General features: G+C 46.9%; 7 protein-coding genes and 2 non-coding genes across 19 annotated transcripts in view; 5 read left to right on the forward strand and 4 right to left on the reverse strand.

The window, feature by feature from the left end:
• Positions 1-11,865: 11,865 nt before the first annotated feature.
• LOC119950559 (telomere repeats-binding bouquet formation protein 1-like) lies at positions 11,866-48,230 on the reverse strand. Of its 3 annotated transcripts, XM_038773076.1 has the most exons (15): positions 48,136-48,230; positions 44,977-45,010; positions 43,908-44,015; positions 40,648-40,776; positions 35,302-35,433; positions 32,172-32,232; positions 31,957-32,072; positions 31,677-31,799; positions 26,890-27,042; positions 23,161-23,292; positions 19,229-19,354; positions 17,282-17,421; positions 15,526-15,694; positions 13,434-13,475; positions 11,866-11,932 (listed from the first exon to the last, which is right to left on the reverse strand). In XM_038773076.1, exons 2-15 carry the CDS (start codon positions 44,981-44,983, stop codon positions 11,922-11,924), a joined length of 1,449 nt encoding a protein of 482 aa, XP_038629004.1. In that variant the 5' UTR covers positions 44,984-45,010; positions 48,136-48,230; the 3' UTR covers positions 11,866-11,921. The 3 variants fall into 3 exon arrangements, with proteins under 3 accessions (XP_038629004.1, XP_038629005.1, XP_038595737.1); XM_038773077.1 differs by lacking the exon at positions 23,161-23,292; XM_038739809.1 differs by lacking the exon at positions 15,526-15,694.
• On the forward strand, positions 39,769-39,906 carry LOC119919997. The gene has a single exon (XR_005447769.1). It is a non-coding gene; the product is annotated as a small nucleolar RNA SNORA7 (small nucleolar RNA).
• Positions 48,231-54,170: 5,940 nt separating the features above from the next.
• LOC119950558 (telomere repeats-binding bouquet formation protein 1-like) lies at positions 54,171-104,798 on the reverse strand. Of its 5 annotated transcripts, none has more exons than XM_038773071.1 (16): positions 104,654-104,798; positions 93,757-93,840; positions 90,783-90,890; positions 86,107-86,235; positions 85,079-85,210; positions 80,437-80,497; positions 80,222-80,337; positions 79,936-80,058; positions 76,903-77,055; positions 75,188-75,319; positions 69,605-69,730; positions 64,667-64,806; positions 62,831-62,919; positions 60,541-60,605; positions 56,756-56,849; positions 54,171-54,948 (listed from the first exon to the last, which is right to left on the reverse strand). In XM_038773071.1, the coding sequence occupies exons 2-16, from the start codon at positions 93,761-93,763 to the stop codon at positions 54,906-54,908; spliced, it is 1,518 nt and encodes a 505-aa protein (XP_038628999.1). In that variant the 5' UTR covers positions 93,764-93,840; positions 104,654-104,798; the 3' UTR covers positions 54,171-54,905. The 5 variants fall into 5 exon arrangements, with proteins under 5 accessions (XP_038628999.1, XP_038629000.1, XP_038629001.1 ...); XM_038773072.1 differs by lacking the exon at positions 104,654-104,798 and adding an exon at positions 103,113-103,443; XM_038773073.1 differs by lacking the exon at positions 76,903-77,055.
• LOC119949979 (transcription initiation factor TFIID subunit 4-like) lies at positions 104,237-105,106 on the forward strand. The gene has a single exon (XM_038771835.1). It carries the CDS (start codon positions 104,237-104,239, stop codon positions 105,104-105,106), a length of 870 nt encoding a protein of 289 aa, XP_038627763.1.
• Positions 105,107-126,408: 21,302 nt separating this feature from the next.
• Positions 126,409-173,896, forward strand: NAE1 (NEDD8 activating enzyme E1 subunit 1). Its single transcript, XM_038772754.1, has 20 exons — positions 126,409-126,644; positions 136,963-137,066; positions 137,153-137,213; positions 140,553-140,583; positions 141,988-142,059; positions 142,352-142,431; positions 144,017-144,126; positions 144,887-144,996; positions 146,244-146,306; positions 147,462-147,525; positions 147,876-147,967; positions 150,244-150,303; positions 150,429-150,562; positions 160,394-160,469; positions 160,896-160,935; positions 162,461-162,547; positions 164,707-164,799; positions 169,732-169,846; positions 169,943-169,992; positions 173,660-173,896. Exons 1-20 carry the CDS (start codon positions 126,508-126,510, stop codon positions 173,767-173,769), a joined length of 1,689 nt encoding a protein of 562 aa, XP_038628682.1. The 5' UTR covers positions 126,409-126,507; the 3' UTR covers positions 173,770-173,896.
• Positions 173,897-198,873: 24,977 nt separating this feature from the next.
• LOC119949980 (telomere repeats-binding bouquet formation protein 1-like) lies at positions 198,874-241,351 on the forward strand. The gene is made up of 13 exons (XM_038771836.1): positions 198,874-198,960; positions 208,833-208,916; positions 211,769-211,876; positions 215,970-216,098; positions 217,002-217,133; positions 224,083-224,143; positions 224,243-224,358; positions 224,522-224,644; positions 227,522-227,674; positions 230,387-230,518; positions 235,095-235,220; positions 241,053-241,192; positions 241,346-241,351. Exons 2-13 carry the CDS (start codon positions 208,910-208,912, stop codon positions 241,349-241,351), a joined length of 1,233 nt encoding a protein of 410 aa, XP_038627764.1. The 5' UTR covers positions 198,874-198,960; positions 208,833-208,909.
• A 15,825-nt stretch (positions 241,352-257,176) lies between these two features.
• On the reverse strand, positions 257,177-259,956 carry LOC119949981 (basic salivary proline-rich protein 3-like). The gene is made up of 2 exons (XM_038771837.1): positions 259,794-259,956; positions 257,177-257,724 (listed from the first exon to the last, which is right to left on the reverse strand). Exons 1-2 carry the CDS (start codon positions 259,954-259,956, stop codon positions 257,177-257,179), a joined length of 711 nt encoding a protein of 236 aa, XP_038627765.1.
• LOC119919570 (telomere repeats-binding bouquet formation protein 1-like) overlaps positions 257,449-288,358 on the forward strand; it is a 37,115-nt gene continuing 6,205 nt past the window's right edge. For 2 of the 5 annotated variants that reach the window (XM_038740095.1, XM_038740097.1), the window contains exons 1-11: positions 257,449-257,543; positions 260,673-260,733; positions 261,668-261,775; positions 264,908-265,036; positions 270,255-270,386; positions 273,436-273,496; positions 273,596-273,711; positions 273,869-273,991; positions 278,622-278,774; positions 286,401-286,526; positions 288,331-288,358. The exon at positions 288,331-288,358 is cut by the window's right edge and continues 112 nt beyond it. In XM_038740095.1, coding sequence (XP_038596023.1) covers positions 260,700-260,733; positions 261,668-261,775; positions 264,908-265,036; positions 270,255-270,386; positions 273,436-273,496; positions 273,596-273,711; positions 273,869-273,991; positions 278,622-278,774; positions 286,401-286,526; positions 288,331-288,358 — 1,010 coding nt within the window. In that variant the 5' untranslated portion in view covers positions 257,449-257,543; positions 260,673-260,699. Of the gene's footprint in view, positions 257,544-260,672; positions 260,734-261,667; positions 261,776-261,863; positions 261,932-264,907; positions 265,037-270,254; positions 270,387-273,435; positions 273,497-273,595; positions 273,712-273,868; positions 273,992-278,621; positions 278,775-286,400; positions 286,527-288,330 lie in introns of those variants that run through there. The other 3 variants (XM_038740096.1, XM_038740098.1, XM_038740099.1) reach the window with 3 other exon arrangements.
• LOC119919998 lies at positions 265,778-265,915 on the reverse strand. The gene has a single exon (XR_005447770.1). It is a non-coding gene; the product is annotated as a small nucleolar RNA SNORA7 (small nucleolar RNA).

Consider the following 288,358-nt stretch of genomic DNA (forward strand, 5'->3'; position numbering starts at 1 on the left):
ACTATTCACAGCTAGGCTTGTGGTTGGGTGAAAGCCTTTGTGGCCAGTGCTTACCTCAGAGGCACTTTTTTGACATCCCTATGCAACTAGGCGTTCGCTCTCCTGCAACCACTGACTCTCCTCGCCACATCTCCCCAGCTAACAGAGGAACAGATACCCCACTCCTTTGGAATAATAATGGTCTTTCTTAAGAATTTACTCTGTGCCCCACTACACTGTGAAAGTGCTGAGGTAGATACCAAACCGGACACGGTCCAGGGTCCTCAAGGGGCTCACAATCTACCTTCTGCCAAGTTTCGCAAGAAAAAAGCACTCTCCTTTCCACCTATTCAATTTTAAAAAACAAGTCATCTTTTTTTTGTAGAGGCAAGAAATGGTCAAGCTCCATGCTCTCTGAAATAAAGAATTATACATTTTTTTCATCATGTGATCTCAGTGTAAAAAGAGAAGCCCAAATCAAATTTCAGTGAATCATCTTACTGTTTTCTTCACAAATTGAAACAATTCGAGAACAAAACACTCCTCAAAGCATCAATGTTGTCTGAGTTTAGTTGACGCTTAATGTACTCCAGCAGTAAGTCTACATCACTTCTCGGCCTGTTCCAGAAAACAAACAAACAAACAAACAAAAACAAGGTTGAATGAAGATTATCACCTGCTTTCACCACTGAAAATGAAACTTCTGACATTGGAAGTTATTTTTCTTCATGCATAATATCTCTGAGAAGCAACATTCAAATAAGAGTTCTCCTTATGTGGGGGACCCTGCCTTTTACATAAATAACTGATAACCAGATGGCATATTTACCAGGTATTACCATAGTATTACCAGATGTAATATTATGAAGTTACAGGATACATTCATGTTGTCAAATTAGACTGTAAAGCACAGAAACTAGTACTTTTCTGCTGAGCTACTTCACTCAAGTGGTTTTACCTCCTCCCTTTTATTTATAGACGTAAGCACGGAGTGAGATTTTGAGTGAAACCAAGAGGTGAGGGGAATGGCTGTTTGTGTGTCTGTGGAGGGCAGAAGGAGGCCAAGGGGCCTTGGGGGCGGGGATGGCGGGTGGGGCGGGGGGGGGGGGCGGCAATGAGGGAATGGAACTGAGAGCAGGGGTGAGGGGAGAGGCGAAAATGGGCTGGGTGGTCTAAATAATACCACCTTCGTCACTAATCACTAGTCTCATTCTAGTAGGTAGACTGCAAGGGGTGAGAAGGTTGGAGGGAGGGGGACCTAATGGCACTAAACAAAAAAACTACATGACGAGGAAACAGGAAAAACTGGTTCAAGAAAACATAACCAAAAGGGATTTTACCATAAGTGAGTTCCCCTGTTCCTACTCCCCCATAGCTCCTTTTGTAATCTTCGCTCGATCTACAAGAAAAGTGCATTTTCAAAATATTTAAACACGGCTAATTTCATAACATTGCCAGTAACGGTAAAATAAATGAACAGTATAAGCACATTTCAGAGACAATACCCCTTTTCGGGCTATTTGATTTTTAGTCTCTTGTATGGGGCATATTTTCCAAAGCAACAAGGAGATCTAGCTTCCCTTTCACGGTTCCGCATCGCATTCGCTGGGCAACGTTTCGATCCCCGGTTAAACGGAAAAACTTCTTCGCGTCTGAATTTCTACCATCGAAAAACTCAAGTCGGGTAACATTCAGACTACCTAATGGGGCTGTCGTAAAGCTATGTTGGGATTAGAGTTGAAATCCCTTAACCCTGGGTCTACCGTAAATGTCTAAGACCAATCAGCCCACCCACCAGCACAATTTGGCCACCCGCTAGAAGTGGTTATTTTATTCATTCGATCGCATTAATTGAGCGCATACCGTGTGCAAAGCACGGTACTAAGCGCTCCATTTCCCTAAGTACCGGGGGTCCCGGGGCCTCCCGAGGAACCGCCCTCAGGATGCGGGTCCCCGCGCGGCCGCCCGCCCCCCTGGCTCTGGCGATGGCGGCCGAACCGTGACGAGAGGGCCCCCCGACCTCCCCTGTGGAGGAAGGACATCAACTAACTCTACCCCGAGCTCCCCCAAACCAGGTTGAGGTAAATTCGGCCCAAAGCCCACTACGATTCCTGTGGAAGAGGTAAATTCTGTCCAAATCTCCCCCCGCCCCCGCCACCTCGCCCAATTCCCATGGAGGAGATAGGCTCTGCCCAAACGCCCCTCGATCCCCGTGGCGGGGACAAACTCGACTGTGCGGGCTCCCGCCCAAGATGTCCGGCCCCTCGGCCCACCTGCCCTCGGCCTCACGTGCTAACTGTGGTGGCTCCCCGCCGGCGGCGGCTTCTCCCGGGCGTGGCGGCTCCCTCCTCAGGGCCCCCGGCTCCTCCTCGACGCCTCAGCCACACCCGGCTCTGCCGGCCCAACCGTCGCCTCTCTTTTCCCCGCGCAACGGCTCCTCCCCGGCCCCCGCGCGCCACACTTACCGCCCTCCTCGTGACACTGGGCGCCCCACCCTTTCCCCGCTCACGTGGGCCCTCCCCGTGACACTGGGCGCCCCACCCTTCCCCGCTCACGTGGGCCCTCCTGGTGACAAGGGGAGCCCCACCCTTCCCGCTCACGTGGGCCCCTCCTCGTGACACTGGGCGCCCCACCCTTCCCCGCTCACGTGGGCCCTCCCCGTGACACTGGGCGACCCCACCCTTCCCGCTCACGTGGGGCCCCCTCCTGGTGACTGACAAGGGGCGCCCCCACCCTTCCCGCTCACGTGGGCCCCTCCTCGTGACACTGGGCGCCCCCCCCTTCCCCGCTCACGTGGGCCCTCCCCGTGACACTGGGCGCCCCCCCCTTCCCGCTCACGTGGGCCCTCCCGGTGACCTGACAAGGGGCCCCCCCCCCTTCCCCGCTCACGTGGGCCCTCCCCCCCCCCCCCACACGGCCACCCCTCAACGGCCTCCGGCGGCCAGGGCCTCTCGCTGCCCTCCCCCCCTCCGGCCGCACGTGGCGCGCCGTCGTCGGAAGCCCCAGCCCCTCCTCCCAGCCACGGGCCGGGAGTCCGTGAGGTCGAGGGTTCTGATCCCCACTCGACCACTTGTCTGCTGGGCGACCTTGGGAAAGTCACTTCGCTTCTCCGGACCTCAGTTACCTCATCTGGAAAATGGGGATTGAGACCGTGAGCCCCGTGTGAGAGAGGGGACTGTGTCCCAACCTGATTGGCTTGTAACCCAACCCCACTGCTTGATACACTGCCCTAGCACATAGTAGGCACTTCGATACAACGATCATTTAATTATTATTGTTATTATTACCACCCCAGCACTCCACTCAGCCCAGCTCCACACACTATCCGATCAATGGTGGCATATTAAGCACACGCTGTCTGCAGAGCTCTGTAAGAATACTCGGCAGAATGCAATGGATGTTAGTTGACCCGATCCCTGCCCCAAGAACCTTACAGTCTGGGGGAGGGGGGGCGGGGGGAGGAGGCATAATATTGATTATGACATTAATAATGATAACGATAGGTTAAGGTATTCCGGGCTCGCTGTGGGCAGGGAATGTGGTTTGTCATATTGCTGCGCTGTACTCTCCCAAGCGCTCGGTACGAGGCCCTGAACACAATGAGCAACTCAGTAACTGCAGTCATCATCATCAATCGTATTTATTGAGCGCTTACTATGTGCAGAGCACTGCACTAAGCGCTTGGGGAGTACAAATTGGCAACGTATAGAGACAGTCCTAACCGACAGTGGGCTCCACAGTCTAAAAAGGGGGAAAGTCACTCATCATGTCCCGACTGGATGACTGCAGCAGCCTCCATTCTGATCTCCCAACCTCCTGTCTGTCTCTCCCCACTTCAGTCTATACTTCACTCTGCTGCCCGGATTACCTTTCTACAGAAACGCTCTAGGCATGTCCGGCCCCCTCCTCAAAATTATCTCCAGTGGGCCGCCTACTGTGGGGGAGATGCCCCCGAGGTCAGCTGGGGTCGCCGACCAGAGGGCGGCTCCAGGTTTCTTTAGATTGGGCGCACGATGAGCCAAAGACCGGACATCGAGCCAGAGTGATCAGTTCTGCCTCTTCATGGGGGGTGTACTCACTAGCATGTAAGAGCTCGGCAAAACAAGCAAGCGAAGGGAGGGGGTCGAGTCCTAACCGGCAGGGCAGGCGCTGCGGGGCTCGGTTCCAAATGCCTACAACTAAAAAGAGCAGCAGTGCCTCTTACATACGAAGCCCCCTCGTACCGGTTAGCCTTCCCCGTGTTCCCAGCTTGTCTATCTGATTAGGGACAGTTCCCGTTTCGCAACCTTGTAGTGTAGGCAGTTCCGTGTCCTTGCTCTGTGTGGGTCGTTCAGGCGGGAGGGAGGGGGTGAATTCACAGATAGGGGCACTCTTCCCACACCTATCAATCCTCCGTATGAAGACGAAACTCCTCGCCCTTGGCTTCGAAGCACTCCATCACGTTGCACCCTCTTGCCTCACCCTCCCTCCTCTCCTCCTACAGCCCGGTCCGTGCACTCCGCTCCTCTGCCGCTAACCATCCTCACTGTGCCTCTTTCTGGCCCCCGTCCGCTGTCGTCCCCCCGGCCCACCGTCCTAACCTCTGACCTGGGATGCCCTCCCTCCTCACATCTGCCAAACTGGCTCACTTCCCCCCTTCAAAGCCCTACTGAAAGCTCACCTCCTCCAGGAGGCCTTCCCAGGACTGAGCACCTTGTCCTCTCCTCCCCTCCCCATCGCCCCCACACTCCCTCCCTCTGCTTTGCCCCCTCCCCACAGCACTCGTGTATATGTACATATTTATTACTCTATTTTATTAATGGTGTATAGATTCTATGTATTGTAATATTGATTGCTTGTTTTGTGTGTCTGTCTCCCCCCCTTCTAGACTGTGGAGCCCGTTGTTGAGGTTGGGGATTGTCGATTTGTTGCAGAATTGTACTTTCCAAGCGCTTCGGACAGTGCTCTGCACACAGTAATCACTTAATAAATACAATTTATGAATAAACATGATTTGAGCACTGTGGTAGATATGAGATGATCGTAATGGTCATAGTCCAGTCCCACATGGGACACAGTCAGAGGGGAAGGGGAGAAGTGGGATTTAATCCACCAATTTAGAGGAGAAGAGGAAAACTGAGGATAAGAGACCTTAAGGAACTTGTCAGAGGGCCCCCCGAGCCGACAAGTGGCCAGGAGGCCAGGGATTAGAGCCCAGTGTCACAAGCCCCCGGTTCCTACCAAACCAGGACCCTGGGAGCCTCGGTGACACACAGTAGGGTTTCAAACCACACCTCTGATCACCAAGGTTAATGTGAAAAGATTTTTATTTAGTTTTACCAACATGCAAGGGGCGTGATACTTACATACACTCACTTCGCTCCACCAAGAGTCCAAATATCCCTCTGTGGTCAAAGAAGCCCGTTCTGCCAGTGCTTCTCTTTCTGCGTCCAGCATTGCTCTCACGTTGCTTGCTTCTCCTCTGCATCTCAGCGTGCCTCCGGGCTGTCTCCAGCTGGGCCCTCAGGTACCTCCTTGGCATGTCTCAAAGCAACCGCCTTTTATCTGGCTTAGTTGTGGCAGCTGTGGTTCCATGTGGCAGTCACTGATTGCTCCCAGACCCGTTAACGGTAGAACATCATCATCATCAATCGTATTTATTGAGCGCTTACTATGTGCAGAGCACTGTACTAAGCGCTTGGGAAGTGCATATTGGCAACATATAGAGACAGTCCCTACCCAACAGGGAGAGAAAGCCCCGCCTCCCTCCATGCTGCACCCCCCACCAGGCCAGCAATCACCTGGCTCAGGTAAAACCCATTAGTGGCTTTGCAAAGTCTCTCCTTTGTTGTCGTTCACAGGGATTCACAACCAGTCAATAATAAGACAGTTTATTGTTGGGCTCCACCACACCCATTTTTCCTGACTCCCAAACCCAGGCTCTTCCCACTGGGCCACACTGCAGTGCTTCTCCAGTATTCATTCATTCTTTCAATCGTATTTATTGAGCACTTACTGTGTGCAGAGCACTGTACTAAGCGCTTGGGAAGTACAAGTTGGTAACATATAGAGACGGTCCCTACCCAACAACGGGCTCGCAGTCCAGAAGAGGGAGGCAGACAACAAAAACAAAACAAGTAGACAGATGATTAGAGAAGCAGTGTGGCCTAGTGGATAGAGCCCGGGCCCGGCCATCAGAAGGACGTGGGTTCTAATCCCAGCTCCGCCGCTTGTCTGCTGTGTGATCCTGGCATGTCACAATTTCTCTGGGCCTCAGTTACCTCACCTTCTTGTAAGGGTAAGTTTGCTCCAACTGTTGAAGGACCCCGATAAATATACTTCTTTTCCTCCCTCCTGTGCAACGAAATACTGTTGGGCGTGCCTGCGTGGGAGTTTTTGTCACTCACCTCCAAATCGTGCTGCCAGGCGAGGAATTCTTCCTTCTCGGGAGCTTGATCTCCTCGGAGTGAAAGAGGTCGGTGTCCTCGGGGCTGTCCATCAGGATCTTAGGCCGGTCCCCATCCTTGGTGGTGATGGCGCCCCCCGAGATGTCCCCTCCAGGCCGTCTTGTGGCCTCCGTGCCGCTCCCTCCCGGCCTGCTCCCGCTCCGCTGCTGATGTTCCCCATGGCTGAAGGCTGAGTCCGGGGCCTGCGGCCACAACCTAAACCTGGCTCCGCCCGCTGCCCACCGCACGCCAACCTATTGGGTTGTTAAAAAACTCAGAGCAACAGCTGATAAAAACAGTAACTTTATATGTAATCTACATAATATATGTAATCTACCTGGGTACATGTACATTTGTATATATGTATATATACCCAGGTAGATTTTTAAGACCAATCACCTCAAGATCAAGTTAATCCAATTCTAAGATAAGCAAAACAAAAATGAAATATTTACCATCAGAACCTTGTGAGTTACAAAACGTTCTGCTTGTGTCTGCTTCTTTCCACCAGTAGCCTTGGGAAAACCAATGAAGATCTATAGGATAGATATCATCTGGGAGCTTGACTACTAGAATGGTCTCATTAGTTAAGTTTCCATTTCATTATCTGATGATCATCACTACATGAATATAATTCTTCAGCTGTAGTCCATCCTACACAGTTTACCAATTCCTGATGCTTTGGTCTCTTTTAGAAGTGATATCTTCAATCTTATTGTTTCTCCCAACTCCGAGTTTCAATCGTCTTTAATAAATGTCGTTTAGGTTGCCTTTCCCCTTGGAGCCGGGCAGGTTTTCTGGCCGGCGGCGGGGGTCGGCTCTCCCCCGCGGGGCTCCAATCCCGACAGCCACCCCGAGCTCGCCGCCCGTCTCCGAGCCGAGCGGCAGAGTAGGGATTAGAACCCAGGTCCTTCTTGTCATGAGCCCTCCCGGCTCATACCAACCAGGATCCTTCCTGAACCTGGGAAGCCATGGTGGCATGTAGTGGAGGGAGTAAGTGCTTAACAAATACCATTATTGTGAGAAGCAGCATGGCATAAGTGGATAGAGCACAGGCCTGAGAGTCAGAAGGTCATGGGTTCTAATCTCGGCTCTGCCACTTGTCTGCTGTGTGACCATGGGCAAGTCACTTCACTTCTCCTTTTAGACTGTGAGCCCACTGTTGGGTAGGGACTGTCTCTATATGTTGCCAACTTGTACTTCCCAAGCGCTTAGTACAGTGCTCTGCACACAGTAAGCGCTCAATAAATACGATTGGTTGATTGATTGATTAGCCGTGCCTCAGTTACTTCATCTGTAAAATGGGGATTCAGACTGTAAACTTACCTCATCTGTAAAATGGGGATTGAGACTGTGAGCCCCATATGGAACAGGGACTGTGTCCACCTCGATTCTAGACTGTGAGCCCCACTGTTGGGTAGGGACTGTCTCCTATATGTTGCCAACTTGTACTTCCCAAGCGCTTAGTACAGTGCTCTGCACAGAGTAAGCGCTCAATAAATACGATTGATTGATTTGCTTAGATCCACCCCAGAGCTTAGTAATAATACTACTAATATAATGACATTTGTTAAGCACTTACTTATGTGCAAAGCACTGTTCTCGTGTCTCTCCCCCACATAAGTCCATACTTCATGCTGCTGCCCCGGATTGTCTTTGTCCAGAAATGCTCTGGGCATGTTACTCCCCCTCCTCAAAAATCTCCGGTGGCTACCAATCAATCTGTGGCATCAGGCAGAAACTCCTCACCCTCGGCTTCAAGGCTGTCCATTACCTCGCCCCCCTCCTACCTCACCTCCCTTCTCTCCTTCTACAGCCCAGCCCGCACCCTCCGCTCCTCTGCCACTAATCTCCTCCCCGTGCCTCGTTCTCGCCTGTCTCCCGCCGTCGACCCCCCCGGCCCACGTCCCATCCCCCGGGCCTGGAATGCCCCCAATCCCTCGGCCCATCCCCCTAAGCTAGCTCTCTTCCTCCCTTCAAGGCCCTGCTGAGAGCTCACCTCCTCCATCAGGCCTTCACAGACTGAGCCCCTTCCTTCCTCTCCCCTCCATCCCCCCTCTCCATCCCCCCCATCTTACCTCCTTCCCTTCCCCACAGCACCTGTATATATGTATATATGCTTGTACATATTTATTACTCTATTTATTTACCTTACTTGTACATATCTATTCTATTTATTTTATTTTGTTAGTATGTTTGGTTTTGTTCTCTGTCTCCCCCTTCTAGACTGTGAGCCCGCTGTTGGGTAGGGACTGTCTCTATGTGTTGCCGACTTGTACTTCCCAAGCGCTTAGTACAGTGCTCTGCACACAGTAAGCACTCAATAAATACGATTGATTGATTGATTGATTGATTGATTGATTGTTCTAAGCGCTGGGGGGGGGATACCAGGTGATCAAGTTGTCCCACGTGGGGCTCACAGTCTTAATCCCCATTTTCCAGATGAGGTAACTGAGGCTCAGAAAGTGAAGTGACTTGCCCCAGGTCACACAGCAGACGTGGCGGAGCGGGATTCGAACTCATGACCTCTGACTCCAAAGCCCGGGATCTTTTCTAACTGCTTCCCTAATACAATGCCTGGCACAAAGTAAGCGCTTAACAGATATCATTATTAGTACAATCCAACTTACACATTTTGCTCTTCTAATAACCAACCTACTCAATGTGCCTCGATCTCATCCTTCACAATGCCTACCACTTGCTTACACCTTCCCTCTGGCCCCGAAACCCTCTCTTCACATGCAGCAGACCACCACTCTCCCCTTCTCCAATTCCCTCCTAAAATCCTATCACCTCCAAGAGGCCATTCCCTGACTAACCCCTCATTTCCCCACTCTATTTTCCACCTTTCTTTGTTACCTAGGCACTTGGGTCTGTAAGCCTTTAGCACTTTGACACTAGCCCCACCCCCAGTCTCAGAGCACTTCTGAATACATCCTAACATACTCCCATTTCCCCCACCTGTAACTTATTTTAATGTCTGCCTCCACAACCACACTGTAAGCCCTTCGAGGGCAGGGATCATTTCTCCCCAGTATTATACTGTTCTCTCCCAAGTGCTTTAGTATAGTGCTCTGCATACAGTAAGCGCTCAATATATACCACCGATTTAGTGGTTGATTGCTGCGACATCCACTCGGCACACAGACACCGACTTCAGCAAAAGAGATCTTCAAGTGAGGCTTTATAGAAAACTCAGAAAGTGGGAATCGAATGGTGCGCAACAGGAGAATGGAAGCTGGGGATGGCGTGAGAAATGGCAAGCAAGGAAAGAGACCCTGGGCTCCCCACACACGACGGCACCGACGACTAAATGGACTGCTCCACTCTCAACGTCCTTAGCTAGGGGAAAGAAGGCTCAGAGGCCTCACCCATCGTAAAGAGAACCCCCAGTCCTGGGCCAATGCGGCAGAGGCGCAGGTTTCACCTGCTGCCTTTCTCCGTCTCTGTGTGCCTCAGATACCGATGCGACGGCAATTAATGTGATGGGTGGCAAGAGCCCCCAGTGACCGTCCTTCTGTGGTGCCCTAAATTCAACGTGTAGATTAGTGAATACTTTTGGCCCTTAGTGCAGGATAGGTCCTAGCGTGTTCCAAGGGATAGAAAATGAAATTGGGGAATATTCAAATTACCTAGGAGCCTTTTACTAGAATTGTCTTCAGCTGTGTCTAAATGAGGCCAATGATCTAGAACTGTGTTGTCATCAAAAACGTCCTAAACGAACATTGCTTAAGAGAGCAGGAATGATAGCACAGCTATTGTCCGCACAAATGGACAACAAATGTGGGGACAGTGGTGAGTGCTGGCTCAAGTTAAAAGAAGAACTTGTCTCATGGCAAGATCTGCCTTATTCACGTCATAACCATTTTTCTAAGGAACCTCACCGTCAGATGCTTGATGATCACTGACTATGGAGTTCTCATGTCACTGTAATAGCTTCAGACTTCACAAATGGTCCATTAGAGGGAGTTGATGGCTGCCATTGTGCTCTTTTTAAACAGAAGCTCAGAATCTGGTCACATCTCATTTGTAACCTAAGGACAGAAGAGGTGTCCTCTTATGTTCCTCAGGAAAATGTGACACCCAGCAATACATGTGCCATTATTTGGAGAAATGGCTGGGTTTCCCACACCACCTTTCGAAAAGGGCCACGCTTGGGTGAATTGGGTATATTGAGTCCACGGCTTATTTGGATTAGGCGAAGCTTTCAATTGTAGCTTTAAGAGCCCTGAGCCTACGTGTATTCAAGGCTTTACTTGTCAAGTCAGGTCAAAGAAATAATGCCACGTGTAATAATGATGATAATAATAATGATGGCATTTGTTAAGTGCTTACTATGTGCCAAGCACTGTTCTAAGCGCTGGGGTAGATATAAGGTAATCAGGTTGCCCCCGCGTGGGGCTTACAGTCTTAATCCCCCATTTTACAGATGAGGTAATTGAGGCACAGAGAAGTTAAGTGATTTGCCCAAAGTCACCTAGCTGATAAGTGGCAGAGCCGGAATGAGAACCCACGACCTCCGACTCCCAAGCCCCTGCTCTTTCTACTAAGCCATACTGCTTCTCTAAATGTACGTATTTCAGTGATGAAGCCAGAACATCAGAAAGGATGGGAGGGAGTGGAATAAAAGGAATGAGAACATAAAAATTTAAGAGAACCAGTGGTGTATAATGTCGTGGGGCCAAGTCAATTGTGCACAGTTTCTGCAAGCCAAGGGAGAAAAAATACTCAACAAGACCATTCCAACAGATTTTCAGGAAAAAATCACCCTTTTTATTTATTAATGGCATCTCCTTTAACTTACCTAAGACATTTCACTTATTGATCAAGGGTGTCTTATATTCTCTTTTGTGTATGAGCCAGAGACGACACAACCGCGTGGGAACAATAGGCTATGTTCTTTCTTAGTACATAACTCACTCCACGGTAGTAAGTTAGGCTCTTATTGACTTAGGTAAAATAATATTTTTTAACATTCCACAAATTATTTCATTCACCAGGAACATTTTTTAACAATCAAATTCAATTAAAACATCATAAATCCTATTAAAACATTTAGTGACCCCTGCCACCCCTTAATCATTTGTCTTAGGTAAAACAAAAGACAAATTCTAAAACAAACGGCTAAAAACAGTCCAAGTTGCGTGTTTCTTTTTGCCTGCTTCTTTAACAAGCAAAAAAGTTATCCAGATCTCATGCAACCATAAACACGTTTAGAAAACCATATCACTGCCTCCCATTTGAATATCACACAGGGAAACCACTCGGATTTGGCAGGACACAACTCGCTTAAAACAAAGAACAGTTACTATTTTTTAAAAAAATCTCTACAAAAAAACCTTCTTTCAGGAATTATATATCATTTAATTTCTCCAACTTGTAGTATTTATAGGCAAGATGCACTGTAGTCTTCCTTCCTGGGTAAGGACCATGAACTTCAAATCCAATGGTTTTCCCGGTTTTCTTTACTGGAGTCAAAATGGAGGCTACTTTTTCTTCTGCACCTTCGTAGGGATTCTAGTGTTGTTCTGTAATCATTATGTAAACATGTCAGATTAAAGGTTTTATAGTCTGCACATTTGCATTACCTCCTGGGCCGTCTGTCTGTCTGTCCATCCACCTGCCCCCACCCCTCACTCGGACGGTCGTTAACAGCTGAGAGAATTGCCTCCACAGAGCAATTGCGAGGAAGAAAAATGCCCTTCCCCACAGAGCACAGTGTGGACAATGCTAGGGAACATCATCCGCCAAAGGGGATGATAAAATGGGGACCGCCAGCAATTCTGCAACTAGCATGGCTGCCCCTCTCCTTTCCCGTCAACATTTTAGTGAAACACGTGAGAGACCTGTGTAAGAGACAGTATCTAATTCCCACCTGCGTATTCTTCCAAGGACGTAGGTGCTCTGCACACAGTAAGGACTTAATAAATACCACCCTCCCCGCGACAAATTGTTGCACAGATCATCTTCCCAAAGCATCGTCGCCTGACCCACATCTGTCCTGTCCTTCAAGCTCTCCACGGGCTCCCTGTGTCTCTTCTCATTAAACAAAACCATCAATCGGCTTCCAGGCTCTCCACCATCTGGTCCCGCCCGAACTAACTGCTCTCTCTACCCGCTGTCCCCTAAATCGTGCTCTTCATTCCCCCACAAACAACCTTCTCACTGGACCTCACTCTCGAGTCTCCCGCCTTCAATCCCTCACTCACCCAGTTTCCCCGGCTTGGAACTCCCTCCTTCCCCTCCTCAGACAGACCACAGCCTCCCCACTTACAAATCCTTACTTCAATCCTTCCTCCTCCAACCAGTTTTCCCCAATTCCCAGCACCTCGAGTTATGCCATCCCTTTGGCCAACTCTAGCATTCAGGTACATGTCCCTAACTCATTTTCATGTCTCTGACTCTAGACTGTAAACACCTTGTGGGCAGTGAAGACGTCTACCAACTCCATTCTAGTTTACATTTCCAAGTGCTTAGTTTAGTGCTCTCTGCACATGGTAGTATTCAATAAATACCACCGACTGAATGATCGAGTAACCTTGAACGTAATGGCATTGGATTGGGAAAAAAAAATGATTTCCCCTTCAAAATTCATCAATGTTCCCATGAATAAAATTTTCTTGCCATTGCGGTGAGGCTTTTCATCCTGAAAAAAACGTTCCTAACTCTGAACTCGCAACTACCAATCCAGTCTTCCTGTTGCTGAAAGGCTATAAGATGAAGACGTTCTTTCTTAGTACATAACTCACTCCACGTGAGTTAGGCTCTTATTGACTTAGGTAAAATAATATTTTTTAACATTGCACAAATTATTTCATTCACTAGGAACATTTTTTAACAATCAAATTCAATCAAAACATCATAAATCCTATTAAAACAGAAGATGAAAGGTTCTGGGGGATGGAGCCAGCTGTAGTGGGAAGTAAGAGCTCAGACAGTCACTGGAGGTGGTGAAGGGTGGACTCTTTTTCTCCCCTCGAATTTCCAGCTAAACTTAACACAGAGGAGAGAAAACATTTGCTACTGTACCTTCCTTTGGTGGCTGCTGTGCTCTCCTTTCGTCTTCCGGAGCTGGATGTTCAAACACAGGTTCGTTAAAAGTAAAGGGACAGTAGGTTAAAAGGACACAATGGATGGTTCTAGTGAATATCTTGATTAATACTTAGGAGGAACGAATTGTGACTATGCTCATCAAATTTACAAAGCTGAGTAGGGTGGCTGACATTTTGGAAGGCCAAGTGACCCTGAACAAATGATCCCGTAAAAAGACAATGGAAGTCTGAAAGGACAATGTGTGACGGCGTACTTCAGGAGATAAAGGACAATCCAATGGGGGAAGCCTGTCCAGGCACAAAACATCTGAAAAAGACCTGGGGAGGAGTCATAACCAAACACAATCGACCAATCAATCAATGGCATTCACTGAACTAAGCACCGTCCTAAGCATCTGCCCTAAGCAACGTGCCTTAGTTGAAAGAGCACGGGCTTGGGAGTCAGAGGTCTTGTGTACCAATCCCAGCCCCGCCACTTGTCAGCCGTGTGACTTTGGGCAGGTCGTTTAACTTCTCTGCGCCTCAGCTACCTCACCTGTAAAATGGGAATTAAGACTGTGAGTCCCACGTGGGACAACCTGATAACCCTGTACCTACCTCAGCGCTTAGAATAGTGCTTGGCACATAGCAAGCGCTTAAGAAATACCATCATCATTCGGGAACATACAACTGAATCGAGATACACACTGCCTGCCAGGAGGCGTAGAGCCATGAAGCGGACGGTGAATTGTCATCCCACACGGAGGGGACGCCCGGGACTCCGTTCCCGAGAGGCCCGCCCGCCAACACACCCAGTGGCCCCCGCTGCTCCCGGAAGGCTCCTCTCCTCAGAGCGCCAGAGAGGCCCGCCATGGACGCCCGGGACTCCGTTCCCGAGAGGCCCTTCCGCCCGCCATCACACCGCGCGGCCTTGCTGCTCCCGGAAGGCTCCTCTCCTCAGAGCGTGCCGCCATAGACGCCCGGGACTCCGTTCCCGAGAGGCCCGCCTGCCCGCCCCGCCCGCCCGCCCTCCCGCCATCACACCGCGTGGCCCCCCGCTGCTCCCGGAAGGCTCCTCTCCTCCGAGCGCCGCCATCGACGCCCCCTGCTTCCACCCCCCCCGCCACTTAAAAGACCTTCCTTCTAGTGCCCCCCAACCCCGCTTCCCGGTCCGGTCCGCCATAGACGCCATAGACTCCCCCCCACCCCACCCCGGGAAAAAAGTCCCTTGTTAGCACCAAGTTACATTAACGACAACCTCATTCGCACCTACTCAGCCTTCCTGTCCCGCCATCGACCCCCGGCCCACGTCATCCCCCGGGCCTGGAATGCCCTCTCTCCCTCTGCCCATCGGCCAAGCTAGCTCTCTTCCTCCCTTCAAGGCCTTACTGAGAGCTCATCTCCTCCAGGAGGCCTTCCCGGACTGAGCCCCTTCCTTCCTCTCCCCCTCGTCCCCCTCTCCATCCCCCGCATCTTACCTCCTTCCCTTCCCCACAGCACCTGTATATATGTATATATGTTTTTATGTATTTATTACTCTATTTATTTATTTATATTACTTGTACCTATCTATTCTATTTATTTTATTTTGTTAGTATGTTTGGTTTTGTTCTCCTTCTCCCCCTTCTAGACTGTGAGCCCACTGTTGGGTAGGGACCGTCTCTATATGTTGCCAGCTTGTATTTCCCAAGCTTTTAGTACAGTGCTCTGCACGCAGTAAGCGTTCAATAAATACGATTGATTGTTTGATTGATTGAGGGACACGAGAAGCCAGTGCAGAATTTTGGAAAAGAGCAGGCCCAGGTGACCGCTCAAGTTTCCTTCTTCCATTTCTGGGATTCTGCATGGGCCAGACTCATCTCATGGGCTCAGTCATGTCAGAATTAAAGGGGTTTTGGAGGGCAGGAGGAAAGGGCCAGGTAGGTTCCCTATTCCCTCTATCACACGCGGCCTAAAACCCGTTGAGTTTTTTCACTTAATCGGGATTTCATATTCACATGATACAGCTAGTCTGAATTAAAACGAAACCACTGCGTTACCCTTGGTTATGGTTTACCTTCCAATTGGTTCACACTCCCTAGAAAAAGCACCTGTGACAACTCCTCCAGGACTCTCTAATTGACTCTCTAGCTCATCGTTTGCAGATGGGTGGTAAATCTGAGCACCTAACTCAGAACATTGCTTTGGAAGAGCCTTTTCTTGGTCACTGTCTTTCTGCAAGGAATCTCCAACCACACTTTCTGTTTTAGGGCCTTGTTCCTGCAATACAAGACACCGCAGAAAAAATTCCAAAGAGGCAGGTTTGCCTGTGTCTCCACGTAGCGTTGCTCTCAAACAATGTGGAAAAAGAGTGGTGTTAGCTAGAAGAAATAAACATTTTAAGGAAAGGGATCGACCTTCTAATTTGACGGTACTCTCCCAAGCACTTACAACAGTCGACGCTCAATAAATACGATTGACCGACCGGTAGGCTCACAATAAATACCATCGGAAAGATCATAATAGTAACAGGCCAAATCAGAAGCAGGGCCAGGACGTGCAAATGGCAGAGGTCCAAAGAAGTTCTTTCTTCAGATCAGCAGTGTGAGGAGCAGCGTGGCTCAGTGTAAAGAGCACGGGCTTTGGAGTCAGAGGTCATGGGTTCAAACCCCGGCTCCACCAATTGGCAGCTCTGTGACTTTGGGCAAGGCACTTAACTTCTCTGGGCCTCAGTTACCTCAACTGTGAAATGGAGATTAAGACTTTGAGCCCCCAGTGGAACAACCTGATCATCTTGTAACCTCCCCCGCGCTTAGAACAGTGTTTTGCACATAGTAAGCGTTTAAGAAATGTCATTATTATTATCATTTTTATCATTATTCAGATGCACAGACATCATTTGGGTGTCGGGAGATGCAATCCCTACCTACAAGGAGCTTACACTCTACACTTGTACACCCCTGCACAAAATCTCATCCTAGGCAGATTCATTTTCCAACAGTAAACACAGCTACATAGATGCCCTTCAACCTACTGTAAATCAATCAATTAATCAATCAAAGGTATTTGTTGAGGGCTTACTGTGTGTAAATTGATTCTTGAAGTTCTCTCAGCTACTGCTGACTCCAGGTTAAAGGGGCCCTAATTATCACCCCCCATCCTGGGCCCAAATCCTTCTCACTGGAGTATTTTTTCACTATACCTCAGCCTATGCTATTCTGGCAGAAGGTCTCGTAAAGAGATAGACATTAGCGGTGTCACTGCTCCATCCTGGGCCTCATTCCGCTCAGAGATACCCCAGGAGGTGCAGGGCACATGGCCTCCCGTGTATGCTGCTTCCCCTTTCACTTCCCCACCGCCCGCCTCTTCTGATGGGTCTCGGGCTCATCAATCAATCAATCAATCAATCAATCGTATTTATTGAGCGCTTACTGTGTGCAGAGCACTGTACTAAGCGCTTGGGAAGTACAAGTTGGCAACACATAGAGACAGTCCCTACCCAACAGTGGGCTCACAGTCTAAAATCACCCTAGGTGGTTTCTCCCTCGCTGGCCAGGGGACCCCAGAAAGCTACCACATGAGTGGCTTCGTCTGCCTCTCCCACACAACAACAGCTTCCCAGAACTCCAATTCCCCAGAAGGAAGGAGGGACATGGAGCAATTGCCCCAACTGGCCCTTCCCTATGAATGACCAGGATTCCCTTCCCCTCATATCTCTATGTGGACAATATGACAATGACCATTCTGAAGAACTGGCAGTTCAGTTTTCTGTCCCTGCCCAAATTATGATTCATGCACAGAGAATTATCAGACCTTCCTTAAAATCTTTGGAAGAGGAATTGTAATCTTTGAAAGAAATAGGCAAACCTCATCTTCTTCTCTTTTAAACTGTTCTTTAGTCAAGGTTTCTTTAGTTTTCTTCAAGTGGCCAAGAGCTCTTCCTTGATTTTCCATTTCAGAAACCTCATTTGAAACATACGCAAGAAGTTTATCAAGGAACTGCTCAGCTATGTAAAATTGGAAAGAAAAACGTTTCAATGCTAATGCTTTATGGTCATGAAAACTAGTTCACAAAAATTCACGCCCCACCACTTTAAATGTCACCAAACTTCAACTCACAAAACAGCACACAACACACTAAGCCCTATATCGTATTTCTTCTCATGGAACCCCAGTTTTCCTTCAGAAATAACTTTGGGAGTAAGACATAATCTCTTTAAAAGAAATAGGGAAGATAACAAGAGTAATCCTTATTCACTTCATCTTTTTAAGAAAAAGCGTCGGGATCCAAGTCGCTAGCCTGTCAGAAATTTAGTATCAAGTCATTTAGTTCTCATGTTATCTTCAACTGAAAATGCTAAGAGAACACAGATGAGAATATTTTTTCCCCATTTTTCTGATCTTTTAATTGGGAGTCCCAATTCTAGATGCCTAATGCCTGTTCCTTGAGATAAGCCAATGATTATGGCCATTAGCCTTTATTTTTCCAGAAGTGGATAAAAGACATGCCACGCTGCTAAATCTTACCATACTTCCTCCAAAACACTGCCTAAATGTGTCCTTTCCTCTTCAACCAGACTTGAACTATGCTTCAAGATCTGTTCATATCGTCTCTGCCCTGGACTCCATGCCTACAGCATCTTCCCCCGTTAGTCGATTCCAAACACTCCTTCCTTTATCATCTTCCTGAAACATGTCTCAGCAACACCTAGCTCCACTCCTTAAAACCCTCCAATGGCCACCCATCTCCCTCCCCATTAAGCAGAAGCTCCTTGCCATTGACAACTTTCTCCATCTTACAAATCAGTCCCCTCCATCCATCACAGCCCTGCTCACAAGTCAACCATCCCTCGCTCTCGACTCTCCCATGTCCAGCTCTTTGGCTCACACTCTTCCCCTGACCCCCAGTCCCCTCCCCAGCCAAATACACCAGACTTCAAAGCCCAATCTTCAAAGCCCACCTAAAATTCTGCTTTCTCCACCATGCCTTTGCCGATTCATTCCCTACACTTCATGTTAAGCGACTCGACACCTGCGCCTAAGCTGTTAGGTGTTTACACCCATCCTTCGCGTGTATATAGAGATGGGCAACTGATGGTCCATTCAATTGTTCATTCCACCTTTCACTCTCCTCTTCGATCCTCATCCTGCCAACTGTTCCCACTATTGGTACGGACTGTGTACGTCTGTCTCCCCCAAGAGAATTTCAGCTCCTCGAGGGTACAGAACATTTGGCTTGCTCTGCTGTAATCTCCCGAGCTAACTTTGGATGCACATGGGAGCAGGGAGATGGGGTGAGCAGTGGAGGGTGCAGTGGGACCCAAAGAAGGCTTTTCTCAGAATAGAGATGTGAGCTGGTTTGGGAGCCCCTGCGGGTACCAAGGACAACTAAGGGGAGGTGAGCTAAGGGGAGGTGAGAAGATGTGAAGGAGGAGGCAAGTCACGAGGTTATATCATTGGCCTGAGAGTGGAGATTCAGAGCTGGAGATCTGAGAAATGCTGCAGTGTCCAGTTGTCTGCTACTTAGGGAGAAAACTGCTTCTAACTACACCGACAAGTCCAGAAGGTACCTAGGGCTGGTTAAGAGAGGAATCAGCTGGCATTTCCTTTGTCCATCTTTGGAGAATATTTGCTTTCCCTCATGAACACATAGCATAAAAGCACAAGACACGAGTCAGCGCTTAGAACAGTGCTTGGCACATAGGAAGCGCTTAACAAATACTATTATTATTATTAATAATAATGTAAAAAGAATGACACCCTTTAGAGACTGAGATCGTGGGATCATTTTTCCAATAATAAAAATTAACTTACCCCAAATCGTACAGTTCTGCAGGACAACAGAAACAATGATGCCTACAATTTCATTATGAGATGCAGAAAAGGAGTCTATAATAAGTTTGAGGCCGTTGTTCTTGAGCAGGAGAATCAGATTTTGCTCTGCAGAATGTTATGAAGTTAGTTAGAGTCTTCTCTATTTCCATCAACGGCTAACACTTTTCTTGCAGGACATCTGCACCCATTATGATAATAATAATAGCAGTAATAATGATGATGACGATTATGATGATGATAATTATGATAATAATAGTATTTGTTAAGTGCTCACTATGTGCCAGGCACTGAACTAAGCACTGGGGTGGATACAAGCAAATCAGGTTGGACACGGTCCCTGTCCTACATAGGGCTCACAGTCTCAATCCCCACTGATGAAGTAACCGAGGCACCGAGAAGTGAAGTGACATTCTCAAGGACACCCAAACAAGCAAAAAAGTGGCAGAGGCAGGATTAGAACCCATGACCTTCTGACTCCCAGCCTTATGCCATGCTGGTTCTCATAACAATAATAATAATAATAACATGTCATTGTAATAATAATGGTATTTGTTAAGCACTTACTATGGACCAAGCGCTATGTGAAGTGATAGGAAATAATCAGGTCAGATGGAGTCCCTACCCTACACTGGATCACAGTCTAAGAGGGAGGGAGAACTGGAATGGAGTCCTCATTCTAGATGGGAAAAATGAGTCACAGCAAGGTGAAGTGACGGGCCCAAGATCACGCAGCAGGCAAGTGGCAGAGCCTTCATTGAAACCCACGTCTCTTGACTCCCAGTCCCATGCTTTTCCCACCAGGCTTTGTTGTATGTCTTTCAGAAGAATCCTCCCAAAATAATTCTACCGATCACTGATTCCATTCAGAAAAAGATGCTAGAGAAGATTTGAAGGGGCCGGGGGGCAGTGGAAAGGACACGGAAACAATTGGTTTAAATATATTTTCCATTCAGGAAGTACCCTTTCCTCCCAAGCCTTGAAGGCTTTTTAAATGGGTATCTGCAATTCCAGCTACTACCTATAAGAATAGTATTTTCCCTAATTTGAAAATGACTGTGTAGTGAATTCCTCTGGATTATTCTAGAGCTGATTTTCTTGTTTGTGGCTAATTTGGGGATTTTGCTTCTCTTCCTGTCTCTTGCTTTGCTGTGTATGCATTTTGCTTGTTGTCAGCATCTTCCATCGTCACCAACAGCAACATTTAATGGAAGCCTACCATGTGCAGAGCACTCTAGGAAGTGACCGGGAGAATACAATAGAGACACAATAGTAGACACAACTAGTGGGGAACACAAACAAGAGGAAGAAGGAAATTTGATATGCGAGTGAGCTAGTGCTTAAGTAAGATGGGATGTGCAAAAGTGCATCAGGTGGTTTGGGGTAGATAAATGCCTGGTTGCTGCAAAAGTGCTGAGGAGGTGGCTGGGCTCGAACTAAGGAGAAAGGAGAAATAAGTTAGGGAAAGCCTCCTGGAGATGCATTTTTAGTACTCCTCCAACTATAAAAACTGGAGGAATGTCTACTTTTGTGCTGAGGTACCGATCCTGCCCTGTTCATTCCTAGAGATGCATTATTTAGATAGAGGGGACGCTAAAATCAGCCAGTGTTTATTTATGCTGACTAGATGGTGGTGGTGGGATCGGTTTGTCCACAGCAGAGGCTCCTTGCCATCACCTTGAAGGCACTCAGTCAGCTCCCTAAGTCAGCCTACTTAACCACCTTCTTCTCCCACTCCACTCCAGCTCGCACACTTTGTTCCTTCCGAGCTAACCGAATCTCTGCGCCTCGTTCTTGCATCTCCTGCCGAAAGGCCATTAGCGCACACCCTCCCCGCTGCCAGGAACCCCTTCCCTCCTCACACCTCCTCTGCAACTCTCAGGAGTCTTCATCTTTTCCTTTAAACCCACTCCTCCCCTTCATTTTCCCTGCTCAGTCGACAACACCACCCTGCTCTCCGTCCCAGAAGCCTCACATTCAGGCTACTGACCAACGTTGCCGCTTTCCACTGCACGATTCCAGGATCTGCCCCTTCCTCTCCCCAACCCCTGCAGCGCTGACGTACATAACTTTACCATCTACTGTTCCCCACCCTGGAACTTATTTTAATGTCTTTCTGGATTACAAACTCCTTCTGCGATGGGATGATGGCTGCTGATTCTAAGATACTCTCCTACACGCCACGTCCAGCAATCTGTACACTCGGTTGGTGCTCAATCAAACCCTGGGGATGCACTGATTGAATAGAATTGGAATGCTATTGGGTCAATGCCAACTGTAGACGCTTAGAGAGGTGATAGCCATCAAATATCAATGCTCACTAGGGAGAAAGGGTGATTTTCATTTGGAAACCGAAAATGTACAAAAGTTCCTTCACTAACATCCATATCATATATACTTTATGCATCTAGGCAGGAGAACATACATGTGACAAGACAGAAAAAGGTTTCCATACGGCAGATTGAATTTGCTGACAAAAAGTGTTACTAGATTTAAAAAAATATTTCCAGCTGCTGTTGCAGACCCAGGGCCTAGGATCAGTGACTCTCAAAGTCCTGCCTTGGGCTCAACTAACTCAGTCAAAACCGACTTTCCTCCCTTCAGTTTCCATGAGTGCATAACGGGGGAAGGAGTAATGGCTCGGGTCATTTTAAAGGTGATATTTGATATGCATTAAAGGTATGAATCTAGAGAAGCCACGTGGCCTCCTTGAAAGGGCAAGGGCCTGAAATTCAGAGGACCTAGGTTCTAATCACGGCTCAGCTGCTTGCCTGCTGGGGGATCTGGGGCAGTCACTTCACTTCCATTCATTCAATCGTATTTACTGAGAGCTTACTATGTGCAGAGCACTGTACTTAGCACTTGGAAAGTACAATTCAGCAACAAATAGAGACAATCCGTACCCAACAATGGGCTCACAGTCTCACACTTCACTTCTCTGGGCCTCAGATCCCCCATCAGTAAAAGGGGGATACCTAATCTCCCTCCTACTTAGATTGTGAGCCCCAGGTCAGCCAGAGACTGTGACCCGATTCTCCTATATCTACCCCAGTGTGTTCTACAGTGCTTGGCACACAGTAAATGCTTCATAAACACCTGAATTTTTTTCTCATTATTATCATCACCTGGCAAGTGATGAAAAATTACTGCTGAACTGGTTTTATTACTAGAATCTTGCCTCTCTGATCTTTCCAAATTGTCAGAGCATTTGTCTACAAGTAAATGTTACTCTTTAAACGGTCTTCAGTGTGACTTCTGTGACAGCAAATCAAACACCACAGAATTATCAACCAATACACAATCGGTGACTCATACAACATCTAATCAAGACTTTAGGAAAATTCAATTGGCATTCCAGAAGTTTGCCAAAGGGCAACTTGATATTGTGACTGTTTCCTTTTCACCAAATCATTTGCACGCATAACTTCAAAAGGAACTCTCTCCCCTTCCTATGCATTATACCACTCCCTCCCCCTTCAAAGCCTTATCAAAATCACATCTCCTCCAAGAATTGACATTCTGCTGAAAATGATGAAATACATTTTCTGACCATTTAATTTAGAATTATGTTTATGGTCTTCATTTATCTAGAAAGTTCTAAATCTCAACACTGAGAAAAGATCACTGGCACTGATCCTAGGAAGTATCATCATTTCCTCCCTAAATAGGAACTGTGATATCTTTATCAGCAGCAACATTAGTGAAACAACATTTCCATCAACTGCACAGGTGAACTTCCTTGGCAAAGGTCTTTTTCAGGCAAGAAGGAGTTGTATAACACACTCTCTCTCTCTCTCTCTCTCTCTCTCTCTATATATATATATATATATACATATATATATATAACTGAAAAGTGGAAAATGTGTATTTGACTCGCTGTAGAGTCAAGCCCACTAAATGATACACATACTTACCACACGACTCTATGCAACGCCTAAGGGTAACCAGAACACTCGTTTTTTCGTCAGAATTCAGATTCGCCAGAAACAGGAAGTTCAAAAGTTTGGGCACAACTTGATGCTTCGCTAGAATTATACTACCAGGAGCTAGTAATAGAAAATATGTTTAAACATAAGTATAATTGATACAAACATTTTTAATGATCAGGGTGAAAAATGAAATCCAAATAGATATCTTTCAGGTCCTCTTCTGCCTCCCCATGAGCATTCGGACCAGTGTCCCCTGCATTAATACCCAAACCCTTCCAAAACCGGAACCATTTGATGACAGCACTTGTTGGCAAGAAATGGAGTCTGTAGGCACATGGGTGCTGCCGCACTACTGCTTGTCTCAGGGGCTATTCCGCCCGCCCAGGGCTCAGCTTTGCTGTGGCTATGACACACAGAATCCTACTGAGCTGTGGATAATGAGCAAACAACGATGCTATTACACAAGGCTCCTCCACCGACCTCTCCCGTCACACTCTATGACACCACTGGGCCCCCTTGTCCCTGAAGGCACGTGTTTTCAAGGCATGCCAGAAGCCTCCCTCTTACTCATCCACTCTTCTTTCACACTAGACCCCAGCTTGCACTCTTCCTTCCTTTCAAGTTGACTTTCTCACTGTGCCTCTTTTTCGGCTCTCCTGCTACAACCCATTGTTCATACCGTGGTCCCTGCTTGGAACTCCTTCCCCCTTCCAACCCATTACACTAGAGCTCTCCCCATCTTCAAATCCTTTCCTGAAATTTGCCCTCCTCCATGAGGACTTTCCCGATTAAGCAAACTTCCCAGGTTGTGTAAATCCAAAAGCTGCATTTAGCCTTTATGCTTATCTGACTCGGTACCAAGGCACATTCTCAACCTCGCAGAGAATCAGCGTGGCATAGTGGATACAGCACGGGGCTGGGAGTCAGGAGGACCTGGGTTCTAATCCTCACTCTGCCACTTTTCTGCTGTGTAACAATGGGAAAATCACTTCACTGCTCTGTGACTCAGTTCCCTCATCTGTGAAATGGGAATGAAGACCGTGAGCCCTATGTGGGACAGGGACTGTGCCCACCCCAATTACCTTGTATCTACTCCGGCACTTAGTACAAGTGCCTAGCACAGAGTAAGCATTTTAACAAATACCAAAATGATTAATTTGTACTAATTTGCTCTTATCTATCCATTCTTCAATAACCTTGCTACCTACAGCTGTAGCACTGTTTCTTTCTGCTCCACTATTTTGTGAACTCATTTTTCCCCCTTTTTTGTTGTGGCTAGTTGTCACGATGATTTCCCTTTACTTCCCTCAGTAGACTGACCACCCCCACTCAATAAATGCTACTGACTGACCAACAAGGAAGTTGTTAGGGTAAACCGGGAACACAGTGTGGTTGAGGCAGTAACTGGAGGAATGGAGAGGAAGGAGATGATCTGTGATACAACACTGACATAGAATCACTAGGTCACAATTTCAGTGTGGGCAAAGATCGAGAAAGTGGGAGCTAAAATCATCATCATCATCATCAATCGTATTTATTGAGCGCTTACTATGTGCAGAGCACTGTACTAAGCGCCTGGGAAGTACAAATTGGCAACATATAGAGACAGTCCCTACCCAACATTGGGCTCACAGTCTAAAAGGCGGAGACAGAGAACAAAACCAAACATACTAACAAAACAAAATAAATAGAATAGATATGTACAAATAAAATAAATAAATAAATAAATAGAGTAATAAATATGTACAACCATATATACATATATACAGGTGCTGTGGGGAAGGGAAGGAGGTAAGATGGGGGGATGGAGGGGGGACGAGGGGGAGAGGAAGGAAGGGGCTCAGTCTGGGAAGGCCTCCTGGAGGAGGTGAGCTCTCAGCAGGGCCTTGAAGGGAGGAAGAGAGCTAGCTTGGTGGAGGGGCAGAGGGATTGGGGGCATTCCAGGCCCGGGGGATGACGTGGGCCGGGGGTCGATGGCGGGACACGCGAGAGCGAGGTACGGTGAGGAGATCAGCGGTGGAGGAGCGGAGGGTGCGGGATGGGCTGTAGAAGGAGAGAAGGGAGGTGAGGTAGGAGGGGGCGAGGGGATGGAGAGCCTTGAAGCCCAGGGTGAGGAGTTTCTGCCTGATGCGCAGATTGATTGGTAGCCACTGGAGATTTTTGAGGAGGGGAGTGATATGCCCAGAGCGTTTCTGGACAAAGATAATCCAGGCAGCAGCATGAAGTATGGATTGAAGTGGAGAGAGACACGAGGATGGGAGATCAGAGAGAAGGCTGATGCAGTAGTCCAGACGGGATAGGATGAGAGCATGTATGAGCAGGGTAGCGGTTGGGATGGAGAGGAAAGGGCGGATCTTGGCAATGTTGTGGAGCTGAGACCGGCAGGTTTTGGTGACGGCTTGGATGTGAGGGGTGAATGAGAGAGCGGAGTCGAGGATGACACCAAGGTTGCGGGCTTGTGAGACGGGAAGGATGGTAGTGCCGTCAACAGAGATGGGAAAGTCAGGGAGAGGGCAAGGTTTGGGAGGGAAGACAAGGAGTTCAGTCTTCGACATGTTGAGCTTTAGGTGGCGGGCAGACATCCAGATGGAGATGTCCTGAAGGCAGGAGGAGATGCGAGCCTGGAGAGAGGGGGAGAGAGCAGGGGCAGAGATGTAGATCTGGGTGTCATCAGCGTAGAGGTGATAGTTGAAGCCGTGGGAGCGAATGTGGTCACCAGGGCAGTGAGTGTAGATCAAGAACAGAAGGGGACCAAGCACTGAACCTTGGGGAACCCCCACAGTAAGGGGATGGGAGGGGGAGGAGGAGCCTGCAAAAGAGACTGAGAAAGAACGACCGGAGAGGTAAGAGGAGAACCAGGAGAGGACGGAGTCTGTGAAGCCAAGGTCAGATAGCGTGTTGAGAAGAAGGGGGTGGTCCACAGTGTCAAAGGCAGCTGAGAGATCGAGGAGGATTAGGACAGAGTAGCAGCCGTTGGATTTGGCAAGCAGGAGGTCACTGGTGACCTTTGAGAGGGCAGTTTCTGTGGAATGTAGGGGACGGAAGCCAGACTGGAGGGGGTCGAGGAGAGAGCTGTTGTTGATTCCAGTGTTACAAGTGACGAGGTGGGGTGTGGACAGAAAGGACAGTTAGTGCTTTTAACAGGGATGGGAAAGCTGGGAAGAGTTAAATAGGATTAGCTCCGTGGAACAGGACAAAGCAGCATCAATCCAGGGCAGTTAAGAGGGCAACTGTCCCCGTGCCCCAGAGTTGGGATTGGATGGAAAATGTTTCCAAGGCTTCTGAGCAAATGGAGAGGGAAAGACGTGAAATGGAGCCACTGGATGGCACCTCCCCTAATAGGTAGCTGGCTTCCAGGGGCAGGCAGAATGTGTATTTGGGTGTGTGTTGGGGGAGGGGGTGCGGGGAAGGTCGTTGGTCAGTGACGCGATGGAGCAGGGGGCTTGACTCTTTCCCAATTGGCTCCTCGGTCTGCCAGAGGCATTTTGCACCCCCACTGGAACCTAAGATGGAAGTGGGGTGTGGCAACAGGATGTAGAGAGTATTGAGTTTGTAATATCAGAGGGACAGCAGCAGTGTGAATGATGAAACACCACAAAGCCATTCATAGCATCTGTGTGTAAATCAGGTCTCTATACAATCAAGCAATGAACTGAAGGTTGTACAAAATGAAGTCATTGGTAAACCATACATGCAAGTATTGGAATCACTCACGGTTCTGGGCAATGCAGAGACCCATGACACACGTCACCGATACTGCCATTTTAGCACTAGGCATATTCTGACGTGAATCTTCGGCCAGGTTGGTAAAAATGTCAGCCAAAACATCCAATCCACCCATAGATATGAAGAATTCCTTAACCGGTGCTTCAGGAATAAAGTTATAAAACAGTCAATGCTTTTTTATCAAGCAAAGGAATTATTGCATTTTGTAAAACAGACTAACTACATTGACATTTCTAGGATAGAATTCTTGTGTTAACGTGATACTTTCCCATGTGCATATAAGGAATCATTTCTCTTGTGTATTAGAGAAATGTATCCGTCCTGTTACTGCAAGTCAATGACATGATTCAGTTCAGGCTATTTAACAGAGAATCCCGCGGAATGGATTCACTGTTTTTGTAGTCAGCAGGCTGCCAATTTTCTCTTCCCACGTTCAAAGCCTTACTCAAATTACACCTCCTGCAAGAGGCCTTTCCCCACCAAGCATTCATTTCCCCTTCTCCCCCCTCCCTTCTGAATCCCTTACCCGTTAAGCATTTGTTATTCACCACGCTCTCAGTCCCACAGCATTTATGGACATGGCTGGAATTCATTTTTGTGTCTGTCTCTCCCTCTGGACTAGAAGCTCCCTGTGGGCAGGGAACAAGTCTACCAATTCTGTTGTACTGCACTCCCAAGCACATCGTACGGTGCTCGGAACATAGTAAGCACTCCCAAAACACCCTAATCTATCTTCTTAGGAACCACTTCACATATACCTTTCTCCCCTTACCATTTGCTGCCCGAGTAGCCTTGCGATGACTAACAAATGGATTGTGCTGTTAGGCAATGCTTCCCGGACAAAGACATCTGTTTTGTTTAACAGAACATGAAGATGGCTCCAAACCGGGGGTCCTCTGTCTCCTTGCCCTGGGACCTTCTCAGTGGCAAGCAGATATCCTGTCCCCAGAGATGGACACCTCTCCACCAGTTCACATCTTGGATGGGGCCTCAAAACTGTATTTCCCCCAATCTAACACTAGCTCCTTCAAGAAGTTTTCCAGACACCAGGAGACTGTAACTTCCTTGTGATCAGGGGTTGCGCCTGCCAACTCTGTTGTTCTGAACTTTCCTACGTGCTCAGTACAGTGCTCTGGGAATGGTCAGAGCTCAATAAATACCATTCGGTGTTTGATTGGGTTACTTTAGAAACCTCTTCTAATGCAAAATATTTCCAACGCTGAGTGGAAAAGCATGGAACTCTCTATTTAAACGCAAACGCTACCACATTAATACAATCGCTTATCCAAACCCACCTGGATTACTCCTTGCTAACCTCCCTGCCTCCTGTATCTCCCCAATCCAGTTCATACTTTACTCTGCTGCCTGGATCATTTTCCCACAAAACCGTTCACAACATCAATCAGTTAATCAATCGCATTTATTGAGCGCTTACTGTGTGCACAACACTGTACTAAGTGCTTGGGAAGTACAAGTTGGCAACATGCAGAGACAGTCCCTACCCAACAGTGGGCTCACAGTCTAGAAGGGGGAGACAGAGAACAAAACCAAACGTATTAAGAAAATAAAATAAATAGAATAGATATGTACAAGTAAAATAAATAAATAAATACATAGAGCAATAAATATGTACAAACATATATACAGGTGCTGTGGGGAAGGGAAGGAGGTAAGATGGGGGGATGGAGAGGGGGATGAGGGGGAGAGGAAGGAGGGGGCTCAGTCTGGGAAGGCCTCCTGGAGGAGGTCAGCTCTCAGTAGGGCCTTGAAGGGAGGAAGGGAGCTAGCTTGGTGGATGGGCAGAGGGAGGGCATTCCAGGCCAGGGGGATGTCATCTCCACTCCTCAAAAAACTTCCAGTGGTTGCCCATCCATGCCCGTATCAAAACTTCCTCACCACTGGCTTTAAAGCAGTCCATCACCTCACCCCCCGCCCCACCACCTCACTTCCCAGCTCTCCTTCTACAACCCAGCCCACACACTTCGTTCCTTTGGTGTTAACTTCTCCCTGTGCCTCGATCTCACCTGTCATGCCACTGACCCCTAGCCCACTTCCCGCCTCTGGCCTGGAATGCCCTCCCTCCTGTAATCCTAAAATTACTCTCCCCGCTTCAAAGCTTCTTGAAAGCACAGCTCCTCCAAGAGGCCTTCCCAGACTAAGCTCCATTTTTCCTCATCTCCCACCCTCTTCTGCAACACCCTGACTTGCTCCCTCGGCTTCTCCACCTTCCCAGACCCACAGCACTTATGTACATATCTTTAATTGTATTTATTTGTATTGATGTCTGTCTCCCCCCAGTCTAAACTGTAAGCTCATTCTGGGCAGGGAATGTCACTGCTTATTTCTGTATTGTACTTTCCTAAGCACCTAGTACAATGCTCTGTACACAAGAAGCTCTCCATAAATGTATTTGAATGAATGAAAACGGTGTATAATTCATTTATTTATATTCATGTCTATCTCCCCATCTAGACTTTAAGGTTGTTATGGGCAGGGAATATGTCTGCTAATTCTACTGTATTGTACTCTCCCAATCACTTGGTACAGTGCTCTGTACAATAAATACCATTTACCAATTGGGGCGCGGAGGGGGCAGGATCAGCAACAGGTGGAGCGATGGAGGCGGAGGGGGCCTGGGGAGGTGGGGGCAGCAGTTGGGGAGACTCGAGAGGAAAGAAGACCCGGGCAGGGTGCTTAATAAAATATAATAATAGTAATAATAATAATAATTAATATATAATAAAGGTCTGATATTCGACTTTTGTTTAATAAAAGTAATACATGTAGTAATAAAAGTAATAAAAAAGTAGACACCTGTCAACTTGTTTTGTTTTGCTGTCTGTCTCCCCCTTCTAGACTGTGAGCCCATTGTTGGGTAGGGACCATCTCTATATGTTGCCGATTTGTACTTCCCAAACACGTAGTCCAGTGCTCTGCACACAGTAAGCGCTCAATAAATACGACTGAATGAAATACCACTGATGGATTGATCAATCAATCGTATTTACTGAGCGCTTCCTGTGTGCCGAGCACTGTACTGAGCGCTTGGGAAGTACAAGTTGGCAACATATAGAGACAGTCCCTACCCAACAGTGGGCTCACAGTCTAAAAGGGGGAGACAGAGAACAAAACCAAACATACTAACAAAATAAAATAAATTGAATAGATATGTACAGGTTAAATAAATAAATAAATAAATAAATAAATAAATAAATAAATAAAAGTACAAACATATATACATATATACAGGTGCTGTGGGGAAGGGAAGGAGGTAAGATGGGGGGATGGAGAGGGGGGCGAGGGGGAGAGGAAGGAGGGGGCTCAGTCTGGGAAGGCCTCCTGGAGGAGGTGAGCTCTCAGTAGGGCCTTGAAGGGAGGAAGAGAGCTAGCTTGGTGGATGGGCAGAAGGAGGGCATTCCAGGCCAGGGGGATGACATGGGCCGGGGGTCGATGGCGGGACAGGTGAGAACGAGGTATGGTGAGGAGATTAGCAGCAGAGGAGCGGAGGGCGCAGAGTGGCCTGTCGAAGGAGAGAAGGGAGGTGAGGTAGGAGGGGGCGAGGTGATGGAGAGCCTTGAAGCCGAGGGTGAGGAGTTTCTGCCTGATGAGCAGATTGATTGGTAGCCATTGGAGATTCTTGAGGAGGGGAGTAACATGCCCAGAGTGTTTCTGGACAAAGACAATCCGGGCAGCAGCATGAAGTATGGATTGAAGTGGGGAGAGACACGAGGATGGAAACACTCAATAAATACCACTGACTGATATGTCTTACATCAAGGGGACCTAGAAAACGGCGTGTTTTATCACTTGATCCACCCTTCTAGGTGGACATGAATTTTCCCTGTCTTTTCCTTATAATTCTCTTCACTGCAATTTGGGAATCAGATTTTCCACTAGACTGAAAGCGCAGAGTGGGCAGAAAACATGTCTACCAACTAGGTTACATTGCACTCCCCCAAATGCTCAGTTGAGTGCTCTGCACACAGTGAGAGCTCAACAAATAACATTGATTGACTGACTGATTAAGCCTCTTCAGTAGGTTTGATACTCAATGCACTCTATTTTATGATTTATCCACACTTCAGTGAAATGCATCAAACTCATCAATCAATCAACTGTATTGACTGAGTGCTTACTGTGTGCAGGGCACTGTACTAAGTGCTTGGGAGAGTACACTCTCATACACCCCTGCCCTAAAAGACCTTACAGTCTAGAGGGGGAGACAAACATTAATATAAATTATGTATATGTACATAAATGAGTAAATTATGTATATGTACGTAAACGCTGTGCACCTGAGAAAGGAGTGAATAAAGGGAGTAAATCCAAGACCAAGGGCTATGCTGAAGGAAGGGAGTGGGAGAAGAAACTCATCAAATAGAAGAAATTCTATTTATTCTGATGGTTTTGACACCTGTCTACATGTTTTGTTGTCTGTCTCCCCCTTCTAGACTGTGAGCCCGTTGTTGGGTAGGGGCCGTCTCTCTATGCTGCCGACTTGTACTTCCCAAGCGCGTACTACAGTGCTCTGCACACGGTAAGTGTTCAATAAACACGTTTGAATGAATGAATCTTGTTGTCAGGTTTCCCAAGAAATACTGGCACAGTGATTTTATTTACATCGGATGTAAGCCGTCACTGCACCATACTCTGTAGAGCACTTGGGTTAGTTTATCCTACAGAAACTCAAGCATTGGAGGGGATCGATTATACTGGTTATTCCACTACAATGGTTCTCCTAAATGCATCTCAATTTTGAAATAGTTGATACTTACTGTTTCCTGCCACTGTGAGTCCAATCAATAGGCAAAGAGGATGAATTATCTCAGCCTGTATACGTGCTTCTAACAAAGTCTGTACATGCGGCAAGATGGAAGAGCAAATTGTCTGATTTTCCTCTGACAAGAAAAAACCCAAAACCAAATCAGGTGAAAGTTTGACTTTGCACAGACCCTCTACCGGAAAAACTCACTTGTCAACAATTCACTGAGTTTCTCATTTTTGTTATGTTCATTTCAATGACCACAAACGCTGTAGAAAATTTACAATACTTACTATTTTGAGGATTATTGACAGCTGCAGCCAGAGTATTGCACACAGCGTTCCACAGGAAATATTTCTCTTTCAAACTTGCATTGAAGAAATCAATTTCAGATTTTGTGAGAGTTTCTCTATTAGGAAACAAGCAGTTAGAGTGCTCAAAATGTTTTAAATTTGCAAACCTTTGTTTCTTATGATCTTGACCAAAGACTAGCTTCCTATTTGTTTACCTGAATAACTTTTGCAGAACAGGGATACAGCCTGTTTCTCTCAAAAGCATTTGTCCGGCACCTAAAAATAACCAAAAATTGGTTATATATCATACAATAATAATAATAGTGGTATTTTGTTAAGCACCTACTATGCGTCAAGCGCTGTATTAAGCGCTTGGTTAGATACAAGATAATCAGGTCCCATATAGGGCTTACAGTTTAAGTAGAAGGAGAAGAGGTATTTAACCCCCATTTTGTGGATGAAGTAACTGAAGCACAGAGATGTTAAATCACTTGTCCAAAGTGGCAAAACTGGTATCATTCATTCATTCACTGAATCATAGTTATTGAGCGCTTACTGCGTGCAGAGCTCTGTACTAAGAGCTTGGGAAAGTACAATACAACAATAAACAGTGACATTCCCTGCCCACGAGCTCACAGTCTAGAGTGGGGGAGACAGACATCAGTACAAATAAATAAAATTACATATATGTACATAAGTGCTTTGGGGCTGGGAGATGGGGAAGAGCAAAGAGATAAATAAAATTAGACATGCGAGGATTTGGGACTGCACAAGGAAAGAATCGCCAATCTCTCCCCACCCCCCAACAAATCCCTCCCCTCGGGACCCGGATGCCTCCCCCAAAAAGCAGGACAGCCAATCACCAAGGAGATAACATGTCAACTATCACCTATCGACAACTAACGACTTGATGGCACTTTCCCATTCACGCTGGACAGACGCTTTAATAACTCGCTAATCGCAACTCAGAATTTGTGGATTCCCCCAGGCTGGGACCAGATGAGCCCCACCTACTAGAAGGAACCCGAACTGGACATTGGGGCTACAGATTAGTTAATTATGGTATTTGTAAAGTACTTACTATGTGCCAGGCACTCAACTGCTGCAGCTCCGGACATTCTTTCCCTTATGCATTAACCCCCATCCCCACTCCATGCGCCATTAGTCCCTTTCCTCTGATCTCCCCCATCCTTGCTCCCTGAGTCTAGCACCCACCCCGCCATCGCTCTCCCCACACAGCAGCACACCTCAATTTACTCCCATCCAATCCCTCCCCAGCCCAATCCCTGCCCTTCTGTTTCAGCCTGGCATAGTGGATAGAGCACGGACTGGAAGTCAGGAGATCATGGGCTCTAATCCCGGCTCTGCCTCTGATCAGCTATGTAACTTTGGGCAAGTCACTTGACTTCTCTGTGTCTGTTACCTCATCTGTAAAATGGAGATTAAGAGCGTGAGCCCCATGTGGGACAACCCGATTACCTTGCAATAATAATAATAATAATAATAAAGATGACATTTATTTAGCTCTTACTAGGTGCAAAGCAGTGTTCTAAGCGCTGGGGAGGCTACAAGGTGATCAGGTTGTCCCACGGGGGGCTCACAGTCTTAATCCCCATTTTACAGATGAGGTAACTGAGACTCAGAGAAATTAAGTGACTTGCCCAAAGTCACACAGCTGACAATTGCCGGAGCCGGGATTTGAACCCATGACCTCTGACTCGAAAGCCCGTGCTTCTTCCACTGAGCCAAACTGCTTCTCTGCTGTTTAGAACACTGCTCGGCAGATAGTAAACGCTTAACAAACGCCATCATCATCATTATTATTATTATTATTATTATTATTATTATTATTATTATTATTATTAATCTCGGCTCCGCCACATGTCTGCTGGGTCACCTTGGGCAAGTCACTTCACTTCTCTAGGCCACAGTTCCCTCATCTGTAAAACGGGGAGTGAGACTGTGTCCAACCTGATTACCTTGTACGTACCCCAGCGTTTAGAACAGTGCTAGGCACATAGTAAACACTTAACGAATACCACAATTACTAACAAATACCATAATTATTCAGCACCCCCCTTCATCCCTCCACAGCACTGACCCTCGCCAGCTCACTCGCACTCAATCCCTTTCTAACCCACGCACCCATCACACAGCCTCCGCTCTTTATTGTACTTTCCCAAGCGCTAAGTACAATGTTCTGCCCATAGTAAGCACTCAAGACACTGACTGATTGATTGATTACTTAGAATTTCGAGTTACTATCAAATAGCATGAGTCAAATAAAATAACCTGGGCAATATGCCATCTGAATGTTGCACTTGAAAGTACATCTATCAATGGTATTTATTAATAATAATAATGATGATGATGTTTGTTAAGCACTTACTATGTGCCAAGCACTGTTCTAAGCACTGGGGTACACAAAAAGTGATCAGGTTGGACACACTGCCTGTCCCACACAGGGTTCAGTTTTCATCCCCATTTTACAGATGAGGTAACTGAGGCACAGAAAAGTGAAGTGCAATTCGGCCATGCTACTTCTTCTTCAGACCTTAGCCCCTTAAGCACTTCGGTACTTACCATTTTGGCAAGTTAAGTGACTTTCCCAAGGTCACCCAGTAGACAAGTGGCAGAGCCAGTATTAAAATCTAGGTCCTTCTGACTCTCAGGTCTGTACTCTATCTACTAAGCCACGGTGCTTCTGTAGCACTTACAATATGCAGGGCACCGTACTAAGCTCTTGAGAGAGTACAATCGAGTTGGCAGACATCACCCCTGCCATCGAGGAGTTTACAATCTACTGGGTGAGTCAGACATTAAAAAAATTACAGATAGGGGAGCAAAGCGTGCCGACTGGCTTCTAGTAGGTGGTCAGCGCGGTAGGAAGGTAACTGGGGGAAAGCAGACTGAGTGCATGAAAGCCCATGGTATGGAATTTCTGTGGGATGCAGAGAGGGAAGGGCAACCGCTGGACGTTTCCGAGGAGTGGGAGGCTTGGATGGAATGTTTTGTGGGGTTTTTTTACCTGATCGGGGCAACCGACTGAAGTAGAACCTGTAGTAGGAGGAGACTGGAGGCAGGGAGATCAGCAATTTAATGCATCTCAACTTGGACAGCTCTAAAATACTGAACAACCAAAAGCACCTGGATTTCATTTTTGATCCCACTAAATCCAGAAATTTGTATTAACTGGAGATGTACACGTACAGCCTTCTGTTGGCTGAAGTAGAAATTGGATCAAAACGGTCAAGAAGAGCTGCTCTAGTACAAGGACCATATAAAACAGAAAAAGAAATAGTCATGTTCCATGGAGATAATCCTCATTGGAAAATCCACACTTACTGTTCTTGGAAACCAGGTTCAATAGAACAGAGATAGATACTGTCTGCGAATTCACGCTGGTCTTCTCATCAACTATGAACGTCATCAGTTCATCAAACAATTCAGGAGTACAGAGACTTTGCTGACAGAGAACTGAAACGAGAAAAAAGGTCATAAGACTAGCTATTAAAAAGCACAGATACTTTTAGAAACGAATTTAACAAATTACAAACTTGCACCTCAGAAAATGTGCCAATTTTCTTTGGCTCCACTTCATTCATTCATTCATTCATTCATTAAATCGTATCTGAATGAATCAAACTGCACATTATAAAGCCAATGTGACCATAATCCAGAGCAAATGAGTCACATCTAATTCACTTCAACAGAACTGGGCATTTCCTTCCCTAACAGGTGCACATAATTCTCATTTCAAAATGAGGTCTTTCTGCCCTCAAAATGAAGTTACTTGGGGAAAATTGCCTCTTTAATACCAACTGCTTAATTCAGTGCTCTGCATATGGTAAGCGCTCCTGAAATATGATCGAATGAACCCTCAAAAATATCCTACGTAAGGGTAAGCACTGAAACAATTTTCTGTGTTTAAGCAAATGACATAAAAAAGAAAAGGGAAAAAAAAGCTTTCAGATCTTAGACTCCAAAAACTACTCTGGAAAACAATGGGGCATATGGCTTGCCTACTTCATCTAATAATAATAATGGCATTTATAAAGCGCTTTCTATGTCTACCTCCTTGCTGACCTCCCAGGAGTCTTTCCCACTCCAGTCCACGCATCAATCTGCTGCATGGATCCGTTTCCTTAAAAAAAGGTTCAATCCACGTCTCCCCACTCTTCAAGACAAGTCGTCTACATGCGCTGCCTCGAATTCCTCAACGCCAACTCTCTCCTCGACCCCCTCCAGTCTGGCTTCTGTCCCCTATATTCCACGGAAACTGCCCCCTCAGAGGTCACCAATGACCACCTGCTTGCCAAATCCAACGGCTCATACTCTATCCTAATCCTCCTCGACCTCTCAACTGCCTTTGACACTGTGGACCACCCCCTTCTCCTCAACACGCTAACCAACCTCGGCTTCACAGGCTCCGTCCTCTCCTGGTTTTCCTCTTATTTCTCCGGTTGTTCATTCTCAGTCTCTTTTGCAGGCTCCCCCTCCCCCTCCCATCCCATCCCCTTACTGTGGGGGTTCCTCTAGGTTCAGTTCTTGGTCCCCTTCTGTTCTCGATTTACACTCACTCCCTTGGTGACCTCATTCGCTCTCACGGCTTCAACTATCATCTCTACGCTGATGACACCCAAATCTCCATCTCTGCCCCTGCTCTCTCCCCCTCTCTCCAGGCTCGCATCTCCTCCTGCCTTCAGGATATCTCCATCTGGATGTCTGCCCGCCACCTAAAACTCAACCTGTCCAAGACTGAACTCCTTGTCTTCCCTCCCAAACCCTGCCCTCTCCCTGACTTTCCCATCTCTGTTGATGGCACTACCATCCTTCCCATCTCACAAGCCCGCAACCTTGGTGTCATCCTCGACCCCGCTCTCTCGTTCACCCCCCACATCCAAGCCGTGACCAAAACCTGCCGGTCTCAGCTCCGCAACATTGCCAAGATCCGCCCTTTCCTCTCCATCCAAACCGCTACCCCGCTCGTTCAAGCTCTCATCCTATCCCGTCTGGATTGCTGTATCAGCCTCCTCTTCGATCTCCCATCCTCCTGTCTCTCCCCACTTCAATCCATACTTCACGCCGCTGCCTGGATTGTCTTTGTCCAGAAACGCTCTGGGCATGTTACTCCCCTCCTCAAAAATCTCCAGGGGCTACCAATCAACCTATGCATCAGGCAGAAACTCCTCACCCTCGGCTTCAAGGCTCTCCATCAGCTCGCCCCCTCCTACCTCACCTCCCTTCTCTCCTTCTCCAGCCCAGCCCGCACCCTCCGCTCCTCCGCCGCTAACCTCCTCACCGTGCCTCGTTCTCGCCTGTCCCGCCGTCGACCCCCGGCCCACGGTCATGCCCCTGGCCTGGAATGTCCTCCCTCTCCACATCCGCCAAGGACGCTCTCTTCCTCCCTTCAAGGCCCTACTGAGAGCTGTCCTCCTCCAGGAGGCCTTCCCAGACTGAGCGCCATCTTCCCTCCCCCCACCTTACCTCCTTCCCTTCCCCACAGCACCTGTATATATGTATATATGTTTGTACGTATTTATTACTCTATTTCTTTATTTTACTTGTTCATATTTATTCTACTTATTTTATTTTGTAAATATGCTTTGTTTTGTTCTCTGTCTCCCCCTTCTAGACTGTGAGCCCACTGTTGGGTCGGGACCGTCTCTATACGCTGCCAACTTGTACTTCCCAAGCGCTTAGTACAGTGCTCTGCACACAGTAAGCGCTCAATAAATACGATTGAATGAATGAATGAATGAATGAAGACCTCCAGTGGTTGCCCATCTGCCTCCTCGTTAAAGAGAAACGCCTTACCATCGGCTTTCAAGCACTAATCAGCTCACCCCCTCCTACCTCACCTCACTGATCGCCTACAACTAACTGCACAGCCAATGCACTTCGCTCCTCTTGTGCCAGTTTAACTCACTGTGCCTGGATCTCGTCTATCCTGTCACCGACCCCTTTCCCACGTCTTCCCCCTTGCCTGGAACACCTACCTCCTCCAAATACGCCAGAACACCTCTCTCCCCAATTTTAAAGCCGTATATTGAAGGTCACATTTCTGCCAAGATTACTTCCCTGATTAAACTCTCTTTCCCCTAGCTCTCTCTCCCTTCTGCGTTGTCGGTGCACTTGCACCTCTGATCGTTGGGCATTTGGTATTCTCCTTGCCCCCGCCCCACAGCCCCACGAAACGTATGTGCATGTCTTTATATTACATATTATAAATTACTTATGTGAATGTCTGTCTCCCCCCTCTAGACTGTAAGCTCACGGTGGGCAGGGGACACGTCAGAACATGTATATCAACGTCATTGTGTTGTACTCTCCCAAGAGTTTACTACGGTGCTCTGCCCACAGGAAGCACTCAAGAAATCCCATTATTATTATTATTATGGTATTTGTTAAATGCTTACTATGTGCTAAAGACTGTTCTAAGCGCTGGGGTAGACACAAGGTAATCAGTTTGTACCACGTGGGGCTTCTTAATCCCCATTTTACAGAGAGGTCCTTGAGGCCCAGAGAAGTGAAGCAACATGCCCAAGGTCACACAGCAGAGATATTGACGATTATGACATTGAGACTGTTCTACATTCGTCCAGTAACTTTACACGTACAGGGGATAAGAGCAAGGGTTAGCAATGAATTCTAGTGATCACTATAATCATTAACAGTTTTAGAGTCAAAATCATTTGTAATCATCTGGATTTTAAACTGCACATAACTTGTAATCAGATGAATGACGATAATGAGTTTGAAGCTTAATGATCAGTTCGATTTGACCAACTGAAATTTCAATTTCAGTTCAAATAAATTAAATAGGAAGACGGCATTTTCAATGCTTATTCATGGACTGACAATACATCACAAAGAACTATGACAGGTTCCTTAGTTTAAATTATTATTATCATTATCAAATCTGATCCATGGTGATTTTATGGATATATCTGCTCCAAAACAAACTGCCTTCTGCCATAATCCATAACCTTGCTAACGGTTCTTCTGTTATCGTTGTTACGGTTTCCATCAACCGAGCTGCTGATCGGCCTCATCCATCTTTTCCTTGGACTTTTCCTAACATTAGTGCCTTCCCCAGAGAATTAGTCCTCCTGATGAGGTGTCCAAAAGACGCTAATCTAAGTAGTCATTTGGCCTTCCAAAGACCACCCTGGCTTAATTTGCTCCAAAACCCATTTGTCTGTTTTTCGGGAGAGTCCATGGTATTCGCAAAAGCCTTCTCCAACATCACATTTCAAGAAACTCAATGCTCTTTCTACCCTTGTTTTTTCACTGTCCGGCTTTCAGATCCTTACATTGTCACTGGAAATTCATTCATTCATTCAATCGTATTTATTCATTCATTCAATCGTATTTATTGAACGCTTACCGTGTGCGGAGCACTGTACTAGGCGCTTGGGAAGTACAAGTTGGCAACATATAGAGACGGTCCCTACCCAACAACGGGCTCACGGTCTAGAAGGGGGAGACAGGGTTGTGGGAGTATGTGGGAGCCCCAAGTTACAGCCTTGTGGAGGGACAGTTTGCTGGTTGGCCAGACCACAAACCCAGGGTCACACAGATCACCACCTGGAGTGTGAGGACCCTCACAAACCCAGGGGACCCAACCAGTATATACAGACTCACACCACGGACACACATTCACACTCCATGGAAATACCATAGAATTGACAATTTGTATTTTTGGAGCAATTGTTGCATCAGCACATTTCATGATGTTTCCAGGCTCTTCATAGCTAATCTTCCTAACATTAATCTTCCGTTTACTTTTTGACTACTAGTCCCTTTATTCCCCACTCAGGGGTGCACCTGGAGAGTTTCCAGTACTCTACCAGTCTCGACTAGGGGAGGGAGAGTCCAACAGAGGCATACCCATTCCATTCCTAGCTTGGGCAGTGGCTAGCCAGTGGAAGGCAATCTGCTACAAGTCAAAACTCACCTATGCTGGGCAGCAGAGGCATGGGAAAGAGTCGAGGGCGCAGACTCAAGTTTACCGCGTGGAAGGAGGCAATACTTCCATATTTTTACCAAGAAAGCTCTATAGACACACTACCAGAACGATTGCAGATGGAGGTGGGACGTTCTGGGAGCGATGTGTGCATGGTGTTGCTATGGGCAGGAGACGACTCGACAGCATAGGACAAGATGAGTTCCCTTATTATGGATTACCGAGTCCAGGAGACAAGATGAGTTCCCTTATTATGGATTACCGAGTCCAGGAGAGAAAAACTGTAACTATTTCAATCTTCCACCTGCTATAAATGTGTTAAAACTACTTTGGTTTATTTGTTTGGGGATCAGTACAGCACATAGCTAAAACCTGGATGCAAAAATGTCTAAAATAGAGAAGAGTAAAATGGTTCAACGGGTGAATTAATAGTAATGGTGGTATTTGTGAAATGCTTACTATGTGCAAAGCACTGTTCTAAGCGCTGGGGAGGTTACAAGGTGATCAGGGTGTCCCACGGGGGGCTCACAGTTTTAATCCCCATTTGACAGATGAGGTACCTGAGGCACAGAGAAGTTAAGTGACTTGCCCAAAGTCACACAGCTGAGAGTTGTAGGAGCCGGGATTTGAACCCATGACCTCTGACTCCAAAGCCCGTGCTCTTTCCACTGAGCCACGCTGCTTCTCTAGTATAAAGTACGTGATAAAATGATTTATCTTACCATTAGAATTGGCTAGAGCTCCTAATGCATGCAGGGCAAATTCTTTTAACATGTTGGGCGCATCTGACCTTGCAAGATTACGTACCAACTTCAAACCGCCAATATCTTGAAAATAAACACTCGCATTACCTACGGGATTTGCAAACAAAATGAAAGATCAAACAATGTTTCTGAATTATTCTGAAGAATCAGGCAATCAAACCCTTTCGGCAGTTTCGGGATCCTTCCATCACTCTCCTGAGAACGGGGGTAGGGTGGCCCAGCAGCACCGGGGTGGGGTGGGGGGGGGGGGGGGGGGAATACCTGGAAGCAAGGTTGGGGAGTTCAAACTCAACAGTGAAAGTGTCTGTCACTCCATCAGCAGCCCCCTACCGACCTCTGCCCCACTCTGAGCACAGCTTTCCCGGTATAGAAAACACCACATCTTCATTCTCCTTCCTTTATTTCTCACGAATTCTCCTATTTCCCCTACTCCTGCCAGCCCTAGCAGGGGAGCAGCAGGGTGCAGTGGAAAGACCAGTGGCCTGGAAGTCAGAGGAACTGGGTGCTGTTCCTGGCTCTGCACTTGCATGCTGTGAGACTTTGAGAAAGTCACTGAACTCTTCCACGCCTCAGGTTCTTCATCTGTGAAATGGGCACTCAGTACCCGTTTCTCCCTCCGATCTAGACCCTGGTCCCCATGTGCCCAACCTGCTTATCTTGTATACACACCAGAGTTTACTGCAATACTTGAGACATAGTAAACACGTAATGAATAATCACAATTATTCCCTCTATCTGTAATCCAGGCAAACAGAGAAGCTTGCATTGACACCAACGCTTACACGGTTTCTGGCACATAGTCAGTGCTTAACAAATACCATTTTTTAAAAAAGTTTAAGTTATTCCAGCTACCATATCCCTCACATTCTCTAGCTCTCTTTAGTCACTCAGTTACTTTCATTCATATTCTCTCATTCTCGATTTCTTCTTTGTTTTCTCCTTCACCTCCTCTGTAGAAACCAGGAATTCCGGCATCCCTCCCAGTGCGTGCCTCTCACTCTGGGTCCTGGTTCATCCCCCTACAGATGGCATCTAAGTCTTTGACCTTTATGACTACCACCCGGCTCCCCTCTACCACAGGGAAAGTACAGTTCCTCCTCGCCGGCAGCCCAGAGGAGCACCCAGGAGCAACCCGGCATCTGGCTGAGCAGAGAAGGGACAGTGGGAACCGCACACCGGGCCTGGAGAAGGAAGAGGGCTGGGAGCAGAGCAGTGCCATCCTGAGTCACCCACGTCTCCCTCCACCTTATACTTGGAGCCCCAGGTGGGACAGGAAATAGCTCTCATCTAATCATCTTGGACAATAATTCTGGTATTTGTAAAGTGCTTACTGTGTGCCAGGCACTCTACTAAGCGGTGGGGTGGATACGAGCAATTCGGATTGGACACCGTCCTTGTCATTCATTCATTCATTCATTCACTCGTATTTATTGAGCGCTTACTGAGTGCAGAGCACTGTACTAAGCGCTTGGGAAGTACAAATTCCCTCACCTTCTCTGATCTTGTCAGTACACTACCTAGAGGAGAAATGGAAGCTAGATCCTTATTTGGTCTTGGCGTGGAGAACGCTTTAAAAATGACACAACGCTATCTTACGTCCTGTAATTAGCATTCACTCAAGATCACTACCACGCTGCCAGGAAACTGCTCTACCGTAGATTTATGGACTGGCTATTAGGGCTCACATTCTTAACCCTCATTCCACAGATGAGGAAACTGAGGCACAGAGAAGTGTAGTGACTTGCCCAAGGTCTCGCAGCAGACAGGTGGCAGAGCCAGGACCAGAACCCACAAGTCTCTGACTCCCAGTTCCGGGCTCCATCCACTATGCCATGCTGCTTCCCATACAGTTTGTAAGAATCATAATGATTCTTGTACCTATTCCAGCTCTGAATCCAGTGTTAGGTACAGAGCAATCTGTTTTTTCACGATGACAGTACTGATAATTGTGGTACTGAACACTTACTACATAGCAAATACTGGACTAAGCACTAGAGTAGATACAAGACAATCACATAAAACACGGTCCTTGTCACACATGGGTTCCAAGTCTAAGGAGGAGGGGGAATGGGTACCGAATCACCATTTTATGCATGAGGAAACTGAGGCAGAAAGAAGAGAAGTGAATTGCCCAAGGTCACTCTGCCGCAGAATGAAAGCTCTTTACGGGCAGAGGACCTGTCTGTTAATTCTGTTATATCACACTCTCCCTAGCACTTAGTAAAAGAAGCAGCAGGGCACAGTGGATTGAGCACGCACCCGCGAGTCAGAAGGTCATGGGTCCTAATCCCAGAGATACCACTTGTCTGCTGTGTGACCTTGGGCAAATCACTTCACTTTTCTGTGCCTCAGTTACCTCATCTTCAAAATGGGGATAGAGATAGTGAGCCCATGTGGGACGCAGACTGTGTCCAACCAGATAGACTTGTATCTACCCCTACACTTAGTACAGTGCCAGGTACACGATAAGTGCTCAACCAATACCCCAATCATTATTATTATTATTCCGGTGCTCTGCACAAAGACTTTAATAAATACCGCCGACCGATTAATAGGTCCCAAAGTAGGCGAGTAGCGGAGCTGGGATTAGAATGGTAAACACTTAACAAATACCACTGTTACCCCTCCCTCCAGACGGTGAGCTCCCTCTGGAGTGTGAACTCGTTGTGGGCTGGGAATGTGTCTAGGAACTCTACTGTACTGTACTCTCTCTGCACACTATAAGTGCTCGATAAATATGATTGATTGATTATTATTATTATTACGACTAGGTCAGTAGGTTGGGTGAAAATGTTTGGGGGCCTGTTACCACTTCGAAGACACCTAGATGCTTGCCCGCCTGCAATTACTGCACTGCCCCTCTCCTGTACTGAGGCCCCTCCCCAACTAACAGAGGAACTCCATTCTTTCGGGATAATGCTAAGGGTCTTTATTAAGCTTTTACTCTGTGCCAAACCCCGGGTAAGTGCGGGGGGCAGACGCAAGGTAGTCAAATTGGACACAGTCCAGGTCCTTCGGTGGAGATCACAGTCAGTCGTATCCCACATTCCTCTCATTCCTACCTATTCAATATCAAAAACTCTTTTTTTTGCTGCGTCAAGAAAATATCACGATCTGCCAATGTCTTGGGAAACAAAGAATCATACATTGCTGCATCATGAGATCTCCAAATGTAAATCCGACAGCCTCCCAGATCAAATTTAAGTAAATCATCTTACTGTTTTCTTGACAAATCGAAACAATTGAGAGCAAAGCAATCTTTACAACAGGAACATTGTCTAGTTGCTTCTTAATGTACTCCAGGAGTATGTCCAAATAAGTCTCAGCTGTTTCAAAAAAAAAATACATAAATAAAAAACGACAGTTAAGGAAAATTGTTTCTGTTTTCCCCAGTGAAAATGAAACTTTGAACATTTGGACTTATTTTTCCTCTGGTACAGTATCTATGAGAGAAACAGAAAATCCTCAGGTAAGAGACCTCCTCCGGTGGGGGACTCCACCTTTTAGGTAAATAACTGTTACACAAATGGTATTATGAAACGATGTGATGCATTCTGTTCCCAAATCAAATCGAATAGCACATAAAGTAGTAATTTTCTGTTGAGCTACTTCGATCAAATGGCTTCATTCATATTCACTCAACCAATCATGTTTATTAAGCCCTTACTCTGCGCAGAGCAGTGTACCTGGCGCTCGGGGAAGTACAATACAACGATAAAGAGTGACAATCCCTGCCCACAACGAGGTCACAGTCTCTCTTTAACTGATCTCTTATATTTACGCTCATAAGCACAGAGGATTTCGATTGAGACTTTGAGTTGGGCCAACTGGTGAGGAGGATAGGTGTTTGTGTGTGTAGAGGGGAGAACGAGGTTGGGGGGCGGGGAGGAGGCTTTGAGAGAATGGAGTTAAGAATGGAGGTAAAGTGGAGGTGAGGATGAGCGGAGGGGGAACTGTGGATGGGAACCGTGGATAAGGAAGAGCAGGGAGGTGGCTCTAGAGGATAAGGTGCAAGGAACGCCTTCCTGATCCAAACACCAACACGGTATTCGGAAGCTACGTGAAGATCGGTTGAGTAGTCTAAAAGGTACCACATTATTATGAATTTTTATTCATATTCTAGTATATAGCAGGAAGTGGTGAGAGGTTGTTGTTGGTGGTGGTGGTGGTTGGGGAGACCTGCCTAAAGACATTACACAAAAAATACATTGAAAATAAACGGGAAAACCGATTCGAGGAACATAACCAAAGAAATTTTACCAGAAGTGAGTCCCTTGCTCTTATTACCTTCCATATTTCCTTTGGTAGTCTTATTCTTTATCTACAAAAAAAGCGTATTTTTCAAATGATTTATATCAGAATCGTTATTTCAGAACGTTGCCGGTACAGTAAAACAAGTGACGAGTTCAAGCACATTTCACAGACAATCCTCTCCTTCTCTGGCTCTTTGATTTTTCCGTCTCTTGCGTGGGATATATTGTCCCAGGGAACGGAAGACCCGGAAGACCTGGCTTCTCTTCACAGTTCTGCCATTCATTTCCCGGGCAAGTTTGAGATCCCCGGTTAATCGGAAATTTGAACAAAGTCATAACTGTGGTAGTCATTAAGTACTTACTATGCGTCGGGCACCGTACTAAGCGCTGGGATAGATACGAGATAATCAAGTTGGACCAGTCCCTGTCCCACTCCGATCTCGTCGTCTTAATCCCCACTTTACAGATGAGGTAATTGAGGCACGGAGCAGTTACGTGCAATTCGGCCCTCTACTTCTTCATGAGACCTCCGCCCCTCAGGCCCTTGGGCCCCCACGCCCCCCTCCCCCCAACACACACACACACACACACACACACACACACACACACACACACACACACACACACACGACAGACGGCAGGTCCGTCCAGATGGTGAGAGTTTGTTCTCCTTTGGTTGTCGGGGCGGACGAGTCGCCCCTCCCGGGCTCCTGGAATGGCAGGGGAGATGGTTCCGGCTGGAGCGTCCCCCTTCCTCTGCCGTGGAGGCCAACTCGGCCGATGGCGCCCCCTGCCCCTGGGGAGGACGGAAACGCCTCCGACAGCGCCCCCTCCCCACATCACTGGGGAAGGCAGGAACTCTGCCCAAAGCGCCCCTCAATTCCTGCGGAGGGGACAGATAAACTTCGCCCGAAGCGCCCCTCAATTCCTGTGGAGGAGACAGGTAAACTCTGCCCGAAGCGCCCCTCAGTTCCTGCGGAGGAGATGGACAAAATCTGCGCAAGGCTCCCCTCAATTCCTGTGGAGGAGAGAGATAAACTCTGCCCAAAGCGCCCCTCAACACCTGCGGAGGAGATAGATAAACTCTGCCCAAAGCGCCCCTCAACACCTGCGGAGGAGATAGACAAACTCTGCCCAAAGCGCCCCTCAACACCTGCGGAGGAGAGAGATAAACTCTGCCCAAAGCGCCCCCCAATTCCCGCGGAGGAGAGAGACAAACTCTGCCCAAAGCGCCCCTCAACACCTGCGGAGGAGAGAGATAAACTCTGCCCAAAGCGCGCCTCAATTCCCGCGGAGGAGAGAGATAAACTCTGCCCAAAGCGCCCCTCAACAACTGTGGGGGAGATAGATAAACTCTGGCCAAAGTGCCCCTCAACAACTGTGGGGGAGATAGATAAACTCTGCCGAAGTGCCCCTCAACACCTGAGGAGGAGAGAGATAAACTCTGCCCAAAGCGCCCCTCAACACCTGCGGAGGAGAGAGATAAACTCTGCCCAAAGCGCCCCTCAACACCTGCGGAGGAGAGAGACAAACTCTGCCCAAAGCGCCCCTCAACACCTGCGGAAGGGAGAGACAAACTCTGCCCAAAGCGCCCCTCAATTCCTGCGGACGAGATAGATAAACTCTGCCCAAAGCGCCCCTCAATTCCTGCGGAGGAGAGATATACTCTGCCCAAAGCGCCCCTCAATTCCTGTGGGGGAGATAGATAAACTCTGCCGAAGCGCCCCTCAACACCTGCGGAGGAGATAGATAAACTCTGCCGAAGTGCCCCTCAACACCTGCGGAGGAGAGAGATAAACTCTGCCCAAAGTGCCCCCCAATTCCTGCGGAGGAGAGAGACAAACTCTGCCCAAAGCGCCCCTCAACACCTGCGGAGGAGAGAGATAAACTCTGCCCAAAGCGCCCCTCAATTCCTGCGGAAGGGAGAGACAAACTCTGCCCAAATCGCCCCTCAATTCCTGCGGAGGAGAGAGATATACTCTGCCCAAAGCGCCCCTCAATTCCTGCGGAGGAGAGAGATATACTCTGCCCAAAGCGCCCCTCAATTCCTGCGGAAGGGAGAGACAAACTCTGCCCAAATCGCCCCTCAATTCCTGCGGAGGAGAGAGATATACTCTGCCCAAAGCGCCCCTCAATTCCTGCGGAGGAGAGAGATAAACTCTGCCCAAAGCGCCCCTCAATTCCTGCGGAGATAGATAAACTCTGCCGGAGCGCCCCTCAATTCCTGTGGAAGTGGTTAAACTCTGCCTGGATTATTTTTGTCCAGAAACGCTCTGGGCATGTTACTCCCCTCCTCAAAAAATCTCCAGTGGACACCAATCAATCTGCGCATCAGGCAGAAACTCCTCACCCTGGGCTTCAAGGCTGTCTATCCCCTCGCCCCCTCCTACCTCACCTCCCTTCTCTCCTTCTCCAGCCCAGCCCACACCCTCCACTCCTCCGCCGCTAATCTCCTCCCCATACCTCGTTCTCGCCTGTCCCGCCATCGACCCCCGGCCCACGTCATCCCCCGGGCCTGGAATGCCCCCAATCCCCCTGCCCATCTGCCAAGCTAGCTCTCTTCCTCCCTTCAAGGCCCTGCTGAGAGCTCACCTCCTCCAGGAGGCCTTCCCAGACTGAGCCCCTTCCTTCCTCTCCCCCATGTCCCCCTCTCCATCCCCCCCATCTTACCTCCTTCCCTTCCCCACAGCACCTGTATATATGTATATATGTTTGTACATATTTATCACTCTATTTATTTATTTATTTATTTTACTTGCACATATCTATTCTATTTATTTTGTTAGTATGTTTGGTTTTGTTCTCTGTCTCCCCCTTTTAGACTGTGAGCCCACTGTTGGGTAGGGACTGTCTCTATATGTTGCCAATTTGTACTTCCCAAGCGCTTAGTACAGTGTTCTGCACACAGTAAGCGCTCAATAAATACGATTGATGATGATGATGCCCAAAAGCGCCCCTCAATCCCTGTGGAGGCGATCACCTCTGCCCAAACGCCCCTCGATCCCCGTGGAGGGGACAAACTCGATTCTGAGGGCTCCCGCCCAAGATGGCCGGCCCCTCACCCCAACGGCCCCGTGGGAGGGACAAACTCGACCCTGAGGGCTCCCGCCCAAGATGGCCGGCCCCGTGGAGGGGACAAACTCGAGTGTGCGGGCTCCCGCCCAAGATGTCCGGCCCCTCACCCTCGGCCCACCTGGTCTCCGGCCCCTCGGCGCCCGCGGCCTCACGTGCTAACTGTGGTGGCTGCCCGCCGCCGGCTTCTCCCGGACGTGGCGGCTCCTCCTCAGGGCCCCGACTCCTCCCCGACGCCTCAGCCACACCCGACTCCGCCGCCCGACCGTCGCCTCGCTTTTCCCGCGCAACGGGCTCCTCCCCGGCCCGGCCCGGCCCGGCCCCGCCCCCCGGGCCCCGCGCGCCACTTCCGCCCTCCTCCTCACAACGGCCGCCCCACCGCCCCCTACCGGCCGCCGGCCGCCATGGCCCTCTCCCTGCCTTTCCCCCTCCGGCCGCACGGCGGCGCGCCGCCCTGGGAAGGCCCGGCGCTCCCTGCCGCCCCCTAGCGGCCCGGCCAACCCTTCGCCGGAGCAAGCCCTTGCCTCGGCGGTCCGGGCAGGCCGGCTCCCGAGCAGTCAGTCGGCCAATCGGTGAGGTGTATTGAGCCCCAGCTCCCAGCGGAGCACCGTAATTAGCACTCGGGAGGATGCAATTAAGTTCGTAGACCCGATCTCTGCCCCCCCCCCCCCCCCCCCCCAGGCGCTTACAGTCTCGTGGGGGAAACATGATAGTAGTGATAGTGCTGAGAGTTCTGTGCTTCCTCCGTGCTAAGCACGGTGGAAGGCCCCGGATAATCACAGCAATTGAAGAAGGGAAAACTGCTACCTATAAATCATTTATTTATATCACTTCTAGACCGTGAGCCCGTTGTTGGGTGGGGACCGTCTCTATACGTTGCCGACTTGTACTTCCCAAGCGCTTAGTACAGTGCGCTGCACACACTAACCGCTCAATAAATACAGTTGAATGAATGAATTCATTCGGAGAGGGAGGAGGCCTTCCCCGACCAAGTCCTCATTTCCTCTTTTCTCACTGCCTTTTTGTTACCCTGACTCTCTCCCTTTCTTCCCCACCCCGCCTGCCATCTCCGCGGCACTTAGGTACGCAGCTATAATTGACTCATTTATGTTAATGTCTGTCACCCCCGCTAGACCTTAAGCTCTTTTGGGGCTGCGAATGCACCCGCTATATTGCCGTGATACACGCTCCCAAGTGCCCTGCACACTCGATGAGCACTCAATAAATCCCATTGATATTAATGACTTCTAAACCATTTATTTGCATCAGTGTCATAAATGATTTCTTTCCGAGTTTGTCGTGGGCGGGGAACGTTTCTACCAGCTGCTGTATACTAAACTCTCCCAAGTGCTTAGTGTCGATCGATCGATAGATCGCATTTATTGAGCGTTTACTATGGGTGGGGCGCCGTACTAAGTACTTGGTACTAAGAACCGTGCAACAGAATTAGCGGACACGTTCCTCCCTTCCCGTAACGAGCTTACGATCTAGAGGGGGAGGCAGACGTTAATATGAATAAGTGATTTATAATATATAATTTAAAGATACGCACACGTGTGGGGTTAGGGGGCGGGGAGAGTATCGCGTGTCCAAAGGTCGTAGATTGAAGCGCACAGACGAGGCAGAAGGGAGAGCGAGCCGGGAAAAAGAGGGCTTAATCGGGGAAGGCCTCTTGGAGGAGTTGTTCATTCGTTCATTCATTCATTCAATCATATATATGGAGTGCTTAATTTGTGCAAAGCACTGTGCTAAGCGCTTGGGAGAGTACAGTACAACAACAAGCAGACATATTATGAATGAATGAATGAATGATCGACTGCCTTAATGCCAATGGTGAGGAGTTTTTTGTTTGAGGATCAATCAATCAATCGTATTTTTTGAGCGCTTACTGTGTGCACAGCACTGTACTAAGCGCTTGGGAAGTACAAGTTGGCAACATATAGAGACAGTCCCTACCCAACAGTGGGCTCACAGTCTAGAAGGGGGAGACAGAGAACAAAACCAAACATACAAAATAAAATAAATAGAATAGATATGTACAAGTAAAATAAATAAATAAATAGAGTAATAAATATGTACAAACATATATACATATATACAGGTGCTGTGGGGAAGGGAAGGAGGTGAGATGGGGGGATGGAGAGGGGGACGAGGGGGAGAGGAAGGAAGGGGCTCAGTCTGGGAAGGCCTCCTGGAGGAGGTGAGCTCTCAGCAGGGCCTTGAAGGGAGGAAGAGAGCTAGCTTGGCGGATGGGCAGAGGGAGCAGGGCATTCCAGGCCAGGGGGATGACATGGGCCGGGGGTCGATGGCGGGACAGGCGAGAACGAGGTACGGTGAGGAGATTAGCGGCGGAGGAGCGGAGGGTGCGGGCTGGGCTGGAGAAGGAGAGAAGGGAGGTGAGGTAGGAGGGGGCAAGGTGAAGGACAGCCATGAAGCCCAGGGTGAGGAGTTTCTGCCTGATGCACAGATTGATTGGTAGCCACCGGAGATTTTTGAGGAGGGGAGTAACATGCCCAGAGCGTTTCTGGACAAAGACAATCCGGGCAGCAGCATGAAGTATGGATTTAAGAGGGGAGAGACACGAGGATGAGAGATCAGAGAGAAGGCTGATGCAGAGGATGTGACCTTAGCGATGCTTGGAAGGCGAAGAGAGCTGGGGTCTGGCATATATGGCGGGGGAGGGAGTCCCAGGCCGGGGAGGACGTGGGAAGGGGTCGTCGGCGAGATTGATGAGATCAGGGCACAGTGAGTAAAATGACACTAGAGGAGCAAGAGTCTGTGGGCTGGGCTGGAGTAGGAGATTAGTGAGGCAAGGTAGGAGGGGGCGAGCTGATGGAGGGCTTTAAAACTGACGGTAAGGTGTTTCTGTTTGATGCGGAGGTGGGTGGGCAGTCAGTCATTCGAGCTTCTTGAGGAGTTTGGAGACATGGACTGAACGTTTTTGTTGAGGAATGATTCCATCAGAGTGGGGAGAGACGAGAGGGCGGGAGATTAACAAGGAGGCAGATGCAATAGTCAAAGTGGGATTATTAAAGTCACATCTCTTCCAAGAGGCCTTCCTCAATTAAACTCTAGTTTCCCCGGATCCCTCTCTTCTGCGTCATCTAAAGCACTTGTTTCTGTCACAGTTGGACAGTTGGTATTCGCCCCACGCTCGACCCTGCATTCATTAATTCCTTCATTCACTCGTATTTACGGAGTGCTTACTATGTGCAGAAGATTGTAATAAGCGCTCGGGAAAGTACAATACAGCAATAGAGAGTTGACTACCCCTTCTACTCCATACGTTGTCTAACTTTGGCTTCACTGACTCTGTCCTCCCCTGCTTCTCCTCTTTTCTCTCTGGCCATTCATTCTCAGGCTCCTTCACGGGCTCCTCCTCTCCCTCCCACCCCCTAACTGTGGGGGTCCCTCAAGGTTCAGTTCTTGGTCCCCGTCTAGTCTCCATCTACGCTCCCTCCCTTGAAGAACTCATTCGCTCCCACGGCTTCAACTACCATCTCTATGCGGATGACACCCAAATTTATACCTCCTGCCCTGTTCTCTCTCCCTCCCTCAAGGCTCACATCTGTTCCTGCCTTCAGGACATCTCCACTTGGTTGTCCTCCCGCCACCTCAAACTCCTAATGTCCAAAACAGAACTCCTTATCTTCCTTCCCAATCCGTCCCCTCCCATCCTTCCCGTCTCGTGAGCCCATAACCTTGGTGTCACCCTTGACTCCACTCTCTCATTCACCCCACAAAGCCAATCCGTCACCAAATCCTGCCGGTCTCACCTTCACAATATCGCCAAGACCCGCCTTTTCCTCGCCATCCAAGCCGCTACCGTGTTAGTACAGTCACTCACCCGGTCTCGACTGGATTACTGCATCAGCCTCCTTTCTGACCTCCCAACCTCCTGCCTCTCCCGACTTGAGTCCACACTTCATTCGGTTGTCTGGATCATCAAAAACGTTCAGGGCATGTCACCCTAACTCCTCAAAAATCTCCAAATATCAAACAAAACCCCCTATTGGCTTTAAAGCTCTCCATAACCTTGCCCCCTCCTACTTCACCTCCCTTCTCTCCTTCTCCAGCCCAGCCCTTGCACTCCGTTCCTCTGGAGCCGCTAACCTTCTCACTGGGCCTCCATCTCGCCTGTCTCGCCGTCGACCCTTGACCCACGTCCTCCTGGCCCTCTTCAAATCAGCCAATCACTCTTCTCCCCCTTCAAAGTCCTACTGAAGGTGCACCTCCTCCAAGAGGGCTTCCCAGACGAAGCCCCGCTTTTCCTCAGCTCCCCCTCCCTTCCACTTCACGACTCACTCCCTTTGCTCTTCCACCCATCCCCGCCCCACACCGCTTGTTTATATGCATAGATCTATAATTCTATTTATGTTAATCCCTGTTTACTTGTATTGATGCCTGTCGCCCCCCCCCCCACCCTGCCCCAAGACTGTCAGGCCCTTGTGGGCACAGATTGTCTCTCTTCATTTGCTGTACTTTCCAAGTCCTTAGTACAGTGCTCTGCACACAGTAAGTGCTCAATAAATACGATTGCATGAATGCACAGCACTGTATTAAGTGCTTGGGAATTCAAGTCGGTAACATATAGAGATGGTCCCTACCCAACAACGAGCTCACAGTCTAGAAGGGGGAGACAGACAACAAAACATTTAGACAGGTGTCAAAACCATCTGAACAAATAGAATTAAAGCTATATGCACATCATTAACAAAATAAATAGAAAGCATGTACAAGTAAAATAGAGTAATAAATCTGTACAGATGCATTACAGGTGCTGTGGGGAGGGGAAGGAGGTAGGGCAGGGGGATGGGGAGGAGGAGAGGAAGAAGGGGGCTCTGTCTGGGGAGGCCTCCTGGAGGAGGTGAGCTCTCAGTATGGCTTTGAAGGGAGGAAGAGAGCTAGCTTGGCAGATGTGTGAAGGGAGGGCATTCTGGGCCAGGGGAAGGACGTGGGCTGGGGGTCGATGGCGGGACAGGCAAGAACGGGGCACAGTGAGGAGCTTAGTGGTGGCAGAGGAGAGGAGCGTGCGGGCTGGGCTGTAGAAGGAGAGAAGGGAGGTGAGGTGCAACTTGTACTTCCCAAGCGCTTAGTACAGTGCTCTGCACACAGTAAGTGCTCAATAAATACGATTGAATGAGTGAATTAATAAAGGTAGGAGGGGGCGAGGTGATGGAGAGCCTTGAAGCTGAGAGTGAGGAGTTTTTGCTTGATTCGTAGGTTGACAATCCCTGCCCACAACGAGCTCACAGTCGACAGCGGGGGAGATAGACATCAGTACAAGTCAACCGGCATCGATATAAATACATAAAAATACAGATACATACATAAATGCTGTGGGGCGGGAAGAGGGGGCAAGAGCAAAAGGAGCAGGTCAGAGTGATGCAGAGGGGAGTGGAAAATGCGTATTTTTACTTGTCTTTAAGTTGAGATTGATTAAGAGACTGGGAATGGCAGCACACCTATTGTCTGTGGAGATGGACAACAAACGTGGTGACAATGGAGAGTGCAGGCTTAAGTGAAAAGGCGAACATGCCGACAGTGGGATTGCCTGACAGGTCGTAGCCATGTCTCCGAGGAACCACACCAACAGATGCTTGATCTTCAAACTGACTGTGGAGTTCTCCTTTCACTCCAACGCCTTCAGACTTCACACATGCTCCGGGAGAGGGAGGTGGTGGCTACCATTTTGCTCTTTTTAGCCAGAAGCTCATAATCAGGTCAAACCTCATGTGTAACCAAAGGGCCAAAGATGTGCCCCCTTACATTGCTCGGGGAAGTGTAACACACGGGAATTTGTGTGCTGTTCTTCGGAAAAATAACTGGGTTTCCTACACCATCTTTCCAAGAGGGCCATAATTAGGTGAATCGTTTATACAGAGTCGGTTGCTTTTTTGGATCACGTGAGGCTTTTAATTCGAGGTTTAAGAGCCCTGAGGGTAGTAAAGTCAGAAAAGTAGGTAATGCCATATGTACATATTTCCAAAGTTAAGCCAGGATGATAGGCTGTTGAATAAAAGAATGGAGAACATAATAGATTAAGAGAACTGGTGATGTATCATTCAGTGGGGCCAAGTAGTGCAAGTATAGTTTCACAAGACAGAAATGTTTCATGAATGAAGAAGATACTCAAAAGGACTACTCGGATAGCACTTTCAGAACAAAAAACATTTTTATTTAATGGTAGCATCTCATTTAATTTACCTAAAAAAACTCAGTTGGTCAAAAGTGTTTTCCATTTCTATGTCATACATCAGGCTAGAGACTAAGCAAATCTGTCCGAACCATGGGCTACATTTTCCCCTAGAATATAACTCATTCCTTGGTAGGAAGTTTGGTTCTTAAATGACTTAGGCAAAAGGACACTTTTAACATTCAACAAATTACTACATTCACTAAGAATCCTACTTAACCATCAAATTCGACTACTACATCAAAAAATGCTATTAAAACAATTACTGGATTTTGCCCTTCTTAGTTGTTTCTCTTTGGGAAAACCAAAAGGCAAATTCTCAAAGACACCTTTAAAAGGAGCACACACTAGGGTGTTTCTTCCTTTTCGACAGGCTTCTTGAAGAAGCTAAGCAAAGGTCTCCAGAACTCATGCTACCAAAAACCCCTTTAGGGAACAGTGTGACTGGGCCCCCATCTGAATATCATGCCGTGAAACTAATCGGGATCGGCAGGACAGCGCTTGCTTAAAACAAAGAACAGTTACACTTTCTAAAAATCTCTACCAAAAAAACTCTTTCAGAAATTACATATCACTTAATTTTTCTAACTTGTAGTTTTAATGGGACAAATCCATTGAAGTCTTCGTTCCCGGGTAAGACCACCAAATTGAATTCCAGTGGTTTCCCGGTTTCTTTACTCTAGTTCAGCTGTTGGCTACTTTTTCTTCTGCACCTTCTTGGTGGATTTTTCAGTTGTTCTGCAATCATTACATATGTAAGATGAATGCTTTTCTCAGTCTCTATACCTGCAGTACCTATCGAGCCTTGTGTCCATCCGTCCATCCCTCCATCCACCTGCCCGCCCGCTCCCCCGCCTCACCCCGACTTACTAGAAGAGTCATGATGGGCCAGAGACTTGCCCCCACCTAGCAGGCGTGAGGAGGGACAATGTCTTCCCCATGGAGCAGAGTGCACACAGCCCTCTGGAGCACCTTCTGGCGCCACGGTTAGAGACAAGCCAGCAAGGGGGATGGGGAATAGGGGCCGCCAACAATTCTGCAACCACCATAGTGGCCCACGCTCCATTCCCTTCAACGATTTACCAGTACACCTGAGAGAAATGTGTGAGGGAGCACAGAGCACCGTGCAAGGAAGAAGGTGGTTTTCAGCTCCTCCAATGTCCAAGGGTGTGGTACAGCCTGCTTGACAGTTCAGGCAGGAGACTAGGGCTCTTTAGGACTAATAAATTACTAAGAATAAATAGGGCCCTCTTAGTAGTGCTTATGTTCATCCCATTACTCTACCACTTCCTCATACGAGTAATGTATTTCAGGGTCTGCCCCCACCACCCCGCTTGATTTAAAGCTCTTTGAGGGCAAGGGTCACATTTACTAACCCTATCATGTGCCCCCAAATGCTCAGTTCAGTGCCTTTGTACACAACAGGCACTCAGAAAATGCTACTGCTCCTGTTGCTGAATCCTAATTTCACTTCTTTTCAGTGTCATGAGTTCTCAGTTCCCCATAACTCTTTGCTGTAATTTTCATAAGAACCACCGAAATTGCTCAAATTTCCAAGATCTTACAGCTAAGCCAAGCAGGTGGAATGAATTGAACCGAAACCGTGTGGGTGCTTCATGAGAAGGACTAGAAGATGAAATTAAACGCTACAGCTACATCTATGTTTCCAAACCCATCCAGGCATCTGGAAAACTCGCTGGCTAATTCGATCCCATCCAGAACGTTGGTCTGGATATTTCCTTAACCTCAACATTTTTCTGCCTGGAAAGGGATTTGCTGTTCCAAACGGATTTCCAATGCTTGTCACAAGCACACAATCAGAGGGCTGGAAGGGAATTCAAGAGATCATCTGATCCAGCTCCTTGCCCCTAGAAGCTTCTGATTAAGGGGATAATTCAGTGAGTTGTTAGGGGAGAAAAGCACACAAGCTTAAGATGGCAAAGTTACTCGATTCATTTTGGAATTAGTATAGATGGGTCCATTCTCTTCCTTCAAGGGTGTTGGTGCTTCGTACTGTAATGTACAGCGAGAATGAAGAACTCTGGCTGTAGCGTGGCCTAGCAGAAAGAGCACGGGCCTGGGAGTCAGAGGACCTGGGTTCTAGTCCGGGCTCCACCACTTGTCTGCTGTGTGACCTTAGGCAAGTCACTTAACTTCTCTGTGCCTCAGTTACCTCATTTGTAAAATGGGGATTGAGACTGTGAGCTCCATGGGGGACAGGGACCATGTCTACTCTGATGATCTCGATCTAACCCAGTGCTTAGTACACTGTCCGGCACCCACTAAGTCCTTAAACGAATACCATAAGAAAATTTCTGCCTGGATCCACTGCTTTGCTGTCACATCACTGAACTAAAAAGTGGAAAGACTTCACTGGTATGATCCTAACCTACCGTCTGCACTAGTGGGAAGATCGGGGTGAAACTGAGAACAGTGAAGGTACAAGGTCAGTCATATAACGTAAGTTTACCCAGTTTTCTGAGACCACGAGGGTTATACAGATGAGGAACCTCTCTCTAAGGAAATCTTGTGCTGTAGTACTCACCGCTCCTGATTCACGTTGCCCGTGGAAAGGGCCTTTCTTTTAACACCCTGACGTTTTTTATCTTTTCCTTCTGCTGTGTTGCTTGGCAGATCGGCTGGTATGAAAAAGAACATCGCTGAAAAGATCTTTTTGACTTCATCACTATGAATCTTAAATACAGTACTATCGAGTTCAGAATTCCTCTGGTAATAGTAGTAATTATAATGGCATGTGTTAAGTGCTTACTACGTGCCAGGCACTGTACAAAGCGCCGGGGTGGATGCAAGCAAATCGGGTTGGATACAGTCCCTGTCCCATGTGGGGTTCACAGTCTCGATGGCCATTTCCCAGATGAGGTAACTGGGGCCCAGAGAAATGAAGTGACTTGTCCAAGGTCGCACAGCAGACAAGCGGTGGAGCCAGGAGTAGAACCCATGACCTCCTGGCTCCCGGACCCGGGATCTATCCACTAGGCCATGCTGCTTCTTTAACCGCGGTACCCTACAGATTTTGTTTTCATTTTGTGTACTTATCCAAGTCTTTATACTGTCTTCATGTTCCGTTTCCCTTCTCCTTATGTGGCTGTGGCCAGGTGTGCCCCACCCCCTGGCTACGGTGTCAGATTGTGAGCCCCCGGAGAGACAGGAACTGTGTCTAATTTTCACTTGTGTATTCTTTCCCAGCACTTGGTACAGTGTTCTGCACACAGTAGGCATTTAATAAACATTACCACTCCAACTACAAGCTGCTACACACATCATCTTCCTGAAGCACTGCTCGGCCCACCTCTCTCCTCCACTGGTTCCCTCCCCCTGTCTTTCCCATCACTGTGGACAACACCATTACCCTCCCTGTCTCCCGAGCCCACAACCTCTGCATTATCCTAGACTCATCTCTCTCATTCAACTCCCATATTCAAATCTGTCACCAAATCCTGTCGGGTCTACCTTCGTAACATTGCTAAAATCTGCCCTCACCTTTCCATCCAAGCTACCGCCATGATGATCCAAGCACTTATCGTATCCCACCTTGACTACGGCGTCAGCCTCCGGACCGACCTCCCTGCCTCTTGTCTCACCTCTCTCTGGGCCTTAGTTCACTCTGCTACCCGGATAATTCTTCTAAAGAAACATGCGGTCCACATGTCCTCACTCTTCAGGAAACTCCAGCAGTTGCCTAACTGCCTCCCCATCAGACAGAACTCCCTGATCATCGGCTTTAAGGCACTCAATTGGCTGTTCCCCCTCCCACCTTACCATGCTGATTTCCTACTGCAACCCAGCTTGAGCACTTGGCTCCTCTAAACACCAATAAGAATAATAATGAATAATAACTACGGTATTTGGTAAGCGATTACTATTTGCCAAGTACTGTCCTAAGCGCTGGGGCAAAGACAAGGTAATCAGGTTGTCCTTCGTGGGGCTCACGATTTCATTCCCCATTTTACAGATGAGGTAACCGAGGAACAGAGAAGTGAAGTGACTTGCCCAAGGTCCCACAGCAAATAGCAGAGCAGGGATTAGAACCCACAACCTCTGCCACTCCACCGGGCTGCTTCTCGACCTACTTACTGCACCTCTGTCTCATTTAACTCGGCACCGACACCTGGCCCACCATCTCCCTCTGTCCTGGAACTCCCTCCCCCTGTAAATATGACAGGCCACTATTCTGCCCACCATCAAAGCCTCGTTCAAATCATATCTCCTACAAGAGACCTTCCCCGATTAACCCTTTGCTTCCCCCAGTCCCTTTCTCTTCTGTACCACCTATGCACCTGGTTCTGAACCCTTGAAGCCTTGCTATTCACCTACCCCTTCAGCCTCACAGCACTTTTGTACACATCAGTAATTTCTTTTAATGTCTGTCTCCCCTCTGTAGACTGTAAATTTCTTGTGGGCAAGGAACATATCTACCAACTACCTTGTATTGCATGTGCTCTCACAAACACTTAGCACAGTGCTCTGCACATGGTAAACCCTCAAGAAAATACACTGATCGATTAGTCATTGATTAATTCTGAAAGTAATGACACTGGATCGGGACAAAAATGATTTCCCCTCCAACATTCATCCAGGTTTGCAGGAATGAAACATCCTTGGCATTGTGTTACTTCACCAACCTACGCATCAGGCAAAAACTCCTCACCCTCGGCTTCAAGGCTGTCCATCACCTCGCCCCCTCCTACCTCACCTCCCTTCTCTCCTTCTACAGCCCAGCCTGCACCCTCCGCTCCTCTGCCGCTAATCTCCTCACCGTGCCTCATTCCCGCCTGTCCCGTCGATCCGCGGCCCACGTCACCCCCCTGGCCTGGAATGCCCTCCCTCCAGACATTTGCCAAGCTAGCTCTATTCCTCCCTTCAAAGTCCTACTGAGAGCTCACCTCCTTCAGGAGGCCTTCCCAGACTGAGCCCCCTCCTTCCTCTCCCCCTCCTCCCCCTCCACATCCCCCCAACTTACCTCCTTCCCCTCCCCACAGCACCTGTATATATGTATATGTTTGTACGTATTTATCACTCTATTTATTTTTTTATTTATTTTATTTGTACATATTTATTCTATTTATTTTATTTTGTTAATATGTTTGGTTTTGTTCTCTGTCTCCCCCTTTTAGACTGTGAGCCCACTGTTGGGTAGGGACTGTCTCTGTATGTTGCCAATTTGTACTTCCCAAGCGCTTAGTACAGTGCTCTGCACATAGTAAGCGCTCAATAAATACGATTGATGATGATGATGATGATGAATCCCTGTCCCACGTGGGGCTCACAGTCCTCATCCCCAGATGAGACAACTGAGGCCCAGAAAAGTGAAATGACCTACCCAAGGCCACACAGCAGACATGTGGCAGAGCCGGGACGAGAACCTAGGTCCTTCCTACTCCCAGGTCTCTGCTCTAGCCACTCCATGATGCTCATCAACACCTCTTCACTTCCCTACCTCATCATGCTGCTTGTTCCCATGCTCAGAGCCTGGCTGCACCCATGACTATTAGTGTAGCTGAATTGATTTTTTCCATCATTCATCCTACTGTTTGATTTACCCTGTACCCCTGTACCCTTTGGGTTAAAATAATCTTGGTTCGCAGATGAAGCAGCATGCTCCATTGGAAAGAGCATGGAACTGGGAGTCAGAAGACCTGCCTTCCAATCCCAGCTCCACCACTTGTCCCCTGGAGTGAATCCAATCCAATCCAGTCACTCAGGAGCAAAGGTTTGAGGGGGAGGGAGAGGTTATGGTATTAAGCCCTTACTACATGCCAGGCACTGTTTGATAAGTGCTGGGGTAGATAGGAAGCAATAATAATAATCATAATGATGATGATATTTGTTAAGCACTTACTTTGTGCCAAGCACTGTTCTAAACGCTGGAAGGTTGGACGGAGCCCATGTCCCACATGGGGCTCACAGACTGAATGGGACACTTTACAGATGAGGTAAGGGAGACCCAGAGAAGTTAAGTGACTTGCCCAAGGTCACACAACAGACAAGTGACGGATTCGGGATTAGAACCCAGGTCCTTCTGATTTCTAGGCCCGTGTTCTCTCCACTAGGCCAGACTGCTTCTCAATGGTGCCACATGTAGTGGAAGGTGAGCCCGCTGGCGGGTAGGGACCATCTCTATATGTTGCCAACTTGTACTTCCCAATCACTTAGTACAGTGCTCTGCACACGGTAAGCGCTTAATAAATATGAATGAATGAATGAATGAATGAATGAAACAGCCACTTGAGATGGTGAAGAGTGGGCCCATTTTCTCCCCATAAATGTCCAGCTAAGCTTAACAAAAAGAGAAACCATCTGTTACTGTACCTTTCTTTGGTGGTTTCTGTGCTCCAATTTCAGTGGCTGGAGCTGAAACTTGATCTACACGTTTCCTGAAACAAAAGGGAGAGTAGGTTAAAATGACAGAATAGACGGTTCTCGTTAATTTCAATTAATGACCAGGATGAAGGAATTGAGTGTGTACTCATGAAATTTACAGTGAATACAAAATTGGGTCGAGGGGGGAGGGGCGATAACATTTTGGAAGGCCAAGTGACCCTGAACAAATGATCCCCCAAAAAGACAATGGAAGTCAGAAAGGACAGTGCGAGACAATACACATAAGGAGAAAAAAGGCAATATAAAGGGGAAAGGCTAGCCAGGCACACATATGAAAAAGACCCGGGGGCCGGGTGGTCATAACTAACAACGACCAAACGATCATTCTATTGCATTCACCGAGCTAAGCAATGTACCAATAACCCGGGGATGTACAATGGAAGGAAGACACACACTGCCTGCCAGAAGGCAGAGAGCCTCAGTGCCGACAGTGAGTTTTCATCTAATGCGGAAAGATGTGGGAAGCCAGTTTGGGGGCAGGGGGGTTGGCACGGGGTTCGTTCCCCATTTCTGAGATTCTACAAAGCGCAGACTATTATTATTATTATTACAGTATTTGTTAAGCACTTACTATGTACCAAGTACTGTTCTAAGTGATCGGGTAGTTACAAGGTAATCAGGTTGTCCCATGTGGGGCCACAGTCTTAATCCCTATTTTACAGATGAGGGAACTGAGGCACAGAGAAGTGAAGTGACTTGCCCAAGGTCAAACAGCAGTCAAGTGGCGGAGGCAGGATTAGAACCCACGTCTCTGACTTCCAAGCCCCTGCTCTTTCCTTTAAGCCATGCTGCTTCTGCTAGCTCAATCATGTCAGAATTCAATGGGTTTTGGTGGGCAGGAGGAAGCGGGCAGGAAAGCTCCCTATCCCCTAGATCACACAATGCTGAAACTCATTGAATTTTCATCCACCTGCATTTTACAGTAACGCAGTATGACCACTCTGAATTAAACCTAACTGCTGGGTTTCCTTTGGTTACTATTTACTTTCTATAAATTATGTACGTTTACAAATTACATATTAATTTAACTAGTGAGTAAGTTGGCATTAGAGGAGCCAAGTGTGCCGGCTGGGTTGTAATAGGAAAGCAGCAACATGAGATAGGAGGGGGTAATGTGATCGTGTGCTTCAAAGCCAACGGTAAGGAGTTTCTGTTTGATGCCGTGGTGGATGGACAGTCACTGGAGGTTCTTGGGGAGTGCGGAAACATGGACTGAATGGTTCTGTAAAAAACTTAGCCAGGCAGCAGAGTGTACAATGGACTGGACTGAGTAAGGACAAGAGGCAGGGAGGTCGGTGAGGAGGCCCATGCAGTAATCGAGGCAGGATAGGATAAGTGCTTGGATTAGCGTGGTAGCAGTTTGAATGGGGCAGAAAGAGCGGATTTCAGCGATGGGACTAAGTATGTGAGTTGAATGAGAGAGATAAGACAAGGGAAATGTCAAGGTTAAGGGCTTGTGAGACAGGGAGAACGGTGGTGCTGTCCACGGTGATAGGAAAATCAGGACGACAGAATTTTGGGTGGGAAGATGCGTTCTGTTTTGGCCGAGATAAGTCTGAGGTGTCTGCGGGACATCTGAAGAGAGATGTCCTGAAGGCAGGAGGAAATGTGAGACTGCAGAAGAGGTGAGACATAATAATAATAATAATAATAATAATAATAGTATTTGTTAAGTGCTTACTATGTGCCGAGCACTGCTTTAAGCGCTAACATCAGGGCAGGAGATTGAGATTTGGGATTCATCTGCACAGAGATGGTAGTTGAGGCTGTGGGAACGATTGAGCTCTCTAAGGGAGTGGGTATAGATGGAGAATAGAAGACGATCCAGAACTGAGCCTTAAGGGACTTCCAAAGTTGGGGGAGAGGGGAAGGCAGAGGAGGAGCCCGCGAAAGAGGCTGAGAATGAGCGGCCAGGGAGATAGGAATAGAACCAGGAAAGGACCATGGCGGTGAAGCCCCAACTGGTTAATGTTTCCATTAGCCAGCTCATCATTATCACTATGACCTTGGGCAAGTCACTTAACTTCTCTGTGCCTCAGTTCCCTCATCTGTAAAATGGGGATTAAGACTGTGAGCCCCACGTGGGACACCCCGATCACCTTGTATCCTCCTGAGTGTTTAGAACAGTGCTCTGCACATAGTAAGCACTTAACAAATGCCATCATTACTATTACTATTATTATCATTAGCAGGTGTGGGGAAAATCGGAACACCTAACTCAGAATGTTGCTTTGGACGTTTCTGTTCTCGGTAGATGCTTGTCACCACGGGCTTTCCAATGATGCCTTTTATTTTAGAGCCTTGATCCTGAAATACAAAACACCACAGTAACAGTTCCAAAAAGGCAGGCTAACCTTTGGCTCCCCTTAGCATTTCCCTCACAGAATGTGGAAAATGAGTGGCATTTACTAGAGAAAAGACAATTTTTAAAAGCAAAGATTAGGACTCGTCCCCCTCTCCATCCCCCATCTTACCTCCTTCCCTTCCCCACAGCACCTGTATACATGTATATATGGTTGTACATATTTATTACTCTATTTATTTATTTATTTATTTATTTTGCTTGTACATTTCTATCCTATTTATTTTATTTTGTTGGTATGTTTGGTTTTGTTCTCTGTCTCCCCCTTTTAGACTGTGAGCCCACTGTTGGGTAGGGACTGTCTCTATGTATTGCCAATTTGTACTTTCCAAGCGCTTAGTATAGTGCTCTGCACATAGTAAGCGCTCAATAAATATGATTGATTGATTGATTGATTGATTGACTTGTAATTCTCTAGTCCTCTCGCAAGGGCTCAGTGCTCTGTCTGCAGTTGGCGCTCACTAAATATGACTGACTGATGGACCGGGGGGCTCGCAATCAATGCTATTGGGAAGCTCACAATAGCAAGAGGCCAAATCAAAAGCAGGGCCAGGATGTGCAAATGGCAGAAGACCAGGGAAGGGCTACCTTCAGACGCATGGAGTGTGGAAGGGGTTGTCCCTTGGGTGTCAGTAGATGAGATCCCTGCCCACTGGGAGCTTACAACAACTGCACTCATATGGACAAACTCTCATCCAGGGCAGGGTCATTTCCCAACTTGAAGAAGGACTAGATAGATGTCCTTCAAACTACCACAAGCCTATCAATGGAATTTAATGAGCAGTGCTTGCTATATGCAAATTCACGATTGAAGTTGCTCCAGGCCGCAGCTGGCTGCAAGTTCATGGGGACCTAATTATTACCTCCCCACACCATCCTGGGCCTAAATCCTTCCCGCTGGAGTATTTTTGCCCTATATTTCAGCATGTACTATCGTGGCAGAAGGTCTCTTAAAAAGCCAACCAATAGCAGCGTTATTGTTCCTTTTTGGCCCTCATTCCTCTCAGGGGCACCCCAGGAGGGGCGGGGCCCAGGACATCCCACGTGTGCTGTCCCTCTTCCCCGCTCCCCCCCGCCTCTTCTGATGGGTCTTGGACCCGTCAGCATAAGTGGTTCCACCCTCCCTGGCCGGCGGACCCTAGAGAGTTAACCGTGGGAGGAGTGGTGGGGCAAGAGAGTGAGTGTCTTCGCCGTGTGGGTGGGGCTGGGTGATGAGGGATCTTCTAGACTGTGAGCCCGCTATTGGGTATGGACCATCTCTATATGTTACCAACTTGTACTTCCCAAGCGCTTAGTACAGTGCTCTGCACACAGTAAGCGCTCAATAAGTACGATTGAATGAATGAATGAAAGAGAAGGGGCAGCGGGGATTCGGGTGCATGGCTTCATCCTTCATCCCCCTCTCCCGGACAACAGCAGCTGTACAGAACTCCATTCCCTAGGAAGGGTGGAGTCCCCAGGAGGAGCGATTGGCCCAATTGACCCTTCCCTATGAATGGTCAGGATGCCCTTCCCTGAAAGTTTCCCTTCATCTCTTACCTACGCAGAAAATAACAGAATGAAAAGCCTGGAGAACTGGTGATTCAGCTTTCTATCCTTCCCAAATTTATCATTCATACACACCAAGAACCATCAGGCCTTCCCTAAAATTTAGGGAAGGAGACTTATAAGCTTTGAAATAAACAGGCAAACCTTATTTCCTTTTTTTTTACGTTGTTCTTTAGGCAAGGTATCTTTTGTTTCCCTCGAGTGGCCACCAACATTTCCTGGATTTCTTAGTTCAGAAATCCTTTGTGAAATATATGCAAGAAATTTACTGAGTAATTTATCAGCTATATAAAAGGTAAAAAGAAACAAAAGAAAAACAGAGAAAGAGGTGAACAAATGTTTTAATGCTAATGCTTTATTTTCATAAAATCAAATTCACAAAACCTGCTCACCTACCACTTTAATGTCACCAACTTCAGTTCACAGACCATCACATAATACACTAAACCCACATCACACTCCACATCGTGGAACCCCAACTTTCCTTCGGAAACAACATTAAGACTAAACGACACAATCTCCTAGACTGTAAGCTCGCTGGGGGCAGAGAAGATGTCTACCAACACCATTATGATACTTAGTACAGAGTGCTTAGTACAGTACTCTGCATACAGTAAGTACTCAATAAATAGCATCGATTGATTGATCTCCTTAAAGGAATCAGGGACAGTAAAAAGGGAGATCCTTATTCAGTCCATCATTTGCAGAATAATAGTTGAAATCCAAGTCAATGTCCTGTCAGTAATGTGGTATCAAAGCGCTTAGCCCTTGTGTTATCTTCAAGTGCATATGCTAACAGAACAAACATGAAAACATTTTTCCTCCCACTTTCTAGCCAAATTAGAGTTTCACTTACAGATGCCTAATGCCTGTTCTTTGAAATGAAACAATGATTCCGGCAGCCAACACTTGTCTTTCCTACAGTAGGTAAGAGACACCTCTGCCGCTAAATCCTGCTACTCTTCCTCCAACATGCTTCCCTGGCACTGCCCCCCCACCCCCCCACCCCCCTTATATGATCTCTTCCCCTGCCTCCAGTGTTTTCCCCTACAGTCTATTCTACACACTGCTATCCATATCATCTTCTTGAAGCATGTCTCAGCACACCTATCTCAGTTCCTCAAAAACCTTGCAATGGCGACCCGTCTCCCTTCATATCAAGCAGGAACTCCTTATCATCGCCAGCTTTCGCCAGCTTAAAAATCAGTCCCCTTCTTCCATGACTATCCTGCCCACAAGCTAACTGTCCCTGGTTCTTCTATGCACTTGGATCTGTGACCTTTGGGCATTTTATATTCACCCCACCCTCAACCCCACAGCACTTATGTTCATATTTTTAAATTACATATTATTTATATTAATGTCTGTCTCTCCCTTTAGACTGTAAGCTCACTGTGGACAGGGAACATGTCTGCCAACTCTGTTGCACTGTACTCTGCCAAGCGCTTGGTACGGTGCTCTGCACATCGTAAGAACCAAAAAAGTACCATTGCCAATGATGGCTCTCGAATCTCCCACCTCCATCCCCTCGGTTCAGGCTGTTCCCCCGACCTCCAATTCCCTTCCCGGCCAAATCAATCGATTGCATTTATTGAGTGCTTATTGTGTGCACAGCAATGTGCTAAGCACTTGGGAGAGTTCAAAATAAGAGTTGGTAGATAGGTTCCCTGCTCATAAGGAACTTACAGTCTGAAAAGGGAGACAGACATTAATATGAACGAATATACTACCAATGTGTACATAACTGCTGTGGGGCAGAAGGTGGGGTGAATAAAGGGTGAAAATCAAAGTTCAAGGGCAATGCGGGAAGGAATAGGAGAAGAGGAAAAGAGGGCTTAGTCCGGGAAGGCCGCTTGAGGGGATGTGCCTTCAATAGGGCTTTGAAGGTGGGAAGAGTAACTGGCTGTCAGATATGAAAAGGAAGGTTATTCCAGGCCAGAGGCAGGAGGTGGACGAGAGGTCGGTGGCAAGATAGATAAGATCAAGGTAGAGTGAGTGGGTTGGCATTAAAGGAGCAAAGTGTGTGAGCTGGGTTGTGGGAGGAATTCAGAGAGGTAATGTAGGAGGGGACAAGGTGATTGAGTTCTTTAGGGTGGATAGAGCTTTAGGGTGGATAGTGCTGTGTGGCCTTGGACAAATCACTTCAGTCCTCTGGGCCTCAGTTACCTCATCTGTAAAATGGGGATTGAAACTGTGAGCCCCATGAGGGACAGGGACTGTATCCACCCCAGTGCTTAGTACAGTGCGGCACATAGTAAGCTCTTAACAAATACCACGGTTCTTCTTCTTCTTCTTCTTATTATTATTATTATTAAAGCCCATGGTAAGGAGTTTATGATGTGAAGGTGGATGGGCAACCACTAGAGGTTCTTGATGAGTGGGGGAAAATATTCAAGCAGCACAGTGAGGAATGGACTGAAATGGGGAGAGACAGAAGACAGGGAGGTCAGTGAGGACACTGATGCAGTAATCAAGGCAGGACAGAATAAGGGCCTGGATTAACAGGGTAGCAGTTCAGACGGAGAGGAAAGAGCAGAGTTCAGTGATGTTGTGAAGGGTGAAGCAGCGTGGCTCAGTGAAAAGAGCACGGGCTTTGGAGTCAGAGGTTATGGGTTCAAATCCTGGCTCTTCCAATTGTCAGCTATGTGACTTTGGGCAAGTCACTTAGCTTCTCTGGGCCTCAGTTACCTCATCTGTAAAATGGGTATTAAGACTGTGAGCCCCGTGGGACAACCTGATCACCTTGTAACCTCCCCAGGTCTTAGAACAGTGCTTTGCACATAGTAAGTGCTTAATAAACGCCATCATCATCATCATCATCATTCTTCTTCTTCTTATTATTATTATTATTATTGAACCGACAGGGTTTAGCGATAGATTGACTATGTGGGTTGAATAAGAGAGATGAGATGTGGATAATGTCAAGGTTAAGAGTTCCTGAGGCAGGGAGGATGGTGTTGGTGTCTACAGTGTTGGAAAAGTTAGAAGGAGGGCAGGATTTAAGTGGGAAGACGAGGAGTTAGTTCTGTTTGACGCATGTTAAATTTGAGGTGTTGGCGGGACATCCAAGTAGAGATGTCCTGAAGGAAGGAGGAGATGTGAGACTGCAGAGAGGGAGAGATTAGGGCTGGACAGGTAAATTTGGGTATCATCTGCATAGAGGTGGTTGTTGAAGCCACAGGAGCGAATGAGTTATCCCAGGGAGTGGGCGTAGATGGAGACTTAGAAGGGGATCCAGAACTGAACCTTAAGGGACCCCCACGGTTGGGAAGTGAGAGGCAGAGCAGGAGTCGCTTAGTACAGTGCTCTGCACACAGTAAGTGCTCAACAAATATGATTGAATGAATGAATGAGTCCACGAAAGAGACTGAGAATGAGCGTCCAGAGAGATAGGAGGAGAACCAGGAGAGGACAGTATCAGTAAATTCAAGGTTGGATAACGTTTCCAGGAGATGGGGTGGTCAACAGCGTCGAAGCAGCTGAGCGAAGATGACTAGGATCCAGCACTTAGAACAGTGCTTGGCACATAATAAGCGCTTAACAAATACCATTATTGTTATTATTATTATTATTATTATGATGATGGAGTAGAGGCTGTCAGATTTGGCAATGAGGATATCACTGATGACCACTGAGAGGGGAGTTTCCATAGAGCGAGGGGGCAGAAGCTAGATTGGAAGGGCTCAAGCGCAGAATTGGAGGAAAGGAAGTGGAAGCAGCGGGAGGAGATAACTTGCTCAAGACATTTGGAGAGGAATGGTAAGAGGGATATTGGCGAATAACTGGAGAGAGTCATGGGGTCAAGACAGGGTGTTTTTTTAGGATAGGGGAGACATGTTAGGGATTCATCTTCAAAGCCCATTTCAAATTCCACCTCTTCCACCGTGACTACCCTGATTAATCCAACAATCAATCGGGTGTATTTGTTGAGCATTTACTGTGCACAGAGCACTGGGCTAAGCTCTTGGGAGTGTACAACATGATAGACACGTTTCCTGCCCACAAGGAGGTTACAGTTGGGGGAGGTGGGTGGAGAGACAGCTATTAAAATAAATTACAGCTTTGTACTTAAGTGATGTGGGATGAATGAAAGGTACAAGAAGCAGCCTGGCATAGTGGATAGGGCCAAGGCCTGGAAGTCGGAAGGTCATGGGTTCTAATCCCGACTCTGCCACTTGTCTGCTGGGTGATCTGGGGCAAGTCACTTCACTTCCCCGGGCCTCGGTTACCTCATCTGTAAAATGGGGATGAAGACTGTGAGCCCCACTTAGGACAGGGACTGTGCCCAACTCAATCCGCCTGTGTCCACCCCAGCGCTTAGTACAGTGCCTGGCACGTAGTAAGCGTTTAACAAATACCATTATTATTATTACAAATCCAAGTGCAAGGGTGACCTAGAAGGAGAGGTAGTGGGGGAGGGGGGTAGTAATTTACAACACTTGACACCTTAGAGGGACCCAGTGGCCCTGCCTAAGCCCTTAGGTGTTTACCCCCACTACACGCAGCATGTGTTTAGAGGCCTACAGCCAATAGTCTATTCAACTGTTTATTCCAGACTTTCACTCTACTCCCCTCTCTGATCTTTATCCATGGCCTCTTGGATAGAGCACAGGCCTGGGAGTCGGAAGGACCTGGGTTCTATTCCCAGCTCCCCCACTTGTTTGCTCTGTAACCTTGGGCAAGTCACTTAACTCTTCTGTGCTACAGGTACCTCATCTGTAAAATGGGGATTAAGGCTGTGAACCCAGCTCCACCTCTTGTCTACTCTGTGATCTTGGGCTAGTCACTTAACCATCCTGTGCTACAGTTACCTCATCTGTAAAATGGGGGATTAAGACTGTGAAACCATGTCGGGCAGGGACTGTGTCCGCCCTGATTTGTTTGTATCAGGACAAGTGCTGGGGCAGGTCACGAGAGCAATCAGCTGGTATCTGCCTTACCCACCATTCGATCAAATCTGCTTTCTTTCCCGGATACACAACTTAAGCACAACATAACATTTACTCAAATGGAAAAAGGACCATAGTATTTTCAAACTGAAATTATGCAGGATAATTTATCCAAAAATGATGATTAACTCACCAAAAATCTTACTGTTGAGCATGACGATAAGAATAATGCTGGTTACATCCTCATACTGGGCTTCAGAGAAGCAGCTTACAATCTGTTTAAGGCCATTGTTCTGGAGCAGGAGACTTAGATTTTCCCCTGCAGAAAATAATAAAGTTAAACTCTTCTCTATTTCCACCAAGTGCTAACACTTTTCTTGCAATCAATCAATCAATCAATCAATCGCATTTATTGAGCACTTACTATGTGCAGAGCACTGTACTAAGCGCTTGGGAAGTACAAATTGGCAACACATAGAGACAGTCCCTACCCAACAGTGGGCTCACAGTCTAAAAGGGGGAGACAGAGAACAGAACCAAACATACCAACAAAATAAAATAAATAGGATAGAAATGTACAAGTAAAATAAATAAATAAATAAATAAATAGAGTAATAAATATGTACAACCATATATACATATATACAGGTGCTGTGGGGAAGCGAAGGAGGTAAGATGGGGGGATGGAGAGGGGGACGAGGGGGAGAGGAAGGAAGGGGCTCAGTCTGGGAAGGCCTCCTGGAGGAGGTGAGCTCTCAGCAGGGCCTTGAAGGGAGGAAGAGAGCTAGCTTGGCGGAGGGGCAGAGGGAGGGCATTCCAGGCCCGGGGGATGACGTGGGCCGGGGGTCGACGGTGGGACAGGCGAGAACGAGGTACAGTGAGGAGATTAGCGGTGGAGGAGCGGAGGGTGCGGGCTGGGCTGTAAAAGGAGAGAAGGGAGGTGAGGTAGGAGGGGGCGAGGTGATGGACAGCCTTGAAGCCGAGGGTGAGGAGTTTCTGCCTGATGCGCAGATTGATTGGTAGCCACTGGAGATTTTTGAGGAGGGGAGTAATATGCCCAGAGCGTTTCTGGACAAAGATAATCCGGGCAGCAGCATGAAGTGGAGAGAGACACGAGGATGGGAGATCAGAGAGAAGGCTGGTGCAGTAGTCCAGACGGGATAGGATGAGAGCTTGCAGGACATTTGCACCCAGTTCAAAGAATCTATGATGATAATAATAATATCAATAATAATAATGATAATAATAACGGTATTTGGTAAGCATCCATTCACTCAATCGTATTTATTGAGCACTTACTGTGTGCAGAGCACTGTACTAAGCGCTTGGGAAGTATAAGTTGGCAACATATAGAGACGGTCCCTACCCAACAGTGGGCTCACAGTCTAGAAGGGGGAGACACAGAACAAAACAAAATATATTAACAAAATAAAATAATTAGAATAAATATGTACAAATAAAATAAATAAATAGAGTAATAAATACGTAAAAACAAATATACATGTACACAGGTGCTGTGGGGAGTGGAAGGAGGTAAGGTGGGGGGGATGGGCAGGGGGAGGAGGGGAAGAGGAAGGAGGGGGCTCAGTCTGGAAAGGCCTCCTGGAGGAGGTGAGCTCTCAGTAGGGCTTTGAAGGGAGGAAGAGAGCTAGCTTGGCGGATGTGCGGAGGGAGGGCATTCCAGGCCAGGGGGATGACGTGGGCAGGGGGGTCGACGGCGGGACAGGCGAGAACGAGGCCTAACGGTGAGGAGATTAGTGGCAGAGGAGCAGAGGGTGCAGGCTGGGATGTAGAAGGAGAGAAGGGAGGTGAGGTAGGAGGGGGCGAGGTGATGGAGAGCCTTGAAGCCGACGGTGAGGAGTTTTTGCCTGATGCGTAGGTTGATTGGTAGCCACTGGAGATTTTTGAGGAGGGGAGTAACATGGCCCAGAGCATTTCTGGACAAAGACGATCCGGGCAGTGGCGTAAGCAATTAACTATGTGCCAAGCATTGGATGGAGCACTCGGGTTGATACAAAATTACCAGGTCAGATGGAGTCCCTGCCCCACATGGGGCTCACGGCCTAAGGGGGATGGAGAACTGATATTGAATCCCCATTTTACAGATGAGAAAAATAAGACACAGACAAGTTAAGTGACTTGCCCAAGGTCACAGAGCAGGCAAGTGGCAGAACCAGTATTATCATTATTATCTTTATTATTATCATTAATGATAAATAATAATGCTATTTGTTAAGTGCTTTACTATGTGCCAAGCACTGAACACTGTGATACAGACAAGGTAATCAGGTTGGACAAAGTCCCTGTCTCACAAGGGACTCACAGTCTTAATTCCCATTTTTCAGAGCAGGTAACTGAGGCATAGAGAAGTTAAGTGATTTGCCCAAGGTCACACAGCAGACAAGGGGCAGAACCCATGACCTCTGACTCTCAACCCCATGCTCTTACTACTAGGTCATGCTGCTTCCCACTGGAACCCAAGTCCACTGACTTTCAGGCCTGCACTTTTTCTACTGTGCCACTCTACGTCTCCATCTGAAGAATCAATTAGTCTATTTATTGAGCACTTTCTTTCTGCAGAGCAATGAACTAAGTGCTTGGGAGAGTCCACCATAACAGAGTGGGTAGGGATACTCCCTGTCCACAAGGAGCTTACCATCTAGAAGGGGAGACAGACTTTAAAACAAATTCTGGATATGTACCTAAGTGGAGTGAGGGTGGGGTGATTATCAAGTGCATAAAGGGTACAAATGAAATTGCAAGGGTGACGTGCATTGGGGAGGAAGTAAGGGTAAGGAGGGATTAGTTGGGGAAGACCTTTTGGAGACAATGAGATGTTCATAAGGTTTGAAGGCAAGTGCTTGGTACAGTGCTCTGCACACAGGAAGTGCTCAATAAATACGAATGAACGAATGAATGAAGGGGGAGGGAGTTCCAGGTCAGAGGGAGGATGTGGGCTAGGGGTCAGAGGTGAGATAGATGAAATCAAGGTATAGTGAGTAGATTGGCATTGGAGGAGTGAAGCTTGCGGGCTGGGTTGTAGAAATAAATCAGCAAGGTAAGTTAGGAGGTGGTTAACTAATCTAGTGCTTTAAAGCCGATGCTAAGGCGTTTCTATTTGATATGGAGGTGGATTGGCAACCACTGGAGAATCTCCCAGTGGGGAGCTGTGAACTGAATGATTTTCTAGAAAAACCATCCGGGCAGTAGAGTCAGGTAAAGACTGGAATGCGGAGAGACAAGAGGCAAGGTGGTCAGAGAGGAGGAGGAGGAGGATGCAGTAGTCAAGGTGGGATATGGTAAGTGCTCAGATCAGCGAAGTAATAGTTGGGATGGAGTCCAGTGGACAGAGCATGGGCCTGGCAATCAGAAGGACCTGGGTTCCAATCCCGGCTGCACAGCTTGCCTGCTCTGTGACATTGGACAAGTCACTTAACTTCTCTGTGCTTCACTTAGCTGTAAAATGGGGATTAAGATTGTGAGCCCCATGTGGGACAGGGACTGTGTCCTACCTGATTTCCTGGTATCCACCCCATCGCTTAGTATAGTGCCTGGCACACAGTAAGCACTTAAATATCATCATCATTACTATCTATAAAGGATAGAAAACATGCAACACTACAGAAAAGTTTTCTAGATGGCAGAATGAATTGGCAGATACAAGAGATATTTGGCTTTTTAGACTGTGAGTCCACTGTTGGGTAGGGACTGTCTCTATATGTTGCCAACTTGTACTTCCCAAGCGCTTAGTACAGTGCTCGGCACACAGTAAGCGCTCAATAAATACAAATGATTGATTGATTGATTGGCTTAAAAACATTTCCAGCGGCTCTTGTGGACCCAGACCTTAGGAGCAGTGACAGTCAGAGTTCTGCCTTGGGCTCAGCTATTGACGTCGAAACCTACCTTCTTCCCTGCGGTTTCCCCGTGTGCATCGTGGGGGAAGAGTAAATGACTCAGGTCATTTTAACGCTGTGATCGACTAATATACATTAAAGGTTTGGTTCTAGAGAAGCCAAGTGGCCTACTGGAAAAAGCATGGGCCAGGGATTCAGAGGACCTGGGCTCTACTTCTGACTCCACCACTTGCTTGCTCGGGAACTATGGGCTGGCTAGTCACTTCACTTCTCAGGGCCTCAGTCCCCTCATATGTAAGAAAGGGATTCAAAACCCATTTCCCCTCCTACTTAACAACAATAATAACAATAATAATGATAATACTACTAATAATGATAAATGTGGTATTTGCTAAGAACCTACTATGGATAAAGCACTGAACTAAGTACTGGGATAGGTTCGAGATAAACAGTTACCACATGGGAGTCACGGTCTAAGAGATGTTACGTGATTTGACCACATTTACACAGCAGACAAGTGGCAGAGCTAGGATGAGAACATACAAGTCCTCTGCCTTCCAGTCCCTAGCTCTTTCCACTAGGTTATGGTGCTTTTTAGACTGGAAGCTCCATGTGGGACAGTGACTGTGTCTGCACGAATATCTGGTTGCCACCCCAGGGCTTAGGTACAGAGCAAGGTATACAGTAAGTGCTTCACCATCAATAGAATTATTATCATTATTATTATCATCCTCTAGCAAGGGATCAAAAGTACCGCTGAATTGATTTTTTATAACTAGAACTTGCCTCCCAAATCTTTCCAAATTGTTGGACTTAGAGATAGGTAAATGTTACTCTTTAAATTGTCTTCCAAGTGACTTTGGTGACAACAAATCAAACACCGCAGAAATATAAACAAATAAGCAATCAGCGAATCATGGCACATCTAACCAAGAGCTTAGGAAAATTCCATTGGTATTCAGTAAGTTGCCGATTTGTACTTCCCAAGCGCTTAGTACAGTGCTTTGTACACAGTAAGCACTCAATAAATACGACTGAATGAATGAATAATGTAATATGGTGATGGTTTCCTTTTGACCAAATCATTTGTAAATCTAACTTCAAATCACTGGCACGTTCCTTTGGATCTGCTCACTACGGACATGCAGCTGATCTAGCAATAACACAACAGAATCCCCTGAAATTAATAAAGTACATTTTTTGACCCTTTAATCATGAACACCTTTATGGTCTTTATTTCTCTAGGAAGTTCTAAATCTCGACATTGTGAAAAGATCACTGACCCTGATCATAGGAAGCATCGTAATGTCTTTCCTAGAGAGGAATTGTGATATCCAAATCAGGAGAACACTAGTGAAACAAAGTTTCAGTCACACCTGCAGGTGAACTTCATTGGCAGGGAATGTGTCTACCAACTCTACTGTACCCTCCCAAGTGCTTAGTACAGTGTTCTGTACACAGTAAGTGCTCAATAAGTCCTAGTGATTGATTGGTGATGGCATCTTTTTCAGCAATGAAGGATGTATGTAAACTGTGTGGCCTAGTAAGAGAAGAAGCGTGGATAGGGCACGGGCCTGGGAGTAGGAAGGACCTGGCTTCTAATTCCAGTTCTGCCATCTGTCTGCTGTGTGACCTCTAACTTTTCACAGATCATTTAACTTTTCTATGTCTCAATTACCTCAACTGTTAAATGGGGATTGTGACGGTGAGCCCCATGTGGGTCAGGGACTGTGTCCAACCCTGATTTGATTGTATCCACTCCAGAGCTCAGTACAGTGCCTGGCACAGAGTGAGCACTTATTAAATACTGTTATTATTATATACATGGACACCCCCCCCCCACACACACACACCAAAAGAGTAGAAAATGCATTCTATTCACTGTGGAGTCAGGCCCACAATATAAATCACGTACTTACCACATGACTCTATGCAACGCCCAAGGGTAACCAGAACGCTAGATTTTTCCTCAGAATTCAGACTATCCAGAAGCAGCAAAGTCAGAAGTTTGGGCACAACTTGATGCTTCGCTAGAATAAAACTTCCAGGAGCTAGTAGTATAAAATGTTTTAAAACATAAATATAATGGACACAAATATTTTGAATCAGGGTGAAAATCAAAATTTAAATAGAGATCTTTCAGGACCACCTCTGCCTCCCTGTGAGCTTTCTGAACACTTCCCCATGTGTTAATCCCTAACCTCTACCAAAACCGGAACCATTCAATGACAACACTCTTCGGCAAGGAATGGATTCCTATCAGGCACATGGGTGCTGCCGCACGGCTGCTTGTCTCGGGGGCTTTTCTACCCGCCCAGCGTTTAGCCATGCTGTCGCTATGACACGCTGATTCCCACTGAGCCGTGGACGATGAGATACTTCCACCCGGCACACAATGGTGCTATTACACAGGGCTCCTCCACCTACCTGTCCTATCACACTCAACGACACCACAGGGCCCCCTTGTCCTAGAGAGACTGCTTTCAAGGCATGCCAGAAGCTCTCTCCCTCTTACTCACACACTCTCTTTTCACACTAGACCCCAACCTGCATTCTTCATTCCTCTCCAAGCTGGCTTTCTCACTGTGCCTCGTTTGTGGCTCTCCTGCTTCCAACCCAAAGCTCATACCATTCCCCCTGCCTTGACCTCCCTCCCCCTCCAATTCTGCCAAACTACAACTTTCCCCATCTTCAAAGCCTTCCATACTCCTGCCGCCAACAGCCGCACCCTTGGTTCTTTCTTCCTATTTGTGAATAGTAAGGAATACTACTATTCCTAATATTTGTGAACTTTTGCCTCATTTTTCTTATTCCTAGTTGTCACGATCTTTTCCCTTTCCTTCCCACGATAGATACACCATCCCTGCTCAATAAACAGCACTGACTGACCAATAAGAAGACTGTCAAGGTAAACCAGGAACATGGCGCAGTTGGAGTGGTAACCAGTGGAATGGAGAGGAAGGAGATGATCTGTGATATGACACCAAGAGAGAATCAGCAGGTAGGGGTGATGATTCAATGCGGGTAAAGAATGAGAAGGAGGCACCTAAGACGATTCCAATGTTACAAGCGAGACGGGTCAGAAAGGACAGTTAGTGCCTTTTACAGCGATGGGAAAGGCGAGAGGAGTTAAAAGAGGGGACAGGATTAGCTCAGGGGAACAGGACACAGAAGCACCAACCCAGGGCAGTTAAGGGGGTAACCGCAGCGCTGGGACTATTGGGACAGTTTTCAAGGCCTTGGGAGTGGATGGGGAGGGACCGACAGGAAACAGAGCCTCAAGATGGCAACTCCAATCATAGGTGGTAGCTTCCAGGGCCAGAAGGAGAGGTTGGGGGTCGGTCGGTGAGCGACCGGGGCGAGGTCTTGACCTGTTCCCAACAAAGGTCTCCCAGAGATATCTTGCACCCCCATCGGAACCTAGGGCGGCAGCAGGTGTGGTGAGAGGAGGTGGAGAGTACTGAGTTTGTAATCCCAGAGAGAATGCGGCAATATGAATGACAAGAAATCATAAGCCCTTCACAGCATTTGTGTGTAAATCAAGTCTCTAATAAAAGCACACGCTGAACTGTGGAACAATCGTACAAAATGGAATTACTGGAAACCTATCCATGCAAGTAATTGAATCACTCACCGTTATCAACGATGGAGACACTGATGGCATTTGTCAGCGCTATTGCCATCTTAGCATTACCAATACTCAGATGTGAAACTCCAGCCATCTTGGTAAATCTCTTAGCCAAAACATCCAATCCACCACAAGATATCAAGACTTTCTGAATTGATACTTCAGGAATAAAGTTATAGAACTATCAATACTTTTATCAAGCAGAGGGATGATCGCTGTTCTGTAGCTTTCAATTCTCTAAGCTAGTTTTACATCAGTATTTCTCACAGCCATTTAAAAAATGGATACAACTACATCGATATTTCTAGGATAGGATTTTAGGGTTAAAACGGCACTTTTCTGTGTGCATCTAAATACGTATTTTTCTTGCATGTTAAAAAAAAATGAGGAAATTAATGGTATGATCCAGGTCAGGCTATTAATCAAAGAATCCCATTGAATCAGTTCACTGTTATTGTAATTAGCGGCCTGCCAATTTTCTAAATTCCAACTCAATCAATCAGTGGTATTTATTGAGCTCTTAAAGAGCACACACCACTGGGATTCAGTCGAGTTCAGAGACAAAGACCAAACACATCCATTAATTAACTGTATTTATTGAGCATTTACTGTGTGCAGAGCACTGTAGTAAGCAACTGGGAGACTACAATACAACAGAATTGATAGACACGTTCCCTGCCCGCAATGAGCTTAAGTCCAGAGGGGGGGGAGATGGACATTAACATAATTAAATATGGATCTGTACATAAGTCCTGTGGGGCTGAGGAAAGGGTGAATAAAGGGAGCAAATCCAAGCCCGAGGCAAATCAGATCCAAGTGCAGATCCTGTCTTGACTACTGCATCAGCCTCCTGGCTGCCCACCCACCCTGCCGCCATAATTTATTCTAACGTCCGTTTCCCACTCTAGACTGTCAGCTCCTTGTTGGAAGGGAACGCCTCTGCTAACACTGTCGTATTGCACATTCACAAGCACCGAGGACAATGCTCTCCACACAGTAAGCGTGCATTTCATAAATACCATCCAATGAATGACTGAAAGAGACGGTTTCTTACATTCACCTATTCTAGCCTATGCTTCTCTAACTTTCTGGGGTGCCCAAACCTGAATAGGAGAGTCTAACAATGCTTGGCACATAGTAAGCGCTTTAACAAATACCATCATCATCATCATCATCAACAATATATCTCCTTAGGAACCACTTCACATGTACCTCGTCTCTTCACCACCTGCTGCCCAAGTAGCCTCACGGTGACTAACGAATGAACTGTGCTGCTAGGTGATGCTTCCCTGACAGGGAAAGACCCCTGTTCTGTTTAACGGAGCATGAAGCCGGCTCCAAACTGGGGTCCTCCGTCTCCTTGCTCTGACACTTTCTCAGGAGCAAGCAGATATCCTGCCCCTAAAGATGGACACCACTCCATGGGCTCACACCTTGGGCGGAGCCTCCAACTCTATTCCCCCCAATCCAACACTGGCTCGAGATGTCTCAAGAAGTTCCCCAGACATCTGTAGACCATAAGGTCCTTGCAGGCAGGGATTGTGTCTACCAACCCTACTGCATTATACTTGCCCAAACAATTAGTACAAGTGCTCCGCACACATTAAGCACTCAAGAAATATCATTTGTTGATTTATTTTTCTGAGGCATCAGATTATTTTAGAAACCGCTTTTAATGCAAAACATGTAAGGCATGGGAGGCAGCATGGTCTAGTGGAAAGAGCACGGGCTTGGGAGTCAGAGGACCTAGGTTCAAATCCTGGCTCCACCTCTTACCTGCTGTGTGGCCTTGGGCAAGTCACCTAATATTTCTGTGCCTCAGTTCCCTTATCTACAAAATAGGGATTCAGTACTTGTTTTCCCTCCTACTTAGACAGTGAGCCCCATGTGGAACCCCATGATATCAAATCTGTCCCACCACTTAGTACAGTGCTTGGCATATTTTTAAGCACTTAATGAGGAGCTCACCTCCTCCAGGAGGCCTTCCCAGACTGAGTCCCCTTTTTCCACTCCCCCTCCCCATCCCCCTGCCCTACCTCCTTCCCCTCCCTACAGCACCTGTATTTGTTTGTAAAGATTTATTACTCTATTTATTTTACTTGTACATGTTTACTAATCTATTTATTTTGTCAATGATGTGCATCTACCTTTACTTCTATTTATTCTGATGACACCTGACCACATGTTTTGTTTTGTTGTCTGTCTCCCCTTTCTGGACTGTGAGCATGTCGTTGGGTAGGGACCGTCTCCATATGTTGCCAACTTGTACTTCCCAAGCGCTTAGTACAGTGCTCTGCACACAGTAAGCACTCAATAAATACGACTGAATGAATGAATGAACCATACTGATTACTGTCATCATTAAAATATTTCCTGTGAAAGATGGAAACGTTGGAAGTGTTGTATTTCAATGCAAATGAGAAAATGGTATATTCAAGGTGCATGTCCCCTAAATAAAGGGGACACAGGCTAATAATGCCTTTTACCGCTAGACTCAAGGTACTCACAAGTTTTGGATTTTCCCTTTCTGTCTTTTTCCTACAATTCCACTGGCTGTAATTTGGGAATCAGCGTTTTCTCCACTTACAAAACACAATCATTTCACGTAAGCCTCTAAGTAGGGTCGATTCCCTCACTGCATTCCATTTTAGGGTTTATCCAGACTTTGTGACAAAATCCATCTAGTTCATCTTGCTTTCAAACTCCCTGAAACTCCCCCTTCAAAACGACTTCATTTACACTCTGTCATTGCACTGTACATTTTAAAGCGCTGACAAGCTGGCACCATTATGTTGGTAAGGTTTATCCTAAACAAACTTAAGTACTGGAGACAATCAAATCTATCCAACTTACGGTCCCTCTCTAGACACTAAGCTCATTGTGTGCAGGGAACTTGACTACCAACTCTGTTGTGTTATACTCTTCCAAGTGCTTAGTACAGTGCTCTGCACACAGTAAGCACTCACCAAATACCGTTGATTACTTGTTAAACCATCAGAGTGGTTAAGGCATCTCAATCATGAAATAGTGGATACTCACTGTTTCCTGACACCATGACTCCAATAAATCGGCAAAGAGGGCAAAGTATCTCAGGGGTCATACATGTTTCTATCATGGCCAAGGCATCTGGCAAAATGGAGGAGCAAACTTCCTGATTTTCCTCTGACACAAATAGAAAACAAAACTGAATCAGGTCAAAGTTGGACTTGGCACTGGTACTCTACTGAAAAAACTCAAATCAGCTTTCAACAATTCACTTAGTTTCCCATTTTCGTTATGCTCATATCCAATGCCACAAATACAGTGGAAAATTTAAGATCCTTACTATTTTGAGGACTAGTGAGAGAGGCACACAAGGTATTGCACACTGCATACCACAGGTGATACTTCTTCTTAAAGGTTTCATCCGAGAAATCAATCTCAGAAATCACAATAGTTGCACTATAAGGAAACAAGCAATAAAGTGGTCAAAAAGTTGTAAAATTCTCAAATATTTAGTATTTACTATCTTAACAGAAGCCTAGTTTGCTATTTGTTTACCTGAATAACCCCTTCAGAACAGGAAAACAGCCTGATTCTCTCAAGACTCTTTGTCCAGCCCCTAAAAGTAACCAAAAATTGAAAAGATATCATTTTAGTTATTTATGTAAGTCTTCAGGGATTCAATATTCTCTAACAGTTGTTTGATGTTAGCACTTGTCAGCACTTAGCATATAGTTCATCATGATAATAATAATAATCATGATAATAATAATGCTGGCATTTGTGAAGCACTTACTATGTGCCAGGCACTGTTCTAAGTGCTGGAATAGATACAAGGTAATCAGGCTGTCCCACGCGGGACTCACAGTCTTAATCCCCATTTTACAGATGAGGTAACTGAGGCCCAGACAAGTTAAGTGACTTGCCCAAAGTCACACAGTTGACAAATGGCAGAGCTGGGATTACAACCCCTGACCTCTGACTTCCAAACCTGGGCTCTTTCCACTAACCCACGCTGCTTCTCATTTTAGCATTTGTGAAAAAAAATGAGGACTGGCGATAGATCCTAATAATGATGGCATTTATTAATAATAACAATAACAATAACGATGGCATTTAAGTGCTTACTTTGTGCGAAGCACTGTTCTAAGCGCTGGGTAGGGATACGAGGTGATCAGGTTGTCCCACATGGGGCTCCCAGTCTTAATCCCCATTTTATGCATGAGGGAACTGAGGCACAGAGAAGTTAAATGACTTGCCCAAAGTCACACAGCTGACAAGTGGCAGAAACGGGATTAGAACACATGACCTCTGGCTCCTAATCCCGTGTTCTTTCCACTGAGCCACGCTGCTTCTTTATTAAGCAATTACTATGTGCTAAGCACTGTACTAAGCATTGGGGTAGATACAAGATCATCAGGTTGGACACAGTCCCTGTCCCACATGGGGTTCAAAGTCGAAGTGGGAGGGAGAATGGATATTAAACCCCATTTTACAGATGAAGAAGAAACTCAGGACAAAAGAAGTTAAGTGACTTGTCCGAGGTCACGCAACAGACCCGTGCCAGAGCCAGGACTGGAACCTAGGTCCTCTGGCTTCCAGGCCTGCGCTCTTTCCCCCAGGCCACATTGCATCCCTGAATGACAGGGAATATATGGCACTCAGTGACAGACACTAATAGAGCAACAGCAGATCTAATTTTTTAATACACGAAAAAGCTCATTTTGCATATGGTTCTGAATCAAAAGGTACTGAAAGAGGGAAACTGATTTCTGATCTTCTGATCATCTACTTAGAATTTCAAGTTACCTACAAATTGTATGAGTCCAAGAAAATAACCTAGGCAATGAGCCACCTGAACATTACACTCAAAAGCACTTTAATCAATCAGTCAATCAATGGTGTTTGTTACGCGCTTAAGGTGTGCAGAGTACTCTACTAAGCGCTTGGGAGAGTACAAGACAGAGTTGCTCCAGGATGACAGAAGCAGCACTGTTTAGTGGATAGAGCATGGACCTGGGAGTCAGAAGGACCTGGGTTCTAATCCCGGCTCTGCCATGTGCCTGCTGTGTGACCCTGGGCAAATCACTTCAGTTCTCTGTTCCACAGTTACCTCATCAGTAAAATGGGAATCAATAATGATAAAAATAATAATGTTGGTATTTGTGAAGTGCTTACTATGTGCCAAGCACTGTTCTAAGCGCTGGGGGGGGATACAAGGTAATCAAGGTTGTCCCACGTGGGGGCTCACAGTCTTAATCCCCATTTTACAGATGAGGGAACTGAGGCCCAGGGAAGTTAAGTGACTTGCCCACACAGTCTGCTGTGGGACTTTGGGCCAGTCACTTGACTTCTCTGGGCCTCAGTTACCTCATCTGGAAAATGGGGCTGAAGACGGTGAACAGTGCTTGGCACATAGTAAGCACTTAACAAATACCATCACTACTATTACTATTGTAGCCACCTCAGCGCTTAGAACAGTGCTTGGCACATAGTGAGTGCTTAACAAGTCACACAGCTGACAAGTGGCGGGGCTGGGATTAAAACCCATGACCTCTGACTTCCAAGCCCGTGGTCCTTCCACTGAGCCACGCTGGAATTAAGACTGTGAGCCCCGGGTGGGACAGGGACTGTGTCCAACCCAATTATCTTGTATCCACCCCAGGCCTTAGACCAGTGCTTGTCACACTGTAAGCACTTGACAAATACCACAATTATTATTAGTATTATTAAGGAGTTTACAATCCACTGGGGGAGACAGTAAAATAAATTACAGACAATCAATTAATCAATGACATTTATTGACCGCTTACTATGTGTAGAGCACTGGACTAAGCACTTGGGAAAGTACAATAAAAAAAGAGCTGGTAGAAGTGTTCCCTACCCTACCTATTAGGAGCTTAATTTCTGGGGAGGGGGGAAGGGAGACAGACATAAAAAAATTATAGATATCAATCGTATTTATTGAGCGCTGACTGTGCACAGAACACTGTACTAAGCGCTTGGGAGAGTACTATATGACAGAGTTGGTAGATGAGTTTCCTGCCCGGTTGTGTACATAAGTCTAGGTGAAGTCTAGGAGAAGCAGCGTGGCTTAGTGGCAAGAGCACGGGTTTGGGAGTCAGAGGATGTGGGTTCCAATCCCGGCTCTTCCACCTGTCTGCTGTGTGACCTTGCATAAAGCTACTTAACTTCTCTGTCCCTCAATTACCTCATCTGTAAAATAGGGATGAATACTGTGAGCCCCATGTGGGACAACCTGATTACCCTGTACCTACCCCAGTGCTCAGAGCAGTGCTTGGCACATAATAAGGGCTTAACAAATGTCATAGTTATTATTATTATTATTATTATATCTCCTGTTGGGCTCTGGGTGGAGTGAATAAAGGGTGCAAATCCAAGTGCAAGGATGATGCCGCGGCCACATTCGGGTAGCGGCGGTGGGGGCTCCGGCAGCCCCGTCCCGCCCCCTGGCTGCTGTGTCGCCTTGACCAAGTCACTGCCCTGCTCTGGGCCTCACTCACCTCATCTGGAAAATGGGAATGACTGGGAGCCCCACGGGGGGCAACCCCATCACCTTCTACTAGAGAAGCACTGTACCTCAATGGACAGAGCCCTGGCTTGGGAGTCAGGGGTCATGGGTTCTAATCCCAGCTCTGCCACTTGTCTGCTGTGTGACTTTGGGCCAGTCACTTGACTTCTCTGGGCCTCAGTTACCTCATCTGGAAAATGGGGCTGAAGACTGTGAGCCCCAAGTGGGACCTCCTGATTACCTTAGATCTACCCCGGCACTTAGAACAGTGCTTGGCACATAGTAAGCACTCAACAAATACCACCATTACTATTATTATTGTAGCCACCCCAGTGCTTAGAACAGTGCTTGGCACATAGTAAGTGCTTAACAAATATAGCTCTCTCTATATATATAGTTGTGCATATAGCTATAATTCTATTTATTCTGATGGTATTGACGCCTGTCTACTTGTTTTGTTTTGTTGTCTGTTTCCCCCTTCTAGACTGTGAGCTCGTGGTTGGGTAGGGACCACCTCTATATGTCGCTGATTTATACTTCCCAAGCGCTTAGTACAGTGCACTGCACACAGTAAGCGCTCAATAAATACGACTGAATGAATGAATGAATGCAGAAGGGAGAGGGAGTAAGAGAAATGAGGGCGGAGTTAGGGAAGGCCTCTCTTAGGAGATATGATTTCAGTAAGGCTTTGAAGGTTGGGAGAGTGATTGTCTATCAGACTGAAAGCAGGAGGGAGTTCGAGGCCAGAGGCAGGATGTGGGCGAGGGGTCAGAGGCGAGATAGGCAAGATCGAGCTACAGTAAGTAGGTTGGCATTGGAGGAGAAAAGTGAACGTGCCAGGTTGTAGTGGGAAATCGGTGAGGTTAAGATTCATCCATTCAGTCAGTCAATCGTATTTATTGAGTGCTGAGTGTGTGCAGAGCACTGTACTAAGCGCTTGGGAAGTACAAGTCGGCAACATACAGAGACGGTCCCTACCCAACAACAGGCTCACAGTCTAGAAGGGGGAGACAGACAACAAAACCAAACAAGTAGACAGGTGTCAATACCTTCAGGATAAATACAATTATAGCTATGTGTACACACAAATAGAGTAATAAATATGTACAAATAAAATAGAGTAATAAATATGTACAAGTATATACAAGTGCTGTGGGGAGGGGAAGGGGGCAGGGTGGGGGGAGAGGTGATGGGGAGGGGAGGAGGAGGAGGAGAGGAAAAAAAGGGGGGCTCAGTCTGGGAAGGCCTCCCGGAGGAGGTGAGTGCTCAGTAGGGCTTTGAAGAGAGCTAGTTTGGGAGATGTAAGATAGGAGGGAGCAAGGTGATTGAGTGCTTTAAGCCCTATGGTAAGGAGTTTCTGTTTGATGCAGAGGTAGATGGGCAACCACTGGAGGTTTTTGAGGAGTGGGGAAATCTGGACTGAACATTTTCTTAGAAAAATGATCCGGGCAGCAGAGTGAAGTATGGATTGGATTGAGGAGAGACAGGAAGCAACGAGGTCAGCAAGGAGGCTGATGCCTCAAGGCAAGGTAAGATAAATTCAGGATGACTGAAGTAGAGATTTGATCAAAGGGGTTGAGAACTGCTCTAATACAGGGATAAAATGAAACAGAAAACAAAATATTCATGTTCTATGGAGATCATTCTCCATGGAAAATCCTCACTTACCGTTCTTAGAAACCAGGGCCAATAGACAGCAGACAGAAATCATTTTCAAATCCACACTGGACTTCTTACCCACTATGAAAGTCATCATCTCCTTAAAATATTGATGACTACAGAGACATTGATGACAAAAAGCTGAAAGAACAAAAGCCATAAGAATGGTGACTAAAAGCACAAAGAATTTTTTTAAATAAATTCAATAGGTTACATATTTGCACCTTGGAAAATGGACCTAATCTCCTTTTGTGTGGCTCCAACTGAACTGTGCATTTGTATAAGGCCAATGCTACCACGATCCAGAACAAATGAGTCATTTGTTCCAATATATTCCAATAGAACTGGGCGATTCCTTCGACACCAGGAGCACATAAATCTTGCTCAAAACTGGGTCCTTCTACCCACAAAAAGGAAGTCACCTGGAGAAAACGGCTCCCCACCCTCACAGAAAATTAAAAATCCTACAGAGTGGTAACACATTAAAATAATTTTCTGTGGTAAGCAAAACACACACGAGAAAAGAAAAAAATCAATTTCCTAACTGAGACTCCAAATACTATTCTGGAAAACACTGGGACACATGACATCGAGACTGTTTTTCTACATCCCCTCGATAACTTTACACATATAGGGAACAATATAAGGAGCTGGCAATGAATACTAGTTATCACATAATTATGAGGTTAACAGTTCCACAGTGAAAATCATTTCTAATCCTTTGGGTTGTGAGCTATGTGGAACTGTATTCAGATAAATAACCACAATGCTTTTGAAGCTTAGTGATCATTTTGGTTCGACAGATTAAAGTTTCAGTTTCAGTTCAAGTAACTTACACATAAAGACTGTGCTGGTGATGAGTATTTATTGACTGTCAATAAATCACACAGAACTCTGATGGGTTCTTTAGTTTAATTTACTTATTTGTTTGGATTAAACATGAATTCAAAATGGTGGAAAATATGGAAAAGAAGACTAAAACGGTTCTGCAGGTGTATTAGTGTGCAGTGAGTGATAAATAAAATGATCTATCTTACAATTAACGTCGGCTAGAGATCCTAGGGTGTACAGGATGGCTTCTTTTATCCTGTTGGGCACATCTGATCTGGTAAGATTGCGGAGAGTCAACAAACCACCGATATAGTGAAAACGAATCCCTGCATTGGCTGCGGCATTTACAAACAAAATGAAAGATTAAACAAGGTTTCCAAATTATTCGGATGAATAGGGCAATCAATAAAATGATGGCATTCATTGAGCACCCACTCCATGCTAGGAGTTGTGCAGCTGTCAATGTTCAAGGCACTTTTCCTACATGAAAAGGTCCTGGGACCATCGACTGCATCATCATCATCATCAATCGTATTTATTGAGCACTTACTATGTGCAGAGCACTGTACTAAGCGCTTGGGAAGTACAAATTGGCAACATATAGAGACAGTCCCTACCTAACAGTGGCCTCACAGTCTAAAAGGGGGAGACAGAGAACAAAACCAAACATACTAACAAAATAAAATAAATAGAATAGATATGTACAAATAAAATGAATAAATAAATAAATAAACAAACAAATAAATAAATAGAGTAATAAATATGTACAAACATATATACATATATACAGGTGCTGTGGGGAAGGGAAGGAGGTAAGATGGGGGGATGGAGAGGGGGACGAGGGGGAGAGGAAGGAAGGGGCTCAGTCTGGGAAGGCCTCCTGGAGGAGGTGAGTTCTCAGCAGGGCCTTGAAGGGAGGAAGAGAGCTAGCTTCAGCTAGCTAGACTGCAGAGGTTGAGCCTAACTGGGGAACTGGGGGAAGGGAAGAGGGTAAGAGTGGGGTCTGAGGTTTCTCAGTTACATTGGTTCCTGTGACCAGGGAACGGGGGCCGGGGGCACAGTCTCCGCACGGCTATTTGGTGGTGGCATGAGCAAGGAGGCTGTTGTCTAAACCTCCTCTATAGGCCTATTTGTCTTTAGCCTGTGCTAGGATGACAGATTAAAATGTGCTGGGGCCTGAGTTTCCTTTAATGCAAAACTGTACACCAGTTGGGGTTGAGAGGGGAGGAAAGGGAATCATAGCTAACAACAGTATAGGAACAAAACCCTTTCATTCTCTATCCTTCCACTGCTCTCCTGAGAATAGGGGTAGAGTGACCCAGTCGCACTAGGGAGGAGGGGAGTTCTGTGTTGTTTTGTTTTTTTTTGTCTGGTTGGGGATTTTAAGGATATTTGTTAACTGCTAACTACGTGCCAGACACTGTACTTAGCGCTGGGGAAGATACAAGCTAATTATGTTCGACATGGGGCTCACCCTCAATCCCCGTTTTACAGATGAGGTAACTGAGGCACAGAGGAGTAAAGCAATTTGGCCAAGTCACACAGCAGACAAGCAGACCCCGGTGGACCCCGGATTAGAACCCAGATCCTTCTGACCTCCAGGCCAGCGCTCTGTCCGCTAGGCCATGCCAACGTTGGGAAGATCAAACCCAATAGTGAAAGTATCTGTCACTTCATCAGCAACCCCTACCCCTACCCACACCCTACTCCAAGCACATTTCCCAGCTTAGAAGATAGCCCATCTTCACTTTGCCTCCATTATTACATTCTCCCATTTCCCCTGTTCCTGTCACCCCTAACTGGGAAGCAGCGTGGCTTAATGGAAACAGCATTGGCCTGGAAGTCAGAGGACCTGGGTTCTAATGGCGGCTCTGCCACCTGCTTGCGGTTTGACTTTGCGTAAGCCACTTAACTTCCCCATGCCTCAGTTTCCTCATCTGAAAAATGGGGATTCAGTACTCTCTTCTCCTTCCTGTTTAGACTCTGAGCCCCATGTAGGACAGGGACTGGGCTCGACCTGCTTATCTTCTAACCACTCCAGTGCCTAGTACAGTGCTTGGCACATGGAGAGTGCTTAAATACCCCCATTTTTACTTCTTCCTGCAGTCCAGCCAGCTTTTGTCTACTCCAACCACCACACACACTTACTCTCTCCCGCACATTCTCCCTCTCTCTCTGACTCACTCGCTTATTTTCATTCTTAATTCTCTCTTTTCCTCTTTCCTATTTCTGTTCTCCCTCACCTCCCTTCTAGAATCTGAGAATTCCATCATCTTTCCCAGTGTGTGCCTCTCACCCTGACTCCCGGTTCCTCCCCCTGCTGGGGGCAGCAGTGTGTTTGACCCCATCCGACGACTACCCGGCTCCCCTAAAGATGAAGGTGAAGATGAAGTGTAGTTCATCCTGGCCAGCAGCCCAGAGGAGCACCCAGAAGCACCAAAGCAGCTGGTTGAAAAGGTTGGGGGGGGGCGGCGGGGGAGTGTTGGCACTGCACAGCAGGCCCGGAGAAGGACGAGAGGTTGGAGAGGGGCAGTGACACAGCGTGGCCTAGTGGACAGAGCACAACCCTGGGTGTGAGAAGGACCTGGGTTCTAATCTTGACTCCACACTCATCTGGTGTGTAACCTTGGGCAAGTCACTTCTCTGTGACTCAGTTACCTCATCTGTGAGATGGGAATTAATAATGATAATAATAATGATAATAATAATAATAATAATGATAATGTCATTTATTGAGCACTTACTATGTGCAAAGCACTGTTCTAAGCGCTGGGGAGGTTACAAGGTGATCAGGTTGTCCCACGGGGGGCTCACAGTCTTAATCCCCGTTTTACAGATGAGGTAACTGAGGCACAGAGAAGTTAAGTGACTTGCCCAAAGTCACACAGCTGACAATTTGCAGAGCTGGGATTTGAACCCATGACCTCTGACTCCAAAGCCCGAGCTCTTTCCACTGAACCACGCTGCTTCTCCTAATAGTGTGAGCACCATGTGGGAGTGCTTTGCACAAAGTAAGTGCTAAGTAAATATAATTGAACTGAATGAATGACATGGACTGTGTCCAACCGGATTAGCTAATATTTACCTCAGAGTTTAGTGCAGTGTCTGGCACAAAGGAAGTGCTTAAATACCATTAAAAACAAACAAAAACTCCGAGTCGCTCATGTCTCCCTCCACCTTCACTCATTCATTCATTGAATCATATTTATTGAGCGCTTACTGTGTGCAGAGCACTGTACTAAACGCTTGGAAAGTACAATTCAGCAATAAAGAGAGACGATCTTTGCACACAGTAAGCGCTTAACAAACACCACCATTATTATCGTTAATCCTGGCTCACACCGGGCTAGAGCCCTAGGTGGGACAGGGACTGGGTTGGATCTGATGGTCTTGCACCTATCCCAGCTCTGAGTACAGTGCTTGGTACATTATAATATTAATAATAATCATTATCATTATTATTACAAAAATTGTGGTACTTGTTAAGTGCTTACTATGTGCTAAACACTGTTCTAAGCACTAGGGTAGATATAAGATGATCAGGTCGCATACAGACTCTGTCCCAGATGGGGCTCAAACTCTAAGCAGGAGGGAGAATGGGTATTAAATGACCACATCAGAGCTGAGAAACTAAGGCACCGGGCAGGCCACACAACAGGCATGTGGCGCAGTGGAATTAGAACTCAGGTCCTCTGACTCCCAGGCCCAGGCTCTTCCCACTAGGCCACGAGGCCTCTCAGGGTAAGTGCTCAAACACCACTACCATCATTATTATTACTATTATTATTATCATTATCATGATTAGGTCATAACATCAACCTAGCTTTCATTCATTAGAGAATTTCATTCATTCATTCATTCATTCACTCATTAGAGAAGCAACGTGGCTTAGTGGAAAGAGCCCGGGCTTGGGAGTCAGAGGTCGTGGGTTCTAATCCCAGCTTGGCTCTGTCAAAAGAGCACTGGCTGGGGAGCCAGAGGTCGTGGGTTCTAATCCGGGCTCCGCCACTTGTCAGCTGTGTGACCTTGGGCAAGTCACTTTAACTTCTCTGGGCCTCAGTTCCCTTGTCTGGAAAATGGGGATGAAAACTGTGAGCCCCACATGGGACAACCTGATTACCTTGTATCTACCCCAGCGCTTAGAACAGTGCTTGGCTCATAGTAAGTGCTTAACAAATACCAACATTATTATTATTATTATTGTTATCATCATTATTATTCTCTGTGACTCAGTTCCATCATCTGTAAAATGGGGATTAAGATTGTCAGCCCCACGTGGGACAATCTGATGCCCTTGTATCCCCCCAGCGCTTAAAACAGTGCTCTGTACATAGTAATTGCTTAACAGAATCCATCCTTTATTATTATTATCATTATTGTTATTCATTCAACCATATTGATCAAGCGCTTATCGTGATTGGGTTAAAGCCTGTGGAGGCCAGTTCTCACCTCAAGGACACCTTTTTGACATCCCTACAAATGTAGGTGTTTGCTCTCCTGCAACTATTAACTCTACTGTCACCCCTTCCCATTTAACGGAAGAACAGATACTCCATTCCTTCAGAATAATAATAATGGTCTTTGCTAAGTGTTTACTTGGGACCAAACACTGTGGAATTCCTGGGGCAGACACAAAATCGTGAGACTGGGCACAGTACTGGTCCCTCCCGGGGCTCACTATCTTTCTTTACTCCAGGTTCCTACAGAAGAAAAGCCCTCGCGTTCCCACTTATTAGATGTCAAAAAACGTTTTTGCAGAGGCAAGACAATGACCTAATCCATGACCAACTTTGAAAATGAATAATTTTACATTTGTGCATCATGAGATCTCACAATGTAAAAGAAAGAGAACCCCAGATCAAATTTCAGTGAATCATCTTACTGTCTCCATCACAAATTGAAATGATTGACAACAAAGACTGCTTTACAACACTAATGTCCTTTGGATTCTGCTCAATGCGCCGCATCATTATGTCCAGATCTGTATGAACTGTTTCAAAAGACAAACAAACAACAACAACAGACAAAGAAACAAACAAAAAAATACAGTTACTGAAGGCTGTACCTCCTTTCCCCATTAAAAATGAATCTTTTAACATTTGGAGTTATTTTTCCTCTTGCATAATATCTCTGAGAGAAACAGAAAATACACAAATAAAGAGTCCTCCTGAACTGCGGAACTCCATCTTTTAGGAAAATAACTGCTCCACAAATGGTACTATGAAATGATGTAATACATTCTGTTCCCAAATTCAATGGAAAAGCACAGAAAGCAGTCATTTTTCTGTCTTTAAAATGGCTTTAACTGATCTCTTAGATTTATACACAGAAGCATAGAGGGTTTTGAGTGAGATCTTGAGTGAGGCCAACTGGTGAGGGGCTAGGTGTTTGTGTATGTGGAGGGGAGGATAAGCTCAAGAGAGGACGGAGGATATCGAGGGACTAGAACTGAGAATGGAGGTAAATTCATGCATTCATTCAATCGTATTCATTGAGCACTTACTGTGTGCAGAGCACTGTACTGAGTGCTTGGGAGAGTACAATACAAACTGCCCACAGTGAGCACTTGAGGGTGAGGATGCGGAGAGGGGGTCCAATAGATTAGAAAGGGCAGGTAGTTGGCTTCAGAGGATAAGGTGCAAGGAATGATCAGCAACAAACTACAAAAAAATATTAAAAAATGGCGGGCTACCTGGGGATGCAGAGGACTAATCTTTCTTCTGAAAAGATAAGTCTGATCACTTTCCCTGAATTCGAAACAGCAGGGATACTATAATGACAACCTAACTTCCCTGTTTGGGAAAATGGTTTCTCTATCATCTTCCTTCAGGGTAGCCCCATTAACATGAACTTCACTGCGCCTGCTTTGCACCATTTCGTCAGGGAGGTTGTCCCCTGAACGAACACCATTTGTTTTCTGCAGAAGGTAAGTAGCCATTGATGATTACAGATCCTTTATCCTTAGCAGCCACTCATTCCCTGAAGTCTCTCCGTGCACATACGCAGATGTATATTTTAATTTGCATATTCCACTATTTTCTCAGCTATTTAGTCCAGATCCAGCTCTATTATCTCCTGCTTCCAGTCCTGCTGTTGGTCCTGTGGAAAGAGCCTGATTCTGGGAAGCAGGAGACCTGGATTCTAGTCCCAGCTTTGATGACTGGGATCAGGCTAGGCCATCACTGGGGACAGTTTGGCAAACAAAAAACCACCAATGGTACTTCATAAGGTGGACAGGCTCAGGAGGAATCCTGGAAAATAGTGGACTAACTTGGACAGAGAAGACCGCAGTGGCTACTGTGTCCAATCCAATTTGCTTGTATCCTCCCTAGCGCTTAGTGCAGTGCCTGGCACACAGTAAGCACTAAACAAATGCCACAGTTACCATTATTAATATTATTATTATCATTAAGTGCCAGCTGAGTGCTGGAACTGTGCAGTGGGCAATTTGGCCATCAGTAGGGCCTGAATATAAAAACCTTTGTATTCACTTTGTCATGGGCTGACCCCTTGCCCGCCTACTCACTCGTTGCCCTCCATGCTCCGGTAGGAACCCGAGCATGGCTGGTGCAGCGCAACCCACCACCCCTCTAACCAACTCCACCACACAGCATCACAGCCCTGAAGTCAACGTGCCATGCACGGCAGAGACTCCGTAGCCACCACTGATTGACTGAAGTCAGAAAGTGCTTCACCTTTGCTCCAAAGGGGAATTAAAGTATAATTTCATCATGGGGACTCCCACTGCCAACACTGGCTAGGTCCTGGTCCTGAGACTTCAGGACAGAGAACGTGCTTGAAGGAACTGATGATAGTAGTGGAGGGCCACACTACAAGGCTCCCTAAAACTGGGACACCAGCCCGGTTAGCTTTAAAATGTCTTGAGAGGAGATGTGAATCGATCGATCGACTGTACATATTAAGCTCACACTGGCTGCAAAAAAAGGGGAAAATGCTAAGGGTAGCTGTTGGGTTGATTGACTAGAGGGTTTGAATTAATTGGTGAAGGCCTCCTGGGGGAAGTGGTGTTACAGGAGAGCTTTAAGGATGGGGAGAGCTGTGGTCTGGTGGATTTGGAGGGTGGGGAGTGGGGAGGTGAAGGAAGCTATAAGCCAGGGGACAGTGAGAGGGGCAAGGTCGGAGGTGTAAGACCTGGAGAGAGAGGGACAGACGGTAAGGTGGTGAGCTTGGGCAGAACTGAAGAGTCATGGGGGAACAGAGTCAACATGTAAAATGGAGAGAGCTGGTGGAGAGTTTTGAAGCCAACGGTCAGGACTCGGAGTTTAACATGGCAGGAAATGGGTAGTCTTTGGATGGTTTTTTTTTTTTGTTTTGGGTTTTTTTTTAACAGCAGAGAGATATATGCTGAAATGAAAGTGCAAGAAGATGACTCAGGTAGCAGCTAGGGAAGCAGTGTGGCCTAGAGTAGAGTACACACCTGGGCACCAGAGGACCTGGGTTCTAAAACCCAACTCTGCCTCCTGCCTGCTGGGTGACCTTGGGAGAGTCACTCAACTTCCCCGTGCTTCAGTTTCCTCATTTGTAAAATGGAAATTCAATACCTCGTTTTCCCAACTACTTAGATTGGGAGCCCCGTATGATACCAGGATTGTGTTCGACTTGATTATCTTATATCTACCCCAGTTCTTAGTATGGGGCTTGGCACATAGGATGTGCTTAAAAAATACAATTCTTATTAATTCAAATTTTTATTCTAGCATGCTGACAAAATGTGAGAGGCTGGAGGGAGACCTACCTAAGTGCATTAAACAAAAATGCAGTCACAAGAAATAGGACAACTGGTTCATAGAACATAACCAAAAAGATAATACAAGAAGTGAGTCCCTTTTCCTTACCTGACATTTTTTCTTGTGTATTATTCTTTATCTACCAGAAAAATGTAGTTTATCAAATCACTCGAATAAGCTCGTTTCAGGACACTGCAAATACAATGAAATATGTCAAGAGTGCAAGCAAATTAAATATATGACACTCCTTACCGGGTTTTTTGGTTTTTCAATCTCTTATACGGGAGATATTTTCCCAGGGAACAAAAACCTATGTTAATAATAATAATAATGGCATTTATTAAGCATTTACTATGTACAAATCACTGTTCTAAGCACTGGGGAGTTTACAAGGTGATCAGGCTGTCCCACAGGGGGCTCACAGTCTTAATCCCCCTTTTACAGATAAAGTAACTGAGGCACAGAGAAGTTAAGTGACTTGTCCAAAGTCACAGATCATCATAATCATCATCATCAATCGTATTTATTGAGCGCTTACTATGTGCAGAGCACTGTACTAAGCGCTTGGGAAGTACAAATTGGCAACATATAGAGACAGTCCCTACCCAACAGTGGGCTCACAGTCTAAAAGGGGGAGACAGAATGACAATTGGTGGAGCTGGGATTTGAACCCATGACCTCTGACTCCAAAGCCCGTGCTCTTTCCATTGAGCCATGCTGAATGGGAGGGAGAAGTCCTGCCTTGGCTTCTGAGCATGCCTAAACTCAATTGCTGGCACCACTGAAAATCTTAATCAGTTACTGCTTTTTTTCCCCACTAAAACCTAAACGAGTAAAACAAACAAACAAACAAAAAGAGCGAGCGTTCTTTTCACAGCTCTTCCATTCATTCCCTGGACATGCTTTAGATCTCGGTGCATCAGTTACCTTATCTGTAAAATGGGGATTAAGACTGTGAGCCCCAAGTGGGACAACCTGATCACCTTGCAACCTCCCAAGTGCTTAGAACAGTGCTTTACACATAGTAAGCGCTTAATAAATGCCATTATTATTATTATCTCCATTTAATTAAAGAATTTCCATGAGCCTGATTTTCTCCCATAAAGAAATGGAAGTTGGGAAATTTTCCAATTATCTATCTAATGGGACTGTTGTTAAAACATGTTGGATTTTAAAATTTAAACCTCTGAACATTGGGATATACATGTACATATGCATGTATACATATATACACACATGTGTGTGTGTGTGTGTGTGTGTGCATGTTTGTGTGTGTATGTTTAGGACAGTAAATCCACCAATCATTCACCCTTTGTTGAGCATTGTAATGATAAAAATGATACTTGTTGAGCACTATGTGCTAAACACTGTTCTAGGTGCTGGGATAGATACAAGGTTATCAGGTTGTCCCGCATGGGGCTCACAATCTTAATCCCCATTTTACATAGGTAACTGATGCGCCAAGAAGTTAAAAGACTTGCCCAAAGTCACACAGCAGAAGGGGCAGAGTTGGGATTCGAACCCATGTCGTCTGACTTCCAAGCCCGGCTCTTTCCACTAGGCCACACTGCTTCTCTACCAAGTCCTCTAGAAGTTACAGAGGAAGGACATAAAGCAATACCAGGCTTCAATGAGCTTTCTAACCCAGAGACAGGAAAACCCAAATCAGTGCTATATATGTACACATGACAAAGAAAAAAATATAGACCCAAACCACAGCCTGGTAGGTAGGTTCAAAAAAATCTTCTAGCCCTTAAAAGGAATCCACCCACCTGCAAAAATTCATTTCATTTAATCAATCACTCAATGGTATTCACTGAGTGCAGACTGTGTTACTGACCACTGTACTAGGCACTTGGCAGAGTACAATACAGTAGAGTTGGTACACACATTCCCTGTGCACAAGGAGTTTTCAATCTAGAAGGGGAGATAGACAGTAAAATGAATTTCAGATGGGGGATATGAGAGAGTATGAGGATATGCACATAAGTGCTGCGGGGCTAGGGATGGGCTAACCTTTCCCCTTCAACATATGGGCATCTCTTCTCATTGCTCAACATATAAAAGGGTAAGAAAAGCCCCCTCTTTCTCAAGAGAAGCAGTGTAGCTTAGTGGATAGAGCCACGGCCCTGGGATCAGAAGGACTTGGGTTCTAATCCCGGCTCCACCAAATGTCTGCTGTGTGACCTTGGGCAAGTCACTTCACTCCTCTGGGCCTGTTGCCTTATCTGTAAAATGGATTAAGAGTGTGAGGCCCATGTGGGACAGAGACTGTGTCCAAACTGAGTAACCTGTACCTGCCCTAGTGCTTGGAACAGTGCTGGGCACATAGTAAGCACTTAACAATTACCATTATTACCATTATCATTATTATCTATGTACCAGACCTCAGCCCTCCCCAGCTTCAGAGCCCTCCTAAAATCCCAGCTCCTGGATCAAGTCTTCCCTGACTAACTCCCAGCACCCCTCGTTTCTTCAACCCAATGGCCGCTCTTTTTTTCAATGGCATTTGTTAAACATTTACTATGTGCCAGGCATTGTACTAAGTGCTGGGGTAGGTATAAGATAATCAGGTAGGACACAGTCCATGTCCCACGTGGGGCTTCCAGTCTGAATTCCCACTTTACAGATGAGTTAACTGAGGCACAGAGACTCAGTTAAGTGACTGCCCAAGATCACACAGCAGACAAGTGGCAGATCTGCGATTAGAACCCAGGTCCTCTCATGCCCAGGCCCGTGCTCTTTCCTCTAGGCCACACTGCTTCCCTCTAAAACTTGCTGATGTATCTATATCTTTATATCTTTTATTTTATTATCAGAGTTTATATTTATACTTTCCCTCAGCACCGGGTGGGTGGTGGGGGTGGGTGACTATATTTGACTGTACTCTCAATAATGTATTTTGATTCTACTGTTAGATATTTTGAAATCTGCTTCCCCCATTACAACACAAGCTCTTCATGGGCAGGGCAAGTGCCTTACTTTTCTATTGTAGTTAATCAACTGTATTTACTAAGCACTTACTGTGCGCAGAGCACTGTACTAAGCATTTGGGAGAGTACAATGCGACAGAGTTGGCAGACACATTCCCGGTCCACAAGGAGCTCCAAGCGAGTGTGCAACGACTACTAGTACTACTGCTACTACTACTACTACTACTACTACTACTACTACTACTACTACTACTACTACTGCAGGCAATCCTCAGACTTTGGACACAACTGGTTCCTAAAACTCATGAGCTAAGAATAACTATTCTTAGCTGGAATCAATTTTCTCACAGGAATAATGTTGTGAATAGGTGGCAGGTTCCAAGGTCAGCAGCATGGAAGCAGCATGGCATAGCGGCTAGAGCATGAGCCTGAGCATCAGAGAGCCATGGGTTCTAATCCCGGCTCTGCCACTTGTCTGCTGTTTGACCTTGGAGAAGTCACTTCACTTCCCTGGGCCTCAGTTACCTCATCTGTAAAATATGGATTGAGACTGTGAGCCCCATATGGGACAGGAACTGTGTCCCACCCAATTTGCTCCTATCCGCCCCAGTGCTTAGTACAGTGCCATAACTGTACGGCATAGTAAGCGCTATGTGTTAACATACCATAATTATTATTCTTATCGCTACCTTGTTTTTAAACATTATGCTTCTTTTCATTCGGTCGTATTCATTGAGCGCTTGCTGTGTGCAAATCACTGGACTAAGCGCTTAGGAGCATATGATACAACAACAAACAGACATGTTCCCTGCCCACAATGAGCTTGTAGTCTAGAGGGTGGGTCAGACATTGATATACAGAAATAAATTAAAAAATGAATGAATAAATATGTTAATTAAAGATATGCATAGATGTGAGTGTCGTGTGGCTGGGAGGGGAGAATGAATGAAGGGAGCAAGTCAGGGCGACCCAAAAGGGAGTGGGAGAAGAGGAGAGGAGGGCTCGGACAGGAAGGCTTCTTGGAGGAGTTGTGCCTTCAGTAAGCCTTTGAAGGGGAGGTGGGGGCAAGCTACTTGCCCATCCCATTACACCTCCGACAGTTACCCGTCCACCTCCACCTCAGGCAGAAACTCTTCACAGTTGGCGCTATTATATGAGAAGCAGTGTGGCTCAGTGGAGAGCACGGGCTTTGACGTCAGAGGTCATGGGTTCAAATCCCTGCTCCACCAATTGTCAGCTGTGTGACTTTGGGCAAGTCACTTAACTTCTCTGTGCCTCAGTTACCTCATCTGTAAAATGGGGATTGAGACTGTGAGCCCCACCCGATCACCTTCTAATCTCCCCAGTGCTTAAAACAGTGCTTTGCACATAGTAAGCACTTAATAAATGTTATTATTATTATTATTGTTATTATTATTATTATTAGAACCCAGGTCCTCTAACTTCCAGGCCCGTGATATTTACAATAAGCTAATAAGAACTTTGTACTTAATTATAGATGAGTGACATAGCTATAGAAACTACAGGCTCTGAACTCACTGTGGGCAGAAAACATGTCTACCCACTCTGTTCTAAGGTACTCTCCCAAGCGCTCAGTACGGTGCTCTGTATATATGTATATATGGTTGTACATATTTATTACTCTATTTATTTATTTATTTTACTTGTACATTTCTATCCTACTTATTTTATTTTGTTGGTATGTTTGGTTCAGTTCTCTGTCTCCCCCTTTTAGACTGTGAGCCCACTGTTGGGTAGGGACTGTCTCTATGTGATGCCAATTTGTACTTCCCAAGCGCTTAGTACAGTGCTCTGCACATAGTAAGCGCTCAATAAATACGATTGATTGATTGCTCTGCACACAGGACTCAGTAAAATACAACCTATTGACTGACGATGCTGGGTCAGATAGCTCTTTCAGTGATGTAATAGTTCGGGGGGCATCTCTTCTAGGCCGTAAACTCGTTATGGGCTGATAATGTGTCTGTTAATTCTGTTGTACTGTACTCTCCGAAGCGCTTGGTACAGTGCTCTGCATGTAGAAAACACTCAAGAAATCCACTGATTGATAAATCTATTGAGATTGAAATCTGTTACCAGGCTGATCCGACCACTTGTATCCCATCTCGACTACCGCATCAGCCTCATCACTGACCTTCCTCTCCCACCTCTAGCCTCCCGTCTCCCCAGTTCCTACCTTCACTCTGCTGCCTGGATCATTTTTCTTAAAAGAAAAAAAGAAAAACCATTGAGTCCATATCTCCCCCAACCCATTACATCTCCGACAGTTACCCGTCCACCTCCACCTCAGGCAGACACTCTTCACGGTCAGCATTAGGGCACTCCATCCGCTCTCTTCCCTCCCACCTAGTCTCACTCATCTCCCACTACAACTCAGGCCAAACAGTGAAGCGAAGTGAAGCTACCACCTGGTGCCTCAGCTGTGCCTCCATCTTCTCGCTCTAGCTCTCAATCACAGGCTCTCACCCTACCTACCCCTTCCCCGGAACCCCGTCTGCCCACCTGCAAAGTCCTGCTAAAAGCCTATCTCCCCCAGGTTCCCTTCCCTCACTAATCTCTCATCACCCCATCCTATTTTCTCTTTTCTGTGGCACCTCTGCTCTTCCATCTTATTTATCGAGTGCTTACTGTGTGTGCCCAGCACGGTACTTAGCGCTTGGGAGATTACAGTAGCGCACTATAACTGACACATTCCTTCCTCACGAGGAGTTTACAAGTCTCTCACGCCCTCAAGCACTAAGGAATGACCACCACAGACCAAAAGCTACAGACACAAAGTTACATCCATATCCTTACAGTCCCTTGCCTCCCCTACCTGCAATTCACTGTCGGCCCCACAGTCCTATCCCCATTGTTGTGTATATCATTGTCCCGGTCATTGTCCCGGTCCCTTCTTTCCTCTCCCCCTCGTCCCCCTCTCCATCCCCCCGTCTTACCTCCTTCCCTTCCCCACAGCACCTGTATATATGTATATATGGTTGTACATATTTATTACTCTATTTATTTATTTTACTTGTACATTTCTATCCTACTTATTTTATTTTGTTGGTATGTTTGGTTCTGTTCTCTGTCTCCCCCTTTTAGACTGTGAGCCCACTGTTGGGTAGGGACTGTCTCTATGTGATGCCAATTTGTACTTCCCAAGCGCTTAGTACAGTGCTCTGCACATAGTAAGCGCTCAATAAATACGATTGATTGATTGATTGATTGATTTATACTGTTTTTCTGTCGGTATCGTTTCACTGTCCCCTCTGTGCCTGTCACCTTCTCGCCCCTTAGCCTGAGATCTAAGTCCCTTGAGGGCCAGGCCCCTTGTCTAATTTTCACCTGTGTAATTAGCACAGTGCTCTGCACGGAGAAAGCACTTAATAAATACCATTACGACGACTGATACCACTTGCCACACCTCCTTTCGATCGATCTTCCTGGATTTTCCTTCAGTGTCGGCGGCCAGTCGGTTCGCCGGCTCACCCGCTAGACCCGGTGAATTTACCTCAGCGCCCCGAGTCCCGGGGCCTCCCACGGAGCCCGCCCTGAGAATGCGGCCCCGAGATCGATCCCGGCCCGGGCTTCACACGGAGGCCTCGGCGTCCCCGCGTCCCCGTGCGGGCCGCTCGCCCACCTCGCTCCTCCAATGGCGGCCGAACTCTGAGGAGTGTGCCCCTGCCCTCCCGTTTGGAGAGCAACTCTGCCCGAAGAGTCCCCCCACCCCCAATGCCTGTGGTGGGGGCAAACTCTCGAGGGGCCCCCAAACCCTGTGGGGGACATGAACTCTGCCCAAAGATTCCACCAATTCCTGGGGTGGAGGTAATCTCTGCCCAAGTAGCCCCAATCCCTGTGGAGGTAAACTCAGCTCACAGCACAGCCCCCCAAATCACCGTGGAAGAGATAAACTCTACCCAAAATGTCCCCTAATTCTTGTGGAAGAGATAAATTCTGTCCAAAGCACCCCCCCCCCATATTCCGGTGGAGATCAGCTCTACCCACAGGGCGGTGCCCGTGGCCTCACGCGCAAATTGTGGTGGCTCCCCGCCGGCGGCTTCTCCCGGGCGTGGCGGCTCCTCCTCAGAGCTCCGCCGGCCCGACCGTCGCCTCGCTTTTCCCGCGCAAAGGGCTCCTCCCCGGCCCGGCCCGGCCCGGCCCCGCCCTCCGGGCCCCGCGCGCCACTTCCACCCTCCTCCTCACAACGGCCGCCCAACCGCCCCCTACCGGCCGCCGGCCGCCATGGCCCTCTCCCTGCCTTTCCCGCTCCGGCCCCACGGTGGCGCGCCACCCTCGGAAGCCCCAGCGCTCCCTACCGCCTCCTACCGGCCCGAGCAGCGCCTCCCCGGGGCAGGCCCAACCCCAGCGCTCCTCGCAACCCAGCTCCTACACTGTCAGTCAATCACTCAGTCAATCAGTGGTATATATTGAGTGCTTATTTTCTGCAAAGCACCGTAATAAACGCACATGAGAATACAGTGGTGTAAGTGGACTAGACTGTGATCCCACTGTTGTGTAGGGACCATCTCTATATGTTGCCAACTTGTACTTCCCAAGCGCTTAGTACAGTACTCTGCATCATCATCATCAATCGTATTTATTGAGCGCTTACTATGTGCAGAGCACTGTACTAAGCGCTTGGGAAGTACAAATTGGCAACACAGAGACAGCCCCTACCCAACAGTGGGCTCACAGTCTAAAAGGGGGAGACAGAGAACAAAACCAAACATACTAACAAAATAAAATAAAAATAAATTGAATAGCTATGTACAAGCTCTGCACACAGTAAGCGCTCAATAAATACGAATGAATGAATGAAGGAATGAAAGTGGACCCGATCCCTACCCTCAAGGTGCATCCACTCTCATTGGGGGAGTCATAAGAGTGATAGGAATGATACTGATAATGAATTGAAATAATAATAATAACTGATCATAACAGTCATTCTGGGCTTTCTCTGTGCCAAGCACTTTTGTAGACACCAGATCCCACATGGGACTCACATTCAAGGTGGAAGGGAAACTTGGGATCTAGAAATCGTTACTTTCTAAGAAATGCCTGTGTCTCCCACTAGACGCTAAGCTCGGTGTGGGCAGGAAACTGGTTTACTAACTCTGTTGCCCTGCATTCTCCCAAGTGCTTGGTTCAGGGCTGGACACACAGTATGCACTCATTAAACACCATTGATTCATATCATCCCCATTTAACAGGTGAAGAAAAATATACACAGATCCCAAGTGACCTATACACATATTCATATAATAATAATAATAATCGTATTTATTAAGTGCTTACTATGTGCAAAGTACTGTTCTAAGCGCTGGGGAGATTACAAGGTGATCAGGTTGTCCCACGGGGCGCTCACAGTCTTCATCCCCATTTCACAGATGAGGGAACTGAGGCCCAGAGAAGTTAAGTGATTTGCCCAAAGTCACACAGCTGACAATTGGCGGAGCCGGGGTTTGAACCCATGACCTCCGACTCCAAAGCCCGGGCTCTTTCCGCTGAGCCACGCTGCTTCTCTCCCCCTTCTAGACTGTGAGCCCGCTGTTGGGTAGGGACCGTCTCTATATGTTGCCAACTTGTACTTCCCAAGCGCTTAGTACAGTGCTCTGCACACAGTAAGTGTTCAATAAATACGATTAAATGAATGAATGAATATGAAATATTCATATTCTCTTGAATATGAGAATATATGTACATATATATATATATTCAACGATTAGAACAGTGCTTGGCACATAGTAAGCACTTAACAAATATCATAATTATTATACATGTCTGAATGAACTTTCAGTAATGCATTCTGATTCACTATTAATAGACATTTTGACATCTAGCTACCCCCTTTACAATGCAGGCTCTTTGTGGGCAGGGACCGTATCTTGTTTTTCTACTGTACTTGCTCAAGTGGATGCTCGATAAGTTTAGGTATTACTACTACTTCTACGACGACCACTAATCACACTACCAGCAGCCTTCAGGCAAATGACATAATTGGTTCCTGAAAATCGTATGTTAGTAGAAACACTGGAAGCTATAATAAATTTTCTCATGGAGATGGTGTGGTAAGTAGAGGTCAGATTCTAAGGTCGGATACCTTATTTTTATCTGAAATTACTAAGAAGCCTCGACTTCACTCTGCCGCTTGGATCATTTTTCCAAAACTCCGTTCAGTCCCTATCTCCCATTCCTTCAAAACTTCCAACGGTTGCCCGACCTCATCCACATCGGCGTGGTTCAGTGGAAAGAGCCCGGGTTTGGGAGTCAGAGGTCATGGGTCCTAATCCCAGCCCCACCACATGTCTGCTGCGGGACCTGGGGCAAGTCACTTAACTTCTCTATGCCTCAGTTGCCTCATCTGTAAAATGGGCATGAAGACCGTGAGCCCCTCGTGGGGCAACCTGATTACACTGTACATACCCCAGTGCTTGGAACAGTGCTCGGCACATAGTAAGCGCTTAAGAAATATCAACATTATTGTTATTAGTAGTAGTAAATACCATTACGACTACTGCTACTACTCACCACACCCTCCTTCCAACCGTGGTATCCGCACAGACCTTCCTGGATTTTCCTTCGGTGTTGGCTCCTGCCCACGGAGCCCGCCCTGGGAATGCGGCTCCGAGATCGGCCCAGCCCGGGCTTCACACGGAGGCCTCGGCGGCCCCGTGTCCCTGTGCTGGCCGCTCGCCCACCGTGCTCCTCCAACGTGTAGTGTAATGGCGGCCGAACTCTGACGAGAGTGCTCCCCGCCCTCCCCGGTGGAGGAGATAAAATAAACTCTGCTAAAATAAACTCTGCCCAAAGCGCCCCTCAATCCCTGTGGAGGCGATCACCTCTGCCCAAAGCGCCCCTCGATCCCCGTGGAGGGGACAAATTCGATTCTGAGGGCTCCCGCCCAAGATGGCCGGCCCCTCACCCCAACGGCCCCGCGGGAGGGGCAAACTCGACTCTGAGGGCTCCCACTCAAGATGTCCGGCCCCTCACCCCAACGGCCCCGCGGGAGAGACAAACTCGACTCTGAGGGCTCCCGCCCAAGATGTCCGGCCCTTCACCCCAACGGCCCCGCGGGAGGGACAAACTCGACTCTGAGGGCTCCCACTCAAGATGTCCGGCCCCTCACCCCAACGGCCCCGCGGGAGAGACAAACTCGACTCTGAGGGCTCCCGCCCAAGATGTCCGGCCCTTCACCCCAACGGCCCCGCGGGAGGGACAAACTCGACTCTGAGGGCTCCCACTCAAGATGTCCGGCCCCTCACCCCAACGGCCCCGCGGGAGAGACAAACTCGACTCTGAGGGCTCCCGCCCAAGATGTCCGGCCCCTCACCCCAACGGCCCCGCGGGAGGGACAAATTCGACTCTGAGGGCTCCCGCCCAAGATGTCCGGCCCTTCACCCCAACGGCCCCGCGGGAGGGACAAACTCGACTCTGAGGGCTCCCACTCAAGATGTCCGGCCCCTCACCCCAACAGCCCCGAGGGAGAGACAAACTCGACTCTGAGGGCTCCCGCCCAAGATGGCCGGCCCCTCACCCCAACGGCCCCGCGGGAGGGACAAACTCGACTCTGAGGGCTCCCGCCCAAGATGGCCGGCCCTTCACCCCAACGGCCCCGCGGGAGACAATCTCGATTCTGAGGGCTCCCACCCAAGATGGTGGGCCCTTCACCCCAACGGCCCCGCGGGAGGGACAAACTCGACTCTGAGGGCTCCCGCCCAAGATGGCCGGCCCTTCACCCCAACGGCCCCGCGGGAGACAATCTCGATTCTGAGGGCTCCCACCCAAGATGGTGGGCCCTTCACCCCAACGGCCCCGCGGGAGAGACAAACTCGACTCTGAGGGCTCCCGCCCAAGATGTCCGGCCCTTCACCCCAACGGCCCCGCGGGAGGGACAAACTCGATTCTGCGGGCTCCCGCCCAAGATGTCCGGCCCCTCACCCCAACGGCCCCGCGGGACGGACAAACTCGACCCTGAGGGCTCCCGCCCAAGATGGCTGGCCCCGTGGAGGGGCCAAACTCGACTGTGCGGGCTCCCGCCCAAGATGTCCGGCCCCTCCCCCTCGGCCCACCTGGTCTCCGGCCCCTCGGCGCCCGCGGCCTCACGTGCTAACTGTGGTGGCTCCCCGCCGCCGGCTTCTCCCGGACGTGGCGGCTCCTCCTCAGGGACCCGGCTCCTCCTCGACGCCTCAGCCACACCCGGCTCCGCCGGCCCGACCGTCGCCTTGCTTTTCCCGCGCAAAGGGCTCCTCCCCGGCCCGGCCCGGCCCCGCCCCCCGGGCCCCGCGCGCCACTTCCACCCTCCTCCTGACAACGGCCGCCCCACCGCCCCCTACCGGCCGCCGGCCGCCATGGCCCTCTCCCTGCCTTTCCCCCTCCAGCCGCACGGTGGCACGCCGCCCTCGGAAGCCCCAGCGCTCCCTGCCGCCCCCTACCGCCCAGAGCAGCGCCTCCCCAGAGCAAGCCCCGCCCCAGGGCCCCGCTCAGCAACCACGTTCCTCAGCCAGTCGATCGATGCCTTATAGCTATATGCACATCATTAATGAAATAAATTAATGAGAGTAGTAATAAAGACTACTAGTATTTAGTAGTATTAGTAAAGAGTAGTAAATATGTACAAGTAAAACAAATAGAGTAGTGAATATGTGCAAATATATACAAGTGCTGTGGGGAGGGGAAGGGGGTAGAGCAGAGGGAGGGACGGGGGGCGATTGGGAGAGGAGGAGGAGAGGGAAAAGGGGGCTCAGTCTGGAAAGGCCTCCCGGAGGAGGTGAGCTCTCAGTAGGGCTTTGAAGGGAGGAAGAGAGCTGGCTTGACAGATGTGTGGAGGGAGGGCATTCTGGGCCAGGGGGAGGACGTGGGCCGGGGGTCGATGGTGGGACGGGTGAGAACGAGGTACAGTGAGGAGGTTAGCGGCAGAGGAGCGGAGGATGTGGGCTGGGCTGGAGAAGGAGAGAAGGGAGGGGAGGTAGGAAGAGGCTAGGGGATGGACAGCCTTGAAGCCAAGAGTGAGGAGTTTTTGCTTGATTCGTAGGTTGACAGGCAATCACTGGAGATTTTGAAGGAGGGGAGTGATATGCCCAGAGCGTTTCTTTACAAAGATGATCCGGGCAGCAGAGTGAAATATAGACTGAAGCAGGGAGAGACAGGAGGATGGGAGATTCATTCATTCATTCAATCGTATTTATTGAGCGCTTACTGCGTGCAGAGCACTGTACTAAGTGCTTGGAAAGTACTAGTTGGCATCGGAGAGGAGGCTGATGCAGTCATCCAGTCGGGATAGGATGAGAGATTGAACCATCTATCCAGCTATCTAACGATCCATCTACCTAGAATATCTAGCTGCTGGTCTGCCTCTTTCACGTTGTCCCTGGACTTTTCCTAGCATTAGTGTTTTCTCCAGAGAATTAGTCCTTCTGATTTTGTGTCCAAAATAGGCTCATCTAAGTAGAGTCGTTTGGCCTTCAAAAGACCGCTTTAGCTTGATTTCCTCCAAAATCCATTTCTTTGTGTTTCGGGCAGTCTGTGGTATTTGCGAAAGGCTTCTCCACAACCACATTTCAAAAGAATCGATGCTCTTTCAATCCTGTTTTTTCACTGTCCAGCTTTCAGGTCCATACATTGTCGCTGAAATCACCAGAGAACTGCTGATGGTTTGTATTTGTGTGGCAGTTGTTACATCAGCACATTTCATGACTTTTTCCAGGCTCTTCATATCAAGTCTTCCTACCATTACTCTTTGGCATATTTCTTGACTACTGGCTCCTTTATTATTGATTAACGATTCCGGGAGAGAAAAATCGTCAACCATTTCAATCTTCTCTCCATCAATCAATCAATCAATCAATCAATCGTATTTATTGAGCGCTTACTATGTGCAGAGCACTGTACTAAGCGCTTGGGAAGTACAAATTGGCATCACATAGAGACAGTCCCTACCCAACAGTGGGCTCACAGTCTAAAAGGGGGAGACAGAGAACAGAACCAAACATACCAACAAAATAAAATAAGTAGGATAGAAATGTACAAGTAAAATAAATAAATAAATAAATAAATAGAGTAATAAATATGTACAACCATATATACATATATACAGGTGCTGTGGGGAAGGGAAGGAGGTAAGACGGGGGGATGGAGAGGGGGACGAGGGGGAGAGGAAAGAAGGGGCTCAGTCTGGGAAGGCCTCCTGGAGGAGGTGAGCTCTCAGCAGGGCCTTGAAGGGAGGAAGAGAGCTAGCTTGGCGGATGGGCAGAGGGAGGGCATTCCAGGCCCGGGTGATGACGTGGGCTGGGGGTCGATGGCGGGACAGGCGAGAGCGAGGTACAGTGAGGAGATTAGCGGTGGAGGAGCGGAGGGTGCGGGCTGGGCAGTAGAAGGAGAGAAGGGAGGTGAGGTAGGAGGGGGCGAGGTGATGGAGAGCCTTGAAGCCCAGGGTGAGGAGTTTCTGCTTGATGCGCAGATTGATCGGTAGCCATTGGAGGTTTTTGAGGAGGGGAGTAATATGTCCAGAGCGTTTCTGGACAAAGATAATCCGGGCAGCAGCATGAAGTATGGATTGAAGTGGAGAGAGACACGAGGATGGGAGATCAGAGAGAAGGCTAGTGCAGTAGTCCAGACGGGATAGGATGAGAGCTTGAACGAGCAGGGTAGCGGTTTGGATGGAGAGGAAAGGGCGCTACATCCACTACAAATGTGTTCAAACTTCCAGTTGCCATGATTTTTGTTTTTTTGACATGTATATGTTGGCACATCTTTTGGCTCTGTTCCTTAACATTTAATAAGAAGCCCTTCCAATCTTCTTCACTTTCTGCTAGTAGAGAAGTAGCACCGGCCTAACGAAGGTTGTTTACATTCCTTCCTCCAGTTTTTACTCCCGGTTTGTCTTCATCCAATCCGGCTTCTTTCATTATGTATTCGGTAGAAATGATGAACTGATAAGGCGATAGGATACATCCTTTTCTTACACCATTACTAATGGGAAACCAATCTCTTTCTCCATATTCTGCTTCTATTGTAGTCTCCCGTTGGGCACACGGGTTCCCTGTTAAGGCAATTAAATGGTCCGACGTGCACAGTTTTCCTTCTTGCGCTGCAGAGTTTCTCGTCATCCACGCAAAGGCCTTACTATAACCAGTCAGCACAGGCTGACTTCCTTCTGATGTTCTCTTGGACTTTCAATTATCCAACGGACATCAACGATACTATCTCAAGTCCTTCGTCCTTTCCGGAATCGTGCTGGAACATCGGGCAATTCATGTTCCATGTAGGTCTCTCTCCAGTCGATGCTGTATAACTTCCAGCAATTCCTTGCTGGCATGTGAGATTAAGGGAACTGTACGATAATTGCCGCATCAGGTTGTATCGCCTTTCTTTGGTACTGGAACATAAACCGATCTCTTCCAATCAGATGGCTGTTGAGTGGTTAGCCATACCTGTTGACATAATTTGGTAAGGACTCAAACCGATTCCTCTCCAGCTGCCTGAAACACCTCAACAGGAAGCCTATCCAAGCCAGGTGCCTGATTTTTGGCGAGACAGTGCAGAGATGTTCTAACTTCACTTGCCATGATGAGAAGCTCTAATTCAAAAGGATCTTCTTCAAATACTTCTTGTGTATTGCTATCTTTCTGGTACAGTCCCTGTGTGCATTCCTTCCATCTCTGCTTGATTCTGCTGGCATCATCTATTGCCAATCCATTTTTGCTTTTGACATAGTCAATCTGAGGACAAAGTGTTCCCTTAATTTCCTTAATCTTCTGAAACAGAGATATTGTCCGCCCACATGTGTTATTGACATCCATTTCTTCACATATACTCTTAATACCATTCCCGTTCGTCCTTCCTGGCAGAGCACTGGAATTCTTGGCTCAGTTCTGTAGCCAGGTTCTTTTGTCCTCTGATTTTTGCTTCTTTCCTTAACTGGCAACTTTCAGAGTTACATTCGACATCCATTTTGGCTTTTTCTGCTTCCTGACCTTTTGCAATACTGTGTCGCTTTCTTCCTTAATGACATTTTAAATCTCCGTTCACATTTTCTCTGGTTCCTTGTCTGTGAAATTAAGTGCCTCCAATCGATTTTTTACATGATCCTTAAATACGGGGGACTATTCGTCAGGTAATGTTTGCGCAGCTATAAGGCAGGATTGATCCTTCTAAGTTTAAGCTTACGTTTACACATTAACAGCTGTTCTACAGTCAGCTCCAAGCCATGTTTTTGCTGCCAAAATAGAACCCTTCCATCTCTTTCTACAAGTAATAAAGTCTATTTGATTTCTATCTAGTCCATCTGGCGAAGTCCGTGTGTACAGTCGTCATCGTTTAGGTTGGATAAAGAAGGCGTTGGCAGTAAAAAAAATAAAAAAGGTCATTTGATTCACATAAATCACCAAGTCGGTCCCCGGCTTGATTCCGATTGCCCAGGCCATATTTTCCAAAAACCTTCATTTCCATTACATTATCAATTTTTGCATTCCAATCCCCAGTGATCCTCAACACAACTTGCTTGCAGCTTTTGTCCATCTCTCTGCACTTCATCATAAAACCTATTTCTTCTTGCTCTGCATCAGTTAATAATGATGATGGTATTTGTTAAGTGCTTACTATGTGCCAAGCAGTGTTCTAAGATCTGGGGTAGACACGAGGTAATCAGGTTATTCCACGTGAGGCTCACAGTCTTAATCCCCATTTTACAGATGAGGTAACTGAGGCACAGGGAAGTTAAATAACTTGCCGAAACTCACATAGCCAGCAAGTGGCGGAGGTGGGATTAAAACCCACCGTTGCTGGGGCATACCCCTGAAGTATTGTCATATTGAATGGTTTTCCTCTGGATCTAACAGATATATATCAGTCACTGACAGCATTATAGCCGAAACCTGTCTTAGCAATTTTCTGTGTCACAATTACTGCCATGCCATTTCTTCCTTTTTCAGCATGAGCAGAGTAGTAGATGATGTACTCATTCGATTGGAAATGCCCAATACCAGTCCATTTCAGTTCGCTTATTCCTATGATGTCGATCTTCAATCTGTCCATCGCATTCTTGACTATTTCCATCTTTTCCTGGTTCCTTCTCCGCACATTCCATGTTCCAATAATAAGGATATCTTTACAGCTTCGGACACTCATTTCTCTTATGGCATCGTCAGCGACCAGAGGTCCCAAAGGCTTCATTTCGGCCATGTCATGAACACCCATGATACTCTGAGACATCGTCTGCTCATCCCCAGTAGCTCATTGAGTGCCTTCCAATCTATGAGTACAATATCATGAGAAGTGTGGTGAGGTAGGAGGGGGCCAAGTGATCTATTGCTTTCAAGCCAATGGTGACAAGTTTTTGTTTGTTGTGGAGGTGGGTGGGCAACCACTGGAGTTCCTTGAGGAGTGGGGAAACGTGGCCTGAAAGTGTTTGTAGAACAGTGATCTGAGCAGCAGCGTGCAGTATGGACTGGATTGGGGAGAGACAGGAGGCTGAAATGTTAGTAAGGAGGATAATACAGTAGTCAAGACAGGATAGGTTAAATGATTGTATTGATTTGGTAGCAGTTTGTATGGAGAGGACAGGACGGTTTTAGTGATGTTGTGAAGGTGGGACTGACAGGATTTAGTGATAGAGGAGAGACAGGAGTCAAGGATAAAGCCAAGGTTACAGGCTTATGAGACAGGAAGGGTGGTGGTGACATCCACAGTAATGCTAAAGTCAGGGTGACAGGGTTTGGGTGGGAAGATAATGAATTCTGTTTGGGATATGTTAAGCTTGGGGTGACAGAAGGACATCCAAGTAGAGATTAGTGAAGGCAGGAGGAGATGCGAGACTGCAGAGAGGAGAGAGATCAGGGCTGGATAGGTAAATTTCAGTATCAATTGCAGAAAGGTGGTCATTGAAGCCATGGGAGTGAATGAGTTCTCCAAAGGAGTGGATGTAGATGAAGAATAGAAAAGGACCTAGAACTGAACCTTGAGGGAACCCCCCCACAGTTAGAGGGTGGGAGGCAGAGGAGGAGCCCACAAAAGATACTGGAAATGAGCAGTCAGAAAGATCAGAGGAGAACCAGGAGTGGACAGTGTCAGTGAAGCCAAGGTTGGATAATATTTCCAGGAGAAGGGGGTGGTCCATATTGTCGAAGTCAGCTGAAAGGTTGAGGAGGATTAGGATAGAGTAGAGGCCCTTGGATTGGGCAAGAAGATCATTGGTGACCTTTAAGAGGGCAGTTTCTGTGCAGTGAAGGGGACAGAAGCCAGATTGGAGGGTGTCAAGGAGAGAATTGGAGGAGAGGAATTTGAGACAGCGGGTGTAGACAACTCTGAAGAGATGATAAGATCGAGTGTATGTCCAAGTTTGTGGGTGGGAGAATAACGGTGTAGCAGGAGGTCAGCGGAGTTGAAGAGAGATAGAAGGCGGTCAGCAAAAAGTTCATCAGGAACATCTATGTGGATGTTGAACTCCCCAAGGATCCATCTAGGGGTGGAGAGAGAGAGAAGAAATGTGAGAAAAAGATCAAAGTGGTTTGTCACCAGTGAGTTAGGCAGCCACAACCTGATCTGACCTGGTGGGAGGCAGATGACAGTTACTAGAATCTGGAGTGGCTGGTAGAGGCAGATTATATGGGCTTCAAAGGAAGGGAAAGAAAGGGGAGGGAGAGGTGGAATGGTGCGAAAGTGGCATTGGGGCGTGGAAAGGAGCCAAGATCTCCTCCTTTCCAAGTGAGTCTGGAGGAATGGGAGAGGATGAGGCCCTCTCTAGAGAGAGAAGTAGGGGACACCGTGTCACCTGGGGAGAGGCAGGTTTCAGTGATGGGGAGGAGAAGGAGTGACTGAATCAGGAACAGGTCAAGGTTGAAGGGAAGATGCCCCATGATGGGACGAGGATTCCACAGGACACACTTAGCTGAAGCTCTATTTGGTGGTGGGGGGGTGGCAGCGCGAGGGGTGGAGAGTGTTTGGATGGGAGTGAGTTGACAGTGGCCGGTGCGGGGGTTGGGGAATGAGGGGTGGTGCTGGGACAGGATTACAGGGATGGGGAGGAGCAAGGGGTGGGGAAGGATTGGGCGGCAAAGGGGGTGGAGGAGGTGTCATGGGAGGAGAGGACTGGGATGGGCTGACAGGAGGAGAAGGATTGAAGGGTCATGGTGGGGTCGGTGAAGTAACGGACAACAATAACAACTTAATCCAGTGATACCCAGAGGAGATGGTTGAATTGTCCTTAGGTCGATGTGAGTGAAAAGGCCAGGGATTAGGAGAACTGCGCTTAGTATAGTGCTTTGCACATGGTAAGTGCTCAATAAATATGATCGAATGAATGTGATGGTTGAATTGTCCTTGGGGCCTTGAGAGCAAAGAGGCCATTGTTTAGGTGACACCTGAGGATATAATTATTATTATTATTATTATTATTATTATTATTATTATTATGGTATTTGTTAAGCACTTACTATGTGCCAGGCACCGTACTATGCACTGGGGTGGATAGAACCAAATCGGGTTGGACACAGCCCCTCTGTCGCACAGTCTCGATCCCGATTTTACAGATGAGGTAACTGAGGCACGGAGAAGTTAAGTGATTTGCCCAAGGTCACATAGCAGGCGAGTGATGGAGGCAGGATTAGAACACATGACCTTCTGACTCCCAGGCTCGAGCTCTATCCACTAAACCACACTGCTTCTTAGCGTGGATATGGTTGAATTGTCCCCTCCCCCTCCCCACCCCCCCACCTTACCTCCTTCCCCTCCCCACATCACCTGTATATATGTATATATGTTTGTACGTATTTATTACTCTATTCATTCATTTATTTTATTTGTACATATTTATTCTATTTGTTTTATTTTGTTAATATGTTTTGTTTTGTTGTCTGTCTCCCCCTTCTAGACTGTGAGCCCGCTGTTGGGTAGGGACCGTCTCTATATGTTGCCAACTTGTACTTCCCAAGCGCTTAGTACAGTGCTCTGCACACAGTAAACGCTCAATAAATACGATTGAATGAATGAATGAATGAATGAATGAATGAATGAGAGTGAAGAGTTCAGTATTTAGAGGAACCCTGAGGAGATGGTTGAATTGTCCTTGGGTCCTTGGGAGCGAAGAGGCCAAGGAATAGGAGTGAACAGCCTGGGGTGGTGTGAATGTAAAAGAAAGCAGGGACTGAGTATTCTTTCATTCAGTCATATTTAGGGAGCACTTACTGTGTGCTGAGCACTGTACTAAGCGCTTGGGAAGTCCAATTCAGCAACAAATAGAGGCAATCCCTGCCCACCACGGGCTCACAGTCTAGAAGGGGGAGACAGACATCAAAACAAGTAAACAGGCATCTGTAGTAGGCGTGAAGGCAGAAGCCACTGAAATATAAAAACATATGAACGTGGGCCTCTGTCACCTGAGTATTAGGCAGCCACACGCTGATCTGACTGAAGGGAAAGAGGGAAGATGAAGAAAATGGCCTCTTTTCGGCCACAGCAGATCGGAAACGAAATGTCCGATAATGCTGGCAGGCAGTCGATGGCTGATGAGCTGGTCAGACTGAGGCCCCTCAGAGTAGAGATCTCGACGTCCTCAGGAAGGTCTCTGTCCTGGGCATTGGTCTATGGTCTACGCTGGTTTGTGTCCCTTTGGCAGAGAGATCTCAGCGTGCTCGGGCAGGTCTTTGCCCCAGGCAATTGTGGATGGCCCTTTCCTTCATCGCTCTCGCACCACTAACCCACAGCCTTGGATCACTGCCACTGTCCCCCTCCTCCACTCTTATGCTGCTGGAAAAAGTCTAAACACCAAGCCAACCTTGTTCACTTTCAATTTATCCTTTCCTGCCTTAACTCTGCCCTCTCTTCTGCCAGGCAAACCTGTTTTTCTTCCCTTATTGACATCCATGCCCATCACCCCCGTCAGCTGTTCCGGGCATTTAACTCCCTCCTCAGGCCCCCTGTTCCTCCCCTTCCTCCATCCCTCACCTCCAACGATCTGACCACCTACTTCATTAGTAAAACACCATCAGGTCTGACCTCCCCAAAGTCACCCTTCCCCTCCTCCATCTCTCCTGCTCTCAACTCTCTCCTTTACTTTCCCATCCTTCCCAGCAGTATCTTCAGATGAGATCTCCTCCCTCCTCTCAAGTGCCATCCCATCCACCTGTGCTTTGGACCCCATTCCCTCTCATCTTATGAAAACTCTTGTCCCTTCCCTCCTCCCCTCCTTAACTTCCATCTTCAACTGCTCACTCTCCACTGGTTCCTTCCCCTCTGCCTTCAAACATGCCCACGTCTCCCACATCCTAAAAAAATCCCTCTCTTGACCCCACCTACACTTCTAGTTATCGCCCTATCTCCCTCCTACCATTCGTTTCCAAACTCCTTGAACGAGTCGTCTACACCTGCTGCCTCGAATTCCTCAGCACCAACTCTCTCCTTGACCCCCTCCAATCTGGCTTCCATCCCCCACATTCCACAGAAACTGGCCTCTCAAAGGTCACCAATGATCTCCTTCTTGTCAAATCCAACGGCTCCTACTCTATCCTAATCTTCCTCGACCTCTCAGCTGCCTTCGACACTGTGGACCACCCCCTTCTCCTCAACACGTTACCCAACCTTGGCTTCACAGAGTCTGTCCTCTCCTGGTTCTCCTCATCTCTCTGGCCATTCATTCTCAGTCTCTTTTGCGGGCTCCTTCTCCCCCTCCCATTCCCTTACTGTAGGGGTTCCTCAAGGGTTAGTTCTTGGTCCCCTTCTTTTCTCTATCTACACTCACTTCCTTGGTGAACTCATTTGCTCCCACGGCTTCAACTATCATCTCTACACTGATGATACCCAAATCTACATCTGTGCCCCTGTTCTCTCTCCCTCCCTCCAGGCTCGTATCTCCTCCTGCCTTCAGGACATCTCCATCTGGATGTCTGCCCACCATCTAAAACTCAACATGTCCAAGACTGAACTCTCCATCTTCCCTCCCAAACCCTGACCTCTCCCTGACTTTCCCATCACTGTGGACAGCACTACCATCCTTCCCATCTCACAAGCCCGCAACCTTGGTGTCATCCTCGACTCCGTTCTCTCGTTCACCCCACACATCCAATCCGTCACCAAAACCTGCCGGTCTCACCTCTGCAACATCGCCAAGATCCGCCCTTTCCTCCATCCAAACCACTACCTTGCTGGTTCAATTTATCATCCTATTCCGACTGGATTACTACATAAGCCTCCTCTCTGATCTCCCATCCTCCTGTCTCTCCCCACCTCAGTCTAAACTTCACTCTGCTGCCCAGATTACCTTTGTGCAGAAACGCTCTGGGCATGTTACTCCCCTCCTCAAAATTCTCCAGTGGCTGCCTGTCAACCTACGAATCAAGCAAAAATTCCTCACTCTTGGCTTCAAGGCTCTCCATCACCTCGTCCCCTCCTAGCTCACCTCCCTTCTCTCCTACAGCCCAGCCTGCACCCTCTACTCCCTCTGCTGCTAACCTCCTCACTGTGCCTCGTTCTCACCTGTCCCACCGTCGACCTCCAGCCCACATCCTTCCCCTGGCCTGGAATGCCCTCCCTCCACACATCCACGAAGCTAGCTCTCTTCCTCCCTTCAAAGCCCTACTGAGAGCTCAGCTCCTCCAATAGGCCTTCCCAGACTGAGCCCCCTTTTTCCTCTCCTTCTCCCCATCCCCCCGCCCTACCTCCTTCCCCTCCCCACAGCACTTGTATATATTTGTACAGATTTATTACTCTATTTATTTTACTTGTACATATTTACTATTCTATTCATTTTGTTAATGATGTGCATATAGCTTTAATTCTATTTGTTCTGATGATTTTGACACCTGTCTACATGTTTTGTTTTGTTGTCTGTCTCCCACTTTCGGCTTCAAAGCTTTCCATCACCTCGCCCCCTGATACCTCACCTCCCTTCCCTCCTTCTACAGCTCAGCCCACACACTCTGCTCCTCTGCCGCTAACCTCCTCACTGGGCCTCATTCTCGCCTGTCCCGCCATCAAACCCCAGCCCATGTCCTACCTCTGGCTTGGCATGTCCTCCCTCCACACATCCACCAAACTAGCTCTCTTCCTCCCTTCAAAGCCCTACTGAGAGCTCACCTCCTCCAGGAGGCCTTCCCAGACTGAGCCCCCCTTTTTCCTCTCCTCCTCCTCCCCTCCCCATCACCCCACCCACCCTACCACTGTCCCCTCCCCACAGTACTTGTGTATATTTGCACATATTTGTTACTATATTTTATTAATGATGTGTATATAGCTATAATTCGATTTATTCTGATGGTATTGACACCTGTCTACTTGGTTTGTTTTGTGGTCTGTCTCCCCCTTCTAGACTGCGAGCCCAATGTTGGGTAGGGACCATCTTTATATGTTGCTGATTTGTACTTTCCAAGCGCTTTGTACAGAGCTCTGCACACAGTAAGCACTCAATAAATACGATTGAATGAATGAATGGTCCGAGGCGGTTTGTGGCCCCTCAGCGGTTTGTGCTAAGCAACAAGGTTACATAGCAGGCCAGTAGCAGAACTGGGATTAGAACCCCAGTCTTCTGACTCCCAGGCTTGTGTTCTTTCTACTAGGCCAGTGAGTCCTTTGCAGTCCTGTTGTGTTGGCTAATTTCAGGACATGTGGCTGGTATTGAATCTGCCACCTGGACTTCTCATTTTTCCTAAAGCTTCTCTAAACGTGGCAACAAGCTCTCCCAATTGTTACATGCCAGCCTCATCCATCTCTTGCATCCCAGTATCCGAGACTGTATTCATTCATTCAACCAATCGTATTTATTGAATGCTTACTGTGTGCAGAGAACTGTACTAAGCACTTGGAAAGTAGAATACAGCAATAAAGAGAGACAATCCCTGCCCATAGCGGGTATGGCTTCATAATGTCTGCTCTGTCATCTATTTTCATGGTAACATAAATGAGGATGACATTCTTGGACTTGAAAACATACACACACACACACACACACACACACACACACATGCAAACACACACACACATGCAAACACACACACACATTTACTCTCTCTCTCTTTTTCCTCCAATTAGGGAAATGGAGGCAGGGAAGGACAGAAGGGAAGAGAGGAAGGGAAATTAGAGCCATAAGGAGAGTTGGGGAAGGATATTTGAATCGTTTGAGACTCTTGCTTGGGTGATATAGAAGCTGTTTAGGGCACTGGACGTGAAATAAGGCTTCTCTAGTCAGTGCCTATAAATGACTGATTTGCTGGCTGAAATAATATTCTTAGGTGTGGGCATACAGAAGATGATGTGATCAGATTCAAATACAATTCTAAACCTGAAGATCTACTAGATAAAGAAAAAGTCTATAGCTGGAGCCATGTTACAGATGACCCCTGAATTCCAAATCAGTTTTACTGAGCACTTACTGGGTGCAGGGTGCTGTATCGAACACTTGGGAGAGTGCAATACATCAGAGTTGGTAGACATGTTTTCTGCCCACAGTGTATTTGCAGTTTAGAGGGGGAGACAGACCTTAATATAAATAAATGATGGCTATGTACATAAGTGCTGTGGGATTGAGAAAAATGTCAATCAGTAGTCAACCAATCAATGAATCCATAGTACGTGCCCAGTGATCCTATGGCACGGACCTTGGTGTAGAGTTGGTAAATAAATTTACTTTACACAACCTATTTTATCCAACCTGGGTTCCTAAAATAATAAGCCCTACAGAGCAGTCTTTCTACCCATTTTCTGCCATTACAGTAGTATACTCAATATCAAATATGTTATATTTTAAGCTGTTTATACTTGGCACATTTCATCTGAACTTTCTTCAGTATACAATTGAAAATACAGTGGCTCCCTTCCATCACCTCCCCAACTCTCTCCCATCCCTACATCTCCTTTCTCATGCTTCCTTGCTGTCTCTCTCTCAAGAGGAGGCTTTCTACTTGCTCTCAAAATCTATACTTGTACCTTTGTCTCTGATCCCATTTCCTTTCACTTTCGAAAAACACTTGCTCCCACTCTTCTTGCCTTCTTAACCACCATTTTAGAACGCTCATGGCTCTTTCTCCTCTGCCTTCAAATATGCTTGTCTCCTCTACCCTAAATAAAGCCTTCTCTGGATCCCCAAGCACCTTCCACTACCATTCCAACTCCTTATTCCCATTTCTGACCAAACTCTTCAAATGAATGCTAGACATCCTCTGCCTCTACTTTCACATCTCAAGCTCTTTTCTTGACCCATTACAATCTGGTTTCACTCAATTACTTTGCCCCCTCCTACCTCACTTTGCTACTCTCCTACTACAACTCAGCCCACACACTTTGTGCCTCCAATGCTAACCTCACTGTACCTCGATCTCTTTTATCTTGCCGCCGACCTCTCGCCCACATAGTACCTTTGGCCTGGAATGCCCTCTCTCCTCATATCAGACAGATAATTGCTCTCCCTCACTTCAAAGCCATTTTGAAGGCACATCTCCTCCAAGAAGCCTTCCCTGACTAAGCCCTCCTCTCCTCTTCTCCCATTCTCTTCTGCGTTGCCCTGACTTGCTCCCTTCTTGGCTCTGCCACTTTTCTCCTGTGTGACCTTGGGCAAGTCACTTCACTTCTCTGGGCCTCAGTTACCTCATCTGTGAAATGGGGATTGAGACTGTGAGCCCCACGTGGGATTGGGACTGTGTCCAACCCGATTTACTTGTATCCACCCCAGAGCTTAGTATGGTGCCTGGTACATTGTAAGCACTTAACAAATATGACAATTATTATTTAATGAGAAGCAGCATGGGTTAATGGGAAGAGCATGGGCTTGGGAGTCAGAGGTCGTGGGTTCTAATCCTGGCTCCACCACTTGTCAGCTGTGTGACTTTGGTCAAGTCCCTTCTCTGTGTGTCAGTTACCTTAGCTGTAAAATGGGGATTAAGACCATGAGTCCCACATGGGACAACCTGATTACCTTGTATCTATCTCAGCGTTTAGAACAGTGCTTGGCACATAGTAAGCGCTTAACAAATACCATCATTATTATTATTATTTTTATTATTATCCCTTCATTCATCCTCCCTCCCATCCCCACAGCACACATGTATAGTTCTGTAATTTATTTATTTATGTACATTAATGTCAGTCTCCCGCTCTAGACTGTGAGCTCATTGTGGGCAGGGAATGTGTCTGTTCGTTGTTGTATCGTTACTCTTACAGGCACTTAGAACAGTGCTTTGCATGCAGTAAGCACTCAATAAATACGATTGAATGAATGAGTGAATGAATGAATGAGTGGTTTTCACCCTCACTGTCAATTCTCCAAGGTTAGCAAGGTGTTCTGCTTACCTGAAACAAATGAGCTCCACTCTTTCCTAACCTTTTTGAACTCTCAGCCACCTCTGACACTGTACACCACCCTCTCCTCTTGAAGATACAATCCAACATTGGTTTTTACACTCCTGAGTCTCCTTTGTACCTCCCTGGTTGCTCTTTACTCTCTTTCACTGGTTCCTCTTCTACCTCTCACCCTCTAACCGTGGGTGTCCCTCAAGGCTCAGTTCTGGGCCTCCTACTCTTCACAATTTATAGTCCCTCCCTCCCTCGGGGACCTTATTCATTTCCATGGCTTTGGCTACCACCCCTATACAGATGACTTCACATCTCAGAAAAACACAAATGGTTTTCTTGAGTTATTATTATCAAGAAAAGTAGTAGACTCAAACCACAGATGACACAGAAGGGAGAGCAAGCCTGGAGGAGAATCCTCAGAATGCCCAGTGCTCCTATAATGCAGGAGCTTCGGGGGTTGCATTCTTGCAAAACCTCATTTTAAGGAAAGCTCACGCTGAAGTACTCAGTGTGCAATGCTGCCTGCATGTGACCGCATCTGCATACACCACTTCTAACACTGTTATGTGCTGTAATCAGACTCACACTTCTGCTGACACTGTGCTGGAGCAACATGACTCAGAAGGCAGTTGCCTTGGTAGCCACTGCAGTCTTGGCCACCTGGGCTAGCCAGCTATTTTCCAAGTTTCCTGCTTGACCTGTCCACCTAGAAGAACACTCTAGGTCCTTAACCACCCAGCCCCAGCAGGCAGAACTAGAACCCAGGCCTCCTGGCTCCCAGAGTCGGGCTTTTTCCACTGGATCAACAGCAGAGCAGAAAAGGTGGACTGTCATTACTTGTTCTAGGAAGACTGAGGAGGTGAGAGAGGCAGGGAGAAGAGTGCAGACGATTGGAAGAGTGGAAAGCAATTGTTCATCTCTGAAGGCTGACTAGGGATTCCTCCCGACTGCCAAGGAAGGCGTTGGGGGAGCAAGGGGAGAAGCATTTGGAAGCCAGAAGAGTCCAGCTAGGGAAGGCCTGCGGGCTAAAAGGCTGGCTCAAGCCCAGGAATTCACTCACTACCTCTGCCCCCTGCCAGAATTTCCCTGTTCCTTTCCTGCCAGAATTTCCCTGTTCAGGACTTCCACACTCCCAGGAATTTCCTTCCATCCCTTGTGTGGGTGAGTATGGTAGGTATAACTATGTGTGAACTTTCCTGTGCATATGTGAGAATGTGTGCACATTTGTATGCATACATGAAAGCGTGTCTGGGTTATCATGTAACAGCAATTCTGCTAGACAAATCAATCATATTTACTGAGAGTTTACTGCGTGCAGAGCACTGTACTAAGTGCTTGGGAGACTACAATAGAGCAGAGTTGGTAGAGACATTCCAGCACATGAGTAAAAGAATCCTACTACCCCTACTAGAAGTCAGGGAGAAGCAGCGTGGCTCAGTGGAAAGAGCCCGGGCTTTGGAGTCAGAGGTCATGGGTTCAAATCCCGCCTCCGCCAACTGTCAGCTGTGTGACTTTGGACAAGCCACTTCACTTCTCTGGGCCTCAGTGACCTCATCTGGAAAATGGGGATTAAAATTGTGTGAACCCCCCGTGGGACAACCTGATCACCTTGTAACCTCCCTAGTGCTTAGAACAGTGCTTGGCACATAGTAAGCGTTTAACAAATACCAACATTATTATTATTATTATTATTATTATTATTACTAGAGTTGGACAGACCCTTAGTAATAACAACAGCAATAATAATGGTAATAATATTTGTTACCATGAATTAGGAATCAGAATTCCTGATAATAATAATTGTGGTATTTGTTAAGCACCTACTATGTGCCAGGCACTGTACTAAGAGCTGGGGTAGATACAAACTAATCTGGTTGGACACAGTCTCTGTCCCACATGGGGCTCACAGTCTTAATCCCCATTTTACAGATGAGGAAACTGAGAAGTAGAGTGACTAGCCCAAGTCCACTCAGCAGGCAAGTGGTGGAGCTGGGAAGTGTGGCCTAGTGGATAGAGCATGGGCCCGGGAGTCAGAAGGTCCTGGGTCCTGATCCTGGATCTGCTGCCTGCCTGCTGTGTGACCTTGGGCTAGTCACTCTACTTCTCTATGCCTCAGTTTCCTCATCTGTAAAATGAGGATTAAAACTCTGAGCCCCACGTGAGACAGAGACTGTGTCCAACCATGATTATCTTGTAGCTACCCCAGCAGCATGGTTCAGTGGAAAGAGCACAGGCTTGGGAGTCAGAGGACATGGGTTCTAACCCCAGCTCTGCCACTTGACTGCTGTGTGACCTTGGGCAAGTCGCTTAATCAATCAATCAATCAATCAATCAATTGTATTTATTGAGCACTTACTGTGTGCAGAGCACTGTACTAAGCGCTTGGGAAGTACAAGTTGGCAACATATAGAGACAGTCCCTATCCAACAGTGGGCTCACAGTCTAAAAGGGGGAGACAGAGAACAAAACCAAACATACTAACAAAATAAAATAAATAGAATAGATATGTACAAGTAAAATAAATAAATTAATAAATAGAGTAATAAATATGTACAAACATATATACATATATACAGGTGCTGTGGGGAAGGGAAGGAGGTAAGATGAGGGGGATGGAGAGGGGGACGAGGGGGAGAGGAAGGAAGGGGCTCAGTCTGGGAAGGCCTCCTGGAGGAGGTGAGCTCTCAGTAGGGCCTTGAAGGGAGGAAGAGAGCTAGCTTGGCGGAGGGGCAGAGGGAGGGCATTCCAGGCCCGGGGGATGACGTGGGCCAGGGGTCGACGGCGGGACAGGCGAGAACGAGGTACAGTGAGGAGATTAGCGGTGGAGGAGCGGAGGGTGTGGGCTGGGCAGTAGAAGGAGAGAAGGGAGGTGAGGTAGGAGGGGGCGAGGTGATGGACAGCCTTGAAGCCCAGGGTGAGGAGTTTCTGCCTGATGCGCAGATTGATTGGTAGCCATTGGAGATTTTTGAGGAACTCAGTTACCTCATCTGTAAAATGGGGATTAAGAATTTGAGCCCCTTGTGGGACACCCTGATTACCATGTATATACCCCAGCGCTTAGAACAGTGCTTGGCACATAGGAAGCGCTTAAAAAATACCATAATAATTATTATTATTCCTTCAAGATTTCCAGGAATGGAGACTTCCCATGGAAACAGTTTCCCCTCCAGACTGTAAGTAAGCTCCTTGTGGGCAGGGACCGTGTCTGTTAATTCTGTTCTATTGTACTCTCCGAGAAGCAGTGTGGCTCAGTGGAAAGAGCACGGGCTTGGGAGTCAGAGGGCATGCGTTCTAATCCCGGCTTGACCACTTAATCAATCAATCAATCAATCGTATTTATTGAGTGCTTACTGTGTGCAGAGCACTGTACTAAGCGCTTGGGAAGTACAAGTTGGCAACATATAGAGATGGTCCCTACCCAACAGTGGGCTCACAGTCTAGAAGGGGGAGACAGAGAACAAAACAAAACATATTAACAAAATAGATATGTACAAGTAAAATAGAGTAATAAATACGTACAAACATATATACATATATACAAGTGCTGTGGGGAAGAGAAGGAGGTAAGGTGGGGGGGGATGGAGAGGGGGAGGAGGGGGAGAGGAATCAATCAATCAATCGTATTTATTGAGCGCTTACTATGTGCAGAGCACTGTACTAAGCGCTTGGGAAGTACAAATTGGCATCACATAGAGACAGTCCCTACCCAACAGTGGGCTCACAGTCTAAAAGGGGGAGACAGAGAACAGAACCAAACATACCAACAAAATAAAATAAGTAGGATAGAAATGTACAAGTAAAATAAATAAATAAATAAATAAATAGAGTAATAAATATGTACAAACATATATACATATATACAGGTGCTGTGGGGAAGGGAAGGAGGTAAGATGGGGGGATGGAGAGGGGGACGAGGGGGAGAGGAAAGAAGGGGCTCAGTCTGGGAAGGCCTCCTGGAGGAGGTGAGCTCTCAGCAGGGCCTTGAAGGGAGGAAGAGAGCTAGCTTGGCGGAGGGGCAGAGGGAGGGCATTCCAGGCCCGGGGGATGATGTGGGCCGGGGGTCGATGGCGGGACAGGCGAGAGCGAGGTACAGTGAGGAGATTAGCGGTGGAGGAGCGGAGGGTGCGGGCTGGGCAGTAGAAGGAGAGAAGGGAGGTGAGGTAGGAGGGGGCGAGGTGGTGGAGAGCCTTGAAGCCCAGGATGAGGAGTTTCTGCCTGACGCGCAGATTGATCGGTAGCCATTGGAGGTTTTTGAGGAAGGAGGGGGCTCAGTCTGGGAAGGCCTCCTGGAGGAGGTGGGCTCTCAGCAGGGCCTTGAAGGGATGAAGAGAACAAGCTTGGCGGATGTGGGGAGGGAGGGCATTCCAGGCCAGGGGGATGACATGGGCCGGGGGTCGATGGCGGGACAGGCGAGAACAAGGCACAGTGAGGAGATTAGCGGCAGAGGAGCGGAGGGTGTGGGCTGGGCTGTAGAAGGAGAGAAGGGAGGTGAGGTAGGAGGGGGCGAGGTGATGGACAGCCTTGAAGCCCAGGGTGAGGAGTTTCTGCCTGATGTCAGCTGTGTGACTTTGGACAAGTCACTTAACGTCTCTGGGCCTCAGTTGCCTCATCTGTAAAATAGGGATTAAGATTGTGAGCCCCGCGTGGGACAACCTGGTTATCTTGTATCTCCCCCAGTGCTTAGAACAGTGCTTTCATTCATTCATTCATTCAATCGTATTTATTGAGCGCTTACTTTGTGCAGAGCACTGTACAAAGCGCTTGGGAAGTACAAGTTGGCAACATATAGAGACGGTCCCTACCCAACAGCGGGCTCACAGTCTAGAAGGGGGAGACAGACAACAAAACAAAACATATTAACAAAATAAAATAAATAGAATAAATATTTACAAGTAAAATAAATAGAGAAATAAATATGTACAAACATAAATACATATATATGTTAGCCTGTGGGCCCGGTCACCATGCCCACCAATCCACCTATCCGTGATGTTTATTGAATGCGTACTCTGTGCCGGACACTGGTTTAAGCACTTAACAATAATAATAATAATAATAATAATAATAATAATAATAATAATAATAGTATTTGTTAAGCACTTACTATGTGCCAAACCCCCTCCTTCCTCTCCCCCTCCCTATCCCCCCACCTTACCTCCTTCTCCTCCCCACAGCACCTGTATATATGTATATGTTTGTACATATTTATTACTCTATTTTACTTGTACATATTTATTCTATTTATTTTATTTTGTTAATATGTTTTGTTTTGTTGTCCGTCTCCCCCTTCTAGACTGTGAGCCCGCTGTTGGGTAGGGACCGTCTCTATATGTTGCCAACTTGTACTTCCCAAGCGCTTAGTCCAGTGCTCTGCACACAGTGAGCACTCAATAAATGATTGAATGAATGAATATGTTGCCAAATTGTACTTCCCAAGCACTTAGTACAGTGCTCTGCACACAGTAAGCGCTTAATAAATATGATTGAATGAATAAATGAATATACAGCGTGGCTCAGTGGAAAGAACACAGGCTTTGGAGTCAGAGGTCATGGGTTCAAATCCCGGCTCGGCCATTTGTCAGCTGTGTGACTTTGGGCAAGTCATTTCACTTTCTAGACTGTGAGCCCACTGTTGGGTAGGGACCATCTCTATATGTTGCCAACTTGTACTTCCCAAGCGCTTAGTCCAGTGCTCTGCACACAGTAAGCGCTCAATAAATAGGATTGATTGATTGATTCTCTAGGCCTCAGTTCCCTCATCTGTAAAATGGGGATTAAGACTGTGAGCCCCCTGTGGGACAACCTGATCACCTTGTAACCTCCCCAGCGCTCAGAACAGTGTCTTGCACATAGTAAGCACTTAATAAATGCCATCATTATTATTATTATTATTATTATTATACAGGTGCTGTGGGGAGGAGAAAGAGGGGGAGAGGAAGGCACATAGTAAGTGCTTGGCACATAGTAAGCGCTTAACAAATACCATCATTATTATTATTATTATATGTAATTATTGTTATAGTAATTATTATTATTATAGGCTCTGTGGGGAGGGGGAGGAGGGGGAGAGGAAGGAGGGGGCGAGGAAGGAGGGCGCTTGGCACATAGTAAGTGCTTGGCACATAGTAATAATAATGATGGCATTTTTGAAGCACTTACTATCAATCAATCAATCAATTGTATTTATTGAGCACTTACTGTGTGCAGAGCACTGTACTAAGCGCTTGGGAAGTACAAGTTGGCAACATATAGAGACAGTCCCTACCCAACAGTGGGCTCACAGTCTAGAAGGGGGAGACAGAGAACAAAACCAAACATATTAACAAAATAAAATAAATAGAATAGATATGTACAAGTAAAATAGAGTAATAAATATGTACAAACATATATACATATATATATATACATATATATATATACACTTACTATGTGCAAAACACTGTTCTAAGCGCTGGGGAGGCTACAAGGTGATCCGGTTGTCCACAGGGGGCTCACAGTCTTAATCCCCATTTTCCAGATGAGGGAACTGAGGCCCAGAGAAGTGAAGTGACTTGCCCAAGGTCACCCAGCTGACAATTGGCGGAGCCGGGATTGGAACCCATGACCTCTAACCCCCCAAGCCCATGCTCTTTCCACTGAGCCACGCTGTCCCCCTCGTCCCCCTCTCCATCCCATCTTACCTCCTTCCCTTCCCCACAGCACCTGTATATATGCTTGTACATACTTATTACTCTATTTATTTTACTTGTACATATCTATTCTATTTATTTTATTTTGTTAATATGTTTGGTTTTGTTCTCTGTCTCCCCCTTCTAGACTGTGAGCCCACTGTTGGGTAGGGACTGTCTCTAGATGTTGCCAACTTGGACTTCCCAAGCGCTTGGTCCAGTGCTCTGCACACAGTGAGCGCTCAATAAATACGATTGATTGATTGATAAGCACTTAACAAATACCATCATTATTATTATTAAGTGCTTAAAGCAGTGGCCCGCGCAGAGTACGTGTTCAATAAACATCACGAACAGGTGGATTGACGTGCAGGGTGACAGGGCCCCGACGCCCCCTCTCCATCCCCCCCCCATCTTACCTCCTTCCCTTCCCCACAGCACCTGTATATATGTATGTATGTTTGTACATATTTATTACTCTATTTATTTATTTATCTTACTTGTACATATCTATTCTATTTATTTTGTTAGTATGTTTGGTTTTGTTGTCTGTCTCCCCCTTCTAAGACTGTGAGCCCGCTGTTGGGTAGGGGCCGTCTCTAGATGTTGCCAACTTGGACTTCCCAAGCGCTTAGTCCAGCGCTCTGCACACAGTGAGCGCTCAATAAATACGATCGATTGATTGATAAGCACTTAACAAATACCATCATTATTATTAAGTGCTTAAAGCAGTGGCCGGCGCAGAGTACGCGTTCAATAAACATCACGAACAGGTGGATTGACGGGCAGGGTGACGAGGCCCCGACAGGCAGGAAGTGATGCAGCCGAGATGAGGGCGGAAGGGGCCGGGCGGTTGGACGCTCTGCCGGCGGGTCCCTCCTCGTTCTCCGGTTGAGGACGCATTTGCTGGACGCCCCCGCTCCCCGGCCAGGGGGGAAGGCAAGCTGGTGGCGGCCCCCCCGCTCACCACAGCCCCAGCCGTTATGTCGAAAGTGCGGCCGGCCGAGGACCGGCCCGGGTTTCCCTTGCCTGTGGGGCGGGGCGCCGGCTCCTCCACCGCGGGGACCATGGCGCAGTCCGGCAAGCTGCCGCGGGAGCAGAAGTATGACCGGCAGCTGAGGTGAGCCAGCCGCGGGAGGCCCCGACCCCAGCTCCCCGTTACGGGGGCGCGCTGGGGGTCTTTTGTTTTGTTGTCCGTCTCCCCCTTCTAGGCCGTGAGCTGGGACTGTCTCTATATATTGCCAACTTGTACTTCCCAAGCGCTTAGTATAGTGCTCTGCACACAGTAAACGCTCAATAAATACGATTGATTGATTGGGGGAGGCGGGGAGGGCCCCCTCCCTCCTTCCTCTCCATCCCCCCCCTTACCTCCTTCCCTTCCCCACAGCATCTGTATATAATAATAATAATAATAATGATGGCATTTATTAAGCGCTTACTATGTGCAAAGCACTGTTCTAAGCGCTGGGGGGGAGACAAGGTGATCAGGTTGTCCCACGTGGGGCTCACATTCTTAATCCCCATTTTACGGATGAGGTAACAGGCTCAGAGAAGTTAAGTGACTTGCCCAAGTCACACAGCAGATATGTGGTGGAGCAGGGATTCGAACCCATGACCTCTGACTCCAAAGCCCGAGCTCTTTCCACTGAGCCACGCTGCTTCTCTATATATGTTTGTACGGATTTATTACTCTATTTTACTTGTACATATTTATTCTACTTATTGTATTCTGTTAATATGTTTTGTTTTGTTCTCTGTCTCCCCCTTCTATTCATTCATTCAATCATATTTATTGAACGCTTAATATGATTGAATGAATGAATAGAAGGGGGAGACAGAGAACAAAACAAAACATATTAACAGAATACACTGTGTGCAGAGCACTGGACTAAGCGCTTGGGAAGTCCAAGTTGGCAACATCTAGAGATGGTCCCTACCCAACAGTGGGCTCACAGTCTAGAAGCGCTTAAGCGCTTAGTCCAGTGCTCTGCACACAGTAAGCACTCAATAAATATGATTGATTACCCATCCCTTCCTCACATCCCTAGAAGGGGCTTGTTCTCCACACACTGGAGGGACAGAACTACACACTGTATAGAATTCAATACAGGAAGCCTTCCCAAACTGAGCCCCCTCCTTCCTCTCCCCCTCCTCCCCCTCTCCATCCCCCCTGCCTTACCTCCTTCCCTTCCCCACAGCACCTGTATATATGTAACTATGTTTGTACGTATTTATTACTCTATTTTACTTGTACATATTTATTCTACTTATTGTTAATATGTTTTGTTTTGTTCTCTGTCTCCCCCTTCTATTCATTCATTCAATCATATTTATTGAGCGCTTACTGTGTGCAGAGCACTGGACTAAGCGCTTGGGAAGTCCAAGTTGGCAACATATAGAGACGGTCCCTACCCAACAGTGGGCTCACAGTCTAGAAGGGGGAGGCAGAGAACAAAACAAAATAAATAGAATAAATATGTACAAGTGAAATAAATAGAGTAATAAATACGTACAAACATAGTTACATATATACAGGTGCTGTGGGGAAGGGAAGGAGGTAAGGCGGGGAGGGGATGGAGAGGGGGAGGAGGGGGAGAGGAAGGAGGGGGCTCAGTTTGGGAAGGCCCCCTGTATTGAATTCTATACAGTGTGTAGTTATGTCGCTCCAGTGTGTAGAGAACAAGCCCCTTCTAGGGATGTGAAGAAGGGGTGGGTAATCAATCAATCAGTCGTATTTATTGAGCGCTTACTGTGTGCAGAGCACTGGACTAAGCGCTTCTAGACTGTGAGCCTACTGTTGGGTAGGGACCGTCTCTAGATGTTGCCAACTTGGACTTCCCAAGCGCCTAGTCCAGTGCTCTGCACACAGTAAGCGCTCAATAAATACGATTGAGTGAATGAATGAGGAGGCCCGAGCCGCCCTAAGGAGCGCCACCAGCCAGGCCCCTGCCTCCTACGTGAGCCGAGGGAGGCGGCCCGTTCCCTGCGCCCTCGGCCTTCCCTGCCAGGAGCGAGGCGAAGGAAATGGCCTCTCCGCCCGGTCGCCGGGCCTTCCTGCCGCCGACCAGGGCGGAGCGACTCTCGGCCCCTTTGGAAGCCCCTCTCATGATCCCCGGATTAACGGGTCGCCCCCGAGCTGCCAGGCACCACGTCCCCCTTCGGCTGTTTTCATTCAGTCGTATTTATTGAGTGCTTACTGTGTGCAGAGCACTGTACTAAGCGCTTGGGAAGTACAAATCCCCTCCGCGATCGCAGTCTGTGGCTTCTCTTTCCCCAAAAGGTTTCAAACTTCTCCTCCCGCCGCGGCCGTAGGACCCCCCCCCCCCCCCACAAAGGCCCTTCTAGACTGCGAGCCCACTGTTGGGTAGGGACCGTCTCTATATGTTGCCAACTTGGACTACCCAAGCGCTTAGTACAGTGCTCTGCACACAGTAAGCGCTCAATCATCATCAATCATATTTATTGAGCGCTTACTATGTGCAGAGCACTGTACTAAGCGTTTGGGAAGTACAAATTGGCAACATATACAGTCCCTACACAACAGTGGGCTCACAGTCTAAAAGAATAAATAAATATTTAATAAATAAATGCGATTGATTGGAGTTGGGGGGCAGGGAGGCACGGCCCTTCCCTCCAAGCCCCTGTCTGTTGGGATGGGGTCCCGAGGGTCAGTACCCTTGCCCCTAGCCTGGGTGTCATGGGTTCGAATCCCGCCTCTGCCATTTGTCAGCTGTGTGACCTTGGGCAAGCCACTTAACTTCTCTGTGCCTCAGTTACCTCATCTGTAAAATGGGGATTAAGACTGTGAGCCCCAAGTGGGACAATCTGATCACCTTGTATACCCCCCAGCGCTTAGAACAGTGCTTTGCACATAGTAAGCGCTTAATAAATGCCATTATTATTATTATTATCCTTTGTGTTTGTACTTTTGAATATTAAAGTACTCAATCAATCATATTTGTTGAGCGCTTACTGTGTGCAGAGCACTGTACTAAGCGCTTGGGAAGTACAAGTTGGCAACATAGAGACGGTCCCTACCCAACAGTGGGCTCACAGTCTAGAAGACTCGATTTGTGAAACTAGAAAGCAGTCATTCATGGTATTTCATCCTGACATGATCCTTCTAGACTGTGAGCCCCACTTCTAGACTGTGAGCCCACTGTTGGGTAGGGACCGTCTCTATATGTTGCCAACTTGGACTTCCCAAGCGCTTACTACAGTGCTGTGCACACAGTAAGCGCTCAATAAATGCGATTGAATGAATGAATGAATGATCATTTTAAAAAGATTCGTGGTATTTAAGTTTGTCTCATCGTATTTATTGAGCACTTACTGTGTGCAGAGCATTGTAATAATGACAGTAATTAATTGTAGTATTTGTTAAGTGCTTACTATGAGAAGCAGCGTGGTGCAGTGGACAGAACACGGGCCTGGGAGTCAGGAAGTCATGGGTTCTAATCCCGGCTCCACCACTTGTCTGCTGTGTGACCTTGGACAAGTCAGTTCACTTCTCTGGGCCTCAGTTACCTCGTCTGTAAAAAAAATGGGATTAAGTGTGTGATCCCAATGTGGAACAGGGACTATGTCCTACCTTATATCTACCCCAGTGCTTAGAAGACTGCTTGGCACATAATAAGTGCTTAACAAGTACCTTAATTATTATTATTACGTGTCCAGCACTGTACTAAGCACTGGGGTGGATACAAGCAAATTGGGTTGGATACAATCCCTGTTCCACATGGGGCTCACAGTCTCTATCCCCATTTTACAGATGAGGTAACTGAGGCACAGAGAAGCAAAGTGATTAGCCCAAAGTCACACAGCAGACAAGTGGCAGAGCCAGGATTAGAACCCATGACCTTCTGACTGCCAGGTCCATGCTCTATCCACTACGCCATGCTGCTTTTCCCCTAAGCGCTTGGGAGAGTACAGTATAACAATAAACGGACAAATTCCCTGTCTACAGTAAGCCTAATAGGGAAGCAGCATGGCTCAGTGGAAAGAGCCCGGGCTTTGGAGTCAGAGGTCATGAGTTCAAATCCCGGTTCTGCCACATGTCAGCTGTGTAACTTTGGGCAAGTCACTTAACTTCTCTGGGCCTCAGTTACCTCATCTGTAAAATGGGGATTAAAACTGTGAGCCCCTCATGGGACAACCTGATCACCTTGTAAACTCCCCAGCGCTTAGAACAGTGCTTTGCACATAGTAAGCGCTTAATAAATGCCATTATTATTATTATTAATAGTCTAGAAGGTGCTCACCAAGTGCCAAACACTGAACTAAACCCTGAGGTAGATACAAGATAATTGGGTTGGATACAGTTTCTGTGTCCACACAGGATCTCCCTGGATTCGCAGGTAGAACAGATATTTAATCCCCATTTTACAGATGAGAAAACGGAGGAATGGGATTTGACCAATCACGCAACAGGCAAGTGGCAAAGCTGGAATTAAAAGTCAGATCCCATTACCCCCCCCCCCCCCACCCCCCGGCCTGTGCTCTTTCTACTACCCTACACTGCCTCTCCTGCAACTTCTTGTCATATCTTGCCTGTCCTCAGTTATTTTCCTGCTCCCACTGTTTGTAATTTTTTTGTCTCTTGTCTCCATGAGATAATTAATGTTATTTTTTGAGTGCTTATTGTGTACAGAACACTGTATTAAGTACTTGGGAGAGCACATTAGAGTTGGTAGACATGATCTCTACCCTCAGAAAGTGTACACTCCAGTGGGGGAGACGGGTATTAAAGTAAATTTCATCTAGAGGATGCATAACTGTATATATGTTTGTACATATTTATTACTCTATTTTATTTGTACATATTTATTCTATTTATTTTATTTTGTTAATATGTTTTGTTGTCCATCTCCCACTTTTAGACTGTGAGCCCACTGTTGGGTAGGGACCGTCTCTATATGTTGCCAACTTGTACTTCCCAAGTGCTTAGTACAGTGCTGTACACTCAGTAAGTGCTCAATAAATACGATTGAATGAATGCATAAATAAATACGATTGAATGAATGAATGAATTTTGGGCAGGGACTGTGTCTACCAACCCTGTATTAATGTATTCTCCCAAGCGCTTAATACAGTACTCTGCACATAGTAAGTGCTCAATAAATATAATTGATTTTATTGGACCTGGCAGGATTTGATGAGTGACTGGATATGCTGTTTGAGTGGGAGAGAGCATTTGAGGTTAATGCCAAGGTTGCAGGCTTGTGAGGCAGGGAGGATAGTGATGTCAACAACGTTGGGAGAGTTGAGGAGAGGATTGTGAACTCCTTGAGGGACTCTCCAAAGTGCTTTGCCCCCATTAGGTGCTTAATAAACGCTACTAATTGATTGCCTTCGATTGCCCTTTCTTAGAGGTTGCCAAACTAGGTGGTGTGAGAGTGTGGCTCGCCAGGTTGTAAAGTGATGAAAGAGGCATGTATTCTTCCTGGTTCCTTTCCTCACACTCTGAGTTGCTTATTAGTCCTGCGGTGCAGGAAGGGAGCATCAGGAGAAGGTGCCTGGGATGCAGGTATGACCAGGAGTAGGGAAAGCTTAGCGTGTTGTTCCTTGAGAGTGAGGCTGTACCAGACTGCACTCTGATCCATTTTAACTTGCCATGTTGGCCATCCCTCTGATAAACAGCAGATGACCAGGAAGAGGACTGACACTGGGCAGTTTCTGGGAGCAGTGACTGGCAGACTTGGCTCCCTCTCAGCTACGTCTCTTGCCACTCCTCCGACCTCGCCTCTCCCAAGTTCTCCATGGCCCACTAGTTCTGACTGTTGCCCTTGCCACCTTTCCTGCCCCATGGCTCTGCCTCTTTCCCCCCCTTCCCTCTCCTCCCTGCCACCCTATGGCAAGCCCTTACACCACAGCAGTTGACGATCAGCTTCCTGTGACAAGTTACTGAATAGAGGCAGCGTGGCATGGTGGAAAGAGCATGGGATGGTGAGTCAGGGGACCTGGGTTCATTCATTCATTCAATCATAGTAACTGAGTGCTTGCTCTGTGCAGAGCACTGTACTAAGCACTTGGGAGAGTACAGTACAGCAATAAACATTCCCTGCCCACAGCAGACTTACAGTCTAGAGTGGGGAGACAGACATCAAGACAAATTAAAATTACAAATGTGTACATAAGTGCTATGGGGCCGCAGAGGGTGGGGGAGAGCAAAGGGAGCAAGTCAGGACGATGCAGAAGGGAGTGGGAGATGAGGAAAAGTGGCTTAGTCTGGGGAGGCCTCTTGGATGAGATATGCCTTCAATAAGGCTTTGAAGTAGGGGAGAGTATTTGTTGGATTAGAGGAGGGAGGGTGTTCCAGGCCAGAGGCAGGACGTGAGCTAGGAGTCGATGGCAAGAGACGTGAGACTGAGGCACAGTGAGAAGGTTAGCACCATTTATTCACTCATTCATTCATTCAACTGTATTTATTAAATGCTTACTGTGTGCAGGGCATTGTACTAAGCACTTGGGAAAGTACAGTATAACAATAAACAGTAACGTTCCCTGCCCACAGTGAGCTCACAGTCTGGTGGGGGGAGACAAATCAATACAAATAAATAAAATTACAGCTGTGTACATAAGTGCTGTGGGGCTGGGATCAGGGGAAGAGCAAAAGGAGCAAGTCAGGGCGACGCAGAAGGGAGTGGGGGATGAGGAAAAGTGGGCTTAGTCTGGGAAGGCCTCCTAGAGACGATGTACATCGATGTACGATGTACATATATACGATGTATATATGTATATATGTTTGTATATATTTATTACTCTATTTATTTATTTTACTTGTACATATCTATCCTATTTATTTTATTTCGTTAGTATGTTTGGTTTTGTTCTTTGTCTCCCCCTTTTAGACTATGAGCCCACTGTTGGGTAGGGACTGTCTCTATATGTTGCCAATTTGTATTTCCCAAGCGCTTAGTACAGTGCTCTGCACATAGTAAGCGCTCAATAAATACGATTGATGATGATGATGATGATGATGTACTGTCAACAAGGCTCTGAAGGTAAGGAGGGGAGAGTAACTGTCGATCAGGTTTGAGGAGAGAGGGCATTCCAGGCCGGAAGCAGGAGGTGGGCCAGGGGCCACTAGAGAAGCGAAGTGTGCAGCCTGGGTTGTAGGAGAGAAGTGAGGTGAGGTAGTTTGTTTTAATAATAATAATAATGATGGCATTTGCTAAGCACTTACTATGTGTAAAGCACTGTTCAAAGTGCTGGGGAGGATAGAAGGTGATCAGGTTGTCCCACGTGGGGCTCACAGTCTTAATCCCCATTTTACAGATGAGGGAACTGAGGCACAGAGAAGTTAAGTGACATGCCCAAAGTCACACAGCTGACAATGGGCAGAGCCGGGATTTAAACCCATGACCTCTGACTCCAAATCCCATGCGCTTTCCACTGAGCCAAGCTGCTTCTCTAGCTTTACTTCTATTTATTCTGATGACTTGACACCTGTCCACATGTTTTGTTGTCTGTCTCCCCCATCTAGACTGTGAGCCCATTGTTGGGTAGGCACCATCTCTATGTGTTGCCAACTTGTCCTTCCCAAGTGCTTAGTACAGTGCTCTGCACACAGTAAGTGCTCAATAAATACAGTTGAATGAATGAAAGGTATGAGGGGACAAGGTGATGGAGTGCTTTAAAGCCCATGGTGAGGAGTTCTTGTTTGATGCAGAGGTGGATGGGCAACCACTGGAGTTTTTTGAGGAGTGAGGTGACATGTCCTGAACATTTTTGTAGGAAAATGATCCCAGCTGCAGAGTGAAATATGGACTGGAGTAGGGAGAGACAGAGGGCTGGGCAGTCGGCAAGGAGGCTGATGCAGTAATCTAGGTGGAATAGGATGAGTGACAGAAGCAGCATGACCTAGTGGCAAGAGCATGGGATTGGGAGTGAGAGGTTGTGGCTTCTGATCCCACCTCTGCCACTTGTCTGCTGTGTGACCTTGGGCAAGTCACTTAACTTCTCTGTGCCTCAGTTACCTCATCTGCAAATGGGGGTTGAGACTTTGAGCCCCACGTGGGACAACCTGATCACTTTGTATCTACCCCAGCGCTTAGACCAGTGCTTGGCACAGAGTAAGCGCTTAAATACCATAACTATTAGAGAAGCAGCAAGGCTCAGTGGAAAGAGCACGGGCTTGGGAGTCAGAGGTCGTAGCTTCTGATCCGCCTCTGCCACTTGTCTGCTGTGTGACCTTGGGCAAGTCACTTAACTTCTCTGTGCCTCAGTTACCTCATCTGTAAAATGGGGGTTGAGACTTTGAGCCCCACGTGGGACAACCTGATTACTTTGTATCTACCCCATTGCTTAGAACAGTGCTTGGCACATAGTAAGTGCTTAACAAATACCATAACTAGTAGAGAAGTAGCGTGGCTCAGTGGAAAGAGCACGGGCTTGGGAGTCAGAGGTCATGGGTTCTAATCCCGGCTCCGTCACTTGTCAGCTGTGTGACCTTGGGCAAGTCACTTCTCTGTGCCTCAGTTACCTCAATAAAATGAGTATTAAGACAGTGAGCCCCACGTGGGACAACCTGATTACCTTGTATCTCCCCCAGTGCTTGGCACATAGTAAGCGCTTAACAAATACTATTATTATTATTATTATTGTTATTAATGTGGTAGCTGTTTGGATAGAGAGGAAAGGGTGGATTGTAGCGATGTTGTGAAGGTGGGACTGACAGGATTTAATGATGGATTGAATATGTGGGTTGAATGAGAGAGGAGTCAAGGATAATAATAATAATGGTATTTATTAAGCACTTACTATGTGCAAAGCACTGTTCTAAGCACTGGGGAGGTTACAAGGTGATCAGGTTATCCCACGGGGGGCTCACAGTCTTAATCCCCATTTTACAGATGAGGTCACTGAGGCACAGAGAAGTGAGTTGCCCAAAGTCACATAGCTGACAGTTGGTGGAGCCGGGATTTGAACCCCTAACCTCTGACTCCAAACCCCGGGCTCTTTCCACTGAGCCATGCTGCTTCTCTTATAACACCAAGGTTATGGGCTTATGAGACAGGAAGGATGGTGGTGCCGTCTACAGTGATAGGAAGGATGGGGAGGACAGGGTTTAGGTGGAAAGATAAGGAGCTCTGTTTTGGGCATGTTAAGTTTGAGGTGATGGGAGGACATCCAAGTAGAGATGTCTTGAAGGCAGGAGGAGATGCGAGGCTGGAGGGAGGGAGAGAGATCATGGCTGGAGATATAGATTTGGGGACCATCTGCATAGAGGTGGTAGTTGAAGCCATGGGAGTGAATGAGTTCTCCAAGGGAGAACCGAACCTTTAGGGACCCCTGTAGTTAGGGGGTGGGAGGCAGAGGAGAAACCCACAAAGGCGACTGAGAATGAAAGAGATAAGAGAAAGAGATGAGGAGAACCAGGGGAGGATAGAAGTGTGCGGACTGGGTTGTCAGGAGAGAGGTGAGGTGAATGAAGCCAAGGTTCTAGTGCAGTCTCCTCTGCTGACCTTCTTGATGACCTTTGGCAAGTTACCTCTGGGCCTCCATTTGCTCATCTGTAAAATGGGGATAAGATCCTTGCTTTCCCTCTCCCTTAGACTGAGCCCTGTGTGGGGCAAGGACTGTCTCATCTGATTATCTTGTATCTAGCCCAGCTCTTAGCACAATGCCTGGCACAGAGTAAACATTTATTAAATACCATCAGTGGTAGTGGGCGTGCTCCCTAAATTGTGCTTGCCTCAAGATGCTTTTTCAAGTGTTGAAAGTGTATTCCTTCTGCTTTTGACCTGTGTCAATGCCCTTCCTCCTGCCTGGAGCTCTCCCTCTTCTCCATCAGATCTACCAGATCACAGCTCTTCCCATCTTCAAAGCCCTTCTGAAATCCTTCCTGCTCCAGGTGCCATTCCTTACTGATTTGGTCTTCTCCCCAGTCATATCCTCCCACCTATCTTCTCAGCACTTACGCGCTCAGAATCTCCCAAAGAACTTTTGTACCTATTGACTTAAACACTCTACTGTTTAAGCACTTACTCATGCTATTAGTCATCTTTCCAATCTTCTCTTCTTCCTAACTCTTATTTATTTAGTGTCTGTCTCCCCATTAAGTTTCAAAGACTTAAAGGACATGTATTATATCTTCTCCTTCTGTTTGGTCTCACAAGCACTTAGTACACACAGTAGATGCTTGATAATCATTATAATTGTGGTGTTTGATAAGTGCTTACTGTGTTCCAGGAACTGTACTTAGCACTGGGGTGTATACAGACAAATCAGGTTAGGCACAGTCCCTGTCCCACCTGGGGCTCACAGTCTCAATCTCCATTTTACAGATGAGGTAATTGAGGCACAGAGAAGCAAAGTAACTTGCCCAACGTCACACAGCAGTTGTGGCAGAGCTGGGATTAGAACCCACTACTTTCTGACTGCCAGTCCCATGCTCTATCCTTTACGTCACTATTGGTTGATTACTTCTTTCACAGGTTGTGGGGTGATCATGGACAAGAGGCTTTGGAATCTGCTCATGTCTGCCTGATAAATGCAACAGCAACAGGAACGGAGATTCTTAAAAATTTAATCTTGCCAGGTAATACGTGTGAGTTCTATATGTGGTTAGTTTTACATTTCAAATTAGAAATATATGTTTTTGACATCTTTTGTTTTGTCTCCAAGGTATTGGCTCATACACAATTATTGATGGAAATCAAGTCAGCGGAGAAGATGTTGGAAATAAGTAGGTTTCATTCTTTCCAAGCTATGCATATTTAGAGGCATGTTTGTTTCAGATTTAAATTTCACTGATATCCCAAATCTTGGCAGTTGTGAAAAACTAGTTAACGATAAGCAATGTGTGTATAGATCTGAAGAAAATTATAAGTTTTAAAAATGGCTTTGTATGATGCTTTCAAGGTCAGTAGGTTTCAGCTTTCGCTGAATTGCCAAGGAAATCTAAACTTCATTTCTGGGAGGTAAGATTGGGGAATGGTAGGAAAGCTTTCACAGGCTTCAGTTGCTTCGTAAGGGCCAAGTCAAAGACACCTAGAGCCTAGTCCTCTTTGTATCTGATTTTTCCTATAATATCCAACATATGTGGTGGATAATTTAGTTTTGAGGATATGCTCCCCTAAAACAGCTCTCCCTCTGCCAATCAGCCAATCAGTGCTTCAAAGCAATTCTTGTCTGAGCTCTTTCCCTCCTACCTATCCTCACTCACTATCCTTTCACTACAACCCAGCCCATACACTTCACTCTTCTATAACCAACCTACTGACTGTGCCTCAATCTCATCTCCTTTGCCATTGGTCCTTTGCTCATCCCCTCCCTCCCCTTTCACATCTGACGTACCACCACTCTCCTCATCTTCAAAGTGTTACTAAAATTACACCTCCTCCAGGAAGCTTGCACTGAGTAACCTCTAATTTCCCCACCCTTTTCTCCCTCTTTTCTGTGTCACACAAACACTTGTATCCATACATCCTAAACACTTTGATACTCACCCCACCCCCAAAACACTCATGTCCATTTCCTTATATTGTGTTGCTTCCCCCAGCTGTAATTTATTTTATTGTGTCTCTCTCACTAGATTGTAAGCCCCTAACGGGCAGGCAACGTGTTTTCCAACTTTGCTGTATTGTTCCCTCCCAAGCGCTTAGTACTGTGCTGTGCACACACTGTGTTCAGTAAATACCATTGATTCTGGAGGAAAAGTTTCAATTTGGAATTCAATTTCTTCCTCTAGGAACCAGCAGAAATCCACGTTCTTGTCTGGAGTAAAGGAAGTCAATCAATCAGTGGTATTTATTGAGAGCTTACTGTGTGCAGAGCACTCTACTAAGCACTTGGGAGAGTACAATGCAATAGATAGACACAATCCATGCTCACAAGGAGCCTAGGGACTAGGGTGGCAGGGAGACAGACGTTAAAATAAGTTGTAGGTGAGTATATCCATAAATGCTGTGGAGCTAGGGGAGGGCTGACTATCATAGTGCTTTAAGGGGTACACACCCAGATGTATAGGTGATGCAGAAGTGAGGGTTTAGGGTAGGCCTCTTGGAAGAGATGTGATTTTAGAAGGATTTTGAAGATTGGGAAAGAAGTGGTCTGTCGGATGTGCAGGGGGAGGGAACTCCCAAGTCAGAGGGAGGATGTGGGCAAGAGGTCAGCAGTGAGAATATCGCGGTTCTGTTAGGGTCTTGGTGATAGAAGAGTGAAGTGTTATGTGCTGGGTCATAGTAGATCAAGGAGGAAAGATAGGAGGGGTAGAGCCAAATGAGTGCTTTAAAACCAACAGGAGTTTTTGTTGATGCTGAGGTGGGTGGACAACCATTGAAGGCTTTTGAGGAGAGGGAGATGTGGACTGAGTTCATTCATCATCATCATCATCATCATCATCATCATCAATCGTATTTATTGAGCGCTTACTGTGTGCAGAGCACTGTACTAAGTGCTTGGGAAGTACAAGTTGGCAACATATAGAGACAGTCCCTACCCAACAGTGGGATCACAGTCTAAAAGGGGGAGACAGAGAACAAAACCAAACATACTAAGAAAATAAAATAAATAGAATAGATATGTACAAGTAAAATAAATAAATAAATAAATAGAGTAATAAATATGTACAAACATATATACATATATACAGGTGCTGTGGGGAAGGGAAGGAGGTAAGATGGGGGGATGGAGAGGGGGACGAGGGGGAGAGAAAGGAAGGGGTATTTCAGTAGTTTTTATTGTGCAGTTACTGTGTGCAGAGCACTCTACTAAGCTCTTGGAAAGTACAATTCAGCAACAAATAGAGACAATCCCTGCCCACAACGGTTATTTTTTTTTAGAACAATGTTCTGGGCAGGAGAACAAAGTAGGAACTGGAGAGGGGAGAGACGGGAGGCAGGGAGGTCAACGAAGAGGCTGTTGCAGTAGTCAAGGTGGGATGTAAGTGCTTGGATCAGTGTGCTAGCAGTTTGGGTGGAAAGGAAGGGGTGGATTTTAGAAATGTTCAAGTATTGCTGACAGGATTTGGTGACAGACTGAATGTGCGGGTTAAATGAAAGGGATGAGTCAGATAATGCCGTTGTTACGGGCTTGTGAGACGAAAGTGTTGGTGTTGTGTACGGTAAAGGGAAAGTCTGGGGGAGGACAGGGTTTGGGTGGAAAGGTAAGAAGTTTGGTTTTAGACATGAATCACATAATTCTCTTTTATTGTTGTCCTTCTTCCCCTTTTACTAACTGTCCCTTTCCTCTTATTTGTTTCCTTCTCTCCTCATCTTCCTTTTCCTCTGTCCTCCTAGTTCTATATAATAATAATAATAATAATGATGGCATTTGTTAAGCGCTTACTATGTGCAAAGCACTGTTCTAAGTGCTGGGGGGGATACAAGGTGATCAGGTTGTCCCACGTGGGGCTCACAGTCTTAATCCCCATTTTACGGATGAGGGAACTGAGGCTCAGAGAAGTTAAGTGACTTGCCCAAGATCACACAGCAGACATATGGGGGAACTGGGATTAGAACCAATGACCTCTGACTCCCAAGCCCGTGCTTTTTCCATCGAGCCATGCTGCTTCTCTATATGTTTATTTTTTCCTTTTATCTGTTTGGGCCCTTTTTTTTTTGTCTCACTGTCTATCTTTGCATTTCCATCTACCTATTTCTGTGGGTCTGTACATTTATTGGGCCAGCTTCCCTCTCTTTTTCTCTGTCACCTCTTTCCCTCTCTTAACCTTTTTCTCTGTCACCCTGCTTTCAACTCCATATCCTGTTTGGCAGAATACAGCCTTAGGGCGGTATTTTCCTCAGGAAAATGTTGAACTGGTCAGCATGTGTTTGCCTCTCGGTCGCAGGCCCAGTCCACTCCCATTGGTCAGTGGGATCCTGCAGAGCACGTCTGAGGAGACCGAGCACTCTGCCTGCTTCTTCAAAAGAGGCCAGGGTAGTTGGCTTACAATTATATGTAGTTTTGATATAAGATTACCATCCCTTCCTTGTGAAAGTTGTCGTCAATTACATATACTGTATTTTGCACTACAGTGAAACTTCTTGGGGTTAATTTGTTTTTCTTTATCTGTCATCTTTAGTTTTTTTCTTCAAAGAAGCAGTATTGGCAAGGTAAGACCCCAGTCTTTGATCAGTGTGATATCCAGTTATCTGTTTTCTCTTGATTGAAACCCTTTGACTCTCAAGGACCTTTGCACTAGTTTGAAAGGAAGAAAATGGAATCACAGCACATTTATGAATTAACGAGGGCAAAGAGATTTGAAGATCAAAAAATTTCCATATTACCTCTTGGTAGGGATTTGGGGATTGGTTTTTCAAAATACACTGTATGTTTCTTCAGTGCGGCAGAGGTTTCTAAATTTTTATACTATGGGTCAATTGCCAGTTTGAAATGTGGATTTAAAGAGAGATGATCCCAGCTCCATAATGACATATTAATAACTTCATAGGGGAAGTATTGCATCATAGGAATATCATTCAGTAGTGTTTGCTGAGCCCCTCAGAGCCTGGGCTAGTACAATAAAGGTAAAATCCTTGGTCCAGGTCCCCAAGGAGCTTACAATATAATGAAGAGGCCAGACGGAAAAATTGGTTACAATGAGTGGGAGCCAAAAGAAAGGTAAGGATACAACTAGAGTAGCAAGATTAAGAAAAGATAGATTAAGGAATAACTGAATGAATAAATGTAGAATATGTAGATTGACATAAATATGAGTCCTAAGGATACCTCTCTGTTCATGTGTGTGCGAAAGTAGATTTTTAGATGACATCATTTGGGGTGGTGGACTTTAATTGGGGAAGGTTTCCAGGAGGAGGTGGGATTTCAGGAGGGTTTGAAGCTGGGTAGAGTTGTGGTCTGGCGGATTTGGAGGAGGAGAGAGTCCAAGGCATGGAGAAGGGTGTGAGCCCGGGGCTGAATGTGGGCGTGGCAAGAGTGAGGCCCATTGAGAGGTTGAAAGTGCGAGGTGGGGAGGAGCAGGTGGTGAGAGTAGATCTGCTGGTGGACACCTTTGAAGCCAGTGGTCCAGAGTTTCTGGTTTGATGCGGAGAGAGATGGATAACTTGAGGTATTGAGAAGTGCGTGCCAAAGACGATTTAGAAAAATGAGCCAGGTGGGATAGTGTAGCAGAGACCGAGAAGGGGAGAAGGCAGAAGCAGGGAGGTCTGCCAGTGAGAAGTCTGTAGTCAGGAGATGATGAAAACCTGGGACCAGTGTGGTGGCCATTTGGGTGGGGAGGGCAAGAAATATCATGGAGGAAAAACTGGCAGGATTTAATGGAAGCCAAATGTGGAAGTTGAAAGACAGTGAGGAGTAGATGACACCAAGGTTCTGAGCACCTAGAATGGGGAGGTTGGTGGGGACCTCCACTGAGATGGGAAATTTAGGAGGAGGACTGAATTTCTATAGGAGGTGAACTGCAAATAAGATGAATAAAGCAGGAAAATGGCATTTTAAGTTGTTAGCATTGTAACTGGATATTGTCTAACTCAGATGCTTTATATGTTTCAAAACAGAATCGGGCTCAGGCAGTCATGGAACTGTTGCAAGAGTTAAATAGTGATGTCTCCGGAAATTTTGTGGAAGAGGTACAAACCCCTTTGAATAGCACCAGCTCTGAAGTCAACCAGTTATCCATTTCCAAAGCTGTCTAGACTGCTCTAGGCATGCAGAGTTGAAACTTGGAAATTTGTGCAGTGGGTAATTGTTGGAGTTACAGGATCTAGGATTTTGCATTTTAATCCTGAGGGGTCATTTATACGAATTAACTATACTTTAGGATATCTGCAGTGCTGTGTTTTCCCCAAAATCATTTAAAATTATTTTTGCTTTTCTAAATGTGAATGTGAAATGAAATTTTTCCCCCCTTCTTTTCTTTAGAGCCCAGAAAAACTTCTGGACAGCAATTCTGCATTTTTCTGTAGTTTTAACATTGTGGTTGCAACTCAACTTTCAGAAAGGTAAATTTCCACAATGCCGTGTGTCATAAACTGCCCTGTGAATGGCAATTAAGTCCTTGATGGTGACAGCCAGGGAAAGGGGAAGGATTTACTCAAGGAAAACCAGACAGACATTGCCCGGAGCCCCTACTGTCCCAACCTACCCTTGGCCTGGGTAGCTTCTTCCCATCTCTGAGTCTGTTGTCTTTTTTCAATAATAGAACATTTCACTGCCTGGAACATTTTCTCCTGCTTGGAACGCCCTCACCCTTGACATTCGGCAGAGCCCTACTGAAATCCTATCTCCTCCAGAAAGCCTTCCTTGACAAATCTGTTATTTCCCTGCTTACTGTGTCACCTATGTTCTTGAGTCTTTACTCCCTTTGTACTTAGATACTCGCCACCTCCACTCCTGCAGCACTTATATACAGATCCTTATACTCACTTCCTCAGAGAAGCAGCGTGGCTTAGTGGAAAGAGCCCAGGCTTGGGAGTCAGAGGTCGTGGGTTCTAATCCCGCCTCTGCCACTTGTCTGCTGTGTGACCTTGGGCAAGTCACTTAATTTCTCTGTAAAATGGGGACGAAAAGTGTGAGCCCCACATGGGATAACCTGATTACCCTGTATCTCCCCCAGTGCTTAGAACAATGTTTGGCACATAGTAAGTGCTTAACAAATACTATTATTATTATTCTTATTATTACGTTCAATTCATTTTCATGTCGGTCTCTCCCACTGGATTGGAAGCCCATTGAGGGCAAGGACCACAGAAGTTTTGCTCTCCCGAGCACTTGGTACAGTGGCCTTCACAGAGTAAACGCTCAGTAAACACCATTGAGTGATTGGGTGGGCCAGTCAAGACAGGCTCATCAAGACAGGCTAGGGGGCCTTCTGGACTCTGGTAACTTAGGCCACCTCCTCCTTGTTCTGATAGAGAAAGGGGTTGTTATTTCTTTTAAGTGTACAAGATTGTGTTTATCAATAGCACTTGTTGCTGTTTCTTTTTCCTGTAGACATAGAAATTTCCATAAGTAGGTATAAAATAATGAACTACATTTTCATAGGACATTATTCTGGCCTTGTTTAGTGGAAGCAGTTCCATCTTTCATTCGAGTCACGGTTAGGTCTCCTATAGTGTGTGTTTTCACTATGTGTTTTGGGTACAGTGCCATCAGATAGTTGGAGAATATTCTTCTGATGGGGTATATGTGTTTGGCTAGGACATATGTTGTCAGGAGAAACAGTTGTGTACATGGGCAGGTTGCAGATCAAGGCGTACATACTGTAACATGAGTTTTCCTTATCACGGGATTTGTCAGGAGAACTGCATTCTAGGAGAACTCAGTGGAAAATCAGTCAGTGGTATTCATTGAGCACCTACTATGCCCAGACCACTCTATTGAGCGCTTAGGAGAGTACAGTAGAAGTGAAAGACAATCCCTGCCCTCAAGGTGCTTATACTGTAATGGGGGAGGTGGACACAAAATTATTTACAGTCAAGAGGAAAAACAGAATGGAAGGTTAGAGATAGGTGAATGAACAGCTTGAACACTACAGCGCGTATTTGTTGGGTTTTCAGTGTTGGTTTATTTTGTTTTCTTTTACAGTACATTACTGCATTTAGCTGAAATTCTGTGGAATGCCTGCATCCCCTTCTTAGTCTGTAGGACGTATGGACTAATTGGATATATGAGGATTGTTATAAAAGAACATCCAGGTAAAAAACAAAATCAACTCCTCTAGTTTTATTTTCTAATGTTTATGAATTTACCAGAATTTAGGTGAGTTTTAACCATATTATCAACATTAAACCCTAGGGAAGCAACATAACCTGGAGGAGGGAGCTTGGGACTGGGAGTCAGGAGATTCAGGTTCTAGTCCCAACTATACCATTACCCTGCTGTATGACCTTGGACAAGTTACGGAACCTCACTGGGCTTCAGTTTCCTCCTCTGTGAAATGGGGATAAGACCATACATAAGCCCATTGTGAGACAGGGACTGTGTCTGATTTGATAACCTTGTATTTCCCTATCCCCATGCCTAGTACAAAATAAGCACTTAATAAATGCGATTATTTTTGGTCAACATTACGGAGTGTTTGACACACAAATCTTTGGGGTTTATATAGTTTGATTAAACTTAACTACTGCTTCCTAGGAATTTAAGCTTTTTACTTTCAGTAACCTGAAAGATGCTTTGTTCCCAGAAAAATGTTTAAAAATTAAAATTTTGTTGTTGCTTCTCTTCTGTTAAACTGCAGTTTGTTTTTGAACTTGGTGTAGTCACAGCATATGGGCATGCACATATTCTTAATAAGAGAAGAGGAGTTGATTTCTCATGATCAACCTTATTTCAGGCTGTATGTGGGAGGAATAAAGGACTATCTATCCTCTTAAAAAGCCAACCACTCTGGTCTGGTGGTGTATACAGGTTTCTTCTCCTTTTGTATGTTTAAATACTGTATTGATTTGACAGTTATAGAATCCCATCCAGACAATGCGTTAGAAGACCTAAGGCTGGATAAGCCATTTCCTGAGCTGAGAGATCATATTCAGTCTTATGACTTGGACTCTATGGAAAGAAAGGTTGGCATTATTATTCTATTTTGCTCTCAAGAGAAACTAAAACTAATGGTTTTTTAAAGAGGATTTTGGGTTGGATTGCTAAATTTTCCTGGAAGGTGGCTTTCTGTGAGCGACTGTGGTTTGTGTCAGTTGAGTACATTGAGGTTTGCCAGAGGGGCAGTGGAGTACTCCTGGGATTTTGTAGTAGCAGAACTCTCCTTTGGTTTGAAGGTAATGCTGCTGTCGGTTGTGAGTTCTAATCCTGACTCTTCCACTTGTCTACTTTGTGACCTTGAGCAAGTCTGTGAGCCCCATGTGGGACAGGAACTGTGTCCAACCCGATTTGCTTGTTTCCACCTCAACACTTAGTCCAGTGCCTGGCACATAGTAAGCGCTGAACAAATACCATAATTATTATTATTATGATTATTATTATCGGTGTGTGTGTGTGTGTATGTTTGTGAGAGAGAGAATATGAAGAGAATATCACTTGCACACTGGGCCCAGGTAAATACAGTCGGGCCCCTTTTCTAGCTCCTTACCATGTGGGTGAGCATGGCTCAGACACCAGTAGTTAAGAGAGAAATTTCAGTGTGTCCTGCCACCAGTGGGGCCTTGCCTGAGTTGTGTTTGCGGTAATGGTGATGGTTTGCTCTGAGCCCTCCAGACTCTCTCCTGGGCCCAGTGATATGCATTGCGTCACTGAGAGGCATAGTTAGGGATGGGCTGGGGAATGGGACACAGCACACAGTTTCCCAGTTTCCATGTTTCGAATCTATCCTTCAAGGTCGTGTGAATTTTGCAGTTATATCACCTAGTAACTAAATACTTGATAAGTACTATAATGATTACTCTATGAACTTTTATGTTCTCTCCTGGGAAGTCATGTGAATTCAAATGAAAATCACCAAGGGCTATTGGAGGTTTGGGAAAACGTGCTGTTGGAGCACTGGACTGGGGGCCAAGATGTGTCTGGAATTGAGAGAGTTCAAGTGTTTTCCTCACTGATTCACATGTGCCCTATGGAAAGTCACTCTGCCATTCCACTCGGTTGACCCTTTTGGAAAATACGGATAAAAATGCCTAGCAGTACTTTACAGACAAATTATGGTCTCTTAAAAATACCTAAGAAACTCTTTGAACTCAGAAAAATGCACATGAAAGCTAGCATTATTTTGGAAGTATGGGGTAGGATGCAAATGAACCAGGGAAAAATGACTTGCTTGCTTTTACTGGACTTTATGACTTGCTTATTACATTGCTTTTAGGACCATAGTCACACTCCTTGGATTGTGATCATAGCTAAGTATCTTGACCAGTGGACCAGGGAGGTATGTCCTTTTATACCTGTCTATTGTAATATTTTTCCATTTGTTCGAAAGCATTTTGCAAAGTTCTATGGGATTTTCCTCTCTCTTTTTTTTTTAAGGGATTTTGCTTTTAGTGTTTTCATCCAATGGTCCCTTTTAAGAAGTAGATTTTGGTTTTTGAGAAGCAGTGTGGCCCTGTGAAAAGAGCCAGGGCCTGGGAATCAGAGGACCTGAGTTCTAATCCCTCTCTGCCACCCACTTGCTCTGTGACCTTGGGCAACTCACTTCACTTTTCTGGTCCTCAGTGTCCACATCTGTAAAATGGGAATTTAAATTCCTTTTCTCTGACCTCTTTAAGGCTGTGAGCCACCTTTGGGGCAGGGACTATGTCCAACCGAACTATCTTGTATCTCCCCCAGAGCTTAGTACAGTGCTTGGCACGTAGTACGTGCTTAACAAATATCACTACTGTAATCATTATTAGTCATTATTATTATTAGTCATTAATCATTATTAGAGAAGCAGCGTGGCTTAGTGGAAAGAGCACAGGCTTGGGAGTCAGAGGTTGTGGGTTCTAATCCTGGCTCTGCCACTTATCAGCTGCGTGACTTTGGGCAAGTCACTTCTCTGTGCCTCAGTTACCTCATCTGTAAAATGGGGATTAAGACTGTGAGCCCCACATGGGACAAACTGATTACCTTGTATTTACCCCAGTGCTTACAACAGTGCTTGGCACATAGTAAGCGCTTAACAAATACCATCATTATGATTATTATTAGTCCCCAAAAAGTACTAGTAGAAGAGATGATGAGCCTGCATGAATGTAAATTCTGAAGATTCATTCATTCAGTCATATTTATTGAGTGCTTACTGTGTGCAGAGCACTGTACTAAGTGCTTGGGAAGTACAAGTTGGCAACATATAGAGATGGTCCCTACCCAACAACGGGCTCACAGTCTGGGGAATGGCTGACAGAGGACTTGACCTGCTTATGTTAAAAATGACCCTTTCAGTTTCATCCCATGGTTTCTTGGTTTTTGAAAAACAATGGCCCATGTTTACCATGAAATCACTTACGTGGGCTATAGAAATTGGGAAGATTTGTGTTCTGAATTCTGAGATGTTTTGAGTTCGTATAATTTTATGTTTGGTTTTTCTTTCAAACAATGCATGTAGAAGAATGGCCAGATGCCTAAAACCTACAAGGAAAAAGAAGCCTTCAGAGATTTGATCAGACGAGGTAATAATGTACACGGGATCTGTAGATGCAGATGGTGCTGATTGGAAAGAGCTGTGCTCAAGCCCCTTTTTGTTGTGGCTGGGCTGTGGCCTGAAGCAAAGAAAAACAGTTGCCTAAAAGTTTGCAGCTTTTAATGACCTTACCCGATGGGGAGAGGAAGTATGATTTTCCACAAATCATCTTTTGTACGAATTTGACTGTGGTTTCAGTGCCATGACCCCATAGAGCATTTAGTTATGTCCATTTAGAGGGCCCAGAAAAATCCTCAAACACCGACTTAGGAGAATGCAAGATGGGAGGAAAAGAGGTAAGGTGACTAGGAAATAATCCTCTCCTTGTGTACCAAACAGGGATTCTAAAAAATGACAGTGGAATTGCAGAAGATGAAGAAAACTTTGAAGAGGCTATTAAAAATGTGAACACAGCATTGGGTACGACTAAGGTAATAAAAATAGAGCAGAAGTGATTTCATTTTATAATCAGTCAGTCTGGTATTTATTGAGCACTTACTGTGTGCAGAGCACTGGACTAAGCACCTGGGAGAGTACACTCCAGCAGAGTTGGCAGACCTGTTGCTTGCCCACAAGGAGCTTAGCAAGGAAAGCTGAATTTTCAAGCCTCTTCGTCAGAGTGACAGTTGCTGATAGGTATTTGGAGTCTTCAGACTGGATCCCTGTTCTAAGGAGGCTCATTATAGGCTGCGTCATCGGCAAACACTGCTCTGGCTAGAACCCTGTCTACTTGTTTTGTTTTGTTGTCAGTCTCCCCCTTCTAGACTGTGAGCCCGACTGTCTCTATATGTTGCCTATTTGTACTTCCCAAGCACTTAGTACAGTGCTCTGCACACAGTAAGCGCTCAATAAATGTGATTGAATGAATGAACCCTGGTTTTGTAAGTTAGCCAGAAATTGGTTGAGGGCTGTGTGGATTCCCTGTGGTGGGGACCCAACGCTGAAAAAGTTTAGCTTTCCAAGCCACAGCCCTTATGAGTGACTTGATTGTCACGTGCCATGATCCTCAAACCCAAACTGCAGCCAGCATATTAGGGCTTCTAGCCCTTCCCACCATCGAGCTGGGTCCAGATGGAGTTGCTTAATCAATGTAAAGTCACAGGTGTTAGACTAAATTCCAATTTTTCAATGGCCATTTATCCCAAAGCATTAGTCCTGTTTATGTTTTAAAATGACACTTCTGTTGCTGTTCTGTCCATTAGTGTGTGGCTGACCTGCAGTCTTGGTGCTCCACACAATGGAGTCTGCACAGGCTGGGTGCCTCCCTCCCTCCCCGCCAACAACCTACAGGTCATGAGCCCTTGGGGCCTGATCAGGCCAGCGCAGAGCCAAATTCGATAAGGTTTTAATACCAAATTTAGATCTTGGGTTTTTTAATTGTGATTTTCTTTTGTTTGTATTTATTTATTATTATTGGAAAAGCTCAGAGACACTGCTCTTTGGATTGAAACCTGACACCAGATTCTGCCTGCAAAGATGCCTTGGATGTGGTGGTGTCCTTGATAATAATAATAATAATTTTGGTATTTGTTAAGCGCTTACTATGTGCAAAGCACTGTTCTAAGCGCTGGGGAGGAAACAGGGTGATCAGGTTGTCCCATGTCGGGCTCACAATCTTAATCCCCATTTTCCAGATGAGATAACTGAAGCCCAGAGAAGTGAAGTGACTTGCCCAAAGTCACACAGCTGACAAGCGGCGGAGCTGGGATTTGAACCCATGACCTCTGACTCCAAAGCCCGGGCTTTTTCCACTGAGCCACGCTGCTTCCCTCACTCTTTGTAGAGAAGCAATGTGGCCTAGTGGAAAGAGTATGGGCTTGGGCGTCAGAGGTCCTGCGTTGTAATCCCACTGTGCCAGTTGCTTGCTGTGTGGCTCTGGGTGACTTCTCTGTGAGGATCAGTTTCCTCATCCATAGAATGGGGATTGTCAATCTGTTCCCTCTCCCCCATGGACTGTGAGCCCAATGTGGGACAGGGACTGTGTCAGTTCTGCTTATACTATATCTACTTTGGGGCTTAGTTCAGTGCGTGGCATATAGTAAGAACTTAACCAATACCACAGTAATAAGAATAATAATAATTATCATTATTATTATTGTTATTAGTAGCAGCAGCAGCAGCACACTGCCTGGATAACTGGATCAAATTATATTCTTGGGTCTAGACAGCCAGTGACAATCTTGGCTCATGAACAGGACTCTCCTGAAGTAAAACTAATCCAAGAATTCAGCCCCCCTCAAGTTGCGGTGGCCCTGAGTGTAATATGTTTCCTGCTAGGTTGTGTTTGAGCGTCCTGGACCAAGACGCCAGTATGCAATTATTTCTGGGGTCACTGAGGTGGAGAAGCTTGTCAAAGGCCAAAAAATTGGTCTTGCATGAGCCTCCTATTTCTTTTCAGCTCCTGAAGTTTCGCTAGGTAAAATTAGATGAAGTACGATTTAACCTTAGGTGCACCACTAATAATCGATGTTTAGCTAATGCAGGCCAGTTGGTGCTGGGGAAGGTAGGGAAGTAGAATTACTCTCTCCTTTTTTGGGCCCCTCCCCATCCCTCACCCCTACCTTTGTTGAATGAAAGGATCAAAGAGATTAGGATTGCACAAAGTATTATACTTGCAAGACTGCATCTTTGTGGAAATAATTCAGTACATTCAACATAGAAGAATTCTTGCATGTGAAATTGAAATGAATTCTCCCTTACTTTACAGATTCCAAGCAGTATTGAAGACATATTTAATGATGATCATTGCTTAACTATTACAAAGCAGGTAATACAAATTGTGAAATCTTCCTGACCTTATGTTGAAGTCAGTGTTGCCCAAAATGGTGTGTTTCAGAATAGAATGTCAATTTTAATGGTGTGGGGATTTTTTTTTGTTATTTTTGCCTATAGACTCCATCCTTTTGGATTTTAGCTCGAGCTGTGAAGGAGTTTGTGGCTAAAGAAGGTCAAGGAACTTTACCTGTTCGAGGCACAATTCCTGATATGACCTCTGATTCTGACAAATTTATCAAATTGCAAAATGTGTAAGTAACCATTCTGTTGCTGTGTGTGGCCATGGGAACTGTTAACTTCTGGGAATATTTCCCCCTTTTCAAGGCAGAGGACAACAATGACAAGAATAACCTGCCCTTTCTTCCCTCAGTGTCTGAGCAGAATGTAGGAGGTGTTCTGCATTTCTAAGAAGAAAGACTCAACAGTTGTTTGAGGAAGGACAGTACAAGTTGTCAAGCATTAATGAATAATGTAGATTCAGTGACAGTAGACAGGAAAGGAGTTGTTTCAAACGTTGCAAGTATGTCTGTATACTATTTTCTCAGCTATTGGTGTAAGATTCCTCTTGAAAGTTGTTTCACTTTGAGGGAGCCACAAGTGAGAGCTGCCTGCATCCTACATGTGAATATTATTTTAGGGCAAGTAACTCATTAGATTTTGTGACACCAAATCATGTTTTCTTTGTGCTTTGTGGAGGCTGTATATAGACTAAAAATATCTAAGCTTTAAGATTCATTTTCTCTTTGTTGAGCCTCTCCGAATAACTTTTCTTCAAATTCGCAAGCCCGGTCACTTTACCAGCAGCAGTGGATCAGTCCACAACATTGATGCAGAGTGCTGAATCAGTCAGTCAGTCATTTATTCCATCAGTGATATTAATAATAGTGATACTATTATTATTGTTATTATTATGGTATTTGTTAAGTGCTTATTATGTGCCAGGCACTATTCTAAGCACTGGGGTAGATACAAGTTAATCAGGTTGGACACAGCCCCATCCCACATTGGACTCATCTGCAAAAAATTCCCATTTTTTGCAGATGAGGGAAATGTGGCCCAGAGAAGTTAAGTGACTTGCCCAAGGTCACACAGCAGACGTGTGGCAGAGCTGGGATTAGAATCCAGGTCCTTCTGACTCCTAGGCCTGTGCTCTACCCACTAAGCCACACTGCTTCTTTATTGAGTGCTTAATGTGTGCAGAGCACTGTGCTAGGTGCATGTGAGAGAGCAGGAGAAACAAGATATACACATTCCCAGCCCCCTGGGAGCTCACGCTGTAATTGGGGGAGGGAGATAAAACTGCAAGCAGCCCTTTGATGCTGCTCCTGGCCTCTGGGCTGTTTAGTGACTGAACAGTTCAGGAGCAGCATGTACCTTCTCTTCTCAAAGATTTTTGTGGTGGAGGAGATTTCACATCCTCTCTCGGTTGTCTGGGGTCAGGGTTGTGCCAGGCTGGCAGACGGGACATTCTGCTGTAGGTCCATCCAAGTTCTTTCCTGCTTTTGTTTAAAGTTCATTCTGGGTATGTGGAGAACAGCTCGCTAGTCTCTACCTCATGACAACCTTTCTTGGGTTTGAAGATAGTTCACCCCTCAGCTTTCTCTTTCTGAGGCTCAACAACCAATTCCTATGTGATTCCCTCATGGGATCTCTTGTCCACTACCTCAGTTATTTTCATAGTCCTTTCTGGGTCCTCTAGGTTCTCCATAGCCCTTTGGAAGTTCAGTGATTTAAACCAGAAGCACTTTTCATTCATCCCTGCACTTGGTGCTCGGCAGAGGTGCCAACTTTTCGTTTTGAGTGTGGGAGTGAAAAGAGGGCAGGGATCTTAGGGATGGGAGGGTTGGGGATTGGGAAGGAACAGGCTTCAAAGAGCTAACTCAACCCCCATTTTGGGCCTTCTCAGCCCCAATTAGAAATGATGATAATGGGATTACCTAAGTGCTTACTTGGTGTTAAACACTGGGGTACATGCAAAATAATCAGATTGAACACAGTCCTTTTCCTACATGGGCTCCGCAGGCTGAAAGAGAGGGAGAATGGATGTTTTATCCCCTTTTGTAGGTGAGGGGACTGAGGCCCAGAGAAGTGAAGTGGCTGCCCAAGATCACACACCAGGCAAGTTGGTGGAGCCATGATTAGAACTCAGATTTCCTGATGCCCAAAGCCCATGATCTTTCCACTAGGTCACCCTGGCTCTCTGGTCTTATTGGAGACTTGGGATGAGCAAGTCTAGGAGTCCAGCTCACCCAGCTGTGGGGGTCATCATTCCCGTGGGCCCTGTGGAGTGGGCATCTCTCATGCTCAGCATGAAGCAAATGCTCAGGAATTCTTTCCCAGTGCCTAGGACAGTGCTCTGCACACAGTAAGCGCTTAATGAATACTGTTAGTACTACATGTAGTACACAAAGTTGCTTCAGACTCGGAGGAGCCCCTTGTTATGGAAAACTCAGGTTTCAGTACCCCCACTGCAATGCCACGTTCCTTCTCAAACTGTTCCTTCCAACATTGCATCATGTTGCCATCATGGCAGATGCATGTTGTCAGACGAATGTTCCCTAATTCCTCTCAGCATCTGAGCCAAAATGCACAATGCAACCACACGTGCCGGGAGAACTGACTGTAGATTCTGCTTTGGTATAGGTTCAGGGGCTCTGTATGGCTATGAGATTGGCAGCAGATAGGTTAGTCAAATACAATTTTGATTGTGAAAAGTAATTTGACACTTAAAAAGATTTCACGGGCAAAGATAATGATTTAAATACTCTTGTGAGTGTATTGGTAATTCTTTTAGAGCACATCCTCCCCCTCCCCCCTCCCCCCCAAACCTGACTCACACCTTCCTGCAAGGGGTGGGGTGAAACAGGAAGGGAGGCCCGCTGAGACTGGGCCATCAGTGTTGAAGGCTGCTGATCAAAGAACTATCTATGGTGTTCGACAGGGTGGATGGGGCCAGTGGGACTCCTGAAAATGTGCTGGGCAATGTGGGCAGCGAAGGCAGTGGTGGCTACCAGGGCAACTGCCTGCTGGGCCATGGCACTAATAGTTCAGCACTGTACTGCGGTCACTTCAGCCGCTGACGAGTCCTGTATGTCAAAACTGTGGTATGCATATTCATTCATTCAGTCGTATTTGTTGAGCGCTTACTGTGTGCAGAGCACTGTACTAAGCGCTTGGGAAGTACAAGTTGGCAACATATAGAGACGGTCCCTACCCAACTACAGGCTCACAGTCTAGAAGGGGGAGACAGACAACAAAACAAAACATGTGGACAGGTGTCAAGTCATCAGAGTAAATAGAAGTAAAGCTAGATGCACATCATTAACAAAATAAATAGAATAGTAAATATGTACAAGTAAAATAGAATAATAAATCTGTACAGACATTGCCAGGTGCCACCCTCCTACCTGCCCTTCCATTCCGTGCTCCAGCAGGAACACGCTGGGCAGGGACAAGCAAGGGCGAGTACATGGCGCAGATCATCGGTGCCATCGTTGGTTCTTCTGCACAAGTTCTTAGTGCAGAAGTCAAAGATTTGACCAATGTCGGGATGGGCGAAGGGGGGACCTTCAGTCTCTTGTATGTCCTACATTCAATCTGTGATCACGTTGCTTTATTTTTTTTTTCTAGCGGCACTATGTTGTTGAATCATTCAACTAGTAGTTGCCAGCAACCCCCGATCTCTTTCTGCTCTATTTGCCCGTCTTTCCCTAGTATGTATTGGTGCTATTGTTTTTGCCCCTACGGGCCTACCGTAAACTTGTCCCTATTGAATTTCTTCGTACATTTTTTTCCAGGCAGCCTACGTCACGTTACAGTTTATTCCACCCTTCCTAAGTGTCGGCAGCTGAGGGTGATGGGCGTTCATGTTCTCAAAACGTGTTTCGGGGCCAGCGGTAAAGCTAGCTAAGAGTCAACAGCCCCAGGACCCATGACCATGGCTCTCAAACCTGCAGGCGGGGTCACCCTGGGGTTTCAGTCAGAGCAGGGGCACATTCTGTGCTTCTCTCTTCTCCCATCTTGGGCTTCCTGGGAACTGCTGAGGGCCGGGAGGAAGGTGGTGCCTTGTCTGCTTGGCACATAGTAAGAGCTTAACAATTACCATCATCATCATCATTATTATTATTGTTGGGCTGGATGAGGATGCAGCCTAGGCACGGGTCTGTCATTTGGGGCTCAGCGCAGGGGTTTCGGCCTGGTCGGACTCTCCTTGGTCAAATACCTCTTGAATCTGCCCCTCTTCCTGCCTCCTGGGCCCGGGTTGTATTCTGAGCCATCTGCCACTCCTTTTTGAGTCTTAGCCCTCAGCAGTTGTGCTCCCACCTTTCCTCTCCGTCCAAAACCCTTTCCGTTGGTTTTGCCTTCTTTCCGAGGCCTGTCCACTCCAATCCAACAAGGAAGCCTGGTCAACTATGTTGCTTATTTTCCTTGGAGTTTAGGCTTTTCGAGGCAGTTGCAAATTGGTAGTTTGACAGGTTTGGGTATCTGTTCAGGCACTGGTGGGTTTGCAGTTACCAGTCTTCGTTTTTTTGCCTTTGGTTCAGGTGGGAGCCACGGTCTTCAGTGAGCTCTCCAAAATAGGAGCGGCTCGGCGAGTAGTATCTGCCAGTTGCTTAAGTATCATGGTGAAATGTAATGAAGCAAACGCTGCTCACTAGGCACCGTTTTCCCTCCCTTCTAACGTGCCCTTCAACCTATCTGCAAGTGTGAGATCAACTGTTGACATGATTATTTTTGGGAAGGATCAAGTGAGCTGGACTTGAGTGCCCTGGTGTGTTTTCAGTTTCCCGAGGGTTGGTTCCTGAGCCTGCTCAGCTCACTCTCCTGGACACCTTTGCCTCTTAGGCTTTCTGCCCATTGGGCACATCCTAGCAATGTCTTAAGTCTGATAAAATGGCTTTCCTAAAGTTAGTTTCCTTTGTCTTGCTGACTTCACCTCTCCATTTCAGAAGTATCTTGAATGTCACCATTATGTGATCTCTTCCTTTAGAGTTTCCATCCACTGTTAGATTCTTGACTGTCAGTGTGCTCTATTGAGTGCTTTTTGTGTGCAGAGCACTATACTAAGTGTTTGGGAGAGTACAGTGCAATAGTCGGTTGACATGATCCCCACCTTCAAGGAGCTGATAATCTGGTGGGGTAGATGGACACCCAATAATTTCTACCTGTTGGTCCCATTGAGAAGAGTAGATATCTGATTCCCCTGCTTAACTATACTAATCAATCCTATTTATTGAGTGTTTACCGTGTGCAGAGTACTGTACTAAGTGCTTCGGAGAATAGAATATAACAGAGTTGGCAGTTATGTTCCCTACGCACAAGGAGCTTACAGTCTAGAGGGGGAGACAGACATTAAAATACATTTTGGATATATGCATAGGTGCTGTGGGGCTGAGGGTGGGGTGAATAAAGGCTACAAATTCAAGTGCAAAGGCAAAGCAGAAGGGATAGGGAGTAGAGGAAATGAGGACTTGGGGAAGGCCTCTTGGAGGAGATGTACCTTCAATCAGGCTTTGAAGGAGGGGAGAGTTGACGCGCTGTTGGATATGGGGGTGTGGGAGTTGAAGGACTGAAATGCTGTCCTCAATGCAATCTGGCCCACAAATTGTTTTTCCAGGTCTCCCTCGCCACACACCCTGGCCTGAAACTGCTTTGGTGAGTTGACCAAAGAAGTCCTTGTCCACCTTCTCTCAGTTTGCAGGTTATTAAGACTCCTCCATTAGTATCACCCTGATTTCTTTTCAGCTTTCCCTTTCACCCTTCTCTGCCTTCTGATTCCTGGACCTCTGAGCATGCAAGGCAACAGTGTGCCCTTCCCCTTGACACCCACACCCCAATTTCCCTGCTTCACTTACCTGACCAATTTTTTCCCTTGTAGCCAGGCACCCTCCAATTATGAGCGGTTCCTCACCATGTCCATTGTTTTCATTTCACCTCAGCTGTGGTCTTTGGCTGATTCCTTCATTGTCTACTACTCTCTCCATTGGATTTTCTCACGCCTTTTACATGACCCTTGTGTGCCAACCTTTCGGAATATCCTAGGATTGTCCGTTCTGTCTTTCATTGTCCTGTCTGTCCATGCAGAACTTTCCCAAGTCCATCCTAGGGTCTCAGCCTCCCCCTGCTCCATCCTCCTCTGCCATTTCTGTTTGGGCGTAAATGGAATCCATCCCTGCCAAACCTAGGCCAGAGTCCTCATCCCTGGGCTTGTCATCCTGCATTTTACCATCTTCTATCTCTCCCCAACCCCCAGCTCTGTGAGGTGGTTCCTGTCTCAGCTTAGGAGTCCTCTTCCCTGAAGGTTATGGGGCTGTAAAGGAGTCCAAAAGATTCTCCTTGGTACCAATTGTTCAACTAGGCCTGGATTTCCAAGATGTCTGCCCTGCAGGAGCTCTTTCCCTCACTTGGGAAGATAGGCAAACCAGCTACCTGAAACCTGGCCTCTCTCACCTTAGCTCCCAAAGCTCTCAAGTCATTCCTGTTTACTGGGCTCCCAAGTGCGTATTACTTCAGTGCTCGGTGTCCATCAGCAATATATAGGGCTATCTAATCTATATGGGTATATAGAGAATATAACTACTAGCATAGAGATGATAATCTATACAGGTATCCGTTGACTATAGCTAGCTCTCTGTGTAGTGGTCTGTCATGCACCAATGGCACTGACCTTGAAATTCACTTGTGGGAGTGTGAGTGTCTGAACAGGCCAGTGCGGGACTTTTGCGTGTGCTCTCATGTTTGATGTTTGCAGCTCCTGGTGCTGTCTTGGCTTTCGATGCCTTTTCTCTCAGTCCTTAAAAAGGTTTGGCTCAAAAAATGCCACTCCTGGATGGGCAGTATGTGAGTCAGGCTGGTCTGTCTGCAGCAGTTGACTCCCAGTGTTCAGCTGACCCACAGCGATGCCTGCAGCCTTATTTTACCATCTCCATAAAATGTTTCCTTTGCTCTCCTTTAATTTCGGTGTTTAAATACCATATTCTGTTTCCCCATCTCAGCTCAGCATGCAGCAGCTGCTGGGTACCCTATTGCATCCATTCCCCTTATACGTCCCTGCCAACGCAGCTGGGCTACAGAGAGCATAGTTTTAATGCTGGGAGCCCTATTTCATTTGAGAACTTGGCGGCTTGTGATCGTACCCTGTCATTTGAGATGGAGCGTAGCCCATAAGTGGTGGTGATGGAACTGCTTAAGGAGTCAGATGTGGCGTCTGGGGGGAGCCCAGGTCTAACGACCACAGAGAAAGTTGGACAGCATTCCAGCTCTGTAGAAGTTTAGTTTTGCCTGGAACCTAGTGCCATGCTGCTACCCCACCCTATTTGACAGTCTCACAAAGGATTTGCCAGTCTCCTTAATTCGATATTCTACTTCCCTGTCCGTCATTGCTTTCATTAGTCAGAATGCTGCTGAGGAAATAGGATTATATGGTGGCATTTAGCTCTCTTTTGCCATTATCAATATCTGGTCGTGCGTATGGCTTTCCTGGGGTGGGCCGATCCATCGCTTTGGTTTTCTTTAGATTTATCATCATCATGTAATGCCTGGCTGATGTGAGGAAGCAGTTTACAGGCATTCCAGAGTCGTCTTGGGAACAGTCATCTGCACTCAGCTATTCTTGAATGATTGACTCTAGAACCTCACATGATGTGCCAAGTCTATTGAATTGGAAGCTCTTCCAGAGGAGCAGAAGTGAGTCCTGACGTCTTGCATCCTGGTCCCTCATTGCAGCTCCCAGCTTGGCTGCATAGAGTAAATTGAAGAGGACATGGCCTACCACATACACCCCTGCTTTACACCATCGGCAGTGGGGAGTTGATCAGACAGGGCACCCCTGACGCTGACCCAACTGGTCTTGCTGTTGTTAAGTAGCCTCAGAATCTTAATGAAACTTTTCAGGTCAGGCAGATTGACTAAGCAAACTCTGGAGCCCAGAACCTCTGATGGTGTCATGTGCTTTTTTCAGGTCTCTGAAAACACTGTGGAGGATTTTGTGCTACTCTCTCTGCACTTTTCCTGGATATGAGAAGCTGAAATGATCATATCCACTGTGTCACACTGTGATCTGAAATAGCACGATGATTCTGGGGGGTATTTAGTTGATGATATTTTTCAGTAGCCAATGAGGATGATGATGGAGGTATCTGTTAAGCAGTTGCAATGTGCTAAGCACTGGGGTGGATGCAGTGCAGTCAGGTTGGAGGCAGTCCCTGTCCCCACACACAGGACTCACAACCCGAGAGAGAACAGGTATTTCATCCCCAGTTTACAGAGGAGGAAACTGAGCCACAGTGAAGTTAAGTGACTTGCCCAAGGCATGCCACAAGCAAGAGGTGAAGCTGAGATTATTGGAACCCAGATCTCCTGACTCCCAGTCCTGTGTTCTTCCCACTAGGCCACGCTGCTCCAGGAGTCCTCTGGCTTAGGGTCTTGCTGGCAGGGGAGAGTATGAGATACCTTGATAGTTGCTGCGATCTCATCTTTTGTCTTTCTTCTGGAAATATTGATAATTGCAGTATTTGTTAAGCACTCACTATTGTACTCAGCACTGGGGTAGATGTACGTTAACTGGGGCCCACCTAGTCTCTGTCCCACATGGGACTCACAGTCATCGGTAGGAGGGAGAACAGATACTGAGTCCCCATTTTACAGATGAGGCACAGTAAGTTGCCCAAGGTCACAGCAGATGAGTGGGGCACCTGGGATTGGAACCCGGGTCCTCTGACTCCAAGGCCTGTACTCTTTCCACTAAGCCCTCCTGATGATGGTGGTGGCATCTCTCAGATCCTGTGGTGTTCCCTTCAGTAGCTCTTGTGTTGAGGAAGAGCGATAAGGTGTGTAAGCAGGGAGCCCCCTCCCTGCCTGGAGATCTCAGCAGGTTCGCCATCAGGTCCTGGTGTTTTGCCGTTTTCCCTTGCCCTGACTGCTGTTCCTCCTCAATAGTTGGGCCAAGTGCTCAGGTTTTTTTTTATGTTTGGCAGGGCTTCGTCTTCAATAATAGAAGGCACATGAAAGAGAACATTGAAATGTTCTTGCCATCTCCTCAGGATTCCATCATTGCCTGTAATGAGGCTTGAGCCTCCTTCTCTCTTCATAGAGGGTCTTTCTTTGGCATGGAGAAGTTCTGGGTCTGGTGGCGGTCTGCAAAGCCCTGAATCTCTTCTGCTTTGGCATCTCGTCACCTGGGGCACATGTTTCTGAATTGAATTTGCACGTCGCATTGCAGGTGTTTGTAAACCTCACTCCTGCCTGAGTTCTGGAGTATTGCCAAGTCCTATGGTGCAGGAGCTGTTTCACTGCCAGTGGACTTTTCCTCTCTGAGTCATTTAATCAAACCAGTCTTGGGGATGCTTAATAAATTTGGGGTTGGGGGGCTCAGGGGAGACCGAACAACATTTTTCCCTCTGGATCAGAAGCCTGGACTAGTAGCCATCAGGCTTGCTTGGTCTTTCTTTGTTGTATTGACCCTGGACATCCCCCTACACCCTACAGTGGGTTGCATGTCAAGAATCAGCCAATGTGGGACAGATTTCTCCCATTTACTAGTGGCAGTCATCAAGCCTCTGACTTTTGGTGTCTTCATTTCTTCTTTTCTGGAAGAAAAGGCAGTGTCTCCTTTCTCTGAAGGGCAGGGTGTAATATCGGTTCCTGACCTCTTTTCCCTGAGGAGCAGGAGTGAAGGATGGCGAGTTCCCTCCAGTTGAGGACTTGGGACATTCACAGTCTCTTACTCCATTCAGTTAGTGAATTCTCCATCCTCCTCGATGCTCCACATCTGACCTCCCTCCGCCTGGAGCCCCACCAGCTGGCCCTCGGGGAGCGGGAGCCAGTTCCCTCGGGAGGGAGCTGCCAGTACCTATTCCTTGCAGGCCCATTGATCATGGCTGGGAGCCTCCAGGTTTTCTGTTTGGGACCCAAGTTAGGAGAAAGGAGGGGCTGTTACCAGAAAAACTGTTCAACATCATACAGGCAGTAAGGAGTGAGAGAGAGAGAGAGAGAGAGAGAGAGAGGGAGTGAGTGAGAGTGAGAATGGTTTTTGTCTTCATTTTCAGAGCATCACTTGAAACTCAGCTTCTCCCCTTTTCCAGGTACCGTGAAAAGGCCAAAAAAGATGCCATAGCTGTGGGCAAGCATGCTGCCAAGCTGCTTCAGGCCATTGGCAAGGTGGGTGTCGGCACCTTTCAAGGCCAGTTGTGATGTGGTTGAGCAGAGGTGGTAAGATTGGCAGGAGGGTCTTTGGACCCTGGACATTCATTCATTCATTCATTTATTCAATTGTATTTATTGAGCGCTTACTGTGTGCAGAGCACTGTACTAAGCGCTTGGGAAGTACAAGTTGGCAACATAACAAGTTTAATGGAACTCCCTGTAACAATTTCAGCCTCTCTTCAGATGTTTTTTGCCAAGTTTGGGATATTTCGATCCTCAGTTGGATACCCATTGAAGTCATGTGGTTGTAAATTAATAGAATTTAGGGATGTCTGGTCCTTGGCGGGGAGTTGGCTAATCCTCCAACATTCAGGTTTATTTTATTCTCTACTAACTTGTCACTCTTACCCTCAAACAAAAACTGTGTTTCTCTCTTTGCAGGCACCAGAATCCATTTCACAGAAAGAATTAAAATTACTCTGTAAGTCTCTTTGGCCGTAATTTTTATTTTCTTACCAAATATGCATCCAGATCTATTGCCTGGGGTACTAGGAGGAGGTTGAAGTGTTTCATAGTATGCTTTTTTCATTTGTCTAGATTGGCATTTGCATTGACTTGCAAACACCTTACTAGCGTGGCCTAGTGGAAGGAATACTGGCCTGGGAATCAGAGGACCTGGGTTCTATTCCTGGCTCTGCCAATTGCTTGCTGTGTGACCTTGGGCAAGTCACTTAACTTCTCTGTGCCTCAGTTTCCTCAACTGTAAAATGGGGATTCCATGACTGTTTCTCCCCCCACCCCACTTAGACTTTGAGCCCTGGGTGGGACAGGGACGGTGTCCAACCTGATTAACTTGTATCTACCCCAGCACTTAGAACAGTGCTCGACACGCCGTAAGTGCTTAACGAATACCATAAGAATAATCAATGCCTCCCCCCAAATAAATTAAACTCTAGATAATAATAATAGGAATAATAATAATGATACTATTGTGAAGCAGCGTGGCTCAGTGGAAAGAGCCCGGGCTTTGGAGTCAGAGGTCATGGGTTCAAATCCCAGCTCCTCCAATTGTCAGCTGTGTGACTTTGGGCAAGTCACTTAACTTCTCTGTGCCTCAGATACCTCATCTGTAAAATGGGGATTAAAACTGTGAGCCCCCTGTGGGACAACCTGATCACCTTGTAACCTCTCCAGTGCTTAGAATAGTGCTTTGCACATAGTAAGCACTTAATAAATGCCATTATTATTATTATTATTTGTTAAGCACTTTCTATGTACCAGACTCTGTTCTAAGCACTGGGGTATATACAAGATAATCGAGTTGGACACAGTCCCTGTCACACATAGGGCTCACAGTTTTCATCCCCATTTTGCAGATGAGGAAACTAAGGCCTAGAGAAGTAAAGTGACTTGCACAAGGTCACAGCAGACAAGTGACAGAGCCAGGATTTGAACTCAAGTCCTTTTTACTCCCAGGCCTGGTCTCTATCCACTAGGCCATGCTAGTGCTATTTCGTATTTGTAAAGTCAACGTTTTCCATCATTATGGTAGTTAAGTGCTTACTATGTGCCAGGCACTGTACTAAGCACTGGGGTGGATACAAGCAAATTGGAACTGTTACACTTAGGTTCTAGAATAAAGAATCAATCAATCAATCAATCGTATTTATTGAGCGCTTACTATGTGCAGAGCACTGTACTAAGCGCTTGGGAAGTACAAATTGGCATCACATAGAGACAGTCCCTACCCAACAGTGGGCTCACAGTCTAAAAGAGTCTAAAAGAAATAAATCTAAGACAATCTCAGGTGGCTTTTTGCAGCCCTACAGTACCAGGCCTTAGGGAGTTCAGCTCTGATCACTCTTTGAGCCATTTACTTCCCAAGAATGAAGCATTGAGCCATTGGTGCATGTCTCCCCAGTTCCAAAGTGCCGTGCTCACACAGGTCATAAACCTACAGCAATCCATATTACTACTACTGCTATAATTTGTTTTCCTGTGTTTAGGTAGCAACTCAGCATTTCTTCGAGTGGTGAGGTGTAGATCACTGGCTGAGGAATATGGCTTAAACTCTGTTAACAAGGATGAAATCAGTAAGTACATAATCATTGCAGGTTCTCACCTTAACTCTCTAAAGTTAAGGGCAACAGCACCCTAAGAGACTGAGGGTTTTGTTGCCTTAACCCTGGCCAAGGCCAAATTTTGATGTGTAGTCAGGGGCTCTAAGATTAGGACTCAAACTCAAACAAAATTTCCTGGAACCCATGACAATAGTGCTTGAAGCTGTAAATGCTCATTTTTCTCCTATATATTTGTTCAGCATTCTCTAAGTCTAAGGACACCCACACTCACACACATTCTATCTCTCTCTCTCTCTCTCCCCCCACCCCCCTCCCCACCCCCCAGTCTCCCAGAACTGCAACTATGGCATTATCCTTAACCCATCTCATTCAACCTGCACAAGCAGTCAGTTACCTGTATCCCCCCCAAGCGATTAGTAAAATGCTTGGCACATAGTAAGCACATAGCAAATACCATAATTGTCATCAATTATTATTATTATCATATAATAATAATTATGGTATTTAAGCGCTTACTATGTGCCAATCATTTCACTAAGCTATCCCATATCATATCCCATCTCAATTACTGCATCAGCCACCTGGCTACCATCCCAGTTTCTAGCCTCTCCCCACTCTAGTCCCGGCTTCTCTGCCACCAGGATCAATTTTCTAAAAACATCATTTTGTGCATATCTCCCCACTCCTCAAAATCCTCCAGTGGATCCCCATCCAACGCCACGTCAAACTTCACCATCTGCCTACCACCTATTCTCGCTCTTCTCCTACTTCAGTCTAGCCCACACTCTTCTAACACCAACCTACATACTTTGCTTCGATCTCATCTCTCTCTCCCCATCAACCCCTAGCCCACACCCTCCCTCTTCATATCCAACAGGCTGCCACTCTCCTCCTCTTCAGAGCCCATCAAAACTCATATCTGCTCCAGGAAGCTTTCCCTGACTGATGTTCCCACCCTATCATCAATCGTATTTGAATGGTTACTGTGTGCAGAGCACTGTACTAAGCGTTTGAGAGAGTACAGTTTAACAGTTGATAGACACATTCCCTGCCCACAAGGAGCTTACAATCTAATCTTCCTCCCTTCTGTATCATGTATAAGCACTTTGATACACTTCCCACCCCCACAATACTTTTCTTCATAGCCCGACTTAGCCCTCATTTACTCTGCCCGCCCTCACCTCCTCTTGTGTATTCAGGTCTACACCCCATAAGCCCTTGATATTCGCCCCAACCCACTTATGTGTCTACCCTTACACTTTGCCATTTCCCCTTTCTATAATTTATTTTAATGTCTGTCCTCTGCCTCTAAACAGTAAGCTCCGTGAGGAGAGGGATTGTATATTGTACTCTTCCAAACACTTAGTACAGTGCTCTGCACAAAGTAAAGCCTCAATAAATGATTGATTGTTTGATAGCCTCATACTCTGTTGCTACCTATAATTCAGTTTAATGTCAGAATCCCTCCTAGATTGTAAGTTTCTCGAGGACAGGGGTTATGTCTACCAAGTCTACTGTATTCCTTAAATTATGTATTACTATTTATTTATTTATATTGATGTCTGTCTCCCCATAGAGACTGTAGGCTCGTAGGCAGAAGATGTGTCTGCTAACTCTGTTGCACTGTACTCTCCTGCACATAGTAGGCACTCAATAAATGCCATTGACTGATACTCTCCCAAGAGCTTAGTACTTGGAACCAGAACACACAGTAAGCACTCAATAAATCCCATTGATTGATTGTAGAGCTGTTGGAGATTACAGGATTGAATATCAGTCAATGAGGTTTAGTCCCAACATTTAAGTACTTCACTGATTTAGATTTTTTTAAGTACCGTTAATGTTAGAAAAGTTCCTTTTTTGTAATTGGAGTAGTGAAATAAAGTGGATGATAAATTAGCATTCGGTGTCTGTCTCCCCCTCTAAGCTGTAAACTTGTGTGGGCAGGGAACGTGTCTACAAACTCTGTATTGTACTCTCACAAGTGGCTTAGAAGAGTGCTCTGCCCAAAGTAAGCACTCAATAAATGTCATTGATGAAGATGATGATGATTGTGTAAAAGGGTCATCTTATTTTTAAGAACAAACCCTCAGTGCCCATTTTTCCCTTGAAGATATTTTTATGGTGGTAAAATTACTGAAAGGAAATCTGCATATTCTTTCTTCTTTCAGTTTCCAACATGGGTAATCCAGATAATGAGATAGTACTGTACTTGTTGCTCAGAGCTGTTGACAGATTCCAAAAACAATATGGTCGATTTCCAGGTAAATGTCTGTTGCAAATTCAAAATGTTAAGAAATTTTTCCATGATAATTTATTTACATATGTATATGCATACCCCCACACATATACAACTGTCTTTTGGGTTTGGAGATGCCCCTGACACTGTGCACTGACACTGCTGATGTTGTGATTGCATTCCTCTGAGTGAGTGTTGTTGAATGACACTCTCTTCCACTCTGTGACTAGGCGTCTTTTCTTTTCTGGCCCCATGCCATTTCGGCCCGAGCACTGACTGACTGACCGACTGCTTGCCTTCCTGAGCAGGGCTGCTCAGACCCCAAGGGTGTTGTTGAACATCACTGCTGCCCCTTCCTCAGCACGAGGTCAGAGTGGGGCTACCTGGGTTTCAGCAGACTTTAGGACTGGGAAGAGGAGAGGATATAGGTGTGTCTTACCACCAGCGGGACGGGTTTTTGTGAGTGGCTTAATGGAAAGAGCACGGGCTCGGGTGTCAAGAGGACGTGGGTTCTAATCCCAGCTCTGCTACTTGTCAGCTGTGTGACTTTGGGCAAGTAACTTAACTTCTCTGTGCCTCAGTTACCTCATCTGTAAAATGGGGATTAAGACTGTGAGCCCCACGTGGGACAACCTGATTACCTAGTGTCTACCCCAGCACTTAGAACAGTTCTTGGCATATAGTACGCACTTAACAACTATCATCATCATCCCCATTTTATAGATGAGGTAACTGTTGCACAGAGAAGTTAACTAACTTGCCTGAGGTCACACAGCAGACAAGTGGTGGAGCTGGCATTAGAACCTAAGTCCTTCTGATTCCCAGAAGAAACAGAAACTGCTTACCATTGGCTTTAAAGCACTTAGTCACCTTGTTCCTTCTTACTTTGTCTCTTTCCTAACTACACCCCAGCACGCACATTTTGCTCCTCTAATGCCAACCTACTCAGTGTTCCTCGATCTCATCTGTCTTGCCACCGACCTCTTACCCAGACCCTACCGCTGGTCTAGAACATCCTCCCTCTTCATATCCAACAAACGATCACTCTCCCCACCTTCAAAACCTTATTAGAAGCACATCTCCTCCAAGAGACCATCCCTAAGTCATCATTTCGTCTTCTCGGCGTTGTCCCTGACTCCTCTCTCTCATTCAACTCACATAGTCCATGACTAAATCCTGTCAGTTTGACCGTCACAACATTGCTAACATAATCCTCCTCGACCTCTCAGCTGCCTTTGACACTGTGTATCACCCCCTTCTCCTCAACAAGCTATCCAACCTTGGCTTCACAGACTCCGTCCTCTCCTGGCCGGAGACTCCTCTTATCTCTCTGGCCGTTCATTCCCAGTCTCCTTTGCGGGCTCCTCCTCCCCCTCCCATCCCCTTACTGTAGGGGTTCCTCAAGGGTCTGTTCTTGGTCCCCTTCTGTTCTCTATCTACACTCACTCCCTTAGTGAACTCATTCGCTCCCACGGCTTCAACTATCATCTCTACACTGATGACACCCAAATCTACATCTCTGCCCCTGCTCCCTCTCCCTCCCTCCAGGCTGGTATCTCCTCCTGCCTTCAGGACATCTCCATCTGGATGTCTGCCCGCCATCTAAAACTCAGTATGTCCAAGACTGAACTCCTTATCTTCCCTCCCAAACCCTGCCCTCTCCCTGACTTTCCCATTACTGTAGACAGCACTACCATCCTTCCTGTCTCACAAGCCCGCAACCTTGGTGTCATCCTCGACTCCGCCCTGTTGTTCACCCCACACATCCAATCCGTCACCAAAAACTGCCGGTCTCACCTCCAGAACATCGCCAAGATCTGCCCTTTCCTCTCCAACCAAACCTCTACCTTGCTGGTTCAATTTATCATCCTATCCTGACTGGAGTACTGCATAAGCCTCCTCTCTGATCTCCCATCCTCCTGTCTCTCCCCACTTCAGTCTATACTTCACTCTGCTGTCCGGATTATCTTTGTACAGAAACGCTCTTGGCATGTTACTCCCCTCCTCAAAATTCTCCAGTGGCTGCCTGTCAACCTACGCATCAAGCAAAAACTCCTCACTCTTGGCTTCAAGGCTGTCCATCACCTCGTCCCCTCCCAGCTGACCTCCCTTCTCTCCTACAGCCCAGCCCGCACCCTCCGCTGCCTCTGCCGCTAACCTCCTCACTGGGCCTCGTTCTCACCTGTCCGCCGTCGACTCCAGCCCACGTCCTTCCCCTGATCTGGAATGGCCCTCCCTCCACACATCCACCAAGCTAGCTCTCTTCCTCCCTTCAAAGCCCTACTGAGAGCTCACCTCCTCCAGGAGGCCTTCCCAGACTGAGCCCCCTTTTTCTTCTCCTCCTCCCCATCCCCCCCACCCTACCTCCTTCCCCTCCCCACAGCACTTGTATATATTTGTACAGATTTATTACTCTATTTGTTTTACATGTACATATTTACTATTGTATTTATTTTGTTAATGATGTGCATATAGCTTTAATTCTATTTGTTCTGAAGATCTTGACACCTGTCTACATGTTTTGTTTTGTTGTCTGTCTCCCCTTTCTAGACTGTGAGCCCGTTGTTGGATAGGGACCGTCTCTATATGTTGCCGACTTGTACTTCCCAAGCGCTTAGTCCAGTGCTCTGCACACAGTAAGCGCTCAATAAATACGATTGAATGAATGAATCTGCCATTTCCTCTCCATTCGAACTGCTACCATTTTAGTCCAAGAACTTATCCTGTCCCACTTTGATTACTATATCAACTTCCTCGCTTTACCTTCCTGCCTCCTGCCTCTCCCCACTTCATTCCATACTTCACTCTGGTGCCCCGATCATTTTTCTACAGAAACATTCAGGCCATGCTTCCCCACTCATCAAGTTGCCCATCCACAGCCGCATAAAACAGAAACCCCTCATCATGGCCTTTAAAGCACTCAATCATCTTGCCCCCTCCTACCTCACGTCACTATGCTCTTAATAAAACCCAGCCTTCACACTTCACTCCTCTCATGCTAACCTAATCACTGTACCTTGATCTCATCTATCTTGCTGCTGACCTCTTGCCCACATAGTAGTAGTAATAATAATAATAATGGTAATGGTATTTGTTAAGTGCTTACTATGTGCCAAACACTGTTCTACTAAGCTCTGGGGTAGATACAAGGTAATCAGGTTGTCCCACATGGGGTTTACATTCTTAATCCCCATTTTAAAGATGAAGGAACTGAGGCACAGAGAAGTTAAGTGACTTGCCCAAAGTCACACAGCTGACAATTCTCGGAGTCAGGATTAGAACACAGGACCTCTGACTCCCAAACCTGTGCTCTTTCCACTAAGCCACGCTGCCTCTCACATCTACATCCTTCCTCTGACCTGAACGCCCTCCCTCTTCATCTCTGACAGACAATCGCTCTCCCCACCTTCAAAGCCTTATTGAGGGCACATCTCCTTTAAGAGGCCTTCCCTGACTAATCCCTCCATTCCTCTCTCCTATTCCCTCCTGTGTTGCACTGACTTGTTCCCTTTCTTCATTCCCCCCTCCCAGCCCCACAACACTTATAATAATAATGATGGTATTTGTTAAGTGCTTACTATGTACAGAGCACTGTTCTAAGCGCTGGGAGAGATACAAGGTTATCAGGTTGTCCCACGTGGGGCTCACAGTCGTAATCCCCATTTTTACAGATGAGGTAACTGAGGCACAGAGAAGTTAAGTGACTTACCCAAAGTCACACAGCAGACAAGTGGTGGAGTTGGGATTAGACCTCGCAACCTCTGACTCCCAAGCCCAGGCTCTTTTCCACTAAGCCATGCTGCTTCCCCTGTGTACTTATGTACATCTCTGTAATTTTATTTATTTATATTAATGTCTTTCTCCCCCTCTAGACTATAAGCTAGTTGTTGGCAGGGAATATGCTGTGGTATTGTACTCAAGTGCCTAGTACAGTGTTCTGCACACAGCATTCAATAAATACGATTGACTATTCTTCCTCTCCCTTCTGTTGCCTTTTCACTTGGATTTACACCCTTTATTCACTCCTCCCTCAGTCCCACAGCCCGTATGTACATATCTTTAATTTATTTATAGTAATGTCTTTCACCCCCTCTAGACTGTGAGCTCAGTATGGGCAGGGAATGTGTCTACCAACTCTGTTGTACTCTCCCAAGCACTTAGTACAGTGCTCTGCAATATAGAAAGTGCTCAGTAAATACAATTTATTGATTGATTGGAATGCCATCCACAGTGTGGGTTTTGGGAGTTCTTTCTCTTTCAGTGGGAGGTTGGGTGGACAAAGAGTGGGATGGCTTTTAGCTGGGACAAAAAGTGATTCCACAGAGGTAGGATTTTACAACTGAGGCCTTCAGCCAAGAGAGCTTGTCCTCTCTTGTTGTTTTAACTCTGGATCGGATACATTTTGAGAAGTCCCAGGACCTTTTTGGGAGGACCTTTCAGAGTCCCACCCCAAATTCACCCAGAGCCTGAAGCTGTGGCTCACATACTGAATCCAGTACTTTATCGTTTGCAAATGTAGCTGGGGTGGAGCAACGGGCTAGACTTCAACAAGGTACCGAATCAGGTGGCATTTTCCCCACAGGCACTTTTACTGTGGTCTGGGCCAAGTTGTTTCTCTCACTTCTGTAGGACTGTAAGTGCCTTGTGAACAGGGATAGTATTGACTAACTCTATCTTATTGTACTCTCCCAAGCACTTAGTCTAGTGCTGTGCACACAGTAAACGCTCAATAAACATCACTGATTGATTGAGGCCCATTTTCCTGTTGGCAGACCACTTTCTGTATGTCAGCCCTGAGACAGCGGGAAGGGCTCCTAAGCACACTTAGCCCAGATAGTAAGAGATTGTTCAATGGGAATGAAGACTTGGCGATGTGGAAATGAGATCTGCTTTTCTATATATTATATAAAAATATGCATCTAAAAATATAAAATATATATATATATATATATTTTAGGAGTGCATAATTATGAAATCGAAGAGGATGTTGGCAAATTGAAGTCTTGCCTCATTGGATTTCTCCAGGAATATGAGCTACCTATCGTAGTGAAGGATGAGTATATCCATGAATTGTAAGCATTTCCTTGGGTGGACAGGTTGATTATTCATTTGGTTCTTATGTGGCGCACGTGGAGAATTTGACCTTTTTTTATCTTTTGATTGTCCAGCTGTCGCTATGGAGCTGCTGAGCCTCATTCCATTGCTGCGTTCCTGGGAGGTGAGCTTTGTGGGCTAAGCATGTGGTGCCAGCAGGTGTAGCCAGCTGCCTTGGGTACAAGTGGTTTCATTTTTGTCCTCGAAGTGTTGCCAGGGTGACCCGCCCAGCTTTCCTGGGACATTAGTTGGGCTGCATTCCTCCAGACCCCGCTCTCAGGGCAACTCTCGCGGTGGCGCTTGCTACGGCTGACGGCCCGGGACGCATGTGTGCAGTCATTCCTTGAGACGATGCTGGATGCATGAATACAGCCGCTTCCTCACACAGTTGGGCAAGTGTGCCTTGATTCTGCCAGTGTACAGATCCACGCTGGCAGAACTATGTGTCCATCTGATACCGACCAACCACTAAACCCTTCAGATAGGAAAGTCTTAAAAAAAAGCGATAGCCCAATTTTACAGTATTTTCCTGCATTCGTTTTCTTCATTAAAACTTACTTGAATAAAAATATGGTTACACTTTCATCTGCTCAAAACTTGGTCACGTTAGTAAAACCACTCAGATTTTACACTTCTTGCTTTTTTGTACTTGTAAAGCTATGTAGGTTACCTTCCCATTTTCAAAGGAAGATGTCCTCTCAAGCATAAGGTTGAACTAAACCCCAGCTAAAAACCTATAATAATAATGATGGCATTTATTAAGCGCTTACTATGTGCAATGCACTGTTCTAAGCGCTGGGGAAGTTCCAAGGTGATCAGGTTGTCCCTCGGGGGGCTCACAGTCTTCATCCCCATTTTACAGATGAGGGAACTGAGGCACAGAGAAGTGAAGTGACTTGCCCAAAGTCACACAGCTGACAATTGGTGGAGCCGGGGTTTGAACTCATGACCTCTGATTCCAAAGCCCGGGCTCTTTCCACTGAGCCACGCTGCTTCTCTATCTGAATGTTTGGGGTTTTTTTCTGCAAACCAGAACCGAACCAAAACCATCATTTTCAGGCAATAAAGGGCAAAGTATGGGGAGATGGACTAAAGAGTTCAGAGAGCCTGATGTACTCATTTTGAAGTTAACTTGGGGCCTGAAACAAGTGTGGTAAATTGTTTTTAGTGACAAGATAAATGTGTAAAAAATATTTTATCAATTGCTTTGGTAGCCAGCATCTGGTGTGATAAGTAGCCCTTCTCTTCATGATCAGTATTTATTGAGGGCATACTGTGTGCAGAGCACTGGGCCTGACACTTGGGGAGCATAAAATAAATATAAAGAGCACAGTCCTTGCTGTCCAGGAGCTTACAGTCTACTGGAGGAAGACCTTTACTTTTATTAGAGAACCGGTATTTGCTATTATTTGAAGGGTTCAGTGTTACTGGAACTGAGGAGGAGGAGAGGTGCAGTGTGCTTTGCACACAGGAAGCACTCAATAAATAAATATGATTGAATAAATGAATTTATGACAGAAGTAGTTTCCTACTCCTCAGAATTCCTTTACACCATTCCGATGTTGATTCTACCTGGTTTCTGAAGGATAAAACTTACTTGCTCCCAGATATAAGCTAGTTTCGCTAGCAGAATTTCGACGTTAGAGTAGTCTGGAAGTTTTCCTGCCACCCCTGAATCAAACAGAAACCCAGCTCTTCCCATCCTACCTAACCTCACTCCTCTCCCTTCAACCCAGCTTGCACATTTCACTCCTCCAGCTACAACCTACTTACTGTACCACAATCTCGTCTCTCGCTGTCGACCCCTTGTCCGTGTACCCCTTCCTGCCTGGAACTCTGTCCCCTTTCATATCCAACAGTACACCACTCTCCCCATCTTCCAAGCCCTACTAAAATCACACATCTTCTCCAAGAAGCCTTCCCTGACTAACCCCTCATTTCCTCACTGTTCGCTCATCTTTTGAATCATCTTCGCACTCGGGTCTGTACCCCTTAATCACTTTCTTATGTACCCTACCCCTAGCCCTTATTCATTCAATCGTATTTATTCAGTCATATCTATTGAATGCTTACTGTGTACACAGCATCATACTAAGCACTTGGCAAAATACAATACAACAATAAACAGACACATTCCCTGCCCACAGTGGCCTTACGAAATAGTGATAATGGTATTTATTGTGTGTACTTTCTTCATTCATTCAATCGTATTTATTGAGCGCTTACTGTGTGCAGAGCACTGTACTAAGTGCTTGGGAAGTACAAGTCGGCAACAAGTCCCTACCGAATGTGTTAAGCACTGTTCTAAGTGCTGGGGTAGATACAAACTAATCAGCTTGGAAGCAGCTCATGTCCCACATGATGCTCATAGTCTTAAATCCCATTAAGCAGATGAGGTAACTGAGGTTCAGAGAAATGAAGTGACTTGCCCATGGTCACACAGCAGACAAGTGGCGAAGCTAGGATTAGAATCGAGGTCCTGATTCCCAGGCCCGTGATCTATTCACTAGGCCATGCTGCTTCTTTGTAAATATCCTTGTACTCTGCTGCTTCCCAGTAAATATCTTTATAATAATAATTATGGTACTTAAGTGCTTTCTATGTGCCAAGCACTGTTCTAAGTGCTGGGTAGATACAAGGTAATCAGGTTGGACACAGTCCCTGTCCCACATGGGGCTCACAGTCTTAATCCCCATTTTACAGATGAGGTAACTGAGGCACAGAGAAGTGAAGTGGCTTGCCCGAGGTCACACAACAGACTGTGGCAGAGCCAGGATTAAACCCACGTCCTTTGACTCCCAAGCCTGTGCTTGTCACTAGACCATGCTGCTTATACTCTGCTGCTTCCCCTCTTTGTAACTGAAGTTTAATTTCTGCCTCCCCCACTAGACTGTAAGCTCTTTGGTACCTACCAACTCTAATGTATGCTCCCAAGTGCCTAATATAATGCTCTGCACATAGTAAGTTTTCAATAAATACCAATGATTCTGGATGGAGTAATTATCTTAAATCCTATTTAAGCAGTCTCTTGAAAAACATTAATTCATTAGTCATTGTCATATTTATTGAGAGTTTACTGTGTGCAGAGCACTTGTACTAAGCGCTTGGAAAATACAATACAGCAGTAAAGACAATCCCTGCCCACAATGGTCTTACAATCAAGAGGGGGGGAGACAGATCATAACAAGTAAACAAGCATCAATATAAATAAATAGAATTATAGATATATACATACATAAGTGCTGTGGGGTGGGGAGAGTGAGGGAAGAGCAAAGGGAGCAAGTGGAGGTGATGCGGAAGGGAGTGGGAGCTGAGGAAAAGGGGACCTAGTCTGGGAAGACCTCTTGGAGGAGGTGTGCCTTCAGTAGGGCTTTGAAGGGGGAAAACATGAAATGTATGAGCAGATATTAACACACTGTACAGTTTTGGACTACTGAAAACTGTTGAGCTTCAAAAGAGAGGTGGCAATTCAAGTGATCAAGATCTCCTGTAGGCCTGCTGTGTGACTTCGAGCAAGTTACTTATCTCCATTTTATAAATGAGAAAACTAAGGTTCAGAGAGGTTGATACATGGTTGATGCCATGATGCATGGTTGATACACTCCCTCTTAGTCTGTGAGTGCTGTGTGGGAATGGGTCTGTGTCCCATCTGATTGTTTTGCATCTACCCCAGGGCTTGACACAAAATGAGTGCTTAATAAATATCATCATTATTATTGTAATATAACACATATCAGTTGAGGTGAAATGTTTATTTTCCTTCTTTAAACTATTATTTTTCTCCCCCACAGGAGCTGCTGCTCAAGAGGCTATCAAAATAATCACAAGACAATTTATCATTTTTAATAATACCTATATTTACAGTGGAGTGACACAGACCTCAGCAACTTTCAAACTGTAGAAGAAAAACAGTATGAATGAAACTGAAATGGCCTTCAGGATGTGCTGTGTGTAAAATACTGTTAAGGTAGCACTGCTGAACTGAAGTTTCCTTGATGCACATTAAAAGTTATTTTTTTTAACCTGTATTATTCTTTTGATAATTTAATTTTGTTGTCCATTATGCATTGCCCTTGGATTTGTACCCTTTAATAACCCCACCCTCAGCTCCACAGCACTTAGTACATATCTGTAATTGATTTTAATGTCCATCTCCCCATCTAGACTGTAAGCTCGTTGTGGGCAGGGACCATGTCTACCAACTCTGTTATGTTGTACTTTCCCAAATGCATAGTACATTGCTGGGCACAGAGTGAGTGCTCAATAAATACGATGGATTGATATTTTTCTGAGCATGAAGATTGCTTTGTTTAATTTACTTTTTTTGTCTAGAAGTTTTTAATCAGTCATATCTGTTTCAAGGAAGGTATTTTCAAAACTTTTCCTACAATATTAGAATTTCTGATTCAATCCAGTCTCCAACTGCTTGCTGAACTATTTTTTTTTACAAGCTACAGCAGAGATTTATAGAAGTGGTTTTATTTGTTCAAACAGCTCTCCTCATATTCAAAGCCCTCCTAAAATCCCACCTCCTCCAACAAGCTTTCCCCAGTTCATTTCCTCACACCCTGAACCACATCATCCCTTTAGCCAACCTTACCACTTGAAGAACTTATTTACATCCTCCTTAGCACTCATGTATATATGTGTACTCGATTATTTGTGTTGACCCACCCCGTTGTCAATATTTTTATCTTTGTCTCCCCCATCAGGATGTAAGCTCTTTGTGAGCAGGGAATGTGACACTTTGTTAATCCATATTTCCCAAGCATTTAGTACATACAGTCCCCCACACCAAGTGGGAGCTCAATAAGGGGTCCTGCTGCTGTGGCTGCTGCTACTACCACTAGGAGAAAAGGCAGAGTTGTGGCATGATGCTTGGAACAGTTATCACAACTGGGTTTTCATTGGTCCATCAAACAATAAAGGCTTTGGGTCGAATTAGCAACCCAAGTGATGGAAACATTAATCCTTATTGCAGCTCTCTCTTGTGCTATCACCCTCTTGAGCAGAAAGGCCGGGGCCCACTATAGAGGAATGCTCCTAACTCTCACCTTGAGCCCTCACCCGGATTCCTGGATCACACACTAGGCTAGGAGGCCTCTGTGGACTCATTCATGAGCAAAAACTGATGGAGAATGGTTTATTAGATATTAGGGCATTCATTCATCCTCAAGCATCATCATTAGTCATTGGTATTTACCAGCTGTGAGCAGAGCACTGTACTGAGTGCTTGAGAGTACAATAGAATCAATTGTATTTATTGAGCACTTAGTGTGTGCAGAAGCAGCATGGTGTAGTGGATAATGCACAGGGCTGGGAGTCAAAGGTCATGGGTTCTAATGCCAGGTCTGCTACCTGTCTGCTATGTGACCTTGGGCAAGTCACTTCACTGTGCCTCAGTTACCTCATCTATAAAATGGGGATCGAGACTGAGCCCCACCTGGGACAGGAACTGTGTGCAACCTGATTTACTTGTATCCACCCCAGCATTTAGTATAGTGCCTGGCACACAGTAAGTGCACAGTGCTCTGCACACAGTAAACGCTAAATAAATACGATTGAATGAAATACCATCATTATTATTATTATTATCCATCTGTAAAGTGAGGATGAAGACTGTGAGCCCCACGTGGGACAACCTGATCATCTTGTACCCCCCAGCACTTAGAACAGTGCTTCGCTCATAGTAAGTGCTTAACAAATGCCATTGCTATTATTATCATTATTTCTAAGCACTTGGGGGAGTACAGTATAACAGGCACATTCCCTGTGCACAATAAGCTTACAGTCTAGAGGGGGAGCCAGACATCAACATAAATTACAGATATGTACATAAGTGCTGTGGGGTTGAGGAAGGGGCGAATAATAATAATGATTATGGAATTAAGCATTTATGTGCTTGTCACTGTACTAAGTGCTGGGGTAGATACAAGCAAATCGGGTTGGACACAGTCCCTGTCCCACATGGGCCTCACAGTCTCAATCCCCATTTTACAGAGGAGGTAACTGAGACACAGAGAAGTAATGTGGCTTGTCCAAGGTCACACAGCAGACAAGTGGCAGAGGTGGGATTAGAACCCATGACCTTCTGGCTCCCAGCCCCATGCTCTATCCATTATGCCAAAAGGGAGCAAATCAGGGTAACGCAGAAGGGAATGGGCGAGAGGAAATGAGGGAAGGCCTCTTAAAGGAGATATGCCTTCAAAAAGCTTTGAAGGTGGGGAGAGTAATTGTCTGATATGAAAAGGGAGGGTGTTTCAGGCAAGTAGCAGGATGTGGGCGAGAGGTAGGCAGTGAGATAGACAAGAATGAGGTCAATAAATACGATTGATGATCATGATGATGAGGTATAGTGAGTAGGCTGACTTTAGAGGAGTGAAGACTGGGCTGCATTGTAGGATAGTAGTGAGGTGAAGTAGGAGGGGCCAAGGTGATTGAGTGCTTCAAAGCCAATGGTAAGGAGTTTCTGTTTGATGGGGAGGTGGATAGGCAACTATTGGAGGTACGTGAGGAATGAGGAAACATAATCATTATTATTAATAATTGTATTGAGTGCTTGCTATGTGCAAAGCACGGTACTAAGCGCTTGGGAGAGTTAATACAGCGTGGCACAGTGGCTACAGCACGGGCCTGGGAATCAGAAGATCATGGTTCTAATCCCAGCTCCACCACTTGTCTGCTGTGTGACCTTGGGCAAGTCACTTAACTTCTCTGTGCCTCAGTTCCCTCATCTGTAAAATGGGGATTAAGACTATGAGCCCTATGTGGGACAGCAGCTGTGTCCTACCCAGTTATCTTGTATCTACTCTAGTGCTTAGAACAGTGCCTGGAACATAGTAAGCGCTTAACAAATACTATTCTAGACTGTAAGCCTGATGTGGGCAGGGATTGTCTCTATTGCTGAATTGTACTTTTCAAGCACTTAGTACAGTGCTCTGCACACAGTAAGTTCTCAATAAATACGATTGAATGAATACAAAATAACAACAGATACATTCCATGCCCACAACAAGCACACAGTCTAGAGGGGGAGATGGACATTAATATAAATGAATAAATAAATAGATACAGTTATATACATATGTGCTATGGGGAGGCATGAGAGGATGAATGAAGAAGCAAGTAAGAGCGGAGCAGAAGGAAGTGGAAGGACAGGAGAGGAGGGCTCAATCAGGGAAGGTAGCGTGGCTCAGAGGAAAGAGCATGGGCTTTGGAGTCAGAGGTCATGGGTTCGAATTCCAGCTCTGCCACATGTCTGCTGTGTGACCTTGGACAAGTCACTTAACTTCTCAGAGCCTCAGTTACCTCATCTGTAAAATGGGGGTGATGACTGTGAGCCCCATGCGGGACAACCTGATCACCTTGTACCCCCCCCCAGCGCTTAGAACAGTGCTTTGCACATAGTGCTTAACAAATGCCATCATTATTATTATTATTCCTGGAGATGTGCCTTCAATAAAGCTTTGAAAGGGGGGGGTGGGGAGAGAGTGATTGGCGGATTTGAGGAGGGAGGACGTTCCAGGCCAGAGGCAGGACGTCGGCCAGGGGTCGGCGGGGAGAGACAGCGCAGGTATGTGTGTGTGTTGGGGAATATACCTGTAGAAGGTCTGCATATGCCAGTACTTGGGCATGCCCAGGCCCTGCCGCTCCGCCAGCAGCAGCATCTTGTAAGTAAGTAAGTAATGAATAACCACCACCAGTGAGGGCTTTAAGCAGCAAATACGCACTGCCAGCCACTCTACAGGAAGAATACAATGCTCAAGCAGTTTGAATAACAGCTAAGAAATCGGATAATCCATGAAGGGGGGAATGGAAAGCCAGGAGGGAGGCAGAAGAAGGAAAAAAAAATAACCTTTGTCAACAAAGCATAAGATGATTGAGGAAAATTATCCTGAAAAAGAGCTACTTAAAAATGATCTGGAACTCACACCAAGTGGCTACTGAGCAGTGCTTTTGTCACCTTATTGCTCTCTTACTTCCCTGAAGGGGGAAAAAAATATACTCAGTGAGTGATAGAAACGGAGAGCCGAAGCCTGAGGAGATTTTGCTTATTTTTTTTTTCCACTTCTGAAAGGAGATGATGTAGAAGGGGGTTTGAGAAAGTTTATCCTTTTCATTTTGTGTCTGTCATGATTATCCTCTTTGTGGGTGAGACCTGAAAATGTCCTTCTAGTTTCCCCTTCTAGCACAGCGTTACCTTGGTCAAAGCCATGCTTCTTCTTCATGTGTGAAGGTTTATAAATTCACACATGCACACATAAATACACACAGTATGAAATAATTTATGATTAAAAAAAGCAATATGTGCTGCGAGATAGGATTTATATGCTATAATCCATCCTCTTGCCTCAAATTCCAGGAGATTAAAAATCCCAATAATAAAGCAGTATGTGTAAAATTGTGTTCTGATGTCTATGAACAGACATTCTTTAGGGTCTCAGAAAATGGAAGTCTCTGACTTTTTAATACTGTATTTTTCATCATTATTAATATTATTATTAATACTAATTGTGGTATTTATTAAATGCCTTCTATGTGCCAAGCACTGTACTGAGTGCTGGGGTAGATGCAAGATCATCAGGTCAGGCACCATCCCTGCCCTCACGTGGGACTCACAGTCTAAGTAGGAGGGAGAACAGATATTGAATCCTCATTCTACAGATGAGGAAACTGAGGCACAGGCAAGTTAAGTGACTTGCCCAAGGTCATGCAACAAGCAAGTGACAGATCAGGTCCTCTGACTCCCAGGCCGACGTTCTTTCTACTAGACCTTACTGCTTCTCCTGTGACATGTGCTTTTCAAAGAAACTTGCTTGTTATCGGCATTCATCTGATTGGTTTTGCCTTCCTTTGGGAGCATCATTAAGCCTTCTAAGGAAGTTGATACCTTTTTTTTTACCCCAGAAGGAAGTGTTTCTTAAAGCCTATGGGATCTCCTACTCTAGGGGAGTCTAGAGCAAATGCTAACACTTGTGGCAGTTGATACAAAATATAAGGACATTCTACTAGAAACACCTCACAATCCCTCTCCATTACTTTGGATTTAGGATTTCAGCATTACTAATGTAATTCCTGTGAGTCAGTCAATGATATTTGAGCTCTAACTGTGTGGAGAGCATTGTACTGAGCACTTGGAGAGTACAGTACAAGACAGTTGGTAGACAAGATCTCTGCCCTCAGTGAGCTTACAGTCTCAGTGAAAATTCACTTTGGAGGTTTTTGGATGCATACCCCGCAGAATGGAGTCCAGAATATTCAACCCTATTTCAGATCTTGTCACAGAGAAGGGTGAAAAGATAAAGGTTGATTGAAGGAAGTTGGAGTTTCCCAGGAGATGTTTTTGGGTAATACACTGAGAACATTTTCTAGTATCACAATGAACAATTTAGCTTTATAAGGGCTACCATATGTCTGTTGGTGAAATTTTATTTTAAATGGGAAAATGTAGAATTCTCCCTCTCAGTATTGCTCTAGCCATTTATTTATATAAGGATGTGTGATTAGATGTACTATAGGCAATGAATGGTCTTATCAACAATAATAGTGATTGATATTCATGTGTTTACCTTGTTCCAAGAGCTGTACTAAGCACTGGGGTAGATCGAAGATGATTGAGTTGGAAACCTTTCTTTTCTCACCTGGGACTCACAATCTAATAGCTTTTCAATCAATCAATCAATCAATCGTATTTATTGAGCGCTTACTGTGTGCAGAGCACTGTACTAAGCGCTTGGGAAGTACAAGTTGGCAACATATAGAGACAGTCCCTACCCAACAGTGGGCTCACAGTCTAGAAGGAGGAGACAGAGAACAAAACCAAACATACTAACAAAATAAAATAAATAGAATAGATATGTACAAGTAAAATAAATAAATAAATAGAGTAATAAATATGTACAAACATATATACATATATACAGGTGCTGTGGGGAAGGGAAGGAGGTAAGATGGGGGGACGGAGAGGGGGACGAGGGGGAGAGGAAGGAAGGGGCTCAGTCTGGGAAGGCCTCCTGGAGGAGGTGAGCTCTCAGTAGGGCCTTGAAGGGAGGAAAAGAGCTAGCTTGGCGGATGGGCAGAGGGAGGGCGTTCCAGGCCCGGGGGATGACGTGGGCCGGGGGTCGACAGCGGGACAGGTGAGAACGAGGCACAGTGAGGAGATTAGCGGCAGAGGAGCGGAGGGTGCGGGCTGGGCTGTAGAAGGAGAGAAGGGAGGTGAGGTAGGAGGGGGCGAGGTGATGGAGAGCCTTGAAGCTGAGGGTGAGGAGCTTCTGCCTGATGTGCAGATTGATTGGTAGCCACTGGAGATTTTTGAGGAGGGGAGTAACATGTCCAGAGCATTTCTGGACAAAGACAATCCATGCAGCAGCACGAAGTATGGATTGAAGTGGGGAGAGACACGAGGATGGGAGATCAGAGAGAAGGCTGGTGCAGTAGTCCAGACGGGATAGGATGATACCTTGAACGAGCAGGGTAGCACTTTGGTTGGAGAGGAAAGGGCGGATCTTGGCAATGTTGCGGAGCTGAGACCGGCAGGTTTTGGTGACGGCTTGGATGTGAGGGGTGAATGAGAGAGGGGAGTCGAGGTTGACACCAAGGTTGCAGGCTTGTGAGACAGGAAGGATGGTAGTGGCGTCAACAGTGATGGAAAAGTCAGGGAGAGGGCAGGGTTTGGGAGGGAAGACAATCTTGGACATGTTGAGTTTAAGGTAGCGGGCAGACATCCAGATGGAGATGTCCTGAAGGCAGGAGGAGATGCAAGCCTGGAGAGAGGGGGAGAGAACAGGGGCAGAGATGTAGATCTGGGTGTCATCAGCGTAGAGATGATAGTTGAAGCCGTGGGAGCAAGTGAGGTCACCAAGGGAGTGCGTGTAGATCGAGAACAGAAGGGGACCAAGCACTGTACCTTGGGGAACCCCCACAGTAAGGGGATGGGAGGGGGAGGAGGAGCCTGCAAAAGAGACTGAGAATGAACGACTGGAGAGGTAAGAGGAGAACCAGGAGAGGACGGAGTCTGTGAAGCCAAGGTCGGATAGCGTGTTGAGGAGAAGGGGGTGGTCCACCGTGTCGAAGGCAGCCGAGAGGTCGAGGATTAGGATAGAGTATGAGCCGTGGGATTTGGCAAGCAGGAAGTCATTGGTGACCTTTGAGAGGGCAGTTTCCGTGGAATGTAGGGGACGGAAGCTAGACTGGAGGGGGTCGAGGAGAGAGTAGGTGTTGAGGAATTCGAGGCAGCACGTTTAGACAACTCGTTCAAGGAGTTTGGAAAGGAATGGTAGGAGGGATATGGGGCGATAACTAGAAGGTGAAGTGGGGTCAAGAGAGGGTTTTTTTAGGATTGGAGAGACATGGGCATGTTTGAAGGCAGAGGGGAAGGAACCAGTGGAGAGTGAGTGGTTGAAGATGGAGGTTAAGGAGGGGAGAAGGGATGGAGCGAGAGATTTCATGAGATGAGAGGGAATGGGGTCAGAAGCACAGGTGGCCGGAGTAGCACTTGAAAGGATGGAGGAGAGCTCCTCTGAGGATACTACTGGGAAGGATGGGAGAGTAGCAGAGAGTGTTGAGAGCTGGGGGGTTGGAGAAGGGGGGGAAGTGACTTTGGGGAGGTCGGACCTGATGGATTTAATTTTTTTAATGAAGTAGTAGGCCAGATCGTTGGGGGTGAGGGAAGGAGGAGGGGGAGGAACCGGGGGCCTGAGAAGGGAGTTGAATGTACGGAAGAGCTGGCGGGGGTGATGGGCATGGGTGTCAATAAGGGAGGAGAAATAGTTTTGTCTGGCAGAAGAGAGGGCTGAGTTAAGGCAGGAAAGGATAAACTTGTAGTGAACGAGGTTGGCATGGTGTTTAGACTATCGCCAGCAGCGTTCGGCAGCTCGAGCATAAGAGCGAAGGAGGTGGACAGTGGCAGTGATCCAGGGCTGTGGGTTAGTGGTACGAGAGCGGCGAAGGGAAAGGGGAGCGAGTGAGTCTAGCTGAGTAGAAAGGGTAGAGTTGAGAGCAGTAATCTGATCATCAAGACTGGGTAGAGAGGAGAGGGCGAAGAGGTGGGGTGTGAGGCGCTCCAAAAGATGGGTAGGCGTCACCCGTCGTCTGGGGACGGGTTCGTTCAGTGATCGACGAGGCGAGAGAGAGCGAGAGGCCGGGGACGGAAAGCCTAAGTTTTATATGAAATTTATTCCACGAGGTGAATTGAATTTATGTATTTGTTTAGGCGCAATGGATTGATCTTCCCTTTTGGGAGGAATATAATCAATTAGCAATATTAGAGCTTCCCTACACGGGAGGAACACAATCATCCGTTAATCGCACGTGGGTGAGTTGGCTAACTCTCACCCATGTGCACTTCCCACTCGGGAAGAATCCACTTACTTTCCCACATGGGAAGAATTCATTACATTACCCGCGCACGTGGTGGGCGGCTAGCTCTCACAATGTGCTCTCCCTACATGGGAGGAATCCACTCATAATTCCCATCAGCAGCAGGATACCTGGGTCCCACCCACGAGACACTCACCCATCCTGCGGCCCTTGCCTCAGAGTGTTGGTTCTGGTTGTAGAGCGGGCATCTGGCCTTCTGGGCAGGGAGAGACACGTGGGCTGCTGCTGCTGCTGCAGCGGCGGCTGCTCCTGCTGCTGTGTGTCCTGGTGTTCTGACCCTGAAGGTCAGAGGCGACAGGTATTTATTGCCTGTGCCCCTAGGCCATTCCAGCTTCCGGCCTCAGTCTATCCAATCTCTGCCCTCCCCGCCTCCTCCATACCTAATTTGATTGGCACGGGGGCGAGGGACACCTTCTGTATTCCCAGCTTGGGCTGTCAATCTAGCAGATTTGGTCGTGGGGGCGGTATCCCACCCTCACTTCCGAGTTCCGCCTGCTGGCTCAGGTGGTCACGAGATAGCTTTTGACCTTGAGATGGCCGGTACCCAAGGGTCACCTCGGGACATACCACCCCTTGGCCCTCGCCTTCCATGCCCACCTGACCCCACCTCTTCCTGCATCCCCTCCAGGTTGCATAGTGGTGGGGTTGCACTGGAAGCCGTGCCTTCCGGCGCTGTCCCTCCCCTGACTGCATGGGCTGATAACCTCCCTGGCTTGCCACGGGAACCAGAAAAGCAGATCCATGGGTTGGGGCAGAGGACGTTTCCTATCCCATGGCCAGGGGCAACCAAAGGCGGTGCCCTGCCCTCAAGGCGTGCGAGTAGGAGGTATGGAGGTATGGAAGGTGGTCGGTGGCCCACCATGGTTTTGAGGCACTGCACTGAGGAAAGGGGCCAGGGATGGTTGAAGTGGCCGCTATCCACAGATAGAGCAGTGTAACACTGGGACAGATAACAACCCCTTCCCTTACTAGCACAACGGTCTTAAGATAGCGCACAGAGGCAAGAGCTGGGGGCGACTGTGTGTTTGTCGCACCTGTGTGAAAAGGGCCAAGCAGCAGCAACTTAGTAACCACCATCCTCCTACTAAACCCACCGCCAGGAGCAAAAGTAGCAGCAACCCCTGGAATAGTGAGCTTCCCTCCTCAAGTCTAAAGAGTCCATAGAACCAGTACAAAACTCCTCTGGTGGTGGGGACTCTTCATTAGCTGCATGGTACACTGCCAGAGATCATCGTGTCCAACTGTTCAGAGTCCCTGGAATGAGGGGGGCGAGAAGCACCGGTCATGTTGAAACAGGAACAGGTCGCCTGGTAGAAATAGGTTCCCTTCCCTGATGATGTCACACCATGGCTAAGACTGAAGACAGGCTCTCTGGGAGGCAGTTCAGTGATGATTCCTTTGCTGGGCCTGTCTGGAAGTCAGGCAATCCTGACCATAGAATTGTGAGGCAGAGAAGTACCCAGGAGCATCATATAGCCAGATATGATTGATAAAGTTTGAAATAATAGTTTTTTCCTAATAACATTAAACAATTATTCTTCACTCATTCTTAAAAACTACTAACAGTTTTAACAAACTTTCCAATTATTCTTCTGTTGCTTTCCAAATCCTTGGGATATGATGACTAAACCTTTTCAGTCCCTTAAAAGGAAACAATCGCAAAGACAAAGTAGACATCCAGATCTGTACAGATGTATGATACCGAATAACATACAGCTGCTTTTTGCCCATTAGCTAGGCTATAGCAGAGACAGCATGCAGAACTTGCATTGTCAACCCTGAAAAATGGAGATTTTATATTAAAGACCATCTGAACCAATTTAACAAGCAAAGACGAACAAACCCCAGTTCTAATACATATAATTTGTAATATGCAGCAATTAAATCTGGACTTTGCATGTTCTAATATTTAACACGTTAAGTGACGAGCTGGCCAAGCAATTTCACAGAGTGATGTGTCGTCATTCCCCCTCTCCCAGGCGTGATGTCTGCAAAAGAGAAGGGCCTAGGTCTTGGAGGATCTCCAAGCCTCTACCAAAGTTAGTGGGCAGCCCTCATTGGGATTAGCTGCACAGGTTTGCCCAGTCAAATTCATTTATCATTTCAAATATATCAAGATGACTTTTGTATTTGATCTGCTTTTTACCATTTACTAAGTTAGAGAAATTTAAGGCAATGGCATTTCAGATATAATGATTAAATCACCACCCCTCCAGTTGTTCCTAGGCTGGGAGAACTATGGCAAGTTCACTCCCAATTCATTCCTAATGACCGCCATTGTAGTTTCTATGGGGAAGTGCCTTAGACTGAGAAAGGCAGCCATTCACTAGGAGGGAGGCAACCCTTTGCTAGAGGGAGGTGCCTTCCCTCAAAGGAATTCCATTTTGATCTCCCATCTGATAGCTCTCGCCCTGAAGGCAAAGTGGTTAAGTTTCCTACCCCGATGCTTTAGCTTGGAAATTTCTTGAGTAGCTGGGTGCTCGGGTGACGGGAAGGGTCCCCCGTTTCCCAGTAACCCCAATTTATGGAATTATTTCCTGTAATTGATGGTTGGCCTCCTTGCCAAGCATCCTTCCTCATCATAGATACCCGGGCCCTGGTGTCTACCGGTAAGACTTTCCGACGATCATTTACTGGGACGGTCATATGACCGGGGGTGGGGGGGCACCCGGGTTGCGAGAGGGCCGCGGCCGCCGTCCAACGGCCGGGCCCGCCGGATCCCCCTTCTAATTTCCCCGCTCCGTGGTGGTTGGGGCCGTTGGTCTACCTTCCTGAGTGAGCAGCTTCAGGATATGTGTGGGCAGCCCATCCAGCTCGTCCATAGGAAATCCCCGCTCCCTTAACTCCCTCCATATGATCACCCATTCTCCTGGGCCCAACCTTCCTGAGCCGACCCACTGTGGGGGTCGGTGGGTATCCCTTTTACTATTCGTTGGAACCGGCTTTGCCTTCCTGAACCCCAGGCCTTTCCTAATCATGGCTGCTACACGCCGGGTAATCAGCACCTTAGGGGACTGGAATAGGGACCAGTCACTGTTGACCACGTTGGCCAAAGTGCTCCAGGTTTGTACCCCAGTGGCCCTATCCCTCAAACGGTGGGCCAGCCCGCGCTCCGGCCCTGGGCGTGCACCCATTACTATTGCACGAAGTAGGCCCTCTTGGGTGGGGAGGGACCAGGGGCTTGGTTCCTGAGTTTTCTCCCTCTCATCCAGGAGTTGTTCAATTCCAAGCACCAGGAGATGCTGGTTTAATGTAGCTGGGTCGGTCCAGCGGAGGGTGCCGGCCCTTCCCTGTTCACTCCGGGGGACTGTCCGAGCCCAGTGTACCGCGAGGGTCCAGAGGGTACGACCTTGAGTGTGAGTGTGGGTCACATCCACCCCTGGGCCCAAATCGAGGTGGCTGCTTTCATTTGGGCTGAGGTCCAGCTGGGCTGCCGCTCCCTTCCATACCCTGGCCAACCAGCCTATCACCGGCTCCCCGGGGTCCCGGAAAAACTCCTTAGAGAGCTGCCTGAGTTCAGTGGCTGTGAAGTGAGTAGTTTGGGTGGTGACCTTTCCCTCAGGATTCCGCTTTTCCTTGATAATAGGATAGAGGGGCTTGGGCTGCCCCTCAGGGTTCTGCGGGGGCACCTCCCAATCCCAAGGGGAAGAGGCTGGTTCCAGTTGTGGTAGAGGATCGGGACCCCGCTTCTCCTCCCCAGAGGGATTCTTCCCACCCAGCTCCGAGTACATGACCCACTTGATCTCCTGCTCAGTTATGGGAAGTTTCCTCTGTGCTTCTAACTCCTTAGCCACCCGGGGTGCCAATTTCTGCTCTAAAAGTATCGCCTGCTGCATTTTTACCTCGGCCGCTGTCTGCAGTAAGAGGCATTTCGTCTCACTTTCCTTTAGTTTTGCCTCTAGGGCGGCCCGCTCCTGCCGCCACCGCCGGCGGTCCTGGGCGGTGGCCTGCAGCGCCGTTGCTAGGAGACCGAGGAGGGCGGTCTTTCCTTTCCTCTTCCTGATTTGGGTAGCCTCCTGCCAATCACAAAATTCCCTCACCAAATTGGCCGGGTCCTCCCAGTGCTTCTCCACCCAGCGGCTGTCCCATCTTGGGGTTTTCCATCCCTGATCCGCGAGGAATTCAAAAAGCCCTCTCGGCTCTCTGTCGCCTATCGCCGATCCCATCCTCGTCGCCATTTATGTCACCCGTCGTCCGGGGACGGGTTCGTTCAGTGATCAGCGAGGCGAGAGAGAGCGAGAGGCCGGGGACGGAAAGCCTAAGTTTTATATGAAATTTATTCCGCGAGATGAATTGAATTTATGTATTTGTTTAGGCGCAATGGATTGATCTTCCCTTTTGGAAGGAATATAATCAATTAGCAATATTAGAGCTTCCCTACACGGGAGGAACACAATCATCCGTTAATCGCACGTGGGTGAGTTGGCTAACTCTCACCCATGTGCACTTCCCACTCGGGAAGAATCCACTTACTTTCCCACATGGGAAGAATTCATTACATTACCCGCGCACATGGTGGGCCGCTAGCTCTCACAATGTGCTCTCCCTACATGGGAGGAATCCACTCATAATTCCCATCAGCAGCAGGATACCTGGGTCCCACCCACGAGACACTCACCCATCCCGCGGCCCTTGCCTCAGAGTGTTGGTTCTGGATGTAGAGCGGGCATCTGGCCTTCTGGGCAGGGAGAGACATGCGGGCTGCTGCTGCTGCTGCCACAGCAGCTGCTCCTGCTGCTGTGTGTCCTGGTGTTCTGACCCCGAAGGTCAGAGGCGACAGGTATTTATTGCCTGTGCCCCTAGGCCATTCCAGCTTCCGGCCTCAGTCTATCCAATCTCTGCCCTCCCCGCCTCCTCCATACCTAATTTGATTGGCACGGGGGCGAGGGACACCTTCTGTATTCTCAGCTTGGGTTGTCAATCTAGCAGATTTGGTCGTGGGGGCGGTATCCCACCCTCACTTCCGAGTTCCGCCTGCTGGCTCAGGTGGTCACGAGATAGCTTTTGACCTTGAGATGGCCGGTACCCAAGGGTCACCTCGGGACAGTAGGGTCCAGAGAGCGGAGATCTCTATGAGGGAGTAATACGGATTTACAGGGGAAAGGAGTGTGAGTGAGGAGGCAGGTGAGAAGATTATGATCAGAGAGAGGGATTTCAGAGTTGGGTGAGGGTGGACACAGTGCAGTGATAGGAGATGATGAGGTCGAGGGTATGACCAAGTTGGTGAGTGGGTGAGGTGGGGTGGAGGAAGAGGTTGGCAGCATCAAGGAGAGATAGAAGGCGGGCGGCAGAGGAGTTGTTAGGGATATCCATGTGGATATTGAAGTCTCTGAGGATCAGAGTGGGCATGGAGAAGGAGAGAAGCAAGGTGAGGAAGGGGTCAAAGTCGTTAAAGAAGTTGGAAGTGGGGCCGGGAGGGTGGTAGATGACGGCTACAAGAATCTGGAGGGGGTGGTAGAGGTGAATAATGTGGGCTTCAAAGGAAGGGAAGGAAAGGGAAAGGAGAGGAGGGATACTGCGAAAGCGACATAGGGGGGCGAGAAGGAAACCGACACCTCCTCCTTTTCCGGTGAGTCTGGGGGAGTGGGAGAAGAAGAGGCCTGCACTGGAGAGAGCACCAGAAGGGACCGTGTCGTCCGGAGACAGCCATGTTTCAGTTAGGGCGAGGAGGAGTAGAGAGCTGGAAAGGAAAAGGTCCAGGATGAAAGGGATCTTACTTAAAACGGAGTGGGGGTTCCAGAGGCCACACTTAGCAGCAGCTGTCGAGGGAGGGGAGGGAGGGGGAAGGGTGCGAGGGGTGGGGAGGGTTTGGATTGGGATGAGTTGGCGGGGGCCTGGGCGGGGAGAGTGGGAAGGGGGGTGGCGATGGGAAAGGAGAACTGGGATGGGGTGGGGGCGGGGAGAAGGGGAGGGAGGGGGCCGGGAGGGAGAAGCGGAGGACCTGCGCTGGTACAGAGGAATCCTTGGTAGGGGGTGAGGGGGAGCAGTCTTGGTGGGTGAGAGGGAGGGAAACAGCTGGGTGGGAGAGGGGAAGGGGAAGGTGAGGAATGGGAATGGCAGTTGGGAGCAAGGGAATTGAAAGTTCATGGTGAGGTCAGCAGGGCGAGTGACAGTACAGCGGGAGGTTAACAATTGAGATCCAGAAGCAATAAAACAGTAGCAGTAGGGAGTTAAATGTACGGAAGAGCTGGCGGGGATTATGGGCTTGGGTGTCAATAAGGGAGGAGAAATAGTTTAGGGATATCCATGTGGATGTTGAAGTCTCCGAGGATCAGGGTGGGCATGGGAAAGGAGAGAAGGAAGGTGAGGAAGGGGTCAAAATTGTTAAAGAAGTTGGAAGTGGGGCCGGGGGGGCGGTAGATGACGGCTACAAGAATCTGGAGGGGGTGGTAGAGGCGAGTAATGTGGGCTTCAAAGGAAGCGAAGGAAAGGGAAGGGGGAGGATGGATAGTGCGAAAGTGACATTGGGGGGTGAGAAGGAAACCGACACCTCCTCCTTTTCCGGTGAGTCTGGGGGAGTGGGAGAAGAAGAGGCCTCCACTGGAGAGAGCAGCAGAAGAGACCGTGTCATCCTTTTCTATTTAATTCTTTCTATTTAATTAATTTCTATTTAATTTAAATAGCTTTTCTATTTAATTCTCATTTTACAGATGGGGAAACTGAAGCATCGAAAGGTTAGTGGCTCAGTGGAAAGAGCATGGGCTTGGGAGTCGGAAAACTTGGGTTCTAATCTCAGCTCTGCCATTTGTCTGCTGTGTTACCTTGGGCAAGCCATTTAACTTCTCTGTGCCTCAGTTACCTCATCTGTAAAGTGGGGATTATGGCTGTGAGCCCCACGTGGGACAACCAGATTTCCTTGTATCTACCCCAGCATTTTTAACAGTGGTTGGCATATAGCGAGTCTCAGCATGTCTCAGTGGAAAGAGCACGGGCTTTGGAGTCAAAGGTCGTGAGTTCAATACCCGGCTCCACCAATTGTCAGCTGTGTGACTTTGGGCAAGTCACTTAACTTCTCTGTGCCTCAGTTCCCTCATCTGTAAAATGGGGATTAAGACTGTGAACCCCACGTGGGACAACCTGATCACCCTGTATCCCCCAGCACTTAGAACAGTGCTTTGCACATTGTAAGCACTTAACAAATACCATCATTATTATTATCTTGTAGATCTTGTCCAGCGCCCCTTGGCAACAGCCAGCCACCACCACCCACATCCTATCACCCTCCTCCACTGCCGCTCCCACTGATAGTCTGAAGGGTTAGGGTTAGCAGTGGGCAGCAGATCTGGGCAGCAGAGCGAAGTATGAACTGGAGTGGGGAGGCAGGGAGGTCAGCAAGGAGGCTGTTAGAGTAATCAAGTCAGGAGAGGATAAATGCTTGGATTAATATGGTAGCAGGTTGGATGGAGAGGAAAAGGCAGTTTTAGCAATGTTGTGAAGATTGAATTGACCTTAGACACATTCCCTGCCATCAAGGAGTTCACAGTCTCAAGGGGAAGACAGACATAAATGATGTATGAACAGTGAGAGCAGGACAAAGGACAAAGATGGAAGAGGTGTAGCACGAGTGTCAGGATCAATCAATCAATGATTCATATTTATTGAGTGCTTACTGTACTGTCTAGCCTGTCCCGCCGACGACCCCCAGCCCACGTCATCCCCCTGGCCTGGAATGCCCTCCCTCTGCCCAATCGCCAAGCTAGCTCTCTTCCTCCCTTCAAGGCCCTACTGAGAGCTCACCTCCTCCAGGAGGCCTTCCCAGACTGAGCCCCCTCCTTCCTCTCCCCCTCATCCCCCTCTCCATCCCCCCTGTCTTACCTCCTTCCCTTCCCCACAGCACCTGTATATATGTATATATGTTTGTACATATTTATTACTCTATTTATTTTATTTGTACATATCTATTCTATTTATTTTATTTTTGTTAATATGTTTGGTTTTGTTCTCTGTCTCCCCCTTCTAGATTGTGAGCCCACTGTTGGGCAGGGACTGTCTCTATATGTTGCCAACTTGTACTTCCCAAGCGCTTAGTACAGTGCTCTGCACACAGTAAGTGCTCAATAAATACGATTGATTGATTGATTACTGTGCACAGGGCACTCTACTAAGCATTTGGGAGAGTACAACATAATATGACAGACATAGTCCCTGCCCACAACAAGCTTACAGTCAAGAGGGGGAGACATTCATTAGTATAAATAAATAAATTATGGGTATGTACTTAAGTGCTGGGGGGCTGGGAAGGTGGGCTGTGTAATTGATATCAATGCCTGCCTCCCCCTCTAGACTGTAAGCTCATTGTGGGCAGGGAACATGTCTGTTTATTATATTGAACTCTCCCAAGCACTTAGTACAGTGCTCTGTTTACAGTATGCATTCAATAAATATGATTGAATGAATGAGTGAAGGGAGTAGGAGAAGAGGAAAAGGAGGGCTTAGTCAGGGAAGGCCTCTTGGAGAAGATGTGCCTTCAGTAAGGCTTTGAAGGTGGAGAGAGTAATTGTCGGATATGAAAAGGGAAGGTGTTCCAGGCCAGAGGCAGGACATGAGAGAGGGGTCAGTGGTGAGATAGATGAGATTGAGGTACACTGAGTAGGTTGGCATTAGAGTCGTGAAGTGTGTGGGCTGGGTATTAGGAGTGAGGTGAGATAGAAGGAGGCAAGGTAGATTGAGTGCTTTGAAGCTGATGTTGAGGAGTTCCTATTTCATGCGGAGGTGACTGAACAACTGCTGGACGTTCTTGAGGAGTGGGGAGATGTGGACTGAACGTTTTTGTAAAAAAATGATCCAGGCAGCAGAGTGAAGTGTGGAAGTATGGAGTGACGTGTGAAGTGTGGAGAAGCAGCATGGCATAGTGGATAGAGCTCAGGCCTGGGAGTTAGAAGGTCATGTGTTCTAAGCCTGGCTCTGCCACTTGTCTACTGTGTGACCTTGGACAAGTCACTTCACTTCTCTGGGCCTCAGTTACCTCATCTGTGAAGTGGAGATTGAGACTGTGAGCCCCACGTGGGACAGAGACTGTGTCTAACCTGATTATCTTAACTAGTATCTATCCCAGTGGCTAGAACAGCAATTAGAAGTGCTTAACAAGTACCATAATTATTCAAACATTCAATACAGTGATATGCACATAGTAAGTGCTTAATAAATATGATTGAATGACTGGAATGGGGAAGGGCAGGAGGCAGACAGGTCAGCAAGGAAGCTGAAACAGCAGTCAAGGTAGAATTAAGTGCTTGGATCAGTGTAGTAGCAGTTTGGATAGAGATGGAAGGGCAGATTTTGGTGATGGGGGAATGAGCATGTTTGTATGAGAGAACTAAATTGAGGATTATGCCAAGGTTTTGGGCTTTTGAGATAGGGAGAATATTGGTATTGTCTACAGTGAAAGGAAAGACGGGGAGGTTAGGGTTTGGGTGGGAAGATAAGGAGTTATGTTTTGGACATGTTTAATTTGTGGCATCAGCAGGATATTCAGGTAAAATGTTCTGAAGGGAGGATGACATTTATTCATTCATTCAATCGTATTTATTGAGCGCTTACTGTGTGCAGAGCACTGTACTAAGCGCTTGGGAAGTACAAGTTGGCAACATAAGGACATGCAAGACTGCAGCGGAGAGAGATCAGGGATGGATAGGTAAATTAGAGAATCATCTGCATAAAGATCGTAGCTGAAGCCCTTGGAACAAATGAGTTCTCCAAGGGAGTGGGTGAAGATGGAGAATAGAAGTAATCCCAGAACTGAACCTTAAAAGGACTCCCACCGTCAGAGGGTAGGAGGCCGAGGGGAATACTGCAAAAGAGACAGAGGAGAGGTCAGAGAGATAGGAGAACCAGGAGAGAATAGTGTCAGTGAGGCCGTGGATAGATAATGTTTCAAAGACAAGGGTGTGGCCCACAGTGTTAAAGGTAGCTGAGAAGTCTAGGAGGATTAGGATGGATTTGTCAAGGTCATTGGTGACCATAGAGAAGACAGTTTCTGAGGAGTGAAGGGGGCAGGTCAGATTGGAGTGGATTAAGGAGAGAATTGGAGGTTAGGAAGTGGAGACAGCAGGTGTAGACAACTCAGTTAAGGAGTTTGTAGGGGAATGGCAGGAGGGAGATGGAGCCATTGGGTCAAGGGGGAAGGTTAGAATAGGGGAGACTCGAGCATGTTTGACAGCACTGGAGGAGAAGCCATTGGAAAGCGAACAGTTGCAGGTGGTGGTCAAGGAGGGAAAAGGGAAGAGACAAGTATTTTAATAAGGTATGAAGGGATGGTGTCAGAGGCGCAGATGGAGGGGGTAGAAGTTAAGAGGGGGCTGGAGATCTCTTCATTCATTCATTCATTCAATCGTATTCATTGAGTGCTTTCTGTGTGCAGAGCACTGTACTAAGTGCTTGGAAAGTACAATTTGGTAACAGAGACAATTCCTTCCCAACAACAGGCTCACAATCTAGAAGGGGGAGACAGACAACAAAACAGAATAAAACAAGTAGACAGGCAACAATAGCACCAATATAAATAAATAGAATTATAGATATATACACATCATTAATAAAATAAATAGAATAATGAATATGTACAAATATATCCAAGCGCTGTGGGGAGGGGAAGGGGGTAGGGCAGAGGGAGGGAGGAGGGGCAATGGGGAGGGGAGGAGGAGGAGAGGAAAAGGGGGGCTCAGCCTGGGAAGGCCTCCTGGAGGAGGTGAGCTTTCAGTAGGGCTTTGAAGGAGGAAATGTGCTAGCTTGGCAAATGTGAGGAGGGAGGACATTCCAGGCCAGAGGTAGGAGGTGGACCAGGGGTCGATGAAGGGACAGGTGAGAACGAGGCCCATTGAGGAAGTTAGTGGCACCAGAGGAGCGGAGTGTGCAGGCTGGGCTGTAGAAGGAGAGAAGGGAGGTGAGGTAAGAGGGGGCAAGGTGATGGAGAGCTTTGAAGCCAATAGTGAGGTGTTTTTGCTTGATTCGAAGGTTGATAGGCAACCACTGGAGATTTTTGAAGAGAGGGGGTGACATGCCCAAAGCGTTCTGTAGAATTATAATCCGGACAGCAGAGTGAAGTATAGACTGAAGTGGGGAGAGACAGGAGGTTGAGAGAGAGAGGATGCTGATGCAGTAATCCAGGCGGGATATGCATGCATGATGGTTTCAATTTTGTCAATGAAGTATGTGGCTATGTCATTAGGGGAAAGAAATAGGGCTGATGGGGAGGAGGTTTGAGCAGGGAGTTAAATGCCTGGACAAGCTGGCCCCAGGCAATGGGTATAGGAGTCAATTAGGATGGAGAAGTATTGTTGTTGAGGGGAGAGGGTGAATTTGAAATGGATGAGGTCAGCCACGTGTCTGGATTTCCACCAGCAGCGCTCCATAGCTGAAGCACAGGAGCAGAGAAGGACTACTGTGGAGGTGATCCAGGGTTGTGGGTCAGTGCAAGGTCATTTATAGTACTGATTTATTGTACTCTCCCGAGCACTTAGTACAGTGCTTTGCACACAGTAAGCACTCAGTAAGTACCACTGTTGATGGAATAAGGTGCCTATTCATTCATTCGATCAATAGTATTTACAGAGCCCTTACTGTGTGCAGAGCACTGTACTAAGTGCTTGGAAAGTACAATTCAGCACTAAAGAGAGACAATCCCTGCCCACAATGGGCTTACAGTCTAGAAGGGGGGAGACAGACATCAAAACAAGTAAACAGGTATCAATGTAAATAAATGGAATTATAGATATATACACCTCAAAACAAGTAAACAGGCATTAATGTAAATAAATAGGATTATAGATATGTATGTATATACACAAGTGCTGTGGGGCGGGGAGGTGGGTAGAGCAAAGGGAGTGAGTCAGGGTGACCGGGAGGGGAGGGGGAGCTGAGGAAAAGAGGGAAGCCTTCCTCGAGCAGGTGAGCCTTCAATAGAGCTTTGAAGGGCGGAAGTGTGATTTTTTGGTGGGTTTGAGGAGGGCCAGAGGTAGGACATAGGCCAGGACTCGATGGCGGGACAGGTGAGAACAAGACACAATGAGAAGGTTAGCACCAGAGCAGCGGAGTGTGTGGGCTGGAATGTAGAAGGAGAGAAGGGAGGTGAGGTAGGAGGGGGCAAGGTTATGGTGAGCTCTGAAGCCAATAGTGAGGAATTTTTGTTTGATACGGAAGTTGATAGGCAACCACTGGAGATTTTTGAGGAGGCGAGGTGACATGCCCAGAACATTTCTGTAGAAAGATAATCGGGGCACCAGAGTGAAGTATAGATTGAAGTGGGGAGAGACAAGAGGTTGGGAGGTCAGAAAGGATGCTGATGCAGTAATCCAGTGGGCATAGGATGAGTGATTGTACTAACGTGGTAACTACTCCCCACCCCACGATGGCTATAGATGCTTCATGATTCTCCTTCAAAATCTGGCATTGGGTGGGGGTGTCCCCTCTAAGGCCAGGGGGCAGCAAGGAAAGGGCTGGCAGTGTCAGGGAGGAGAGAGATATCTTTCCTGCTCAAGGGAGGGGAGGCTGGAGCTGGGTCTGAGGAGGGGGCTGGGAACTGGAGTTCGGGAACTGGGGGCTCACAGCACCCCCTTCCTGCCAGGAACTCTCTCCCCATTCACATATTACAGACCTCTGCTCTCCCCATCTTCAAAGACCTAACATAAAGCACAGCTCATCTCCTCCATGAGCCCTTTCCTAACAAGTCTCTCGTTTCTCTACCCTATGTCCCTGTTTTACTGTATCACCCATGAACTTGAGTGAGAACACCCTTAGTACCTGGGCACTGACCCACTTCCCTAACCCCAGAGCAATTGATTTCGTATCTTTTTACTCTGGTCCTTCCCCTCCTTGGAATGTATTGGAGAAGCACTGTGGTGTGGCCCAATAGAAAGAGCCTGGGATTTGGGAGTTGGGAAGCCTGGGTTCTAATCCTGGCTCTGCCACTTTTTTAATGGCATTTATTAAGCGTTTACTATGTGCAAAGCACTGTTCTAAGCGCTGGAGAGGATACAAGGTGATCAGGTTTTCCCATGTGGGGCTTACAATCTTAATCCCCATTTTACAGATGAGGTAACTGAGGCACAGAGAAGTTAAGCGACTTGCCCAAAGTCACACAGCTGACCAGCCGTGGAGTCGGGATTTGAACCCATGACCTCTGACTCCTAAACTCGTGCTCTTTCCACTGAGCCACACTTCCTTGCTGGGTGATCTTGGGCAAGTTGCTTCAGCTCGCTGAGCCTCAGGTACTTCATCTGTAAAATGGGAATTAAGACTGTGAGCCCCATGTGGGACAGGAACTGTGTTCTACCTGATTATCTTATATCTACCCCAGTACTTAGTACAGTGCCTGGCACATTGCAAGCACTTAACAAGCACCATAAAAGAAAATCTGTAAAATGGGGATTAAATACCAGTTCTCCCTCTTTCTTCAACTGTGAGTCCTACGTGGGAGTGGACTGGGTCTACTCTAGTTATCTTTTATCTATCAAAGCACTTGGCACAGAGTAATAATATAACAGTGATCCTGTTGTTGGGTAGGGACCATTTCTATATGTCACCAATTTGTACTTCCCAAGCGTTTAGTACAGTGCTATGCACACAGAAAGCGCTCAATAAATATGATTGATTGAATGAATGAATGAATGAATAATATAATAATGATGGTATTTGTTAAGTGCTTACTATGGGTCAAGCACTGTTCTAAGCACTGAGGTAGATCCAAGCTAATCAGATTGGATGCAGTCCTTGTCCCACATGGGACTCACGGTCTTAATTTCCATTTTACAGATGAGGTAACTGAGGTAGAGAGAAGTGACTTGCCCAAGGTCACACAACAGACAAGCAGCAGAACCGGGATTAGACCATCCAATGGTTACCCGTCCACCTCCACATCAAGCAGAAACTCTTCATCATCTGCTTAAAGGCATTCAATCAGCTCTCGTCCCCCATATCTGGTCTCACTCCTCTCCCACTACAATCCAGCTCAGACCCAGAGTAAGTACAGAGCAACTGTTATCATTATTATATTCATATTATTATCACTACTATTATTTTCTCCTCTCAGGGTGGTACCTGGAGAGTTTCCAGTACTCTACCAGTCTTGGCTACTGGAGGAAGTCAAGCAGAGGCATGACCATGCCATTCCTAGCTTGGGCAGTGGCTAGCGAGTGGCAGGCAATCGGCTACAAGTCAAAACTCACCTATGCTGGGCAGCAGCGGCATGGGACAGAGTCGAGGGTGTCGACTCAAGTTCACTGCGCATAAGGAGACGATGGTTAACCACTTCCACATTTATACCAAGAAAATTATATGGATACACTACCAGAACAATTGCAGATGGAGGAGGGGCATTCTGGGACAAACGTGTCCGTGATGTCGCTGTGGATCGGAAGTGACTCGGCAGCATGAGACAAGACTATTATTTTGTCTCTCCGACTAGATGGAAACTCCTTGAGGGCAGGGATCGGGTCTACTAACTCCGCTGTGTCCCAAGCCTCACTACAGTTCTCTGCAGTGTAAGCATTCAATAAACAGTCAATCGTACTTATTGAGCACTTACTGTGTGCACCACCCTCTCTATTGAACTCAACTGACTCGCTGCTGGCAGAAACCTAGATATCAGGCTGACTTTGTCCACTACAAGTTTATCCTTGTATGCTTTAAATTAGCCCTCTCCTCTGCCCGGGAAAATTATTTCTCCACCCTTATTGACAACCTTGTCCATCGCCCTCTCCAGGTGTTCCAGACTTTTAACTCCCTCCTCAAACTGCCTCTGCTTCAACCATCCCTTGCCCCCAGTGACCTGGCCACCTACTTTATTAAGGAAATTGACACTATCGGGTGTAAAATCCCTAAAATCTCCCCTGCACCTCCTCAGTCCCTCTTCCCTCCCGCCCCTTCTTCAGCTCTCACACCTTTCCTAGAAGTATCTCTACAGGAGATCTACCTTCTCCAAAATCCACCCCTCCACCTGCACATCTGACCGCATTCCTTCACATCTTATCAAAACACTTGCCCCCTCCCTTCTTCCCTCCCTTAACAGCCATCTTCAACTGTTCGCTCTCCAATGGCTCCTTCCCCATTGCTTTCAAGCATGCCCATGACTCCCCTAACCTAAAAAACCCTCCCTTGACCCCACGACTACCTCCAGTTATCCCCCATCTCCCTCCTACCCTTCCTCTCCAAACTCCTGGAGCAAGTTGTCTACACCCGCTGTCTCAAATTCTTCTCCTCCAATTCTCTCCTTGACACCCTCCAATCTGGCTTCCGTCCCCTTCACTGCACAGAAACTGCCCTCTTAAAGGTCACCAATGATCTTCTTACCCAATCCAAGGGCCTCTACTCTATCCTAATCCTCCTCAACCTTTCAGCTGCCTTCGACAATATGGACCACCCCCTTCTCCTGGAAACATTATCCAACCTTGGCTTCACTGACACTGTCCACTCCTGGTTCTCCTCTGATCATTCTGGCTGCTCATTCCCAATCTCTTTAGCGGGCTCCTCCTCTGCCTCCCACCCACTAACTGTGGGGGGTCCCTCAAGGTTCAGTTCTATGTCCTTTTCTATTCTCCATCTACATCCACTCCTTTGGAGAACTCATTCACTCCCATGGCTTCAACGACCACCTCTCTGCAATTGATACTGAAATTTACCTATCCAGCCCTGATCTCTCTCCTCTCTGGAGTCTCCATCTCCTCCTGCCTTCACTAATCTCTACTTGGATGTCCTTCTGTCACCCCAGCTTAACATGTCCCAAACAGAACTCTTTATCTTCCCACCCAAACCCTTTCACCCTGACTTTAGCATCACTGTGGATGTCACCACCATCCTTCCTGTCTCATAAGCCTGTAACCTTGGCTTTATCCTTGACTCCTGTCTCTCATCTATCACTAAATCCTGTCAGTCCCACCTTCACAACATCGCTAAAACCATCCTGTTCTCTCCATACAAACTGCTACCAAATCAATACAATCATTTAACCTATCCTGCCTTGATTACTGTCCCCCTTGTCTGATTGACTCTCCCCCTTGTCCCCCCCTTGTCCCCCCTCCACCCCCCATCTTACCTCCTTCACTTCCCCACAGCACCTGTATATATGTATATATGTTTGTACATATTTATTACTCTATTTATTTATTCATTTTACTTGTTCATATCTATTCAATTTATTTTATTTTGTTAGTATGTTTGGTTTTGTTCTCTGTCTCCCCCTTTTAGACTGTGAGCCCACTGTTGGGTAGGGACTGTCTCTATATGTTGCCAATTTGTACTTCCCAAGCGCTTAGTACAGTGCTCTGCACACAGTAAGCGCTCAATAAATGCGATTGATGATGATGATGATGATGAGTGATTGACCGACAGTGTAGGAGCTGGGCTGCGCGGAGCGCTGGGGTTGGGCCTGCCCCGGCAAGGCGCTGCTCTGGCCGGTAGGGGGCGGTAGGGAGCGCTGGGGCTTCCGAGGGCGGCGCGCCACCGTGGGGCCGGAGGGGGAAAGGCAGGGAGAGGGCGATGGCGGCCGGCGGCCGTTGGCAGGAGGTGGGCGGCCGTTGGCAGGAGGAGGGTGGAAGTGGCTCGCGGGTCCCGGAGGGCGGGGCGGGGCCGGGCCGGGCCGGGGAGGAGCCCTTTGCCCGGGAAGAGCGAGGCGACGGTCGGGCCGGCGGAGCCGGGTGTGGCTGAGGCGTCGAGGAGGAGTCGGGGCCCTGAGAAGGAGCCGCCACGCCCGGGACCAGCGGGGAGCCACCACAATTAGCACGTGAGGCCGCAGGCACCGCCCTGTGGGTAGAGCTGATCTCCTCCACCGGAATACGGGGGGGTGCTTTGGACAGAATTTATCTTTTCCACAAGATTTAGGGGACGATTTGGGTAGAGTTTATCAATCAATCAATCAATCGTATTTATTGAGCGCTTACTATGTGCAGAGCACTGTACTAAGCGCTTGGGAAGTACAAATTGGCAACACATAGAGACAGTCCCTACCCAACAGTGGGCTCACAGTCTAAAAGGGGGAGACAGAGAACAGAACCAAACATACCAACAAAATAAAATCAATAGGATAGAAATGTACAAGTAAAATAAATAAATAAATAAATAAATAGAGTAATAAATATGTACAACCATATATACATATATACAGGTGCTGTGGGGAAGGGAAGGAGGTAAGATGGGGGGATGGAGAGGGGGACGAGGGGGAGAGGAGGGAAGGGGCTCAGTCTGGGAAGGCCTCCTGGAGGAGGTGAGCTCAGCAGGGCCTTGAAGGGAGGAAGAGAGCTAGCTTGGCGGAGGGGCAGAGGGAGGGCATTCCAGGCCCGGGGGATGACGTGGGCCAGGGGTCGACGGCGGGACAGGCGAGAACGAGGTACAGTGAGGAGATTAGCGGTGGAGGAGCGGAGGGTGTGGGCTGGGCAGTAGAAGGAGAGAAGGGAGGTGAGGTAGGAGGGGGCGAGGTGATGGACAGCCTTGAAGCCCAGGGTGAGGAGTTTCTGCCTGATGCGCAGATTGATTGGTAGCCACTGGAGATTTTTGAGGAGGGGAGTTATATGCCCAGAGCGTTTCTGGACAAAGATAATCCGGGCAGCAGCATGAAGTATGGATTGAAGTGGAGAGAGACACGAGGACGGGAGATGAGAGAGAAGGCTGGTGCAGTAGTCCAGACGGGATAGGATGAGAGCTTGAATGAGCAGGGTAGCAGTTTGGATGGAGAGGAAAGGGCGGATCTTGGCAATGTTGCGGAGCTGAGACCGGCAGGTTTTGGTGATGGCTTGGATGTGAGGGGTGAATGAGAGAGCGGAGTCGAGGATGACACCAAGGTTGCGGGCTTGTGAGACGGGAAGGATGGTAGTGCCGTCAACAGAGATGGGAAAGTCAGGGAGAGGACAAGGTTTGGGAGGGAAGACAAGGAGCTCAGTCTTTGACATGTTGAGCTTTAGGTGGCGGGTGGACATCCAGATGGAGATGTCCTGAAGGCAGGAGGAGATGCGAGCCTGGAGGGAGGGGGAGAGAGCAGGGGCAGAGATGTAGATCTGGGTGTCATCAGCGTAGAGATGATAGTTGAAGCCGTGGGAGCAAATGAGGTCACCAAGGGAGTGAGTGTAGATTGAGAACAGAAGGGGACCAAGCACTGAACCTTGGGGAACCCCCACAGTAAGAGGATGGGAGGGGGAGGAGGAGCCTGCAAAAGAGACTGAGAAAGAACGACCGGAGAGATAAGAGGAGAACCAGGAGAGGACGGAGTCTGTGAAGCCAAGGTCAGATAGCGTGTTGAGGAGAAGGGGGTGGTCCACAGTGTCAAAGGCAGCTGAGAGGTCGAGGAGGATTAGGACAGAATATGAGCCGTTGGATTTGGCAAGCAGGAGGTCATTGGTGACCTTTGAGAGGGCAGTTTCCGTGGAATGAGTTTATCTCTTCCACGGTGATTTGGGGGGCGGTGCTGTGAGCTGAGTTTACCTCCACAGGGATTGGGGCTACTTGGGCAGAGATTACCTCCACCCCAGGAATTGGTGGAATCTTTGGGCAGACTTCATGTCCCCCACAGGGTTTGGGGGCCCCTCGAGAGTTTGCCCCCACTACAGGGATTGGGGGTGGGGGGACTCTTCGGGCAGAGTTGCTCTCCAAAGGGGAGGGCAGGGGCACACTCCTCAGAGTTCGGCCGCCATTGGAGGAGCGAGGTGGGCGAGCGGCCCACACGGGGACGCGGGGACGCCGAGGCCTCCGTGTGAAGCCCGGGCCGGGATCGATCTCGGGGCCGCATTCTCAGGGCGGGCTCCGTGGGAGGCCCCGGGACTCGGGGCGCTGAGGTAAATTCACTGGGTCTAGCGGGTGAGCCGGCGAACCGACTGGCCGCTGACACTGAAGGAAAATCCAGGAAGATCGATCGAAAGGAGAGTGTGGCAAGTGGTATCAGTCGTCGTAATGGTATTTATTAAGTGCTTTCTCCGTGCAGAGCACTGTGCTAATTACACAGGTGAAAATTAGACACGGGGCCTGGCCCTCAAGGGCCTTAGATCTCAGGCTAAGGGGCGAGAAGGTGACAGGCACAGAGGGGACAGTGAAACGATACCGACAGAAAAACAGTATAAATGACCGGGACAATGATATACACAACAACGGGGATAGGACTGTGGGGCCGACAGGGAATTACAGGTAGGGGGGGCAAGGGACTGTAAGGATATGGACGTAACTGCTTTGTGTCTGTGGTGGTCAATCCTTAGTGCTTGAGGGCGTGAGAGACATGTAAACTCGTGAGGAAGGAATGTGTCATTTATAGTGCTTTACTGTAATCTCCCAAGCGCTTAGTACCGTGCTGGGCACACACAGTAAGCACTCGATAAATACGATGGAAGAGCAGAGGTGCCACAGTAAAGAGAAAATAGGATGGGGTGCTGAGAGATTAGTGAGAGAAGGGAACCTGGGGGAGATAGGCTTTTAGCAGGACTTTGCAGGTGGGCAGATGGGGCTCCAGGGAAGGGGTAGGTAGGGTGAGAGCCTGTGATTGAGAGCTAGAGCGAGGAGATGGAGGCACAGGTGAGGCACCAGGTGGTAGCTTCACTTCACTTCACTGTTTGGCCTGAGTTGTAGTGGGAGAGGAGTGAGACTAGGTGGGAGGGAAGCGAGCTGATGGAGTGCCCTAATGCCGACTGTGAAGAGTTTCTGCCTGAGGTGTAGGTGGACGGGTAACTGTCGGAGATGTAATGGGATGGGGGAGATATGGACTCAATGGTTTTTCTTTTTTTCTTTTAAGAAAAATGATCCAGGCAGCAGAGTGAAGGTTGGAACTGGGGAAACGGGAGGCTAGAGGCAGAAGAGGAAGGTCAGTGATGAGGCTTATGCAGTAGTTGAGATGGGATACAAGTGGTCAGATCAGCCTGGTAACAGATTTCAATCTCAATAGATTTATCAATCAGTGGATTTATTGAGTGCTTTTTACGTGCAGAGCACTGTACCAAGCACTTCGGAGAGTACAACAGAATTAACAGACACATTATCAGCCCATAACGAGTTTACGGCCAAGAAGAGATGCCCCCCTGAACTATTACATCACTGAAAGAGCTATCTGACCCAGCATCGTCAGTCAATAGGTCGTATTTTACTGAGCGCTTGCTGTGTGCAGAGCACCGTACTAAGCACTTGGGAGAGTACCGTAGAACAGAGTGGGTAGACATGTTTTCTGCCCACAGTGAGTTCAGAGCCTGTAGTTTCTATAGCTATGTCACTCATCTATAATTAAGTACAAAGTTCTTATTAGCTTATTGTAAATATCACGGGCCTGGAAGTTAGAGGACCTGGGTTCTAATAATAATAACAATAATAATAATAATGATAGCATTTATTAAGTGCTTACTATGTGCAAAGCACTGTTCTAAGCGCTGGGGAGGTTAGAAGGTGATCAGGTGGGGCTCACAGTCTCAATCCCCATTTATAGATGAGGTAACTGAGGCACAGAGAAGTTAAGTGAATTGCCCAAAGTCATAAAGCTGACAATTGGTGGAGCTGGGATTCAAGCCCATGACCTCTGATGCCAAAGCACGTGCTCTTTCCACTGAGCCACACTGCTTCTCATATAATAATGCCGACTGTGAAGAGTTTCTGCCTGAGGTGGAGGCGGACGGGTAACTGTCGGAGATGTAATGGGATGGGCAAGTAGCTTGCCCCCACCTCCCCTTCAAAGGCTTACTGAAGGCACAACTCCTCCAAGAAGCCTTCCCTGTCCGAGCCCTCCTCTCCTCTTCTCCCACTCCCTTTTGGGTCGCCCTGACTTGCTCCCTTCATTCATTCCCCCCTCCCAGCCACACGACACTTGTTTCTATGCATATCTTTAATTAATGTATTTATTCATTCATTTTTAAATTTATTTCTGTATATCAATGCCTGACCCATCCTCTAGACTACAAGCTTATTTTGGGCAGGGAACACCTTTGTTTGTTGTTGTATCATATGCTCCTAAGCGCTTAGTCCAGTGATTTGCACACAGCAAGCGCTCAATGAATACGACCGAATGAAAAGAAGCATAATGTTTAAAAACAAGGTAACGATAAGAATAATAATTATGGTATGCTAACACATAGCACTTACTATACTGTACAGTTATGGCACTGTATTAAGCACTGGGGTGGATAGGAGCAAATTGGGTGGGACACAGTTCCTGTCCCATATGGGGCTCACAGTCTCAATCCATATTTTACAGATGAGGTAACTGAGGCCCAGGGAAGTGAAGTGACTTCTCCAAGGTCAAACAGCAGACAAGTGGCAGAGCCGGGATTAGAACCCATGGCTCTCTGATGCTCAGGCCCATGCTCTAAACGCTATGCCATGCTGCTTCCATGCTGCTGACCTTGGAACCTGCCATCTATTCACAACATTGTTCCCGTGAGAAAATTGTTTCTAGCTAAGAATAGTTATTCTTAGCTCATGAGTTTTAGGAACCAGTTGTGTCCAAGGTCTGAGGATTGCCTGCTTGAGTAGTAGTAGTAGTAATAGTAGTAGTAGTAGTAGTTGTTGTAGTAGTAGTAGTAGTAGTAGTAGTAGTAGCAGCAGCAGCAGTAGTACTAGTAGTTGTTGCACACTCGCTTGGAGCTCCTTGTGGACAGGGAATGTGCCTGCCAACTCTGTCATATTGTATTCTCCCAAATGCTTAGTACAAGTGATCTGCACACAGTAACTGCTCAGTAAATACCGTTGATTAACTACAACAGAAAAGTAAGGCACTTGCCCTGCCCATGAAGAGCTTGTGTTGTAATGGGGGAAGCAGATTTCAAAATATCTAACAGTAGAATCAGAATACATTATTGAGAGTACAGTCAAATATAGTCCGTCCCCCCCACCTGCCCACCCGGTGCTGAGGGAAAGTATAAATATAAACTCTGATAATAAAATGAAAGATATAAAGATATAGATACATCAGTATCTGCTTTAGAGGGAAGCAGTGTGGCCTAGAGGAAAGAGCACGGGCCTGGGCGTGAGGGGACGTGGGTTCTAATCGCAGCTCTACCACTTGTCTGCTGTGTGATCTTGGGCAGTCACTTAACTGAGTCTCTGTGCCTCAGTTACCTCATCTGTAAAGTGGGAATTCAGACTGGAAGCCCCACGTGGGACATGGACTGTGTCCTACCTGATTATCTTATACCTACCCCAGCACTTAGTACAATGCATGGCACATAGTAAATGTTTAACAAATGCCATCTAAAAAAATTGCGGCCATTGGGTTGAAGAAACGAGGGGTGCTGGGAGTTAGTCAGGGAAGACTTGATCCAGGAGCTGGGATTTTAGGAGGGCTCTGAAGCTGGGGAGGGCTGAGGTCTGGTACATAGATAATAATAATGATAATGGTAATAATGGTAATTGTTAAGCGCTTACTATGTGCCAAGCACTGTTCAAAGCACTGGGGCAGGTACAGGTTACTCAGTTTGGACACAGTCTCTGTCCCACATGGGCCTCACACTCTTAATCCATTTTACAGATGAGGTAACAGGCCCAGAGGAGTGAAGTGACGTTCCCAAGGTCAGTCAATCAATCAATCAATCAATCAATCAGTCGTATTTATTGAGCTCTTACTGTGTGCAGAGCACTGTACTAAGTGCTTGGGAAGTACAAGTTGGCAACATATAGCGACAGTCCCTACCCAACAGTGGGCTCACAGTCTAGAAGGGGGAGATAGAGAACAAAACCAAACATATTCACAAAATAAAATAAATAGAATAGATATGTACTAGCAAAATAAATAAGTAAATAAATAAATAAATAAATAGAGTAATAAATATGTACAAACATATATACATATATACAGGTGCTGTGGGGAAGGGAAGGAGGTAAGATGGGGGGATGGAGAGAGGGACGAGGGGGAGAGGAAAGAGGCGGCTCGGTCTGGGAAGGCCTCCTGGAGGAGATGAGCTCTCAGTAGGGCCTTGAAGGGAGGAAGAGAGCTAGCTTGGCGGATGGGCTGAGGGAGGGCATTCCAGGCCCGGGGGATGATGTGGGCCGGGGGTCGATGGCGGGACAGGCGAGAAAGAGGCACGGTGAGGAGATTAGCGGCAGAGGAGTGGAGGGTGCGGGCTGGGCTGGAGAAGGAGGGAAGGGAGGTGAGGTAGGAGGGGGCGAGGTGATGGACAGCCTTGAAGCCGACGGTGAGGAGTTTCTGCCTGATGTGCAGATTGATTGGTAGCCACTGGAGATTTTTGAGGAGGGGAGTAACATGCCCAGAGCATTTCTGGAAAAAATCAATCCGGGCAGCAGCATGAAGTATGGATTGAAGTGGGGAGAGACACAAGGATGGGAGATCAGGGAGGAGGTTGATGCAGTAGTCCAGACGATATAGGATGAGAGCTTAAATGAGCAGGGTAGCAGTTTGGATGGAGAGGAAAGGGCAGATCTTGGCAACGTTGCAGAGCTGAGACCGGCAGGATTTGGTGATGGCTTGGATATGAGGGGTGAATGAGAGAGCGGAGTCGAGGATTAATCAATGAATCATATTTATTGAGCACCTACTGTGTGCAGAGCACTGTACTAAGCGCTTGGGTACAAGTTGGCAACATATAGAGACAGTCCCTACCCAACAGTGGGCTCACAGTCTAAAAGGGGGAGACAGAGAACAAAACCAAACATACTAACAAAATGAAATAAATAGAATAGATATGTACAAGTAAAATACATACATAAATTAATAGAGTAATAAATATGTACAAACATATATACATATATACAGGTGCTGTGGGGAGGGGAAGGAGGTAAGATGAGGGGGATGGAGGGGGGACGAGGGGGAGAGGAAGGAAGGGGCTCAGTCTGGGAAGGCCTCCTGGAGGAGGTGAGCTCTCAGTAGGGCCTTGAAGGGAGGAAGATAGCTAGCTTGGTGGATGGGCAGAGGGAGGGCATTCCAGGCCCCGGGGGATGACGTGGGCCGGGGGTCGACGGCGGGACAGGCGAGAACGAGGCACGGTGAGGAGATTAGCGGCAGAGGAGTGGCGGGTACGGGCTGGGCTGTAGAAGGAGAGAAGGGAGGTGAGGTAGGAGGGGTCGAGGTGATGGAGAGCCTTCAAGCCGAGGAGGATGACACCAAGGTTGCGGGCTTGTGAGACGGGAAGGATGGTAGTGCTGTAAACAGTGATGGGAATGTCAGGGAGAGGGCAGGGTTTGGGAGGGAAGAGAAGGAGTTCAGTCTTGGACATGTTGAGTTTTAGGTGGCGGGCAGACATCCAGATGGAGATGTCCTGAAGGCAGGAGGAGATACCAGCCTGGAGGGAGGGCGAGAGAGCAGGGGCAGAGATGTAGATTTGGGTGTCATCAGCGTAGAGATGATAGTTGAAGCCGTGGGAGCGAATGAGGTCACCAAGGGAGTGAGTGTAGATCGAGAACAGAAGGGGACCGAGAACTGAACCTAGGGGAACTCCCACAGTAAGGGGATGGGAGGGGGAGGAGGAGCCACAAAAGAGACAGAGAATGAACGACTGGAGAGACAAGAGGAGAACCAGGAGAGGACGGAGTCTGTGAAGCCAAGGTTGGATAGCGTGTTGAGGAGAAGGGGGTGGTCCACAGTATCGAAGGCAGCTGAGAGGTCGAGGAGGATTAGGTTAGAATATGAGCCATGGGATTTGGCAAGCAGGAGGTCATTGGTGACCTTGGAGAGGGCAGTTTCCATGGAATGTAGGGGACAGAAGCCAGACTGGAGGGGGTCGAGGAGACAGTTGGTGTTGAGGAATTCGAGGCAGCGCGTGTAGACAACTCATTCAAGGAGTTTGGAAAGGAATGGTAGGAGGGAGTTGGGTCACACAGCAGACATTTGGTGGAGCCGGGATTAGAACCCAAGTCCTTCTGATCCCAGGCCTGTGGCTCTATCCACTAAGCCACGCTGCTTCTCTGGAGAAAGAGGGGGCTTTTCTTACCCTTTTATATGTTGAGCAATGAGAAGAGGTGCCCATATGTTGAAGGGGAAAGGTTAGCCCATCCCTAGCCCCGCAGCACTTATGTGCATATCCTCATACTCTCTCATGCCCCCATCTGAAATTCATTTTACTGTCTGTCTCCCCTTCTAGATTGAAAACTCCTTGTGGGCAGGGAATATGTATACCAACTCTACTGTATTGTACTCTGCCAAGTGCGTAGTACAGTGGTCAGTAACACAGTCTGCACTCAGTGAATACCATTGAGTGATTGATTAAATGAAATGAATTTTTGCAGGTGGGTGGATTCCTTTTAAGGGCTAGAAGATTTTTTTGAACCTATCTACCAGGCTGTGGTTTGGGTCTATATTTTTCTCTTTGTCATGTGTACATATATAGCACTGATTTGGGTTTTCCTGTCTCTGGGTTAGAAAGCTCATTGAAGCCTGGGATTGCTTTATGTACTTCCTCTGTAATTTCCAGAAGACTTGGTAGAGAAGCAGTGTGGCCTACTGGAAAGAGCCGGGCTTGGAAGTCAGACGACATGGGTTCAGATCCCGGCTCCGCCACTTGTCTGCTGTGTGACTTTGGGCAAATCACTTAACTTCTTGGCGCATCAGTTACCTCATCTGTAAAATGGGGATTAAGACTGTGAGCCCCACCTGGGACAACCTGATAACTTTGTATCTATCCCAGCGCCTAGAACAGTGTTTAGCACATAGTGCTCAACAAATATCATTATTGTCATTACAGTGCTCAACAAAGGGTGAATGATTGGTGGATTCACTGTCCTAAACATGCACACACAAACACGCACACACAAACACGCACGCACGCACACACACACACACACGTGTGTGTGTGTGTGTATATGTATACATACATATGTACATGCGTACCCCAATGTTCAGGGGTTTAAATTTTAAAATCCAACATGTTTTAACAACAGTCCCATTAGATAGATAATTGGAAAATTTCCCAACTTCCATTTCTTTCTGGGAGAAAATCAGGCACAGGTAAATTTTTTAATTAAATGGAGATAATAATAATAATGGCATTTATTAAGCGCTTACTATGTGTAAAGCACTGTTCTAAGTGCTTGGGAGGTTACAAGGTGATCAGGTTGTCCCACGTGGGGCTCACAGTCTTAATCCCCATTTTACAGATGAGGTAACTGATGCACCGAGATATAAAGCATGTCCAGGGAATGAATGGAAGACCTGTGAAAAGAACGCTCGCTCTTTTTGTTTGTTTGTTTGTTTTACTCCTTTAGGTTTAAGTGGGAAAAAAAGCAGGAACTGATTAAGATTTTCAGTGGTGCCAGCAATTGAGTTTAGGCATGCTCAGAAGCCAGGGCAGGACTTCTCCCTCCCATTCAGCATGGCTCAATGGAGAGAGCACAGGCTTTGGAGTCAGAGGTCATGTGTTCAAATCCCAGCTCCGCCAATTGTCATCTGTGACTTTGGACAAGTCACTTAACTTCTCTGTGCCTCAGTTACTTATTATTTAAAATGGGGATTAAGACTGTGAGCCCCCTGTGGGACAACCTGATCACCTTGTAACCTCCCCAGCGCATAGAACAGTGCTTTGCACATAGTAAGTGCTTAATAAATGCCATTATTATTATTATTATTAACATAGGTTTTTGTTCCCTGGGAAAATATCTCCCGTATAAGAGATTGAAAAACCAAAAAGCCCGGTAAGGAGTGTCATATATTTAATTTGCTTGCACTCTTGACATATTTCATTGTATTTGCAGTGTCCTGAAACGAGCTGATTCAAGTGATTTGATAAACTACATTTTTCTTGTAGATAAAGAATAATACACAAGAAAAAATGCCAGGTAAGGAAAGGGGACTCATTTCCTGTATTATCTCTTTGGTTATGTTCTATGAACCAGTTTTCCTATTTCTTGTGACTGCATTTTTGTTTAATGCACTTAGGTAGGTCTCCCTCCAGCCTCTCACATTTTGTCAGCATGCTAGAATAAAAATAATAATTAATAAGAATTGTATTTTTTAAGCACATCCTATGTGCCAAGCCCCATACTAAGAACTGGGGTAGATATAAGATAATCAAGTCGAACACAATCCTGGTATCATACGGGGCTCCCAAACTAAGTAGTTGGGAAAACGAGGTATTGAATTTCCATTTTACAGATGAGGAAACTGAAGCACGGGGAAGTTGAGTGACTCTCCCAAGGTCACCCAGCAGGCAGGAGGCAGAGTTGGGTTTTAGAACCCAGGTCGTCTGGAAGCCTCACTGCTTCCCTAGCTGCTACCTGAGTCATCTTCTTGCACTTTCACTTCAGCATACATCTCTCTGCTCTTAAAAAAAACCCAAAACAAAACAAAAAAACCATCTAAAGACTACCCATTTCCTGCCATGCTAAAATCCGAGTCCTTACCATTGGCTTCAAAACTCTCCACCAGCTCTCTCCGTTTTACATGTTGACTCTGTTCCCCCATGACTCTGCAGTTCTGCCCAAGCTCACCACCTTACCGTCTGTCCCTCTCTCTCCAAGTCTTACACCTCTGACCTTGCCCTCTCACTGTCCCCTGGCTTATAGCTTCCCTCACCTCCCCACTCCCCACCCTCCAAATCCACCAGACCACAGCTCTCCCCATCCTTAAAGCTCTCCTTTAACACCACTTCCCCCAGGAGGCCTTCTCCGATTAATTCAAACCCTCTAGTCAATCAACCCAACAGCTACCCTTAGCATTTTTCCCTTTTCTTTGCACTCAGTGTGGGCTTAATGCGTACAGTCGATCGATCGATTCACATCTCCTCTCAAGACATTGTAAAGCTAACCGGACTGGTGTCCCAGTTTTAGGGAGCCTTGTAGTGTGGCCCTCCACTACTGTCATCAGTTCCTTCAAGCACGTTCTCTGTCCTGAAGTCTCAGGACCAGGACCTAGCCAGTGTTGGCAGTGGGAGTCCCCATGATGAAATTATACTTTAATTCCCCTTTGGAGCAAAGGTGAAGCACTTTCTGACTTCAGTCAATCAGTGGTGGCTACGGAGTCTCTGCCGTGCATGGCACGTTGACTTCAGGGCTGTGATGCTGTGTGGTGGAGTTGATTAGAGGGGTGGTGGGTTGCGCTGCACCAGCCATGCTCGGGTTCCTACCGGAGCATGGAGGGCAACGAGTGAGTAGGCGGGCAAGGGGTCAGCCCATGACAAAGTGAATACAAAGGTTTTTATATTCAGGCCCTACTGATGGCCAAATTGCCCACTGCACAGTTCCAGCACTCAGCTGGCACTTAATGATAATAATAATATTAATAATGGTAACTGTGGCATTTGTTTAGTGCTTACTGTGTGCCAGGCACTGCACTAAGCGCTAGGGAGGATTCAAGCAAATTGGATTGGACACAGTAGCCACTGCGGTCTTCTCTGTCCAAGTTAGTCCACTATTTTCCAGGATTCCTCCTGAGCCTGTCCACCTTATGAAGTACCATTGGTGGTTTTTTGTTTGCCAAACTGTCCCCAGTGATGGCCTAGCCTGATCCCAGTCATCAAAGCTGGGACTAGAACCCAGGTCTCCTGCTTCCCAGAATCAGGCTCTTTCCACAGGACCAACAGCAGGACTGGAAGCAGGAGATAGTAGAGCTGGATCTGGACTAAATAGCTGAGAAAATAGTGGAATATGCAAATTAAAATATACATCTGTGTATGTGCACGGAGTGACTTCAGGGAATGAGTGGCTGCTAAGGATAAAGGATCTGTAATCATCAATGGCTACTTACCTTCTGCAGAAAACAAATGGTGTTCGTTCAGGGGACAACCTCCCTGACGAAATGGTGCAAAGCAGGCGCAGTGAAGTTCATGTTAATGGGGCTACCCTGAAGGAAGATGATAGAGAAACCATTTTCCCAAACAGGGAAGTTAGGTTGTCATTATAGTATCCCTGCTGTTTCGAATTCAGGGACAATGATCAGACTTATCTTTTCAGAAGAAAGATTAGTCCTCTGCATCCCCAGGTAGCCCGCCATTTTTTAATATTTTTTTGTAGTTTGTTGCTGATCATTCCTTGCACCTTATCCTCTGAAGCCAACTACCTGCCCTTTCTAATCTATTGGACCCCCTCTCCGCATCCTCACCCTCAAGTGCTCACTGTGGGCAGGGGAGGTGTCTTTTTATCTTTGTATTGTACTCTCCCAAGCACTCAGTACAGTGCTCTGCACACAGTAAGTGCTCAATGAATACGATTGAATGAATGCATGAATTTACCTCCATTCTCAGTTCTAGTCCCTCGACATCCTCTGTCCTCTCTTGAGCTTATCCTCCCCTCCACATACACAAACACCTAGCCCCTCACCAGTTGGCCTCACTCAAGATCTCACTCAAAACCCTCTATGCTTCTGTGTATAAATCTAAGAGATCAGTTAAAGCCATTTTAAAGACAGAAAAATGACTGCTTTCTGTGCTTTTCCATTGAATTTGGGAACAGAATGTATTACATCATTTCATAGTACCATTTGTGGAGCAGTTATTTTCCTAAAAGATGGAGTTCCGCAGTTCAGGAGGACTCTTTATTTGTGTATTTTCTGTTTCTCTCAGAGATGTTATGCAAGAGGAAAAATAACTCAAATTGTTAAAAGATTCATTTTTAATGGGGAAAGGAGGTACAGCCTTCAGTAACTGCATTTTTTTGTTTGTTTCTTTGTCGTTGTTGTTTGTCTTTTGAAACAGTTCATACAGATCTGGACATAATGATGCGGCGCATTGAGCAGAATCCAAAGGACATTCGTGTTGTAAAGCAGTCTTTGTTGTCAATCATTTCAATTTGTGATGGAGACAGTAAGATGATTCACTGAAATTTGATCTGGGGTTCTCTTTCTTTTACATTGTGAGATCTCATGATGCACAAATGTAAAATTATTCATTTTCAAAGTTGGTCATGGATTAGGTCATTGTCTTGCCTCTGCAAAAACGTTTTTTGACATCTAATAAGTGGGAACGCGAGGGCTTTTCTTCTGTAGGAACCTGGAGTAAAGAAAGATAGTGAGCCCCGGGAGGGACCAGTACTGTGCCCAGTCTCACGATTTTGTGTCTGCCCCAGGACTTCCACAGTGTTTGGTCCCAAGTAAACACTTAGCAAAGACCATTATTATTATTCTGAAGGAATGGAGTATCTGTTCTTCCGTTAAATGGGAAGGGGTGACAGTAGAGTTAATAGTTGCAGGAGAGCAAACACCTACATTTGTAGGGATGTCAAAGAGGTGTCCTTGAGGTGAGAACTGGCCTCCACAGGCTTTCACCCAATCACGATAAGCGCTTGATCAATATGGTTGAATGAATAACAATAATGATAATAATAATAAAGGATGGATTTTGTTAAGCAATTACTATGTGCAGAGCACTGTTTTAAGCACTGGGGGGATACAAGGGCATCAGATTGTCCCACGTGGGGCTGACAATCTTAATCCCCATTTTACAGATGATGGAACTGAGGCACAGAGAATAATAATGATGATAACAATAATAATAATAATAATGTTGGTATTTGTTAAGCACTTACTATGAGCCAAGCACTGTTCTAAGCGCTGGGGTAGATACAAGGTAATCAGGTTGTCCCATGTGGGGCTCACAGTTTTCATCCCCATTTTCCAGACAAGGGAACTGAGGCCCAGAGAAGTTAAAGTGACTTGCCCAAGGTCACACAGCTGACAAGTGGCGGAGCCCGGATTAGAACCCACGACCTCTGGCTCCCCAGCTGGTGCTCTTTTGACAGAGCCAAGCTGGGATTAGAACCCATGACCTCTGACTCCCAAGCCCGGGCTCTTTCCACTAAGCCACGTTGCTTCTCTAATGAGTGAATGAATGAATGAATGAATGAATGAAATTCTCTAATGAATGAAAGCTAGGTTGATGTTATGACCTAATCATGATAATGATAATAATAATAGTAATAATAATGATGGTAGTGGTGTTTGAGCACTTACCCTGAGAGGCCTCGTGGCCTAGTGGGAAGAGCCTGGGCCTGGGAGTCAGAGGACCTGAGTTCTAATTCCACTGTACCACATGCCTGTTGTGTGGCCTGCCCGGTGCCTTAGTTTCTCGGCTCTGATGTGGTCATTTAATACCCATTCTCCCTCCTGCTTAGAGTTTGAGCCCCATCTGGGACAGAGTCTGTATCTGACCTGATCATCTTATATCTACCCTAGTGCTTAGAACAGTGTTTGGTACATAGTAAGCACTTAACAAGTACCACAATTTTTGTAATAATAATGATAATAATTATTATTAATATTATAATGTACCAAGCACTGTACTCAGAGCTGGGATAGGTACAAGACCATCAGATCCAACCCAATCCCTGTCCCACCTGGGGCTCTAGCCCGGTGTGGGCCGGGATTAATTATAATAATGGTGGCGTTTGTTAAGCGCTTACTGTATGCAAAGATTGTCTCTCTTTATTGCTGAATTGTACTTTCCAAGCGCTTAGTACACTGCTGTACACACAGTAAGCGCTCAATAAATACGATTCAATGAATGAATGAGTGAAGGTGGAGGGAGACATGAGCAACTCGGAGTTTTGTTTGTTTTTAATGGCATTTAAGCACTTCCTTTGTGCCAGACACTGCACTAAGCTCTGAGGTAGATATTAGCTAATCCGGTTGGACACAGTCCATGTCATTCATTCAGTTCAATCATATTTACTGAGCGCTTACTTTGTGCAAAGCCCTCCCACATGATTATCACACTATTAGGAGAAGCAGCGTGGCTCAGTGGAAAGAGCACGGGTTTTGGAGTCAGAGGTCATGGGTTCAAATCCCAGGTCTGCAAATTGTCAGCTGTGTGACTTTGGGCAAGTCACTTCACTTCTCTGTGCCTCAGTTACCTCATCTGTAAAACGAGGTTAAGACTGTGAGCCCCCCGTGGGACAACCTGATCACCTTGTAACCTCCCCAGTGCTTAGAACAGTGTTTTGCACATAGTAAGTGCTCAGTAAATGCCATTATCATTATTATTATTATCGTTATTAATGCCTATTTCACAGATGAGGTAACTGAGTCACAGAGAAGTGACTTGCACAAGGTTACACAGCAAATCAGTGCGGAGTCAATATTAGAACCCAGGTCCTTCTCACACCCAGGGTTCTGCTCTGTCCAGTAGGCCACACTGTGTCACGGCCCCTCTCTAACCTCTCATCCTTCTCCGGGCCTTGTGTGCAGTGCCGACACTCCCCCACCACCACCCCCCGTTTCAACCAGCTGCTTTGTGGCTTCTGGGTGCTCCTCTGGGCTGCTGGCAAGAATGAACTACACTTCATCTTCATCTTCATCTTAGGGGAGCCGGGTAGTCGTTGGATGGGGTCAAACACACTGCTGCCCCCAGCAGGGGGAGGAACCGGGAGTCAGGGTGAGAGGCACACACTGGGAAAGATGATGGAATTCTCAGATTCTAGAGGGGAGGTGAGGGAGAACAGAAATAGGAAAGAGGAAAAGAGAGAATTAAGAATGAGAATAAGCGAGTGAGTCAGAGAGAGAGAGAGAGAATGTGAGGGAGAGAGTAAGTGTATGTGGTGGCTGGAGTAGACAAAAGCTGGCTGGACTGAAGGAAGAAGTAAAAATGGGGGTATTTAAGCACACTTCATGTGCCAAGCACTGTACTAGGCACTGGAGTGGTTAGAAGATAAGCAGGTCGAGCCCAGTCCCTGTCCTATATGGGGCTCATAGTCTAAACAGGAAGGAGAAGAGAGTACTGAATCCCCAGTTTTCAGATGAGGAAACTGAGGCATGGGGAAGTTAAGTGGCTTACCCAAAGTCAAACCGCAAGCAGGTGGCAGAGCCGCCATTAGAACCCAGGTCCTCTGACTTCCAGGCCAATGCTGTTTCCATTAAGCCACGCTGCTTCCCAGTTAGGGGTGACAGGAACAGGGGAAATGGGAGAATGTAATAATGGAGGCAAAGTGAAGATGGGCTATCTTCTAAGCTGGGAAATGTGCTTGGAGTAGGGTGTGGGTAGGGGTAGGGGTTGCTGATGAAATGACAGATACTTTCACTATTGGGTTTGATCTTCCCAACCTTGGCATGGCCAAGCGGACAGAGCGCCGGCCTGGGGGTCAGAAGGATCTGGGTTCTAATCCGGGGTCCACCGGGGTCTGCTTGTCTGCTGTGTGACCTTGGGCAAGTCACTTAACTCCTCTGTGCCTCAGTTACCTCATCTGTAAAATGGGGATTGAGGGTGAACCCCATGTCGAACATAATTAGCTTGTATCCGCCCCAGTGCTGAGTACAGTGTCTGGCACGTAGTTAGCAGTTAACAAATATCCTTAAAATACCCAACCAGATGGAAAAAAAACACAAAACAACACAGAACTCCCCTCTTCCCTAGTGCGACTGGGTCACTGTACCCCTATTCTCAGAAGAACAGTGGAAGGATAGAGAATGAAAGGGTTTTGTTCCTATACTGTTGTTAGCTATGATTCCCTTTCCCCCCTTCTCAACCCCAACTGGTGTACAGTTTTGCATTAAAGGAAACTCAGGCCCCAGCACATTTTAATGTCATCCTAGCACAGGCTAAAGACAAATAGGCCTATAGAGGAGGTTTAGACAACAGCCTCCCTGCTCATGCCACCACCAAATAGCCGTGCGGAGACTGTGCCCCTGGCCCCCGTTCCCTGGTCACAGGAACCAATGTAACTGAGAAACCTCAGCCCCCACTCTTATCCTCTTCCCTTCCCCCAGTTCCCCAGTTAGGCTCAACCTCTGCAGTCGATGGTCCCAGGACCTTTTCGTGTAGGGAAAGTGCCTTGAACATTGACAGCTGCACAACTCCTAGCATGGAGTGGGTGCTCAATGAATGCCATCATTTGATTATTTGCCCTATTCATCCGAATAATTTGGAAACCTTGTTTAATCTTTCATTTTGTTTGTAAATGCCGCAGCCAATGCAGGGATTCGTTTTCACTATATCGGTGGTTTGTCGACTCTCCGTAATCTTGCCAGATCAGATGTGCCCAGCAGGATAAAAGAAACCATCCTGTACACCCTAGGATCTCTAGCCGAAGTTAATTGTAAGATAGATCATTTTATTTATCACTCAATGCACACTAATACACCTGCAGAACCGTTTTAGTCTTTTCCATATTTTCTACCATTTTGAATTCATATTTAATCCAAACAAATAAGTAAATTAAACTAAAGAACCCATCAGAGTTCTGTGTGATTTATTGACAGTCAATAAATACTCATCACCAGCACAGTCTTTATGTGTAAGTTACTTGAACTGAAACTGAAACTTTAATCTGTCGAACCAAACTGATCATTAAGCTTCTAAAGCATTGTGGTTATTCATCTGAATACAGTTCCACATAGCTCACAACCCAAAGGATTAGAAATGATTTTCACTGTGGAACTGTTAACCTCATAATTATGTGATAACTAGAATTCATTGCCAGCTCCTTATACTGTTCCCTGTACCTGTAAAGTTATCGAGGGGATGTAGAAAAACAGTATCGATGTCATGTTCCCCATTGTTTTCCAGAATAGTATTTGGAGTCTCAGTTAGGAAATTGATTTTTTTTCTTTTCTCGTCTGTGGTTTGCTTACCACAGAAAATTATTTTAATGTGTTACCACTCTGTAGGATTTTTAATTTTCTGTGAGGGTGAGGGTGGGGAGCGGTTTTCTCCAGGTGACTTCCTTTTTGTGGGTGGAAGGACCCAGTTTTGAGCAAGATTTATGTGTTCCTGGTGTCGAAGGAATCGCCCAGTTCTAGTGGAGTATATTGGAACAAATGACCCATTTATTCTGCATCACGGTAGCATTGGCCTTATACAAATGCACAGTTCAGTTGGAGCCACACAAAAAGAGATTAGATCCATTTTCCAAGGTGCAAATATGTAACCTATTGAATTTATTTTAAAAAATATTTTGTGCTTTTACTCACCATTCTCATGGCTTTTGTTCTTCTTTCAGCCTTTTGTCAGAAAAGTCTCTGTATTCATCAATATTTTTATGAGATAATGTCTTTTGTATTGGATAAGGAGTCCAGTTTGGAGTTGAAAATGATTTCTGTCTGCTCTCTATTGGCCCTGGTTTCAAAGAACAGTAAGTGAGGATTTTCCATGGAGAATGATCTCCATAGAACATGAATATTTTGTTTTCTGTTTCATTTTATCCCTGTAGTAGAGCAGTTCTCAACACCTTTAATCAAATCTCACTTCAGTCATCCTGAATTTATCTTACTTGCCTTGAGGCATCATCCTCCTTGCTGACCTCGTTGCTTCCTGTCTCTCCTCAATCCAATCCATACTTCACTCTGCTACCCGGATCATTTTTCTAGGAAAACTTTCAGTCCAGATTTCCCCACTCCTCAGAAACCTCCAGTGGTTGCCCATCTACCTCTGCATCAAACAGAAACTCCTTACCATAGGGTTTAAAGCACTCAATCACCTTGCTCCCTCCTATCTTACATCTCCCAAACTAGCTCTCTTCAAAGCCCTACTGAGAGCTCACCTCCTCTGGGAGGCCTTCCCAGACTGAGCCCCCCGTTTTTTCCTCTCCTCCTCCTCCTCCTCCCCTCCCCATCACCTCCCCCCCACCCTGCCCCCTTCCCCTCCCCACAGCACTTGTATATATTTGTACATTTTTGTTACTCTGTTTTATTTGTACATATTTATTACTCTGTGTGTACACATTGCTATAATTGTATTTATCCTGAAGGTATTGACATCTGTCTACTTGTTTGGTTTTGTTGTCTGTCTCCCCCTTCTAGACTGTGAGCCCGTTGTTGGGTAGGGACTGTCTCTGTATGTTGCCGACTTGTACTTCCCAAAAGCTTAGTACAGTGCTCCGCACACAGTCAGCACTCAATAAATGCGATTGACTGACAGAATGAATGAATCTTAACCTCACCAATTTCCCACTACAACCTGGCACGTTCACTTTTCTCCTCCAATGCCAACCTACTTACTGTAGCTCGATCTTGTCTATCTCGCCTCTGACCCCTCGCCCTCATCCTGCCTCTGGCCTGGAACTCCCTCCTGCTTTCTATCCGATAGACGATCACTCTCCCAACCTTCAAAGCCTTACTGAAATCATATCTCCTAAGAGAGGCCTTCCCTAACTCCGCCCTTATTTCTCTTACTCCCTCTCCCTTCTGCATTCATTCATTCATTCAGTCGTATTTATTGAGCGCTTACTGTGTGCAGTGCACTGTACTAAGCGCTTGGGAAGTACAAATCAGCGACATATAGAGACAGTCCCTACCCAACCACGAGCTCACAGTCTAGAAGGGGGAGACAGACAACAAAACAAAACAAGTAGACAGGCGTCAATACCATAAGAATTAATAGAATTATAGCTATATGCACAACTATATATATATATATTTGTTAAGCACTTACTATGTGCCAAGCACTGTTCTAAGCACTGGGGTGGCTACAATAATAATAGTAATGGTGGTATTTGTTGAGCGCTTACTATGTGCCAAGCACTGTTCTAAGTGCTGGGGTAGATATAAGGTAATCAGGAAGTTCCACTTGGGACTCACAGTCTTCAGCCCCATTTTCCAGATGAGGTAACTGAGGCCCAGAGAAGTCAATTGACTGGCCCAAAGTCACACAGCAGTCAAGTGGCAGAGCTGGGATTAGAACCCATGACCCCTGACTCCCAAGCCAGGGCTCTGTCCATTGAGGTACGTTGCTTCTCTAGTAGAAGGTGATGGGGTTGCCCCCCGTGGGGCTCCCAGTCATTTCCATTTTCCAGATGAGGTGAGTGAGGCCCAGAGCAGGGCAGTGACTTGCTCAAGGCGACACAGCAGCCAGGGGGCGGGACGGGGCTGCCGGAGCCCCCACCGCCGCTACCCGGATGTGGCCGTGTCATCATCCTTGCACTTGGATTTGCACCCTTTATTCACTCCACCCAGAGTCCAACAGGAGATACAATAATAATAATAATAATAATAATGATAATAATAACTATGACATTTGTTAAGCCCTTATTATGTGCCAAGCACAGTTCTGAGCATTGGGGTAGGTACAGGGTAATCAGGTTGTCCCACATGGGGCTCACAGTATTCATCCCTATTTTACAGATGAGGTAATTGAGGGACAGAGAAGTTAAGTGGCTTTACGCAAGGTCAGGTGGCAGATCCGGGATTAGAACCCACATCCTCTGACTCCCAAACCCGTGCTCTTGCCACTAAGCCATGCTGCTTCTCCTAGACTTCTCCTAGACTTATGTATGCAACCGGGCAGGAAACTCATCTACCAACTCTGTCATATAGTACTCTCCCAAGCGCTTAGTACAGTGTTCTGTGCACAGTCAGCGCTCAATAAATACGAATGATATCTATAATTTTTTTAATGTCTGTCTCCCCCCCCCCCCTCCCCAGATATTAAGATCCTAATAGGTTAGGGAACACTTCTACCAGCTCTTTCTTATTGTACTCTCCCAAGTGCTTAGTCCAGTGCTCTACACATAGTAAGCAGTCAATAAATATCATTGATAAATTGATTATCTGTAATTTCTTTTACTGTCTGTCTCCCCCAGTGGATTGTAACCTCCTTAATAATACTAATAATAGTTGTGGTATTTGTCAAGTGCTTACAGTGTGACAAGCACTGGGTTAAGGCCTGGGGTGGGTACAAGATACTTGGGTTGGACACAGTCCCTGTCCCACCTGGGGCTCACAGTCTTATTTCCAGCGTGGCTCAGTGGAAAGACCACGGGTTTAGAAGTCAGAGGTCATGGGTTCTAATCCCAGCCCTGCCTCTTGTCAGCTGTGTGACTTGTTAAGCACTTACTATTTGCCAAGCACTGTTCTAAGCGCTGGGATGGCTACAATAATAATCAATCAATCAATCAATCACATTTATTGAGTGCTTACTGTGTGCAGAGCACTGTACTAAGCGCTTGGGAAGTACAAGTTGGCACCATATAGAGACAGTCCCTACCCAACAGTGGGCTCACAGTCTAGAAGGGGGAGACAGAGAACAAAACCAAACATACTAACAAAATAAAATAGAATAGACATGTACAAGCAAAATAAATAAATAAATAGAGTAATAAATATGTACAAACATATATACATATATACAGGTGCTGTGGGGAAGGGAAGGAGGTAAGAAGGGGGGTGGAGAGGGGGACGAGGGGGAAAGGAAGGAAGGGGTTCAGTCTGGGAAGGCCTCCTGGAGGAGGTGAGCTCTCAGTAGGGCCTTGAAGGGAGGAAGAGAGCTAGCTTGGTGGATGGGCAGAGGGAGGGCATTCCAGGCCCGGGGGATGATGTGGGCCAGGGGTCGATGGCACGACAGGCAAGAACGAGGCACAGTGAGGAGATTAGCGGCAGAGGAGCGGAGGGTGCGGGCTGGGCTGGAGAAGGAGAGAAGGGAGGTGAGGTAGGAGGGGGCGAGGGGATGGACAGCCTTGAAGCCCAGGGTGAGGAGTCTCTGCCTGATGCGCAGATTGATTGATAGCCACTGGAGATTTTTTAGGAGGGGAGTAACATGCCCAGAGCGTTTCTGGACAAAGACAGTCTGGGCAGCAGCATGAAGTATGGATTGAAGTGGGGAGAGACATGACGATGGGAGATCAGAGAGAAGGCTGATGCAGTAGTCCAGACGGAATAGGATGAGAGCTTGAACGAGCAGGGTAGCGGTTGGGATGGAGAGGAAAGGGCGGATCTTGGCAGTGTTGTGGAGCAGAGACCGGCAGGTTTTGGTGACAGCTTGGATGTGAGGGGTGAATGAGAGAGTGGACTCGAGGATGACACCAAAGTTGTGGGCTTGTGATGGTATTTGTTAAGCGCTTACTATGTGCCAAGCACTGTTCTAAGCGCTGGGATAGATACAAGGTAATCAGGAGATCCCACTTGGGGCTCACAGTCTTCAGCCCCATTTTCCAGATGAGGTAACTGAGGCCCAGAGAAGTCAAGTGACTGGCCCAAAGTCCCACAGCAGACTGTGTGGGCAAGTCACTTAACTTCCCGGGGCCTCAGTTCCCTCATCTGTAAAATGGGGATTAAGACTGTAAGCCCCCACGTGGGACAACCTTGATTACCTTGTATCCCCCCCCCAGCAGTTAGAACAATGCTTGGCACATAGTAAGAACTTCACAAATACCAACATTATTATTTTTATCATTATTGATTCCCATTTTACTGATGAGGTAACTGTGGAACAGAGAACTGAAGTGATTTGCCCAGGGTCACACAGCAGGCACATGGCAGAGCCGGGATTAGAACCCAGGTCCTTCTGACTCCCAGGTCCATGCTCTATCCACTAAACAGTGCTGCTTCTGTCATCCTGGAGCAACTCTGTCTTGTACTCTCCCAAGCGCTTAGTAGAGTACTCTGCACACCTTAAGCGCTTAATAAACACCATTGATTGACTGATTGATTAAAGTGCTTTTGAGTGTAATGTTCAGGTGGCTCATTGCCTAGGTTATTTTCTTGGACTCATACAATTTGGAAGTAACTTGAAATTCTAAGTAGATCCTCGACCTCTCAGCTGCCTTCAACACTGTGGACCACCCCCTTCTCCTCAACATGCTATCCAACCTTGGCTTCACAGAATCCATCCTCTCCTGGTTCTCCTCTTATCTCTCCGGTCGTTCATTCTCAGTCTTTTTTGCAGGCTTCTCCTTCCCCTCCCATCCCCTTACTGTAGGGGTTCCCCAAGGTTCAGTTCTTGGTCCCCTTCTGTTCTCGATCTACACGCACTCCCTTGGTGACCTCATTCGCTCCCACGGCTTCAACTATCATCTCTACGCTGATGACACCCAAATCTACATCTCTGCCCCTGCTCTCCCTCCCTCCAGGCTCGCATCTCCTCCTGCCTTCAGGACATCTCCATCTGGATGTCTGCCCACCACCTAAAACTCAACATGTCCAAGATTGAACTCCTTGTCTTCCCTCCCGAACCCTGCCCTCTCCCTGACTTTCCCATCACTGTTGACGGCACTACCATCCTTCCCATCTCACAAGCCCGCAACCTTGGTGTCATCCTCGACTCCGCTCTCTCGTTCACCCCTCACATCCAAGCCGTCACCAAAACCTACCGGTCTCAGCTCTGCAACATTGCCAAGATCCGCCCTTTCCTCTCCATCCAAACTGCTACCCTGCTCGTTCAAGCTCTCATCCTATCCTGTCTGGACTACTGCATCAGCCTTCTCTCTGATCACCCATCCTCGTGTCTCTCCCCACTTCAATCCATACTTCACACCGCTGCCCGGATTGTCTTTGTCCAGAAACGCCCTGGGCATGTTACTCCCCTCCTCAAAAATCTCCAGTGGTTGCCTATCAGCCTCTGTATCAAGCAAAAACTCCTCACTATTGGATTCAAAGCTCTCCATCACCTCGCCCCCTCCTACCTCACCTCCCTTCTCTCCTCTACAGCCCAGCCCATACCCTCCACTCCTCTGCCGCTAATCTCCTCACCATGCCTCGTTCTTGCCCGTCCCGCCGTCGACCCCCGGCCCACATCATCCCCATGTCCTGGAATGCCCTCCCTCTGCCCAATCGCCAAGGTAGCTCTCTTCCTCCCTTCAGGGCCCTATTGAGAGCTCACCTCCTCCAGGAGGCCTTCACAGACTGAGCCCCCTCCCTCCTCTCCCCCTCGTGCCCCCTCCATCCCCACGTCTCACCTCCTTCCCTTCCCCACAGCACCTGTATATATGTATATATGTTTGTACATATTTATTACTCTATTCATTTATTTAGGTATTTTACTTGTACATATCTATTCTATTCTATTTTGTTAGTATGTTTGGTTTTATTCTCTGTCTCCCCCTTCTAGACTGTGAGCCCACTGTTGGGTAGGGACTGTCTCTATATGTTGCCAACTTGTACTTCCCAAGTGCTTAGTACAGTGCTCTGCACACAGTAAGCGCTCAATAAATACGATTGATTGATTGATTGATGATCAGAAGATCAGAAATCAGTTTGACTCTTTCAGTACCTTTTGATTCAGAACCATATGCAAAATAAGCTTTTTCGTGTATTAAAAAATTAGATCTGCTGTTGCTCTATCAGTGTCTGTCACTGAGTGTCATATATTCCCTGTCATTCAGGGATACAACGTGGCCTGGGGGAAAGAGTGCAGGCCTGGGAGCCAGAGGACCTAGGTTCCAGTCCTGGCTCTGGCACTGGTTTGTTGCGTGACCTCGGGCAAGTCACTTAACTTCTTTTGTCCTGAGTTTCTTCTTCATCTGTAAAATGGGGTTTAATATCCATTCTCCCTCCCACTTCGACTTTGAACCCCATGTGGGACAGGGACTGTGTCCAACCTGATGATCTTGTATCTACCCCAATGCTTAGTACAGTGCTTAGCACATAGTAATTGCTTAATAAAGAAGCAGCGTGGCTCAGTGGAAAGAACACGGGATTAGGAGCCAGAGGTCATGGGTTCTAATCCCGTTTCTGCCACTTGTCAGCTGTGTGACTTTGGGCAAGTCATTTAACTTCTCTGTGCCTCAGTTCCCTCATGCATAAAATGGGGATTAAGACTGGGAGCCCCCTACCCAGCGCTTAGAACAGTGCTTCGCACAAAGTAAGCACTTAAATGCCATCGTTATTGTTATTGTTATTATTAATAAATGCCATCATTATTAGGATCTATCGCCAGTCCTCATTTTTTTTCACAAATGCTAAAATGAGAAGCAGCGTGGGTTAGTGGAAAGAGCCCAGGTTTGGAAGTCAGAGGTCAGGGGTTGTAATCCCAGCTCTGCCATTTGTCAGCTGTGTGACTTTGGGCAAGTCACTTAACTTGTCTGGGCCTCAGTTACCTCATCTGTAAAATGGGGATTAAGACTGTGAGTCCCGCGTGGGACAGCCTGATTACCTTGTATCTATTCCAGCACTTAGAACAGTGCCTGGCACATAGTAAGTGCTTCACAAATGCCAGCATTATTATTATCATGATTATTATTATTATCATGATGAACTATATGCTAAGTGCTGACAAGTGCTAACATCAAACAACTGTTAGAGAGTGTTGAATCCCTGAAGACTTACATAAATAACTAAGATGATATCTTTTCAATTTTTGGTTACTTTTAGGGGCTGGACAAAGAGTCTTGAGAGAATCAGGCTGTTTTCCTGTTCTGAAGGGGTTATTCAGGTAAACAAATAGCAAACTAGGCTTCTGTTAAGATAGTAAATACTAAATATTTGAGAATTTTACAACTTTTTGACCACTTTATTGCTTGTTTCCTCATAGTGTAACTATTGTGACTTCTGAGATTGATTTCTCGGATGAAACCTTTAAGAAGAAGTATCACCTGTGGTATGCAGTGTGCAGGACCTTGTGTGCCTCTCTCACTCGTCCTCGAAATAGTAAGGATCTTAAATTTCCCACTGTATATATGGCATTGGATATGAGCATAACGAAAATGGGAAACTAAATGAATTGTTGACAGCTGATTTGAGTTTTTTCAGTAGAGTACCAGTGCCAAGTCCAACTTTGACCTGATTCAGTTTTGTTTTCTACTTGTTGCAGAGGAAAATCAGGACATTTGCTCCTCCATTTTGCCAGATGCCTTGGCCATGATAGAAACATGTATGACCCCTGAGGTACTTTGCCCTCTTTGCCGATTTATTGGAGTCACGGTGTCAGGAAACAGTGAGTATCCACTATTTCATGATTGAGATGCCTTTAGGAAAACCACTCTGATGGTTTAACAAGTAATCAACGGTATTTGGTGAGTGCTTACTGTGTGCAGAGCACTGTACTAAGCACTTGGAAGAGTATAACACAACAGAGTTGGTAGTCAAGTTCCCTGCACACAATGAGCTTAGTGTCTAGAGAGGGACCGTAAGCTGGATAGATTTGATTGTCTCCAGTACTTACGTTTGTTTAGGATAAACCTTACCGACATAATGATGCCAGTTTGTCAGCACTTTAAAAAGTACAGTGCAATGACAGAGTGTAAATGAAGTTGTTTTGAAGGGGGAGTTTCAGGGAGTTTGAAAGCAAGATGAGCTAGATGGATTTTGTCAAAAACTCTGGATAAACCCTAAAATGGAATGCAGTGAGGGAATCGACCCTACTCAGAGGCTTACATGAAATGATTGTGTTTTGTAAGTGGAGAAAACGCTGATTACCAAATTACAGCCAGTGGAATTGTAGAAAAAAGACAGAAAGGGAAAATCCAAGACTTGTGAGTACAGTGAGTCAAGCAGTAAAAGGCATCATTAGCCTGTGTCCCCTTTATTTAGGGCACATGCACCTTGAATATACCATTTTCTCATTTGCATTGAAATACAACACTTCCAGCGTTTCCATCTTTCACAGGAAATATTTTAATGACAGTAATCATCATGGTACATTCATTCATTCAGTCGTATTTCTTGAGTGCTTACTGTGTTCAGAGCACTGTACTAAGCGCTTGGGAAGTACAAGCTGGCAACATATAGAGATGGTCCCTACCCAACAACGGGCTCACAGTCTAGAAAGGGGAGATAGACAACAAAACAAAACATGTGGACAGGTGTCAAGTCATTAGAATAAATAGAAGTAAAGCTAGATGCACATCATTGACAAAATAAATAGATTAGTAAACAGGTACAAGTAAAATAAATAGAGTAATAAATCTTTACAAACAAATGCAGGTGCTGTGGGGAGGGGAAGGAGGTAGGGCGGGGGGATGGGGAGGGGGAGTGGAAAAAGGGGACTCAGTCTGGGAAGCCTCCTGGAAGAGGTGAGCTCCTCATTAAGTGCTTAAAAATATGCCAAGCACTGTACTAAATGGTGGGACAGATTTGAGATCATGGGGTTCCACATGGGGCTCACTGTCTAAGTAGGAGGGAAAACAAGTACTGAATCCCTATTTTGTAGATAAGGGAACTGAGGCACAGAGATATTAGGTGACTTGCCCAAGGCCACACAGCTGGTAAGAGGTGGAGTCTGGATTTGAACCTAGGTCCTCTGACTCCCAAGCCCGTGCTCCTTCCACTAGACGATGCTGCTTCCCATGCTTTGTGTGTTTTGCATTAATAGCGGTTTCTAAAATAATCTGATGCCTCAGAAAAATCAATCAACAAATGGTATTTCTTGAGTGCTCACTGTGTGCGGAGCACTTGTACTAATTGCTTGGGCAAGTATAATGCAGCAGGGTTGGTAGACACAGTCCCCGCCTGTAATGAATTTATGGTCTACAGATGTCTGGGGAACTTCTCGGTGGAGCTGGTGTTGGATTGGGGGGAATAGAGTTGGAGACTCCGCCCAAGATGTGAACCTGTGGACCGGTGTCCATCTATGGGGGCAGGATATCTGCTTGCCCCTGAGAAGGCGTCAGAGCCAGGAGATGGAGGACCTTGGTTTGGAGCCATCTTCATGCCCTGTTAAACAGAACAGGGGTCTTTCCCTGTCAGGGAAGCATCACCTAGCAGCACAGTTCATTCGTTAGTCACCGTGAGGCTACTTGGGCAGCAGGTGGTGAAGAGACGAGGTACATGTGAAGTGGTTCCTAAGGAGATATATTGTTGATGATGATGATGATGATGGTATTTGTTAAAGCACTTACTATGTGCCAAACATTGTTAGACTCTCCTATTCAGGTTTGGGCACCCCAGAAAGTAACCGAAGCATAGGCTAGAATAGGTGAATCTAAGAAACCGTCTCTTTCAGTCATTCATTGGATGGTATTTATGAAATGCACGCTTACTGTATGGAGAGCATTGTACTCGGTGCTTGTGAATGTGCAATACGACAGAGTTAGCAGCGGCGTTCCCTTCCCACAAGGAGCTGACAGTCTAGAGGGGGAAACAGATGTTAGAATAAATTATGGTGGCAAGGTGGGTTGGCAGCCAGGAGGCTGATGCAGTAGTCAAGACAGGATCTGCACTTGGATCCGCATCACCGCATGCTTGGATTTGCTCCCTTTATTCACCCTTTTCTCAGCCCCACAGGACTTATGTACAGATCGGTATTTATGTTAATATCCATCCCCCCCGCTCTGGACTGTAGGCTCGTTGCGGGCAGGGAACGTGTCTACCAATTCTGTTGTATTGTAGTCTCCCAACTGCTTAGTACAGTGCTCTTCACACAGTAAGGGCTCAATAAAAACAGTTAATTAATGGATGTGTTTGGTCTTTGTCTCTGAACTCGACTGAATCCCAGTGGTGTGCGCTCTTGAAGAGCTCAATAAATACCATTGATTGATTGAGTTAGAATTTAGAAAATTGGCAGGCTGCTAATTACAATAACAGTGAACTGATTCAATGGGATTCTCTGATAAATAGCCTGACCTGGATCATACCATTAATTTCCTCATCTTTTTTTAACACACAAGAAAAATACGTATTTAGATGCACACAGAAAAGTGCCGTTTTAACCCCAAAATCCTGTCCTAGAAATATCGACGTAGTTGTATCCATTTTGTAAATGGCTGTGAGAAATACTGATGTAAAACTAGCTTAGAGAATTGGAAGCTACAGAACAGCGATCAGCCCTTTGCTTGATAAAAGTATTGATGGTTCTATAACTTTATTCCTGAAGTATCAATTCAGAAATCCTTCACATCTCATGGGGGATTGGATGTTTTGGCTAAGAGATTTACCAAGATTGCTGGAGTTTCACATCTGAATATTGGTAATGCTAAAATGGCAGTAGCGCTGACAAATGCCATCAGTGTCACCATCATTGATAACGGTGAGTGATTCAATTACTTGCATGGATAGGTTTCCAGTAATTCCATTTTGTACGATTGTTCCACAGTTCAGCGTGTGCTTTTATTAGAGACTTGATTTACACACAAGTGCTGTGAAGTGCTTATGATTTCTTGTCATTCATATTGCCGCTCTCTCTCTGGGATTACAAACTCAGTACTCTCCACCTCCTCTCACCACACCTGCTGCCGCCCTAGGTTCCGATGGGGGTGCAAGATACCTCTGGGAGACCTTTGTTGGGAACAGGTCAAGACCCCGCCCTGGTCGCTCACCGACCGACCCCCCCACCCTCTCCTTCTGGCCCTGGAAGCTACCACCTATGAGTAGAGTTGCCATCTTGAGGCTCCGTTTCCTTTCAGTCCCTCCCCATCTATCGCCAAGGCCTTGAAAATTGTCCCAATAGTCCCAGCGCTGCGGTTGCCCCCTTAACTGCCCTGGGTTGGTGCTTCTGTGTCCTGTTCCCCTGAGCTAATCCTGTCCCCTCTTTTAACTCCTCTCACCATTCCCATTGCTGTCAAAGGCACTAACTCTCCTTTCTGACCCGTCTTGCTCGTAACATTGGAATCGTCTTAGGTGCCTCCTTCTCATTCTTTACCTGCATTGAATCATCACCCCTACCTGCTGATTCTCTCTCGGTGTCATATCACAGATCATCTCCTTCCTCTCCATTCCTCCGGTTACTGCTCCAACTGCGCCATGTTCCCGGTTTACCTTGAAAATCTTCTTGTTGGTCAGTCAGTGTTGTTTATTGAGCAGGGATGGTGTATCTATCGTGGGAAGGAAAGGGAAAAGATCGTGACAACTAGGAATAAGAAAAATGAGGCAAAAGTTCACAAATATTAGGAATAGTAGAATTCCTTACTATTCACAAATAGTAAGGAAGAAAGGACCAAGGGTACGGCTGTTGGTGGCAGGGGTATGGAAGGCTTTGAAGATGGGGAAAGTTGTAGTTTAGCAGAATTGAAGGGGGAGGGAGGTCAAGGCAGGGGGAACGGTATGAGCTTTGGGTTGGAAGCAGGAGAGCCACAAACGAGGCACAGTGAGAAAGCCAGCTTGGGGAGGAATGAAGAATGCAGGTTGGGGTCTAGTGTGAAAAGAGTAAGTGAGTAAGAGGGAGAGAGCGTCTGGCACGCCTTGAAAGCAGTCTCTCTAGGACAAGGGGGCCCTATGGTATCGTTGAGTGTGATAGTGAGAGTGGCTCACATCTCCTCCTGCCTTCAGGACATCTCCATCTGGATGTCTGCCCGCCACCTAAAACTCAACATGTCCAAGACTGAACTCCTTGTCTTCCCTCCCAAACCCTGCCCTCTCCCTGACTTTCCCATCTCTGTTGACGGCACTACCATCCTTCCCGTCTCACAAGCCCGCAACCTTGGTGTCATCCTCGACTCCGCTCTCTCATTCACCCCTCACATCCAAGCCGTCACCAAAACCTGCCGGTCTCAGCTCTGCAACATTGCCAGGATCCGCCCTTTCCTCTCCATCCATACCGCTACCCTGCTCATTCAAGCTCTCACCCTATCCCATCTGGACTACTGCATCAGCCTTCTCTCTGATCTCCCATCCTCGTGTCTCTCCCCACTTCAATCCATACTTCGTGCTGCTGCCCAGATTGTCTTTGTCCAGAAACGCTCTGGGCATGTTACTCCCCTCCTCAAAAATCTCCAGTGGCTACCAATCAATCTGCGCATCAGGCAGAAACTCCTCACCCTCGGCTTCAAGGCTCTCCATCACCTCACCCCCTCCTACCTCACCTCCCTTCTCTCCTTCTACAGCCCAGCCCGCACCGTCCGCTCCTCCGCCGCTAATCTCCTCACTGTACCTCGTTCTCATCTGTCCCGCCATCGACCCCCGGCCCACATCATCCCCCGGGCCTGGAATGCCCTCCCTCTGCCCATCCGCCAAGCTAGCTCTCTTCCTCCCTTCAAGGCCCTACTGAGAGCTCACCTCCTCCAGGCGGCCTTCCCAGACTGAGCCCCTTCCTTCCTCTCCCCCTTATCCCCCCTCCATCCCCCTCATCTTACCTCCTTCCCTTCCCCATAGCACCTATATATGTGTATATATGTTTGTACATATTTATTACTCTATTTATTTATTTATTTATTTTACTTGTACATATCTATTCTATTTATTTTATTTTATTAGTATGTTTGGTTTTGTTCTCTGTCTCTCCCTTTTAGACTGTGAGCCCACTGTTGTGTAGGGACTGTCTCTATATGTTGCCAACTTGTACTTCCCAAGCGCTTAGTACAGTGCTCTGCACACAGTAAGCACTCAATAAATATGATTGATTGATTAATTGATTGATTGATAGGACAGGTAGGTGGAGGAGCCCTGTGTAATAGCACCGTTGTATGCCAGGTGGAAGTATCTCATCGTCCACGCCTCGATGGGAATCAGCGTGTCATAGCAACAGTGTGGCTAAAGGCTGGGTGGGCAGAAAAGCCCCCGAGACAAGCAGCCGTGTGGCAGCACCCACATGCCTGATAGGAATCCATTACTTGCCGAAGAGTGCTGTCATCGAATGGTTCCGGTTTTGTTAGAGGTTAGGGATTAACACATGGGGAAGTGTTCAGAAGGCTCACAGGGAGGCAGAGGTGGTCCTAAAAGATCTCTATTTAAATTTTGTTTTTCACCCTGATTCAAAATATTTGTGTCCATTATATTTATGTTTTAAAACATTTTATACTACTAGCTCCTGGAAGTATTATTCTAGGGAAGTATCAAGTTGTGCCCAAACTTCTGACTCTGCTGCTTCTGGATAGTCTGAAGTCTGAGGAAAAAGCTAGCATTCTGGTTACCCTTGGGCGTTGCATAGAGTCATGTGGTAAGTACGTGATTTATACTGTGGGCCTGACTCCACAGTGAATAGAATGCATTTTCTACTCTTTTGGTGTGTGTGTGTGTGAGAGTGGGTCCATGTATATAATAATAACAGTATTTAATAAGTGATCACCTTGTGCCAGGCACTGTACTGAGCTCTGGAGTGGATACAATCAAATCAGGGTTGGACACAGTCCCTCACCCACATGGGGCTCACTGTCACAATCACCATTTTACAGTTGAGGTAATTGAGACATAGAAAAGTTAAATGATCTGTGAAAAGTTAGAGGTCACGCAGCAGACAGATGGCAGAACTGGAATTAGAAGCCAGGTCCTTCCTACTCCCAGGCCCGTGCCCTATCCACGCTGCTTCTTTTACTAGGCCACACAGTTTATATACATCCTTCATTCCTGAAAAAGACCCCATCACCAATCAATCAGTAGGACTTATTGAGCACTTACTGTGTACAGAACACTGTACTACGTACTTGGGAGGGTACAGTAGAGTTGGTAGACACATTCCCTGCCAATAAAGTTCACCTGCAGGTGTGACTGAAACCTTGTTTCACTAGTGTTCTCCTGATTTGGACATCACAATTCCTCTCTAGGAAAGAAATTAAGATACTTCCTATGATCAGGGTCAGTGATCTTTTCACAATGTCGAGATTTAGAACTTCCTAGAGAAATAAAGACCATAAAGGTGTTCATGATTAAAGGGTCAAAAAAATGTACTTTGTTAATTTCAGGGGGTTCTGTTCTGTTATTGCTAGACCAGCTGCATGTCTGTAGTGAGCAGATCCAAAGGAACGTGCCAGTGATTTGAAGTTAGATTTACAAATGATTTGGTCAAAAGGAAACCATCACCATATTACGTTATTCATTCATTGTCGTATTTATTGAGCGCTTACTGTGTGCAGAACACTGTACTAAGCGCTTACAAAGTACAAATCGGCAGCATATAGAGACGTTATAATTCGGCAATTTACTGAATGTCAATGGAATTTTGCTAAGCTCTTGGTTAGATGTGCCGTGATTCACTGATTGCCTATTTGTTTATACTTCTGCGGTGTTTGATTTGTTGTCACCAAAGTCACTTGGAAGACAATTTAAAGAGTAACATTTACTTATCTCTAAGTCCAACAATTTGGAAAGATTTGGGAGGCAAGTTCTAGTTATAAAAATCAATTCAGCGGTACTTTTGATCCCTTGCTAGATGATGATAATAATAATGATAATAATTCTATTGATGGTGAAGCACTTACTGTATACCTTGCTCTGTACCTAAGCCCTGGGTGGCAACCAGATATTCGTGTCAGACACAGTCAGTGTCCCACATGGAGCTCCCAGTCTAAAAAGCACCATAACCTAGTGGAAAGAGCTCAGGACTGGGAGGCAGAGAACTTGTGTATGCTAATCCTAGCTCTGCCACTTGTCTGCTGTGTAAACATGGTCAGATCACTTACCTTCTCTTAGACCATGAATCCCATGTGGTGCCTGATTATCTCGAACCTATCCCAGTACTTAGTTCAGTGCTTTATCCATAGTAGGTCCTTAGCAAATACCACATTTATCATTATTATTAGTATTATCATTATTATTGTTATTGTTGTTGTTAAGTAGGAGGGGAAATGGGTTTTGAATCCCCTTCTTACAGATGAGGGGACGGAGGCCCAGAGAAGTGAAGTGACTAGCCAGCCCATAGTTCCCCAGCAAGCAAGCAAGTGGTGGAGTCAGAAGTAGAGCCCAGGTCCTCTGAATCCCTGGCCCATGCTCTTTCCACTTGGCCACTTGGCTTCTCTAGAACCAAACCTTTAATGTATATTAGTCGATCACAGCATTAAAATGACCTGAGTCATTTACTCTTGCCCCCATGATGCACGCGGGGAAACCACAGGGAAGAAGGTAGGTTTCGACATCAGTAGTTGAGCCCAAGGCAGAACTCTCACTGTCACTGCTCCTAAGGTCTGGGTCCTCAAGAGCCGCTGGAAATGTTTTTAAGCCAAATATCTCTTGTATCTGCCAATTCATTCTGCCATCTAGAAAACTTTTCTGTAGTGTTGCATGTTTGCTATCCTTTATAGATAGTAATGATGATGATATTTAAGTACTTACTATGTGCCAGGCACTATACTAAGCGATGGGGTGGATACCAGGAAATCAGGTAGGACACAGTCCCTGTCCCACATGGGGCTCACAATCTTAATCCCCATTTTACAGCTGAGGTAAGTGAAGCATAGAGAAATTAAGTGACTTGTCCATTGTCACAGAGCAGGCAAGCTGTGCAGCCAGGATTGGAACCAAGGTCCTTCTGATTGCCAGGCCCGTGCTCTATCCACTGGACTCCATCCCAACTACTACTTCGCTGATCTGAGCACTTACCATCTCCCACCTTGACTACTGCAACCTCCTCCTCCTCCTCCTCCTCTCTGACCACCTTGCCTCTTGTCTCTCCTCGTTCCAGTCTTTACCTAACTCTACTGCCCGGATAGTTTTTCTAGAAAATCATTCAGTTCACAGCTTCCCACTGGGAGATTCTCCAGTGGTTGCCAATCCACCTCCACATCAAATAGAAACGCCTTAGCATTGGCTTTAAAGCACTCGATCAGTTAACCACCTCCTAACTTACCTTGCTGATTTCTTTCTACAACCCAGCCCGCAAGCTTCACTCCTCCAACGCCAACCTACTCACTATACCTCGATCTCATCTATCTCACCTCTGACCCCTAGCCCACATCCTCCCTCTGACCTGGAACTCCCTCCCGCTTCATTCATTCGTTCAATCGTATTTATTGAGCACTTACTGTGTGCAGAGCACTGTACCAAGCACTTGCCTTCAAACCTTATGAACACCTCATTGCCTCCAAAAGGTCTTCCCCAACTAATCCCTCCTTACCCTTACTTCCTCCCCAATGCACGTCACCCTTGCAATTTCATTTGTACCCTTTATGCACTTGATAATCACCCCACCCTCAGCCCACTTAGGTACATATCCAGAATTTGTTTTAATGTCTGTCTCCCCTTCTAGATGGTAAGCTCCTTGTGGACAGGGAGTATTCCTACCCATTCTGTTATGGTGGACTCTCCCAAGCACTTAGTACATTGCTCTGCAGAAAGGAAGTGCTCAATAGACTAATTGATTCTTCAGATAGAGACATAGCGTGGTACTGTAGAAAAAGTGCAGGCCTGAATGTCAGTGGACTCGGGTTCCAGTGGGAAGCAGCATGATCTAGTAGTAAGAGCATGGGCTTGAGAGTCAGAGGCCATGGGTTCTAATCCTGGTTCTGCCCCTTGTCTGCTGTGTGACTTGGGCAAATCACTTAACTTCTCTATGCCTCAGTTACCTCCTCTGAAAAAGGGAATTAAGACTGTGAGTCCCTTGTGAGACAGGGACTTTGTCCAACCTGATTACCTTGTCTGTATCACAGTGTTCAGTGCTTGGCACATAGTAAAGCACTTAACAAATAGCATTATTATTTATCATTAATGATAATAATAAAGATAATAATGATAATCCTGGTTCTGCCACTTGCCTGCTCTGTGACCTTGGGCAAGTCACTTAACTTGTCTGTGTCTTATTTTTCTCATCTGTAAAATGGGGATTCAATACCAGTTCTTGGTCCCCCTTGGGCCGTGAGCCCCATGTGGGGCAGGGAGTCCATCTGACCTGCTTATTTTGTATCAACGCGAGTGCTCCATCCAATGCTTGGCGCATAGTTAACTGCTTACACCGCTGCCCGGATCGTCTTTGTCCAGAAACGCTCTGGGCCACATTACTCCCCTCATCAATAATCTCCAGTGGCTACCAATCAACCTACGCATCAGACAAAAACTCCTCACCGTCAGCTTCAAGGCTCTCCATCACCTCGCCCACTCCTACCTCACCTCCCTTCTCTCCTTCTCCAGCCCAGCCCGCACCCTCTGCTCCTCTGCCACTAATCTCCTCACCGTGCCTCGTTCTCGCCTGTTCCGCCATCGACCCCCAGCCCACGTCATCCCTCTGGCCTGGAATGCCCTCCCTCCGCACTTCTGCCAAGCTAGCTCTCTTCCTCCCTTCAAGGCCCTACTGAGAGCTCACCTCCTCCAGGAGGCCCTCCCAGACTGAGCCACCTCCTTCTTTTCCCCTCCTCCCCCTCCCCATCCCCCCACTTTACCTCCTTCCCCTCCCCACAGCACCTGTATACATGTATATATGTTTGTACATATTTATTACTCTATTTATTCATTTATTTATTTTATTTGTACATATTTATTCTAATTATTTTATTTTGTTAATATGTTTTGTTTTGTTCTCTGTCTCCCCCTTCTAGACTGTGAGCCCACTGTTGGGTAGGGACCGTCTCTATATGTTGCCAATTTGTACTTCCCAAGCGCTTAGTACGGTGCTCTGCACACAGTAAGTGCTCAATAAATACGATTGAATGAATGAATGCTTACCAAATACCGTTATTATTATCATTATCATTATTATTATTGATATTATTATTATCATAGATTCTTTGAACTGGGTGCAAATGTCCTGCAAGAAAAGTGTTAGCACTTGGTGGAAATAGAGAAGAGTTTAACTTTATTATTTTCTGCAGGGGAAAATCTAAATCTCCTGCTCCTGAACAATGGCCTTAAACAGATTATAAGCTGCTTCTCTGAAGCCCAGTATGAGGATGTAAGCAGCATTATTCTTATCGTCATGCTCAACAGTAAGGTTTTTGGTGAGTTAATCATCATTTTTGGATAAATTATCCTGCATAATTTCAGTTTGAAAATACTATGGTCCTTTTTCCATTTAATGACTAAGTGTTATGGTGCGCTTTAAATTGTGTATCCAGGAAAGAAAGCAGATTTGATCGAAAGGTGTGTAAGGCACATACCAGCCGATTGCTCTCAGGACCCGCTCCAGGACTTGTCCAGATACAAAGAAATCAGGGTGGACACAGTCCCTACCTGGCATGGGTTCACAATCTTAATCCCCCATTTTACAGATGAGGTAACTGTAGCACGGATAGTTAAGTGACTAGCCCAAGATCACAGAGTAGACAAGAGGTGGAGCTGGGTTCACAGCCTTAATCCCCATTTTACAGATGAGGTACCTGTAGCACAGAAGAGTTAAGTGACTTACCCAAGGTTACAGAGCAGACAAGTGGGGGAGCTGGGAATAGAACCCAGGTCCTTCTGACTCCCAGGCCTGTGCTCTATCCAAGAGGCCATGGATAAAGATCAGAGAGGGGAGTAGAGTGAAAGTCTGGAATAAACAGTTGAATAGACTATTGGCTGTAGGCCTCTAAACACATGCTGCGTGTAGTGGGGGTAAACACCTAAGGGCTTAGGCAGGGCCACTGGGTCTCTCTAAGGTGTCAAGTGTTGTAAATTACTACCCCCCCTCCCCCACTACCTCTCCTTCTAGGTCACCCTTGCACTTGGATTTGTAATAATAATAATGGTATTTGTTAAACGCTTACTACGTGCCAGGCACTCTACTAAGCGCTGGGGTGGACACAGGCGGATTGAGTTGGGCACAGTCCCTGTCCTAAGTGGGGCTCACAGTCTTCATCCCCATTTTACAGATGAGGTAACCGAGGCCCAGGGAAGTGAAGTGACTTGCCCCAGATCACCCAGCAGACAAGTGGCAGAGTCGGGATTAGAACCCATGACCTTCCAACTTCCAGGCCTTGGCCCTATCCACTATTCCAGGCTGCTTCTTGTACCTTTCATTCATCCCACATCACTTACATACAAAGCTGTAATTTATTTTAATATCTGTCTCTCCACTCCCTTCCCCCAACTGTGAGCTCCTTGTGGGCAGGAAACATGTCTGTCATGTTGTACACTCCCAAGAGCTTAGCCCAGTGCTCTGTGCACAGTAAGTGCTCAACAAATACACCCGATTGATTGTTGGATTAATCAGGGTAGTCACGGTGGAAGAGGTGGAATTTGAAATGGGCTTTGAAGATGAATCCCAATCATGTCTCCCCTATCCTAAAAAAACACCCTGTCTTGACCCCATGACTCTCTCCAGTTATTCGCCAATATCCCTCTTACCATTCCTCTCCAAATGTCTTGAGCAAGTTATCTCCTCCCGCTGCTTCCACTTCCTCTCCTCCAATTCTGTGCTTGAGCCCTTCCAATCTAGCTTCCGCCCCCTTGCTCTATGGAAACTCCCCTCTCAGTGGTCATCAGTGATATCCTCATTGCCAAATCTGACAGCCTCTACTCCATAATAAGAATAATAATAATAATAATGGTATTTGTTAAGCGCTTATTATGCACCAAGCACTGTTCTAAGCACTGGATCCTAGTCATCTTTTACTTCTCAGCTGCTTCGACGCTGTTGACCACCCCATCTCCTGGAAACGTTATCCAGCCTTGAATTTACTGACACTGTCCTCTCCTGGTTCTCCTCCTATCTCTCTGGATGCTCATTCTCAGTCTCTTTCGTGGACTCATTCATTCATTCAATCATATTTGTTGAGCGCTTACTGTGTGCAGAGCACTGTACTAAGCGACTCCTGCTCTGCCTTCCACCCACTAACCGTGGGGGGCCCTCAAGGTTCAGTTTTGGGTCCCCTTCTAAGTCTCCATCTACGCCCACTCCCTGGGAGAACTCATTCGCTCCCTTGGCTTCAACAACCAGCTCTATGCAGATGATACCCAAATTTACCTGTCCAGCCCTAATCTCTCCCTCTCTGCAGTCTCACATCTCCACCTTACTTCAGGACATCTCTACTTGGATGTCCCGCCAACACCTCAAATTTAACATCATCATCATCATCAATCGTATTTATTGAGCGCTTACTGTGTGCAGAGCACTGTACTAAGCGCTTGGGAAGTACAAATTGGCAACGTATAGAGACAGTCCCTACCCAACAGTGGGCTCACAGTCTAAAAGGGGGAGACAGAGAACAAAACCAAACATACTAACAAAATAAAATAAATAGAATAGATATGTACAAATAAAATAAATAGAGTAATAAATATGTACAAACATATATACATATATACAGGTGCTGTGGGGAAGGGAAGGAGGTAAGATGGGGGGATGGAGACAGGGACAAGGGGGAGAGGAAGGAAGGGGCTCAGTCTGGGAAGGCCTCCTGAAGGAGGTGAGCTCTCAGCAGGGCCTTGAAGGGAGGAAGAGAGCTAGCTTGGCGGTTGGGCAGAGGGATTGGGGGCATTCGAGGCCCGGGGGATGACGTGGGCCGGGGGTCGATGGCGGGACAGGCGAGAGCGAGGTACGGTGAGGAGATTAGCGGCGGAGGGTGCGGGCTGGGCTGGAGAAGGAGAGAAGGGAGGTGAGGTAGGAGGGGGCGAGGTGATGGAGAGCCTCGAAGCCCAGGGTGAGGAGTTTCTGCCTGATGCGCAGATTGATTGGTAGCCACTGGAGATTTTTGAGGAGGGGAGTAATATGCCCAGAGCGTTTCTGGACAAAGATGATCCGGGCAGCAGCATGAAGTATAGATTGAAGTGGAGAGAGACACGAGGATGGGAGATCAGAGAGAAGGCTGATGCAGTAGTCCAGACGGGGTAGGATGAGAGCTTGAATGAGCAGGGTAGCGGTTGGGATGGAGAGGAAAGGGCGGATCTAGGCAATGTTGTGGAGCTGAGACCGGCAGGTTTTGGTGACGGCTTGGATGTGAGGGGTGAATGAGAGAGCGGAGTCGAGGATGACACCAAGGTTGCGGGCTGGTGAGACGGGAAGGATGGTAGTGCCGTCAACAGAGATGGGAAAGTCAGGCAGAGGGCAAGGTTTGGGAGGGAAGACAAGGAGGTCAGTCTTCGACATGTCTCAAACAGAACTAACTCCTCATCTTCCCACTTAAATCCTGCCCTGCTTCTAACTTTTCCAACACTGTAGACACCAACACCATCCTCCCTGCCTCAGGAACCCTTAACCTTGACATTATCCTCATCTCATCTCTCTCATTCAACCCACATAGTTAATCTATCGCTAAACCCTGTCGGTTCAATAATAATAATGATGATGATGATGGCATTTATTAAGCGCTTTCTATGTGCAAAGCACTGTTCTAAGCGCTGGAGAGGTTACACGGTGATCAGGTTGTCCCACAGGGGGCTCACAGTCTTAATACCCATTTTACAGATGAGGTAACTGAGGCCCAGAGAAGCTAAGTGACTTGCCCAAAGTCACACAGCTGACAATTGGCAGAGCTGGGATTTGAACCCATAACCTCTGACTCCAAAGCCCGTGCTCTTTTCACTGAGCCACGCTGCTTCAACCTTCACAACATCACTGAACTCTGCTCTTTCCTCTCCATCTGAACTGCTACCCTGTTAATCCAGGCCCTTATTCTGTCCTGCCTTGATTACTGCATCAGCATCCTCACTGACCTCCCTGTCTTCTGTCTCTCCCCATTTCAGTCCATTCCTCACTGTGCTGCTTGAATATTTTTCCCCACTCATCAAGAACCTCTAGTGGTTGCCCATCCACCTTCACATCATAAACTCCTTACCATGGGCTTTAATAATAATAATAATAAGAAGAAGAAGAACCATGGTATTTGTTAAGAACTTACTATGTGCCGGGAACTGTACTAAGTGCTGGGGTGGATACAGTCCCTGTCCCACATGGGGCTCACAGTTTCAATCCCCATTTTACAGATGAGGTAACAGGCCCAGAGGACTGAAGTGATTTGCCCAAGGCCACGCAGCACTATCCACCCTAAAGCTCTATCCACCCTAAAGCACACAATCACCTTGTCCCCTCTTATGTTACCTCTCTGAATTCCCCCTGCAACCCAGCTCACACACTTTGCTCCTTTAATGCCAACCCACTCACTCTACCTTGATCTTATCTATCTTGCCGCCGACCTCTCGTCCACCTCCTGCCTCTGGCCTGGAATAACCTTCCTTTTCATATCTGACAGCCAGTTACTCCTCCCACCTTCAAAGCCCTATTGAAGGCACATCCCCTCAAGCGGCCTTCCCGGACTAAGCCCTCTTTTCCTCTTCTCCTATTCCTTCCCACATTGCCCTTGAACATTGATTTTCACCCTTTATTCGCCCCACCTTCTGCCCCACAGCAGTTATGTACACATTGGTAGTATATTCGTTCATATTAATGTCTGTCTCCCTTTTCAGACTGTAAGTTCCTTATGAGCAGGGAACCTATCTACCAACTCTTGTTTTGAACTCTCCCAAGTGCTTAGCACATTGCTGTGCACACAGTAAGCACTCAATAAATGCAATCGATTGATTTGGCCGGGAAGGGAATTGGAGGTCGGGGGAACAGCCTGAGCGAGAGGATGGAGGTGGGAGATTCGAGAGCCATCATTGGCAATGGTACTTTTTTGGTTCTTACGATGTGCAGAGCATCGTACCAAGTGCTTGGGAGAGTACAGTACAACAGAGTTGGCAGACATGTTCCCTGTCCACAGTGAGCTTACAGTCTAAAGGGAGAGACAGACATTAATATAAATAATATGTAATTTAAAAATATGTACATAAGTGCTGTGGGGTTGAGGGTGGGGCGAATACAAAATACTCAAAGGTCACAGATCCAAGTGCATAGAAGAACCGGGGACAGTTAGCTTGTGGGCAGGATAGTCATGGAAGAAGGGGACTGATTTTTAAGCTGGCGAAAGCTGGTGATGATAAGGAGTTCCTGCTTGATATGAAGGAAGACGGGTTGCCATTGAAAGGTTTTTGAGGAACTGAGATAGGTGTGCTGAGACATGTTTCAGGCAGATGATATGGATAGCAGCGTGTAGAATAGACTGTAGGGGAAAATACTGGAGGAAGGGAGCCAGGGAAGAGATCATATAAAGAGAATGAGAACCAGAACAGTGACTGGTTGGAGGGGAAGGGCAGTGGCGGGGGTGGGGGGGCGGTGCCTGGGAAGCATGTTGGAGGAAGAGTGGCAGGATTTAGCAGCAGAGGTGTCTCTTACCTACTGTAGGAAAGACAAGTGTTGGCTGCCGGAATCATTGTTTCATTTCAAGGAACAGGCTTTAGACATCTGTAAGTGAAACTCTAATTTGGCTAGAAAGTGGGAGGAAAATGTTTTCATGTTTGTTCTGTTAGCATATTCACAAGGGCTAAGCGATTTGATACCCCATTACTGACAGGACATTGACTTGGATTTCAACTGTTATTCTGCAAATGATGTACTGAATAAGGATCACCCTTTTTACTATCCCTGTTTCCTTTAAGGAGATCAATCAATCGATGGTATTTATTGAGTAATTACTCTATGCAGAGTACTGTACTAAGCGCTCTGTACTAAGTATCATAATAGAGTTGGTAGACATCTTCTCTGCCCCCAGCGAGCTTACAGTCTAGGAGATTGTGTCTTTTAGTCTTAACGTTGTTTCTGAAGGAAAATTGGGGTTCCACGACGTGGAATGTGATGTGGGTTTAGTGTATTATGTGATGGTTTGTGAACATCCATGTGATGGTTGGTGACATTAAAATGGTAGGTGGGCAGGTTTTGTGAATTTGATTTTATGATAATAAAACGTTAGCATTAAAACATTTGTAATAATGTTCACCTCTTTCTCTTTTTTTGTTTCTTTTTACCTTTTATATAGCTGAGAAATTACTCAGTAAATTTTTTGCATATATTTCACAAGGGATTTCTGAACTAAGAAATCAAGGAAAAGTTGGTGGCCACTCGATGGAAACAGAAGAGACCTTGCCTAAAGAACAACATCAAAAAGAAGGAAATAAGGTTTGCCGGTTTATTTCAAAGCTTATAAGTCTCCTTCCCTAAATTTTAGGGAAGGCCTGATGGTTCTTGGTGTGTATGAATGATAAATTTGGGAAGGATAGAAAGCTGAATCACCAGTTCTCCAGGCTTTTCATTCTGTTATTTTCTGTGTAGGTATGAGATGAAGGGAAACTTTCAGGGAAGGGCATCCTGACCATTCGTAGGGAAGGGTCAATTGGGCCAATCGCTCCTCCTGGGGACTCCACCCTTCCTGGGGAATGGAGTTCTGTACAGCTGCTGTTGTCCGGGAGAGGGGGATGAAGGATGAAACCATGCACCCAAGTCCCCGCTGCCCCTTCTCTTCCCCCACCGCTCCTCCCAGGGTTAACTCTTTAGGGTCCGCCGGCCAGGGAGGGTGGAACCACCTATGCTGACGGGCCCGAGACCCATCAGAAGAGGCGAGGAGGGGGAGCGGGGAAGAGGGACAGCACACGTGGGAGGTCCTGGGCCCCGCCCCTCCTGGGGTGCCCCTGAGAGGAATGAGGGCCAAAAAGGAACAATAACGCTGCTATTGGTTGGCTTTTTAAGAGACCCTCTGCCACAATAGTACATGCTGAAGTATAGGGCAAAAATACTCCAGCGGGAAGGATTTAGGCCCAGGATGGTGTGGGGAGGTAATAATTAGGTCCCCATGAACTTGCAGCCAGCTGCGGCCCGGAGCAACTTCAATCGTGAATTTGCATATAGCAAGCACTGCTCATTAAATTCCATTGATAGGCTTGTGGTAGTTTGGAGGACATCTATCTAGTCCTTCTTCAAGTTGGGAAATGACCCTGCCCTGGATGAGAGTTTGTCCATATGAGTGCAGTTGTTGTAAGCTCCCAGTGGGCAGGGATCTCATCTACCGACACCCAAGCGACAACCCCTTCCACACTCCATGCATCTGAAGATAGCCCTTCTCTGGTCTTCTGCCATTTGCACATCCTGGCCCTGCTTTTGATTTGGCCTCTTGCTGTTGTGAGCTTTCCAATAACATTGATTGCAAGCCCCCCGGTCCATCAGTCAGTCATATTTAGTGAGCACCAACTGCAGACAGAGCACTGAACTGAGCCCTTGCGAGAGGACTAGAGAATTACAAGTCCTAATATTTGCTTTTAAAAATTGTCTTTCCTCTGGTAAATGCCACCCATTTTCCACATTCTGTGAGGGAAATGCTAAGGGGAGCCAAACGTAACTGCTTTTTTGGAACTGTTACTGTGGTGTTTTGTATTTCAGGATCATGGCTCTAATATAAAAGGCAACATTGGAAAGTCCATGGTGAAAAGCAACTACCGAGAACAGAAACGTCCAAAGCAACGTTCTGAGTTGGGTGTTCCGATTTTCCCCACACCTGCTAATGATAATAATAGTGATAGTAATGATGGCATTTGTTGAGCACTTACTATGTGCAGGGCAGTGTTCTAAGCACTCGGGAGGATACAAGGTGATCGGGTTGTCCCATGTGGGGCTCACAGTCTTAATCCTTATTTAACAGGTGAGGGAACTGAGGCCCAGAGAAGTTAAGTGACTTGCCCAAGGTCATAGTGATAATGATGAGCTGGCTACTGGAAACATTAAACAGTATGGGCTTCACCACCGTGGTCCTTTCCTGGTTCTATTCCTATCTCCCTGGCCGCTCATTCTCAGCCTCTTTTGCGGGCTCCTCAATCAATCAATCAATCGTATTTATTGAGCGCTTACTGTGTGCAGAGCACTGTACTAAGCACTTAGGAAGTACAAGTTGGCAACATATAGAGACAGTCCCTACCCAACAGTGGGTTAACAATCTAGAAGGGGGAGACAGAGAACATAACGAAACATATTAACAAAACAAAATAAATAGAATAGATATGTACAAGTAAAATAAATAAATAAATAAAGTAATAAACATGTACAAACATATATACATATATACAGGTGCTGTGGGGAAGGGAAGGAGGTAAGATGGGGGGGATGGAGAGGGGGATAAGGGGGAGAGGAAGGAGGGGTCTCAGCCTGGGAAGGCCTCCTGGAGGAAGTGAGCTCTCAGTAGGGCCTTGAAGGGAGGAAGAGAGCTAGCTTGGCGGATGTCTGGAGGGAGGGCATTCCAGGCCAGGGGGATGACGTTGGCTGGGGGTTGACGGCGGGACAGGTGAGAATGAGGCACGGTGAGGAGATTAGCAACAGAGGAGCGGAGAGTGCGGGCTGGGCTGTAGAAGGAAAGAAGGGAGCTGAGGTAGGAGGGGGCGAGGTGATGCCCCAAGCATTTATCCTATCCTGCCTCGACTACTGCATCTGCCTCCTCACCGACTTCCCTGCCTCTTGTCCTTACTCAGTCCAGTCCACTGTACACTCTGCTGCCTGGCTAAGTTTTTTACAGAACCATTCAGTCCATGTTTCCGCACTCCCCAAGAACCTCCAGTGACTGTTTATCCACCACGGCATCAAACAGAAACTCCTTACCATTGGCTTTGAAGCACACGATCACATTACCCCCTCCTATCTCATGTTGCTGCTTTCCTACTACAACCCAGCCAGCACACTTGGCTCCTCTAATGCCAACTTACTCACTAGTTAAATTAATATGTAATTTGTAAACATACATAATTTATAGAAAATAAATAGTAACCAAAGGAAACCCAGCAGTTAAACAGTTTAATTCAGAGTAATAATAATAATAATAATGGCATTTATTAAGCACTTACTATGTGCAAAGCACTGTTCTAAGCGCTGGGGAGGTTACAAGGTGATAAAGTTGTCCCACGGGGGGCTCACAATCTTAATCCCCATTTTACAGATGAGGCAACTGAGGCACAGAGAAGTGAAGTGACTTGCCCAAAGTCACACAGCTGACAATTGACAGAGCTGGGATTTGAACCCATGACCTCTGACTCCAAAGCCCAGGCCCTTTCCACTGAGCCATGCTATCTAGTATGACAGAGTGGTCATACTACATTACCATAAAATGCAGGTGGATGAAAATTCAACGAGTTTCAGCATTGTGTGATCGAGGGGATAGGGAGCTTACCTGCCCCCTTCCTCCTGCCCACCAAAACCCATTGAATTCTGACATGATTGAGCTAGCAGAAGCAGCATGGTTTAGAGGAAAAAGCAGGGGCTTGGAAGTCAGAGGACATGAGTACTAATCCTGCCTCCGCCACTTGACTGCTGTGTGACCTTGGGCACATCACTTCGCTTCTCTGTGCCTCAGTGTCCTCATCTGTAAAATAGAGATTAAGACTGTGGCCCCACAAGGGACAACCTGATTACCTTGTAACTACCCCGGCACTTAGAACACTGCTTGGCACATAGTAAGTGCTTAACAAATACCGTAATAATAATGATAATAGTCCGGGCTTTGTAGAATCTCAGAAATGGGGAACGAAACCCTTGCCAACCCCCCACCCCCCACCCCCACTGGCTTCCCACATCTCTCCGCATTAGATGAAAACTCACTGTCGGCATCGAGGCTCTCCGCCTTCTGGCAGGCAGTGTGTGTCTTCCTTCCATTCTACATCCCCGGGTTCTTGGTGTTACATTGTTTAGCTCGGTGAATGCCATAGAATGATCGTTTGGTCCTTGTTAGTTATGACCGCCCGACCCCCGGGTCTTTTTCATATGTGTGCCTGGATAGCCTTTCCCCTTTATATTGCCTTTTTTCTCCTTATGTGTATTGTCTCGCACTGTCCTTTCTGACTTCCGTTGTCTTTTTTGGGGATCATTTGTTCAGGGTCACTTGGCCTTCCAAAATGTTATCGCCCCTCCCCCCTCGACCCAATTTTGTATTCACTGTAAATTTCATGAGCACACACTCAATTCCTTCATCATGCTCATTAATTGAAATTAACTAGAACCGTCTATTCTGTCATTTTAACCTACTCTCCCTTTCGTTTCAGGAAACGTGTAGATCAAGTTTCAGCTCCAGCCACTGAAATTGGAGCACAGAAACCACCAAAGAAAGGTACAGTAACAGATGGTTTCTCTTTTTGTTAAGCTTAGCTGGACATTTATGGGGAGAAAATGGGCCCACTCTTCACCATCTCAAGTGGCTGTTTCATTCATTCATTCATTCATATTTATTAAGCGCTTACCGTGTGCAGAGCACTGTACTAAGTGATTGGGAAGTACAAGTTGGCAACATATAGAGATGGTCCCTACCCGCCAGCGGGCTCACCTTCCACTACATGTGGCACCATTGAGAAGCAGTCTGGCCTAGTGGAGAGAACACGGGCCTAGAAATCAGAAGGACCTGGGTTCTAATCCCGAATCCGTCACTTGTCTGTTGTGTGACCTTGGGCAAGTCACTTAACTTCTCTGGGTCTCCCTTACCTCATCTGTAAAGTGTCCCATTCAGTCTGTGAGCCCCATGTGGGACATGGGCTCCGTCCAACCTTCCAGCGTTTAGAACAGTGCTTGGCACAAAGTAAGTGCTTAACAAATATCATCATCATTATGATTATTATTATTGCTTCCTATCTACCCCAGCACTTATCAAACAGTGCCTGGCATGTAGTAAGGGCTTAATACCATAACCTCTCCCTCCCCCTCAAACCTTTGCTCCTGAGTGACTGGATTGGATTGGATTCACTCCAGGGGACAAGTGGTGGAGCTGGGATTGGAAGGCAGGTCTTCTGACTCCCAGTTCCATGCTCTTTCCAATGGAGCATGCTGCTTCATCTGCGAACCAAGATTATTTTAACCCAAAGGGTACAGGGGTACAGGGTAAATCAAACAGTAGGATGAATGATGGAAAAAATCAATTCAGCTACACTAATAGTCATGGGTGCAGCCAGGCTCTGAGCATGGGAACAAGCAGCATGATGAGGTAGGGAAGTGAAGAGGTGTTGATGAGCATCATGGAGTGGCTAGAGCAGAGACCTGGGAGTAGGAAGGACCTAGGTTCTCGTCCCAGCTCTGCCACATGTCTGCTGTGTGGCCTTGGGTAGGTCATTTCACTTTTCTGGGCCTCAGTTGTCTCATCTGGGGATGAGGACTGTGAGCCCCACGTGGGACAGGGATTCATCATCATCATCATCAATCGTATTTATTGAGCGCTTACTATGTGCAGAGCACTGTACTAAGCGCTTGGGAAGTACAAATTGGCAACATACAGAGACAGTCCCTACCCAACAGTGGGCTCACAGTCTAAAAGGGGGAGACAGAGAACAAAACCAAACATATTAACAAAATAAAATAAATAGAATAAATATGTACAAATAAAATAAATAAATAAATAAATAGAGTGATAAATACGTACAAACATATACATATATACAGGTGCTGTGGGGAGGGGAAGGAGGTAAGTTGGGGGGATGTGGAGGGGGAGGAGGGGGAGAGGAAGGAGGGGGCTCAGTCTGGGAAGGCCTCCTGAAGGAGGTGAGCTCTCAGTAGGACTTTAAAGGGAGGAATAGAGCTAGCTTGGCAAATGTCTGGAGGGAGGGCATTCCAGGCCAGGGGGGTGACGTGGGCCGCGGATCGACGGGACAGGCGGGAATGAGGCACGGTGAGGAGATTAGCGGCAGAGGAGCGGAGGGTGCAGGCTGGGCTGTAGAAGGAGAGAAGGGAGGTGAGGTAGGAGGGGGCGAGGTGATGGACAGCCTTGAAGCCGAGGGTGAGGAGTTTTTGCCTGATGCGTAGGTTGGTGAAGTAACACAATGCCAAGGATGTTTTATTCCTGCAAACCTGGATGAATGTTGGAGGGGAAATCATTTTTGTCCCGATCCAGTGTCATTACTTTCAGAATTAATCAATGACTAATCGATCAGTGTATTTTCTTGAGGGTTTACCATGTGCAGAGCACTGTGCTAAGTGTTTGTGAGAGCACATGCAATACAAGGTAGTTGGTAGATATGTTCCTTGCCCACAAGAAATTTACAGTCTACAGAGGGGAGACAGACATTAAAAGAAATTACTGATGTGTACAAAAGTGCTGTGAGGCTGAAGGGGTAGGTGAATAGCAAGGCTTCAAGGGTTCAGAACCAGGTGCATAGGTGGTACAGAAGAGAAAGGGACTGGGGGAAGCAAAGGGTTAATCGGGGAAGGTCTCTTGTAGGAGATATGATTTGAACGAGGCTTTGATGGTGGGCAGAATAGTGGCCTGTCATATTTACAGGGGGAGGGAGTTCCAGGACAGAGGGAGATGGTGGGCCAGGTGTCGGTGCCGAGTTAAATGAGACAGAGGTGCAGTAAGTAGGTCGAGAAGCAGCCCGGTGGAGTGGCAGAGGTTGTGGGTTCTAATCCCTGCTCTGCTATTTGCTGTGGGACCTTGGGCAAGTCACTTCACTTCTCTGTTCCTCGGTTACCTCATCTGTAAAATGGGGAATGAAATCGTGAGCCCCACGAAGGACAACCTGATTACCTTGTCTTTGCCCCAGCGCTTAGGACAGTACTTGGCAAATAGTAATCGCTTACCAAATACCGTAGTTATTATTCATTATTATTCTTATTGGTGTTTAGAGGAGCCAAGTGCTCAAGCTGGGTTGCAGTAGGAAATCAGCATGGTAAGGTGGGAGGGGGAACAGCCAATTGAATGCCTTAAAGCCGATGATCAGGGAGTTCTGTCTGATGGGGAGGCAGTTAGGCAACTGCTGGAGTTTCCTGAAGAGTGAGGACATGTGGACCGCATGTTTCTTTAGAAGAATTATCCGGGTAGCAGAGTGAACTAAGGCCCAGAGAGAGGTGAGACAAGAGGCAGGGAGGTCGGTCCGGAGGCTGACGCCGTAGTCAAGGTGGGATACGATAAGTGCTTGGATCATCATGGCGGTAGCTTGGATGGAAAGGTGAGGGCAGATTTTAGCAATGTTACGAAGGTAGACCCGACAGGATTTGGTGACAGATTTGAATATGGGAGTTGAATGAGAGAGATGAGTCTAGGATAATGCAGAGGTTGTGGGCTCGGGAGACAGGGAGGGTAATGGTGTTGTCCACAGTGATGGGAAAGACAGGGGGAGGGAACCAGTGGAGGAGAGAGGTGGGCCGAGCAGTGCTTCAGGAAGATGATGTGTGTAGCAGCTTGTAGTTGGAGTGGTAATGTTTATTAAATGCCTACTGTGTGCAGAACACTGTACCAAGTGCTGGGAAAGAATACACAAGTGAAAATTAGACACAGTTCCTGTCTCTCCGGGGGCTCACAATCTGACACCGTAGCCAGGGGGTGGGGCACACCTGGCCACAGCCACATAAGGAGAAGGGAAACGGAACATGAAGACAGTATAAAGACTTGGATAAGTACACAAAATGAAAACAAAATCTGTAGGGTACCGCGGTTAAAGAAGCAGCATGGCCTAGTGGATAGATCCCGGGTCCGGGAGCCAGGAGGTCATGGGTTCTACTCCTGGCTCCACCGCTTGTCTGCTGTGCGACCTTGGACAAGTCACTTCATTTCTCTGGGCCCCAGTTACCTCATCTGGGAAATGGCCATCGAGACTGTGAACCCCACATGGGACAGGGACTGTATCCAACCCGATTTGCTTGCATCCACCCCGGCGCTTTGTACAGTGCCTGGCACGTAGTAAGCACTTAACACATGCCATTATAATTACTACTATTACCAGAGGAATTCTGAACTCGATAGTACTGTATTTAAGATTCATAGTGATGAAGTCAAAAAGATCTTTTCAGCGATGTTCTTTTTCATACCAGCCGATCTGCCAAGCAACACAGCAGAAGGAAAAGATAAAAAACGTCAGGGTGTTAAAAGAAAGGCCCTTTCCACGGGCAACGTGAATCAGGAGCGGTGAGTACTACAGCACAAGATTTCCTTAGAGAGAGGTTCCTCATCTGTATAACCCTCGTGGTCTCAGAAAACTGGGTAAACTTACGTTATATGACTGACCTTGTACCTTCACTGTTCTCAGTTTCACCCCGATCTTCCCACTAGTGCAGACGGTAGGTTAGGATCATACCAGTGAAGTCTTTCCACTTTTTAGTTCAGTGATGTGACAGCAAAGCAGTGGATCCAGGCAGAAATTTTCTTATGGTATTCGTTTAAGGACTTAGTGGGTGCCGGACAGTGTACTAAGCACTGGGTTAGATCGAGATCATCAGAGTAGACATGGTCCCTGTCCCCCATGGAGCTCACAGTCTCAATCCCCATTTTACAAATGAGGTAACTGAGGCACAGAGAAGTTAAGTGACTTGCCTAAGGTCACACAGCAGACAAGTGGTGGAGCCCGGACTAGAACCCAGGTCCTCTGACTCCCAGGCCCGTGCTCTTTCTGCTAGGCCACGCTACAGCCAGAGTTCTTCATTCTCGCTGTACATTACAGTACGAAGCACCAACACCCTTGAAGGAAGAGAATGGACCCATCTATACTAATTCCAAAATGAATCGAGTAACTTTGCCATCTTAAGCTTGTGTGCTTTTCTCCCCTAACAACTCACTGAATTATCCCCTTAATCAGAAGCTTCTAGGGGCAAGGAGCTGGATCAGATGATCTCTTGAATTCCCTTCCAGCCCTCTGATTGTGTGCTTGTGACAAGCATTGGAAATCCGTTTGGAACAGCAAATCCCTTTCCAGGCAGAAAAATGTTGAGGTTAAGGAAATATCCAGACCAACGTTCTGGATGGGATCGAATTAGCCAGCGAGTTTTCCAGATGCCTGGATGGGTTTGGAAACATAGATGTAGCTGTAGCGTTTAATTTCATCTTCTAGTCCTTCTCATGAAGCACCCACACGGTTTCGGTTCAATTCATTCCACCTGCTTGGCTTAGCTGTAAGATCTTGGAAATTTGAGCAATTTCGGTGGTTCTTATGAAAATTACAGCAAAGAGTTATGGGGAACTGAGAACTCATGACACTGAAAAGAAGTGAAATTAGGATTCAGCAACAGGAGCAGTAGCATTTTCTGAGTGCCTGTTGTGTACAAAGGCACTGAACTGAGCATTTGGGGGCACATGATAGGGTTAGTAAATGTGACCCTTGCCCTCAAAGAGCTTTAAATCAAGCGGGGTGGTGGGGGCAGACCCTGAAATACATTACTCGTATGAGGAAGTGGTAGAGTAATGGGATGAACATAAGCACTACTAAGAGGGCCCTATTTATTCTTAGTAATTTATTAGTCCTAAAGAGCCCTAGTCTCCTGCCTGAACTGTCAAGCAGGCTGTACCACACCCTTGGACATTGGAGGAGCTGAAAACCACCTTCTTCCTTGCACGGTGCTCTGTGCTCCCTCACACATTTCTCTCAGGTGTACTGGTAAATCGTTGAAGGGAATGGAGCGTGGGCCACTATGGTGGTTGCAGAATTGTTGGCGGCCCCTATTCCCCATCCCCCTTGCTGGCTTGTCTCTAACCGTGGCGCCAGAAGGTGCTCCAGAGGGCTGTGTGCACTCTGCTCCATGGGGAAGACATTGTCCCTCCTCACGCCTGCTAGGTGGGGGCAAGTCTCTGGCCCATCATGACTCTTCTAGTAAGTCGGGGTGAGGCGGGGGAGCGGGCGGGCAGGTGGATGGAGGGATGGACGGATGGACACAAGGCTCGATAGGTACTGCAGGTATAGAGACTGAGAAAAGCATTCATCTTACATATGTAATGATTGCAGAACAACTGAAAAATCCACCAAGAAGGTGCAGAAGAAAAAGTAGCCAACAGCTGAACTAGAGTAAAGAAACCGGGAAACCACTGGAATTCAATTTGGTGGTCTTACCCGGGAACGAAGACTTCAATGGATTTGTCCCATTAAAACTACAAGTTAGAAAAATTAAGTGATATGTAATTTCTGAAAGAGTTTTTTTGGTAGAGATTTTTAGAAAGTGTAACTGTTCTTTGTTTTAAGCAAGCGCTGTCCTGCCGATCCCGATTAGTTTCACGGCATGATATTCAGATGGGGGCCCAGTCACACTGTTCCCTAAAGGGGTTTTTGGTAGCATGAGTTCTGGAGACCTTTGCTTAGCTTCTTCAAGAAGCCTGTCGAAAAGGAAGAAACACCCTAGTGTGTGCTCCTTTTAAAGGTGTCTTTGAGAATTTGCCTTTTGGTTTTCCCAAAGAGAAACAACTAAGAAGGGCAAAATCCAGTAATTGTTTTAATAGCATTTTTTGATGTAGTAGTCGAATTTGATGGTTAAGTAGGATTCTTAGTGAATGTAGTAATTTGTTGAATGTTAAAAGTGTCCTTTTGCCTAAGTCATTTAAGAACCAAACTTCCTACCAAGGAATGAGTTATATTCTAGGGGAAAATGTAGCCCATGGTTCGGACAGATTTGCTTAGTCTCTAGCCTGATGTATGACATAGAAATGGAAAACACTTTTGACCAACTGAGTTTTTTTAGGTAAATTAAATGAGATGCTACCATTAAATAAAAATGTTTTTTGTTCTGAAAGTGCTATCCGAGTAGTCCTTTTGAGTATCTTCTTCATTCATGAAACATTTCTGTCTTGTGAAACTATACTTGCACTACTTGGCCCCACTGAATGATACATCACCAGTTCTCTTAATCTATTATGTTCTCCATTCTTTTATTCAACAGCCTATCATCCTGGCTTAACTTTGGAAATATGTACATATGGCATTACCTACTTTTCTGACTTTACTACCCTCAGGGCTCTTAAACCTCGAATTAAAAGCCTCACGTGATCCAAAAAAGCAACCGACTCTGTATAAACGATTCACCTAATTATGGCCCTCTTGGAAAGATGGTGTAGGAAACCCAGTTATTTTTCCGAAGAACAGCACACAAATTCCCGTGTGTTACACTTCCCCGAGCAATGTAAGGGGGCACATCTTTGGCCCTTTGGTTACACATGAGGTTTGACCTGATTATGAGCTTCTGGCTAAAAAGAGCAAAATGGTAGCCACCACCTCCCTCTCCCGGAGCATGTGTGAAGTCTGAAGGCGTTGGAGTGAAAGGAGAACTCCACAGTCAGTTTGAAGATCAAGCATCTGTTGGTGTGGTTCCTCGGAGACATGGCTACGACCTGTCAGGCAATCCCACTGTCGGCATGTTCGCCTTTTCACTTAAGCCTGCACTCTCCATTGTCACCACGTTTGTTGTCCATCTCCACAGACAATAGGTGTGCTGCCATTCCCAGTCTCTTAATCAATCTCAACTTAAAGACAAGTAAAAATACGCATTTTCCACTCCCCTCTGCATCACTCTGACCTGCTCCTTTTGCTCTTGCCCCCTCTTCCCGCCCCACAGCATTTATGTATGTATCTGTATTTTTATGTATTTATATCGATGCCGGTTGACTTGTACTGATGTCTATCTCCCCCGCTGTCGACTGTGAGCTCGTTGTGGGCAGGGATTGTCAACCTACGAATCAAGCAAAAACTCCTCACTCTCAGCTTCAAGGCTCTCCATCACCTCGCCCCCTCCTACCTTTATTAATTCACTCATTCAATCGTATTTATTGAGCACTTACTGTGTGCAGAGCACTGTACTAAGCGCTTGGGAAGTACAAGTTGCACCTCACCTCCCTTCTCTCCTTCTACAGCCCAGCCCGCACGCTCCTCTCCTCTGCCACCACTAAGCTCCTCACTGTGCCCCGTTCTTGCCTGTCCCGCCATCGACCCCCAGCCCACGTCCTTCCCCTGGCCCAGAATGCCCTCCCTTCACACATCTGCCAAGCTAGCTCTCTTCCTCCCTTCAAAGCCATACTGAGAGCTCACCTCCTCCAGGAGGCCTCCCCAGACAGAGCCCCCTTCTTCCTCTCCTCCTCCCCATCCCCCTGCCCTACCTCCTTCCCCTCCCCACAGCACCTGTAATGCATCTGTACAGATTTATTACTCTATTTTACTTGTACATGCTTTCTATTTATTTTGTTAATGATGTGCATATAGCTTTAATTCTATTTGTTCAGATGGTTTTGACACCTGTCTAAATGTTTTGTTGTCTGTCTCCCCCTTCTAGACTGTGAGCTCGTTGTTGGGTAGGGACCATCTCTATATGTTACCGACTTGAATTCCCAAGCACTTAATACAGTGCTGTGCATTCATGCAATCGTATTTATTGAGCACTTACTGTGTGCAGAGCACTGTACTAAGGACTTGGAAAGTACAGCAAATGAAGAGAGACAATCTGTGCCCACAAGGGCCTGACAGTCTTGGGGCAGGGTGGGGGGGGGGGCGACAGGCATCAATACAAGTAAACAGGGATTAACATAAATAGAATTATAGATCTATGCATATAAACAAGCGGTGTGGGGCGGGGATGGGTGGAAGAGCAAAGGGAGTGAGTCGTGAAGTGGAAGGGAGGGGGAGCTGAGGAAAAGCGGGGCTTCGTCTGGGAAGCCCTCTTGGAGGAGGTGCACCTTCAGTAGGACTTTGAAGGGGGAGAAGAGTGATTGGCTGATTTGAAGAGGGCCAGGAGGACGTGGGTCAAGGGTCGACGGCGAGACAGGCGAGATGGAGGCCCAGTGAGAAGGTTAGCGGCTCCAGAGGAACGGAGTGCAAGGGCTGGGCTGGAGAAGGAGAGAAGGGAGGTGAAGTAGGAGGGGGCAAGGTTATGGAGAGCTTTAAAGCCAATAGGGGGTTTTGTTTGATATTTGGAGATTTTTGAGGAGTTAGGGTGACATGCCCTGAACGTTTTTGATGATCCAGACAACCGAATGAAGTGTGGACTCAAGTCGGGAGAGGCAGGAGGTTGGGAGGTCAGAAAGGAGGCTGATGCAGTAATCCAGTCGAGACCGGGTGAGTGACTGTACTAACACGGTAGCGGCTTGGATGGCGAGGAAAAGGCGGGTCTTGGCGATATTGTGAAGGTGAGACCGGCAGGATTTGGTGACGGATTGGCTTTGTGGGGTGAATGAGAGAGTGGAGTCAAGGGTGACACCAAGGTTATGGGCTCACGAGACGGGAAGGATGGGAGGGGACGGATTGGGAAGGAAGATAAGGAGTTCTGTTTTGGACATTAGGAGTTTGAGGTGGCGGGAGGACAACCAAGTGGAGATGTCCTGAAGGCAGGAACAGATGTGAGCCTTGAGGGAGGGAGAGAGAACAGGGCAGGAGGTATAAATTTGGGTGTCATCCGCATAGAGATGGTAGTTGAAGCCGTGGGAGCGAATGAGTTCTTCAAGGGAGGGAGCGTAGATGGAGACTAGACGGGGACCAAGAACTGAACCTTGAGGGACCCCCACAGTTAGGGGGTGGGAGGGAGAGGAGGAGCCCGTGAAGGAGCCTGAGAATGAATGGCCAGAGAGAAAAGAGGAGAAGCAGGGGAGGACAGAGTCAGTGAAGCCAAAGTTAGACAACGTATGGAGTAGAAGGGGTAGTCAACTCTCTATTGCTGTATTGTACTTTCCCGAGCGCTTATTACAATCTTCTGCACATAGTAAGCACTCCGTAAATACGAGTGAATGAAGGAATTAATGAATGCAGGGTCGAGCGTGGGGCGAATACCAACTGTCCAACTGTGACAGAAACAAGTGCTTTAGATGACGCAGAAGAGAGGGATCCGGGGAAACTAGAGTTTAATTGAGGAAGGCCTCTTGGAAGAGATGTGACTTTAATAATCCCACTTTGACTATTGCATCTGCCTCCTTGTTAATCTCCCGCCCTCTCGTCTCTCCCCACTCTGATGGAATCATTCCTCAACAAAAACGTTCAGTCCATGTCTCCAAACTCCTCAAGAAGCTCGAATGACTGACTGCCCACCCACCTCCGCATCAAACAGAAACACCTTACCGTCAGTTTTAAAGCCCTCCATCAGCTCGCCCCCTCCTACCTTGCCTCACTAATCTCCTACTCCAGCCCAGCCCACAGACTCTTGCTCCTCTAGTGTCATTTTACTCACTGTGCCCTGATCTCATCAATCTCGCCGACGACCCCTTCCCACGTCCTCCCCGGCCTGGGACTCCCTCCCCCGCCATATATGCCAGACCCCAGCTCTCTTCGCCTTCCAAGCATCGCTAAGGTCACATCCTCTGCATCAGCCTTCTCTCTGATCTCTCATCCTCGTGTCTCTCCCCTCTTAAATCCATACTTCATGCTGCTGCCCGGATTGTCTTTGTCCAGAAACGCTCTGGGCATGTTACTCCCCTCCTCAAAAATCTCCGGTGGCTACCAATCAATCTGTGCATCAGGCAGAAACTCCTCACCCTGGGCTTCATGGCTGTCCTTCACCTTGCCCCCTCCTACCTCACCTCCCTTCTCTCCTTCTCCAGCCCAGCCCGCACCCTCCGCTCCTCCGCCGCTAATCTCCTCACCGTACCTCGTTCTCGCCTGTCCCGCCATCGACCCCCGGCCCATGTCATCCCCCTGGCCTGGAATGCCCTGCTCCCTCTGCCCATCCGCCAAGCTAGCTCTCTTCCTCCCTTCAAGGCCCTGCTGAGAGCTCACCTCCTCCAGGAGGCCTTCCCAGACTGAGCCCCTTCCTTCCTCTCCCCCTCGTCCCCCTCTCCATCCCCCCATCTCACCTCCTTCCCTTCCCCACAGCACCTGTATATATGTATATATGTTTGTACATATTTATTACTCTATTTATTTATTTATTTTACTTGTACATATCTATTCTATTTATTTTATTTTGTATGTTTGGTTTTGTTCTCTGTCTCCCCCTTCTAGACTGTGAGCCCACTGTTGGGTAGGGACTGTCTCTATATGTTGCCAACTTGTACTTCCCAAGCGCTTAGTACAGTGCTGTGCACACAGTAAGCGCTCAAAAAATACGATTGATTGATTGATCCTCAAACAAAAAACTCCTCACCATTGGCATTAAGGCAGTCGATCATTCATTCATTCATTCATAATATGTCTGCTTGTTGTTGTACTGTACTCTCCCAAGCGCTTAGCACAGTGCTTTGCACAAATTAAGCACTCCATATATATGATTGAATGAATGAATGAACGAATGAACAACTCCTCCAAGAGGCCTTCCCCGATTAAGCCCTCTTTTTCCCGGCTCGCTCTCCCTTCTGCCTCGTCTGTGCGCTTCAATCTACGACCTTTGGACACGCGATACTCTCCCCGCCCCCTAACCCCACACGTGTGCGTATCTTTAAATTATATATTATAAATCACTTATTCATATTAACGTCTGCCTCCCCCTCTAGATCGTAAGCTCGTTACGGGAAGGGAGGAACGTGTCCGCTAATTCTGTTGCACGGTTCTTAGTACCAAGTACTTAGTACGGCGCCCCACCCATAGTAAACGCTCAATAAATGCGATCTATCGATCGATCGACACTAAGCACTTGGGAGAGTTTAGTATACAGCAGCTGGTAGAAACGTTCCCCGCCCACGACAAACTCGGAAAGAAATCATTTATGACACTGATGCAAATAAATGGTTTAGAAGTCATTAATATCAATGGGATTTATTGAGTGCTCATCGAGTGTGCAGGGCACTTGGGAGCGTGTATCACGGCAATATAGCGGGTGCATTCGCAGCCCCAAAAGAGCTTAAGGTCTAGCGGGGGTGACAGACATTAACATAAATGAGTCAATTATAGCTGCGTACCTAAGTGCCGCGGAGATGGCAGGCGGGGTGGGGAAGAAAGGGAGAGAGTCAGGGTAACAAAAAGGCAGTGAGAAAAGAGGAAATGAGGACTTGGTCGGGGAAGGCCTCCTCCCTCTCCGAATGAATTCATTCATTCAACTGTATTTATTGAGCGGTTAGTGTGTGCAGCGCACTGTACTAAGCGCTTGGGAAGTACAAGTCGGCAACGTATAGAGACGGTCCCCACCCAACAACGGGCTCACGGTCTAGAAGTGATATAAATAAATGATTTATAGGTAGCAGTTTTCCCTTCTTCAATTGCTGTGATTATCCGGGGCCTTCCACCGTGCTTAGCACGGAGGAAGCACAGAACTCTCAGCACTATCACTACTATCATGTTTCCCCCACGAGACTGTAAGCGCCTGGGGGGGGGGGGGGGGGGGGCAGAGATCGGGTCTACGAACTTAATTGCATCCTCCCGAGTGCTAATTACGGTGCTCCGCTGGGAGCTGGGGCTCAATACACCTCACCGATTGGCCGACTGACTGCTCGGGAGCCGGCCTGCCCGGACCGCCGAGGCAAGGGCTTGCTCCGGCGAAGGGTTGGCCGGGCCGCTAGGGGGCGGCAGGGAGCGCCGGGCCTTCCCAGGGCGGCGCGCCGCCGTGCGGCCGGAGGGGGAAAGGCAGGGAGAGGGCCATGGCGGCCGGCGGCCGGTAGGGGGCGGTGGGGCGGCCGTTGTGAGGAGGAGGGCGGAAGTGGCGCGCGGGGCCCGGGGGGCGGGGCCGGGCCGGGCCGGGCCGGGGAGGAGCCCGTTGCGCGGGAAAAGCGAGGCGACGGTCGGGCGGCGGAGTCGGGTGTGGCTGAGGCGTCGGGGAGGAGTCGGGGCCCTGAGGAGGAGCCGCCACGTCCGGGAGAAGCCGGCGGCGGGCAGCCACCACAGTTAGCACGTGAGGCCGCGGGCGCCGAGGGGCCGGAGACCAGGTGGGCCGAGGGTGAGGGGCCGGACATCTTGGGCGGGAGCCCGCACACTCGAGTTTGTCCCCTCCACGGGGCCGGCCATCTTGGGCGGGAGCCCTCAGGGTCGAGTTTGTCCCTCCCACGGGGCCGTTGGGGTGAGGGGCCGGCCATCTTGGGCGGGAGCCCTCAGAATCGAGTTTGTCCCCTCCACGGGGATCGAGGGGCGTTTGGGCAGAGGTGATCGCCTCCACAGGGATTGAGGGGCGCTTTTGGGCATCATCATCATCAATCGTATTTATTGAGCGCTTACTGTGTGCAGAACACTGTACTAAGCGCTTGGGAAGTACAAATTGGCAACATATAGAGACAGTCCCTACCCAACAGTGGGCTCACAGTCTAAAAGGGGGAGACAGAGAACAAAACCAAACATACTAACAAAATAAATAGAATAGATATGTGCAAGTAAAATAAATAAATAAATAAATAGAGTGATAAATATGTACAAACATATATACATATATACAGGTGCTGTGGGGAAGGGAAGGAGGTAAGATGGGGGGGATGGAGAGGGGGACATGGGGGAGAGGAAGGAAGGGGCTCAGTCTGGGAAGGCCTCCTGGAGGAGGTGAGCTCTCAGCAGGGCCTTGAAGGGAGGAAGAGAGCTAGCTTGGCAGATGGGCAGGGGGATTGGGGGCATTCCAGGCCCGGGGGATGACGTGGGCCGGGGGTCGATGGCGGGACAGGCGAGAACGAGGTATGGGGAGGAGATTAGCGGCGGAGGAGTGGAGGGTGTGGGCTGGGCTGGAGAAGGAGAGAAGGGAGGTGAGGTAGGAGGGGGCGAGGGGATAGACAGCCTTGAAGCCCAGGGTGAGGAGTTTCTGCCTGATGCGCAGATTGATTGGTGTCCACTGGAGATTTTTTGAGGAGGGGAGTAACATGCCCAGAGCGTTTCTGGACAAAAATAATCCAGGCAGAGTTTAACCACTTCCACAGGAATTGAGGGGCGCTCCGGCAGAGTTTATCTATCTCCGCAGGAATTGAGGGGCGCTTTGGGCAGAGTTTATCTCTCTCCTCCGCAGGAATTGAGGGGCGCTTTGGGCAGAGTATATCTCTCTCCTCCGCAGGAATTGAGGGGCGATTTGGGCAGAGTTTGTCTCTCCCTTCCGCAGGAATTGAGGGGCGCTTTGGGCAGAGTATATCTCTCTCCTCCGCAGGAATTGAGGGGCGCTTTGGGCAGAGTATATCTCTCTCCTCCGCAGGAATTGAGGGGCGATTTGGGCAGAGTTTGTCTCTCCCTTCCGCAGGAATTGAGGGGCGCTTTGGGCAGAGTTTATCTCTCTCCTCCGCAGGTGTTGAGGGGCGCTTTGGGCAGAGTTTGTCTCTCTCCTCCGCAGGAATTGGGGGGCACTTTGGGCAGAGTTTATCTCTCTCCTCCGCAGGTGTTGAGGGGCACTTCGGCAGAGTTTATCTATCTCCTCCGCAGGTGTTGAGGGGCGCTTAGGCAGAGTTTATCTATCTCCCCCACAGGAATTGAGGGGCGCTTTGGGCAGAGTATATCTCTCCTCCGCAGGAATTGAGGGGCGCTTTGGGCAGAGTTTATCTATCTCGTCCGCAGGAATTGAGGGGCGCTTTGGGCAGAGTTTGTCTCTCCCTTCCGCAGGTGTTGAGGGGCGCTTTGGGCAGAGTTTGTCTCTCTCCTCCGCGGGTGTTGAGGGGCGCTTTGGGCAGAGTTTATCTCTCTCCTCCGCAGGTGTTGAGGGGCGCTTTGGGCAGAGTTTATCTCTCTCCTCCTCAGGTGTTGAGGGGCACTTCGGCAGAGTTTATCTATCTCCCCCACAGTTGTTGAGGGGCACTTTGGCCAGAGTTTATCTATCTCCCCCACAGTTGTTGAGGGGCGCTTTGGGCAGAGTTTATCTCTCTCCTCCGCGGGAATTGAGGCGCGCTTTGGGCAGAGTTTATCTCTCTCCTCCGCAGGTGTTGAGGGGCGCTTTGGGCAGAGTTTGTCTCTCTCCTCCGCGGGAATTGGGGGGCGCTTTGGGCAGAGTTTATCTCTCTCCTCCGCAGGTGTTGAGGGGCGCTTTGGGCAGAGTTTGTCTATCTCCTCCGCAGGTGTTGAGGGGCGCTTTGGGCAGAGTTTATCTATCTCCTCCGCAGGTGTTGAGGGGCGCTTTGGGCAGAGTTTATCTCTCTCCTCCACAGGAATTGAGGGGAGCCTTGCGCAGATTTTGTCCATCTCCTCCGCAGGAACTGAGGGGCGCTTCGGGCAGAGTTTACCTGTCTCCTCCACAGGAATTGAGGGGCGCTTCGGGCGAAGTTTATCTGTCCCCTCCGCAGGAATTGAGGGGCGCTTTGGGCAGAGTTCCTGCCTTCCCCAGTGATGTGGGGAGGGGGCGCTGTCGGAGGCGTTTCCGTCCTCCCCAGGGGCAGGGGGCGCCATCGGCCGAGTTGGCCTCCACGGCAGAGGAAGGGGGACGCTCCAGCCGGAACCATCTCCCCTGCCATTCCAGGAGCCCGGGAGGGGCGACTCGTCCGCCCCGACAACCAAAGGAGAACAAACTCTCACCATCTGGACGGACCTGCCGTCTGTCGTGTGTGTGTGTGTGTGTGTGTGTGTGTGTGTGTGTGTGTGTGTGTGTGTGTGTGTGTGTGTTGGGGGGAGGGGGGCGTGGGGGCCCAAGGGCCTGAGGGGCGGAGGTCTCATGAAGAAGTAGAGGGCCGAATTGCACGTAACTGCTCCGTGCCTCAATTACCTCATCTGTAAAGTGGGGATTAAGACGACGAGATCGGAGTGGGACAGGGACTGGTCCAACTTGATTATCTCGTATCTATCCCAGCGCTTAGTACGGTGCCCGACGCATAGTAAGTACTTAATGACTACCACAGTTATGACTTTGTTCAAATTTCCGATTAACCGGGGATCTCAAACTTGCCCGGGAAATGAATGGCAGAACTGTGAAGAGAAGCCAGGTCTTCCGGGTCTTCCGTTCCCTGGGACAATATATCCCACGCAAGAGACGGAAAAATCAAAGAGCCAGAGAAGGAGAGGATTGTCTGTGAAATGTGCTTGAACTCGTCACTTGTTTTACTGTACCGGCAACGTTCTGAAATAACGATTCTGATATAAATCATTTGAAAAATACGCTTTTTTTGTAGATAAAGAATAAGACTACCAAAGGAAATATGGAAGGTAATAAGAGCAAGGGACTCACTTCTGGTAAAATTTCTTTGGTTATGTTCCTCGAATCGGTTTTCCCGTTTATTTTCAATGTATTTTTTGTGTAATGTCTTTAGGCAGGTCTCCCCAACCACCACCACCACCAACAACAACCTCTCACCACTTCCTGCTATATACTAGAATATGAATAAAAATTCATAATAATGTGGTACCTTTTAGACTACTCAACCGATCTTCACGTAGCTTCCGAATACCGTGTTGGTGTTTGGATCAGGAAGGCGTTCCTTGCACCTTATCCTCTAGAGCCACCTCCCTGCTCTTCCTTATCCACGGTTCCCATCCACAGTTCCCCCTCCGCTCATCCTCACCTCCACTTTACCTCCATTCTTAACTCCATTCTCTCAAAGCCTCCTCCCCGCCCCCCAACCTCGTTCTCCCCTCTACACACACAAACACCTATCCTCCTCACCAGTTGGCCCAACTCAAAGTCTCAATCGAAATCCTCTGTGCTTATGAGCGTAAATATAAGAGATCAGTTAAAGAGAGACTGTGACCTCGTTGTGGGCAGGGATTGTCACTCTTTATCGTTGTATTGTACTTCCCCGAGCGCCAGGTACACTGCTCTGCGCAGAGTAAGGGCTTAATAAACATGATTGGTTGAGTGAATATGAATGAAGCCATTTGATCGAAGTAGCTCAACAGAAAATTACTACTTTATGTGCTATTCGATTTGATTTGGGAACAGAATGCATCACATCGTTTCATAATACCATTTGTGTAACAGTTATTTACCTAAAAGGTGGAGTCCCCCACCGGAGGAGGTCTCTTACCTGAGGATTTTCTGTTTCTCTCATAGATACTGTACCAGAGGAAAAATAAGTCCAAATGTTCAAAGTTTCATTTTCACTGGGGAAAACAGAAACAATTTTCCTTAACTGTCGTTTTTTATTTATGTATTTTTTTTTTGAAACAGCTGAGACTTATTTGGACATACTCCTGGAGTACATTAAGAAGCAACTAGACAATGTTCCTGTTGTAAAGATTGCTTTGCTCTCAATTGTTTCGATTTGTCAAGAAAACAGTAAGATGATTTACTTAAATTTGATCTGGGAGGCTGTCGGATTTACATTTGGAGATCTCATGATGCAGCAATGTATGATTCTTTGTTTCCCAAGACATTGGCAGATCGTGATATTTTCTTGACGCAGCAAAAAAAAGAGTTTTTGATATTGAATAGGTAGGAATGAGAGGAATGTGGGATACGACTGACTGTGATCTCCACCGAAGGACCTGGACTGTGTCCAATTTGACTACCTTGCGTCTGCCCCCGCACTTACCCGGGGTTTGGCACAGAGTAAAAGCTTAATAAAGACCCTTAGCATTATCCCGAAAGAATGGAGTTCCTCTGTTAGTTGGGGAGGGGCCTCAGTACAGGAGAGGGGCAGTGCAGTAATTGCAGGCGGGCAAGCATCTAGGTGTCTTCGAAGTGGTAACAGGCCCCCAAACATTTTCACCCAACCTACTGACCTAGTCGTAATAATAATAATAATCAATCAATCATATTTATCGAGCACTTATAGTGTGCAGAGAGAGTACAGTACAGTAGAGTTCCTAGACACATTCCCAGCCCACAACGAGTTCACACTCCAGAGGGAGCTCACCGTCTGGAGGGAGGGGTAACAGTGGTATTTGTTAAGTGTTTACCATTCTAATCCCAGCTCCGCTACTCGCCTACTTTGGGACCTATTAATCGGTCGGCGGTATTTATTAAAGTCTTTGTGCAGAGCACCGGAATAATAATAATAATGATTGGGGTATTGGTTGAGCACTTATCGTGTACCTGGCACTGTACTAAGTGTAGGGGTAGATACAAGTCTATCTGGTTGGACACAGTCTGCGTCCCACATGGGCTCACTATCTCTATCCCCATTTTGAAGATGAGGTAACTGAGGCACAGAAAAGTGAAGTGATTTGCCCAAGGTCACACAGCAGACAAGTGGTATCTCTGGGATTAGGACCCATGACCTTCTGACTCGCGGGTGCGTGCTCAATCCACTGTGCCCTGCTGCTTCTTTTACTAAGTGCTAGGGAGAGTGTGATATAACAGAATTAACAGACAGGTCCTCTGCCCGTAAAGAGCTTTCATTCTGCGGCAGAGTGACCTTGGGCAATTCACTTCTCTTCTTTCTGCCTCAGTTTCCTCATGCATAAAATGGTGATTCGGTACCCATTCCCCCTCCTCCTTAGACTTGGAACCCATGTGTGACAAGGACCGTGTTTTATGTGATTGTCTTGTATCTACTCTAGTGCTTAGTCCAGTATTTGCTATGTAGTAAGTGTTCAGTACCACAATTATCAGTACTGTCATCGTGAAAAAACAGATTGCTCTGTACCTAACACTGGATTCAGAGCTGGAATAGGTACAAGAATCATTATGATTCTTACAAACTGTATGGGAAGCAGCATGGCATAGTGGATGGAGCCCGGAACTGGGAGTCAGAGACTTGTGGGTTCTGGTCCTGGCTCTGCCACCTGTCTGCTGCGAGACCTTGGGCAAGTCACTACACTTCTCTGTGCCTCAGTTTCCTCATCTGTGGAATGAGGGTTAAGAATGTGAGCCCTAATAGCCAGTCCATAAATCTACGGTAGAGCAGTTTCCTGGCAGCGTGGTAGTGATCTTGAGTGAATGCTAATTACAGGACGTAAGATAGCGTTGTGTCATTTTTAAAGCGTTCTCCACGCCAAGACCAAATAAGGATCTAGCTTCCATTTCTCCTCTAGGTAGTGTACTGACAAGATCAGAGAAGGTGAGGGAATTTGTACTTCCCAAGCGCTTAGTACAGTGCTCTGCACTCAGTAAGCGCTCAATAAATACGAGTGAATGAATGAATGAATGAATGACAAGGACGGTGTCCAATCCGAATTGCTCGTATCCACCCCACCGCTTAGTAGAGTGCCTGGCACACAGTAAGCACTTTACAAATACCAGAATTATTGTCCAAGATGATTAGATGAGAGCTATTTCCTGTCCCACCTGGGGCTCCAAGTATAAGGTGGAGGGAGACGTGGGTGACTCAGGATGGCACTGCTCTGCTCCCAGCCCTCTTCCTTCTCCAGGCCCGGTGTGCGGTTCCCACTGTCCCTTCTCTGCTCAGCCAGATGCCGGGTTGCTCCTGGGTGCTCCTCTGGGCTGCCGGCGAGGAGGAACTGTACTTTCCCTGTGGTAGAGGGGAGCCGGGGTGGTAGTCATAAAGGTCAAAGACTTAGATGCCATCTGTAGGGGGATGAACCAGGACCCAGAGTGAGAGGCACGCACTGGGAGGGATGCCGGAATTCCTGGTTTCTACAGAGGAGGTGAAGGAGAAAACAAAGAAGAAATCGAGAATGAGAGAATATGAATGAAAGTAACTGAGTGACTAAAGAGAGCTAGAGAATGTGAGGGATATGGTAGCTGGAATAACTTAAACTTTTTTAAAAAATGGTATTTGTTAAGCACTGACTATGTGCCAGAAACCGTGTAAGCGTTGGTGTCAATGCAAGCTTCTCTGTTTGCCTGGATTACAGATAGAGGGAATAATTGTGATTATTCATTACGTGTTTACTATGTCTCAAGTATTGCAGTAAACTCTGGTGTGTATACAAGATAAGCAGGTTGGGCACATGGGGACCAGGGTCTAGATCGGAGGGAGAAACGGGTACTGAGTGCCCATTTCACAGATGAAGAACCTGAGGCGTGGAAGAGTTCAGTGACTTTCTCAAAGTCTCACAGCATGCAAGTGCAGAGCCAGGAACAGCACCCAGTTCCTCTGACTTCCAGGCCACTGGTCTTTCCACTGCACCCTGCTGCTCCCCTGCTAGGGCTGGCAGGAGTAGGGGAAATAGGAGAATTCGTGAGAAATAAAGGAAGGAGAATGAAGATGTGGTGTTTTCTATACCGGGAAAGCTGTGCTCAGAGTGGGGCAGAGGTCGGTAGGGGGCTGCTGATGGAGTGACAGACACTTTCACTGTTGAGTTTGAACTCCCCAACCTTGCTTCCAGGTATTCCCCCCCCCCCCCCCCCCCACCCCACCCCGGTGCTGCTGGGCCACCCTACCCCCGTTCTCAGGAGAGTGATGGAAGGATCCCGAAACTGCCGAAAGGGTTTGATTGCCTGATTCTTCAGAATAATTCAGAAACATTGTTTGATCTTTCATTTTGTTTGCAAATCCCGTAGGTAATGCGAGTGTTTATTTTCAAGATATTGGCGGTTTGAAGTTGGTACGTAATCTTGCAAGGTCAGATGCGCCCAACATGTTAAAAGAATTTGCCCTGCATGCATTAGGAGCTCTAGCCAATTCTAATGGTAAGATAAATCATTTTATCACGTACTTTATACTAGAGAAGCAGCGTGGCTCAGTGGAAAGAGCACGGGCTTTGGAGTCAGAGGTCATGGGTTCAAATCCCGGCTCCTACAACTCTCAGCTGTGTGACTTTGGGCAAGTCACTTAACTTCTCTGTGCCTCAGGTACCTCATCTGTCAAATGGGGATTAAAACTGTGAGCCCCCCGTGGGACACCCTGATCACCTTGTAACCTCCCCAGCGCTTAGAACAGTGCTTTGCACATAGTAAGCATTTCACAAATACCACCATTACTATTAATTCACCCGTTGAACCATTTTACTCTTCTCTATTTTAGACATTTTTGCATCCAGGTTTTAGCTATGTGCTGTACTGATCCCCAAACAAATAAACCAAAGTAGTTTTAACACATTTATAGCAGGTGGAAGATTGAAATAGTTACAGTTTTTCTCTCCTGGACTCGGTAATCCATAATAAGGGAACTCATCTTGTCTCCTGGACTCGGTAATCCATAATAAGGGAACTCATCTTGTCCTATGCTGTCGAGTCGTCTCCTGCCCATAGCAACACCATGCACACATCGCTCCCAGAACGTCCCACCTCCATCTGCAATCGTTCTGGTAGTGTGTCTATAGAGCTTTCTTGGTAAAAATACGGAAGTATTGCCTCCTTCCACGCGGTAAACTTGAGTCTGCACCCTCGACTCTTTCCCATGCCTCTGCTGCCCAGCACAGGTGAGTTTTGACTTGTAGCAGATTGCCTTCCACTGGCTAGCCACTGCCCAAGCTAGGAATGGAATGGGTATGCCTCTGTTGGACTCTCCCTCCCCTAGTCGAGACTGGTAGAGTACTGGAAACTCTCCAGGTGCACCCCTGAGTGGGGAATAAAGGGACTAGTAGTCAAAAAGTAAACGGAAGATTAATGTTAGGAAGATTAGCTATGAAGAGCCTGGAAACATCATGAAATGTGCTGATGCAACAATTGCTCCAAAAATACAAATTGTCAATTCTATGGTATTTCCATGGAGTGTGGATGTGTGTCCGTGGTGTGAGTCTGTATATACTGGTTGGGTCCCCTGGGTTTGTGAGGGTCCTCACACTCCAGGTGGTGATCTGTGTGACCCTGGGTTTGTGGTCTGGCCAACCAGCAAACTGTCCCTCCACAAGGCTGTAACTTCGGGCTCCCACATACTCCCACAACCCTGTCTCCCCCTTCTAGACCGTGAGCCCGTTGTTGGGTAGGAACCGTCTCTATATGTTACCAACTTGTACTTCCCAAGCGCTTAGTACAGTGCTTCGCACACGGTAAGCGTTCAATAAATAAGACTGAATGAATGAATAAATACGATTGAATGAATGAATGAATTTCCAGTGACAATGTAAGGATCTGAAAGCCGGACAGTGAAAAAAACAAGGGTAGAAAGAGCACTGAGTTTCTTGAAATGTGATGTTGGAGAAGGCTTTTGCGAATACCATGGACTCTCCCGAAAAACAGACAAATGGGTTTTGGAGCAAATTAAGCCAGGGTGGTCTTTGGAAGGCCAAATGACTACTTAGATTAGCGTCTTTTGGACACCTCATCAGGAGGACTAATTCTCTGGGGAAGGCACTAATGTTAGGAAAAGTCCAAGGAAAAAATGGATGAGGCCGATCAGCAGCTCGGTTGATGGAAACGGTAACAACGATAACAGAAGAACCGTTAGCAAGGTTATGGATTATGGCAGAAGGCAGTTTGTTTTGGAGCAGATATATCCATAAAATCACCATGGATCAGATTTGATAATGATAATAATAATTTAAACTAAGGAACCTGTCATAGTTCTTTGTGATGTATTGTCAGTCCGTGAATAAGCATTGAAAATGCCGTCTTCCTATTTAATTTATTTGAACTGAAATTGAAATTTCAGTTGGTCAAATCGAACTGATCATTAAGCTTCAAACTCATTATCGTCATTCATCTGATTACAAGTTATGTGCAGTTTAAAATCCAGATGATTACAAATGATTTTGACTCTAAAACTGTTAATGATTATAGTGATCACTAGAATTCATTGCTAACCCTTGCTCTTATCCCCTGTACGTGTAAAGTTACCGGACGAATGTAGAACAGTCTCAATGTCATAATCGTCAATATCTCTGCTGTGTGACCTTGGGCATGTTGCTTCACTTCTCTGGGCCTCAGGGACCTCTCTGTAAAATGGGGATTAAGAAGCCCCACGTGGTACAAACTGATTACCTTGTGTCTACCCCAGCGCTTAGAACAGTCTTTAGCACATAGTAAGCATTTAACAAATACCATAATAATAATAATAATGGGATTTCTTGAGTGCTTCCTGTGGGCAGAGCACCGTAGTAAACTCTTGGGAGAGTACAACACAATGACGTTGATATACATGTTCTGACGTGTCCCCTGCCCACCGTGAGCTTACAGTCTAGAGGGGGGAGACAGACATTCACATAAGTAATTTATAATATGTAATATAAAGACATGCACATACGTTTCGTGGGGCTGTGGGGCGGGGGCAAGGAGAATACCAAATGCCCAACGATCAGAGGTGCAAGTGCACCGACAACGCAGAAGGGAGAGAGAGCTAGGGGAAAGAGAGTTTAATCAGGGAAGTAATCTTGGCAGAAATGTGACCTTCAATATACGGCTTTAAAATTGGGGAGAGAGGTGTTCTGGCGTATTTGGAGGAGGTAGGTGTTCCAGGCAAGGGGGAAGACGTGGGAAAGGGGTCGGTGACAGGATAGACGAGATCCAGGCACAGTGAGTTAAACTGGCGCAAGAGGAGCGAAGTGCATTGGCTGTGCAGTTAGTTGTAGGCGATCAGTGAGGTGAGGTAGGAGGGGGTGAGCTGATTAGTGCTTGAAAGCCGATGGTAAGGCGTTTCTCTTTAACGAGGAGGCAGATGGGCAACCACTGGAGGTCTTCATTCATTCATTCATTCATTCAATCGTATTTATTGAGCGCTTACTGTGTGCAGAGCACTGTACTAAGCGCTTGGGAAGTACAAGTTGGCAGCGTATAGAGACGGTCCCGACCCAACAGTGGGCTCACAGTCTAGAAGGGGGAGACAGAGAACAAAACAAAGCATATTTACAAAATGAAATAAGTAGAATAAATATGAACAAGTAAAATAAAGAAATAGAGTAATAAATACGTACAAACATATATACATATATACAGGTGCTGTGGGGAAGGGAAGGAGGTAAGGCGGGGGGAGGGAAGATGGCGCTCAGTCTGGGAAGGCCTCCTGGAGGAGGACAGCTCTCAGTAGGGCCTTGAAGGGAGGAAGAGAGCGTCCTTGGCGGATGTGGAGAGGGAGGACATTCCAGGCCAGGGGCATGACCGTGGGCCGGGGGTCGACGGCGGGACAGGCGAGAACGAGGCACGGTGAGGAGGTTAGCGGCGGAGGAGCGGAGGGTGCGGGCTGGGCTGGAGAAGGAGAGAAGGGAGGTGAGGTAGGAGGGGGCGAGCTGATGGAGAGCCTTGAAGCCGAGGGTGAGGAGTTTCTGCCTGATGCGTAGGTTGATTGGTAGCCCCTGGAGATTTTTGAGGAGGGGAGTAACATGCCCAGAGCGTTTCTGGACAAAGACAATCCAGGCAGCGGCGTGAAGTATGGATTGAAGTGGGGAGAGACAGGAGGATGGGAGATCGAAGAGGAGGCTGATACAGCAATCCAGACGGGATAGGATGAGAGCTTGAACGAGCGGGGTAGCGGTTTGGATGGAGAGGAAAGGGCGGATCTTGGCAATGTTGCGGAGCTGAGACCGGCAGGTTTTGGTCACGGCTTGGATGTGGGGGGTGAACGAGAGAGCGGGGTCGAGGATGACACCAAGGTTGCGGGCTTGTGAGATGGGAAGGATGGTAGTGCCATCAACAGAGATGGGAAAGTCAGGGAGAGGGCAGGGTTTGGGAGGGAAGACAAGGAGTTCAGTCTTGGACAGGTTGAGTTTTAGGTGGCGGGCAGACATCCAGATGGAGATATCCTGAAGGCAGGAGGAGATGCGAGCCTGGAGAGAGGGGGAGAGAGCAGGGGCAGAGATGGAGATTTGGGTGTCATCAGCGTAGAGATGATAGTTGAAGCCGTGAGAGCGAATGAGGTCACCAAGGGAGTGAGTGTAAATCGAGAACAGAAGGGGACCAAGAACTGAACCTAGAGGAACCCCCACAGTAAGGGGATGGGAGGGGGAGGAGGAGCCTGCAAAAGAGACTGAGAATGAACGACTGGAGAGATAAGAGGAGAACCCGGAGAGGTTGGAGTCTGTGAAGCCAAGGTTGTTTAGCGTGTTGAGGAGAAGGGGGTGGTCCACAGTGTCGAAGGCAGTTGAGAGGTCGAGGAGGATTAGGATAGAGTATGAGCCGTTGGATTTGGCAAGCAGGTGGTCATTGGTGACCTCTGAGGGGGCAGTTTCCGTGGAATATAGGGGACAGAAGCCAGACTGGAGGGGGTCGAGGAGAGAGTTGGCGTTGAGGAATTCGAGGCAGCGCATGTAGACGACTTGTCTTGAAGAGTGGGGAGACGTGGATTGAACCTTTTTTTAAGGAAACGGATCCATGCAGCAGATTGATGCGTGGACTGGAGTGGGAAAGCCTCCTGGGAGGTCAGCAAGGAGGTAGACATAGAAAGCGCTTTATAAATGCCATTATTATTATTAGATGAAGTAGGCAAGTCATATGCCCCATTGTTTTCCAGAGTAGTTTTTGGAGTCTAAGATCTGAAAGCTTTTTTTTTCCTTTTCTTTTTTATGTGATTTGCTTAAACACAGAAAATTGTTTCAGTGCTTACCCTTACGTAGGATATTTTTGAGGGTTCATTCGATCATATTTCAGGAGCGCTTACCATATGCAGAGCACTGAATTAAGCAGTTGGTATTAAAGAGGCAATTTTCCCCAAGTAACTTCATTTTGAGGGCAGAAAGACCTCATTTTGAAATGAGAATTATGTGCACCTGTTAGGGAAGGAAATGCCCAGTTCTGTTGAAGTGAATTAGATGTGACTCATTTGCTCTGGATTATGGTCACATTGGCTTTATAATGTGCAGTTTGATTCATTCAGATACGATTTAATGAATGAATGAATGAATGAATGAATGAATGAAGTGGAGCCAAAGAAAATTGGCCCATTTTCTGAGGTGCAAGTTTGTAATTTGTTAAATTCGTTTCTAAAAGTATCTGTGCTTTTTAATAGCTAGTCTTATGACTTTTTTTCTCGTTTCAGTTCTCTGTCAGCAAAGTCTCTGTACTCCTGAATTGTTTGATGAACTGATGACGTTCATAGTTGATGAGAAGACCAGCGTGAATTCGCAGACAGTATCTATCTCTGTTCTATTGAACCTGGTTTCCAAGAACAGTAAGTGTGGATTTTCCAATGAGGATTATCTCCATGGAACATGACTATTTCTTTTTCTGTTTTATATGGTCCTTGTACTAGAGCAGCTCTTCTTGACCGTTTTGATCCAATTTCTACTTCAGCCAACAGAAGGCTGTACGTGTACATCTCCAGTTAATAAAAATTTCTGGATTTAGTGGGATCAAAAATGAAATCCAGGTGCTTTTGGTTGTTCAGTATTTTAGAGCTGTCCAAGTTGAGATGCATTAAATTGCTGATCTCCCTGCCTCCAGTCTCCTCCTACTACAGGTTCTACTTCAGTCGGTTGCCCCGATCAGGTAAAAAAAAACCCACAAAACATTCCATCCAAGCCTCCCACTCCTCGGAAACGTCCAGCGGTTCCCCTTCCCTCTCTGCATCCCACAGAAATTCCATACCATGGGCTTTCATGCACTCAGTCTGCTTTCCCCCAGTTACCTTCCTACCGCGCTGACCACCTACTAGAAGCCAGTCGGCACGCTTTGCTCCCCTATCTGTAATTTTTTTAATGTCTGACTCACCCAGTAGATTGTAAACTCCTCGATGGCAGGGGTGATGTCTGCCAACTCGATTGTACTCTCTCAAGAGCTTAGTACGGTGCCCTGCATATTGTAAGTGCTACAGAAGCACCGTGGCTTAGTAGATAGAGTACAGACCTGAGAGTCAGAAGGACCTAGATTTTAATACTGGCTCTGCCACTTTTCTACTGGGTGACCTTGGGAAAGTCACTTAACTTGCCAAAATGGTAAGTACCGAAGTGCTTAAGGGGCTAAGGTCTCAAGAAGAAGTAGCGTGGCCGAATTGCACTTCACTTTTCTGTGCCTCAGTTACCTCATCTGTAAAATGGGGATGAAAACTGAACCCTGTGTGGGACAGGCAGTGTGTCCAACCTGATCACTTTTTATGTACCCCAGTGCTTAGAACAGTGCTTGGCACATAGTAAGTGCTTAACAAACATCATCATCATTATTATTATTAATAAATACCATTGATAGATGTACTTTCAAGTGCAACATTCAGATGGCATATTGCCCAGGTTATTTTATTTGACTCATGCTATTTGATAGTAACTCGAAATTCTAAGTAATCAATCAATCAGTCAGTGTCTTGAGTGCTTACTATGGGCAGAACATTGTACTTAGCGCTTGGGAAAGTACAATAAAGAGCGGAGGCTGTGTGATGGGTGCGTGGGTTAGAAAGGGATTGAGTGCGAGTGAGCTGGCGAGGGTCAGTGCTGTGGAGGGATGAAGGGGGGTGCTGAATAATTATGGTATTTGTTAGTAATTGTGGTATTCGTTAAGTGTTTACTATGTGCCTAGCACTGTTCTAAACGCTGGGGTACGTACAAGGTAATCAGGTTGGACACAGTCTCACTCCCCGTTTTACAGATGAGGGAACTGTGGCCTAGAGAAGTGAAGTGACTTGCCCAAGGTGACCCAGCAGACATGTGGCGGAGCCGAGATTAATAATAATAATAATAACGATGATGATGATGATGGCATTTGTTAAGCGTTTACTATCTGCCGAGCAGTGTTCTAAGCAGCAGAGAAGCAGTTTGGCTCAGTGGAAAAAGCACGGGCTTTCGAGTCAGAGGTCATGGGTTCAAATCCCGGCTCCGGCAATTGTCAGCTGTGTGACTTTGGGCAAGTCACTTAATTTCTCTGAGTCTCAGTTACCTCATCTGTAAAATGGGGATTAAGACTGTGAGCCCCCCGTGGGACAACCTGATCACCTTGTAGCCTCCCCAGCGCTTAGAACACTGCTTTGCACCTAGTAAGAGCTAAATAAATGTCATCTTTATTATTATTATTATTATTCTTATTGCAAGGTAATCGGGTTGTCCCACATGGGGCTCACGCTCTTAATCTCCCTTTTACAGATGAGGTAACAGGCACAGAGAAGTCAAGTGACTTGCCCAAAGTTACATAGCTGATCAGAGGCAGAGCCGGGATTAGAGCCCATGATCTCCTGACTTCCAGTCCGTGCTCTATCCACTATGCCAGGCTGAAACAGAAGGGCAGGGATTGGGCTGGGGAGGGATTGGATGGGAGTAAATTGAGGTGTGCTGCTGTGTGGGGAGAGCGATGGCGGGGTGGGTGCTAGACTCAGGGAGCAAGGATTGGGGAGATCAGAGGAAAGGGACTAATGGCACATGGGGTGGGGATGGGGGTTAATGCATAAGGGAAAGAATGTTCGGAGCTGCAGCAGTTGAGTGCCTGGCACATAGTAAGTACTTTACAAATACCATAATTAACTAATCTGTAGCCCCAGTGTCCAGTTCGGGTTCCTTCTAGTAGGTGGGGCTCATCTGGTCCCAGCCTGGGGGAATCCACAAATTCTGAGTTGCGATTAGCGAGTTATTAAAGCGTCTGTCCAGCGTGAATGGGAAAGTGCCATCAAGTCGTTAGTTGTCGATAGGTTTTAGTTGACATGTTATCTCCTTGGTGATTGGCTGTCCTGCTTTTTGGGGGAGGCATCCGGGTCCCGAGGGGAGGGATTTGTTGGGGGGTGGGGAGAGATTGGCGATTCTTTCCTTGTGCAGTCCCAAATCCTCGCATGTCTAATTTTATTTATCTCTTTGCTCTTCCCCATCTCCCAGCCCCAAAGCACTTATGTACATATATGTAATTTTATTTATTTGTACTGATGTCTGTCTCCCCCACTCTAGACTGTGAGCTCGTGGGCAGGGAATGTCACTGTTTATTGTTGTATTGTACTTTCCCAAGCTCTTAGTACAGAGCTCTGCACGCAGTAAGCGCTCAATAACTATGATTCAGTGAATGAATGAATGATACCAGTTTTGCCACTTTGGACAAGTGATTTAACGTCTCTGTGCTTCAGTTACTTCATCCACAAAATGGGGGTTAAATACCTCTTCTCCTTCTACTTAAACTGTAAGCCCTATATGGGACCTGATTATCTTGTATCTAACCAAGCGCTTAATACAGCGCTTGACGCATAGTAGGTGCTTAACAAAATACCACTATTATTATTATTGTATGATATATAACCAATTTTTGGTTATTTTTAGGTGCCGGACAAATGCTTTTGAGAGAAACAGGCTGTATCCCTGTTCTGCAAAAGTTATTCAGGTAAACAAATAGGAAGCTAGTCTTTGGTCAAGATCATAAGAAACAAAGGTTTGCAAATTTAAAACATTTTGAGCACTCTAACTGCTTGTTTCCTAATAGAGAAACTCTCACAAAATCTGAAATTGATTTCTTCAATGCAAGTTTGAAGGAGAAATATTTCCTGTGGAACGCTGTGTGCAATACTCTGGCTGCAGCTGTCAATAATCCTCAAAATAGTAAGTATTGTAAATTTTCTACAGCGTTTGTGGTCATTGAAATGAACATGACAAAAATGAGAAACTCAGTGAATTGTTGACAAGTGAGTTTTTCCGGTAGAGGGTCTGTGCAAAGTCAAACTTTCACCTGATTTGGTTGTGGGTTTTTTCTTGTCAGAGGAAAATCAGACAATTTGCTCTTCCATCTTGCCGCATGTACAGACTTTGTTAGAAGCACGTATACAGGCTGAGATAATTCATCCTCTTTGCCTATTGATTGGACTCACAGTGGCAGGAAACAGTAAGTATCAACTATTTCAAAATTGAGATGCATTTAGGAGAACCATTGTAGTGGAATAACCAGTATAATCGATCCCCTCCAGTGCTTGAGTTTCTGTAGGATAAACTAACCCAAGTGCTCTACAGAGTATGGTGCAGTGACGGCTTACATCCGATGTAAATAAAATCACTGTGCCAGTATTTCTTGGGAAACCTGACAACAAGATTCATTCATTCAAACGTGTTTATTGAACACTTACCGTGTGCAGAGCACTGTAGTACGCGCTTGGGAAGTACAAGTCGGCAGCATAGAGAGACGGCCCCTACCCAACAACGGGCTCACAGTCTAGAAGGGGGAGACAGACAACAAAACATGTAGACAGGTGTCAAAACCATCAGAATAAATAGAATTTCTTCTATTTGATGAGTTTCTTCTCCCACTCCCTTCCTTCAGCATAGCCCTTGGACTTGGATTTACTCCCTTTATTCACTCCTTTCTCAGGTGCACAGCGTTTACGTACATATACATAACTTATTTATGTACATATACATAATTTATATTAATGTTTGTCTCCCCCTCTAGACTGTAAGGTCTTTTAGGGCAGGGGTGTATGAGAGTGTACTCTCCCAAGCACTTAGTACAGTGCCCTGCACACAGTAAGCACTCAGTCAATACAGTTGATTGATTGATGAGTTTGATGCATTTCACTGAAGTGTGGATAAATCATAAAATAGAGTGCAATGAGTATCAAACCTACTGAAGAGGCTTAATCAGTCAGTCAATCAATGTTATTTGTTGAGCTCTCACTGTGTGCAGAGCACTCAACTGAGCATTTGGGGGAGTGCAATGTAACCTAGTTGGTAGACATGTTTTCTGCCCACTCTGCGCTTTCAGTCTAGTGGAAAATCTGATTCCCAAATTGCAGTGAAGAGAATTATAAGGAAAAGACAGGGAAAATTCATGTCCACCTAGAAGGGTGGATCAAGTGATAAAACACGCCGTTTTCTAGGTCCCCTTGATGTAAGACATATCAGTCAGTGGTATTTATTGAGTGTTTCCATCCGCGTGTCTCTCCCCACTTCAATCCATACTTCATGCTGCTGCCCGGATTGTCTTTGTCCAGAAACACTCTGGGCATGTTACTCCCCTCCTCAAGAATCTCCAATGGCTACCAATCAATCTGCGCATCAGGCAGAAACTCCTCACCCTGGGCTTCAAGGCTGTCCATCACCTCGCCCCCTCCTACCTCACCTCCCTTCTCTCCTTCTACAGGCCACTCTGCGCCCTCCACTCCTCCGCCGCTAATCTCCTCACCGTACCTCGTTCTCGCCTGTCCCGCCATCGCCCCCCGGCCCATGTCATCCCCCTGGCCTGGAATGCCCTCCTTCTGCCCATCCGCCAAGCTAGCTCTCTTCCTCCCTTCAAGGCCCTACTGAGAGCTCACCTCCTCCAGGAGGCCTTCCCAGACTGAGCCCCCTCCTTCCTCTCCCCCTCGTCCCCCTCTCCATCCCCCCATCTTACCTCCTTCCCTTCCCCACAGCACCTGTATATATGTATATATGTTTGTACTTTTATTTATTTATTTATTTATTTATTTATTCAACCTGTACATATCTATTCTATTTATTTTATTTTGTTAGTATGTTTGGTTTTGTTCTCTGTCTCCCCCTTTTAGACTGTGAGCCCACTGTTGGGTAGGGACTGTCTCTATATGTTGCCAACTTGTACTTCCCAAGCGCTCAGTACAGTGCTCGGCACACAGGAAGCGCTCAGTAAATACGATTGATTGATCAATCCATCAGTGGTATTTCATTCAGTCGTATTTATTGAGCGCTTACTGTGTGCAGAGCACTGGACTACGTGTTTGGGAAGTACAAATCGGCAACATATAGAGATGGTCCCTACCCAACAATGGGCTCACAGTCTAGAAGGGGGAGACAGACAGCAAAACAAAACAAGTTGACAGGTGTCTACTTTTTTATTACTTTTATTACTACATGTATTACTTTTATTAAACAAAAGTCGAATATCAGACCTTTATTATATATTAATTATTATTATTATTACTATTATTATATTTTATTAAGCACCCTGCCCGGGTCTTCTTTCCTCTCGAGTCTCCCCAACTGCTGCCCCCACCTCCCCAGGCCCCCTCCGCCTCCATCGCTCCACCTGTTGCTGATCCTGCCCCCTCCGCGCCCCAATTGGTAAATGGTATTTATTGTACAGAGCACTGTACCAAGTGATTGGGAGAGTACAATACAGTAGAATTAGCAGACATATTCCCTGCCCATAACAACCTTAAAGTCTAGATGGGGAGATAGACATGAATATAAATAAATGAATTATACACCGTTTTCATTCATTCAAATACATTTATGGAGAGCTTCTTGTGTACAGAGCATTGTACTAGGTGCTTAGGAAAGTACAATACAGAAATAAGCAGTGACATTCCCTGCCCAGAATGAGCTTACAGTTTAGACTGGGGGGAGACAGACATCAATACAAATAAATACAATTAAAGATATGTACATAAGTGCTGTGGGTCTGGGAAGGTGGAGAAGCCGAGGGAGCAAGTCAGGGTGTTGCAGAAGAGGGTGGGAGATGAGGAAAAATGGAGCTTAGTCTGGGAAGGCCTCTTGGAGGAGCTGTGCTTTCAAGAAGCTTTGAAGCGGGGAGAGTAATTTTAGGATTACAGGAGGGAGGGCATTCCAGGCCAGAGGCGGGAAGTGGGCTAGGGGTCAGTGGCATGACAGGTGAGATCGAGGCACAGGGAGAAGTTAACACCAAAGGAACGAAGTGTGTGGGCTGGGTTGTAGAAGGAGAGCTGGGAAGTGAGGTGGTGGGGCGGGGGGTGAGGTGATGGACTGCTTTAAAGCCAGTGGTGAGGAAGTTTTGATACGGGCATGGATGGGCAACCACTGGAAGTTTTTTGAGGAGTGGAGATGACATCCCCCTGGCCTGGAATGCCCCTCCCTCTGCCCATCCACCAAGCTAGCTCCCTTCCTCCCTTCAAGGCCCTACTGAGAGCTGACCTCCTCCAGGAGGCCTTCCCAGACTGAGCCCCCTCCTTCCTCTCCCCCCCTCATTCCCACTCTCCATCCCCCCATCTTACCCTCCTTCCCTTCCCCCACAGCACCTGTATATATGTTTGTACATATTTATTGCTCTATGTATTTATTTATTTATTTTACTTGTACATATCTATTCTATTTATTTTATTTTCTTAATACGTTTGGTTTTGTTCTCTGTCTCCCCCTTCTAGACTGTGAGCCCACTGTTGGGTAGGGACTGTCTCTGCATGTTGCCAACTTGTACTTCCCAAGCACTTAGTACAGTGTTGTGCACACAGTAAGCGCTCAATAAATGCGATTGATTAACTGATTGATGTTGTGAACGGTTTTGTGGGAAAATGATCCAGGCAGCAGAGTAAAGTATGAACTGGATTGGGGAGATACAGGAGGCAGGGAGGTTAGCAAGGAGTAATCCAGGTGGGTTTGGATAAGCGATTGTATTAAATGTGGTAGCGTTTGCGTATTAAATAGAGAGTTCCATGCTTTTCCACTCAGCGTTGGAAATATTTTGCATTAGAAGAGGTTTCTAAAGTAACCCAATCAAACACCGAATGGTATTTATTGAGCTCTGACCATTCCCAGAGCACTGTACTGAGCACGTAGGAAAGTTCAGAACAACAGAGTTGGCAGGCGCAACCCCTGATCACAAGGAAGTTACAGTCTCCTGGTGTCTGGAAAACTTCTTGAAGGAGCTAGTGTTAGATTGGGGGAAATACAGTTTTGAGGCCCCATCCAAGATGTGAACTGGTGGAGAGGTGTCCATCTCTGGGGACAGGATATCTGCTTGCCACTGAGAAGGTCCCAGGGCAAGGAGACAGAGGACCCCCGGTTTGGAGCCATCTTCATGTTCTGTTAAACAAAAACAGATGTCTTTGTCCGGGAAGCATTGCCTAACAGCACAATCCATTTGTTAGTCATCGCAAGGCTACTCGGGCAGCAAATGGTAAGGGGAGAAAGGTATATGTGAAGTGGTTCCTAAGAAGATAGATTAGGGTGTTTTGGGAGTGCTTACTATGTTCCGAGCACCGTACGATGTGCTTGGGAGTGCAGTACAAACAGAATTGGTAGACTTGTTCCCTGCCCACAGGGAGCTTCTAGTCCAGAGGGGAGAGACAGACACAAAAATGAATTCCAGCCATGTCCATAAATGCTGTGGGACTGAGAGCGTGGTGAATAACAAATGCTTAACGGGTAAGGGATTCAGAAGGGAGGGGGGAGAAGGGGAAATGAATGCTTGGTGGGGAAAGGCCTCTTGCAGGAGGTGTAATTTGAGTAAGGCTTTGAACGTGGGAAGAGAAAATTGGCAGCCTGCTGACTACAAAAACAGTGAATCCATTCCGCGGGGATTCTCTGTTAAATAGCCTGAACTGAATCATGTCATTGACTTGCAGTAACAGGACGGATACATTTCTCTAATACACAAGAGAAATGATTCCTTATATGCACATGGGAAAGTATCACGTTAACACAAGAATTCTATCCTAGAAATGTCAATGTAGTTAGTCTGTTTTACAAAATGCAATAATTCCTTTGCTTGATAAAAAAGCATTGACTGTTTTATAACTTTATTCCTGAAGCACCGGTTAAGGAATTCTTCATATCTATGGGTGGATTGGATGTTTTGGCTGACATTTTTACCAACCTGGCCGAAGATTCACGTCAGAATATGCCTAGTGCTAAAATGGCAGTATCGGTGACGTGTGTCATGGGTCTCTGCATTGCCCAGAACCGTGAGTGATTCCAATACTTGCATGTATGGTTTACCAATGACTTCATTTTGTACAACCTTCAGTTCATTGCTTGATTGTATAGAGACCTGATTTACACACAGATGCTATGAATGGCTTTGTGGTGTTTCATCATTCACACTGCTGCTGTCCCTCTGATATTACAAACTCAATACTCTCTACATCCTGTTGCACACCCCCACTTCCATCTTAGGTTCCAGTGGGGGTGCAAAAATGCCTCTGGCAGACCGAGGAGCCAATTGGGAAAGAGTCAAGCCCCCCTGCTCCCATCGCGTCACTGACCAACGACCTTCCCCGCACCCCCCTCCCCCAACACACACCCAAATACACATTCTGCCTGCCCCTGGAAGCCAGCTACCTATTAGGGGACGGTGCCATCCAGTGGCTCCATTTCACGTCTTTCCCTCTCCATTTGCTCAGAAGCCTTGAAACATTTTCCATCCAATCCCAACTCTGGGGCACGGGGACAGTTGCCCCTCTTAACTGCCCCTGGATTGATGCTGCTTTGTCCTGTTCCACGGAGCTAATCCTATTTAACTCTTCCCAGCTTTCCCATCCCTGTTAAAAGCACTAACTGTCCTTTCTGTCCACACCCCCACCTCGTCACTTGTAACACTGGAATCAACAACAGCTCTCTCCTCGACCCCCTCCAGTCTGGCTTCCGTCCCCTACATTCCACAGAAACTGCCCTCTCAAAGGTCACCAGTGACCTCCTGCTTGCCAAATCCAACGGCTGCTACTCTGTCCTAATCCTCCTCGATCTCTCAGCTGCCTTTGACACTGTGGACCACCCCCTTCTTCTCAACACGCTATCTGACCTTGGCTTCACAGACTCCGTCCTCTCCTGGTTCTCCTCTTACCTCTCCGGTCGTTCTTTCTCAGTCTCTTTTGCAGGCTCCTCCTCCCCCTCCCATCCCCCTTACTGTGGGGGTTCCCCCAAGGTTCAGTGCTTGGTCCCCTTCTGTTCTTGATCTACACTCACTGCCCTGGTGACCACATTCGCTCCCACGGCTTCAACTATCACCTCTACGCTGATGACACCCAGATCTACATCTCTGCCCCTGCTCTCTCCCCCTCTCTCCAGGCTCGCATCTCCTCCTGCCTTCAGGACATCTCCATCTGGATGTCTGCCCGCCACCTAAAGCTCAACATGTCGAAGACTGAACTCCTTGTCTTCCCTCCCAAACCTTGCCCTCTCCCTGACTTTCCCATCTCTGTTGACGGCACTACCATCCTTCCCGTCTCACAAGCCCGCAACCCTTGGTGTCATCCTCGACTCCGCTCTCTCATTCACCCCTCACATCCAAGCCGTCACCAAAACCTGCCGGTCTCAAGCTCCACAACATTGCCAAGATCCGCCCCTTTCCTCTCCATCCCAACCCGCTACACCTGCTCATACATGCTCTCATCCTATCCCGTCTGGGACTACTGCATCAGCCTTCTCTCTGATCCTCCCATCCTCGTGTCTCTCTCCACTTCAATCCATACTTCATGCTGCTGCCTGGATTATCTTTGTCCAGAAACGCTCTGGGCATATCACTCCCCTCCTCAAAAATCTCCCAGTGGCTACCAATCAATCTGCGCATCAGGCAGAAACTCCTCACCCTGGGCTTCAAGGCTCTCCATCCCCCTCGCCCCCTCCTACCTCACCTCCCTTCTCTCCTTCTAACAGCCCATCCCGCACCCTCCGCTCCTCCACGCTGATCTCCCTCACCGTATCCTCGCTCTCGCGTGTCCCGCCATCGACCCCCGGCCCACGTCATCCCCCCGGGCCCTGGAATGCCCCCCAATCCCTCTGCCCCTCCACCAAGCTAGCTCTCTTCCTCCCTTCAAGGCCCTGCTGAGAGCTCACCTCCTCCAGGAGGCCTTCCCAGACTGAGCCCCTCTCCTTACCTCTCCCCCTCCGTCCCCACCTCCCCATCCCCCCACTCTTACCTCCCCTTCCCTTCCCCACAGCACCTGTATATATGTATATATGGTTGTACATATTTATTACTCTATTTATTATTTATTTTATTTCTATCTCTGTACATATCTATCTCTATTTATTTAGGTTTTGTTAGTATTTTTGGTTTTGTTCTCTGTCTCCCGCCTTTTAGACTGTGAGCCCCAATGTTGGGGTAGGGACTGTCTCTATATGTTGCCAATTTCGTACTTCCCCAGGGCTTAGTACCAGTGCTCTGCACATAGTAAGCGCTCAATAAATACGATTGATGATGATGCTGATGCATTTTAGCTCCCACTTTCTCGATCTTTGCCCCTCACTGAAATTGTGACCTAGTGATTCTATGTCAGTGTTGTATCACAGATCATCATCCCTTCCTCTCCATTCACTCCAGTTACTGCCTCAACCACACTGTGTTCCCGGTTTACCCTAACAACTTCCTTGTTGGTCAGTCAGTAGCATTTATTGAGTGGGGGTGGTCAGTCTACTGAGGGAAGTAAAGGGAAATCATCGTGACAACTAGCCACAACAAAAAAGGGGGGAAAAATGAGTTCACAAAATAGTGGAGCAGAAAGAAACAGTGCTACAGCTGTAGGTAGCAAGGTTATTGAAGAATGGATAGATAAGAGCAAATTAGTACAAATTAATCATTTTGGTATTTGTTAAAATGCTTACTCTGTGCTAGGCACTTGTACTAAGTGCCGGAGTAGATACAAGGTAATTGGGGTGGGCACAGTCCCCTGTCCCCACATAGGGCTCACGGTCTTCATTCCCATTTCACAGATGAGGGAACTGAGTCACAGAGCAGTGAAGTGATTTTCCCATTGTTACACAGCAGAAAAGTGGCAGAGTGAGGATTAGAACCCAGGTCCTCCTGACTCCCAGCCCCCGTGCTGTATCCACTATGCCACGCTGATTCTCTGCGAGGTTGAGAATGTGCCTTGGTACCGAGTCAGATAAGCATAAAGGCTAAATGCAGCTTTTGGATTTACACAACCTGGGAAGTTTGCTTTAATCGGGAAAGTCCTAATGGAGGAGGGCAAATTTCAGGAAAGGATTTGAAGATGGGGAGAGCTCTAGTGTAATGGGTTGGAAGGGGGAGGAGTTCCAAGCAGGGACCACGGTATGAACAATGGGTTGTAGCAGGAGAGCCGAAAAAGAGGCACAGTGAGAAAGTCAACTTGAAAGGAAGGAAGAGTGCAAGCTGGGGTCTAGTGTGAAAGAAGAGTGGATGAGTAAGAGGGAGGCTTCTGGCATGCCTTGAAAACACGTGCCTTCAGGGACAAGGGGGCCCAGTGGTGTCATAGAGTGTGACGGGAGAGGTCGGTGGAGGAGCCCTTGTGTAATAGCATCGTTGTTTGCTCATTATCCACAGCTCAGTAGGATTCTGTGTGTCATAGCCACAGCAAAGCTGAGCCCTGGGCGGGCGGAATAGACCCCTGAGACAAGCAGTAGTGCCGGCAGCACCCATGTGCCTACAGACTCCATTTCTTGCCAACAAGTGCTGTCATCAAATGGTTCCGGTTTTGGAAGGGTTTGGGTATTAATGCAGGGGACACTGGTCCGAATGCTCATGGGGAGGCAGAAGAGGACCTGAAAGATATCTATTTGGATTCTCATTTTTCACCCTGATCATTAAAAATGTTTGTATCAATTATATTATGTTTAAACAATATTTTCTATTACTAGCTCCTGGTAGTATAATTCTAGCGAAGCATCAAGTTGTGCCCCAAACTTTTGAACTTCTGTTTCTGGCGAATCTGAATTCTGACGAAAAAAACGATGTGTTCTGGTTACCCTTAGGCGTTGCATAGAGTCGTGTTGGTAAGTATGTGTATCATTTAGTGGGCTTGACCTCTACAGCGAGTCAAATACACATTTTCCCACTTTTCAGTTATATATACTATATGTATATATATATTATATTAGAGAGAGAGAGAGAGAAGAAGAAGAGAGAGAGAGAGTGTGTTATACAACTCCTTCTTGCCTGAAAAAAGACTTTGCCAAGGAAGTTCACCTGCTGCAGTCTGATGGAAATGTCTGTTTCACTAATGTTGCTGCTGATAAAGATATCACAGTTCCTATTTAGGGAGGAAATGATGATACCTTCCTAGGATCAGTGCCCAGTGATCTTTTCTCAGTGTTGAGAATTTAGAACCTTTCTAGATAAATGAAGACATACTAAACATAATTCTAATTAATGGTCAGAAAATGTATTCTCATCATTTTCAGCAGAATGTCAATTCTTGGAGGAGATGTGATTTTGATAAGGCTATGATGGGGGAGGGAGTGGTATAAATGCATAGGAAGGGGAGAGAGTTCCTTTTGAAGTTATGCGTGCAACTGATTTGGTGAAAAGGAAACAGTCCACAATATCAAGTTGCCCTTTGGCAACCTTCTGGAATGCCCAATTGAATTTTCCTAAAGTCTTGATTAGATGTTGTATGAGTCACCGATTGTGTATTGGTTGATAATTCTGTGGTGTTTGATTTGCTGTCACAGAAGTCACACTGAAGACCGTTTAAAGAGTAACATTTACTTGTAGACAAATGCTCTGACAATTTGGAAAGATCAGAGAGGCAAGATTCTAGTAATAAAACCAGTTCAGCAGTAATTTTCAACACTTGCCAGGTGATGATAATAATGAGAAAAAAATTCAGGTGTTTATGAAGCAATTTACTGTGTGCCAAGCACTGTAGACACACACTGGGGTAGATCATAGGAGGAATCGGGTCACAGTCTCTGGCTGACCTGGAGGCTCACAATATAAGTAGGAGGGAGTATTAGGTATCCAACCTTTTACTGATGGGGGATCTGAGGCCCAGAGAAAGTGAAGTGTGAGGACTGTGAGCCCATTGTTGGGTACGGATTGTCTCTATTTGTTGCTGAATTGTACTTCTCCAAGTGCTAAGTACAGTGCTCTGCACATAGTAAGCTCCTCAGTAAATACGATTGAACTGAAATGGAAGTGAAGCTGACTGCCCCAGATCCCCAGCAGGCAAGCAGCTGAGCCGTGGATTAGAACCTAGGTCCTCTGAATTTCAGGCCCTTGCCCCTTCTCAAGGAGGCCACGTGGCTTCTCTAGATTCATACCTTTAATGCATATCAAATATCATCCTTTAAAAATTGACCCGAGCCATTACTCCTTCCCCCGTTATGCACTACATGGAAACTGAAGGGAGGAAAGTCGGTTTTGACTGAGTTAGTTGAGCCCAAGGCAGGACTTTGAGAGTCACTGATCCTAGGCCCTGGGTCTGCAACAGCAGCTGGAAATATTTTTTTAAATCTAGTAACACTTTTTGTCAGCAAATTCAATCTGCCGTATGGAAACCTTTTTCTGTCTTGTCACATGTATGTTCTCCTGCCTAGATGCATAAAGTATATATGATATGGATGTTAGTGAAGGAACTTTTGTACATTTTCGGTTTCCAAATGAAAATCACCCTTTCTCCCTAGTGAGCATTGATATTTGATGGCTATCACCTCTCTAAGCGTCTACAGTTGGCATTGACCCAATAGCATTCCAATTCTATTCAATCAGTGCATCCCCAGGGTTTGATTGAGCACCAACCGAGTGTACAGATTGCTGGACGTGGTAGGAGAGTATCTTAGAATCAGCAGCCATCATCCCATCGCAGAAGGAGTTTGTAATCCAGAAAGACATTAAAATAAGTTCCAGGGTGGGGAACAGTAGATGGTAAAGTTATGTACGTCAGCGCTGCAGGGTTGGGGAGAGGAAGGGGCAGATCCTGGAATCGTGCAGTGGAAAGCGGCAACGTTGGTCAGTAGCCTGAATGTGAGGCTTCTGGGACGGAGAGCAGGGTGGTGTTGTCGACTGAGCAGGGAAAATGAAGGGAGGAGTGGGTTTAAAGGAAAAGATGAAGACTCCTGAGAGTTGCAGAGGAGGTGTGAGGAGGGAAGGGGTTCCTGGCAGCGGGGAGGGTGTGCGCTAATGGCCTTTCGGCAGGAGATGCAAGAACGAGGCGCAGAGATTCGGTTAGCTCGGAAGGAACAAAGTGTGCGAGCTGGAGTGGAGTGGGAGAAGAAGGTGGTTAAGTAGGCTGACTTAGGGAGCTGACTGAGTGCCTTCAAGGTGATGGCAAGGAGCCTCTGCTGTGGACAAACCGATCCCACCACCACCATCTAGTCAGCATAAATAAACACTGGCTGATTTTAGCGTCCCCTCTATCTAAATAATGCATCTCTAGGAATGAACAGGGCAGGATCGGTACCTCAGCACAAAAGTAGACATTTCCTCCAGTTTTTATAGTTGGAGGAGTACTAAAAATGCATCTCCAGGAGGCTTTCCCTAACTTATTTCTCCTTTCTCCTTAGTTCGAGCCCAGCCACCTCCTCAGCACTTTTGCAGCAACCAGGCATTTATCTACCCCAAACCACCTGATGCACTTTTGCACATCCCATCTTACTTAAGCACTAGCTCACTCGCATATCAAATTTCCTTCTTCCTCTTGTTTGTGTTCCCCACTAGTTGTGTCTACTATTGTGTCTCTATTGTATTCTCCCGGTCACTTCCTAGAGTGCTCTGCACATGGTAGGCTTCCATTAAATGTTGCTGTTGGTGACGATGGAAGATGCTGACAACAAGCAAAATGCATACACAGCAAAGCAAGAGACAGGAAGAGAAGCAAAATCCCCAAATTAGCCACAAACAAGAAAATCAGCTCTAGAATAATCCAGAGGAATTCACTACACAGTCATTTTCAAATTAGGGAAAATACTATTCTTATAGGTAGTAGCTGGAATTGCAGATACCCATTTAAAAAGCCTTCAAGGCTTGGGAGGAAAGGGTACTTCCTGAATGGAAAATATATTTAAACCAATTGTTTCCGTGTCCTTTCCACTGCCCCCCGGCCCTTCAAATCTTCTCTAGCATCTTTTTCTGAATGGAATCAGTGATCGGTAGAATTATTTTGGGAGGATTCTTCTGAAAGACATACAACAAAGCCTGGTGGGAAAAGCATGGGACTGGGAGTCAAGAGACGTGGGTTTCAATGAAGGCTCTGCCACTTGCCTGCTGCGTGATCTTGGGCCCGTCACTTCACCTTGCTGTGACTCATTTTTCCCATCTAGAATGAGGACTCCATTCCAGTTCTCCCTCCCTCTTAGACTGTGATCCAGTGTAGGGTAGGGACTCCATCTGACCTGATTATTTCCTATCACTTCACATAGCGCTTGGTCCATAGTAAGTGCTTAACAAATACCATTATTATTACAATGACATGTTTATTATTATTATTATTGTTATGAGAACCAGCATGGCATAAGGCTGGGAGTCAGAAGGTCATGGGTTCTAATCCTGCCTCTGCCACTTTTTTGCTTGTTTGGGTGTCCTTGAGAATGTCACTTCACTTCTCGGTGCCTCGGTTACTTCATCAGTGGGGATTGAGACTGTGAGCCCTATGTAGGACAGGGACCGTGTCCAACCTGATTTGCTTGTATCCACCCCAGTGCTTAGTTCAGTGCCTGGCACATAGTGAGCACTTAACAAATACTATTATTATCATAATTATCATCATCATAATCGTCATCATCATTATTACTGCTATTATTATTATCATAATGGGTGCAGATGTCCTGCAAGAAAAGTGTTAGCCGTTGATGGAAATAGAGAAGACTCTAACTAACTTCATAACATTCTGCAGAGCAAAATCTGATTCTCCTGCTCAAGAACAACGGCCTCAAACTTATTATAGACTCCTTTTCTGCATCTCATAATGAAATTGTAGGCATCATTGTTTCTGTTGTCCTGCAGAACTGTACGATTTGGGGTAAGTTAATTTTTATTATTGGAAAAATGATCCCACGATCTCAGTCTCTAAAGGGTGTCATTCTTTTTACATTATTATTAATAAATAATAGTATTTGTTAAGCGCTTCCTATGTGCCAAGCACTGTTCTAAGCGCTGACTCGTGTCTTGTGCTTTTATGCTATGTGTTCATGAGGGAAAGCAAATATTCTCCAAAGATGGACAAAGGAAATGCCAGCTGATTCCTCTCTTAACCAGCCCTAGGTACCTTCTGGACTTGTCGGTGTAGTTAGAAGCAGTTTTCTCCCTAAGTAGCAGACAACTGGACACTGCAGCATTTCTCAGATCTCCAGCTCTGAATCTCCACTCTCAGGCCAATGATATAACCTCGTGACTTGCCTCCTCCTTCACATCTTCTCACCTCCCCTTAGCTCACCTCCCCTTAGTTGTCCTTGGTACCCGCAGGGGCTCCCAAACCAGCTCACATCTCTATTCTGAGAAAAGCCTTCTTTGGGTCCCACTGCACCCTCCACTGCTCACCCCATCTCCCTGCTCCCATGTGCATCCAAAGTTAGCTCGGGAGATTACAGCAGAGCAAGCCAAATGTTCTGTACCCTCGAGGAGCTGAAATTCTCTTGGGGGAGACAGACGTACACAGTCCGTACCAATAGTGGGAACAGTTGGCAGGATGAGGATCGAAGAGGAGAGTGAAAGGTGGAATGAACAATTGAATGGACCATCAGTTGCCCATCTCTATATACACGCGAAGGATGGGTGTAAACACCTAACAGCTTAGGCGCAGGTGTCGAGTCGCTTAACATGAAGTGTAGGGAATGAATCGGCAAAGGCATGGTGGAGAAAGCAGAATTTTAGGTGGGCTTTGAAGATTGGGCTTTGAAGTCTGGTGTATTTGGCTGGGGAGGGGACTGGGGTCAGGGGAAGAGTGTGAGCCAAAGAGCTGGACATGGGAGAGTCGAGAGCGAGGGATGGTTGACTTGTGAGCAGGGCTGTGATGGATGGAGGGGACTGATTTGTAAGATGGAGAAAGTTGTCAATGGCAAGGAGCTTCTGCTTAATGGGGAGGGAGATGGGTGGCCATTGGAGGGTTTTAAGGAGTGGAGCTAGGTGTTGCTGAGACATGTTTCAGGAAGATGATAAAGGAAGGAGTGTTTGGAATCGACTAACGGGGGAAGATGCTGTAGGCATGGAGTCCAGGGCAGAGACGATATGAACAGATCTTGAAGCATAGTTCAAGTCTGGTTGAAGAGGAAAGGACACATTTAGGCAGTGTTTTGGAGGAAGTATGGTAAGATTTAGCAGCGTGGCATGTCTTTTATCCACTTCTGGAAAAATAAAGGCTAATGGCCATAATCATTGGCTTATCTCAAGGAACAGGCATTAGGCATCTAGAATTGGGACTCCCAATTAAAAGATCAGAAAAATGGGGAAAAAATATTCTCATCTGTGTTCTCTTAGCATTTTCAGTTGAAGATAACATGAGAACTAAATGACTTGATACTAAATTTCTGACAGGCTAGCGACTTGGATCCCGACGCTTTTTCTTAAAAAGATGAAGTGAATAAGGATTACTCTTGTTATCTTCCCTATTTCTTTTAAAGAGATTATGTCTTACTCCCAAAGTTATTTCTGAAGGAAAACTGGGGTTCCATGAGAAGAAATACGATATAGGGCTTAGTGTGTTGTGTGCTGTTTTGTGAGTTGAAGTTTGGTGACATTTAAAGTGGTGGGGCGTGAATTTTTGTGAACTAGTTTTCATGACCATAAAGCATTAGCATTGAAACGTTTTTCTTTCCAATTTTACATAGCTGAGCAGTTCCTTGATAAACTTCTTGC

This window comes from Tachyglossus aculeatus, chromosome X1 (assembly GCF_015852505.1).
Source record: "Tachyglossus aculeatus isolate mTacAcu1 chromosome X1, mTacAcu1.pri, whole genome shotgun sequence".
Taxonomy (NCBI): domain Eukaryota; kingdom Metazoa; phylum Chordata; class Mammalia; order Monotremata; family Tachyglossidae; genus Tachyglossus; species Tachyglossus aculeatus.

Excerpts from the sequence above, each read along its gene's own strand:
- LOC119950559 (XM_038773076.1), bottom strand. Across the intron at positions 23,293-26,889 it reads TCTCTGCATTGCCCAGAACC|CTCCTGGTAGTATAATTCTA; the intron begins GTGAGTGATTCC and ends TTCTATTACTAG. Across the intron at positions 17,422-19,228 it reads GCAGAACTGTACGATTTGGG|CTGAGCAGTTCCTTGATAAA; the intron begins GTAAGTTAATTT and ends AATTTTACATAG.
- LOC119950558 (XM_038773071.1), bottom strand. Across the intron at positions 85,211-86,106 it reads ATCTCTAGCCGACGTTAATT|CTTTTTGTCATCAATGTCTC; the intron begins GTAAGATAGATC and ends TTGTTCTTTCAG. Across the intron at positions 62,920-64,666 it reads GTAAAAAAAAAGGAAATAAG|GATCAAGGCTCTAAAATAAA; the intron begins GTTTGCCTGTTT and ends TTTGTATTTCAG.
- LOC119949979 (XM_038771835.1), top strand. The coding sequence starts at position 104,237 with ATGGTGGGCCCTTCACCCCAACGGCCCCGCGGGAGGGACAAACTCGAC.
- NAE1 (XM_038772754.1), top strand. The coding sequence starts at position 126,508 with ATGTCGAAAGTGCGGCCGGCCGAGGACCGGCCCGGGTTTCCCTTGCCT. Across the intron at positions 142,432-144,016 it reads GCAACTCAACTTTCAGAAAG|TACATTACTGCATTTAGCTG; the intron begins GTAAATTTCCAC and ends TTTCTTTTACAG. Across the intron at positions 160,470-160,895 it reads TGCTTCAGGCCATTGGCAAG|GCACCAGAATCCATTTCACA; the intron begins GTGGGTGTCGGC and ends CTCTCTTTGCAG.
- LOC119949980 (XM_038771836.1), top strand. Across the intron at positions 211,877-215,969 it reads TTCAATTTGTGATGGAGACA|CCAATGCAGGGATTCGTTTT; the intron begins GTAAGATGATTC and ends TAAATGCCGCAG. Across the intron at positions 230,519-235,094 it reads GCGTTGCATAGAGTCATGTG|GGGAAAATCTAAATCTCCTG; the intron begins GTAAGTACGTGA and ends TATTTTCTGCAG.
- LOC119949981 (XM_038771837.1), bottom strand. The coding sequence starts at position 259,956 with ATGGCGCCCCCTGCCCCTGGGGAGGACGGAAACGCCTCCGACAGCGCC. Across the intron at positions 257,725-259,793 it reads AATTCCTGTGGAGGAGACAG|GGGACAAACTCGATTCTGAG; the intron begins GTAAACTCTGCC and ends ATCCCCGTGGAG.